Source organism: Alligator mississippiensis, chromosome 8 (genome assembly GCF_030867095.1).
Source record: "Alligator mississippiensis isolate rAllMis1 chromosome 8, rAllMis1, whole genome shotgun sequence".
Classification (NCBI taxonomy): Eukaryota; Metazoa; Chordata; order Crocodylia; family Alligatoridae; genus Alligator; species Alligator mississippiensis.
Genome location: NC_081831.1, coordinates 71,377,517 through 71,656,035, shown reverse-complemented (window position 1 = coordinate 71,656,035; position 278,519 = coordinate 71,377,517). Strand labels below are relative to the sequence as shown.

At 42.5% G+C, this 278,519-nt stretch overlaps 1 protein-coding gene across 4 annotated transcripts; it reads left to right on the top strand.

Moving 5' to 3' along the window:
- Positions 1-53,179: 53,179 nt before the first annotated feature.
- On the top strand, positions 53,180-269,978 carry GRIA3 (glutamate ionotropic receptor AMPA type subunit 3). Of its 4 annotated transcripts, none has more exons than XM_019487777.2 (16): positions 53,180-53,392; positions 54,593-54,751; positions 105,217-105,456; positions 155,292-155,479; positions 181,504-181,557; positions 184,379-184,540; positions 188,495-188,662; positions 195,236-195,340; positions 197,358-197,465; positions 198,675-198,881; positions 209,039-209,415; positions 218,793-218,991; positions 238,287-238,534; positions 239,091-239,205; positions 267,277-267,524; positions 269,584-269,978. In XM_019487777.2, the coding sequence occupies exons 1-15, from the start codon at positions 53,308-53,310 to the stop codon at positions 267,520-267,522; spliced, it is 2,661 nt and encodes an 886-aa protein (XP_019343322.1). In that variant the 5' UTR covers positions 53,180-53,307; the 3' UTR covers positions 267,523-267,524; positions 269,584-269,978. The 4 variants fall into 4 exon arrangements, with proteins under 4 accessions (XP_019343322.1, XP_019343323.1, XP_006271050.2 ...); XM_006270988.4 differs by lacking the exon at positions 239,091-239,205 and adding an exon at positions 264,660-264,774 and having other exon boundaries at positions 53,181-53,392; XM_019487778.2 differs by lacking the exons at positions 267,277-267,524; positions 269,584-269,978 and adding an exon at positions 264,660-264,773.
- Positions 269,979-278,519: the final 8,541 nt, after the last annotated feature.

Below are 278,519 nucleotides of genomic sequence, written 5' to 3'. Positions count from 1 at the left end.
CTCTGCCTTAGCCTCTGAAAACAATAAAGGCTTAACTATCCTTGAAGCATCTAAGAGCTCTTCACTTTTGCAACTAATCCAGCTCTTGAGACACCCCCTCCTCTACTCTGGGTTCATTGCACCTGAGTATGGGGTTCATCAGTGTTTCAAACTGGGCAGAGTTCTCTCTACCTTCTGCAATTCCTCCTTAAATGGGTAACGGCCAGCCCTTGTAGAGAGCAGCATCCCATTGTTCAAAAGGACCTCTTTCTGAGACACATAAGCAACACAATTTATTGCTCCTGGGAAGCTCTTGGGCACACTGTTTACACGTGCACCTGGACCACAGCACACTGAGCTGGGTCACAGCAGCCCCAGCTGGCTGGAGGCCTGGGGAGCCAGCCTGCCAGCCTGGGGCTACTCTTGTCTGGCTCAATGTGGTGCAGAGGGGCTGGCTAGGGCACAAAGGTGCTTCAGTGTGGGGGGGCTAGCCGACAGGGAGCCCCATACTGAAGCACCCTCATGCCTCAGCCAATCACATCAGCCTCTACATGTGCATTGCTACTGAGTAAAATACTCTGCATCAGGATAGTACCTGTATTTACAAGTACTACCCTGCTGTGGAGTTTATTAGTTTCATGCACTCTAAAGGGGTACACAGGTAGACACTGAAACATTTACTGCACAGTTAATTAGTCAACTGCTCAGTAAATGTCTCATGTAGACATGTCCACTACCTAGCTGTTGCTTAAAGGAATAACTCCCAAGTCTTCTATCAACCAGGAGATGCAAATTAAAATCAATAGCCCCATATTGCAGTCTAAAGACTATTGATGATGGTCCTTCAATGATGCACCAACATCTTTCCCTGATGGGATATTTGTCTGGCGTGTTTTCTATGGCTATATATGTTGTGAAGATGCAGGCATAAGAGTACTATTTCATGAGGTATTACTAAAAATATCTGGCTTTTGGAATTCTTGCACTTCAAAGAAAAATACCTGATAAGGCTCATGAAGCAACCAAACTGCATAACAAGTTGTCTTTGGGAAGGTCCAACCTAGTGCATCCACTATACCACTATTTTAGCACAGGTTGAAAACACATTTCATAATTTGATAAAATCATAATCTATTCTGCAATCAGGTTGAGAACCTACACAGTACACGAAGCAATTCATTAATGGGAAAATCAAGCAAGTTGCATGAACATTGAATAGTATGACTGCAAGACAGAATGTGTTTCTCCTGAGCGATTCCCAGCAGGGGATGGGAGAGAGGGAAAGTGCATAACAGAATGGCCCACAAAAAGGGAAAGAGAAGGTGGAATAATACTCCTTTTGTTCGAAACTTCCTTTTCCAACATGATAGGCTTGATTACAGTAGAATAAATCAGAAGAATTTTGTTTTACTATTCTAGTAGGCTCAGAGATACCGATTTTGTCTGGGAAATTAGGAGTATATATATGCTGCAGTTAACAACCATAGACACATAGAAGCATTTTGATAAGCAGGTTTGTATACTGAAGGTTCCTTAAAAGCATTTTTAAATAAAACTCTTCTTAAATTAATAAGAAGCAGCTGGCTGCAAATGTTTGTTACGCAAAATCTGCCCAACTTTGACCTTCTGTCAAATGGCGAGGACACATAAAACCAATTATAGTAAAATAAAGCGATTGGGGATTTACTGCACATCAGCTGTTCTATGGTAAGTACCCATGTTCACATTCTTCCCTCAAGTTAATCTGCAGCCGTTTACCTCTGAATAAAAAAAAGTGAAGCTATTGTGGGATAGTTTCCATTGATTAGGCATGTCTACATGTGCCGATTTAAGGAGCTTTAGCCTGATTTAAGGTGCATTAAGGGCACACATCTACATATGTGCGCCCTTAATGCACCTTAAAAGTGGCGGTTTTAGGCATAAATAACTACAGCACCTTAATGCACATGTAGATGCGCTAAGGTGCATTAACATTGTGTATGTTGACTGACTTGGAACTAACTTAAGTCCCAAGCCAATCTGCACACTGACTTAATGTGCCTTAGCACGTGCACATGTAAACATGTCTAAATCACTTTAATGCACATTAGGGAAGTGCACATTAAGTTTAGGTGTGTGTAAAAGCATGTGTAGACATGCCCCTTGTGAGGTACAAATATGTACACAGGTAGGTACCATGGAGCAGCTGAAGAGCAAGTCCCTTCATCTCCTATTGCCTCAGCTCCCCATCCATAAAATGGATGATAATATGTTTGCTAGTCTTATTTATTTATTCTTGTGTCTTACAGCTTGCGTGTGGGCACCCAGGCTCTGCCCCTTTGATTGCTATGAAGAAGGCCCAGACTTATAAATGGTGGGATGTGGGTTGTAGTTTGTAAGCTCTATGGGGGAAGGAACTGTCCCTTCTTCAGTGTATTGTAACTTATCCATTATTCCCTGATCTTATTTGGCGCCTTTAGTCGCTCCTTTTGTACAAACACTAACTAATGACGATGATAATGGCATAAAGCCAGTGTGCAAATGAGTCTTTAACATGGATGTCAAAAAAGGAAAGATAGCTTGTGTGGGGGAAGTTATATATGGAAACAGAAATACAGTAAACCCTATTGGTATTTCAGGCGTGGAATGTCCTACTGTAGCAAATATACTCTCTCTAAACTGAAATTATTTACATTCCTAGAAACTTCTTATTTTTTTGGTGTCTAGCTCTACTTGTTATCTCCCAGCATCAGAAAACTTTCTCTCTTCCAGGTGTTCTTTCCAGACTCACCTGCCTTTGACACCAGCTCCCAGCTATATTTTTACCCCCAGCAGGTGTTTAGGGTTGCCTAAAATGGATTAAAGGTGACAAAAGTCTGAGTGATCAGGGGACGTATTACTTCAAAAATATTTATAAAATAAGCAAAACTTGGACCTGGAGAAGATGGTGCAAGGCAGGCATGTTTGTACTCAAACACTGCACACAGTTTCAGGCTTCTTGATTAGTGTGGGAAGATAGTAGGAATGGAACTGGATGTACGTTCTGAGTAGTTAACTTTTTTTGCAAGAAGTTGGCCAACTTGGTAGTGTAGGAGTGCTATTGCTTGCTCATTGATTCTGATCTCTCACACAGCAGCATCTGGTTCAGCAGCCTCAAATCATGTTCACTATCTGTTGTTGGGTAGAAAGCTCTGTTCCATGCTGGCAGATGATGACCTGACCTCTGGTATTCATGAATTTGCCTTGTCTACAGCAATACACTATGCCTGGGTGTGAAGTCATGATCCTTAGGAATTTCCTACCCTCTGCTCTGATAGTTGAAGGATGTTCCTCTCTTTTACTTGTCATATTTCTAGAAGCACCTCAGACTGTTTGGTAATGTCACAAAAGACAAGTGAAAGACAGATAAAATCAATTAAAGTGGCAGTGGTGGCGGGGATGGATTTTCAAAGCTGCCTAGATGAGTTAAAACCATAACTCCTTCTCAGTGGGGATTGACTGCCTAAATCTTGTATGTGCTTTTGAAAATCCCACCCAGTAATTTTTATTTTTTTCTAGGAAGATAAACACCTTTCTATCTTCATCCCTATTTCCCCATGAGATAAAAATATCATAACAGTTAACAAAATAACCCCATAATATACATTCTTTTTTTTTACAGTTTCACAAGGGTAAAATAATACCTGTGTACAAAGTCAAAATGTTTTAGTCCTGCCGTATATTAATAAATATTTAAACTGTAAAGTATTGATCCTTTGCCAAATCTCATTTGGGGTAGCACTGTTGAAGTCCCTCTTCCATTTCAGTTTGGTTTAAAGGATCAACAAGTTCCATTACCCAATAAAGCCCAATAAATCAGGAAGATTCAAATCCCTTCACAATGAACTATAAGTAAACGCTAAAAACTATATTCATGCCAGAGTCAAACGAATACTGTAAAAAATGGATCCACAAATATCCATTTAAGTACAGCTTGCACATTCACTTTAACAGCACCCTTAATCCTTTAAATTCATTTTCCGTGAACATTCATGAGTTATTTTGACTGAAGGCAGCAGTTGAGTAAATACCAATGCCAATATACATTTGCACTAACATGCATGCAATCCACAGTAGGAAAAGTAAGTTTTGTCTACTTCTAGAGGTAAAAGCTGTATCCAGTAGTGGTCCACCTCAAGTGAGGAGCTAACTCTTCACATGACAAATCCAAAGCTCTGGAACACCAGTGAAAAGACTTCTAATGATTTTAGGGGGTTAGGATCAAGGTCTTTTTACTTTACTCAGGATTTTATCATTATGGTTTCCTCGGCTGACTCTAACTCATTTCCCTTGTGTACCTGGAAGATACTTTGCATTATAGACCGTGCACTTAGTGATGCCCATAGTTAAAGTTGTCTGACACTTTTTAATATAAGACCTTGTTTTCAGTTGCCAAATTTCAACTATTTGGGCTGAAAGTTTCCAAGCTGTGTCTCTGCCCCAGGCCAAATATTTTTGGAATAGTTAGCTAAAATAGTATGACTGTTTCTCAAAACAAGGTTAGAGAAAAATACAGTGTTTTGCTTATGTAAAAAACCCCCCAAACAAAAAAAATGCCCTCCCCCACACCATAATTGCTTCATTCAGAATTCTCTAGTACCTCCATGCTTTGGAGCAGGGGCTTAACATTTTACACAGGGATTGCACTACTGTCAGGAATATCCATTTTATCATTGTTGCCCAGGTCAAAAGCCTCTGAAAAATCTTAGTTTACAATCAGTAGAGACCTGTTAGAGTTTCACAGCTAAACCGTTCCAAAGAGTCTATTCACAAGGAGAATGCTCCTTTCCGTCATAGCTCTGACAAGTTGATTGAACATCTTGCATTCACCTTCTGCAACCAGCAACTGAGCATGCTCTGTCTTGGGACTGCAGGGTTTGGACAGGACTTCCACTGCAATTGTTCCTCCCGGCTGCCAAGTGCAATTGTAAGTCTGGGCATGGGATCTAAGAGCTGTGAGACTCTCTTATGCTCCTAGTGTTCTTCCTGCTGTTTCCCAGGCAACGTAGATGTAGAGGGAGGTTGCTACCTCAAAAGATCTCTGTTTCCCAGAAATGATGGGTAAGGGGCAGGAGCAAAGCAGATGAAAGATAGGAATAAGCAGAAGGCAGAAAGGAGCAGAGGGAGGAAAAAGGAAGACAGAAACCTCTTAACTACTGATACATATTATTTGTTCCCACTGTCCATCATGCGCAGCGACTGAGGCATGAGTTCTACCAAAATGAAGACTGTGATGGGATAGTTAAGGACTATATCATAGAGCACTGAAAGGAAGGAGAATGTGAATGAAAAGTGCCAGGCAACCGTAATTCAGGCATTTCCTAACCTTTATATGCTTGACTTTTAAAGCTGAATGCTAATAAATATATTTTTTTATTTTTCTCTCATCTAGAATGACTCTATTTAGAGTTGGTAGTGTTAAAATGATGTTGTAGCCATGGTGGTCCAGGAAATATGACTGTAGAGCTTCTTTATATAGATCATCCACAGCTGAAATGGCACCCACCATCTGCTATACAGGTTTCCCTCGACAACTGCTGGGGTTAGGTTCCTGAAAGTTCCCGTGGTTGGCAAGACAAAAGGCTTATGGGAAAAATAGCAAGTGGTGGGCTGATGCGCAGCCACGGAAAACTGTGGTTACTCAAAACCGTGTATCATGGTAGGCAAAATGGTATATAGAATATTAAGCGTGAATAGTCAAAACCGTGGTTGGCAAAACCATGATTTGCGTTGGAAACCTGTATACAAAAACTCATGGACCACCACAATTTTATATACAAGACCAGCAGTCATCCCAAATAGACCAAAAAAATGGTGATCTACAGTCAGGCCTTCACATACCACTGCATTTGCTCTGTTGAAAATACTCATGACACCCACCCATCTTGCCAAAATGAAAACTGCCTTTACCCACAAAGGACAATGCAGCAGAAGAATAGAAAAAACCTCAATACCCTATGGCAACCTGCTACAATACAACAAGAAAACCCATACTGACCACACGCCTTTGGTTGTCACCTACTGTTCCACATTTGAACCAATAAGAAGAATCGTCAAATAGATAAAGCCAATTCTCAAAAAGGACCAGGCCTTGAGAAAAGTATTCCCCACCCCCTCAGCTCCTGGCTCTCAAAGAGCCCTTCAATCTTGCCCAGTTCATCTTCAGGAGCAAAATCTCCATTCATCTACAGGCAGCTACAGCAAGACTGGATCCCATTAACAATAAATGCAAGGCCTGTTAACTCATCTCTACTGTCACAGCAATTAACGGTCTCCATAGTAAAACCATCAGAATTCCCAATTATACACATATCTATCCCAGAATGTGGTATACCTCATCCAGTGCAACATGGCAACTATGTGAAAACAGACAAAAATCATGCACAAAAATAAATGATTACTGAAAAAAGACAAAGGACTGAAACACTAGGACATGCTTAAGAGAACATGTTTTTTCAGAATAATCACCCCCTGTCTGACCTCACAGCTCTCCTGGTTAAGGGAAATTTAAAAAAACCCTTAAAAAATGAGCCTGGGAATACAAATTCTTTAGCCTACTGGGCATTAGGAATTAATATAGACAATGACTTTATGGTCCATTATGATCTACTTGATACTAGGTAATCACAGGTATTAATGACCTTCCTGAACAATCCTGCTCCCAATTCATCAGGTTTTTACCATACCTCTCTTGTCTGTTGGCTACCTGATAACGTCTCTTGTACCCTGCTGTTATTTACATATGGAGTTTTTACCTAAACCTTTGATCCCACTGCTATTTACCTCTGCTGTGCCTGCTTCTTTCTAGGAGACATGAGGAAAGGTACTGTGATACCCAAAAGCTCGTCTAAATCCACCCTAACTAGGTAGTTGGTTCAATAAAAGATATCACCCACAAAAATTCTTGCCTTTATATAGGGTTAATTTTTATTACATAAGAAATGTATTATACTGTGTGTATGTGTTAGTAAGCCTCATGCTCTCACTTTCACACATTCAGTCAAAAATGACTCTTTGGGCTGAAATGTCTTGCGCTTTTGTGTAGTCCAAAAGGAGGAGGAGGGTGATGTGGCTTTTTTAACAGTAAGGATCAGTTGAATTTATTCAAGAACGGGAAAAATGTCTTCTCTCCACTAAGTTATTTTAGATGCTGTATTTGTGCTCAGATGACAGATTTTTTCAAACTACAAATTTGCCTTTGATTTTATCCTTAATAAGGCCAAATGTCTTAGACATGTTTAAAGAAATCTAGGTCAGAAATAGCAGTTACATGTGTTTGAAAAACATATATTATACATAAATTGTTTCTTGTTTTCTCCTAATTTTCTCCTAAATTGTCATAGTGCTATATCAAAGGGCGCCTATACATGTGCAGTGAGGTCGCTCTGACACACTGTAAACATAGTGTATCGGAGCAGACTCGATTCATCGAGTGTGCTGGAGCGTGATAATTACTGCACTCCAGCAGACTCCAGCATCTCATATATTAGTGTCTCCATGCTGAAAAATGGTGGTGGGGGCATTTTAACTAAAGCTCATTCAATAAGCTTTAGTTAAAGTGCCCCCGCCACCATTTTTCAACACAGGGATGCTGATACACAAGACAATCTGGATGCTTTAATTAGAGTGGCTCTGGGAACCACTTTTATTAATGTGCCCCTTCCCCCTACATCCCTGGAACATGTGTCCAAAGAGTTTAAGAGCTGAAGGGACCATAGATAATCTAGTCTTACTTGGCCAGTAAGTTTGACCCACATTCCCCTATATTAAGCCAAAAACTAAAGCATTCCCCAAGAGGCTACCACAGGCAGAAACCAGGAGACACCAGGGTGCTACCAATGCTACGGTAGCAGGAACCTGATTAGGTGAGATATGTCCATATGGTTTCAAGAGGCAAACCATGGCCCAGACTATTAAGGAAGGTGAAAAGCCATCCAAGTTCCTTGCCAGCCTGATTTGTTTGGGAAGTCTGGCTACCAGTATGTTTCTGCGCATGTCAGCAGGACACACCAGCCAGGCATCTCAGAAAAAGCATTCTCAGAGCACTGGCACATCATGTCCCAGTTTTTCATCTCCATCTTTGGGCAGTCCTTGGTGCTATTGAGGAAGGCAGGATAAAACCCATAAAACATGTAACACAGCAAGTTAGTTGTGCATCAGAGGGAAAAATGCCTTCCTGATCCCTTTAGGCAACTGGCTGAAGCACTACAGCATGAGATTTGATTATTGTCATTGCCTTAATGTGGAGGTGTAAGTGTTAAGAGTGTTGAGGACAATACAGGCAATTCTCTTCCTCCTAATACCTATGAAGGTAAGGGATGAACAAGGAACACCTGCAGATGCCTAAGCCAAAGGGGTTCCCCACAACTGTTGGGCCAAACGCCCTGCACACAGTGATGTAGAATATCTCATGGAAACTGAATTAAAGCATACATTTCAAAGAGTTATCTAATCCTGTCTTAAAACTTCAAGAGATGGTGAGTCCATCACCTCCCAAGGTAAGTTGTTCCAATGCTTAATTACCCTCGCCCCTAGGAAATTGCATCTTACTTCAAGGTTGTATTTATCTGGTTTCAATCTATAGCCACTGGATCTGATTGTATCTGTGTCTGCAAAACTGAAAAGCCCTACACTATCATATATCCTACCTACATGTAAGTACATCTACACAGCAGTCAAGTAATCTCTCAGCTTTTCTTCAATAAAGTGAACAAGCTGGATCCTTTCAGCTGCCGGTCTTCTTTCCCCCTTGCACTGTTTGAGTTTTTTTCACATCTTGCATAAAATGTGGACACCAGAACTGAACATGGTCTTACTGGCGCTGTGCATGTTGGCAAAATCACTTCTTCCCTCCTCCTTTTTGATATTCTTCTCTTCATTCATCCAGGAATCCCATTAGCACTTTTTGTTAAAGCATTGTATCGAGTGCTCATGTTGAGGCAATTATCTGTGATGACCCCTAGGCTTCTTTCTGAGTCAGAGCAGACAGAAAACGGAGTTTTCTTTCTATAGGCATCAACAGTTTTTTGGTTCCCACATGAATTACCTTGCACTTGGCTGTATTAAAATGCCTGACTATAGACCCAGGTGAATCAGATAACTCTATACTCATCATATTTACCCTATTCCTCAAATACAAGATGAGGTTTTCCCCTGGCAATTGGCATGGGGGAAAAAGCCCTTCATTTTATAATCTCACTAAATACATTGTCTATCATTAAACTGCTTGGTAATAGAAAGCAACTATGAACTTGATTAAACATAGCCAACATGGAGCATGACTATAAAACACAGGACCCACATCAGGCAAACGTGCTGGTGGGAACCTACTACAAGAATAGGTTAGTATAGTCCATCTGAATAAGCCATATGGTAGTGCTTTTTAAGCGCAGTTCCTCTCACTGCTAACTCTTTTTCGAGTGGCGGCAAACTATGGCCTTGCATACGGTTCACCCAGAATCCCTCTGTCAGCCTGGCCCATATGATTAATGTGGCCCTGCCCTCCATGAGGTGAAGCTGGACCAAGTTGTCCAGGTTGCATCAATTCTGGATAAACTAAGTGCATGGGTACTATATGCAAATTACTACAGCCATGTTTAATTTCACGGTTATTGTTTTCAAATGTGCTTTTCACTTCCTTTTGCTCAGGGAGAGCGGGGTCTGACAGTAAGGAGAGGAGAAAGGGGCTGCCAGGGGGGAAGTTGAAGGAAAGCAGATAGCAAAGGGCTATCTGACTACCCACCCCCCCTCTCCCCCCGATTTATTTTCCCTGGTGTAGCAGTGAGAGGGGAAGAAATTAAAGACAAACCTCCAATAATTAGATTCTATACCTTAAAAAATTATAACAAATGTATACATTTTCAATATATAGAATCTAATTATTGGGGGATCATCTTATAATCAGGATGACCTTCTATTTGAGTAAATATGGTACTAGCTTATCAATCTTTACATCATCTACAATTTTACCAATAAAAGTATAATATCATCTTTAGAGGTATTACATAGCAATGGACTAAGAACCAGTCTCTGAGGAACACCACTAGAAACCTCTCTGCTCTTTGATATTTCCCCAATAAGAGCTGTATTTTGGGATCTGTCAGTGAGTCATTTTTAGGCATCTACCTAGTGCTCTGTTAATTCCATATAGTGCAAGTGTTTAAATCAAAATTTCACAAGCTACTAAATCAGGACCTTAGAGAAATCCAAGTATACTTTATCGGTAGAGTTCCTATATAAACCAGACCTTTAGCCAGTCAAAAAAGACAACAGGCTATTCAACAAGATCTGCCTTCCCTGAATGTTGACAAGCGCTAATTATATTTTTAGTGTCTAGCTCTTGGTTGATGTGTCCTGAATTAAGCAATTATTTTACTCAAAATTGATGTCAAGCTAAACAATCTGCAGTCCCTATTTAAATATTGGAACAACATGGCAATCCTCCAGTTCTTTGGTATTTCCACAGTTTTCTGAGATTTCTTAACAGTTTCTTTTAAGACTTTGAATATGAGTTACCCACACCTGTTGATTTGAAAATGTTCAGTTTTAGCAGATGCTGCCTCATGGTCTCCTGTATGATACATGTTCTGTTCCATCCACAACAACATACAGCATCCTCCAGCCTTGCTCTAAATGTTGAATAGAAATATTTTCTTTAACATTTCTACCTTTTTAGGTGCTTAAAAAAGTTGTTGGTTCAAATACTTTTGCCCCCAAAAAAATGAAGTTCCCCTCATAACCCTCCACACAATATCCAATCCCACTTTCCTCATGAAAGCAGTATCACTAAGGGCAAATGGGAGTTCTCGCATGAGACAAGTTGGCCAAGAGGATGTCCAGATGCTTCCCCTTCAAAAAAAGAAAAGACGCATATCAGGTAGAGGAATTCAAGTTATAAAGAATAAGACGGGGAGGGAGGAACTGGGTTGTGGAGTTCAAGGGTGATAAGGAGTTTTAGAAGGAGAGGTGGAAATTTTAAGCAAAGCTCCATCAGTCATATACTAAGAAAACCCAGAGCTTGTTACCGCTGATAATTGAGGGGAAACCCATTTTTTTGAAAAGGGGGAAAAAACAGCTTGTTTGCCTGTTTGTAGAGCCCATATTTTCATAGCAGTTTGTGCAACCCCTGGTCCTGTGGACTCTCGACCCAGGGTGACAACTTTGGGGCAGGAAGAATAAAGACTAGAAATAGCAGCACTTCCGTTTGGCTGTAACAGTAGCAGAAACGTGATGTTGTACGATTTACACTCATGGCATAACGGACTCGTTAAGGTAGATCGCTGCACTCCATCATGAGGAAGAACATTGGAACCTTTGGTGAGTTGTTATTTGTATTACAAAGGACTGAACATAAATATATCTGAATGGCATTTATACCCATTTCGTTATAGTTTACAATACTAGACACAAACTCTATCAATTGTGATATAATGACTTTTTACCTAAACGTAGCATTGACATTAGAAACAATTTTTGGTATATTTTATACCAGAATTGAAACTCCCTGAACGTCATATGCTCTGACGGATTGTAATGGCATGGAGTCCTTGGTATAAAATGCATTATACAAAGCATATCAGTGTGTGAGGTAGGAAGGGCTGATTCAGATTAACTTCCTCAAGAACAGCCTCATGGAGCATAATAGGCCTGCTGAAGCCATGTGGTTCTTTTCTGCGTTGAGGGGAAATTATGCCATCTGTAGCAGCCGGAGTCCATAACTATGCCAGGCCTGATTGTATTTGAGAATGTATGATGGTATTTGAGAATCCTAAAATGATTCGTTTCTCCCACAACCAGTTTCCAACCTAGAAGATACATTTTAAAGGGGAAGATGGTCCAAGTTAATAAGACATACAAAAAACTAGAACTCTTGGTTCTAAAATGATACCTTTTATTAGACTATTTATAGATAAAAGGTATCATTTTGGAACCAAGAGTTCTAGTTTTTTGTATGCCTTTTTGTCTCAGACCAACACGGCTACCAAGTACACCTAAGTAAATAAGGCATTATCTTCTGATGAGTCCAAGAGAAGGGAAATGAGCATTCAGAGGAGCAATAGATTGCTACCATGATTTGTAGAGACACTGTCCCTTTCCTAATTCTGCTTGTATGTTGTAATCTTTTGCACGCTGTACATTTGACTCATCTATTTGGACAGAGACTATCTCTTCCCATGTGTTTCCACGGGACTGGCATTCTGTGGCCTTGGTTTCAACTGGCCATACTGGGATTCCCAAACTATGCAACAATAATAAATAAAGTACTTTGGGGCAGTGGTCTGTGGGAAGAGCTCCCCATTGCAGCCCAGCAATTTGGAGGCTCCCAGGCTGATTTGCAGTGATTTGCAACTCTCAGCCTGTAATATTCCTGCTATTATTTTAGCACCGCAGTAAGTTGGAGATGTTGTGTGTGACATGCAAGGGTGACATGCCTTTCACACCATAGGCGCTGTATTTGCCGTAAGGCATACAGTGTTGTGACCCTGCCTCAGCCATTAGAAAAGGAGTTCTTATTCTGCTACTTTGTTGCATATGGCCCTCCAAATACTGACATGAATCCTGGGCCTATATTGTTCTTTCCAGAAGCCTGACATTTCTCAAGATGAGGCCAAATGTGTTTACCGACATATCTCTGCATTTATTCAAGCTGAAAGGTACTTCTCATCTTTCAAAATGTCAGGGTGCTGCTCCGAGGAAAATGAGAGCACAAGATAGGGCTACTGTTGCATGGCTCGGTTTTTAAACAAACGGGATCTGTTGGGAGATCCCGGCGCTCACGCAGGCAGGGTTATCCACAATATAGCAGTTGCAGCTCTCCAAAAGCACAGATCTCAGCTATTTGAGGCTATGAATTGTCTATTACTAATTGTACAGACCTGCTTAAAAGCTGTACTAAACTTTCATTGGTGTACTAAAATTATGGTAACTATTGCCTCTGTTATGGCTCTTTCCCAGACATTTGTTAGCAAAGCAATAATAACAAAAATGCTATAGACATCTAGGGCCAAAGTCTGTTCCACCTGCATGTGCTTCAAGGGCATTTCTGTAGCCACACAAGTGCAAGTTGGGGTACTTGGGTCTGACTTTTAGATTCTGTTTCTACCTGTGGCAGAATAGGATTGCCCAGCACATGCACCTGGGGTTTTGTCCCTGCCCCAATGCCAGGTCTCCACTTGCCTTTAATTTTTATTGGACAAATATATAAACCACAGTTGCTGCCCCACTTGGAAAAGGGGTCAGGTCCAATCCACTTCTGGGTTCGCCACTGAGCACGCAGGGGGCCCTTCCATGCTCTTGTGGGATGCTCCATCCACCCCACCATCTCAGTGTTCATGAGCCGCGCCTGCTACTTTGAGATATGTAGAAAAAACATATAATGCTGTGTCTATGGTCGAATTGCTGATTCTCTAAATCAGAATCAAATCTTCAGATTCAGATTCGGCTAAATTGGATCAGGACAGTGATCTGAATCAGCGAATTAAATCGCTACCCCCTGAATCAAGCCAAATCTGAATCAGAATCAAATGCAGCCCGCTTTGCACACCCCTAATCTCCATAATCTCTAAGCATTCATACATCCCACTCTGTGGGCTCACCTCAGACAACTCCCGGAGACAAAAACATTTTGAAATGCAGTGCTCATGCGTGATTTGAAATCTGCCTCTTTTCAAATTAAATTAACCCAATATCCTTCTCTGACTGTTACCCTGCAAACCTGTTGGAACATGGAGAACCGGAAAGTCAGAAGAAACAGCTAGGGATTACTCCCAGCTACTTTTACTGTTATTAATAATTCATACAGCTGTATGTTGATTCGATTGTCATAGAAACCCAATTTGGCTCAGTCGACTAGTGCTGGAATCACAGTAGAACACAGTGCTTGCTAGCAAGCTGTTAACATGGTTATTTTAGCCAACACAGCTTTGAACAAACCATGTTATAGACTAGATCCCCTTGGCTGACACTACATAGTCTACACTGGACAACGGAACCGTCTTGGCAAAATACGTTCCTAGTGTCAACAGGTCATTACATCCAACTCAATTTAATGTTACAGTTTAAATAATCTATTACATCTAAGATGTGTCAAACTACCTATGAGTAGGGACCTACCTAATTTGAGGTGGCTGTCTGCTGATTGGTGAAGAGGAGCGGGGCCACATGACAGCTCTCACAGCCTATCAGTGGCAAGGGTTGGGGGCAGCAGCCATCTTGCCAGCAGCCCTTTGACTGGGCAGCCATCCCTCCCCCACCCAGGTGGGCTGCTGCAGCACCCAGAGTACTGCTGGTTCTCTCTGGGGGGCCAGCATTTTATTTTCCATAAGTATTTTTCCCCCATGGTTTCACAGGCTCTGCCCAGATTTTGCGGGCAATGCTGGGTTTCATAGAATCCGTCAAATTGCAAATTTGATAGGTCCCTACCTATGAGATCTGGCTAACCAATTCCAAAGTAGTAAAAACTTAGGCAGCTTGGAAAATCGCTGCCTATACTTTTTATGCTTATCGCTATTTCCCTTCTTTTACTGTAGGTATTTTGACATCTACACACAACTTATTACACATTTCAGCATTAGACACAGGCTGTTTTATTTCCACTTCTCTCCTCAGACATTTTCATCACTATTTATCATTTGGGCCCCAAATGGCACCCTTCTGAGTGAACAAATCACAACACAAGATTTATTCCATTTTTGTGGGAGAAGCAGGTGTAATGATACTTATCTAACTTTTCAATTAAAGAGATATGATTGTTTTGAACAAGGACAGGGTCTATGAGGTTTGCCTTACGGAAGCTAGTGTACTGCAACTAAACGTGTCAGGTCAATAGATGTTACAACTGAGCATATACATTTGTATGGACAAGCACCTATCTAGGCATAAATAATAACAATATTTTAATGGCTGTTTACCATTTTAAAGCACTATAGAAAATGTTGATAGATTGGGCCCCATGAAAGCAAGAAGCACAGGAAATCACAAGATATCCCCACAGGCAGTGGCAGGTTGCTCCAGTTGACTTTATCTGTTTTCATGGTGCCGTGGCCACACAACTCCTTAAAGATCTGAGCTCCTATTGGTCCTTCATTCTTACTTGGCTTCAAATTTGCCCCTTCTATGCCTACAGAACTGTTGGCAGGTTCAGCTTTATGCAGTGTGCAGGTTTGAACAGAGATGGTGATGAAGAGAGAGTCCCAAATGTAGCAGAGTGACTGGGGAGAGTAGAGAAGAAGCCTCGCTAGCACCCCCTCCCTTACATGCAGGGTGTCTGCAATCCTCCAAACCGTTGTTTCTTCCGGGGGCCAGGAGTGCTGGGCAGGGGCCATCTCACACTTCCAGCTGCACCGGTCAGGCCGGGTGCCAAGATTCCCCAGGAGGGGAGATGCTATCTGGAAAAGTAAAGTCCTCCATTTGGGGGCAGAGCCTGAGAAAAAACTCAATCCTGATTAAGAACAGCTGGCCAGTGATTCATGGGCCAGGAACTCCTCCTGCAGGAACAACATGCTCCAGCTGTTCAGAGGAGGTGGATCCTGATTGGATGGGAGAGCAGGGTAGGAAGCATAAGAAGCTCTTGAAACTGAAGTACAGCCGGGACCCGAAGGTAGAAGAACTTGCTCATCAGACTGGTGAGAAGAAGCCAAGCTACTTGCCTTTTCTTATACTCATCCAGGACGAATTAATAGCAACCCCTGGGGCAAAGCCCAGTGCTTTTTAGCTACAAGGCCAGGCATGTAGCTTGACATTGTAGGACTGAAAACCCTTACAAGGGTCTAAGGCTATGTCACGGCACGAGGTCCCCGGGGTGGCCATGATGACCTTGGGGCTCCATGACCAGAGGGTGCCTTCTAATCTTTCCTGCCATGTCTTGTTGAAAAAAACAGTAAGTAGGGAAGCTGCCCACGGTCCTGCAGAACCCACCTTGACCCTACTGGTCCTCAGGCCCTTCGCTGGGTTCCTCTCCAAAGCAGTGCCTCATGGGATACCTTAAGCCTCATAGGCTAATTGCATGGCTCCATACCTTCCCTTTACCATTCCCCATGCTTCACAAGGCTTACATGGATGTTGTTCTGGGCACTAACGAGGCCTCCATACCTCCTCTTACAGCCTTATCCTAAACAACTGTTTCAAATGACAACACAAATATAAGCCCCTGAGCTCTAACGTAGCAATAATGATGGGGCCATACTCTGCCTCTTTAAGAAAAAAAACTCCCCCAGTATAGTGTGCCTCTCAGCCCAGGGTACCTTATGAACTCCTAGAGCCTTATGAGTCCTGCAGGCAGCAGACCAGACAACCTAACATTTCAGGGCAGCTCTTCCATGCAGGAGCTCCTTCCCCTGGCAGTTGCCAGAGATCTAACTCCTGCCAACCTCAGCCTTGGGGTATATATGTGCCCAAGGCTTTCTCCTTCTGGTCAGCTGACCATCTGCAGGTGCCAGCTAATTACTCCATTAGCTTGTTGCCCAGCCAACCTGCAGCTGTGGTGCCCTAGCCTGCAGAACTCCCTGGCTAGGCTGCTCCTGCCCTTAAAGACACAGGAACATCTTCATGCCTTGCGACAGGCTATAAAGAGAGAGTGTGTGGGTGTGTGTGTGTGTATATATACACACATGGAGGTTGGAGGTGGGAGTGTAGGGCCTGGAGGAGCTCCCATTTAGGGCCACTAAAGCCCAAGGACTGATCCAGAGTGCTTTAGTCAGACAAAGGGACTGGCGGTGTTAGCTATGTTTCATCCTGCAGGTTAGGATTGTTCCAAAGCTGAACAACCTCTCCTATTATTTTCTAACCAAGTCACGGCAGGTGAGATTAAGTGAGGACAGGAACACTACTCTTGAGGAGGAAACACTCAAGGGCCATCCCTATTTAGGTCATAGTTGGCACGTGTCACCGAGAAGTTTACCCCTTCTTGGGAGGCAACAATGGCACAGTAACACCAACCTTATACCTTGCCTCACCTTCTGGATACACAGTACTTTTGAACCCTGGAATCACATAGGCACTGATAAGTTATAGAGGAGGTTTCTACAAAGTTAGGGGAAGTTTCCTACTTCAGGCCCTCTTACACATTCATTTTGGGGCAGCTCCTGGAGCTCTCAAATCCTGGATTCTCCACATGTTAGCACCTTTAAGTGGCTTAAAGCACATATTATGTAGCTCAAAGTTATGCCACTCTGGGGCAGGATTATCTGCATAACTCAGCTCCTGTTCCATTAAGGTGTAACCACTCCCCACAGATGTGCCGCTGCCAGTGTGACTGCAAGCGATTTTTTAGTCAATCAACATTTATGCAGTTCACACTGTAATGTGTAACAGTGGCAATGCATAGGGGGTGCACGGGGGTGCATGTGTACCCCCTGACAGTGCTGGTGCACTCCCTGACAGGCCATGCTCCCCACTGAGGTGACGGGCAAGGGGGGGCAAATGGGAATGCTAGGGGCCCTCTGTGAGCACTGGCTGGGGAGTGGAAGTGCTGCGGCCACTTCCAGGAGTGCCACGGCCACTTTCCAGATGGTGTGACCGGCCACGGGGGGACCTCCCTCCCCCCACCCTGGTCAGCAAAATTGGCTGCAGGAGGATCTCTCCTCCCTGGTTGCTGACTGCTCGCTTGGGGGAGCATGTGCCCCCCGACTAAGGTGGCACCAGTTGCACATGTGTGTAAAAAGGCCCTTAGTCTCAGCCCAGAAGAATTTCACAAGCAGGACAGGTTTTCCATTCCTTCCAGTACTTTTTGTGACAAGCAGTAAAGTTGAAGTGCCCCTTGCTAATAATATCTCTGTGAGGTAAAAGTGACTTTTACCACAGGCAAGAATCTTAATTCATGTCTTTCAGCCCACTCCCCATTTAAACGTCTAGATGTTTATGTTATTAATTTACTATTCCTTAATTAATATTTTAGTATTTCACATCGATATGGTTGCTACAGAAAGGAACAGATAGTAAAAGCCTATTGATCTTTCCCTAATAGACTGAATAGATTTATTCTTTATTAGAAAAGATCATGTTCTCCCCCTGATAAAAGTAGAGATGTTTTTCTTCTCTAAACCTGACTCATAGAACATATTTAGTCTGTATATAATCTTAAAGGACTGTAGTCTCCCTTGTCTATGAAGCCATACACTTTAGCTTGAATCTATCTTTGTTTCTGTGACAAGCAAGCATTTGTACCTAATGATGACGAGTGTATCCTCCTTATGCCATAAACAATTGATTTTCAAACAAAGATAAGAGAATTACATGTTATGTATTCCATCTGTAAAACTAATTAACTCCTTTGATTTCGCTGAGAAAAGGTGATCCTTTTGAAGCACAGCTTTACTGAAAATTGACCTTTCCATCTACAAACATACCATTTAATTTACAAGAGAAACAAAACCTTCGGAATTGTATTTACTCAGTTACTTTAATAAAGGTCAAGCCTTTTCAGAAACAATTGTAAATGTGGCATTTAGCCTTTCATATTTTGGAAAGCGTTACTTGAATCTCCATGTCCCAGGAGAACATTGCTTTTGTTTAGTTCAAAAACAACTAAACAAATAAAAGTAAAGAGGTTTGGGTTTTTTTAATTCTTACCGAGTTGCTGCAATCTATCTTGCAAGAGCCCCATTCTGTATACTTACCCCAGATCTACTCCCCATTAATGTTAATAGGTGCTCCAAGGACTGGATCCTAGATAACATATACATTAAGAGATCACTATAGAGTATTTTAAAAGTGACATGTTAAAGATTCACAGGGTTCAGCAGGTAATGAACCTGTGAATCGTTACTTCAACCATTAGGAAGGAGCTGGCAAGTTCATTGTAGGAAAGGTTATTCATTTGTGCCGCAGAGGACTTCATCCAGAAAACCACTTCAATATGCGATTGACATTAGGCCAAGTCCTCCCATTGGAGCCAATGTGCTTAAAGTCAAGCAGGTGCTTATTATTAGTATTTATTGTTTGCATTGCAGTTGAGCTTCAGGACACCAGTCTTGGAGCAGAGCCCCATTGTGCTAGGCACAGAACAAACACAGAACAAAAAAAGTGCCCTGAAAAGCTAACAATGTAAGTAAGTGCTTTGCTGGAGCAGGATTTGTGTGCGCTCAGAGAATTGCATTGCGCTCGGCCCTAGCATTGAAAGAAACTACGGAAGAGAATTCCCTTCCGTCTTTTGTCTTCCATGCTCACCTGTACAGCCGCAGAAGATAATCCGCTTTATCAAACCACTTTTCTTTTTGAAACTGGAAGGCTGTTTGTTTAATAAACCCCTCATGCCATTCATACACTTCTACAAGGAAATGACTAAACAAGACAAGTAGAGATTTAAACATGCTGATTTCACTTCTATTTTATCTAACCACTGTACAGCTGTCTCAGAGCAGGCGGCTGGGGAAAAAGCATGCAGGCTGTTGTGTCCCTCAGGTCATTTTGCGGAAGCAGAAGATTATGTTGGAAGTCTGCTTTGGGTCCCAAGACGTTGTTGTTAAGGCTGGCCCTAGTGAAGGCCTACTAGGCTATCAGAAAATACTTGTGATGCTTTTCAATGTGTGGATCCCATAAGCAACCACAAACCGTTCCAACAGAATTCAGTGAAGAAAGGAGTTACATAAATCCAATAAAAAAGCTTACATTTGTCATCACATGATAACATTTCAAGCTAACACATGGAAAATTCAGCTTAATAGAATTAGCCAGAGAATTGGATTTCTCAGTATATTTCAGTCAGATTAATGCTAATCTTACAACGATTTGCAATGTGAGGGGAGTTTAGAGAATAAACATTTTGGACCCAGTTCATTGCTGGTATAACTCTATAGACTTTATATCAGGGATGAATTTTAAGCTTGTACTTCAGACAAGCCCATCCTGAAGTTTTACTTAGGGAAAGTCCCATTGTCTTCAGGAAGCCAAGTTCAGTTTGAATACATCACACACCACCAACTCTGTACCCCATCACGAATCTTCATGTCTGTCTTGTGCTTAGTGGACTGACTGTTGTATTCTCAGTTTAAATTTTGCAACTTAAATCCATCTCCAGGTATGGGTTCTGAGGGTTTAAAGTATTGAGACAACCTCTTTATCTAAGTAATTATAGATCTTTTATTTCGAATAACTAATTTCCAAATTACTTGACGCTGTCCAGTTTTCATCTGATACACTGATCCCTAAACTTCTGAATGAATCAATGGCTATAATAGTAATAATGGCAGGCAAAGAACTTGAAATATGTTTTCCTATAGAAATTATTAATAACATTTGAAGATAAAGAAAGTGTTTAACCCACTATAAAAAGTTTGAATTCCACCTTATAGAAATGCACCCACAAATATGGGTTGCTTGTACCAGGACAATTCAGGTATTCATTCACGTGATCACGGTTGCACCGGCTTCACTTTCATAAATGTATCCTTCCAAGTCTTGAAGTCCTTTACAATGTTGTCACTAAAAAGGCAATCTCACTCAAGTCATTCATATCCTGTGCAAAGGAGAAGTCTGTAATATGTCTCAAAACCAGCTGAAGGAGTATTTGTAATTTACTTTAAGCCCTGCTTCTGTCTTGTCATGTGTCATTTGGACAGAAGTAGAATGGCACCAGTTGGCATGAGACTAGAAGGATCAGTTGGTACCAGGCTAACAGGATACACATCTGGGGTTTTTTGCATAACAAATATGAATTTTCAAGCTAAGAAGAACGTTGTAAAATAATTAAGAACTTAAAATAACAATAATTAATGGTGATGATGTGTTGGACAAGTCAGCTAGCTCCAGCAATGCCCCTGAGACAAAGTCCCAACAGATCTTTCTGCTTTTATTTTCATCGTCTTAAAGCAATGTTCCCTTTCAGGTTCTCTGTCAAAACACAGGTCCAAAGATTAAATCCTGCAGCCCTGTTCTCTCTTTCCTCAGCTGTTGAAGAAGTACAGCGTATCTTGAATGCTACAAGAGCTAAATGGGAGGGAATGGAGAGGAGTGTGTGGGATACAAGGATGGGACATACAGGGGAAAAAAGACGAAGAGTAAGAGGCTGAGACAGCCTGGCTTGCCATAAAGGACATACATTAACAATTTTATTGTTACTTCCTGCTTTCGGCTTTGAATAAACCCACGTAAATGTACACATCTCAAAATGCATTACTAATAAAGATTAAGATAAGGGAAATGTGGTTTTCTTTAGATAACATATTTTGTCATAAGCACTGCCTTGAACCAATAGTAAAAGAAATCTGAGAGTGAATACTCAAAAGGTTCTTTTATTAATGAAGAAATCCTCTCAACAAAAAACTAGAAGAGACAAATACATCCACTGTCAAGCACCAGCTGTGCTCGAAGCTTCATGTTTATCTTATAGAGACCTTGGGTACTAAAAATGTGCCCTTCACCCTCTCCGACTGGGCATGAATATTTCAACAAAAGGAATTCTGAAAATACTTCCTTTCCTTTTCTGAAGGAAGAGCGAGAGAGAGACGGTGTGTGTGCGTGCACATGCATGTGTGCGTATGTGCTTAGGCTAGACATTATTTGTTGTCTGCAACGTTATTTGTGAGTGGGATTTATCTTTGAAATCCTCTGTAGATACTGTCCTTGCAAATGTAACACTTCTGTTTGCAGTATTGATATTCCAGCAACATGTAGAGGAACAATTATTGTAGGAGCTGAATAGGACAGAAAATTGATTTGCAGCATTATCAAACGTTCTTAAAACTCTCTCAGGTTCTTCCTCAGACTGATACAAATTACTTCCACAGTTTAGAAACTAGAACAAAAATAACAAGATCCCATGCAGTCTTTAAGCATGTCCTTACAGGTACAACATCCCCACGGTTAGTCACAGCAGGCCTTTTGCATGCGAAAGGACTGCTGGGATGGATCTTAACCAAAAGTACATATTTTTTAAATAGCAAACGCACATTGTCCTATGCTTTGTAGATGATTAGAGTGCCATAACCATGTGATTCTGCTTGGTTGCTATCCTAATCTCGACAGCTGGACAGTATAAAATAAACATGTGTTTATCTGAACTACATCAAAGAACCTTATTAAACTCAAAAGCCGGAAGCCATTGCTCAATTAGCTACCTTCTCAAGTGTTTTTTTTAAGTTTCTTTGTTCTTGTTCACATCTATCCAAAGGATTCAAACAAGAGGGAGAATGCAGCGTGCAAGAAAAATATGCAGGGGACAAGAAAAGCCAAGGCTTGCATTGGTCACATCATATTTCAGCTTTCCAGTATATTCCAGCTTCTGAGCTTCAGCAGATTCCAGCTTCTGAGTTGCTCCAGGCTCTCTTCTCACATTTGATTTAGGTGTCACATAATGTCCTAATGGTGATATGGCAGCTGCCCCCCAGGCAATTGGAAACAAAAAATAGAGTGCACCCACAACCACACACAGATGGCACAGAAACATATATAACCTGTCTTCAGAAACTGGTCACAGACCTAGGATGCCAGGTCTCTGGCTGAGCCTGGGAAAACATTGCTGTGATTATAAATGTTGCTGCCTTGTTTGGAGCAGTGTTTTAAGGTCTAATAAACTGTTTGCACATTTTGTTTCATTTTCTATTTTAAATACAGTTCATTCTTTTGTGGTTTTGTGATCCTCTGATGACAAAGTAGTGCTTCGGTTGTCGAAAGCTGAATGCCACTTCTGTATGAGCGTTAGAGCTTTTTGTGTCTAACTATCAGTGCAGCAAAGTGTTCAACAGCAAAATGATGAATTCATAAAATGTACTAGCTGCTCGGGATTAAAAATTCTGCACCATTCGGGATGTGATCATCATGCAGATTTTCTGTGGCATCATTTGGGCTTTGCTACTACAAAAGGTCTCTGTGATCCAGAGCTAATGCTGCAACTCTTCCTCACATAAAACATAAGACTTAGAGGGACAAAACATAGAGGGTTGTCATTCAACCCCCCATGCCGCAGAGAATTCTTTCCTGGCATACGTCCAACTTCAGTTTGGTGGTGCTAGTAACCCCTTTCACAAATATTGGTGAGAGAATAATTTTGCTCTCAAGATCATAGGTGGAAAGGGAAGATATCATAAATACTTGAGAAAATACATGTTCTTGCTGGAAAGGTTCAGAAAGCTGTCTTGAAAAGCTTTGGTCAGTTTGCCAACATAGAAAAGAGTCAGGGAATAGACTCAATATGATGCGATTAGACTGACCAGTAGCACTACACAAATAACAAGTCCCAAGAGCAAGTATTTAAGGTAACAGCTTCTTCTCTCTTCTCTTATAGACTTAATTTCTACCTTTACACATCAGTAACGTGGCCAAGCCAAAAAGCTGCTTTATCGTTGATGCTTGCCAGGTCCTCACCCTATGTGGGTGGGTGTGCTGCACACATGAGGAGTTGGTCAGCTGTCTGCAGTGCATCACCACACTCACATATTGGACTGTCCTTTAAGCCCATCTTATAGAGCCTGGCCTTAAAGTGTCCAGTTCTAGAGCAAATCCTGTTTAGTTTAGTCCATAAGTTGTAGGGGAGCTCATACTTGGGTGAATAGGGTGGTGGGTTGCTTATGTAGCACTTAAGATGAGAATCAGTCTCATCCCACTTCTTGTGGTGGTGTTCAGGTGCCCATAGGGCATTGCTCCCACCTCCACACTGTTGCAGCTGTCCCTTGCCTCCTGTCTAAATGAGTTTCTCAACTTTAGTCGGTTATGTACTGGTTGCTCCAAGACTTCACAAAGCAGGTGCTCCTGGTTTTCTTGGGTACACTGAGCAAAGCCAAGAGTTGCCTTCTGTCTTCTTCGTTGGGGAGGTAGTGTCCCTGATAGTATTGGCAGCATGTTGACGGGAGTATGTTACACACCCTGTTACTATTCTCATTGCTGAGTTCAGAGCAACATCAATTTTGCTGGTGTGACTACTGCACCCATATGCTTGACAGCAGTTTGCAACAGGTGCATGTGCAAGTGTTGATGTCCTTAGAGTGGTGAAATTGGCTCCCAAGTTGTTCCTGCCACTCTTAGCACCAATGCAAGAGTTAACCTTCGTAGATGTTTTCAGTAGGTGTTCTCAGTAGGTAAGGCTCCTATCCAGAGTTACTCCCATACACTGGGTTATCTATGAAGGGAAGTTCATTACCATTCAGGTGAATCTTGATCCTTGTATGTGTCATAGCATTACAGAGGTGAAACAGTGATGCAGTGGGTTTTGTTTGACTAAGCTTGAGTCTCCATTGGTGCAGGTAAGAGGTTAGTGTATTCATGTCCTGAGACAGGGCAGTTTCTATTTTTGGGATGGACTTGTCAAAGGCAGACAAGGCCAAATCATCTGTGTAGGTATACTTTTTAGCTGAGCTGTGGTGGGTGGAATATCACATATATAGATGCTAAAAAAGTGGGTGCTAGCACTGATCCTTGTGGTACCCCATTACGCAGATGCTTGTGTCTGCTTGTGTCTCCTCCATGGGTGGAGAGGATGAAGGATCTGTTTGATATTATACTAATGATAAAGGCCACTATTCTCCTATCTGGGATCATCTTGAGTAGTTTGTACTCTAGTCCCTTCAGCCAGATGGTATCATATGCAGCTGTTAGAATTATCAGCACAGTACTTGCTTTTTCCCTCCTCTGAAAAGCATCTTCAGTGTCTTTAGTAAGCCTTACTACCCAGTCTGTGGTACATCTATTTTTGCAGAACCCTACCTGCTCTACTGGTAAAAGTGGATCATTGAAGTCAGTTATTCTATTTAGGATCAGTCTTCCCAGCAGTCATTCTGAAATCTCTTGTAGACAACTGAGAGCAAAGATATTGGTCTGTAGCTAGCAGGGTTGTTGGCATTCTTGCCTGACTTGAGTTCATAGATTTCATAGATTTCATAGACATTAGGCCTGGAAAGGTACTCGGAAGTCAGCTGGGGTCATAGGATCCCAGCAAGATAAATGTCCAAGTGACTCTTAAAGGAATCCAGAGTAGGTGCTTGCACCACCTCTGGCGGCAGTCTGTTCCAGGCCTTTGGGGCTTGGACAGTAAAGACGTTCTTCCTTATGTCCAGCCTGAAACAGTCTTGGACAAGTTTGTGACCATTGGACCTTGTCATTCCATGGGGCGCTCTGGTGAACAGGCGTTCCTCCAGAATCTGATGCACACCCCTGATATACTTATAGGCAGCCACCAGGTTCCCCCTGAGCCTGCACTTTTCCAGGCTGAAAAGTCCCGTAGCTCTCAGTCTTTTATCATAAGGCCTGTTTTCCTGCCCTCTGATCATGCATGTGGCTCTCCTCTGGACTCTCTCGAGCTTCTCCACATCCTTTTTAAATTGTGGAGCCCAGAATTGGATACAGTACTCCAGCTGCGGCCTCACCAAGGCCGAGTACAGTGGGAAGATGACATCCTGGGATTTGCTAGAGAAGCATCTATGGGTGCAAACCAGAGTTTTGCTCACTTTGCCAGCTGCAACATTACATTGGTAGCTCATATTCATCTTGTGGTCAATCATGACCCCCAAGTCCCTTTCAGCCATGGTGCTAGCAAGCGTAGCACTGCCGAGCCTATAAGCATGCTGCGGGTTTTTCTTCCCAATGTGGAGTACCTTGTATTTTTCAGAGTTGAAGGCCGTCAGGTTTTCTTCTACCCATTTTCCGAGCCTGTCAAGGTTGGCCTGGATCACCATCCTGTCGTCAGGTGTGGACACTTTTCCCCAAGTTTGGTGTCAACTTGGCCAGTCCACTTCTGACACCAGTGTCCACATCATTAATGAAGATGTTGTAAAGGATAGGCCCAAGGACGGAGCCTTGGGGGACCCCACTGGTCACGGCATGCCACGATGATTGACTTCCATCAACTACCACTCTCTGGGTCCAAACTCAAAGCCTGTTCCCCAGCCAGGAGACTGTGATGTAGCTGAGGCTGCAGTTGGCCAGTTTTTCTATAAGATGATCATGGGATACCAGATCAAAAGCTTTTTTAAAGTTGAGATATATGATGTCAATCGCTTCTCCCTTGTCCATGTGATATGTCACCTGGTCATAGAAGGAGATGAGATTGGTCAGGCAAGACTTACCCACAACAAACCTGTGCTGGCTATCCCTCAAGAAGTTGCCTTCAGCCAGTTTGTCAAGAATGGTCTCTTTGATGATTTTCTCCAAGATCTTCCCAGGGATGGAGGTCAGGCTGATGGTCCTGCAGTTCCCCGGATCTACTTTCCTCTCTTTCTTGAAGATAGGCACCACATTGGCCTTCTTCCAATCTTCAGGCACTTCGCCTGAGCACCACAAGTTCTCGAAGATCCTTTCCAGTGGCCAAGCTATGATGCTTGCTGGCTCCTTAAGTACCCTGGGGTGTAAGCGGTCTGGGCCAGCTGACTTGAAGGTATCCAGCCTCTCAAAGTGTCCCTTCACATGGTCAACATTGATGAAGGGTAACAATTCTCCCTCACCACGGCCGTCCCATACCTTATTGAGCAGGGCCGTCCCTTGAGGCTGGTGAAAAACCAACGCAAAATACCCATTGAGCAAGTTGGCTTTTTCCTGGGCGTCAGTTGTCAGTTGACCCATATGGTTTAGGAGCAGTCCTTGCTTTTCCTCTGGCTCCCCACATATCTAGAAAAAGACTTTTTATTGTCCTTGATATGTGTAGCCAGTTGGAGTTAAGTCACAGCCTTGGCTTTCCTGGTTCCCTGTCCCCTTTTGCTGCCTTTCCTCTGAGACAGGATAGACATTGCTTGTGCTTTCAGGATCACTCTCTTGAGGAGCAATCACTCTTCCTGAACTCCCTTCCCCTTTGGGTTGTGGTCCCTTAAGGCCATGCCAACAAGCTTCCTGAGCTTGTCAAAGTCAGCTTTCTTGAAGTCGAGGACTTCTGCTTTGCTGACTGACTTGGCTGCTTTACGGCAGATGGTGAAGGTGATCAGCTCATGGTCACTGTCTCCCAGCTTCCCTTCGATCGTTAGGCCACTGATTAAGTCATCCCCTGTTGCCAGTACCAGGTTGAGCAGCGCTTTGCCTCTCATCAGTCCATAGACTTCTTGAGTCAGATACAGTTCATCCACACACATGAGGAAGCTTTGTGACTGTTCGGATTTGGCCAAGCGCTCTTCCCACAAGATGTCAGGGTAGTTGAAATCTCCCATGACAACCATGCACTGGGAGCATGCAGCCTCAGCTGGTTCCTCGGCGAATTCCTGGTCAAGCTCTTGATCCTGGTTAGGAGGTCTGTAGTAGACCCCCACCATTGTGTCCCCTGTGCCTCATTCACCACAGATTTTGACCCAGAGAGTCTCCAATCGTTCCCCCTGGGTGCCAATGTCATCTTGCAGGGACACGTAGCTTTCCTTGACATAGAGAGCTACCCCCCGCCCCACCCCGCCCCTTTTGTCCACACCATCTCGCCTGTACAAGGTATAGCCGTCTGTACCTGTGGCCCAGTCATAGGTGGAGTCCCACCAGGTCTCCGTTATCCCTATGAGATCATAATCCTTTTGGTTTAGCAGAAGGACCAGTTCCTCCTGTTTGTTCCCCAGGCTTTTGGCATTGGTGTACAGGCACATAAGATGTGCAAACATGTGAGCGCGTCTCCAGAGTTTGGATATTTTGTTTATTAGCATACATGACAACAGGAACTCCATCAGCTAGTCTCTGAGACAGGGCCCCATATTCATCAGGAATTCTGGGTAGATATTATCCAACCTGGCAGCTATATGGGGTCTGATAGAGACAGTAGAGAGAGAGAGCAGTTTTCATTTCAAGTTCTGTGAATGAATCAGTGAGATGCAGGTCTGCAACGGGCTGGCGTTTCGTTGCAGTTGTTTGGTGCCTGATCTCTTTGGAGAAGTTCTTATCGGGATTTGTGAACCTGCTGTTCTGGATAAGTTGTGTTCCTTTTGAATCTACGTTCACAAGACATTGCCGTTTGGGCTTGCCTTCTCCAGTGAGCCTTTTGATTGTGTTCCAGGCTTTCCTGCTGGAAGGTGTAAAGTCAATATTTTCTATCATTTCCGTCCAACATTCTCTTTTCAAGGTAAAATCATTGAGGTATAGATGCATTCTTGAAAAGGTGAGACAAAACCTTGAGGTGACTCTCGCTTCACATGGGTCTCTTGCCAAATTAAGCCTCAGTTGAGTGAGTGGTTCCCATCAAAGTCAGTTATTACACATGTGAATAAAAGCTATCATTATTTGCAGAAAGCAGTTTATTTTCCAAAAGGATTTTTTTCCCCTTTTACAGGGTTGGGCAGGTCTTGTGCCCTGTCACAGAAGTATGTGCTTGTAGAGAAGATGCTCTGCTGTGAGGAATGGGGTTATGCCCTGTGGAAGCATGTTCAGGTGTCCCTCAAGCAAATGGCAGCCATGGGCAATTATCTATCCTGCTCCCCCTATCTACATGCCTCTGGATAATTGTGTTCACAAATCACATTGGGATTCTGTCAAATAATGAGCAACTTAGTACAACTCAAAGTCTATTGTGAATAATTTGTAAATGAGAAATGGGGGAAAGAGCTACCTTTAGAAAGTAAACAGCTTCCTGCAAATAATGTTACTTCTTTATGCACATGAGTAATGACTTTGATGGCAGCCACTCACTCAACTGAGGCTTAATTTAACATGAATAATGTTTGGCAGGCTGCAAACTTCTGTTTGTGAATGTTGGTGTAAAAGAATGAAACATCTGGGGACTGACACTGAAAGGAGAAGGGGAAAAGACAGAAATCTCATTTCTTTGGTCTAAAAAATGTTTGTGGAAGCCTGGGTGCAGACCTTGCTCCAGTCACCTAGTATGTCAGAGTTGCTGGAGAACGCTCAATGGATAGAGGCCCATCAGAGGAGGGAGGCGACTGATGGGATATGTGGATGAACAGCAGAGGCTAACTAAAAGGGCTGGGCCAGACCTCATTTACATGTCATTTGCCTGCCTGTTGGTTGCATGGATGTTATATGGCGGTTGAAAACAGTTTTGTTAAAATATTAAGTTCTGGAGCTGGTGGTGGATAAAAAAACCTATTCGTTATGTTTAAAAATGGATGGATAAGTTCAAATGTTTTGGGGGGTTCAGAGGTGACTCTAAAAAGTAGTGCTGTTTGCAGTGGTAAGGTACAGAAAGCCATGGCAAAGCAGGGCAAGCATTTGATAAAGAAGATGATTCTATTCAAAAGTGTTTCCAATGGTCATAAGGACCCAGCTGGGCTTCTCTATATCACTGACTCTTGGCTACAGATCCGTAAAACTTCAGAGGCTCCTTATAGTGGCATGAAAAGCTGGGAGGCATGTGAGAGAATACAATAAGGACCAAGAGCAGTGATGACAAAGATTGCTTGAGCTGAAGTCACTGAGAACAAAAGAGCAGCCTAGATTGAAGACTCGAATGAGAGCTTCTTGGCCCAGCACCATCGTAGCAGTGGCTTCAACTGTGCTGAGCAGTAGTACTCTTGGTAGGGTAAGAGATCAATGCCCCTGAAACCTGGATCCATCAGAGCTGGGGCAACAAACGGTGAGATGGAGGTAGCAAGGGGGAGGACGGGGCCTCTGTCTGCCCAGCTAGTTACAGTGGAGGGAGGAAGACTCGGTTTGGGACAAAGGACCTGTTGACTTGTTATTTGGGTTTTCCCAGCTTGTTGTTCCACTGTATTTTCCTTTAATGAAGCCTGCTAGGTGAACTTCTGGGCATCACTGATTTTGAACAAGGAAATCTTGCTCATCATGAGCACTCCCATGGTATAACTTAGTCCTCCCAATCTTCTGGTTGGCAGCTGGCTGCACTGATATTTAGTTTGTTAGTAGGAATCCCTAAAAAAATTAAACCTGGTCTGTTTTACCACCACATGGGACTGGGCAGAAGATACACATATATAAAACACACTCATTAATTTTTTTGGTATGTGTTAATTGAGAACTCTAACCGTACCTAAAATTAAGCTAACAAAACCATCTCTGGATAACCAAAATACAAGTACAAAGTTACAAGACTCCTGCAGTTCCCATTAATTTATTTTATTCAAAAAAACAAGTAAAAGTCCTCACTTCCAAAGGTGCAAAGAACATTTTAAGTTGATGGGTTGCAGGTATTCTGTCACTTTGAGTATCCAGCAACTTTTATTTAAGTCTTTGGAACCTAAATTTAAGTAGCTGGGTTTGATCAAGTTCATTTTTTTAGACAGTTCCTTATCCACTTCTATTTCTGCAAGCAAAGAATTTTAAACAGTGTTGCCAACAGGTATTGTATAAGGTATTCTTTGGGAATGTGATACTGTGACCAGCAGCATCAATAACAATGTTCCCGTTGACATCAGTGCTTCAGGATCAGGCCCCAAGAGCTGAGAAGTTGGCATATTAATAAGTCCCTAATGCTGGGCATGAGGATGTATAATTGTGTATCCCATTGCCAACAAATGGATGCCAAGCTCTTAGCATTTAGTGCACCTTCAGCATATGCACTTAGAATCTATGTCAGGTTTTTAGAAAATGTAATTAAATGAAGTATAGTATCTGCCTAATGACCCTTAATGTTACATCACCTAAGTCCCTAATAATAATATTTAGTTTGATGAATTTTGAGAACGATAGAGAATTCCAGGAGAATCAACATCAGGTTGAAGAGTAACTTTTATTTCATTTTCCAATTAACACTTCAGAAATTAATACTAAAAATTGTTTCAGACTGATTAGACTAACCCCATTTCATAGAATCATTAGGTTGGAAGGTATCTCAAGGGTCATTTAGGGCAAACCCCACCACAGATGTAGGATTCACTATTCCTAAAACTATCATATCTTCCTAAAAACCACATCTTCCCTTGGCAACTTGTTCCATTGCCCTCCTGTTCTTACAGTTAGGAAATCTTTCCTGAGATTATAATCTAAGTGTTTCTTTGCTGCTGTTTAAACGCATTGGGTTTTTTTGTCATGCCCTCCGTGGCAAGGGAAAACATTTTTCTTCTTCTTTATGAAAGCCTATCACATTTTTGAAAACTGCTATTATGTCCCTCCTTGATCTCCTTTTCTCTAAACTAAACATACCTAGTCCCTTCATCCTTTCCTCTGCTGGCTTACATTCCAGCCTCTTTATCATCTCTGATGCTTACCTCTGGATACTCTTCAGTTTCTCTACATCTTTCTTTAAATGTGTTGCCCAGAATTGGACACAGTACTCCTGCTGAGGCCCAACTGGCACTGAGCAGAGTGCCACCATTGCCTCCCATGTCTTGCATAAAGTACTTTTAGTCCCAAATTGCATTCTTCTTTAGTATTAGTTGTATTGTTTTATACTGCTAACTCACATTGAGTTTGTGGTCCACTGTGACCCTACAAATCCTTCTCAGCACTGCTATGGCCAAGCCAATTATCTTTAATTCTGCATTTGTGCATTTGACTCTTCTTTCCTACATGTAGCACATTATCTTTGTCTTTTTTTATTTTAATTTTGTTGTCTATAGCCCAGTTCTGCTATTCATTAAAGCCTCTCTGAATTTTAATTCCATCCTATAAAACAGTGGTGCCCAACTTTTTGCCCTGTGGGCTGGATGAACAGTAGCAGGCCTGTCCATGGGCCAGATCTGATCTGTTGGCGCAGGGCCAGACTCAATCCAACAACAGCCTGACTGGGTCCCAGTCCAGCCATGAAGGGCTTGGCTGGTTAATTGCTGGCACCATTTCACTGCCAAATTTCCAGATGTGTAGGGAGTCCCACAGGCCAGATGCTGTGGCTCTGCAGGCTGAATCTGGCCTGCAGGCCGGGGCTTGAACACCCTGTTTTAAAGTGTTTTGCAAGCTGTCCCCGTTGATTTGATCCATAAGATCTCTCTTTCTATATTCAGGTGATTCACTGAAATGTTAAACAGCACTGGACACAGAACAGACCCCTGATGAACCCCACTTGAGACCATCTTCCAGTCTGATATTGAGCTATATATAGTCACTCTTCACTATCCCTTTAATGATCATTCTGTCTAGTCCCTATTTTTCAAGCTTACTTAAGAGACTGGCATGTAGGACTGCATCAGGAGCCTTACATAAAATTGTCTGCCACATTCCCCTCACCCACCAAACCAGTTATGCTGTCAAAGTAGGAATTCAAGCTAGTTTGGCAGATATGCACTTAACAAATAAATGTTGGCTGCTAATAATGATCTCTTCATCCTCCAGAAATTTACAAAATGAATGTTTTATAATTTGCTCTAGTAACTTCACACTCTTCTAGGATTTTTATGTATTATAGAGAACTATAGATGGGTTGTTTTATTATCTCTTCTGTAATCGATCTTGTACTGTACAGACATTTTACAGAGTAAAGTTTTGAAATGATTAACTGCCCTGTTCCCCCACGGTACTTCACACATTTGATCGATTTCCAGTCATTTCGTTCAGTCCTGACCTTGCTGGGTTGCAGTCATTCCTATACATTCAGTTCTAGTCTTCATCTCAATATATCCCTATGCAGCCTAAATAATATTTAACGCTTAACTAACTTTTCCTTGGTAATTGTCTGCATTATACTCAGGCTTGTCATAACTGTTGTTGTCATTATCTTGCATTATTGGAACTGTGTGACCAAGTTATAGAGCCAAGTACAATGGTCCTTACTCTGTTTTTATTCCTTCCTTTGCTATAAAAATCCTCCATTAATTGCATAAAAGGCTGAATGATCTGAGGGGTGGACCCAGAATTTACAAACTTACTTAGTTCAATTTGATCAGACTGCAATTATGTTTAATGAATAAAGCCATACCATTCCCTTTTATGGTGGGGACCTCAAAGTTTAGTTTTAATGGGGAAAGGAACCGTGTTAATAGGACCTTTAGACTTGGCAGACCTGCTAGCAGGGTGGATTCAGAGCCAGTTACGTTGGTTTTAATAACAAAAGTAAATGTTCACCGCATTTTACCTCTGTTGGCCATGCAGAGCCAACACAGCTAGAGAGCATGCACTGGATTCTGTCCCTGTGTGAAGCATCAATACGGTTCTTTGCTAAGTTCCACTCTGTTATGCCTGATAAGCCCCACTGTAGTCAATTGGACTGCAAAGGTGCCACTGGAGGCATAATTAGAAGCCAGTAGGACCACACAGGTGTCACTGAAGGCCTCATTTAGCTTGTAAAACCTTTTATTACTTGTGAAATGGGAAGGAAAAAAAAACAGTTTGACCATCACAGTCCAGATTGAGTTTGCAGGGCTGGCAGTTTGTAAATGTATGTTTTTAATGGAACATCTTCTGTACAGAAAATCCGGAGAAATAATAAACATGGGACCCCACAATGCTATTTATACTGAGTTGTTGGGAAGTACTTCAACACTATGTCAGGTTGAAGAAAGCCTCCTACTGAATCCCCACACAAGCCTCCAATAGCAGTGTGAGGTATTGTGTATTTGAGAACGCAGGAATCCTGTTCTAAGCACTAGGGACAATCATCATAAAATTAGAATAAGGCTGTTTCCTTTCTGCTTGCAACAGCAAGGAGGATTTGAAGATTGAAGCAGTGTCCCCAAGCCAAAATGTAGTTGTTGTTTTTTATGCTCTAGTTTTAAACCATATATTTTTTGACACTGTGTAATTGTCAGTCTCCAGAACAAGGAGTTATCTATCCTGACACTCAGCCCATGTGAAAATGCTTACCCTTTGCAATGAGTCCACAGTCCAACTATTCATATGATTCTAGTGGTAGACGCAGGCTAAACAAGCCACTGCACAAATCTCTGTATTAAGAAAATGGGGGATGCCAGACTGGTCCAGGCATGGGTTACTACTGCCAGCTTCTAAGCTGGTGACTGCAGATCTGTGTATATGTCATTGGCTGACTAGTTTGAAGTAGACTGGTCAACTGTCAGTGCTGGAGTAGTGGCAGGTGGTGCGGTGATTACTACTATGGATATTGCTAAAATGCCTGAAATAATAACCAACTTTGAGAGAATAAACTTCCTGAAAAATGACCTGTGGTCATGAATGTGCCAGTAGTTTGCCTACTTACCACGAGACCATATGACTGTGTCACTGAATGCTACTTATTCAATTCTGTGGTTGACACTACAGATTCACGAGACACCAGCAAAGTACATTGTGCGGGAGTGCTGAGAGGTCTCCTTTTTACTGGTTTGAGTAAGCAGGAACCTTTTTCCCTCCAAATATCATGCTTTTTAGTGGGGTACCTGTGCTATTTGATATTTCAGTAGACTACTCTGCCCTCTGGAGTCCCCCGTGGTTCAACAGTAGCATCCTTGCCTGCCACGCGGGAGACTTAGGTTCAGTTCTCCATGGAGACACCAAACATCCAGACTCAGTCTGGCCTTTGGAATCTGTTTCAATGGCCTAAAGTGGGAACGGAAAGTCTGGGCAGCCTCCACTCCTCCATATTCCTGTTGAGGCATATGTGCTGAAGGTTTGGGTGACCTCTCATGCATACACCACGATCTAGAAGGATGAATGGTTGCCAAACCCACCTCTGACCTCTACTACACTCCCTTATGAAACTGTGCCCTGACGTCAGAGCATCTGGCCAAAGGAGATCTAATTACAGACTCAGCAGTCGCAGAAGAGGAGTAGTGTGCATTTGGCAAGTTTGAAGCAAATTGCTGTGACCTTTAAACCCAGTTGGATGACAGCATATCTAATGCCATACATACTGTGGCATCCTGTACCTTGAATATCATCTGTATATTCAGGCTATAGGATAGTTTCATAGTTGTGAGGGCCAGAAGGAATCTTAATAGATCAAGTCTGACCCCCCTGTCCTGAGCAACAAAGAGCGCTGGGGTCAGACAACCCCAGCCAGGTGCTTGTCCAGTCTCCTCTTAAAGACCCCCAAGGTAGGGGAGAGCACCACCTCCCTTGGAAGCCCGTTCCAGATTCTGGCAACCTTTACTGTAAAGAAGTTCTTCCCGATGTCCAACCTAAAGCTGCTCTCTGTCAGTTTGTGTCCATTGTTCCTAGTTACTCCAAGGGGTGCCCTGGTAAACAGAGCATCTCCTATTTTTTTTCTCTGCCCCGCACTCACCCCCACCCCTCAGATGAATTTGTAAATGGCCACAAGATCCCCTTTCAGCCTTCTCTTGTGGAGACTGAAGAGATCCAGGTCCCTCAGTCTCTCTTTATAGGGCCTTACCTGCAGGCTCCTAATTATGCGAGCGGCCCTCCTCTGGACCCTCTCAAGGTTATCCACATCCCTCTTGATCCAGAACTGGATGCAGTACTCCAGCTATGGCCTCACCAATGCTGCATAGAGGGGAAGTATCACCTCCCTGGACCTGCTCCTGATGCACCTGCTAATGCATGATAGGATGAGAATTGGCACCAGGTGTGGGCTTAAGATACTGCTGGTTTACAGCCCGAGTACAAGCAATCAGAAAGTGTGTCCAGCCTCTCTAAGCAGATCAAATAAGTGAGGCCTTGAGACCTTGCAGGCTTGTACTTCAGGGAGACATATTTGTGGGAATATGATGCTGTGAGGGTGGAATGGGATGTAGTACAGGTTTCCCTCGATTTATGTGTTACTGTAGTATGCATGTAATTTCATTTTCTATTGTTCTTATGTGATTGAAAGGAATCTGATACTTTGATAAAAGTGTTAGGTATAGCCTCCTGCCTCTTCCCTCTTTCATGCATGCTCACTTCCCAACATACTGTGCAACCAGACTCGTTTTATTAAGAAATAAAATTTTAAAGTCACAGCATGTTGAAAACCACTGAAGGCCTCCCAGATGGATGCAAATAAATCAGTAAGGAATAAGAAGTACAAAGACAGGAGATGCATAGGAATCTGCCCCCATAAGCAAAGTACAGTCCGCTTCTGAAATGCATACCAGGAGTGCACCAACCCTCTTCACTCTTTTCCTGACAGGCAACACTGTCCCAGTTCACAGAATAGGCACTGTCCCAGTTCATGGAGTGGCTCACTGGAATTGTCCAGGGACTGCTTCTGCAGATGGCAGCATGGGAGAGAGTCCACGATAATGGTGCAGGTAGTAAAATGTGCAATCTGGGGAGTGAGCAGCCACCTGGGCAGCTTCTGCTGCTGCTTTTGGTCCCTGGACTCCTATTCCTTCAGTCCTTGGGAGGTCCTGCCAAGGCAGTAAAATACCATAGGGCAGGGAGGAGGAGGAATGACTATGGAAAGGCAAAAAAAATACCCCAAATCCTGCATCATGGAAAGGCCGCAAGTTGCTCCTTTTATCTAGTTAGATTGCCTAGGTCTCATCTGTACTTACTGGCCTATTCAGAAGCTGCTGTTAGCCAGGTGCAAACCTCTAGATGCACTGTGGAAAGGATTTCCTATTTCATTCAAGCTGATGAAGACCTATAATTTTTGATCCTGCCTAGGACAGCTAGGGCCTTTAGAAGACAACTAATCTGCTCGAGTCCCTTGACTGGAAGAAGGAGAAAGTTTTCTTACCTATCTCTAAGTATGCAAGGGAGATTTTTCATTGCTTGCTGACTGAACAGCATATCAAGTAAAGAGAGAGCTTATAAACCACAGGGGTGGTTGTTGGACGTTTGCCATGCTCGGGGTTCTCACTGACCAGCTTTCATTCCTTATGTTTGAAAAATTCTCAAGGATCACCAGCCAAGTAAGGAAGTGGGACTTCCTAACAGCTGGTTTCTATCCCTATCCCATTTCTGACTCCCAGAAAAGGAGAGCACTGGGAAAACCCACCCCCACTGCCATTCTTAATGCACCTTTTTACTTGAACCTACATTTCAGGCTGTCTGGGACTCTGCCAAGTAGAGGGTTAAATTGTGACCAAGCGTGTGTAAAATGACTGATAGCTTTTGGTGTACAGGAAGCCAGTGGGAAGTGATATATAAGAGAATTTAGGCCCAAGGCATCATGGGCTAGCACTGGGGAAGTATCAAAACCTAAGGTCTGCTATTCCATTTCTAGCTGCATTTTCACCTGGGTTGAAATTAAGTCTGCTTTCTAATCCACACCCTTTCCCCCTATAGTCAAAGCGCGTACAAGTGAGATTCAGAACACTTGTAAATCCAGGCCTAAGGGGTTTCCATGAAGGTGGGTGGGGAGTTTGGACTAAAACTCCAGGAGGAAAGGAGCCTGAGGGTCCCTCTATATTAAAGACACACCTTTTGGCACTTCTACCCTTCACTTTCGCTTTTGACAGCAAACAACTCTCCTAAGGAGCAATGGAAACAAACGCTTGCAAACCAGGGTATTTCCAGCGTGTTGCTTTTCTTATGTATTTAATAGTTTGACACTGTAGAGCAGCACTCCAGAAATGTACAGCACCAAGGAGCCTCATTTAGCGATGCCTTTGCATTCTTCTGCTTGCCTTTTTTTTTCAGCAGCATAATTATGTTAGGAATAAGGAAAGCAATGGTGTATTTTTGGTCCAATTTAATAGGCCCCAACACTTTGCTAAAAGCACTGCAGTGGATCAGTTGGAGTTAATTATTGTGTAGATTAGACTGCAAAAAAACTATAGTACATCAAAGTAATGTGTTAGGCCTGCCTTATAACACAAAAGGAAAAGATTTCAAAGCTAAGTCTGAAATTATGTGTTTGCATACCTTCCTTTATTCACCCCGTTGCCCCTAAATATCGCAGCACCAAAGAAATATATTATGAGATCAGTCACTACTTAGTAACCCTCTACAATAGCTAAACGTGGTTGATTAATAGGAGAACATTTGGCATCAATTTTGACTTGTCTTGCTTTTGTGGATTTAATTAGAAACCAACTTTATGGGTTGGATGATATCAATGAGACTAATTGCAGAGTCAGATGCTACTCACTCAGCATAATTATGGGTGCCCGAATCTGGCCAGAGGAGGCAGTCCTGTTGAGTTAAGAGAGGGTGTTTTTAACTGCTTTTCAAATTAGGACTGTACTTTAAAACTAACCTGTGAAAAAGTATCCATATCCTGTTTGGGGTCTGTTCTGACATGTATAGAAGGACAGATAGTTTCTGAGATCTTTTGTTTAGAGCAGCAAATAGTAACATCAAATCTATGTGTGGGTGCACGCGTGTCTGTGTTCCTTGAAGAATGTATGGATGGCTTGAAAACAAAAATGGACACCTAAGAAAAAGCCAGACAATAAGGTTTTGTATAAAACCTACCGAAGCTTGATGACATGACATGATGCTGATTGACTTCCATGGGCTTTGGATCAAATTCTAGCATCACGAGATTCCAGGACGTGAAAGCTGATTTATTGAGAAGGGAAGGGATTACTAGTCAGACACAGTTCAAAATTCATCATTTTCTGTTTGTTTTTGGAAGTGCCTGCTTAACACAACTATCCCCCAGAAAAATAGGAGGAAACTTTTATTTAAAAAGATTCACTGTCCTGACTTGAGAGAGCTCTCACTACAGTTATCTATAGCTAAGAGGGAGTCCCTACAGAAAAAAACCAGGTACAATTAAATTTTATATTCTTAGTGTTTAAAAAGGCAAGAAACAAGGGGAAGAGTGATTATTTGAGAGGGGAGGGGAACAGGATTTTTTCAAGTAGTGCAAAATCTTTCAGGCTTTTTTGTATATTATATAGAAAGAAAAAGTATCACAAAACACCCTATTTTTCCTTTTGTAGTTTACCGTGAGTACTTTTGGGTCTTTAAGCCATGTTCTCTGGCTGAACGAATTTTTGAAAGCAAGGATTTCAAATACAAGTGTACAAATAATTGCTGCATAAAAGAAAATTCATGCCCGAGACTTCCTTTTAGGGGATGCCCAAAACATATGTAGAAGCTGTCACCTATTTCATGGAAGAATATTTAGAACGGGGAAGGGAAGAATAAAATTAATTACACATAGACTGACTGCTGCTCCATGACCTTGCCAGAATCAATTACATGGTAAGGTCTGCTCCCTGAAACGTACGGCTCTGTTTACAATATGGTGCTTACTTATATTGTACGAAAAGGAAAAAAAACTTGAATTCAATGCTTGAGTTGACACATGCACATGTGGGTGCGCACACACACACACACACACACACACACACACACGCAAACTAACTTGTGCTTACACCTGACAACAACATTGTGCAGTGCTGCATATTATTTTGTCAGACACTAGCTTGTACATAGCACCATAAAACTCAAGCAAAAACTTGATTTTAGCAGTTTCACAGTAACTTGTAAATGTAGCCACATTGCAGTGTTTCTTTTCTTTATACCCTCTGGGCTAAATTTGGCCTCATTTTAGCCATTGGGAATCCTGCCATTTAGTTAAAGTTTTACTTTCTGAATTTTGGCACTGAGAACTCCAAATGTGGGGCCAGGAGTGAATGGGGGAGAAAAGTTGTAACAGGCCAAATTGGTAGTTTATTAAATTTTGGGCTCTGGAGTTGCATATCATGTGGGCCACAGTAATGTCCAGTGTAGGTATGCTGACACCTACAAATCAAAATCTCCCAGTGCCAGCAGAGCCAGCCTTAGGGAAAATGGCACTCTGGGTGAACTTGTATTTTGGCACCCCCCCATCCCTACCCCCCCCTCCAAGTCAGAGGCATGTGGGGAGGTAGAGAAGGGATGGGGGGCAATAAGGGAAGGGAGAGCACAGCTGCCCAGGGAGGTGGCCCCATCCTCAACTTGGTCCCCAGCACTGTGGGTGTCTCCCCGGCCCCATCACTGGGGACAGGAAATGTGCTCTGCAGCCACCTGCACTGCCTGGCCTGACTCCCCGTGAGCAGCGGCTGGAGGCCGGGGGGTGGGCAGAGCAGAGCAGGGGTAGAGTGCTGCTCTGTGTGTGTGTCTGTGTGTGTGTGGGTGTGTGATGCCCTCCCTGCCACCCCCCGATCATGGTACACTGGGCAGTCCTCCAACCCCTAAGGCCAGCTCTTACTGCAAGTATTCTCACACTAGAGCATGTTCAGAACAGCTGTTGGGAGAACTTTTTCTTCCGGAATAATTATGGCACTGTTATATGGATATAATATTCTCCAAGCTGCACATGTTTCCTGTCGGAGAACAACTAGGCACTCACTGAGTGTTCTTTAGCAAAGTGCTATTATCTTTTTTGCAGATTGTTTAAGCAGTTCTATAGAGCTAATACAACAATGTACAGCTGCCCCATCAGTACTAAGAAACATGCAAATTAAAAATTGTAACAAAACATTACCTTTAGATTTTGCTAGGGTCTGCCAGATATGTTTTAAGTGTGTCACTTTCCAGAGCTAGTCAACCTTTTATTTCCTGACTCAAAAAAAATTAGATAGATAGATAGATAGATAGATAGATAGATAGATAGATAGATAGATAGATAGATAGATAGATAGATTGAGTAAGAATCTCATAGTCTTAGGCAATACAAAGTTAATAGCATATGCATTAAAATGTCAATACTGTATCCTTCAGATATCTTCAGTATCAAGTAATCTAAATTAAATGGTACACTAACATTAATATAAGTAAAAATTCCCATTTTATTAGTAACAGCAGATTAAAAATGAAAAGAAAACCTTTAAAATCCCTTTACCATTGTAGTCTGTATTTTGCTTGGCTCATACAATAAAATAGATTTGTCAATTCTGCTTTCAAATTTGCAGGCGCTAGCTCAGTATTGCATCATGTTAAAACCAAACCAAAGTTGTTTTATTAGATTAAACGGTTTATAAAACATGAAAACATTGTTATATACTAATAATAATTAGGCTTTTTAATGTAGGTTTAAGGCTTTACATTTTCAGGTGTGTGTGTGTGTGTGTGTGTGTGTGTGTGTGTGTGCGAGCTTGTGCATGTATCATTGCATTAAAAACACACCTCAGTGGTAGGAGCAGTTTGACTTACTGTAACTTGAACTAAAGATAATGGCCTGATTCTTTTTTATTTATCTTGCTTTTATATAGGTATAACTCCATTGACTGCATTGAAGCAATTCCTAACGTAGGATCCTAATCCTCTTTTCATACAAATTAGTGTCAAACTTCCTAATGAATAAAAACTTGTTCCCATCACAATCCATGGGAATTTTGCTATTTATTTGGGCAACTATACATGTGCAGCAAGGGTGCTCTGATGCGCTGAAATTATCGAATCCGCTGGCGCATGGTAATTACTGTGCTCCGGCAGACTCCAGTGTCACATATATTAGCGTCCCCACACTGAAAAACGGCAGTGGGGTGCGTTAACTAAAGCTGCTTTGACAAGCTTTAGTTAAAGCATCCCTGCCACCATTTTTCAGCATGGGGGTGCTGATACACAAGACGCTCCGGGCACTTTAATTAGAGCATCCCCCTCTCCCTGCCCCCGACACCACTCCTGGAGCACCTGTATAAACGCCCAAAATTCAGTCACTTGAACGAAAGTAGGATGAAGCCCTACAGCAGTAATATAAGATATTTTAAATAAAATGAGTCTTGAATCGTTCTGATTTTAGGATGTTTACCTGAAAATGTGGGTGGGCTTCCTGTCAGTGGTGTAAGATGAATCTTGCTTGAACGAGTTTCTCTAAAAAGTCTTGGATGACCTTCCTTGAGTTGCATGATAAACCAATTATTTTCCTGTCATCTGTTAAGGAAGGTTTTTTAAAATCATTATCAGCCAGAGTCATAGAAGAGAAAGAAGCCTTGACTCTTCATTCCTTTTAAGATACTTAAGAGCTAAACATAATAAGACAGAATTTCAGTGGCTGTAAATTGTCCCAACTCTACTGACAACAAGATGTATACTAGTAGGTCAAATTATGCTTGCCCTTCTCACACAAAAGTAGCACTCTGTTCAATAGGAATTTTGTCTGAGTAAGAAGGTTAATAATGAGCTACGGTGAATATTGTGATATACTACAGTGGAAGTGTTTACACATGCATTTGATCCAGGGTCAGTTTCCACGTGAGTAAACTACTCGCAAGAAAATGCTCCTAGGCAGGCATCTACGTATGCAGGGAAGCAGGAGCAGATTTGCTGCTAAGAGCAGCATACTGCTCCCACTTCCTGGGGTGCCTACTGCCACCAGGGAGAGATCTAGGTTGCCACCAGGAGGCTGGCAAGGAGCACTGGACCAGGAGACAGCTGTCCCCTGGCTGGGGCTGGGACATTACAACCTGCCTCTGGGGGCTGCCTCCTGCTGGAGCAGGGACAATGTCCTCCTGTCCCAGCAGCAGGGAGCTCCTGGCCCTGCCAGAGCGGTGCAGGGGGCTTAGAGGGGCAGGTCCCAGCCCCCTGCCCCTGTGCACCAGTGGGGCAGCTAGCAGCTCCCCAGCCTGTTCCTCACCCATCTCTGGGCTCATGGAGCTGGGGGTGGGAACAGGCTCCCCAGCCCCCAGCAGCAGGGAGCTCCCAGCACCACCTCTGTGACCATGGGGCCAGCACTGGGAGACACTTATTTCCCAGCCTGAGCTCCGCAGTCACGGGGCTCAGGCTGGAAGATCCTTAGCTCCCAGCACCAGCTCTGTAACCATGACACTGGTGCTGGGAGACAAGGATCTCCCAGCCCTCCACTCCCTGATCGTGATGGCAGAGTGGGGGCTGAGAGATAAAGATCTCTCAGCCCCTGCTTCCCAATCACAATCTTGGAGCAGGGTACTTGGAGCTCCCTGCTTCCAGGGCAGGGGGACATGGTCCCCTCCCAGGGTCTGGTGGCAGAGCCTACCCTGGCAGCAGGCAGCTCCTGGGAACAGGGAGCAAGGTCCCACTCCTGGTGGACAGCTAACCAGGAGCAATTTGCTCCCAGTCAGTTGTCTATGTGAGCACAACTGTGACGTTACTAATCAAAAGTAAATTTGGTACTTGCATTTGCCTGTAGCAAATTTACTCATGATTAGTGAGGTTTACTGCATAGTACACATGTGCATGTGTAGACGCACATGCTTACTTCACAGTAAGCTATGCTACTTCACAGTTAAGTGTCTCATGTAGATGTGTACCTCCGGTGAGAGGTAAGAGCCTGCTCCTGAGATCCTTTTTGAAAATACCATTGCTCACAAGAACAATTCTGTTACCATCACTGGGACTATTCTTTTGATTAAAGTTGTTCATGTGCTTTTGGATTAAACCTTCACACTGTACTCAAGAATGTGGTAAGTAGCAGGAACAAAATACAAAGTCATTTTAAACAATTATTGAAAAGTGATTATAAAAATTGGCTCTCGATTTTTCATGATCTAGCAGAATAGAAGGGAACTGTTCAGAGTCTGATCAGTGTTTTACAGTCTCTTTGTTCTTTCAAGACTCATCAGACATGCAGTCCAATTACACCAAAGCTGTAAAGAAACGGGGCCAGCTTCCAAAGACTGTAATGAAACTTGAGTAGGGGCATTCTACTGTCTTACTATCAGTTGGATCTGGTGTTTTCACAACTTCAGTCTGACATGGCTATAAGTAACATTTTCCCCCAAAGGCTTATATATTTCTGTAGTGAGAGAAGGGTTCCTTATAGGCAAGTTCCCTGTTAAATGAACCCAGCTGACCAAAATGTTTGCATAATTAATGTTTCCAGGAGTTCCTTGGAGTTCAGGGTAGCCAGCTCCCAAAAGACCAGCAAGCAAAAGAAAGACCTCTCAGACAGCAATGGCATCATGCTTTAGCAAGTGAGGCTAGGAACCAGTTCTTCTTTTTGCATAGGCCCCTGAATACCTGAGGTTCTTTTATATGATTCCAGGGTTTGGTAAGCTACATGCCATTTGTATCAGGTAAAGTGTTCAGTATGGACTTGATGTTACTCATGAATTATCCTTAGTCTTATAATCAGTCTCATTTAAAGGCAATGGCACTACTCAGTTCAGAAGCGTAAATCATGCCAATACAAGTTCTGTATTCCAGTTAAATCTTTCAAAAAAAGATTAAGCAACTTGTGTTGGGCCCTTTGGTGGAAGGGTGAATTTTTTACCCAGTGTTTCAGACTAACTGCTGTTTTAGCGGTATAGTTTCATTGTCCCAATATCTGCCTTTACTTGCGGTTTTTGCTTTAGTGCCTTCCTCACATGGTACAGTGTTCCAGTCAGAAGACGTACACTTACAGTTCCCTATCCTGTTCTGCCATTTTACTCAAATTGTTTGTGCTATACTGTTCTCATCAGGTGGAACAGGACTGTACATTGTTTTAACAGGATGTAAGTGTAACCTTGGTACGGTAAGCAAGGCAATTGGCTACAGATGTACTAGCATCAGAGTAGCTCAATTATCCATTCTGGTCATGTCTGCAGCTATTGCCAAGGAGAGTTTACATCCAAACACAAACAGTTTTTTATAGCAATGCATTGCATATACTTAGGCAAGACCTTTATGATAATAAATAATCTGATAGTTTTCTTGTAAATGAAATCATATAAAAAGCCAACCTATAAAGCCCACCTACCTATTCACCCTAACATCTATGAATAGGTAGGTGACCAAGGCAGCGCTACAGCAGGCATACTGGTGAAAAAAAAAGCAAGCATTTCACAATCACCTGTAGTGAGCATTGCCTAGGACCACAATGTAAATCCATGCAATGACTTTTTTTTTTAAAGGAACTCCTTAAATCCTTGCACATAAAAATGAAATATTCAGAAACAAAAATACTTGGATACTGAGCAGAGACTGAAGTGCTTTAGAACAGGATATAATTATTCCCAAGATCATGGAAATCTGTGGATGTATGTTTTGAGAAAGAGAGAGACAGTGAAAAATTTTTTAACAATGTATAATGGATACTATTACCTGTTGGTTTGTTATACTGTTTGTTTAGGTAATAAATAGACATGAGCACTAAAAAGGTAAGGTTTTAAATTAGAACTGTAAGCCAACATTGTGCCACCTGTGCCTAGCATACAGTTAATCAGAAGGTAGAACTTAATATAAATTGTTTCTACATTATGGGGAAGTAATAATACTCTGCTTTTCTACCACCAGGGATCACAGAATGTGATTCCAAACTTTCTTCAACTAAGTTTCCCAAAGGCCTATTAATATCTCCATTTTCCAGATGAGGAAAATGAGAACAAGAAAGGCTAGAGATGTGGGCGCTCATTTTTAAAAGTGGTTAAATGCCTCAAACATCAGTCATTGATAATCTGAGTTTTCCAAGGGGCTGCCTGAGGCAACACAGTTCACCCATTTTGAAAATCAGTTTGTAGGTTTCTAAAGCTGGCTGCCCCAAAGTTAGACAGTGCTTTTGGAACTTAAGCCTAGACAATCTACAGCAGAACCAGGGACACATCCAAGATTCCCGATAACTGAACCTACAGTCGAATTGGTTAATATGTCCTGGGTTGTAAAACTGAAAGAACTTTGCGGTAACAGAAGCATACCTATGCCACACCCATGGCAAAAGAAGAGCATTTAGAGAAGCATTTATTTCCAAATGTGAACATCAGTATTTTCCTCGATGCAATTGTAATCAAATTAAATTCTGTTGTAAGTGACAGCCGTTCCCATTTAATCTAGCAGGAATTATTCCTACTTTTGCCAAGACTAAACCAATTCCAATAATACATTAATATAATATGTTTATCTACAAGTTGATTTCCACTTTGACAGTGCAGAACTCCCTTCATCCTGGCCATCCGCTCATGCGCGCGTTGAAAATTCCTGTTTGTTAGAAACATTGCTATCCCAGGACATGCTGGTTGAAAACCTGACCCAGTGCTGTCAGGGACAAAATTCCTATTGATTTCAATGGTCCCAGGATCTCAGGATTTCTCTGTACTTAGCAATAAATAACAACAATAGCCCAATGATTAATTCAGTCTCACATCCTGTATCTCCAACAGTGATCTATGCAAGATTCATCAAAGAAAGCGTAGCCTCTATAATGCATCACAAAGTCCAATAATATATCAAGAGAAAAAAATCTTCTTTACCTTACGGGTAATCATGAATCATGGGATTATGGTGACACAGGCTCATGATTTACCACACAATTCATTGGGTTCAACCCAGTGGAGTTGACAGCATTTCAAGCCATGGTATCCCCACAGCTCAGCACTGCCCAGTATGTGTGTGTGCTCCAGATACCCACCACAAAGGATTCATATATTAATTAGCCCCCGCTCATGACAAACCAGGTGTTCTTCTTAAGAGTCCCAGGATCCTCCAAAAATGTATATGCAGATAAGTGGCAGGGTGACCTGGTCTGGCTCCACCTTGTGGAGGGTGGGGGCCAAATTAATACTCAACAGGCTGAGAGAAAGGGCAACAGAGGGATCGGGATGAACTGTTTGGGGCCCCATTTGGTGGTGTTTGCCAGACATTTATGACTGGTGAAGAAACAGGTATCATTGGAAATGGGAAAGAAAGGCATGGCTCAGCTGTGGGAGTGAAGAGAAAGTTGAAATATATGCAGTGTAATAGCTTACCATGCCTTTAAAAGTGTTGATGCTGAGGGGGGTGCACTTGATGCACATTACTACTATATGTCTTGTTCAGCTGTGTTGTGTTGACCTGTGCCTTAGCTCAGCCTTTTGACTAAAATCAAGCAATTTTTGGCCTCTTCCTTCTCTCAGGCTGTCTTTCTGCTCAACTTGTGGTTGAACTCTGCTCCGAGGATCTTGACTCACTTGCGGAGGACCGAGACCCCCAGGGACTCCAGGTCCCCAACCTCACCCATGGCCAGGCAGGTGCTTTTGCTCACATTGAGCTTGTCCCCTGCTGCCACCTTGTAGACCTCATTGTGCCACAGGGCTCTCTCTGCAGCACATTTATCTGGCACAAGATGGTCAGGTCATCCATGTAGGCCAAGACCTTGGTCTCTTCCTTGCTTCTTCCATGGGGATTTGGACTCCGTGCATCCCAGGGTCCTGCCTGATGCACTAGACACATCAGGTACCAAGGGGAGGGTGTCAGGGATAGCCATTGACAATCCATAGGGGGTACATTTTTGTGCACGTGCACCCCCTGAGATTGGCCGTGCACCCCCTGGAAGTGCCAGTCACAAAACTGGAAGTGCCAGTGGAAGTGTACTTCCAGTTTCGCCACTGGCTCGGTGATTGGATGTTGGGGGACACCCCCCCAGTCAATGATCAGCCATGGGGGGATGGCCCCCCAGTCAGAAATCAGCGGCTGGGGGACCTCCCTCCATCAGTAATCTGGTGCCCCACCAGACTCGGGAGGCACCCATCGCCCATGGGGCTGGCTCTGGTTCTCCCCATGCTGCCCTGGCATTATAGTATCTCCAGGCCTGGTACCAGTTTCCTGTGGAGGAAATGCTTGTCCATTTTTTTTAAGGGCCAAAAAAACCCGGTTCATAACAGCATTCTTTACATCAAGGGAGGGTGTTAGAGCTTGCTCCAGCCTCTCCAAATGCCAGCCTGGTATTGTAGTACCTTCAGGCCCAGTGCTCATTTCCTCCTGAGGAAGCAACTGCCTGTTTTCTTTAAGGGACAGACAGACACGCACGCGATTTCCATATGGGCCATGTATTTTATAGTCATGCTTAGTGTTGGCTGCATTTAATCAACTTCATAGTTGATTTCCATTACTGAGCACATGCTGTTTTTGGCAGCAGTTTAATGATAGACAATGCATTTAATGAGGTTTCCATGTGTGCGAATATAAGACAAGGGGCTTTTTTCCCCATGATGATTGGGGGGTGGGGAAACCTTGTCTTGTGTTCAAGTAAATATGGTACATTACAATTAAAATAATTGAAAAATTGTATGTGGTAATGTAAGTATATTAATAATAATTAATTATGTAATTGTATACCATTTGTATATTCCTCTAATTGAATAGTATACATATGGTAAGGCCTCAACCAAACTTCCCAAAACCCCTAAGGTAGGCACAAAGGACCAAAGTGTTTATTTAATTTTTTATCCTTTAATTTAATTTTTCCCCTTATTAGTATGGAACCTGTTAAACATATTAGGGAAATTAATTTATGGGTCAGTTAGCACCATCCAATATAGGAAGCCCTAATGTAATAAGGAGCTACGCTCTTAGGGACCAAATCATCCTCTCAGGGTGCTAAGTTGTGTCTGACTGGCCATGTCTACATGAGATGCTGACTACACAGTAATCCTACACTACTGTGCAGTAACGTCACATGGCAAAAACCATGACATGATGCTACTGCGCAGTAATATTAGGCTACTGCACGGTAGCATCATAAAAAGGCATTCATCATAAAAAGACGTTCATCAGCGCTACTGCACAGTAACTCAGGTTACTGTGCAGTCATGTAGTACTTGTATAAACACTTGTTAATACTTGTAACCCAAGTTACAACTGCACAGTCTGTATCTTGTGTAGATGTGGCCACTGGTGCCTCCCACAGATCCCTGTGGAACTGATTTGAATGGGCTGTCAAGGACCTTGAGAACTATGAATCTAAAACTTTCACCCATTTTGCCTAGGCTATAAAAGTTATTTGCTCAGATATTCAGTTGCTGAATAAATTTGAAAATGAACAGATACTTCACTACTGTGCTCTGTGGCCCCTTAAGGAAATACAATAAGGATGCTTGGGTAAGACACTTGTGCCTCATACTTTTATCGTGTTTCTTTCTTTTCTGTTAATGTAATGAATTATTAGTTCTGTACAACAAAAGTCTATTTGGTCTTATTTAATAGCCTCCTTGTCTTTTAATGTATCATTTAACAAAGGAGTAATCTCAGCAGGGAATCATTTGGTTAACTGGTAGTTGACTGACGGATGCATAGCCAGCAACAGGCTGATACCCCCATAGATATTTTCTAGCTAATGTGACAAGATTTAGTATTCTATTCATTTAAAAGTTCAACCCTATTTTAAAAACATACTGAGCTATTTTCTGCAAGAATATTCTGTGTCAGGAAATTCCACAGATTTATTATACACTGTATAGCAAGATATTTCGTATAATCTTTCCATGTGTGTTGTCTTTTATTGTATGCTGCCACAGTTGTATTATAAAAGGGTAGGTATAGCTGGTTTTCCCTATTCCCACTCACAATTATATCCTATTTTTACTGTGCCCTTTTACTCTTCTTTGGTCCAAACTATATATTCTGCTCACATTCATACTTTCTCTTTTGCTACTGTACTTTCCTTTGACTCCATCTGTTTTTCCATATCCTATCTTAATCCCCTTTCACCTTTGTTTCTGTCTCCACTATCACTCTATCTGTAAACTGTATCCTCTAGAATTAATCAGGTTAGCTAATCAAAATGCTGGCATTCACATGAAGTTCAGTTAATTGCGTCTCCTCTATTTTATGAGGAAATAACCATAGAGGAGCTTTGTATTCTGATTAGCTGAAAGGTTCTTCTTGTAGTAAAAAAAATTAAGCAGCAAGGCACAATAGACAGTACATTTCTTGGCAATTATAGCTTGCTTTGGATGGTGTTAGGAGAAGCACAATAAGTGCCAGTAGTACACTGCCTGGAGTTCTCCCTTGCAATTAAGAAATGGAAATTACAAAAAGGATCAAGTCATCCTTGTACGTTTAGGGTGGAATTCATGCCAGCAGAGCCCTCACAAGCCCCTTTACACTGGTATGAATTTTGCCTTTGCTTTGTACTATTGCCATGAGTACAGACTATTAACAGTCAGAAAGAACTCCATGCACGTTGTGTCCCAAATTCCATGGCCCTTTTCAAATCCATTATTTGACATTACAATTGGAACATTTTATCTAATTATAAATCATTGCTGTCTTCTCCTAGGGTAGACAGTGATCAGAATTCCCCACTGGCCCAAATTGCTAAAAATTGCTTAAACGTGCTGCTCTGACTCTGCTGCCGAATCTTGATTATAGCTAGTTAGGTAAGGTTTGGGGAAGCATCTGGTATGACCTAGGTTACTATGGAACTCATTAAATTGAGACACTGAAACTCCCTAGTGAAGTATGTAAACTATTAGCGGTATATTAATATTCACACAAAACTAACTAAACTCCCAAAGTCCTATCCCAGAATAGACTGGGCACACTGTAAAACCTGGGTAGGATAAAAGCAGCCATCTCTGTGGTTATCCAGAATCCTGGTCAGGAGTAGCAGGGATGCCTTGGGCTGTTACACCTCGTGTCATGATTATGTACCTACCTTCCAAAAGAAAGGTGCAGCGACTTACCAAATGCTAATGTTGCTAACCTGAATCATAGGGACTATATGAAGAAGAAACTGGATGAAAAGGAAAATGCATGTATACCTTTTTGGACAAAGATATATTTTAAATTGTAACTAGGAAGGAGTAGATCTTCAAATTCATTTGGGGACCAAGCATCCATGCTTCCGGTGTCTTGTGGCGACCCGTGTCCTTATTCTCTCCAACCCTGCCTACTTTTTCTTCTGTCCTAAGATTCATGGTGCTGAACTTCATTCCTTCTTGCATGTTGTCTGCTGACAGATGGCATTCAGCCTACAGCACAGCTGCAATGGGAGAGAGAAAACATGCAGTGATGGAGGAGAGCAGTGCCACTAGGAGGGAGAGCCAAGGAGGATAAAACTGGAAAAATGTTATGCAACATTTTGGGGGAAAGACCCACGGCAAAAGTGTCACCACCATGGGGGTGTCAGAAATGTGAGTAGTCAGAAAAGTATTAGGAGTTGCTGGCTCATAAAGGGCATGGGTATTTTTGTTTCCTCTACCATTCATATCTGTCTGCAGCTCTTACCAGCCTGTTCACAACAGGGCATTTCAGAGGAAAGTGCAGTCTAGTGATTAAAGCTTTGGCATTTCCTATGGCCTTAATTTTTGCACAGGGAATGCCTTCCTGTGTGATCTTGGGTCACTTTCCCACTCAAGTATCTCTTCCATAAACTGGACATTAATGTCTCCTTCTGTGGGATGTTATAAGAATTAACTAGATAATATTCGTCACGTGTTTTGGGCTTGAAAGGAATATATAAGCAATAGGATTTGTACATTTAACCCAATGATTCTCCACCAAGATCTTGCAGCACTCTGTCTAGAGTGGCATCTTGGAGTGCCTTAAGAACCTTTAAAGGGTGCCACAGGGTGCAAGGCCATGTTAGCATTGTTACATGTGCAAAAACAATTCACATCATAAACCCAAACTTTTCAAATAGGAATCCAGACATTTCCTGAATTAATCCAGTATGAGCACACTGTGGGGGCCCATTTTGGGTTCTTTGCAATAAAATAATTGTTCTATTATTTCCTGTTGTCTAATAAACAAATGAAAACTAAGAGCTGGCATTTTCCAAGGAAGGGGTGGTTCGAGTCTCTTGAGGAGGGCCTCGAGTCTAAAAAAGTTGAGAACTACTGCTTTAGCCTTACCACACGTGGTCCAATTTTTTAAGGACTGTGATAAACCACTGGTCTGGGTGACAACTGGCATTTTGGCCAATAGCGGGGATTAAACAAAAGACCTCCAGCATGCAATTAATTCCAACTCAGTCATTCAGAGAATTGCCTCCTTAACTGGTCAAGCACAGGGAGAGGCACACAACACGGCACTCGATGGCTGTGCGCAACGTTAGTAGGACTAGTGTGCATGACCAAGGGTGTGATTGGGTGGAAACCTTTTACCAGCTTCCCTTTTGTGGAATGAGCTAGTGGAGCTGATTCATTATCTGCTATCAACAGGGCAGTGATTTGAATTTGTGAATGCTGTTTCCTTCACGCAGTGTGTGCAGTTAGCAGATTTGCAGAGTGTTTGAATGCGTATAAGGCCACAGATGCTTATAATTTGCAGGATCAAATGCACTTTATGTTAATCCCTAATTTACCTAACAGAGAACATAGTTCAAAGGTAATAACCGTCTGTGATGAAAACAGAGGAACTGAGGAAGGATGTCCTAGGAAAATCAATGAACAGAAGGCATTACATAAGGAACAATCTTGCCTTGGTTCAGGAGATTGGCTGGGTGACCCTACAGCTCTTTTCCCATCTCCATTTTTTACAATTCTATGAGCCTTAGAGCAGCGTGAAAAGAAGAGCTGCGGGGTCTGTATAGCATGGCATGGGCTATAAACATGAGATGAAGGCAATATTCACACCTAAAAGAGCTGTGCGGCGCAATAGCCCTGCAAGCAGGTGTGAGCCCAGGGGGATAAGAAGTTGTACCCACTGAGGAACAGGGCAGCCCAGACAGGCCACATGGGATGACTGTCTGACATCTCGCAGCCTGCTGTGTAGGCCATCCAACATCCTGCTTGCTCAGGACAGTTGCTCTGTGTTTCTCCTCCTGCTAACGTGCGAGAGACGAAACAACAAAATGGTACTGGGTTTGCTCCTCTAGAGCTTCAGTCTGGAGGGGTCTGATACTCCTCACAGCCAGGACGTGCTGGTCCCCGGCAAGGAGGCTTCTCCTCTAGGCATCAGGCATGAATGAAACCAGCTCTCCCAGGGAAAGGAAGCAGGCAGCCTCCCTGGAAAACGCCCATGGGACCCTCATCCCCTCTTCTCTCCTCACCGCCTTTGTCTTCCTCCTCCTCAGAAATCTCTAAGTGACACGCCACCCCAGCTGCTGGCAGCGCTCCCTCCTTATGCATGTGGCTTCCCTCTCTCTCCTAGGTCCCTGCCCGCCTCCCTTCCCCTCAGGCTCCACAAAGACCCCTCTTCTTCCCTCTTTCTAGGTCTTCCCCCCTTCAGGCTCCGCAAAGACCCCTCTTCTTCCTCCTTTCCATGTCTTCCGACCTTTCAGGCTCCATGAAGACCCTTCTTCTTCTTCCGCCTTTCCAATGTCTACCCCCCACCTTTGCCAGTCCCTTCCCTTCAGGATCCACGAAGACCCCTCTTCTTCCTTTCCATGCTGTCCACCCCTTCAGGCTCCATGAAGACCCTTCTTCTTCTTCCTCCTTTCCATGTCTCCCCCCTCCCAACTTTGCAGATCCCCTCTCTTCAGGCAACATGAAACCCCTTCCTCTTCCACCTTTCCGTGTCTTCCCCCGCTTTGCAGATCCCCTCCCTTCAGGCTCCACAAAGACCCCTCTTCTTCCTACTTTCTCCGTCTTTCCCCCACTTCAGACTCCACGGAGACCCCCCTTCTTCCTCCGTCCCGTGCCCGCCCCCCTCAGCGGGTGCCTGCCCGGTGGGGGCTCGCGTGCCGGGGCTGCCCTTGCCCCGGGCTGGGCCCCGGCATCCTCCCCGCAGCCCCGGCCCCAGCGGGGCGGCCGCGCTCCTCCCCCGGCGCTCGCACACCCGCACACACTCGCACACACACACTCGCGCACACGCACACGCACACGCCGAGGCAATGCAGCTTTAAAGGGGCCAGTGGCAGCGGGGACGGCTGGTCCACGTGAGGCCGGGCGCTTCCCCTCCATCGCGCCGCGCTGCCGGGGCCGGGGCTGCAGCGCGCGGGGCGGCGAGAGGATGGAGCCGGCGGCCGCCCAACTTTGATCCCTCGCGGGGGGCGGCAGCGCTCGGCTTTCCCGGCGGCGGCGGTGGGGGAGCGAGGCGAGGCGAGGCGAGGCGAGGGGAGGGGAGGGGAGGGGGGTGCAGTGCAGACGGGGCGGGAGAGCCGGGCGCGCAGCCCATGCGGTGAAGAGGAGGAGGCTGCGAGCCGGGGGCATCCTCGCCCATGCCCGCTCGCCCGCTCGCCTCGTAGGGACCGAAGCGCCGGCGCCGGAGACCATGGGGCAGCGGGCGCTGCTGCTGCTGCTGCTGGCGGGGCTGCTGGGGGAGGCTCTGGGCGGCTTCCCAAACACCATCAGCATCGGTAAGCGGGCAACTTGAGCCGAGTTGTCGCCTCCCTCCCTCGGGCTTTGCTCCCCAACTCTGCCCTGCGGACTTTGAAGCCCCAGACCCCCCCCCCCCCCCGGCCCCTGAAGAGGCTCCTAGGGGACAGCTCCTTGCATGCCAGGGGGGCTGGCGGGGGGAGATTTGCTGGGTGAGGATCCCATGGAAGTTCCCCTCCTTTTGTTTTTTTTTGTTTTTGGGGGGGGATTTCTGCCTGATTATTGTAACCCCTGAATCAGGCGGCGGTGGCAGGTCCCGTGGGCCATTTGCAGAGGCAGAGGGGCTTTGTTGGTTTGGGAGGACCAAGCGAAGGCATCGCTGAAATAATCAATCGCCTGACTGCTTCCCAATGTCACCAGCGGGGTAGGGGGACGGGGCCCGTCATGTAGTTTTGATTGCTGCTTAGCTGCACAAGCCGTGCCCTGCGTCTGGGCTTGGCGACTCCAAGCCATTCCCGGACGCCTGTTTTTATGTGTTGGCCTGGCTAATGACAGAGAGGATTGACCTGTGTTCCTGTGATATCATCCCCCGAAGGGAAAACATTGTACGTGGCAAAGAAAATGGTGAGGGGCACCAAAGGTTAACAGTATAGATGAAGCTATAAAGGCGAGCGCTAAAGGTGTGACGGTCTGTGCTGGAAGTCGAAGAACAAGCAAGTTAAACTTGATTTTTCTCCTACCTTTGCGGCAGTCTGTGGAAAGGCTGCTCACAGCACTGTGAAACGTCACTAGCGCTATATCTATATGTGTGAGGTTTGTCTAGGGCACCGCCGAATTTTAGCAACCCAGGCTCCTCAAGTTAGGCTGCCAATCCATATTTAAGCACCTCAATAAAAGTGGCCTGATTTTTAGAGGTGTCGCTTTGAAAGACCCAACAGCTATCATTGCCTTCAGTGTAATTTTGGGGGTGTTCTTTACCATACATGAATATCAGGACACTTTTTAAATTATTTTTTAGGTGCCTACAGCTTGCTTTGACTTTAAGGACTCAGGCTTGAAAATCTTGGAGTATATGTTTAATGCATATGCTGTGTGCAGATTTTACATGTGCATGCCCGTTGTAGCTTGTTCTCTTCACTGTTGCTTAATGTGGCCCTTATGTACATGTATCTTATTCTACGCAATATTGCTAACAAATCATTTTCAGATATCTTTTTTTCCTTGTATTTTTTTCCCTGTAGGCGGACTTTTCATGAGAAATACTGTTCAGGAGCACAGTGCTTTTCGATTTGCTGTGCAGTTATACAACACAAACCAAAATATCACAGAAAAGCCCTTCCATTTGAACTATCATGTAGACCACCTGGACTCCTCCAACAGTTTTTCAGTGACTAATGCTTGTAAGTAAATATATGTTTCTCCTAATTTAGCGCACTGGGGTTCCTGGTTGCATTTTTTTGAACTGCTCCCTGATATATTGGAGTTCGGATGAATACTTCATAGATTGCAGTGCAACAAATGTGCATATGACAACAGGTTTAAATGGTTTTAGGGCATTGTATGGTTAGATAATATTGCAGGGAAAGTTTTTTACCATATTTCTTCCCTTAAAAATGTCAATGTTTAGGGGGTTTTTTGTTTCCTTTGTAGAGATGAAATAGATTATTTATAAAAGCATGATGTGTGGTCTTGGGTTGGTAGAGCTGTGCTGATGATACATACCACTTTCTTGTTAAGGCTACAGCCTAGCTGTAGGAAAAAGCAGAATTTGACAAGTACTACAGTGTAAGAAATAAAACATGGAAAAGGCTGTTTGCAAGTGACCTTGAAGAGACAGAAGTGGATGGGCTTACTGACCTCTTTCTGTCTTAAAATAGCTTTCTTTCCTACTCTGAAAATCTTGATAAAAACCAATGAGACCACAAACTGATGAATACTATTAAAGCAAGGGATCTTAGCATTATGAAACATTGCTCAGTATAAGCAGTGCTTGCATTTCACTGGGGTTTTTTTAATAGTAATCAATTCAAAATATGGCTTTGAGGGGTATTTGTATGAATTGAAAAATAAGCCCCCTTTCTGGAAGGCTGGCATGGGTTCTGCATTTTAAAAAGCATTACATTATCTATAGAAGTTCTTAAACATTTATTTTGTGATTTTTATATCCGAATGAAGTTTGTATATGGCTTTAAACATAATCGCAGCACGTTCACAAATGGAAGGATAGTTACCATTAGGTAACTATGTACGAATTCAATGAGTAGACAGAGGTATTAGCTGTATTAGTCTGGAGTCAAGCAGAAAGCAGGGCAGAATGGAACCTTACAGGCTAATTTGCTCAGAAATTCATGAGCTTTCATAGGTGACAGCCTATTTCATCAGATGCTCTATCAGACTTACAGCATCTGACAAAGGAAACTGGTGCCTTCGAAACCTTATGAATTTCTACACAACTTAAGTCTCTAAGGTACCACCCTGCCCTGCTCTGCTTGTAGATGCATTGATATACTATGCAGTTTGTACAGAGATTAGTCTGTATGACCTAGAATTTATGAATACAATGTACCAACTGCTGTTTTAAAATCTCAGAGAACTTTGTACACTAAATAAGAAGCCTAGTTGGTACAGTAAAAGTTTTCTGGAAAAAAGCACAGCGTTATTATGTAATATTTTGTCAACTGAGAATTTGAAAGTTTAGGACAGTGCCAGTTCTTGACTTTTTTTTAATTTTGTAGGAGCAAACCCTTAACTTTACCTCGTTTATGGCACAACAGATTGTATGCAGCCTCTCTCCTTATGACTTAAACACATTATTTTTTTGTTAGAAAGGCCAGACAACCATATAATTTATCCTCCTTCACATACAAAATATTTTGTGGGAAACAGAATAATTTAAAAGTATATTGTAAGGAAATCTTTGCAAAATACATGGGTTGCCCTTCTAATGCATACCCCATGTGACTCCTTTCTGTTAGTGGAGCCCTAGCCTTTTGAAGGGTTTTGGATTAGGACTTTTACAAGTTTTTAAAAAAATATTATATAATACCCAATTATGATATTTGGCAAAGTGTTAAAAGGTACCAAATCTTATGTCTGTATTTTGCATCTTATTGTACTAATCCTATCCTTCCTCAACAGCTTTTACGACAAACATCTGACTATTAATCCTTAATCAGTGTAATCCCTTCAAGAGGCTGTATCTCAAACATAGTTTCCTAAATATCAATTATATGGATTTAAACTAAATACATTAATCTGGTAGGGTTATTAACTATTAATTGTTTTTTTTTAACTTCTATCAGTACTACTTTACAGATCCCTCTAAGATAAGTGAACCATACTCCTATTCAAAAACAGCCAATGTATTATTTAGTGTATTCCTAATCTTCCAACAGGAAATGATTTTTGACATTGTCTAGTCAAAAGTGATGGCAATTTAGGAACGTGCGAGTTGGTTTTCCATACTGATCTGAGCATGGTGCTGCATATTCTAGTGAAGATATTAGTGCAGTGAAATTTGGAAAAAGTTAAATCCCTGGAGACCCCTTAGTACAGGGGATATCCATCTGCAAGGCAATATTAAACAATATGTAAGCATGGGTAAATAAATAGATGAAAGGAAATGAAAAGGTGACCTTGTCAGTAGCTATGCCAACAGTTTAATATACTGTAAATAAAAAAAATACTCCTTACAATCCATCCCACTGAACACTTGGGTCTTTACAGCTACAGATAAATAACTAGAAGAGCTGTCATTCTTTTCAGATCTGCAGGCAATTATCTTTGAAAGTCAGAATGCTCATACATACCAATCCACTGGGATAACCTAATGGCTGATCACACTACATGGCTAACATATAAAGCTGTCTGGCCTGAGTATTCCCAATCAGATCATCACTTCTTAATGGAGTAGTAGATAATTTCAGGGTGCTGGCATATAACCGAGAGAACTCTCTTCTGACAACATTTTGAATCCTCTTGAAAATAAGAATCAATTGTCTCAAGTGCTGTCACCCAGGCTTGTGATCAATAACTTACAATTGGCAGTGATCCATAGGAAAGAAACCTGCAGCGACTCCACAGGCTGCCACTGTCCGTGAGAGTCGGTGTGCCTAACTTTGGGAGGGTGCGCTGGCAAGAAATTGAGGGGGCAGTGAGTGACAAGACCTGTGTGTTGCTCAAGCATGTGTGTTAGCATCCATAAACCATTGCATTCAATTGCTCCACTGTTTTGGAGTACTTGATTGCAGGTATAGGGTGTGTGCATGCATGCCTGGAACAGGTAGGTATCCTGCAGCGGAAAAAGATACCCCTTTTGAGGTGCATTCCACAGGCAGCCTCTGCAGATTGAAAAACCCCAAAACTTGTTCTTCTGAAGTGCCACCTCTGAGGGGGTCAGTTTGGCCAAACCTCAAATAGGGAGCACATTCCTTCACAGGCAAGAAAGTCTCTGTCCTAATCCCCTCCCTTCTCAGCTAAAACACTGCGTAATCAGATTTCCCTGTCTACTCTCTGAATACGCTGCTTAAGTATTAGGACAGATATGTCTACAGAATCTATCCATCCACTGATGTTTATTCAGATGTATGATCTCCATAGATAGAGAGGGAGTGCAAATACTCCACTGAGAATGTAATTTTTTTTTTCAGAAGAAAAGTGAGTTAAAGTTTATGGGTGGGTTTCTGTGGAGTGATTACATATTTTGACACGCACGCGCTCACCCATCTGCAGAGAAAACGAAAATTGAAGAAGCTATATTGAGCTGAATCTAAATAAAAGCAGGTAAAACACAGATGTTACATCATTTCTTCAAGACAGAGTGAGCTGTCTTTATCAAAATAATTTGCATGAAACAGCTCAAATGTATAACTTCATCACTGAAGCATGTTGCAGGTTCATATGCTAACCTCTAATAGAGTATGTTAGTGTTACTATTGAATTATGCTTCAGGTTCCGTAGATCATATTCCCTAGAAATAACCTGCCTGTGTCTTTCTGGTCTGCACTTGTAGTGTACTATACTACATTGCTCTAGCCTCTGCAGTGTCAGCTCATTAGCACACAGATCTCATATTCCCTCTCTGCACTGTCATTGCAAAAATTGCTGTTGTACACCTTTACAGCCAACAAATGTGCTCTTGGATTATGTACGGTTTGCAAGAAACGTTTAGCGAAGCAAGCCCAACCTTTCTGTAATTCCCCATGGAATTTTTCTAGGGAACGCATTAGGTTTTTATAAAAATCTGTTGATCATGTAATGGTGGTGTTGGGATGTGTCAGAGAGAAAAGGACTTTGATTACAGAATCGAATTAATCCACCAACTCCCTCTCCTAACTCAACCTAACCTATCAGCTGTAAATTCCTGTCCCATTAATTTTTCTAAGTCATTTTTCTTATATCTTTCAAACCCAGGAGTCTCTCTTTATATTTTAACAAATGATGATGTGTAGTATCTTTACCACAGACATTCATTCTTTAACAAACCAAAGAGAGAGGAAGAAGAGTATAATTACCTAATTATCCTAATTTGCTAGGATCCATTTAACTATTTGTTTGGGTACTTTCTTGGGTGTAGCACATGTGTCTTTGGTTGAATATTGTTTTTTGTTCTACTTCCCTTCTTCTGTATTTAATCTTCTGAAACTAAGTATGATAAGATTTCATAGAAGCAGCACCTGGTTTTGGCCACCTCAATATCATTATAGAAATAGACACAACGGAAATGATAACAGGTGCTATTTCCTGCGTATATTATTCCTTCTCCCCCAGCACATACCCCCCCACCACACATGCACATGTTCTCTTGTTAGGCATGTCTCAGCATTTCTTGTTGCCAGTGGGAAGACAACTTGCGTTCCTTGCATCTCTGTTCTCTTTGGCCAGCTGGCAAAGGACGCTGATGCTGAAAATGGTCAGTCAGGACTTACCCTTGTCTCTCTCAAGCTCATGCAAAGTTTAGGCCCAACCCTGGGGGTTTCTATAAGACTAATTAATTGCCTTCCTTATCTTGATAGGGAATGGGTTGTGGGTTGTCTCAGTCCTCAGTCTTGGCAAAACACTTTGAAATGTGCTTTCAAAATAATCTTGTTCCAAACAGATTAAACAAATAGCTTTATTGCTATGGAAATTCCAAAATTACGGATCATTCTATTTTACCATTCTGTTGGAAAGAAAAATAGCATGTTCAATCAATTGTTAAAGCTTTTGTAGTTTGGAGTCTATGGAATGACAGCAAAAAGTTGTTTCCAGCTAAAAGTTATAACTATTTAATAGAAGAGAAGAGAGTTTCTCATTAAGCTTATGGTGCTTTTATTATTGTTAGCAAGGAACCGTGATGTTTTAAATGAAGTTTTATTAATATTTTTTTAATTTGATTTTAAAATAGACAGAATAGCTTTCCTCTTCTCTCTCTCTCTCCTTTTTTTTTTTTTAGTTGTTATGATTTAATTCCTTTGATACTGTACAGATTGAGGGAGAAATCCAATTTGAGTAAATATTTGTATACTGTGCTCTGTAAGTGTGCATGGTGCTTTACCAAATAAACGAATGCTACACAGAATCCTGCTGACTGCCTTTCAATTTCCACTGGTTCTGGGACAAGGTCTGAAGAGCTCAACAACTGGTCTTATTTATTCCAGTGGGGCTAGACAGCTCCCTCTCCTGGGAAGGGTTGAACTTTAATCCCTGGCAGTTTTTAAAACAATCCAGTTTCAGAAGAACATGGAGACTCCCTTATGATGAGTTGAGCAATGGGCAAAAGGCTTTTTAAAAGAATGTATTGAGAGAGGTCTTGGAAACTGCTCAAAAATCTATTAGCATCAGTAGGTTTCTTTCCTACAAGTTTAGTGGACGTTGGACCAAACCTTTCGGAGCTTGGGAAGTGGGGTTGTCCTGTAAGAAGTTCTTGAAGGCACACCAGTAAGGTGGTTTCTCTCTTGCTCTCTGCACAATCCAGCAATTTCTGTTTTCCTATTTAAAAAGTTTAAAATGCCCACTTGGTCATGACTGTTTCACAGATCTAGCTAAGGCTCATTGCAGAGTCTGGTCAGGTGTTATTGGTAAGTCAGTGTTACAGTTTTGTAGTGAACTCAGTGAAAAAAACCAATATCTTCAAGTACTGTTTCTGGGACATGTCTGTTATGGAAAGGGTTAATGTTCACATTTTGGTATATGAATCATGATTTAGACGATGTCGTTGTTTGTGGAAGCTTTTACAAGATAATCAGTGCTTTCAGCCACAAGCGGGTCTTTTTCTGTCTTCTATATTTTTGTGAATTTGATACACCCGTGGTTGAGGGTGGATCCAGGCAGGGGGCAGTGGTAAAATTGCACCCTCCCCTTTGATTCCTGCTCCACCCAAACTTCAGAACCAACTTCCTGGGAGGGGCAGCAGCATTTCTATTCAGGCTGTGCTTAGGGAATCAGTTGACTTCATAGCTCATTATAATCAACCTAATTCCTGCTAATCTCTCTTCGCTCTACCCTCTCTCCCCTTTAACGGCCTTGATGTTGTACGATTCAGATTATTCTTTCTTCTGCTATTTTGCTGTTAGACATTCCATTCTATTTTACATCCCTGCAGACACTGTTTTTAACTCTAGTTAAAAACCTTAATTCAGGTGTGGAAATATTAACTAACTCAGGTGTAGAAATGACTCAGTGACGTTCTGGAAGCAGTGTCAAGATGCTCAAGAAGACTAGATTTTGTTTTACAAATTGAATAGGATATGTATATTTAACTGTGATGACTACAGGACTAATGAAACACTATTCTTTTGACTGTTTTTGCCAATTTTATTTTGTTTTTTATTTACATTGAATAATCTAGCAAACTAGTACACATTCCAATTAATTTATATTTGTTTTGGCTTTGATCTTGAAATGAATAATATAGTGTAAACCCCTAGCATATTGGTAAAGCATCTAGTTTCTGTTTAACTGGAAAGAAATGTGTTATCTGTGATTATGTGCCACGCCATCTGCACCCCTTTTTCAAAATCCTACATCTGCCTATGGCCATGAAACTGAGGTTGTCCCTAAATAACAGAGAAATAATACGTGCTGAATGTTGTTCCTGTTCTACTTCAGAATAGTAACTCTTTCCTCCGCTAGAAACTTCTGCAGCCTATTGACTGGAGCAGCAGCCACTGTTTCCTTGTGCCTCCCCCTGTGGGGTCCCCCTGCTCATGTCGCTGAAAAACAGTTAACACAGAAGATGGGGTGGATCTTTCTTCTCCTCCCTTCTTTTTGTGACCTAGTCTTAATGCTAAAATGAGGAAATGTTACAAATGTAGACATGGTAACAGTTTTTTCAAGGATTTGAGCAGGGTGGAATAGAATCGCCCTGAGAAACTTAGACATCTAAGTGCCACTTAGCTGCCTAATCAGTGGAATGGGATCTGGCCCTTTGCATCCTTGCCAAAATAACATGTACAGCCTTAGGATGGTCCCAGAACTGCACATATCCCAACTGTATAGTGGACCAGCCTATTGCTACACAAAGAAAAAATCTGCAGCTTTCCACCTGAAATTTGTGAAGCTCTTGGAAGGGAGGAGAGCTCCTTTTTATTAGTAAAGTTCCCTGCCTTCCACATTCACGGCTCCATACTTAAGGCCTGGTCTACATTCCTACAACACAGGTCTTCCATGGGCTGTGGAAGAAGACCTGCACTCCATATGCTTACCTGACTGTTGGGAGGAGAAACCAACTCTACTAGAGGCATTGCTGGATCCCGGCTTCCCCTATTCAGACGTGCTGATGGTGCTGAAATAGGAATCTCTGGTGGTTAATTAGCAAGATACATAGTGCAAGTGATTTTGTGGCTGGTTGCCTCCCCTTTTTTTTCTCCTGACTTCCATTTCGGAGATGTCAGTCAGAGGAAGGATGTCTAAATATTAGTCATGCTTTGGGAGACTCCAAGTACTGCATAGAGTTCGCAATGCCATGCCATTGGAGAACATAAATGTAGTTTGTTGGCTAATTCTAGCATTGAAATGACCCTCAGATTAGGTTACTGAGTCTCTATCAGTTAGCAACCATAGCAGCTGTTGAACTTATAGCTCAGTCTGGCTGTTGAGCAGATAGATGACAAAACACCTATTGACCACAGTGGTGAAGAATGAATCCCACAGAAGACCATGACAATAAGAATCCTGATTCTCAGACTGCTGAGAGGTTGACATGAAAACCTAACATCGAGTCCTACAATGCCCTGAGCACACTTAGCTCATTGACTTCTCATTGGCTCCTAGTTAAATTAATAGGAGCTGGGGAGTTGGGGGCCCTCAGCCCTTGGCAGGACTAGTGCTTTTCAATCAGTATTTCCATGCAGGGCCTAATTGTTTTTCAAATGAGTAACCAAATGATTGTAAAGAATTTCACAGTTGCTGTATCATGACCTGGCTCTGTTTGTAAGCATGATACAGACTCTCAAATCTATTTTTAAGGTAATTCATTTACTTTTTCAGCAGGTGAGCCTACCCTGAGCTACCTAAACTAGACTGCTGTGTCAAATTAATTCCTGAAAAACATGCAGGATATTATGTTTTGTTTTGTTTTTTTCTGAGGCTTCATAATCGATGTCACCAAGTTCAGTTTCTAATGACGCATGGTAGTCATCAAACTGAAGTTTATATGCATTTGTTGTCTCCCAATAGTTAGATGGAAGCTAATTAGCATTCTTTGGTTTGTGAACTACTGATCTGAGGTCCAGCCTTGCTCTAAATCTGAAATGAAATCGAGCCGATGGTTAGGGATTGTAAATCACCCTTTAAATTAATATACTTTGATGTGCACAGATGTATATATTTTTTATTCAAGTGTTTGATCCCTAGTTCAGTCATTGTCCCTACACCATTAATGCACTAGTGTCACAGGAGTCTTGCCTGAGTAAATACTGCATGACTGAGCCCTCAATATAGCTTTGTTTCTTTTTCTTTTTAAATCCTTATCTAAAGATGTCTCTTTGTGTTACTATTTCTTGGTAACATGACTAAGACTGCATGAGATATTTTAGCCTGTTAAGAAGAAATATGCAATCTCAGCTATCCCTGTTTACTTCAGATTCCTTCCCATCAAGCATACTACCAGCATGCTCACAATTAATAGATACAGTGGTAACTAAAATGGTAACTCTAATATATATTTTGACTGCCCTAAGTAGCTGAGATCTTACTCTTCAGCAGCAACGTTACCTCTGTGTAGTTCCTTGTATAATACGGCTCTGAGCTTCTTGTAGCCTGATTCTTCTGGCTTCGGCAGTGGTTATTAGGGGTGTGTGAAATGGGTCGTCTTCAATTTGGATTCAGATTTGGCCTGAATCAGGGAAAGTGATTCGATTCGTTGATTTGGATCTTTGTCCGGATGTGATTCGGCCAAATCCAAATCTGAAGATTTGATGCTGATTTGGAGAATCAGCGATTCAGCCATAGGCACAGCTTTAAATGTTTTTTCTACATACCTTGAGGTACCAGGCATGGCTCGTGAATGCTGCGATGGTGGGGTTGGATGGAGCGTCCCACAGGAGCGCCCCCCCCTGCCACATGCTTGGTGGTGAACCTGGAAGTGGACTGGAAGTACTTCTGGCCCGCTACTGGGTCCACCACTGAGTGCGCTGGGGGGCACCCCCAGGCTCAGCAATCAGCTGCAGAGGTACCCCGGGGGTCCCCAGATCCAGGAGCCACCAGTTGCCAAGCCAGGAGGTGGGGGGCCCTTCCAGTGCGCTCCCCAGCAGACCTGGAAGTGGACCAGAAATGCTTCTGGTCCACTTCCAGGTCTGCTGCCAAGCGCTCTGGGTTCTGATTCAATTTAGAGAGATTAAAGGGTCTCCTGATTCGATTTGGAGATTCTGCCACCAAATTGGGCCGAATCTCTGCTGAATCGAATCAGCAACTGAAAAGCTTCACAAAACCCTAATGGTTATAGCTGTATTGGTGTTTGATTTTTTTTTTTTTCTTTCTTCTTCTTCCCTCCCCCCCCCCGCTCAATTAATTTGTAGTTATGAAAATTTTAAAAGGAAAAAGTAGTAGTAGTTTTGGATCAACCCAAAATTAATTGTTTTAAAACAAACAAACAAAACAAACCCTTGGTTTTTTAACTTTGTTAAACTTTAAAGAGTTTTTCTAACACAACTGACCTGTCAATGTGAAGCTTCATTTTTATAAATTGAGTCAAAAGGTAGACATGAAACACTTTGGGTATTTGGTTGGATGGCCTTTTTTCTTTTCTTGAAAATGCTATTTTTTTCTGACTGAAACCATTTGGTGAAGTCAGCATGAGTTTCTGAAATATTTCAGTAAAATTGAATCATTATTTGGATGAGAGAAACTTTTCACTGAAAATATTCTCCCAATGGCACACAGTAAATGGGATGAAGGAAGATAACTTGCTGTGTTTTGGAAGAAGCATCCTGTACTTTTTTGCATTCCTTTTATCATACACACACACACACACACACACACACACACACACACACACACACACACACACACACACACACACACATATTTAGAGAGAGTTTGCAAACCAATCTATCCAGTCGACCACAAAGCCCTGAATAAATAGGTGAGCCTTGCATTATGTCTGTAGGGTCCATAAAATTGGACTTTGTTGGGTTGAGGAGCATAGATCACCTTATCTGTATTTCTGTGTTACTGTCTAGCCTACTTTACTCTGGCTATCTCATTTAGAGCTAACTCGGGTATCTCCAGACTAAATACAGTTTCCAAGCTCTATAGCACTTAAGATGTTCTGTTAGAAGAATATACATTCATGTGCACTGGGAACACCTCACTGACTAGCGCATTATTGTGCTTTGAAACAGTTGTAAATCACATGCAGTGATGCATACTAGCAAATTTGAGAGGACTTTTGAGACCTAAATATACTTATATCTCACTGCTGCACTATTTATAAAAAAAATGGCCCTTCCAGATGTACAGATTAAAAAACACAGGTGGTCCATGGGCATGCTGAGTCTGATTCTGATCTCATTTACCCTCATGTAAATGCAGAGTAACTCATGCAGTTAAACTAGTGTGGAACCAGTTTGAGAACAAATGGCCCACGGTGTAATGTTAAACACGCTTTCCTTTTGAAACTCTGGAGAATGTCACAAAAGGTTCACGCTGTTGTGTTGCTGTGTAAATGGCAGTGAGTTCTTCAGAAGTATCTGTAATAGACTGCAGAATCTGCCAAAGAAAGGTTTTGTTTTTTCAACTGAAACACTCGTAAATCAAGCATTTTTCAGTGCAGAATGCTGACCTAGCTTTTAGCCTGTGTCACTTAGTCTCCATTTCTCTGGTTTTTGTGGTTTTTTTCAAATATGCAACGGTTTGGGGTTGTTTTTTTTCTCAGTATCCATGCCCTCATTTCTGTTTTCTATGTCTGCTCCAGTTTCTGGATTTTGCAACCTCGACTTGATGTACAGAAGGGTTGGGTGAAATCCTGGCCTCATTGAAATCAGCGGGAGTTTTGTCAATGAATTTAATGGGAGCCAAATAACACTTGGTGGCACTTACCTGCATAGGTAAAGTGGTACTGGTGATTGAAATAGATAGCACTTTCCCTCTGAGCGAGTACAAAGCCAATAGGACAGTGGACCATGTTCCTCTAAAAGCTCTGTGTTATAGATTAAACAAACCTCGGCATGTTCTTTCATAGTATTCAATGAAGAGAGCTCTTGTTCATGAAAGTTTATGCTTGTCTGGTTCAGTCTATTAAGTACAGCTTTACCTTCTGCATAAACTTGTGACACAGTTGCTTTAACCAACTGTGGTCAAGAGACCATTTTTTTTTTCATGCAGAGTGGAGCAACCTTGATATCCCAATCTAATTTCAGTTTGGGTAATTACCAAATATGCTTCTTTATTTCCTTCAAACTTCATTTGGATACATTATTCTTCACTTGCTAAATTCCCCAAAGACAAACTTTTTTGGAAAAAAATGTTTATGCTTTGTTGGTAGTGTCTGCAGATTCCCCAAGTTAATAAGTACTGTTTTATTAATCAATTCTAGCATCTTTTACCCTGGAATGATTTGTCTTGCCGTGTACCTTCACTCAAATGTGCATGTAACATCCTTTTGGACAGATTTGCAAGCTTTGTTTATATGGAATCCTTTTTTTGTACTATGTGGTGCTTTAAAGCATGTCAGGTGGGTTGCTGGGTGGTGTTTGATCCTATCTGCAGACTATATCAGTGTTTTAATTACAGTGTTATAATTCCTTAAGGTGTCCCAAATCTTTTGGGTAGTCAAAATCGTGTCATTTATTGATCATTAACTGAGCCTTCAAGAAGACAAAGGATCATTGCATGTCAGAGTTGACCTAATCCTTTCAGTGTCTCGGAGACTGAGCTGAGCTATTCCACATATATATTAAAATATTGAGCTTTTGCAAAAAGTGCCTGAATGTCCTGAATCCTCTTTCTACATACCGGGTACAGGAAAGTCAGCAGCAGTTTAAGTATCTCCAAGGTGCCCTGCCAGTCTCAATCCCAGATGAAATGTACTGTAGAACTGTAAAGTATTATTATCAAAGCAGCTCAGTGATCAGGAGGCTGCATGGCTTTGTTCTGTATGAGAGGGGTCTGTAGTGCAGATGCTACTGTCTAACTTATCTGCTGAGCCTGCCAGGAAAGGGGTCAATTAGTGCCAGTTGTAGGGCTGTGGTTTGTGTTACCTGCTGTCCGCGAAGAAATGTTCACTTTGCGCATCATTGAATCGGTTACTACCATCCTGCATTGCTTTCTTGGTCATTACCTAGAACTGAAAGGCTTTATATGCCTTGTTAGCTGTTCTTTGAGTCATCCAGTGCCCTGGTTTGTTTGTTTGTTTGTTTGATTTTTATAACTGTTCAGCTACAGTGCAGTTTAATATTCACTTCCTTGGGAAGCAAGCAGTGTGACAGAACAGCAATCGCAGCTGCTACTGTACAGATTGATCCTCAATGTAGCAATGGCTAGAAAAAAGGTTAGTCATGTTTAAGCTAATATCATTTTTAAATAATAATGAGCAGGACAATACAAATCCGCAAGCTGGAAAAATGCACCAGTTCTCAAAGATTTAGGATCTCCCTATAAATACGTTGCAGATATTGATGCTTTCAAAAATTACACTCAAAGCTTTCTTTTGAAAGAGTTGTTGACTTTGCGATTGCAAGAGAGACTCTTCCAACTTGCAAACTCTGAGTCCTCAGAGACCCTGAGGCAATATCGCCAACAGGGTTGTGCGCCCAGTATTCATTCAGTCTGGAGAGTTTGCCTACTTCTGAGCATTTTGGAGTTAATGTTATTAATCTTTGCACTATTGATCATCATCATGCCAGAACTGTCCAGCAGATGGGCTTATTTGCTGTGATGGGATAAGCTCATGTCTTGACCTATTCCATAGATGCAAGGCTGCAAGTTTTGAATGTGCTGATGGTTAAACTTTACTTGTGATGGCCAGAATCGAAAGAGAAAGTTTGAGCGTTAGCAAAGGTAAAAGGGATTATTTCATAGTGTTGATGCTTAACTCAAGTTCCATTTGCCTTGTGACCCCTCTGAAATGTTGTGGCTTTCCAAACTCAAATGAGTGTCAAAGAAGGCTGTTTAGCTTCCTGCTGGACAGTCTGCCTAAAGGGGCCAGGCACCTTTGCTACCTAGTGCTGTAGGGGAGTGATGGAGACCTTGTCTCCCATTCTCTGGGCATCTGTATGGAAAAACAACTGCTGCACTTTTGTTGCATAGCAAACTCAGCAGTTGTGTCTTATGGCAGCATCAGTACCTCCTGCTGAATGGAAGAGGGTAATGAAAAGCTCAGTGCTGCTTGATGGGACTCGGACCTGTCCTCTCTGTTCCTAGGGGAAGCGCAGTTTGCTCAAAACCAATAGGTAAAAAAATTGAGAGAGAACCTGATAAACCCTAGTGGTCTGGGGGTTTTCTGCAGGAGACGGAAGTGTTTGCAGAACTCTAAATCCTAGCTAGATATCCCCAGTCGTATGGACCTGGGGCAACTTGTGGCCAGGTTGCGTGGGATTTGGAGTTAGGGCCTGAATACTAGAGAGCTGGGGGTGGGGGAGGGGTGTGTGTGTGTGTGTGTGTGTGTGTGCGCGCGTGCGCACATAAAATTTTACTTCTCTGTCAGACCTTGCCAACCCAGATGAGGGCTGTTCCTTTCTTGCAGTCTGCGGAGAGGAGAATATAGAGCTCAATAAGCAAAGCTTTTTCACTTCACAGGAACTGCAAACAGACTGTGAACATTGGGTTGTTTTTTTTTATCTGCCTGAGTTTGCTTTCAACTCTCCAGTCTGAATTTTACTCTGCTTCTCTTCAAGCAATAGGACTTATTTGCATCTCAGAGACTCCATTTGAAGCTGCCGTGCTTAACATTGAAGTCATTTTTAAATGAGAATTTTGGTGCAGACCCATATTTTAATCACTTGTCCTCAAACCTGGGCCAGGGCCAAGGCCACTCAGATCACTGCATGAAGCATTCAGTGAATCGGCCCTGACCTTTGGGGTTGTTGCTAAACCTTGACACCATGCTAAACCTTGACCCCACCTGCGAGGTTGTTTTCACTGTGGAAATATTCCCTTTTGTGTTTGTAATGGATCTTTTATTAATACAACAACATTATTTAGCACTTTTTCAGATTTTAGAAATCAGCCAGGCTTCTCACTAATTTTTGTACCAAAACGATATTTCTGCCATCCTTAATGATGCCCCCTAAAACAAACCAGATGAGCATTATTTATAGATAAGTGTAGACATCAGTTAGTCATCTGAACTTGTTTATTTTTGGACAGCCTGGTAAAACTGATGAAATTGCCAGTTGTCTGAAATGCTATTGCCATTTGTTTGAATGAACTGTATTGATTATAGTTACAGGACTATTCATCTCACACTGGCATGCATACAATACATGTATTATAAAAATGTTGCGTCTCTGACAGCCGGGATATGAAATGATACACTGATTTATACTTCCTTGTATGCTGTAAATTCAGAGGCTTCTTCTTAATACAGTTCTAGTGCAGGTTTCATTTTGAAAATCTCTTATAGTTTGAGAGAACTGAGGTTACTTACAAAAGGTATAATTGGGGATTGCTAAAGAGGGCTCAGAAGATTACTATAATGCCTTCAATAGTAGTGGTTAGTTAAGAAATGTATGCTGAAACAAGGTATGATATGATAAGACTGGGATGAGCTCTAACTGGTGTGAACAACTGTTGACTATAGATGCTAAAGAAATTTGGTTTTATTAAATGATCTACTGTCAGGTAAAGGTGTAAGTGCCTTTTTCAACCCATATTCTGTACATTAAATGCAAGGAAAACCCAGAGACAGAATTTTCCAGGCTCATACCTCTTATTCCTGGTCTGATTTTCAGTAGAATCGGCTCTGGGTTGTGTGAGTCTACATGAGCCTCTCTCACTCATTCATTGCTGTGCTGATGGCAATACCCCAGTTACCTGAGTACTCCAGTCACCTTCCTCTTACTGTATTGGATTCACCAGAGAGAAGCTCAGCAGATGTCTTTTTGGCGGCTGCTTCTCTGCTCTTAGAGCAATCTGTTATTCTCAATCAGGCAGTTAACCAAGAAAAAGAAAAGCCCATGTCTGACTTGGATGTTGTGCCCTTTTATTGATGCATTACTGTATTTATGATTGATTGATATTTATATTGGATTCTGGACACTAACTTCAAGAGTTCATTTATATACATTTTTCTTTGTAGTTCCCATTTATAATTTCTATTGGTAATACAAGAGAGAGCCAAAAATAGATTCATGTGCTCTAGGGGTATTTTTCTTTTGCCATTGTTTTACTAATGGGATTTCTAGAATAACTCTAGTTGACGCTAAAATTAAGATTGGAGGAACAGAGAGAAGTGTTTCACTAGACACTTTAGACAATAAGCTTTCCACTTGTCAAGAGTTGTTTGAAAGGTCTGGCATAGTTAGAATTAAATGCTCAGTTTTATGAAAGTTTACAACCATACTTTTAATTTTATGCAAAGTTATATGACTGGATTCTCAGTTGCTATGAAGTGACTTTGGACTACTGGTTTCATTGAGCCTAAACTGGTTTACATCAGCTGAAGATTTGACCCATAATTCTTAAAATATCACTTTTTTTAGAGCACTATGCTGATATAATACTGGATAATTCTCAACCGGCTTATTATTCCTTTATCAGAAGGTTCATTTGATTTGCAATTTTGCATTCTGTTTCCACTATATTTTTACATGTAATATTTTTAATATTTAATATTTGAAATCTGTTCCCAAGTACCTTTCCTTTTTTCTTTTCTTTGAATATTAATAGCTTCAAATGAGGAAGTATTTCCTTACACCACTTTAAATATTGATTAAAACTTGGGTTGGGTTTTTTGTTTGACTGGTAATTCCAATCTGAGTGAACCATTGCTTTTCACCTGACTATTAATGTTCCAGATATTTGTTCTCTTTTCGTTTGTACCAGTTTCTGGAATGAGTCTAGTGTACCTTGAACACTGCTGTATTAATTGATAGTCACTTTTCTGAGCAGATAATAGAATACCACTCTCTAAGGGTCTGCTCACCTATCAAGGTACAGGATATTTACATGTTCAACCTCCATAAAAGCTAATGGGAGTTAGCTGAATAAATCTCCTACGCCTCACTGAGAGAATAGACCCCCTATGTTTTCAGCATGAAATAAGTGTAAGATGGATTCTTTTGATGATTTGTGCAGTGCAGCTTCTGACAGGATATGGCAAAAAAGATAAAACACTAGCTACTGTATTCTGCAAAATTTCGGGGTCTCTTCAGCTGTGAATGTTGTTGCTTAATTGTTATCAAAGCCTTCTCTGCTGAAATTATATAGCAAAACAACACAAACTGAACATTTGTGTTGGGTGAACTTGCTCCTGCTGTTCACGAACCTGATACACTGTAAATGCAAACAGTAGGTGCTCATCTTACCTCTAATTAAAACATGTATGCAAAGTTTGACTGTTCAGCTACAGGATCAAGATATTTAAATAGCTAGCTTGGGAGTTGAAAAGCAGATATTTTTGCTTGGTAAACTGTTATTAACAGCTTTGCTTTTCTCAGCAAAAAGGACAGTTTGGGGGAAAACAGCAGTCAAAAGAGTCTTGAATTTTTTTGTATTATCAGAAATTGTGATTCTTTCCATAGATCACTACCGAGTAAAATACAAATCCCCTGAAGCTCTTGAGGACTGTTCTTTTTTTTTTTTTTTAATTCATTTTTACCTGTTACCACTGTAGTGGTACAAGGGTGTGCTACAATACATCTGATTCTTTGCTCTAACATAATCACAATGTAAGATACAGTCCTATAAACACACATACACGTGACTGAGTTGGCACCCATGAGTATATTACATTGACCCTCAGTGGGACTGCTTGCACATGCAAAGTACATCCATACTATGATCCTACTCCTACAAACCCTGGTGCTTTCTGAGGTAAATGATCCTATTCATCCCAATAATGGGATTACTCCGGGACAGAAATTACACATAAACCAGTATAAGCGATCAGAAACCAACTCAAATCTGTAATACAACAGAAGTTCAGTGCACATAAACTGCTCCAAAAAACTGGTTTAAGATGAACCTGGATGGATATAGTATCAGGCTTAACTGGTTTAGATTAAATTGGTCTATTGAACTACTGTCCCAGATTCCCTCCAGATTCACATTAGGTCACAGTCCCCCTGCTTCCCAGGATCCTTTGCACCTCCACAGCAAGCCTCCCCTCCTCACAAGGTGGGTGGCATAGCCTTGGCCCAAGATGTCTGCTCTAGCCAAGCAGGGAGGTGTGCTCTAGTGCCCCCCAGCATCTAGACTGAGCCATTGCAGGCATGTGGCTACATTTCCAGAAGCAAAAGTGAATGTCTGTTCACTTGCTTATCAGTTCAGTCTATGTAGCTAAAACTAACCTGCAGAGACTGAATTATTTCAGCCTTGAGCTTTTTGACTGTCTGTACTTAGCCATAATGTAAAGCATTGTAAGTGATAGTTTGCAATACTGGACCCTTCTGCCAGAGGACAACATATTTCTATTGCTAAGCATGCAACTTGAAGCTAAAAATGTCATTGTAGGCCTCTGAAGTTATTTAGAATCGTGCACGAGGGGAACACCCACCTCTGAAATACGCTACAGCTTTCTCAAAGACCTAATTGTTAAACATAAGCACCCTAATACGTTAGCCATACATGCAGCTGGAGAGAGCATTTTGCAGCTTTGTAGATCTCTGATTCAAATACATGGTGGTCCTGAATTTCCTACAGTCTCTTAATAGAAGATTACATTGTGGGTGCTGACAGATGTGCAGCTCCCTGTTCTAACTCATGGCACTTCACAAAAAGCACTATTAGTGAGCTGCCCAACCCAACAGAAGTTTGCTGCTGGGTTGGGAGGGGGGGAGGTGGGGATTGAGCTCCACTTTGGAGCCAATCCAGCAGAGGAGCTGCCTACCCACAGCCATCCTCCTAGCCCCACCCCTCGTTCCCAGCTCCAGTGCTAGCTGTAGGAAAGGAGGGAGGATGGGGGAGAGGGAGGGAGCTGCAGGGATTTGTTCAGCCTGAGCTGGAGCAGGATAGGACTGAGGAGGGGTCTGTAGGGGATGACTGTGAGGTGAAGGGCTCCAATCCATCTGCCTCCTTCCAGCATAGTCTGGGCAAACCCCAGCCTGCAGCTCCTTCTACCCTTCTCTCCCCTCCCTTTTTGCAGACGGCACTGGGGGTGGCGCTGGCTTCATCAGCCCAGCCCCATTGCACTCAGAGATTGACAGAGGTTACCTAAGGTACTCTGCTTTGGAGCACCTCCATCTGATCTCTCATTAAATGAGGGTTAATTTGTCGCATGATTGGCCACTTTTAAACACTGCAGCTGTGCACAAGTGTTGTGGCATGGTTGTAGAGCACTTCAGGGTGCCGGTCACGTAACAATGTCACTTCTGTCACTGCCCTCTGAAAGATGGTGGTGCAATTTCAGGTTCTAACAGAAGTTTCCTTCATATGAGATCTGCAACACAAGACATCACTTATCATCTTTTCATTTTGGTCTTGTCGAGGAGAGAGCCTGCTGCCTAGCCTTAATGGCTCTGATTTGTTGCTTTTTTGAGGGCCAAGCAGAACAACAAATATTATATTTAATAAAAAAGTTCAGTGTTTTCTGCATTAGCCAACTGCTCCTTGGAGTGTGATTTAAGTAGGGGGTTGGTTTTTTTTCTTATTCTAGAGAATAATGTAATTTTTCAGTCGGAAAAAGAGGTGGTATCTATGTTGTTTTGATGAAGTAAATGCATCTATTGAACTATATTTCTTCTTGTGAAGGATTCTCCTAATTTTAAAAAATGTTGTTTAATTATTTCATGGATATCAAAGTCCCTTTCTTTATTCTTCCTCCTCTTTGCAGTAGTTTCAGGAAAGAAATGTCCATCTCCTTTTTGTGCAGATGAGATCAACTCTTATCTCTGACAACTGCTTAAAAGTTTGAAATATAAACTACAGTGCCAAGTCAAATCAGTGCTGCTTCTTAACAATCCTATACTACAAACTGCTAGGTTGCTTTCTGAACATAATTTCCTAAAAAATATTAGTTTCAAAGCAGAAGAAGAATGAAGATCTCCTACTTGCTCCCCCCAAAACCTCCCATTCTTTTTCAAAAGAATTCGTCTTGCATTTCCCACATCATTAGATCTAATTAGTTAAGTAGGTTTGGGTCCTCTCCTTTATTCAGGAAGTTATAATGAGTTGTGTGTGAAAGTTCTTGTAAGTCCTTCCAGTATAGGAATTGACTCCACAATGCGGCTTACTTTTCAGACAACTGCTGGACAGAGTGATTATTTTTACTTACTTGCTTGACCTGTCACATTTGCTCTCCTTCTTTCAAGTTATGAAAGCACTAGGTGGTACACTTATTTACTTTAGTTTGGATGTCCCCTTGGTTGAAGGAAATATTTCCAACTTGTCAGTTTGGTCTCTTTTGCCTTCTAAATATCCCATGATGGGATTTTATTTTACTAATAAGGACAAATTGCAGGGTGGCAGGATCTGCTTTACTTGGGATTAGTTTGATTTATTTTTTTTCTTTAAAACTAATGTAAAAAAAAGGCATCTCTTGAAGCAGGGGGTAGAACCAAAAGGATTGCATTGCGCTCATCTCTAGAAAACCTGATTGATTGATTGTTTTTTTGTTTTGTTTTGGCTTGGTTTGGTTTTTTTGGAGGGGGGGTGGGCCTTGGTAACCACTTCACACACAACTCCAAGGAGCACTCAAGAAGCATGATGCAATGAATAGATACAACATGTCAAATGTATGAGGGCTTGCAGGGACTGAAACTCTTATTGAACCCCCACACAGGGTCCAAATCTGGGCTGTATAGAAGATGTAGGAAAGTCTAGCTCACTTCACTGACAGAAGAAACAGCCTTCATTTTCCATTATACTTTAAGTTGTCTAATATTAAACAAAAGGAACAGAAATACAGGAAGAATAGTACTATAGCTGGGTAACAATATAAATAACATTCTGGATGTGAAAAACTATTTCCTTTTGTTGTAAAAGGTTCTCATGTTGTTTATAATCTCATAAAATTGTGAATTATCCTTGGATTCCAATCAGCCCTTGTTATTTGCAATGAGCTATTTTTAGAAGGTATTTAATACGTTAGCTGAACTAGATTTCAGTCCTGCTCCCACCAGTGTGACCCCTATGTGGATTTCCGCTTGATCATACTTTCTAGGGCACCTGTGATGTACTGTTGTTGAGAGATGATTTCTTTACGTGCCAAGTGTTGTTGATTTTTATCAAGCGAGTATTTCCTAGGGATCAAAATGAAGTCACTATATTTCCTTTGTAAACTCCACCTTATTTATATCCGTGTCTACACGGGCCAGTGAATTATTCCACTTCTCTCAGGGCGTGTCTACACAAGACACTTAATGTGCAGTAGACTAATTCTACTGTGCATTAACATGTGCATTAGCATGGTTTTTGCCATGACTAATATGCAGTAGAATTAATCTACTGTTCATTAAACATCACAAAAAGACCGTGCGCCACCAGTACTGTGCAGTAGCACCAGTTACTGTGGAATTAGTACCTTGTATTAGAGGTAGTAAATTGAATGCGCTGTAACAACAGCATATTAATGCATGTATAGACATGCCCTCAGTCTCTCTTACTGTTCCTGTTGCTGCTATTAGTCCTCCAGTAATGTGAGTGCTCATCATCAGAGTAATCTGAATTCCTGTAGACTAGATCAGAAATGAAGTAATGGTTCAAAAGTTTTCCATCAGCTTATCCTATCTAGAATAGTGCTATAGCTAGGAAGAATTGAAGTACTTTAATACCCAAAACATAGATTTGAATGGAACAAAATTCTAAAGGGACTGTGATTTAAAGAGACATTCACTCTTTTGGTAGGGTTGGAATGATATTTATTATAGCTGTGATGGTCCAGGAATTACGAAAGAGTTACCTTTTTGAAATGTAAAGGCAGGACATGTGCCTGCCTCCCCCCTCACCTCCTCCCCCCGCCAGCGGCATGGCCGGAGCCAGGCCAAGCTGAGAGGAGTGGATATAAGCAACCCAGTGTGGGCTTGGGGCTCCCCACCCTGCTGCCCTTCCCCTGGGAGCCCCATGCTGCCATGGTGATGTGCCCCCTGCCTACCCAGCAGCAGTGGGGAGCACAACTCCATGCTTCTGCTACACTTGCTGATGCTGGGCAGGCAGGGGGTACGTCATCATAGCGGCATGGGGTTCCCAGGGGGAGGGCAGCAGGGTGCAGAGCCCCAAGCCTGCAGCAGGCAGCCCACATCCACTCTCACCCCACACAAATTTGGGGGAGCGTATGACCTCCATGCTGCCCCAAGGGGGTGCACACAGCAGTGGAGAGCTGCCCCTCCCATGCCCTGCACCCCCTGGATGAGCTGTCTGTGACACTGTCCTGCTCCACACCCCAGCTCCATGCACTGCCCTGGTTGGGCAGCGTCCCCAGCCCCACTCCCTCCCTGACCATGGGGGTCTCGATTTGTCCCCTCCCTCCCCCCCAAAACTCCTCCCCAACATAGACTTACCTGCAGGGAGCTGGTCTCCATGCTGCCCAGCTGTATTTCTCAGCCATGTACATATGTGCAGACATGCGTGTGGTACCCCCTGCATCCTGTTCCCAGCAGCCCCTTGCAGGCTGGAACACTACCAGCCTGCAAGGGAAACCTGCCACTTCCTGCAGATCCCTGCCCGATGCTTCCAGTCCAGAACAACTGTTGTCCCATAGTTACATAGCCCGGGACTGGGATTTGAGGTTCCCATTCCAGGACTGTTCTGCCCAATCAGGGATGGCTGGTTACCCTATGCAAGAGGCAAGGATTTTATGGGTGGTATTTTTAATTGAACCAACAGCATGCTTTGAATAAAGTTAGACAAACTTTCAAATACAAAACCTTCTCTTTGATTCATCACCCACACAAATCCTTGCCTCTCACATAAAAGAAATTTAGTTTTGTCTGACAATGGCTTTTACTATCTTTACAAGTAGCTCAAAGTCCAATGCAACTGAAAAGGATTAGAAGAGAAAACTTTTCTTCAGTCAGTGTATTTTGTGCACATCAGCAATTTCTGACTAGTTTAGAATCAGAACAAAAAAGGGGATGGAAGAATCCTCAGGAGATCAACTGGACAAATCCCCTGCTCAAGGCAGGATCAGCCCTGTGTGCACTGTCCAAGGCACATGTTTGTTTAGAAAGCTGTGCCCTTTCCTTTTCCATGTTTGTTGGTTCTACCACTGTTTTGTTCTGGCCTTTCTACAGTAGCAAGAGGCAGAGAGAAAAATGAAAACAAAGTATATCTTATAACTTCACTATAACAAAACCTGTTTATAACAATCCCAACAGGAGCTCATTTTTTTTAATATGATAATGCAGCAAATTGACAAGCACAAGTATAGCAAAGAACCTTTTTAATGAACTCTTCTCCAAGTTTCAGGGAGGTGTGTTATTATGAGTTTATTCTGTATAGATAAATATGACTATAAAACCACAAGAATTGGACTGAATTCATTACCTGCAATTCCTTTTAAATTATGCCTTTTAACACTGACTCTCTGACTGCATCTACACATGCTCTTAACTACTCAGTAGACTAATTTGTAGGGCTGTGCGAAACACCATCGTTTCATTTCACTGTTTCGAAGGGACAGTGTTTCGTTTCATTGTTTTTGTTCTGTTTTCAAAGCACTGTCCCATTTTGTTTCGTCGAAACTGTTTTGTTGTTTCGACATTTCACCCATAGGCTATAATAGGGAACCATGAAAATACCTAAAACTTCGTCATTTTTTGCCTGATTCAGATGAAAATTGCAGGGATGGTAGCCCCATCTGAGGGCATGAAGCCTGACAAGTTTCAATTATATAGGTTTAGCAGCTTCTCAGAAACTGCACCTCAAATTGTAAAAAGCAAAACTCGTTACACTTGCTGGCAGTGGCAGCCTCCTGTCATCCAATGCGCAGATCTGAAGGCATGCACCCCCAAGAGGTCTGCAGGGCTGTGCCAGACTCCTCGTGCATCCCTGGATCTGTGCCAGATGACAGGAGGTTGCTGCTGCCACCTGGGACGGGTGCAACCTGCACCCAGCACCGGGGAATACTGATCATGCAACTGGCCTCAGGCAACAGCAGCAGCCTCCTGACATTTGGCATGCAGATCTGGGGGCCCACACCCCTGGGAGGTCTGCGGGGCTGTGCTGGACTCCTCCCGGGGGTGCAGGCCCCCAAATCTGCACCACATGACAGGAGGCTGCCACTGCCACTGGGCTCTATGGAGTTTTGGTCAGTGGCAGGATGTGGAGTGCAGCCTTGGCTCTGCCCGCCTCCTGCTGCTGGGCTGTGCCCCGTGGGGCTGGCAGAGCTGATTGGAGAACAGCCCTGGCTCTGCCCACCTCCCACCACCGGACTGTACCCCATGGGGCTGGAAGAGCTGACTGGAGCATAGCCCTGGGTCTGCCTGCCTCCCACTGCCAGGCTGAACTCAATGGGGCTCCGCAGCTCCATGGAGTGCAGCCCAGTGGTGGGAGGTGGACAGAGCCAGGGCTGCACTCTGCCTCCCACCACTGGGCTGGGCTTCATGGGGTTGTGGAGCCACTTGGAGCACAGCCCTGGCTCTCCCCTGCCTCCTGCCACTGGGCTGCTTCGAAACTAGAAATGTTTTGAAATGTTTAGAGTGCCCTCGTTTTGTTTTGAAGCTGTTTCGAAGCTTTTTGTTTTGTTTTTATTTCACTGTTTTGGGCTCAAAACACATCAATACAGCTTTGAAACTAAACACTCGGTGAAATTTTGCATAGCCTTACTAATTTGCTGTGGAGTAAAGCATCACAGTCTACACTTGTAATGCTATTAGACCACGGCAAATTAATTTTTGCCATCATAAGATAGTACTGATGATGACAGTATCAGTGGCAAAAATAATTGTGCCTAAATGCATATGTAAATGCTGACCCAGGTGTAACTTGCACCCAGTTAGCTCAGGTAGCAGGGGGCCAGACCCCTGTCTGCTGTCTAGCCACATGACTCCACTCTTTGGGCACTCTTGTGCCCCAGCCAACCCCTGTGCTGCCTGATGCCATGATCCGGAGCCTGTGGCCAACCCCCAAAGCATGCTACCAAACGAGGGCTGCTCTGCCCTGGCTCAAACTGCTGTGGACCCAGGCACACTTGTAGATGCTGCATCGAGGAGCCATTAACTCCAGCGTAAAACTGCACTGGAATTTTTCTACCACACTAATTGAATGTGTAGATACTTCTTCTATCCAGATGTTGGTAGAAACTTAAGAAAATCAAGAGAAATTTGAGTATCACTAATTTCCTGCTTGTTATGGTAGCCTCTTTTCCATTGTTCAAGACAGTGAACCAGTCCTGGTGGTCATAATAGGACCTAATTTTAGGATCACTTATATAAAACTAGACTGAAATTAGACCTGGATGAAAATTTTTCAGGAAATGGTGAATTTTCCACAAAAAAAGGAAGTGGCTTGCTTGATTTAGCTTCTGCTGGGGAAAAAAAATGTGTAGCATCTCTTCCCTTCTGTTCATTATTGCAGTAGTTACAGCACTTGCTTGGGTGGGACAGTGGGATTCAGTTCTCTTGCTGTGTAAAGATGTTCCAGCCCATAGAGCTCAGCTCCTGAAGGAGCTAACCACCCCGTTCTGAAGAGTATTCCTGGGCAGAGGAACTCTAAATCCCTCTCCCACTAATGGTGTTCCACTTGATATAAATAGTAAAGCAAGGAGTGGAGGCCAGTGGTCTGAGCCTCAAGTGAGTGCCCTAGCTACCTGGCTAAGGGGTCACTTCCTCCAGCTGTGTCTCCACCTGCAGCTAAAGTAGAACCATTTAATCTAGGTAACTTGGGTAAGTACCTGGGGTCCCCTTGATACTTATGCTGTTGTCTTTTCCCTGCTGTTGTGAACTGATCACAATTACCCCACCCAATCCAGAGCTACCCACCCCACACAGAAACACATGCCTGAGTTGCAACAGGGTCTGTTATTCCCAGATCGGCCTCGTCCACTATCCTTGAACCCACAGATAAAGCAATCATGGAAAACAATCATCTTCAACTGCAAGGGATTAGCAAGGGTTATGAACTGAGACAAACATACCCAAGCTAGTTTAATCTAATTATTAGGACTGTGTGAAGCAGATAGCATTTGCTTTGGATTCAGATTCAGCCAATTTGGGGGACAGTGATTTGATTTGGTGATTCAAATCAATTCGACTGCAGCCAAATCAGCCAAATCTCTGAATTGGCCCCAACCCCCACCCACTCTCAATGGCTGCCCTGCCCACTCACCCAGCTACCGGCTCTTGAAAAAAAACCAAAAACCTGCACTCACCAGCTGCTGCCAGCTGGGGGGAGGGGGTGGCGATCCCCGCTGTCCCACACCATGTGGGAGGCTCGCCCACGAGGCTCCCAACCCCCACCTGCTCTCCCAGCCCCGCCTGTGGCTGCTCTGCCCGTCCCAGCCCTTTAAAAAAAAAAACAAAAACAACCCTGCTCACCAGCTGCTGCCAGGTGGGGGCGGGGGGGAGCAATCCCTGCTGCCTGCCCACTGCCCTGTGCTGCATGGGGGACTCTGCCGTGAGCCTCTAGAAGCACTGAGGCCACTGCAACAGCTGGTGAGAAGGGGCTTTTTAATTTTTTTTAAAGGGCCGGGAGCTGGGGTGGGCAGGGCAGCCATGGGAGGCACTGGGAGAGCAGGTGGAGGTCAGGAGGTGCTCAGAGGGGCTGAGAGAGCAGGTAGGGGAAGAGAGACCTAGCAGGGGTCCCCCATGGTTCACTCTCCCCCCCCCCCTCCAGCCCTTTCCCCCCCACCCCTACTTACCAGCACAGAGTCCGGGTCCAGCTGCAATGAGCACGGACTGCCTGAATCACCGAAGCTCTCCAAATCTTTTCTGAACCTTTTCAGAGAGCTCTGAATTGATTCAGATCTTTTTAACTGGTTTCCTGATTCAATTCAGATTTGGAGATTTGGCCACCGAATTGGGCCAAATCTCCTCCGAATCGAATCAGCACCCGAAGCTGCGCACAGCCCTACTAATTATCTAGGCTTCAATTGCACCTTGTGATTTACAGTGCAACAAAACAGCAAGCTCGGATTGCCTCTCTGCCTGATTATAAAACACAGATTTGAACCAAGGCAGTGCATCCTTGTGCAGAATTCTTCAGCATGTCTTCTTCAGTCCCTCTCAATGGAGTTGTTCTACGTTCTGTAAAACACTTAACTAGTTATTGAGGGTGGTGTCACATGTTCATCTTACCAGTCACCAAGTACAGTTAAAACATGAGCAAATGCACATTCAAGCAGTTTAGTACATGTTAACTGCCGTCGAAGTTGCTCCCTTTCAGGTGTGGATTATCTAACCCAGTGGTTTTCAAACTGTGATCTGCAGACCGCTGGCGGTCCACAGACTATGTGGAAGGAGTCCACAAAAGATGACTGTGATCCATCAAAGATATGTGAATACCCACACTTACAATTCAAAGTGGTATGTGCCTCCATTCAAAATTTTTTAGGGGTCCTCAGATGAAAAAGGTTGAAAACCACCAAGCGAACATAATAACTTGAATACATACTGACTTCAATAGGTCATAGCATTCCAATAATTTGCAGCCATTGCAGGTGAATGTGCAACTACACTGGGATGGTTAGAACTGTCACTAGGGAGGTGGGCATCTGGATTACTGTGCCAGTGGATCGGCAGGTAGAGCGTGGGTTCTTGTTCTCTACAGCCTGATAACTGGGAGCATCTTGGGGAAAATTGTGTTAGGGAGAGGGGGATATTAAAAATGCTGACTTTGTGCCTCCTGGGTGCTTGCTCTGGCTGCTGAGCTATAGAATAAGGGGGGAACACCTGCTCCCCTGTCAGTTTTGGCATGCAAACTCCTCATGTCCTTTGCTTCTCTTTCTAGGGCCTGAAAACTGAATAGCTAGTTGGGGGCTGAATGAAACATTTGGCGTAAAACAAAAGAGAATCTTTCAGTTTTTTGTTTTAGCAAGAAAAAACAAACAAACAAATTTGCAGTTATTTCAATCTGAACCTTTTAATTTTTGGTGGAGCTGCCAACCCCTGTAATCAGTTATTCTCATGGCCCTAACTGAGGTGCTTATAATCCCACTCAGCAGCATTTAACTTCCCAGGTATGCCAGGTGATTCCGTTGGGATGAAATGTGAAGCAAGAAGCTGTTGAATTCAACACAAATAAGGATTTTGCAATCAAGTACATGCCAAGCACAGCAGGATCTGGCCTGGGGTTCCATTGCAAACAGTTATCTCTTTTAGAGGTTGTTGTTTTTTTTAAGTTATCAGTTTTGTTTTTTTCCTTTCCCTATGTTGGCATCCAGGTATCTTGAAATGTTGGACTGATTGCATTCTTGATTGGATTGATTGCATTCTGATTGCATGCATCCTGATTGCCTTTCTTGCCTCCTTTTGCAAACACATGGTATGGTATATTGTACCTGGTTCACATGGTCTGAAATCTTAACATTGGTTCACTTTTTATTAGATCCACAGAAAAATCAGGCATGTCAAACTCCTGCACTCATCCCTACATGATTACTTGCAAGTTCAGAAAAAAATCTTTTAATAGTATAGGGAGTTATAAGCCTCTTATTTCTCACCAGAAAGATTTGCAAGAAATTAGAGAAAAAAAATTAAAAGTTCTTTGTGTATTTTAGTGCAAAGTCAGTGGCTTCTTCAGTAAAGACACCAAGAGACAGACAACCTATTCCCCTTTTATGTACTATATGGCCATAAGAAGGGATAAGGTGCATTGGATGGTGACTGTTTAAATACTTGAAGTGCTGCTTACTTTCCCTTTTCTGCAGCTCTACTAGAGAATTTTAATCTTTGTCCACATCTAGATTGCAAATTTACCGTGCTCTGCTGGTAATGCATCACATGGCTCCATCTATGTAACTACTCAGTCTGGAAGGAATGTAGCTGTATCTGCACTGCTGAGAGTCCATGCCAATTAATTTATCCACAGCAATATAAAAATACAGCTTGCATAGAGCAAATACAGCTACACCGTTTCTGATCTAAGTGGTGGCCTGTTAGGATGCCACCAGACATGGTATGTTTGTGGCCTTTGTGCCTTTGAGTGTATTGGATCTGTGTGAACAAAGCAAGAATCAGTATACTTTATTCAGTTAGTTTGTTCTGTTGCATATTTCCATGCTATTGGTGTATAGAAAGATGTGTTCTGTGTTAGTATTCTGGTGGGAAGAAAGGCCTGGTTCTTTTCTAGTAATTAAGCATATGCAGGAGGCTACAGTAGCACAAAGTCCTCACTCCTATATCCAACACTTCTTGGAAAGTGAAACCTCTTGTCCTTATGTTATAGTCTGAAGAGACACTTCAATTAATCTGTTAATGTCTAAAAAGCTACACTACCCTAGTTCACCAAGCAGATCTATTTAAAAGACTGCAAAAAGTACGATATCTAAAAATGAAGGACGGACTGACTACTTTGGCCAGTAAATCTGGTGGGAAATTGACCTTCATCACCCTGGAAAGCTCAGGTGAAAGGTACAAAAATCCTATAATACTCATCTACAGCATTTTACGTGGGACAAAGACATCTCTGGTCTATCACAATGTTGACTTCAGAGGGCATAACTACCATTGTGTGTGCCACAGACAGCAGTGGCTGCAGAGACTGGGCTAGCTGCAGTGGCGGGGGTGGCTAGGTCCACAGTTGCAGCAGCTGTCGTTCAGGCACCCCCTCAGAGTAGGTTCCTGCACCCCAAGCCCCATTCACCCGCCCCTCATTACACTACTGGTTATGATACTTCCCCATGCTTAGAATCTAAGGTTGTGATAGGCTGCTGTCAGTTCAGTGACACACATACTTCCTCTTGAATAAAAATCACTTAATGACTACTATATTGGTTTTAATGCAGAGGACAAACATTTGTTCTGAATTTAAACTGGAATTGACCCTGACATTTGCAAGTTAAAAGTCAGAGTCATTAACTTGTAAAAACTGGAGATATTACAAATTAACCTATGATAAATTAGAATGAACAGACTTAACACATTTATATTTGGTGGGTCATGGGCAAGTTTAATTTAAAACAAGGTTTTATTTACAATATCTAACGGGAGGCACATATTAAGTTCCACTGTGATGTGCATGGCAAGTTGATCTTTCAAAAGGTTATTAGAAAGGAAGTTAAAAAAGCTAATTATGATAGATTCTCCCTACATGTTAGGTTTATCCATGTTAAGTGACCTAGGACTGTTGCAGTAACATTGTATCTTCCTCTTTGCTAGTCCTGCTTCAACTGCTTCCCTTTAGGAGTGTTGTTACGCAGCACAGCATTGTTCTGAAGCAAGTGCTCAACTCTCTAAGCAGATATCCCATGATGCACTGCTCTGTCACAAGGCTCTATGCATTCTGGGATTTTTCTTATTGTGCATTTCAGAATATTGCCGGAAGCCCCCAGATTTCTGGGACTTGGTGTCAAACAAAATAATTCTCACGATTCCTTCCCTGCTGTCCAATGAGTCTTCTGGTTTTTGTGAGCTCAAGCAATTTTCAAAGCACAGTCGGGTGGCACAGAGGAAGTACTGAGATCCCAACTGTTATTAAATTTAAACAGGCTTATGCACAGATGTCTCAAGTCATGCAGCAAGTTGAGAAACAGGGAGATAAAAGCAACTGAGGAGGAGGCAGGAATCGAGTAATCGCTTTAGCATGAACTTCTCTTGGAGTGGATTCACTCAGTGAGGCATCACTTTCTGGACTCTGCAAACAGGCATTAGACATCAGGACGGGATTGTGCTGCAGACCTGGGATGACCCACAGTGGCAACAGAACGGCCAGATTTCAGAGGACAGCTTTCTAGAAATGCAAGCTCACACCTCAGCATGGAGAAGCACGTGGTCTTTGCTGTCTGAAAAGTCACCAACCCCAGTTGCAACAGGTGTGGGTAGATCAGCTGTTATGGATTCTCTGTGCTTTGAAGGAGGGGTGTCTTGTTGCATTGTAAGGCATGGCAGTGCACCATTTAGTCATGGATTTGGATGGTTGTATTGGGGTTGCCAGTGTGGTCCACGTGCCTTTCCTTGACTCTTTCCACCCACCCCTGGGCCTCAGATTCCGTAACGGAAAGAGTTGTTCCAGAGCTACTTGCTAAGAGCACATTTTGGGATTATTCTGTGCCTTAAAGCTAGTGCTGCCTTATCCTGAAAAATAATAGGCTAATAAAAGGAAGGGGTTGATTTGAGGCTTTGTCCAAACCTCCTTTAGATTAAGATAATTTTTAAAAATAAATGTATACTTCCACTTTAACCTGACATTTTTCTTTTTGTTTGAAAAAACGAGTGAATCTGTTAAAAATTAGGATCCCAAACACATAACAACACATGACTTCTCTGTTGCAATCAAGTGCTTTTTTGTATGATCTCCATCAATTCTGGCCTGCATGTTATTCAGCTGTATACTAGACAACTCCTTTGTTATGTGCTAATTAACCCAGCGTGATGAATAGTGATTATGCATAATTTATAAAGAAGAATATTCTCATCTTACTTGTAAATAAAACACTAGCCTAGGTGGGGGGCATTCAATTCTATAAATTATGGACAAATATGATCCTTGATGTGCTCATACTGGTATCATAGACGAACTTTTGATTTTGTAAGAGAGGAATAATCGACACCAAAAAATAATGGCATGTGATTTTTGTGTGTTTGCCTTTAGTGACGCCCCTAGCTTTCTCTGCTTTTGAATTAAGTAGTCATTTCAGGCCCAGTCAATGAGGCCAGTGAGCATATCCCCAATGACTTCAGGAGGGAATTGGATGGGATCCACAAACAGCATGTTGAAATTATTTAACTGGAAGCAGAATTGTGTATATGTTTAAACATTCCCTCAAAGTTTAGCTTAAAAGAACGTAGAGCCTGTTGAATATTCTTCACAAATAGTTCTCTGCAACAGAAGTTAGCCCAAGGTAGGTAAACATGGATTTAAAAAATGGCAGAGGCACTGAAGTCTGAAATCCTGTTTTTACAGCAATTCTTTTCCCTTTGGCAGAAGCTGATCTGAAGCCTCACAGATCGATGTGCCGACAGCTGTGGGATATAAATTAGCGGGTGAAAGTTACTTGGCTCTGCGAAGCCTTGAGTAATCAAAGGGAGGGGACTTGGAGATGTGATGTCCAGCCTACCAATTTGGGAATGCAGTAGCAGCTCTTGTTAAAATAGCTACTGTAGAGACTCCAGCAATGTACTGCACTCTGTTGATTGAACAAGGACAGCCATTGACCGCTGCCATTCTCAGTTCTGGCCTATGTCGTCCTGAAAGGACAGGTGTAAAGGCCTCTTGTGCAGCTGCTGTGCTGTCAATCGCATTTTTCTTCCTTCCCTGGACAGCCCCCAGACTGGGGTTCATGTAGGCCTTGCACCAGCCTGTTGCATCGGGGTGGCTTCCATCCTGCTCAATCAGTATGGCTAGCAAAGAGCGCTTCTTTTATCTCACCCTGTACAGCATATCTTGAAAGGCCTGCCGATGGCCACTTCCTCAACATACCTAGCGTACCTTTGCACACGCTTGCCTTGGCTTGTCATTTACCACCAGAACGTATGACAAAGTAAACCTGAGAAATCAGCTGTTTTAAAACAAAAAAAAAAAAACCCAAAAAAGAAAGGTTGAAATCTTTTCATTGGTTAAGAATCAGTTAAATGATTAATTTGCCTAATGATTTCAGAAAACACAACTCGCTTCAAACGCCTTATGCATTCTTATTAGTCAAGTAATGGTTCCCTATGGAATTGGTGGACTGTTATAGATGTTCTGGAATTGATTGTGACACACAACATTGCATTTAACTATTATTTTTAATGGAACAAAGCTTACTATTATGTGTTAGATCCATAATCTAGCAAATGTCTGTTTCCTGTAGGTGACAAAATGCTTCCTTAACTTTTTATTATTTATGGATCATATGATCAAACATGACATACATCGCAGTCATTGAAAAATAATAATTCAGTTATAAGATCTGTCAAACCTTGCCTAATTCATGTGTAATTTAATTTTTTTTAAGTGTCTGAACGTTCAGATGCAGTATATTTGGTGTTTTGTGAAACACTTAGCCTAAGGACAGTCAAAAAGCCCAAAGCTGAATTGAGTCAAACTTCACAGGTTAGTTCAAGCTGTGTAGATTGAACTGAGAAGCAGGTGAACAGACATTCATTTTGATTTCAGAAAAGCAGCCACACACCTGCAGTGGCCCAGATCAGAAGCTAAGGGACTCTAGAGCATGCTAGGGGACTGTGAGTTAATGGGAATCTGGAGGGGATCTGGGACAGAAGTTCAATAAATCAATTTAACCTAAATCAGTGAAGTCTGATGCTACATTCATCCAGATTTATCTTACACTGCTTTCATCCATTTTGAAAGCAGTTTATGAGCACTGAACTTCTGTTGTGTTACAGACCTGAGCTGGTTTCCGATCACCTATACCAGTTTATGTGCAACTTCTGTCCGTAGCTATATTGCCTTCTATAATATAGAAACATTCATTATTTTTATATCTATTAAATGTGGCTACTTATTAGTATATGCATATTGGCAAAGTATTTCAGCTGCTAGTAAATTCATTATTGCTACATTCCCTTCTGTGTTGTTACTGTGATTATTTTTCAGAGAAATAGATGTTAAATTAATGGTACCATGAATGTGTGTTGGGAGACATCTAGTCTTGGTGGGTTTCTTTCATCCAAGATAGGGCATTAGAAAATATAAGAAATAGTTATAATCAGAGGCTATTATAACATTTTATTTTAACAGTATAAATGGTTTATATGCTAAAGAAAGGAATTGTTGAGATGTTTTATGTGCCTCCCATTAAAACAGTGCACTATACATACCATGTTTTTTCTTCATAAATTGATTGTATCAAAATGCTTTGGACTCCAGAAAGAAATGCAGAACACATATAAAACTAATAAGTGTTCACCTGGGATGTCTGGCTTTGACCTGACTTGATCCTACTTTTGATCTTTAGGCTTGACTCATTTAAAATTTTGTTCTAAACTGATGGAAAAAGGATGTTATTGTACAGTTCACGATCCCTGCTGTACTTTTGAATATTATAATACACAATACCTTCCCAGAATGGGAGAGTATAGTTTTATGACAGTTCTTTCACTGCTGTCATAGTATGACTTAAGTGGTATTAGGCAAGGGCATAATAATTAGCAAAATTTTCCTTAATTTTTTTTCAGCAAAACTGCAGATTCAGTAACACCAAAACAGTTTGCTAATTCATACTGGTTTTTCATGTTGAAAAATATTTTTAAATGCCAAAATATTCACCCATTACAATCATTTTTAATCAGAACTTTTTGCTGTCCCATTTTGACATGACTTCTAGTTTAGAAGTTCTCATGAGTTTAATATTTTTATTTTTAATTTATTTAAAAATGTTCAGAATCAAAACCTTTTTCTCAGTAAAAAATCTTTCAGTCAACTGAAAGCTCAGTTATTCACAGAGCTTTTTAAATAATATTTTAGCTGTTGGACTTAGTGAAGCCTATGGCATTAAAGTAGAAATGCATGTTAAAAAGTAATGCTTTGGACTAATGTTTCTGTGCTAAATCAGGGAACTCGAGCAATGTAATTGAACATTTTGACAAATAAGGTGGTATGATGTATACTGTGGGATACTAGAGGTGAGTAGAACTAACTTGTTAACTTTTAAATAATAAAAAGTAATCCCGCTGGGCAACGTCAAGTAATATTCTGAGCAGCACATATTAAAGTACAGCCCTCATATGTTTTATTCAGTTTGAAATCCTCCAAGAAAAAAATTAATTAATAAGCTGGCAAGTTCTCATTCCTCTCACCTTTAATCCATTTTAATCTTTAAACCTCCATTTTGGTTCTCTAGAACTCCAACAGATTACTTTTCTTATTCATCCATAATAATCAGTTTAATATCCTTCTACAAGGAATATTCTCGTAAAATACTGAATCTATTTTTTTTTTTTAAATCAACAAGTAACAAGTTTCTGAGGATAAAAACATATAAATTATTTTTAATTTTTGAGATCTACCAAAAAAAGCCTTGATCCAACATCTTGAAAAAACAAAGTTTTACTAAAAAATTGTTTTGGGGACTCCTGGGTTTCCTAGGTATTGTAAGAATGTTTGAAATACAGAGAATTTCAAGAGTTTTTTGGAAAATGTAGCAGGTTGTAGGCCACAGTACTCATTTCATGCATGATTTTCTTCAAGTTTATACCTATTTTTTTAGCTTTTGGGGGTAATATGCTAGAAATAAAGACAGCTTAATAACTCCAAGTCTACTTAATTTTTAGCTTTCTAAGCAGCTAGTAAGCAACCAAGTAGATGTAAAAACATAACACAGCATGTTACAAGCCATTCCAAACCCCATAGCCCTTCACAACATTTTCTATGACTCTGCATTTCAGCAAGTTGGAAACCTTTGATGTATCTTTGTTTATCTGAAGAAAGTAAATGAAGGGGAATTTTGGTTTTTGCAAAATGCTTGAGATGCTGGTACCTTGAATATCTTTCATGTTACATAAGGCTTTTAAAGTGGGTTGGTTAAATTCCTAAATTACTAAAACTCATATAGTTTTACTACTGATATTGCTCTTACAAAAAGCTATGGGATATGTTGGGGTATATCACAGCACTGATGAAGTCCCTGCTGCTGGACACTCACCAGGTTTCTGGATTTAGGTCTGAGCTCCTCAGTGCAGGTCTGCACATGGGTTCTTCTCCAGAACATGGAGGTTGTCTCTCTGCTCTGCAGCCAGTTTCTTTCTGCACACTGTTTAAAATGGCCAGTTTTATTTTATAACGGACTGTTTCTTTTTATTACTTCAAGTTCCCTTTTTGCCTACGACACCCTTAGTAGCCTGGTGAGGTGATCAAAGTCCCTTCCCATGTGATAATTGCTTAGTTATCAGTCCCTTGAAGTTCAGATATGAAAACTGGTTTGCTTTGGGCAGCAGCTATCTCATTGTCCAGGAGTGTTACTTTTTAAATAGACTGTCATTCAAGTTTCACCATACTCCTTCTCCTGAAATTTCTAACTCCTCCAAATTTTCTTTCAAGATGGAAGCCATAGGCAGCAGGGCAATCTCACTCCACTTTCAGAATGGGCACTGTCTTCACCATCAAGTGGCTTTACAAATTATACAGGGGATCAATGGACACTTGTGAACGAAAAGTCCGTTTATCAAGAATATATAGAAATCTCAAGGTGACTGGAAGGCTTAAGAATTTGAGGATGGGAATGTTTATGGCTTGGTCAAAGTTTGGATCAACATGTAGAGTGGGCCATGTTTCACCAGTTTATTTCCATCTTATTTCTACTGGGAAGATACCAATAGTATTCATAATAGAGGTCTCCTTACTGATTTGCCATTTTGATGGCCACCTCCAGTGGAAAGCTAAAGACCGAATCGGTGGGTGGGGAGACTGAATTGTTCTCTTAATTTTACAGGCAGTTCTCCCAGGCTACAGCAGGGACATAGTACGCACAAAAGCTTTCACTGCTACTGTCAATACTGGAGCTTTTACGGATTAGCAGTATGTCTGCACACCAAAGGGCAGTGAATGAGTCAGCTGAGATGCCAGAAGCAATACAGCTTCATTAGTGCGACAGTCTGCCTAAACTAGTTAGCTCGTTGTTTCTATTGCTTTCAAGCTGGCATCTTTCACAAACATGCCTATTAAAATGTTTATAAGAGTAAGCTGTATACAGCAGTTTTGACCATCCTAGGTGACACAACTAACTACATATAAAAAGCTGTGAGTGAAGACTGGGCAAGTCATTAAGGAAAGAGATTGCAACAACATGTGTCCATGCCACGCCTATCACCTTGGAGGGCTTATTGGCATCAAAGCTTCTAGGTTCTTCTGAAATATGGATTATAATTAAGTAACATTCTTTATTCATCTGTGCAGGTGGATCAGGCTTTTGAACACAACAATGTTTTGGGATGCTCAGGGCTGGGGTTTTCATTTGGTTTGATTTCCATAAGGTGTTTGTAAAAACATTGAGGGATTTATCCGTATGCCTCTCGGTGGCAATTTTCTCTAAGGCAGGTGAATGAACTTTCAATTTTTATTTTATTGGCTCATTTACAAAGAAATGCTAACTAAGGGAAAAGACAACCACTTCTTAGAAGATAGTAGAATATAGCAAATCTAAGGAGTTTGTCTTTTCTATGAAAGGAAAAAAGATGAAACACAGCACGCCTCCATGTACCAGTACGAAAAGTGTTAGTGTCTTAAATAAAGTAACAAGCATAGGTCACATGTCTCTGTGATGTGAGCCTGTTTTGATAGTGCAAGAACACATACTTTATTAGGTAGGGTGAGAAATAATGTTACAACCAACAATCCTAGGAGGATTATGATCTAGTTCCAGTTTTTAGTCTTCAGCCTGATTGAAGGAAGGGTTAAAAAGCAGAAATAGCTTGTAGTTTTTTCCATGAAAACAAATTATTCTTTTTCACAATTTAATGCCCAAAAGACCACTCCTTTTGTGATGCATCTGACTTCCTATACTTGAATTAATAAGCTGCTTCTATAATTTGTTCAATAGTCTGTAGTTTTGCTAGCTATAAATTATTGCAGTTCACACTGATTTCCGTTTTCATAGGGCAAGTTTATCATTCAAGGAGAGTGAATAGTCTCACAGTTCAATATCCCTTTAGCACTGCAGCACAGTTTTCCCCAAGGCTCAGTCTGGGGCAAGGAGTATCTTTTTGTTACAAGAGATTTATTTCCAAGTTAAGGAGCACAAGAGCTGCATCATCCTCCTCTTTAAAGAGTCCATCTAGTCTCTGTGTGAAGTGGAATTTGGTGCACTTCTGGGATAATGCTTAAAGTTTTACAGTAAAGGAGTCAGAATTGAGGGCCTTAGATGGAGCAAAATTGCCAGGATGTTGTCTGTGCTGTAGGGGACATACTGGATAACACTCCATCATATATTAACTGTTATTGGTAGCTACTGGCAACAGCAATTGTATAGACTCAGAGGTGGGATGGAAAATATAGGGTGGGGAAATCAGAAGCACAAAACTGAAGCAACTGTTGTATGAGAAAACCATGAAAGTCATAATAATACTGTATCTTGTCCAAAGAGTTACACAAATATTAACAAATTAAAATTCACCAGTATCCTTTTTATATAAGTACATTTTGTATATTTTTTTCGTCCCCATTATCCCGAGGAAGAAATGAAGGTTCAAAGAACGGAAGTAACTTGTCTGTGGTTACACAGTGAGTCAGTGGACTGGCTAAATACTTGTTCATGACTCCATTAATACTAGACATCATTCCTGCTATTCAGAGGTACAATAGGTGCTGGACATGTCTGGAACCCTATTTAAACATCAATTATTAATAATACCATATAAAGGAACAAGCCAGCAGCAGTTCTATCGGTATCAGCTAAGGAAGTACAGGTTGGATAAGTGGACTGTAAGTTGGATAGGAAATGGTTGGATCATCGGGCTCAGAGGGTAGTAATCAATGGATCGATATCTAGTTGGCAGCTGATATCAAATGGCGTGCCCCAGGGGCCAATCCTGGGGCTGGTTTTCTTCAATATCTGCATCATGACCTGGAAGATGGGATAGTTTGCAGATGATACCAAGCTGGAGAGAGTAGTAGATATGCTGGATGGTAGGGTTAAGATTCAAAGAGACCTCAACAAATTGGAGGACTGGAGCAAAAGAAATCTCATGAATTTCAATAAGGAAAAGTGCAAAATCCTGCACTTAGGATGGAACAATCCCATGTACCAGTACAGGGTTGGGACCAACTGGATAAGCATCAGCTCTGCAGAAAAGGACCTGGGACCTACAGTGGACAATAAGCTGAATATGAGTCAACAGTGCACCCTTGTTGCAAAGAAGGAGCACTGCCAGCAGATCAAGGGAAGTGATTCTTCCTTTCTATTCAGCACTGGTGAGGCCACATCTGGAGTGCTGTGTCCAGTTTGGGGCCCCCACCACTACAGAAAGGATATGGACTAGTTGGGGAGAGTCCAGCAGTATCCAAACTGGTGCAGCCAGACCAACCTGGTGGCCTTCTATGACCAGGTCACAAAATCCTTAGATGCAGAGGTAGCAGCGGACGTAGTATTTCTAGGCTTTAGGAAGGCCTTTGACACTGTCTCTCACCCCATTCTCATTAAAAAACTAGGGGACTGTGGTGGTGACACCTACACAGTAAATTGGGTCACTAACTGGCTGGAGGGACGCACCCAGAGAGTGGTGGTGGATGGGTCCTATTCAACCTGGAGGGATGTGGGCAGTGGGGTTCAGCAGGGCTTGGTCCTCGGGCCTGCACTGTTCAACATCTTCATCAGCAACTTGGATGAGGGGGTAAAAAGCACCCTGTTCAAATTCACAGATGACACTAAGATGTGGGGGGAAGTGGGCACACTAGAAAGGAGGAATAGGCTACAATCAGACCTAGACAGGTTACAGGGGTGGGCAGATGAGAACAGGATGGATTTCAACACTGACAAGTACAAGGTACTGCACCTGCGGTGGAAGAACCAGCAGCATACCTACAGACAGGGGAACTCCCTTCTCGTCATTGCAGAGGCAGAAAAGGATCTTGGAGTCATTATTGATGCCAAAATGAACACGGACCGACAGTGTGGGGATGTGGTCAGGAAGGCCAACCGTACCCTGTCATGCATCCACAGATGCATCTCAAGCAGGTCCAAGGAGGTGATCCTCCCCCTCTATGCAACACTGGTCAGACCGCAGTTGAAGTACTGCGTCCAGTTCTGGGCGCTGCACTTCAGGAGGGATGTGAACAACATGGAGAGGGTCCAGAGGAGGGCCACTCGCATGATCAGGGGGCAGCAGGGCAGGCCCTACAAGGAGAGGCTGAGGGACCTGAACTTGTTCAGCTTCCAAAAGAGAAGGCTGAGGGGGGAACTAGTGGCCTGTTACAAACTAGTCAGAGGGGACCAGCAGGCATTGGGGGAGTCCCTATTCCCCCGAGCACTACCAGGAGTGATTAGAAATAACGGTCACAAGTTGGCAGAAGGTAGATTCAGACTAGACATCAGGAGGCGCTACTTCACTGTCAGGGCGGCTAGGATCTAGAACCAACTTCTGAGAGAAGTGGTGCTGGCTCCTACCCTGGGGGTCTTTAAGAGGAGGCTAGACGAACACCTTGCTGGGGTTGTTTGACCCCAGTACTCTTTCCTGCCATGGCAGGGGGTTGGACTTAATGATCTTCTCAGGTCCCTTCCGACCTGACCAACTATGAAACTATGAAGAGGGCAACAAATGTTTTGGGGGCTGGAACACATGGCTGATGAGGACAAGCTAAGGGAACTGGGCTTATTTAATCTGGAGAAGAGAAGACTGAGAGGGGATTTAATAGCAGCCTTCAGCTACTTGAAGGGCAGTTCCAAAGAGGATGGAGCTGGACTGTTCTCAGGGGTGGCAGATAACAGAACAAGGAGTAATGGTGTCAAGTTGCAGCAAGGGAAGTTCAGGTTAGATATTAGGAAAAACTTTCTCTTTTGGTGGGTAGTGAAACACTGGAACAGGTTGTTGGCACTGGATTTATGACCCAGATACCTTGTTCCAGGCAGACCTAAACCCTCAGACTGACTATGACCACTCCATTTGATAATAGGTACATTTTATTAATACACAGTGATAGCAGATAAGAATAATGTACATGATTCTATACCTACTGGTCCTAGAGCTGCCACAGAGTCAAAGTACGTCTGGCCATATGGCTAAGTACAGACAGTCAAAAAGCCTGAGGCTGAATCAATTCAGTCTTTGCATGTTAGTCTAAGATGCACAGATTAAATTGAAACATAAGTGAACAGACATTTACCTTTGACTCACAAAATGCAGCCACATGTCTGCAGTGGCTCAGGCCAGAAGCCAGGGGGTTCTAGAGCAGTGTCTCTGGCTGAGTTCACGTTCTCTTCCTGCTGCCCCTGAGGTTTCTGGGATTTGCAGTCCAAACTTACAGCAGTAGGACTCTGCAGGGTTGCTCATCACTTCCTTTTCCTGCTTCCAGGTACCTCTGGGATTTGTAGTCCACAGTCACAGCCAAAAGTAAGTTTGAGCAGGGAAAGGGATGTTTAACGCCCCCTCCCTGGCCCCAGACCCCAGCTGGACTTTGTCTAGAGGGGGCAGTTGCCCCCTCCCACCCCCTTGTCAGCCAGCCCTCACTGCTCCAGCAAGGGAGCAGAGGGACGGGACCAGCCCTGTTCTTTGGAACAGACAAAGAACTGCTGGAGGACTCTGACTTAACTTAAATCAGGAAGGGGTCTGGAACAGAAGTTCCATAAACTAGTTTGACCCAAATCAGTTAAGCCTGATGCTGCATTCAACCAGCGTGGGTGAGATGGACTGGTTGTGTGCCCTCTGTCCATGGTGGCTTCGAGTTTCCCTCTCAGGGACCCTTTGTTGTTCTGAAATCCCTCCTTTTGTATTCTTTCTCCCATCTGATGACCTTTCATCTCTGAGCATCGTTGATTGGTCTCCCTGTGGTTTTCATACTGTCCACATTCTGTCCTGTCAACATATTCCTTTGTTTCACAAATCCATCACATGCTAATCCTAATTTGGGCTTTTACCGGTTTCTCCCAATTTAGCCCGTCTACCAAAACTGGAAATCCCCAGGGCCCTGCAATTTGGCACTGTGACCTGGCCAATGTGGTGGAGTCCCTTAGCTCATATTACGGAACAGTGTGGTACATGTCTTCAATTTCCCAGCCTGTGTGTCTACTTGCTGCTAGTCTGTGTCAGGCACAGTAGTCATTGAAAGAAACTTCATCAGCAACAAGTTTCTAGAAATCAAATAACCCTTGCAATTCCCCTGGACCATTGTTCTAATGCATATTTACTTACCTACAAGCCAATTACTAAAAGCAAACCTCTAAATATCATTGTTTAGCCATCACAGATTACCTAGAGAGGTTGTCGAATCTCCATTCTTGGAGGTTTTTAAGACCTGGCCAGACAAAGCCTTGGCTGAGATGATTTAGTTGGTGATGGTCCTGCTTTCAACAGGGGGTTGAACTAGATGACGTATGTTTCTTTTCTATGATCCTATCATATCAGCTTTGTTGGCCTTACTCATATTTTCTTCAAAAACAAAACACAAAGCCAATAGGATGAATGAATATAAACCTCACTAGTAAGGTCCTTTAGGTGAAAACAGGTCATTTTGTGTTATTTCATAAAGGCCTCAAAAATAAGATGGACCTCTCCTGATTCTACCCGACAGACTGTAGAGTTACTAGACCTAATGCAACCTTCCAGTCATGAGTACGTACAATTTAGAAGAAGCCATGAGAACCAGATACTGTTAAAAAACAGAAATAAAAAATAATGGCAAAAGATCAACCATCTTTTAATTTCTGTAAAAGAGTTGGACATCTCTGTGTAGTTGTGTTTCCTGTAGTCTTCCTGTTTGGGAACCATGTCAGAGATACTACAACCATCTCTAGGACAACTTCAGTTGGAGACATGATTTGCTGTGAGAAACTAGGAACTGGTGGAGATCAAATTGAAGTCTGGCATTCTGCTCTGGAGTTGTACCCTGGTTTCTATTCGCTAAGGTTGAGGTTTCAGCTTGCAAGGTTTGCAAGAATCAACTGCTTGTGAATACTCACTCAGAGAGAAAAGTCTACTGAATGACCAGTGCTCTGGCAAGGATTTTTGTGGGTGATATTTTTTTATCGGACCAGCTGCATATTTGGGAGAAAGACAAGCTTTTGAATGCTTGTCTAATTCCTGAAGTCAGTCCAGTAAAATAAATCACCCAAAGAAATTCACCCAAACGTAATTCCTGGACCATCATGGCTAAAACATCAGTCTAACGCTACCAATATACTGACCTAATCATTATATTTTTGTTTCCCTCTAAGATACCATAGACAGGTGTTATAGTCAAATTCAATTGATATGCTGTAACTGATATAAGATTTTGAGATAAATGTAAATGATGGCTGAGTCCTTCTGAACTCAAAGAAAGGAAAGGAAATTTTCCAGACATCTGTGGTTTAATTCTATGAATGTTATCTTCCCTTGAGAGGAAATCTTCAAACTCCCACATCCCTAAACTTCCTCATCTTCTCTTGACCTAGTTAAGGACTCATCAGTTTCTGTACTTATTCCACATAAGTGGTAACAAATATCAGTAAATGTCTTATTCTGTTAGCAGTCACATCTTCACCATCTTTTAATGATTTTGTTTCCATGTTTCGAGTCATGCCAAAATAACATCTCTCCTCTCTCATTCTTTATTTCTGTGTGCATTTCAGTGCAAACGAAAGAAAAAGGAAGAGTGGGCTTATCAGTTGCAGAGGCAAACATAGATGTTATAGTTTATCTAGCACAGCTGTCACTGATTTATCTATAGGTCTTCAAAGTATAGCTGTTGCCACACACATTATTGTGCTTTGTCTTTTCACTGCTGTGGACAAACTTTCTATCACTTAGACTTTACCAGTTTTAGTCCTAATGCATTAAATAGAAATAGATGGGTCAGGTATTTGTTGCTAGAGGATGTATAGTCAGAAGTATTGTTGGAAGAGCATATACTTTGGAAAAGGTAAGACATTATTAGCAGGCTGACTACATTTTGCAATGGAAACTTCGCTTGAAGAATTCCTGTGGACTGGTCTACTTAACATTTCTTATGATGTTAAAATATCTATTTTTACCTTGTTAGATGTATATTGAATACATTGTTGTACATCAAAATCATCCTAGGCTTTCCATGTGACTAATAATACTGCTGGTTTGTTTGTTACTGATATAAAAAAGAACTTCCAACCCTTCCTTGACCTCTTACTGTACATGCCAAGTAATATACTGCACTTCATCTCCCATAAGATTGATCACCTATTTTGTAGCCAAATTCCCTGTAGGTAAATACTGGAATACAATGAGTAGTTTTTCTTTTCCCACTTCGAAATAAAATGTATATTGTAATGCATAAATAAGAAAACAATTCTTAGAAATAATAATTACTACTGTGATGAATCTAGTAAGGGCAAGATTCCTCATAAAGAAATTATCCTGGGGCGATGGGTTTGTTGGTTTGTTTGTATGCATTGTGACTAGATAAAATTGCATATTTAACAATCCATTTATGCATTTGACCACCAAGATCAAGTTAGTGTTTGGTTTGCCTTTGCACCTGCTTTTATAGATAGATAATGAAATTAATGGTTTTAAAGATATATTTGTTTATTAGAAACCAAGCTAGATATGCCTGAGATATGCTTAGCGAAGGAGAGATTTTTATGGTACAGAATCTTAACAGAATTATAAGCTCAAACCCCCCCGCAAAATGAATGAATGTTGAGAACTAAGATAATTGGCCTTTTATCTTCCTCTTATAAAAACAAAGGTTTATTTGCCCTTTAAATGGGCCAGTAAAATCAAATTGGCACCCTACAGTGTGTGCTGAATAGATAATCGGGAGTCTTAAGCTGTAAAGAATGAAGCAGAGAAGCTTAAGAGATGAAGATATTCTCAAGTAATGGAGCAAATGAAGATAATCACTCTGTAAAGCATTAAATAGGTAAAGAGTCATATTGAATTGTGACATAATTTAAAGGAAATATGAGTTTGTGGGGGAGGGGTGTTATTAAGGCAACCCTATAAATACTGGAGCTGTGGAAAAAGCAACTCAGAAAAGAGTTAGTTACAGGTATGAGCTGAGGCAGAATAAAAGTAGCAAGTAATGTCAGCTCTCCTGGGATGCTCCAGGCCAATAACATCCCACTTTTGCGTTGTAGGTCTGGTCTGGCATAGATGCTGATACATATCCCGTCTGCCCACAGTCACTAAGCAGTCTCCTTGCTCAAGTTATTCATGCCCATAGAAAATGCACTCTGCACAAGTAGTTTTGAACTGATTAGCATATAGGTATAAGTCAAATCTGCTTTCTAAAAGCCAAGAGAAACATAAATCGGTCCACAGGATGGAGAGCCTGTTTTTATAGGAGGTACTAAACCCCTGCTTCCACATGAATGGTAGATTATCAAACATTTCTCAATATCCTATCCTACATACATATAACATACGTAATATGTAGGGTAAAGTTGCACATTACACTTAGACCATACCGAGGGCACTTAAAACATGAGCATCTGCACATTAAAGTTTGTTAACTTGTGCCAAGTGCCCTCTGAGCATCTCAAAGTTACGCCACTTCAGGCAAGGGTTAAAATTGGGCCATACTATCCGGCTTGTATTAGGGTAACTTCAGTTAAAATGACCAAATGAGATGAAATGAGCAATTTGCAGTCCTCCAGCATCCCCGAGTGCACTGCTCAGCCCCCTCCTCTCCCTTCCCCCTTGCCCTCCCACCTGCAAAACAGGGATAGAGCTCAGGTGTCCTGACTCCTAGCTATGCCCCTACTCACTAACCAGAGCTGTGCAGGCATGAAACGGTATTAACACTTAACATGCAACGGCTATAGGATAGTTTTAGAACTTTGTTTCATCTCTGGCTTGTTCCTTTGGTTATGTGTTTAGCACTTTATAAACCCTAAGTTAAAGCCCGTTTTTTTCAGGCACTCATTTTGATCAGAAATCAATATTGATTCCATAAGTCAGGAACTACCCAAAATAGTAGTTACTTTTTGTATACCATATGCTTACATCTATTTAATAATAAATCCCTGCATTTCTGTGTGCCTCTATGGTGATTCTGCTGAACCATTTTAAGAATTAAAACTTCCATATCAACATAGCGCTGAAAGACTGTTTGTGTGATTAACCCTGCACTTATTACCATGTTATTGGGAAGCAAAGCAATGCTGAAACTACAGAGGAATAACGGGGAAAAACATCTATGGGGAAATTGCTGTCAAACATTATTCATTTATCAGTGATAATCTACAGTATAATCAAACCTGTTAGTCTTAAAACTTTCATCTTCTAAGCCTTAAAGTTGCAGTGACAAGACAACAGTGTGATGGCATGCACTTCATTGTTCTGACCTTCTAACTGGTAGAGGGAAGTATTAATGCAGTCATATGAAGATCTAAGATGCATTGCATCTCAACAAGACACTTCCTGCTTCCTTGACCAGTAGCATTTAGGAGGATACATTTGTGCAATAAATGTCCTGTGTTTTCTATGATACACAATCCATCTACGGTATTAACAAAATAAATCAATAAGGCTAGGGACAGAAGTTACACATAAACTGGTTTAAGTGATTAGTAACTAGTTTAAACCTGTAACAGAACAGAAGTTCAGTGTACATGAACTGCTTTGAAAATGACCAAAACCACTTTAAAATAAACCTAGTTGGATGTAGTATCAGATTTAATTGATTTAGATCAAACTGGTTTATGGAACTTCTGTCCCAGACCCCTTCCTGGTTCAAGTTAACTTAGTCCCCCAGCATCCCAGGATGCTTTGCACCCCTGGGCTACGCTGCCTGTTCCAGTGAAACAGGGACTGCCTTGCCTTCTTAGCCTACTTCTGCTTCTTAGCCTACTTCCTGCCTGTGTCCATCAGCCAAAAAGGGACAGGGGAACAGACCCCCAGCCCCCTCTAGCCAGGATCTACACAGCGCATGGTGGGAGGGAAAGCCCCTGGCGTATGGGCTTTTCAGACCCTGTCAGCCCTCTCCCCTCCCCCTTCCCAGCTGCTGAATGCTTCCCAGCTGCCGGGAGCTGAGGGACCCTGGGCTGGGCTGGAGGAGAAGCCCCCCATGCTGGGGATTCCCCAGTGCCCCCATGCTGGGCTGCAAGGGCAAGCACCTGGCCAAGAGCACTTCTTCTTCCCCACTCCTGCAGCAGCAGCCGGGGGGGGGGAGGGGGGAGGCTCACCCGGACTGGGGGAAACCTCCTGAGAGAGAGGCTCCCCCAAGGTGGGCCAGGACTCGGACAGAAGGCTCCTTAACCCCTGTTGGGGGACAGCAGGGCACTGGGGACAGTTGGCTGGGTTGGCAATGGCCAGCAGGCTGGGAGATGTGATCCCCTGCCTACTGGCTTGGGTCGGTGCAGGCCTCCCCCACCTTCCCCAATTGAAAACTGAATGTCAGTTCAGTTGGTTATCGGTTCAACCTATGCAGCTTAGAGGAATTTGCCCAGTTTGAAGTGATTCAGCCTCAGACTTTTTGACTGTCTGTACTTAGCCTAAGGGTCCAATTCTTATGGGTGTTCAGCCAGTGGAAATTGAGGCAGCTAGTTGTTCTCAGCTATGGTACTGGGATGTGCATGGTCAGACCCTATAGTAAGAAGAGAGGTTTGGAGCCAAGGGAGGGAAGATGGGATGAAGAAGCAAGGAGCAGGATGTCCAAGAGCAAGGTAGCTAGCTTGCCAAACAGCCTACAGACAATTTTGCCTGTTGCTCCTCTTAGGCAATCAGGAGGTGTTCATATATGGCCAGCCTGATGTACCCCAGCTGGCCAATAAGTCTGGGTGAAGTTGTCTGTTATAACAATTCTTGACAGTCTCAGCATCAGGCATTGGCCTCATACAGGGATGCTCAGCCCACATGCCAGATCCAGCCCCCAGCACTGGGTCATCCTGTTTGGGGATGGATACATGAGAAGCCCCATGATCCTGCTCACTAGATTGGCTGCACAGGACCCTATCCCAGCATGTGGGGCTGAGCAAGGGTCGCTTGGGGACCCAGGGCACTGATCCCAGCATGTAGGGGTGGCACGGGGCCCTGGAGCCCCAATCCCAGCAGGGGGAGGGCATGGATGGTGTAGGGCTCAAGGGCCCTGTTCTTGATGGATGGCTGGCCCCACACCATTCATCTGGCCTATGAGGCCAGAACGTTGAGCTAGTAAATCTTTCTCAGGGAATGGAAAGTTTTTTTTATGCTGTTGAGATGATTTAATGCTATCAATTTTGGATGCATTTTTAACCTTCTTTTTGCTACTGTTTCATTTTCCTGTAGGTAGGGTTCAGGTTTGTTTGTTTTGTTTTCATTTTAATTTGTTTCTTCAGAGGACACATTTTATAGTAATGTTTCTATTTTTACTTCCTGCTGGTATATAATATAGCAAACATGCATTTTAAGGTAGTGCATTTAATCTGCCATGCCTTTAGGCAGTAACTGCATGTTGGATTGTGGCCGTCTTTCTGTATCTTTTCTATTTCTTTGCTCTTTTAAAAATCTTTAGAAAACTTTATTGTTTATTCTCCCTCTCTAGGCCTGCCAGATGACTCTTTTCTACCTTAAGCAGCTGGTGTTATTTGCTTTAATATCCACTTTTGCTCACGTCCATTTACAATGGTTGCGCGCTTAAAAAACTCCTTAATGGTGCTACTATTTTTATATCTGGGTCTCCTGGAAGAAAATCTAATTTTCACACCTGAGTAACTATCCAAGGTGTTATCTATGATGCCATGTCAGTGAACTGGTATTGTGGATAATCCTTTTTAAAATTACTATAACAGGCTTTAGTGATTCTGACTGTTAGCATTTATGGTAGAAATGTTTTTTTTGCAGTGGCACTCTAGAAAGTGCTTGAATGTTTTTTCACATAGAAGTCATGACTCCTTTTATGTAATTACTTCCCTTTACAGTTTGCTAGGTAAAATGTATGGCTTTAAGGCACTGGTGATTAGTAAGACAGGTTGAAAATTTTGTTGAGTGTTTTTTGACTAAATGAAACGTTTCCTGAAAAGCATCCTTTTCCATGGATATTACTGATTTCCTCCCCCTACTCCAAGTGAGTATATTTCATGGCAAGCCACAGATATTTTGATTTTGAAATCTTCAGCCAGTGCTTCTTGGGAGTTGTAGTTTGGTTGCCTTGTGGTTCCACTGAGTCAAGTTTCCTGGACAGACTTCATCCCCTATCATGGCCAGGCACTCCAGTTTCCCTTTTCCAAGACCACATTCAGTGCTCAAAAACCTACCTCTCTTAAAGCACTGAGATAGACCAAGAGGCTCAGATACTCAAGCTCCCCAGTGATAGCGTAATCACATTTTCAGACTGAAATATTTGGATTTTCAGCCAAAATGTTTCTATCTCCAAATCTCCACAAAAATATTTTCAAGGAAAACGTTGATAATTTTCCATAGAAGAAAACATTTAGACCTGCCCTTATAGTTAACCTCTGGTGGACTCCTCACTACCTACGTCATTTCCTACCATAAGAAGTCTGCACTCTGCATGTGGATTTTGTGAAGGAACGGAATAAAAGGGTGAAGGTTGCTCTGAAAGCTTTTTTCAGGCAAAGTAGTCTAGGCAGGCCAGCAGCTCCATAACAATTACTGGTAGACAAGTCCAAAATTACTAATGTAATTGAAAGTGGAGCCTTTGAGGCATATAGCGTGATTCAAGTGAAGGATCTCGTATCTCAGTACTGGGATCCAATGTTTGTTTTCAAATAGCATGGAAAGGCTGGTGGATTATTACAACACAGTGGGATAAAATTCATCATACCTTTTAATAGTATCTTTTATTTTGCTCATGGTAAACATGAGCTCATCCCAGCACAGTAGACACAAAGCTGGTAACATCTGTTGGCTGTCCTCAAGCCACTTCCTAGTAAATGAGTGCATACATCACAAAAACACCATTGCTATAACTGGAAAACAATACCTCTGAATAGTCTTAGGTGAGACCCAAATGGTACAATAAGGAAAGATCATCAGAATAGGCTTTCCAACTTTGCTTTGAGACATTGGCCCAAAGGTCTCCATGTACCCGTCTGTCTCGTCCACCTACTTTTCAGACATGACTGGCCTCTGCTGTGTGATGAGGGATGGTGCATGTGGTGAAGCAGTATTTTTGCGGCAGGTGCCATGGCTGCTCTGTTGATGGAAACAGTATATAGTCTCAAAGCCATTTTTATAGGACCTTTCATGAGTATTACTTTCATTATAATATTAAATAAGGTGAAGCTTTCTTTTGCCATGGTTTTTTTTTTTTTTTTGAGCAACCAGAACAGCTTTACATAAAAGACAGCTTTTGGAAAAAGGGAGACATTTTTAGCCACTTTCTCCCAGTCAAGTGGCCATTTTTTTCATTAAGCAACTAGCAAGAGAAATGTGCCTGTCGTTCCTTAAATGTGGCTTTCCAACATTGCATGACAAAGGTATCTCATCTCCCAGAGGCTGAGGACAAGCAATATTTACTTCTGAACCTGTGATTTGTTGAAGATCTGATGGTTCATGATTCTGAGGGGCTTGAAAGTAGAGTTATGTCGGGTTAGGGAAGCTTGCGAGCCTCCTTTATAGGATAAGTAAAGTTTTCCATATGGTTTCCCCTTTGTTGCAGGAGGAGGGGTGTCTTTTGGTGTGCCAGCTTGATGTCCTGTGATGGTAGTAAAAGCATAAGTGACTAAAAAATAGTCTCGTGCTGTCACTATCTGTTTTTACAGAAATGAATCCCAATATCTGGTTATAGCAGTCCATGGGTATCACCCCTCTCTTTTGCTGCTTTTTGGGCTCGTTTACATGAGACGCTAACTGCACAGTAGCCTAATGACACTGTGCAGTAGCACGTCACAACACGGACAGTGCTAATACGCTGCTGCACTGTATTATTAGGCTACTGTGCAGTAGCATAACTAAAAGGCATTCACCGGCACTACTGTGCAATAACTCTGGCTACTGCGCATTTATTTATTATACAAGTATGAAATGAAATGTGCCATAGCTACTGCACGTTGATGCACGTGTAGATGTGGCCTTTGAGGGTAATCACATTAAGTTATTGTACATCTGAATTCCTTCCGTTGTGGTAAATGAAAGAGGCCAGCAGCTCATAAGAACACCAGAGACTGTCAGAAATCTGGCTTGTAATGATCTTCACAGACGACAAGAAAATAAAAGGGGCATTGCATGCATGGGATTAATTGCCCAGCTCCATATGATGGCTGGCAATTAACACAGCTGCTTTGTCATTGGAGAGTTTTGCCACAAGAAAAGTCCCCCTGATCTTTAGGAGGGATGATTTCACGTTTATGATGAATTTTGGGAAGAAGAAATAAAGTTGCCAATGATGCAGTACAGCTCTAGGATAAAAGGATGGAAGGTTTCCGAGACCTCTTACCTTTTTGTGATGATACCTGCTCATTGAGATTAGCTGCAGTGTGGGAGCCAGCAGTCCCTCTAAATTTAAACAACTGAAGGCTCAGGCAAAGTCTGCTGTATTGGGGATAGAGGGGGAAAGAGCCTCTACTCTGGAACTTGCTGCATTCCTTAGTCTGAGGCCTGAGCACTTAGCCACTGCATAACTGCAATGTATCTTTTCTTTTCGTTAATTATTCACGGTTTCATGGTGGTCTGAGATTCTAACAGCTCCATCTCCTCTCTGTTAGTCTGTTCACAGTTCTCCAGAGGAGTTTATGCCATCTTTGGATTCTACGACCAGATGTCAATGAACACACTGACGTCGTTTTGTGGGGCTCTGCACACGTCCTTCATCACCCCCAGCTTCCCAACAGATGCAGATGTGCAGTTTGTCATCCAGATGCGGCCAGCCTTAAAAGGAGCCATCTTGAGTCTTTTGACATATTACAAATGGGAAAAGTTTGTGTACCTCTACGACACAGAGAGAGGTGAGCACCGCCCCTTGTAGGTGGCATATTATGCAGCATGCTAGAAATATTAATTGAACCAATGGAATCCACGACATCCACGGCAGCCTTTGAACACAAAGCATGCGTTCAGATCGACTGTCCTAGCAAGCAGACATTTATTCTGTGGGAAGGGAATGAAGGGGGGAAATGAGAAAAGGGGCCTCTTCATACTCTCAGTCATTTGCAAGCATAGTTGCTGGAGGGAATACTTAAGAGCTTAAGCATGAGGATTGGATACCTGCTTTCCATGGGACCATAGATTCAACTCCTGCAAGGTGTTTTGGTGCAGCCAGCACTTAAGAGGTTTAAAACCACTGCAGCTCACCCCATTTTTACCATCTTAGACTCGCACTGCAGTGGGTGTTGGAAGGGGGAGTAAATGGTAGAAGCATTAACCTCCTATTTGCCATGTGTTGGCAATGAAGATCCCAGGGTGCTTTTTACAAATGTGCTTTACTTTACAGGATTGGACAAAATTAATCCATGTTGTTATGCCACATTGTAGCAGGTTCATGCCACAGGAGCAGCCATGATACCCCCTCATGTCTGTGTGGCTCCTGCCTGACTCTGTCTCTGATGTGGCCCCCCTTTAATTGCTCTCCCTCCATGCCTTGTTGTTATCGAAGATAAGTAAGAGAGGATGCCTATGAGCCTTAGAGAGAGCCTGAGCCCAATCAACTCCTCAGCGGGTCCCTCCTAGACCCCACTAGTCTCAATCCAACTCTTATGCTAAATAGGCCCTCTTGGCTTGGCAGTGCCCCTGCAGGGCACCTATAGCCTTAAGGGCAAATTGTGTGTGGCTCCATGCCCCCCCTACACCACAACCCAAGCCTCGCAGGTGTTATCACTGCAGGTGTTAACTTCTCTTAGCCCCATTTGGGACTCTCAGACCTTCTGGGTCTCTCTCAGCCCTCTATTGCTGGGTCCTCAGACCCCTAGCCCCCCACGCAGTGCTTTCGGAGACTATAGACCCTCTAATCCCTCACTCCAGCTCTTCCTAGCCAGCGGGTCCTCTGTTCAGCTTCCTGACGGAGTCCCTTCTCTGGGCTGGGAAACCCTTTGTACCCCACTCAGATCCTTCTCTGAGCTGGTGGGCACTGTTCCCTTATTCAGACCCTTTTCTGGGCTGGGGAATTCTCTGTAGGCCTTGAGCCTGCCTCCAGCAGGGCTCAAGGCTTGTAACTCAAATATTAATTCTAACATATAACAAAGGTCCCTTGCCTGCATAAACCCTTTCTTCTTTGCCCCAGGCAATATTCTCTGGTTCCCAGACTTTCAGAGTCCTTCTGCTTCCCCTACCTTCATGGGTCCTTCAGGAGTCCTGCTGCTTGCTGCAGAGAATGCCTCTCCTCAGGTTCTTGGGGCCAGGCTCCCTGACAGGCGCAGGCACTGGGCTATCAAGCCCTAGGCAGGCCTTCTTCCCATCAGATGACCCTGCAATCTCCCCCCACAGCACCTGCAAGCTGCCTCTTGGGCAGCTTCTCCTCTTGAAGTGGCAGGCACCCCACAGTGCCCTACTACACACAGGCTATGCATAACGCCATCCTACACCCCATATCCACTCACACTTGGAGGTATTCTCAGCATGTAATTTTTGCTTGCTTTTGAGCTCTTTAGGCTGAGTGATATGTAACATGGATATTCAGAGGTAGTTTGGATATTTAGCTGATAGCCAGCATATCCTGACTTACAGGGTATTTAACACGTGCCCTAGGAGGCGTGGGGGGGGCACTTTAATTAGCAAGCCGTGTTAATTAAAAGCACCCAAATGTCATATATATCAGCCTCCCCTATGCTGAAAAATGACAGTGGGTGCTTTGAACTAAAGCTCACCAAACAAGCTTTAGTTCAAAGTGCCCCGCTGCCATGTTGCAACTCGGGGATGCTGATGCACACAATGCAGAAGGCTGCTGGAGGATGTTAATTTGCGTGCTGCAGCAGACTCAATTCTGCTCTGATGCGCTGGATTTCCAGCATGCTGGAGCTGCATTTCTGCACGTCTATAGAAGCCCATAGTAGTTAGCCCCACAAGAAAACCTGGGAGATTTTTTTTAACCACTTTCTTTAGGGCTTAGGCCAGTTTTTAACTATATTAAGAAATGGGATGAAACCATAAGGAGGGGCAGGGTACCCCACAACTACTAGATATAGGAATTTAATACCTTCCTCTCAAGCAGCTGGTGTTGCGATTGGCCACATACTGCATAAAGTGGTATGATACAGGTATGATACAGTATGACATTTTCTGATAATGTTTGTTACAATAAAATATTACTAGTAATCCCCCATGTTGAATAAATACAGCAGACAACTGGATGCCATAGAATCCATGTGGCTAAGAGCAAACAGAGCTCCACTAGTTCAGTTGGGAAGAATATGTCATATTTGGAGCAAAAAGGATCTTAGCTCTGTCCAAGTTAGGGCCCTGTAGTCCTGAGGGACTTGGTTCTACAGTGTATTAACAAAGGTCAAGTCCTTAGTGGCTGCTTTTGCACATTCTTACTAAGAAGGTGTGTGCAAAGTTTTTATAGCATTTGGTAGGGCTAGAGTCTATGTCAACTAACATTTTAAAAACATGAGATTCAATGTAGAGAGAGGTATAAGTGCCAATATATTTTGGACGTGTAGATAGTAGTGAAGCTGAAATGTGCTTGCTTAGGTGTGAGATCAAAGACAAAGAGAAATAGCTGGAGAAATCACGCTGCAGCTGAAAATGCTGCTGAAACTTTTTTCAAACCACTACAAAAAAGTGCGTTTTTATTTTAATTCAGCTCGTACAACTATTTTGGGCATTTGTGGATGCAGTCTTAGGCAGCTGTGCCATTTACTGAAGTAGGAAGGGAATGACTAAGATACAATGCAATATTTCATATGTTTAAATATGGAGGAAATTTTACAGATAAATATCTTTTGGGTTTGGCGAGACGTGCAATAATGCAAGGTCATGATAAGCAATGTTCAGAATGTTTGAAGGGAAGCTGTCCACGTCACCTGAGGCACCCATATCGCACATCAGCTACCCCCTGGTATATACTATGAGTAACAGCATACTACTTTTTCCTATAGAAAACAAGACCTGGGAATCTCTCTGTCACTTTCTTTCCTTGCCATTTTCCACATCTCCCTGCTTCCTGCCTTCCCATTTGCATCCTAATAGGTCCTTACAGTTTTTTATGAAGCTTCTATCATAAGCCTAGACTCGCTATCACATCTTGACTATCACATACCTTAATTTCAGTTGAAGGACAGCAAGGATCACGTAAAAAGTCTAACAGAGTTACTGAACGATAGGGTGTGATATTGCAAGATAATGGAAAACTGCATCTTTGGGAAGCGTGTAGGGATGGAAGAAGTATAAGTGCTTTTGGAGCATTGCAGGAGTAGTAGTGAACTGTGAGAAAACCTTACCTAAGTGTATCTGTATCCTGGTAGTTCTGATGGATGTGTAGCTAGGGAAGGTTAGGATCAGTTATAGTAACCTTTATATTTGCCTTTCATGACAAATATCCTCACCCACCTTGGTTGGATAGCAGACTTACTGTTTGGTAAACAGGAACAAATATTAGCAATTAATTATGTTCTGATCCAGTGTGCTTAGTCTGGTGAAAATAGACTCAATGTATGTTATTTCTATTGAAATTCAAATCCCTATTTTTTTAAGCATCCTAAAAAATTAGGAAGACAAATAACAGGAAGAGGTAGGGCATTATCCACCACAAAGCAAACATTAACTTCTTTGTCTCACAACCAGTAATTGTATATGGCAGCATCTGAAACTTTCGGCAATTTCAGTAGCCTGCCTAATTTATTGTGATGAGTCTTCAAATGAGAGAGCATCTCAAGAGCCTGAACAATAATAATGGTGAATGACTTTGTGGTGGATAGTGAATAAAAGACAATATGCATGCCTGTCCTGATACTCCATTGAAAATGAAAATACTAGAGCTGTCATAGTTCAATTCAGAGGACAAGCCAGTAAGATAATAACTTTTATAGAGAAGAGGCATTTAAATTATAATTTATTTAAGCATTTAAGTGACAGCAAACTGCTCAACACTTCCTCTCTATAATGTTTATGCCCCAGAGCAGTTGAGTATCTACGGTACAAATTATTAAAAGCTATCTGTGAGAAATCACAAAACATTACGCTATTCCTTCACATGTTGAATATTAGTTACTAGCATATTTTTCTTGCAGGTAGTTTTACAACAGTCTGATAAAGCAAGGCTCTGCCAGGTATTAAACACTGCATTTACTATTAATAAATACTGTAGCATATTGCAAATGTCATACAAAACTTAGTAAGCCTTCTTGGGGTTTTATATTGTTTACTGAACTATTTCAAGCTAAGCCTATGGGAGTCGGATTCTCTTTAAATCCATTTCCCTTAAGCAATGATTTTTCCCCTCCTCCTTCACTAAACAGTCTAATCATATGATGGTTACTCAGTGGTTCTCAAGCTGTTGTCCACCAGGCCATGATAAATAGTCTGCAGATGGCACCAAGCACTACATACCTTGATAGTGTTTTCAACTAAAAGTCCGTTGTTAAAAGGTATAAAGGGTGAAAGAAGGTTTGACAGTTGACAGTAGCCTATGGTTTAACCCAGTATCAACTTTTTTTAACCCACTATCAGTACTGATACTTTGGTATGAATAGATTTAATATCATGGTGTTCAACTCTGTTTATGTTGACAGTACAGATAAATTATATGTGTTGTTCATCCTTCGTGGGCAAAGACGACTGCATCTAGCCAGGGGAGCAGGGGAGACAGAAAAGAAATGGGAAGGGAACTGGGAGGGAGAAAACAGAAGAGGAGGAAAAGGAGAAAAGAAAGGAAAGAGAAAGGAGTGGGGTGGAGGCTAGGTTGCGTGGAGGCTAGGTCGGTAGGTGACTTAGCCCAATCTTTTCCTTGAACAATCTGCTGCAGCAGGATCAGAAAAGCTATGAGGACTGGGTATGAGAGGTTTTTGTCTTCCTGGCCATGCATTTCTTCATTGCTTCTGCCGTGCATTGCTGTTTGAAGGCCAGAGCTCCGTTCTGGATTGATGACCTGCAGGATGAACGGTCACGAGTGATTTGCTTCCACGCCTTTGGGTCAAGGCCAAAACTCTTTAGGGACACCTTTAGGGTGTCCTTGTACCACTTCTTTGGAGTGCTGCAAGAGTGTACTCCATTTGACAGTTCACCGTAGAAGATTTTCTTCAGCTAGCTAGTGTCGGGCATTCTGGAAAGGTGGCCGGCCCATCCTAGCTGTGCCAGTTTCAGTAGAGTACGAATACTGGGGAGAGCTGATCTTCCGAGCACCTCAGTGCCCACAATCTTGTCCTGCCACTTGATCTTTAGTATCTTTCTCAGGCAGCACAGGTGGAAGTGGTTTTGTTTCTTGACATGACGCTGGTAGACAGTCCAGGTTTTGCAGGCGTAAAGGAGGGTTGGGAGAATGATGACTTGGTATACCTTCAGTTTCATCGACGTTCCGATGCCTCTGCAGTCCCAGACCGACTTACAGAGTCTGCCAAAGGCCATGCTAGCTTTCACTAGTCTTATGTTGACTTTGTCATTGATGTGGACAGCACGGGAGAGTGTGCTGCCTAGATAGACAAACTTGTCGACCATCGATAGTTGACTTTTAACTGAGACATGTGGGTCCTGGGGTGTTGTGCCAGGTGCAGGTTGAACCATCACTTCAGTCTTCTTCGTGTTAATAGTGAGTCTGAAGTTGTCGCAGGCTGACGAGGCTAGGTCCATGGACTGTTGCCTGTGAGCCTGTGCATAACGCACAGTCATCAGCAAAGTGGAAGTCATGAAGCGTGGCTGTCTGGACTGATAAATTACAAACAAATGAGTAAAGTGAAGATGTACAATTAAACAGTGCAGTGGTGCTCTGCCTTTGGCCTGCAGGCCATGTTTGGCCCATGGAGCCATGTCACTGGCCCACAATGCTTCTCATGAGTTGCATATTTGGTAGCCACCACTCCTCTGCCATCAAGTTTCCAAGCCCTGTGGACCAGGACATGGTATTACACATGGGACTGAGACCATGATCTGGGGTAGGGCCCAATACAACATGCAGGGCCACCCTGGCTGGGCCTGATTGTGTGCTAGAGCTGGGGTCAGGGCCCCATCTGACATGTGGGGCTGGAACCACACCCCACGCCAATCCCTTGTGCTGGGTTTGGCCCTGACCAAGCCATCCCCATACACCAGATTGGGGCCCCTGCTGGGCTGCAGTGATGGATTAGGTCTGTAGATGCCACATCTTTCATCTAAAACAACCTTAACCAAAAGGTTCAGCACCATTGAAATAGAGAGCTGATAAGGCCTCTAACTCTGTAAGTTATGTGTGCATTTTAAAATATTCAGGCCCCTGGCAGGTATTACACATAAGACACAATTAACCAATTAATCACATCTTATACTGTAACCTAGCCAATTCATGATGCAATAAAGCAGGAAACCAGCCACCAAAATAATTACTAGGGCTGTGCAAAATTTCACCTGGCATTTTGTTTCGAAGCTGTTTCGATGCTTTTTGAGCTTGAAACAGCAAAATTGCAATGCAACAAAAGCCTTTGAAACAGCTTCAAAATGAAACAGGGGAACTGAAAACGTTCTGAAAGGCTTACTGGCTTCAGCAGCAATCCCAGCCGGCAGCACCCGCCTCCTGTCATCCGGCAGGCAGATCAGAGGCTCACCCGCACTCCAGAAGGGCTGCAGCGGCTGTGCCAGAGTCCTCCCGGGGGTGCAGACCCCCGATCGCATGCCAGATGAAAGAAACCAGGTGCTGCCCCCTGGGACCAGTGCCAAGAAGATCTCTGCTGCTGCCAGTCCCAGGTGGCAACACTCGCTTCTCTCATCCAGCACGCAGATCGGAGGCTCGCCTGCGCCCCTGGAAGGACTCCAGCACAGCCCCTGCAGCCCTCCTGGGGTTGTGGGCAAGCAGGAGGGCTGCAGGGTGACAGGAGGCAGGTGCCCCAGAGCCAGCTCAAGGAGGGTGCGGGGCCCAGGGCAGATCAGCTCGTATGGGGACCCTCCCTCGCCCCAGGATTGGAAAACAAAATGCAGCAGGTGCAATTGTTGGAACTGGGAATTGGATCCCATCACACCCTTAAATGAACATGTGTTAGTGATCAAAGATAATCTTATAATAAGATTGTGTGTCAGTGGCCAATAATCTTATTTGCAAGGTGCTATTAGGTGACTGAGTGCTGTTGGGTTGTAGCCTCAACAATAGGAGTGAAATATATAGACTTGCTTATTCTCTTCCCAATACCAGTCCAAAAGCAAATACATTATGCTCTGTGGGAAGGAATGGCACATTAGGAAAAATCTATTAAAGGAAAAAATGTTAATCAGTGAGGCATTGAAGACTTATTCCCATATTCTACCTCTGCATCGTCTAGCTCATGTGAAAGGGAAAAAGGCAGGGTTGATTTTTGTTTGGATTAACACAAATCAGTAAGTTGACACTGTTGGTTCCTGCCTTGCTTTTGTGATCTCCACAATATATCCGGTTGATTATATGGTGCTAAATGCTTTGGTAGGCTTCTCTGCAGTAGAACTAAGACTAATTACGATCAAGTCGGGGTCAGATGATGACAGGGTTACATGCAAGAAGCTATTCTGAATTTGGATAGCTCTTGAATTGGAATTTTTAATACTTTTCTTAACTAACATTTCAGTGTATGTTTTGCATTTTTATACATTTTTAGCCTTCTAGTCAAACGCACTCATATCTCACCAGATGTGACGTTTCACTATGCAAAAGTATATTTATTTGTTTCTGCAGATATGGTGTACTGAAAATTATCATATCCATCATAACAGATCTATTTATATAAAGTAAATAATTTGAATTGCCCCAGATATTGTGCATATGTGTGGTCCTAGCCCTCTCACCCTTTCTTTGGCTGACGCTACTCATCATTTAATCACAGCTTCTTTGATGTTTGTAGTGCAGAGTTGGCCAATCAGCAGCACACACATGACAGGTGGCCACTGGCCTGGGCAGCCTCTGGGTGCAGTATGCACCAGATTGGGGTTGAAACAGGGAGAAAAGCAACAGACAGGGCAGCAGGCAGAAAGCAGAGCAGCAGATTAAGCAGGGGAAGAAGCATGGCACTCAGAGTAGGTGCAGGGCTTAGTTTATGGCACAGTTGCCAAAAAGGTTGGCCCCCACTGATATAGTGTCCAGTAGCACAGTGAGGTTGCAACCCCAAATGAGGTGTCTGGATTCTACTATAACACAAATATCAGTGATAATAAAATACAATAGCTAATCGTACTTGGCTTCATTGCACCTTTTTACACTAACTCTGATTTTCATGCATTTGCTGTTTATTAGGGGTGTGCGAAGCAGACCCTATTCAATTTGGATTCGGATTTGGCCCAAATCAGGGACAGTGATTCCATTCATTGATTTGGATCACTGTCCCTGATTCAATTGGGCCAAATCTGAATCTGAAGATTCAGTATTGATTCAGAGAATCAGCGATTCAGACACAGACACATCTTTTAAAAGTTTTTTCTGCATACCTTGAGGTATTGGGCATGGCTCATGATCACCATGATGGTGGGGCACATGGAGCATCCCACAGGAGTGCAGGGAGCCTCCATGTGTTCAGCAGTGAACCTGGAAGTGGACCGGAAGTACATCCAGTCCACTTCCAGGTCTGTCGGGGAACACATCCTATATCCAGGCTTCCTAACATGAACCTAGAAACCTGACAGTTGTAGACAGAGACCTATCTCCAGCAGGGCTTTCGTATCATATTCTGGGCTCCCAGGGTCATACCAGGAAGACTGGAAGACCTGAGAATTGTAGCAGGGCTCAGGGCTCTCAGGCTTTTAAGATGCCTGGCCTGGAGCAAGAAGCCCACAAACCCTGGGAGAGTCCAGGACTTCCAAAGTCACTGCCATAGGGCTGTTAGCCTAGAAGACTTGGGAGCCTGCCTTTAACTAGAGATCAGCTTCTGTATCCACAGCAGGAAGCCTGGAAGACCTAAGAGGTCTAACAAGAGCCAGCACTCTCAAGGCTTCCAGCTATAAATCCAAGGGTCTGGAAGTTCTGAGATACAAGCACTGCCAGATTCCCAGGCCAACTGGTTTCCAGGGCTGCCTAACTCCTAAATGGTCAGTTTGGGAGCCAGCTTGCCCTGGACTGTGGAGGCTAAGGTGTCCCTAGCCTCAGGCAGTCTGCATGCGAGGGCTGCCAGACCCTGGGAGAGGTGGCAGCTGCTGAGCACGATTGACACTCTTGCCAGTTGCACAATCTCCACTCTGGGAAAGCGTGTAATTTTGGAAAAGCAGGACATGTTTACAAAATGGTTTTTTTTCAGTATTTCCTGCAAACTGGACATTTCCCACAGCCTGGAAATATCAACTTTCAAGGCTTTCCAGTTCTACATATCCCAGATAGGTCATACGCACAGAAGACACGTACTATGCTACCATAAAGAACTGTAGTGAGTTGACTGTGCAGATGCCACAGCATAGCAAACTCATGCTGCCCTAGCCAAGGTGGAATCTCATAAGAGCTAATTCTCACTACCATGGTGCCCCAGTGCTAATATTTTATCTGTTGGGACCATTGCACTGAGATTAAATCATTGGCTTGATCCCTGCAGCAAGTTTTAGAAGCATGTTTCAGCAGGGACACCTCTGCAGCATATTGCATAGAGAAGGAAACATGCATGCCACATAACAGAGCAAAGAGTTTTGCACTTCCATTGTCAGAGTATGAGAACAAAATGACACTATAAAAAGTAATATGTTAAAAGAATTGTTTGGGAAGGAGAATCTGGACAGTTGTCATTCTCTGCAAGACTGACAGCAAAAAGGCCTCCATTAGCAGAACATAGGCACGCTTGCGATAGGGCATACCCTGCTGCTGCCACCCTTAACAGACATACATACGACAATACAGTTCAGTGACTAGCTAGCACAGCAAGTCATCAGTTTCTCCATTGTGGACAAGTGGAATAATCATAGTCACTCACCCAGGTAAAGACTGGTGGATATGAACAGTTAAGAATGTGAATGTGACACTAGGTTAATCATGGCCTAGAGATGGATGGCATAGCCTGCTGCTCTTAATACTGGAGTGTTATAGACGGAATAAATATATTGATGACAGCTTCTAGATATGGGTATTTTCCTCCATAAGCAGAGAGAGGTAGTTAGCCGTGTTCTTCTGAAGTCATAAGGCAGGATACATATGCATCTTTATAAACATTTTATATATATATAATTTGGAGGGGGGAGCACAAGCTTTTGTGAACCCAAGTTCACTTCATCAGATGACGTGAAAGGATGTGCAGAAAGCAGAGCATAAGATAGAGAGAGAGAAACTAGAATGCAGAAGACAAGGGAGCAGGAGAGAAAAAGAGAGAGGTAAGGGGGAAGGGGACAGTGCTCCATTATCTGCCATCCTTCTGTTAAGTCATTACAAGCTCTGACCTCACTTTAACAAAACGTCTCAAGACTTCATATATACCCACATCTCCCAGGCAGTTAATAACTGAAGACCTAGTTGAAATGTTGTGTATATCAGGAAATCTCTGCCCAAAACCAGAATGGGAATATAATACAATGCTGATTTACTAAATCCTAAATCCAAAAGTGCTCTATTTGGAAAGGTGTGGGTGAGATTTTGTCTACTAGTAAATAGTTAATTTCTTAAACCTTGTAGTCTGATTGATACTTTTATATAACCTTTTCACACATCATATTGACAACATATATATTGTCAGTCTTATATCAGAGAAGGACATCAGTGGTAGAATTGGCAAGGAAATTCATGAAGATTGTAGCAACCAGTGATTTTTTTTTTTGATTTTTTTTTTGTTTTTATTTTGGAGGCAACAAAGCAGCAAAGTTATTCATTAGAAGGGTCATCCTGCAAAGCATGGAAGTTATTCCTCTAACTAAAATATTAGGCTGATGTCTTACATGAGGAAATAAAGGTCTAACAACACCAGCTAGGGACAAGTGTAATTTTCTCTCTATTAACTGTGGGACTCTTTCCACTTAAAAATGTTACAACTTGGCTGCAGCTACCTTCAGGTCTTCTATCATTCTTGTCATTTTGCTCGTATATGTAAGGCTGATGCAATGCGTTTTTGCTTACACTTTCAAGATTCCTAGAAGATGAAGAAGCTTTACATTTTCTTCTGGTAAATATCAGTTTGTGCAGAAGAATAATGGGGCGCACACTGTCTGTTTGCAAAGCCATAAACCATTCAGGGCTCTATTACAGGAAAGAACTACTGCTCACTTTGCCTGGTTCTTTGGAGGTTTATGGCTCTACTGCTGGAGTGTTTTGGACACCAGCCCAGAATAGTGTGCATGACATATATTATGTCTCTCTAGCCTTTAGATGGTCATTCAGAGGACCATCTTATTTTCTTCTCCCACTTCTTTTAACAGACTCCACAAAAATGAGACAAAGTCTTTTAGTGGGGCCCATGTAGTCATGAGCAGTGGTTGCACTAGGTAGCTTGGTCAGATCAAAGATCCATCTAGCTCAGTATCCTGTTTCCATCCTGGGACAGTCACCCAGGGTGCTGACCTCCTTGCCAAGCCACTGCTAAAAAGCCCGCAGCTGGTGGTGCCAATGACGGAGGTGCCCTGGGTGCGCCGGAGCATGATCCTGGCCCACATCACTCATGTCGGAGCCCTTCTAGACTATGTCAGGCAGGGGTGGGTAGATCCCTCTGCGGTGGCCCAGCGCCTGGAGCTGCCCACGCACCTGCTGCATACTGTGGGAGGTAAAGGCTGCCCTGGCACCCACTGCCCTCACCTACATCAACCAGGTCCTGCTCCAGGGCAGTCCCCACTGCCCGGTGCCACCAGCCCTCCGGAGCTCGTCATGGGGCCGCTGCCTCAGCTGGCCCCACAGCGCTCCCTGCCCCCCCACTTCAGCAGGCTGGGGGACACCAAGCCAGTCTGCTTCTGAACAGCCCACCGCTGCCAGGTCTACATACTTGTGGTCCACACTGTCCATCATCTTATCATCACATCCCACCCCAACAGCAAGTGGCAGGACACACTAGGTGAGGGCAAGAGCAAGGGTCCCCAGTGGACTACCCTGATCCCACCTTGATCCCACGAGCCCCCAGGGCCCTCAGCTGGCAGCTCCTCCACGGAGCCATCTCCACTGTCGTGTATCTGGTGTGCTTTACAGACACCCCCAACACCCACTTCTTCTGCCCACAGAGGGAGACCCTGGCATATGCCTACGTCGTGTGCGCCAGGCTGCAGCCCCTCTTCCACCTCCTCCAGAACCTCGTGCTCAGGCTCTGGCTGCACTTCTCACACCTTTTCTTTTACAGACTTCACATCCACCGCCCCACCAAGTCCTGGGACCTCCTGGTCAGCTACCTCCTGGCTCTGGCCAAGCTGGCCATCTATACAACCAGGAAGGAGACTTTGGCTGGAAGGAGCCCAGGCGAGTGTGGGGCTGCTTTCCGAGCACTACTCCAATCACATCCAGACAGTTTTACTGGTTGGCATCCCCAGGCTCCCTCGACTCCTTCAGGTGGCAATGGACGCTGGCCGGTGTGCTCTGTTCGGTGTCCCCTTCCAATGACCTAGTTATTAAGCTATGACCTCACTCAGTTCCTGTTTTCTTTTTTGTTGTCCCACATAATCAGTTGATGTGTCCCCAATGGCATCCCTTATTCAGGGTGGCTTATAGTTTTCCATGATAGGCTTAGTGCCGTGACCTTCCCACAGCACATCAAATTTTCAATAAGGGCACACGATGGTTGTTTTAGGAAGAGTGCAAGAAACAAGGCAGGCAGGTGAAGAGTGATCCCTAGAAGCAGGTGTCAGATGTCTAGGAATCCAGACTTATATCAGCTGTCTTACTGACTTATTGATGATGAGTTAGGAAGTCAGCAAAGTGCAACTAGCAATTTTCCCACATAATTTTGCCGCCTCCTTTTTTTTTTTTCCCCCATGAATGGGTGCCATCTGGCCACAAGTTCCTGGGCTTTGCTACAGTGCTGAGCGCATAGTGTATACCCTGTGGTATGAAATGTATTAACTGGAGTTAAAAGACGAAGGTTAAGAGAAATAAGAAAATGTAAATGTGTCTCTCAAATTCAGAGCGAACTTTGACCATCATCATGGCGAGATTTTTATCATGTCTGCAATTTATATTGATATTTAATCAATGATTAATGATGGTGCATAGCAAGCGGTATTTGGTATGTGAACACTGCTTATAACCAAATACAAGTAATTTATCCTAAGGGGCATATTCTGACATTCTTAATCATGGTGCATAGATAGCATCAGTACCTTCAAAAGGGTGATGTATGAAGTAAGGGTGTTATACTGCTATTCAGAATCCACCTCTAAACTGACACGTTCCAGTGTTTCACAGACCACAGGATAGTTTTTCAGTTTGACTTTCTTGCTCGTGTGCAGAAGGCAATAATCTCAGCACGACCAGTTAAATCTAGCTTTTCATAATCTCTCTTCATTTATTCCCTCTGTACGTGAAAGTTCTCTGTAAAGTCTCATACAGGCTCCTTAATCGAAGTCGCTGTGCTATTCAGATTTCTGGGAAAGCTCTTTTTCTGATCCTGGCCTAAACAAATGTTAAGACCACAAGCCAGAGAATGGCTATTGGCTGCATTTAAGATGGACTGGGTGCCTGAGGCAGTTTCCTCCTGGTTTTTCACAATAACTGCTATTTGATTAGCTAACCCTGGTAATCACTGAAGCCTTTCCTCTCATGTCAGCCAACAAATGTACCAAACCCATCCATAGGAGGACAGAACAACTTTTGAAAGTCATCCAGCTAGCAATGTGTCATGCTGGCCCAATTGAGATACAAGTACAGAGCAGAGTTCGTTCTGGTATCCTGTAGATCAGAACCCATGTGCGTTATCAAGCGCACCAGAAAGAAAAGAAGCAAAGCAGAGAAACCAGAACAGGAATCCGGTATAACAGACACCAGGATTGCTACTGCATATCTCACTCTGTGATAATATGGTAACCTTCGTTCTTCCCTGCACAATTGAGGGAAAAATGATGATACCTTTAATTATGCTAACTGGTACCCTACTCCATGTTGGGAGTCCCAAGGAAGACAAAATCCAGACAATTGCAAACTGAATCTGTGTGATAGTTCATATTAATTTGGGGAGGAAAATCAATAAGGCGGTGAGAACGCATCAGCTAAGAAATCTAGGGTTTGGATTAGAAATAGGGAAAAGACCCAGGGAGGTGGTATATACAGTCCTAAAGAATTATGTGGACTAAACTGTAGCCATAAAGAAAGCAACTGGAATTCTAGGAGCATGGAGAAGCAAATAACTCTGGTACTGTACTGTGTTCAGAAAATGAATCTAGTTTAAATGTGTTATAGTTAAATATTTATTGGTTCATGAATATGCATATTTTATCTACTCGTAGTGAATAAGGTATAACGCACATCATTTTTATATTGTACATATAAATTATTTAAATAAAGGAATCTTTTGTTTTCTGTAGAGTTTATATGTGTATCTGCAGGGTTTAAATAACACACTCTCCTGCTTTGAGGAGAAATTGAAATATGGATTTTCCCAATTTAAGCTGCCCTGAAATGTCTCTAAATGAAACACCTGCTTTTTCCCTCATCCTGGAGTAATTACAGCCCTTTTCCTTTAAGCAATCCTTTTGAAAATACAAAACGTTCTGTTTGAAACATCAAATATTCCCTACAGCTAAAAAATAAAACATTACTCAAAATGTAGTGTCCTGATAATAAGCTGAAACCCTGATAGCCAGATTGGAGGAGGGGAAATGGGAAATCATGCTTTCTGTACTGCTGTGTTTGAGCCTCTCTGAAGCCATAATGGACTTCTAGGTGGAATAGAAGTCAGACAGTGCTTTTCTAATCACCCCGCCACCTCTTCAGTGCTTCCCAGACAAATCTTGGAAAAGCAATAATTTGAACTTTAATACAACTGAGTATGCTCCACAGTCTCATCTTAAAATAAAGCACATGTTTTACTGCTAGTCTCGAAAGCCATGGGAACCGTGCATTTCAAAACCTATACATGACTGCCAATTGTAACAACTGCAGAAATAATTTGAGGTCCCTATGAAGCATCTCTGAGTTTCTTTTGTTCTTCCGCCATTAAAAATAATAGTATAGGGATGAATTCTAATGCTGTTATACACAAATATGTGAAACAAGGTGCTATAGACCTAATAGGAAGAAAGAGATTTGCTGCAAACTAAGACATTAAGATATTACTGCAGCTGCTTCATTTCCTACATTGATATTGGAGGCTGGGGAAGATGGAACAAGTAGAGTTTGTTGAATGCTGAATCTCTTCACTTTCTGAATGGGCCCGCTTCAGTGCCAGTGTTGTCAGTGGATGCCTTATCATTGACAACAGCTGGAGTTGGATCGGCCCCAGTATACCTTAGGGCTGAATCCAGCCATTTGGGCATGTGCAGTTTGTGGTGCCACAAACCTCTTTGTGGCACCACAGACTACATGCTGGGCATGTTAAAATGTGCCCCATGCTGCAAACTTCCAGTGCAGGGGCAAAATTTGCTACCAGAAAATCCTGGTAGCAAAACAAAAAAAAATGCTATGGGGAAAAAAAGCAGTGTGGCACATGCCACAGGAGCATGTGCTGGCAGACATGGAGGCTGGGTCCTCCTAGGAGACACTAGCTGCTGGCCAGAGCCTCCCCCACCCGCTTTATTTCTGCCCTGGTTCCTCCAATACACTGGGAGCCAGTGGAAAATGGGAAAGGACAGTTTGCCAAAGCCTACATGCAGGCGTGTGCCACCACTATTTTTGCCACTGCAAGCGCACACCCCTGCATGTGGGGATATGCCCCAGGGCTCTGTCCTGCAAATTGCCAGCCCAGTTTAGCAAATCACTTAGGCATATGCTTAATTTTAAATTGCACAAAGAGCCTGACTGACTTCAGTAATGAAGTGACATGCTTAAGTGCCTTGTTTCATAGGCCTTGAGTAGCCAATCCAACCACATACCTAATATGTATCAACAAAGACATATATATTCAGCTTTTTTCCAATGTGTTAAAAATCAGTGTATGTTTCAGAGACATTATATATTCTCATTAAGAATTGAACTGACAAAGGATTTTAATTGTGTATGTGACCATGAAGGAAGAAAAAATGTTAAGAGTAGGATTTTTTAAGCTTGTTTGCCCTATCTGTGTGATGTGATTGTTGATTCAGCTTTTGTTCTTTTGGTGCATTCATTTTTATCCAGAAATGGATAATCTTCATTCACCCAGACCAAGGGTTGTCATTAGTGAACTACAGCATTATGTGTTTGGGCAGTTATTTCCTATATAGGGAAACTACATTATTTCAAATGCTGCAGCTGACTTAAGAGTCGTGTGTGCCCATAATGCCACAGAGAAGGGATAGAGGGGTTTATATAAGTTGGCCATGTATTCCTGCTGTGGCTCTGCCCCAGAGTGCTCACGTGATGGTATGGCTTTTATGAGTTGGGAATGACTTCTGTCACTGCAGGTGCTGATACAAATGAATACCAATAAAACTTTTATGCCACCCAAGGAGTACAGATTACAATGGAGCATCTGAACTGCTCAAAAATCAAAGCTCCTTCTTCTTTGATACAGTGATTCCAAGCTCTTAGTTTCTAGTTCAAATGAGTAATGACACCTCTTTTGTCACTCCAGGTTCAACTACCTCTTAAATCTCCTTCGGTCCCAAAATGCAGGCAGTACTAGAGGGACAGAGTTTAAGAACTGAGACTGTAAAGACAATTTGCACATCTGATGGTGTCAAAATACCTTACAATAGGAATAAATTGTACATCACCATACCTGCATGAGAGAGGCAGATAATTATAGCCTTGATCCAAAGCCTGTTTTAATCTGTGGAAAGACTCTCATTGCGTTCAACACCCAAACACACTTTTTTCCCTTCAATTTTAGTTTCAATTTCCCTTCTCTTCTGCAAAACAAATGAATGTGAACCGAACAAACTTTGCATCTAGGGTAGTTAATGAGGTTGCATTTGTCCTATAGTTTATACAGGACAATCCATCAGCTATGCGATCCCTTGCTTTACTCAAGACAGTTCAGGCTCTATGTGCCACGGCCTTTTTAGATGCAGTTTTTTCTTTCAAACTTTCAGACAATTGAACAAACTAGTTCTTCTCACCTGGTTAATTATCCATGTCCTTTTTTCCAGAAAGCATTAATTGTCTCAGTGAGCACAAAGTTGAGACTAATGTTTTATAGAAAAAAAATAAATATGGATGCAGTAATGACAAACCTCACTCATCTGGCAGGTGAAACTACCTCATGTAGTATTAATTTTAAGGTAGTTTTAAAGCGTTTTCCTTTTATGAAGATGGATTTTGTTCTGTCTCCTCATGAGACATTTAAAATCGTACTTATCCATTTTTTTTAAACTCTCCCTCCACCGTTTCACAGCTTGACAGCACTGTGAATATGCATTTGAGGAACTGTATAACACTGTATGCCACTATTATGCAAAAGAATAAAAATGCCACCATAAAGTGATTAAGTATTAATCCCTGAAGAAACAATATCAAAAGTTCTCTGGCAAGAATGTTTAACACTTAATTACTAATTTAGTTTATCCCAGATGCATACATGTTGCTGGTTAGATTTTTGGCTAGGATTAATGACAGGAGAACTAGTCATTGGGAGAAAAAGATCACCTAGGGTGCGTCCCCACGAATGCGCAACTACGATTCCCCGGGGACAAAAAGCACCAGCACAGATTGCCCAGGTGGGGAAGGGGAGGCTGGGCTGGTCCCAGCAGCCTTACCTGGGGTCCAGGGTGCCTCCCGGGGCTGCAGCAATGGCAGTTCGGGCATGCAGAGCCTAGCTAGCAGACAGCCAGGCTCCAGTTGCAGGCAGCGCATGCTGTTGCCATGTGCACCACACCACTTTTTTCTGGCATGGGTTTATTTAGATACTGGGATTTCCTGGTATCTAATTTTGGCTCCGTGATGCAACCTTTTCAAGTGCATTTTGCGTGCCTCAAAAGCACCACAAAGCGCACGTTCCCACTCATCTGGACATGCCCCTAAAGCTCACTTCTCCATTCCAGGTCCTACCTGCTCTGATTGTTGCTCTGCACCGAGTCAAAGCAGTTCTGACTTGCCCTGATTGCTAATAGGTACAGGGAACCAAACCTGCAGTCAGGTAGCAGTACAGCATAGAGCTATCCAGCCCTGTCCTCCACACGGGTTGTTAGAGTGACATAAGCACTGATTTGCAAACACCACAACAGCAAAAGATCTCCCTCCAGTTGGTGTGGCCCGCCCGAGCCAGGATACATGGGTTTTGTGCTTAGATCCACAAGCAGCGCAGCACAAAGGAGTCATGATACAGACTGGTGAGGCACAGATAATTCAGCTGGGTGGGATGCTGCCCAGGGAACGAGAGGTGCACCTGCTTGGCTTTTCATAGCTGGCCACGTATAGTAGCACCCACTCATTAACAGATCGTTTCTGATTCAGAAAATAGGAATAATCCAGTTCAGAAGCTATAATTGTAACTAATGAAACCACGAACCCTAGTTTTATTTTCATTAGCCTCAGCGGGGTCATTTTATGCTAGAATAATATGCTTTAGTTTAGGTATGATGATAGCTGGTAAGAAGTCTAGGAGGCTTGTTGCTGGATGCCGCAGGATGTTAAAGTGTCCTTTCCCTTGGTGAGATTTTTATTGATGGTGCACCGAGCCCCTGATAACAGTGATATGCAGTAGCTTGCTAGTGTAGTACACATACTGACTGAGAGAATGTCTTGGATATTTGTGCTGCGCATTGTTCGGGTGTTGTATGGAGCTTGTTCTGCTGGCTAGCAAGGCATTTTTCCTCGCTCTTCATAATCAAGAAGTTGCTGAGGGGAGCAATGATTGACGCTTTTAATACCATTCTAATATCTGCCCTGTTGTACTTGAGATTCTCTTTGGGCACCCCAGGTAATCCTCGCTTCTGTGCTGCATAAAAAGGAGGGCAGTTGCAAATTGTTTGCCTTGCTTTTGCTCCAGTATTGAAGGCTTCCCAGTTTGTCATCGGGGGAGTCAGATGTTACTTCTACAGAATTTGTGTTGAAACCAGTTCTGTATCTTCCTGCCTGTAGTTGTTTGATTGTGTGGCATGTATCTGACCCCTTTTAGGTTGCCCATTTCTACCTATTTTGGCTTGGTCTGATGAATTAATGCTTCACCATTAGTTGCTGGGGAAAAAAAGTATGAATACCCTCCATATAAGCTCTATAATATATAATGTAAAATGGTCCTAGAGACACTAGCCACTGATCTGCTCTTGCTTTTCTCCCAGATCCACTGCTGGCTGAACACCTAAGACCTAAAAATGATCAAAATTATTTGAATGCTTTCTTGATGAAGCAGAGTAGCTTTATTTTCATAACAGTAATTGTGTAAAGTGAGTGTGACCCAAAGAAAAGTTTATATAACTATAACAATGAAAGAGTTTTTTCCAAAAAGTCCGTTAGCTGTTCAAAACATTTCCCAATGTTGCCAGGTAAGTACAGTAATTACTACACAGACTTTCCTAATATCTTTCTCAACTGACTAAAATCAGAGTACTGGAAGCTGATCAGCTCAATACCCATCCTTTCAGCAAAGCGGTACTATGCCAGTGGCTTAGTGGATTTCTCTTGTGGGTCCGTGGGTACCACTGAAAGTCACGATGCAGTTGCAGAGGTTACAGTGGAATATGTTCAAGTTTAATGCAGTTGGTGTGATTAACACTCAGCAAGGTAGAGCTCTAACAGGTAACCATGCCATAAACTATGATGATGGATCTAGCTGACATAAACATGACTTTCCTCCTTCAGATTAAATTTCCAACTGTTGGTTTATATACTGCTGTGCTTTCTAAAGCTAAAGCACATGAGAGAAACGTTAGCTGTCACACGTGTATGAAATGTCAGTGGATTGTACTGTGCTGATCTTGATCCATGTAATTCCTGGAGAAATCTAATTTGAGTATAAGCAACAATTTCTGACTAAAATCCTCTTAATTACATTTAATTATGTTGCCAACAGTTTATGACACCTGATTTCATAGCAGCCCAGACTGGCTTATATCATGATCTACTATTGAAGATAAAGTGCTGGGAGTATGTCTCTGTATCAAAAATGTATTTTGCTACAGGCATGTAGCATTGGCTTCCTTACCCAAGTAAGAAACATGCATAATTGCAAGATAGTTTTCTCTTTGTGGATTATCAAAACCCTATTTTCAAAATAGGTATGTATGCATAAAACTAATGCCAGTCTTACTGCAGTCTGTCCAGCTCAGCAAGATCAGACCTCTGACCTGACTACATCAGTGCCAGTAATTGCTTTGTTGAAGGATTGCTTTATTGCTTAGCACTAGTAGCAGCAGTATCGATCAGTTGTGCTTTGTCCATGAACTGACAACGATAACCTCAAATTAGATCAAGTTTTATTAAAGAAATAAAATCTAATTATGGGTCATGCCTGGTAGTAGACAAGTAGTAATGGCCTATGTGAAAGGATCATTATTGCAATAACATTTTTGCAGGGCTTCCTCAAAATTGTCCCCCTCCTCAAAAATCTTCTGTTTCATTTCATGTGCTATTTCCTTCACGTTGTTAAACTGTTCTCTGTCTCCTCCACCTACACACTTAACTGCAAACCTACATATTTTTAATGACATTGGAGTGGTTGCCCTAGGGGGAGATAGAGATGGAGAGGGGGTTGAATCTATGTCAAAGAAAGAGAGAAATTTCAGGGGAGGTATATTGGGGGTGAAAACAAGGATGCATAAGTTATTGGAGCCTCAAGGCAGCAGTAATTTATGCACTGACAGTCTGAGCGTCATGCTCTGCTATTTTAAAAAAAAGAAAGCTTTACAAACCAACTGCTTCTGATACATTAGTGTATGTGTTTGTTTTAGAGATGCTCTGCATCACAGAGACAGTCTGAACATAAACACTTGAAGCACATACATCACTCCACAGCAGTGCCCTATTTCAGTGGAAAGAAAACTAGCTCTGTAGAAAGAACATTTATTTTCCCTGGGTTTTATAAGAATTCAGGTGTCTGGATGGATTTTCCAGCATTGTTTCGTTGGAACTTTGCTGTGTATGTAAATGTGCTGGCAAAGGTGAAAACCGTGCTTTGGCAGTAGGCCTGTGCGAAGCAGCTAGTAGTCACTTCGGATTCGGCAAATTCAGAGGAGAGCGATTCGATTTGGTGATTCGAATCACTGTCTCGAATCAATTCGGCCACCATCAAATCTGCTGAATCTCCGAATCAGCCAGGTCCATCCCCCCCATCCCGGCAATGGCTGCCCCCCCGTCCCAGCTCCTGGCTCTTTGGAAGAAAAAGCCCTGACTCACCGGGTGCTGCCAGGTGGGGGGGGGCGATCCCCGCTGCCCCCCATTGCCCCATGCTGCGTGGGGGACAGTGCATGAGCCTCCCAACCCCCCCACAATCCCCCAGTGTCTCCCATGGCTACCCTGCCTGCCCCTTTAAGAAAAAACCCCCCCAAAAACGTATACTCACTGGTTCCTGCCCAGGAGTGGGGGTGATCTCCACTGCCCCGCACTGCATGGGGGACTCTGCACAAGCTCCCAGAAGCCCCGAGGCCACTGCAGGAGCTGGTTAGTTCGGGGAGGGGGGTTGGGTTTTTTCTTCTTAAAGGGCTGGAGCTGGGGCGGGCAGGGCAGCCTTGGGGGTGGGACTAGGGAAGTTGGGGGGTGGGGGGCTGGTGGCAGAGCCCCCCATGCAGTGTACAGCAGTGGGGGGCAGCGGGGATCTCCCCCCTGCACAGCAGCACCCGGTGAGTGGGGGCTTTTGTTTAAAGCACCGAGAGCTAGGGCCAGGTGGGGCAGCCATGGGGGTGCTGGGAGAGCAGGCAGGGGATGGGGCCTGGCAGGGGTCCCCCCCCTGCCCCACCTTCCTGCCCCCTACTTACCAGCTCTGAGTCCAGCTCCAGCTCCCTTCTGCAGCAACCAGGGACTGCCCAAATCGTCAAAGCTCTCTGAATCTTTTCCAAATCAATTCAGAGAGCTTTGAATCGATTCCAACCTTTTAATTGGTCCCCTGATTCGATTCAAATTTGGAGATTCAGCCACCAAATCAGGCTGAATCTCCTCCGAATTGAGTCAGCACCCGAAGCTTTGCACAGCCCTACTAGGCAGGGGAGTTGTATTGTTGCAGTTGTCCATTATGGCACTTTTCAAATGAACAAAATGGATGCTAGTGTCATTAATTTGAGTAATGTCCATTTTGGAATAGAGGTTTTCACTGTGTTACTAGTCCTAGAAAATGCTATCTGCACATAATCCTCAATGATCTGTAGAACCAGAGGAGGCTTCCTTGTTAATATGAACTGTCAAGTCATATACACCAGTATTTATAGTTGGGTTTTTCCACCATTTTCTTTCTGTAAAGAAGAAAACCAGACCATGCAGTTTTGATTTTCCCTTTAGCTGCCATGAAATTTGGTTGCAAGCTTTGCTTTCAGTTCCAGTCTGGACACGTGAGAAAGACCTGTGGCTCAGAAAGTTCTGAGTCTTCAGAAGAGCTATGCTGAGTCTTCATTAAAATTATATTTTCAGCCAAACATATTAAATGAGAGCAGCTGTAAGCAGTTCTCATTTAGATTTAATTTAAGTAACCTGAGGACTGACCTTCTGTGAAAACGGGCAACGTTGGGGAGTACCAGCATTATCATTGACCAAGTTGCATTGAAATCAAGATGCTAAGCACATCTTCGTAGAGCTTTAACAGGTCTCTTATGATGGTTGTGTGTAAAATGATAATGGCAACAATAATAATACTGCTCTTAAGTATCAGTTTTAAGAGCTATTTATTTTGCATAGATGCAGTCTGGGCTTATGGAATGTACATTTTGTTTTTGCAGATAATGGTTTTCTCTATGTTAATGGCCTTTTCTGAATACAGCACTGGATTCCTTTCAGAGTGTTTTTATTTTATTAAAAGTGTGACAGCAGGATACAGTATGCAGTCAGATGACTTTAGTTATATAAAAAGCAGAACATATCTCAGATCCATAGTGGCACAGCTCCCCTGAAGTCACTGGAGCTGTGCTGAATTGCAACAGGTGAGGATTTGGCTTTGTGTGCTTTAGAGAAAGAAAGAGCACGATGTGGATAATGATCTGAATGATACTTATTTTGCCAATAAACAGTACGGTTTTTCACCCACTTAGGTCAAATATTAAACCTGGCTTTATTTTTTTCCCTGAATCCTTGCAATTTTTTTTTTTTTAATTTGACATCACTCAGGAAAACAGTATGTTCCTAAAAACATTTATTTCCCAGTAACCCATATACGAATAATGTCTGATTTTATTTTCTGACCCATTACAGATTACTTGGTGAGTACTGTTTCCTAAGCATTGAAGATCAGGTGATAGAAATAAGTGTTAACTGTTGGACTTAATCCTGCAGTCCTTGCTCAGGAACAGAGGGTGCGTCTACACAAGACATTCACTCCAGAGCTGCCTAATTAGCTCCCCAGTAAATGTCTCAGCATCTACACGTGCGAACCTATTAAGCTGCAGTAAACTAATAAAATCAACAGCAGGGTAGTACTTGTAAACACAGGTACTATCCTGCTGCAGAGTTTTTTACTCTGCAGCAATGCATGTGTAGACGCTGACACAACTGGCTGGGGCATAAGGGTGCTTCAGTGTAGGGGCTTCCTGCTTGCTAGCCCCACACAGACATACCCTCATGCCCAAATTGGCCTCTCCGCTAGTCAGGCGGAGCTGCCTCAGCCTAGCAGGCTGAGCCCTGGGACCTCCTGCCAGCTGGGGCTGCTCTGATCTGGCTCAATGTGCTGTGGTCCCCGGCGCTCCTATCACGCCAGAGTTTATTGCTTCAAATTAATTGCACGTGTAAACGTGCCCTTCGACAATTCTGTTTTTTGGGGATGTACCGTCTTTTTGTTCTGTGTTTGTACAATATCCAGCACAGTGAGCCCACGGTCCATGAACCCCAAAGGCTGATAAGTGTTACTGCCATACAGATAATAAATGCTTATTATTGCAGTAGGACCAAGGCTTCAGGATCAGGCATTCCAGGGGAATTTAGCTTGAGGCTTCAGAGCTAGCTCCAGTTTTCTCACTCTACGGATTCAGATGCATTCCTCTAGCAAGTCTGGATGCTCCACTGAGCACCTAAGGACCACAGGATCTAGCAGTACAAACGCAGGAGCTACTGTACCTTGAGGGGATTCATTTGTGTGTGTCCACATATAGAACACCCATAGAGTTATTTAAAAGGTGCATCTTAAAGGCATTGCTTGGGACACTTTGCAAAAGAATATGGTTTTATTTCAATTTTCTAGCATACAGCAGAAAAGCCTCAGTGCTTTTTTTTTTAAATCCCTTCATGTAGAAAACGATTGCCCTTAGTATGCCTTTGCAGAATGGCTTTTAGTGCTCTACCTTATTTTCTAGTTGCAAGTCAGTCTTGCCTCACTTTCACAGTTACATTATATTTAGTTTGCTGACAATATAGTGATACATTATACCACAGAAATAACAAATATGTGTTTTCTCTCCTGCATTCTGTGACACATTCAAGTGATATGTTAGAGGTATGTTTCCATTTGATATTGGATTTGCGTCCCCCCTCCCCCCAAGCTCAAGGGTTTGAGATGGCTGGTGTTGAAGTAATGAATGTTATAGGGAGACAAGCTATGCAGGAAAAGTAGAACTTCGACAAAAATGAAGATTTAGAATAGTACTCCTACTGAACTGCAGTGCTGTTGTTTCATTACATTATCATACATTACCTTACACTACATCAGGGGTGTCAAACATACAGTGCAGCCATGGCCTGCAGAGCCACTGTATCCAACCCACCAAGCTCCCAGAGGGTCACTGAAAGTGGAGGTGTGCGGCCCGGGGCCATGGCCTGCTGCAGAATCTGGGGGCTCAGTCCCTGGTGATTGGAGGCAGGAGGGTGAGCAAGGCCTGATGCAGCCCCAGTCTCCCTCCAGCCCCTTCACCTGTTACCAACACCACAGCCCCAGGTGCATGCTGTTGCCCCAACATGAAACAAGTGATAGTGGCAGTAGCTCCACTGCTAGCATGGGGCATGGGGCATGTGGTAGGAGCTGCAGCCATTGCTGCTGCTGCTGCCAGAGCTACCCTGTGCCCTAGCCTGGATCCAGACTACAAGAATCCCCATGGTACAGGCACCGACTTTGATTTTTGCTGGTGGGTGCTTGGAGATGTAACCCTTCCACCCCACAAAAAATGGCACTTTATTTTAAACTAGGTACATTCCCGTGCCAAGCCCTTCACATGCCCACAAACTCAGCTCGTCACTTGAACCCAAGTCTGCAATGTCTGTAAAAATCAGGTGCTTTAATGGGGCTTTTTCGGTGCTTTTATCTTACAGCTGCTTGAATCAGCTTTAGCTAAAAGGGCCAAAAAGCCCCACTGAAGCACCTGATCTTTACAAAGCTGGGTTGAAGTAACCCATGCTGCAAAGCTGGGTTGAAGTAACATGCTGCTTCTTTCAGTAAAGCACAGTTTTTTGGATTTTTTTAATGTCTGCAAGCATGAAGTGGCCATGGCTTGTGGGTGCCGAGCACCCGCTAATTTTTTTTAGTGGGTGCTTGAGCCCCAAAGCAACCACAGAGTTGGCACCTATGCCCCATGGTCCATCCCAGGGCAGGAGGTGAGTTTAACATCCCTGCCTTATATCACTCTTACACATAATCTCCTCCTTCCAGTAATTCTGAGGCAGATACATTTTTCAAACTACAGGCTGTGAAGTGCAGTATTTCTGGTTTCCAATAGCAGACATCTTCTACTTTTATTACACAACCTTCCATTGTTGAGTTAGTTCTTCAATATATTTCTTCTCTCTGGTGTACTGAGTGTCATGTTATTTTTGTTCCATTTTATGGGACTTTTCAATGTGGTTTCATTCCAAACCATTCAAAACCAAGTGTTACAACAGGGCTGCCCAACTTCAGAGCAGCCAGGTCAGCACATCACACAGGGCTTGGGCCCAGGCTGCATGCCACGAGGGCTGCGTGCCATGGGGACTACGCAGGCTCCTCACCACCACTGCTGCATGCAGCCCCCCAACCACTTGAGCAACATAACCCCCTCTGCTCCCACTACCAGGCAGGCAGTCCTCCCTGCTCCACCAACGCTGTGTGAGAAGCACAAGCTCCCCGCAACTCTGCATGAGCCTCCCTGCTGGCACTGGCCCCAGCATACAGACAACACATTCACCATGCCTCTCCCCAAGCTGGCTCCAGAGACCGCATTCACTGCTGCTGGTGTTGCAGTCAGAGCAATGGAGCAGCAGCAGCTGGGTGGGAGTCCAGGGGCTGCATGTTAACCCCTTGCAGGCTGGATTTGATCCAAGGGCCAGCAGTTGGTTACAACATTTCTGAAATGTCTTCCCTGTCTGTTTCCTCTTAAACTATTCACTGAATTTGGTCTAAATTTTACAAAAATGTTTGGTTCCTCTCCCCTTCAAAATTCAACTTTTTCCGGCGAGTATACACTATTAATTAAAAAAAAAAAATTACTGGGCTGTAGTACTGAATTCATGGGCAGGACACACTGGTAGGACACTTCATAAACAGTCGGCCTGACCATATGCTATATATATGCCTAAAAGTGCAGGGCATCAGAGATTCTTTAATTTGTTTCAGAGTAGCCTGTAGCCACAAGCTCTCTAAATGACGTCACACACAGCATAAGCATTACTGGCTACCAAAAAGAAGTGAAGCAGGACCTTACTTTGATAATCTCAATGCTTCTCTTTGCTATTTCAATAGCTTAGTGTTGTACATTAGGGTCTCCTTTTACTGATGCGGTGCTGCTGTTTATGTCTAAATTAATATAGTATTGGCCACTTGCTATAAAAGCCTATTTAGAAGTAGTTTACAAATAATTTATTAATGGATCTTTTAAGTGTATTACATGTAGAGTTAAAGATGGGCATGAGCAAATAAGTAGATGCTGTTTGTCAGTAGTTATAAAACAGAGATGTTAGAGACCTATTGATTTGTTGAGTTGTATAAAAAAGGGCTATTTTTTCTGCATCCCTCAATCATTTTTATTCCTTAACACATAATTTATAAATGTATCCTTAATACAAAATGTGGTCCTCAAATCAAGTATTCTAAAAATACTTAAACCTGGTCATTGTGACAACTGTAGTATTGCAAGCTGTTCAGTTTCTCGGAGTACCACCATTCCTGGAGCATGTGCGGCATTTGCACCACAGACCTCTAACCTTGGTGCTTTGACTTGCTAGTACAATAGAAATGTTAATTCATTATCTTTCTGGGCTTTTTAAAAATGTTTGTTCACTTATTCAGTACTCAGCCCTTTAGAGTGGGACTCGTGGTATTGATGTGACTGACAGACTTTCTGTTTCATCCTCTCTGTGTCATTTTTTTAAAATTTTCAGTAGGACAAGGATATATCCTTTCTCTATATCAGCACGCACTTGACATTCAGCTGGTTAAACTTGCACTCACAGTCACATTTATACTTCAGACGCTTTATACCAATTATTTTCAATGTGGGCTCCAAGCTCCAAGTCCAACCCAAGTAACGGGGCTGAGTACATTTGAGTCCTCCCAGACTCTAGCAGATCATAAATAGGTGAGGTAAAATTGGGATACTCACTGCTTAATGTCAGACTTCTTCCATGAGGCCTTTCTGGACATGGTCAGCCTGACCTAGCTATTTTTCCATAACATCACAGAAAACAAGACTGTGTAGAATCATGGCAGTACCCCCTCCTTTTAAAGCTGCAAAGATGTGTGGGGAATGCTTTGATTAAGCTAGTCAGGTCCTTCATGAGGAAAGCACCTCACTCAAACCCCAGCAAAATGAATCAGTCCATGCCGGGATTGCCAAAGTCCTTGCAAATACCCTCTTCTAAAGACCCACTCCTCTAAATGCCCATTGATATCAAGTGGTGCTTTTCCAAGATGACTTTTCCAACTGGAGCAGGATCCAAGATTCGAGGAGTATAAAACCTCGAGGAATAAGCAAACCAGCTTGGTACAGAAGGAAAGGGGAGAGTCCATGTCTTCTACCAGTAATGGGGGCAGAACACAAAGGACTAGCCAGATATTCTGTGCAACCTAGTTGGGGAAGTGGAGCGCCATGCCTCAGTGTCCTCAAGAGAAGCTGCCCTGATTCCTGGCTGCTGTTCTCTGCGGCAGAAAGTCAGATTGCAAGCCCGAATGTCCCTTTTCAAATTAACAGTGATGCACTTTTACCAAGGAAGTCTTTTATGTTAGACATCAGGGTTTGGGGGCTTTTTTTTCTCTTTAATTGTGCCTGGGAGTTACAGTATACATGCAGTTCTTTTGCTGTCTTAATTGGGTTGGGGCATTCAGCTACTGTGTATTGCTTTGAAAATGTACTTCAGCTCATATACCTGCTATGGGTAGGGGTGCAATTACAGTGCATAAACCTCACTGTAATAGTCCTGCAGTACTCCTATTAAATCCAGTCAGAACTGCTGACCAACCAATAAAAGTCATTCTGTTTGCAACAGAACAAGCCTGGCAGTATTATGTAGCCTCTGGCCAAAAAAAAAAAAAGAAAGAGTAAGGGCTCTGTAATGATTTTTTTGTCTTTTACGATCTCTCCAAATCCCTCTCCCCCACCCCCTTGGGATTCTTTCAAAGGAAACAAAATGCATTCGGTACGTAGCCATTGGGAGCATATTTAAGATATTGGTAACACGGTTTGTCTTAATACACAATGTAAAGTGGGGATGGGCAATTATTTCAGCTGGAGCGCCACTTAATGAGTTTTGGTGAGCTGTCATGGGCTGCAAGGGTAGCCCCATGCCTTGACAAGTGCCCTGTCCCATGGTCACCCCTTTGGGACTGGAAGTCCTACCTCTAACCTCTGCTCTTTGTCACTGGAAGTCCCTCCCCTTGCTCCCAGAGATACTCCAGGATCTTGGAACTGAAAAAAAAACACAAATCATATACTAAAAGTCAAACATCTACTATAACATATTTTAATTTTATTTCAAAAAAATATTTTGTCCTGATTTATGTGCATTTGCCTAGGTTATGAAGAAGTGCTTGTATAATAACTCAAAAATAAGGTCTTACTTTTGTATATAGTGTGTGGGGTGAGGTTAGGGGGTAAGTTTGCATGTATGGTGGGGGTGTGTGCGGGTGTGTGTGTGTAGGGTTTGTGAGGGGGTGTAGGTTATGTTGGGGATGTATATGTGCGGGGGGTTGGGGTTGGTAGTGTGAGGGAGGGTGGGGGGATGTGGGGACCTCCCCCCTAAATGCCCCCCATGGCGCACATGCCCTGCTGGTAGCAGCAACAGCAGACAGTGGGCCCTCGAGGGTTCATGGCCCTCACAGGTGCTGTCATCCGGCAGCACGTGGCTCAAGCCCATTCCAGGAGCTGCATGTGGCAGCAACAAGAGGAACCAGGCCAGCCCATCTCTATCACGTGGGGTTCCCCATGGCTCAAGTGCAGCTCCCAGGACACACACCACCGGTGGGAAGCCTTGCATGATGTAGCCGGTGGCCTGGTCCCATTCCCTGTTGCCATGTGCAGCTCCTGGGACTCTGCCGTGAGCCCCACATGATGGACATGGGCTGACCTGGGCTCTGTGCTCCTGCCTCCCCACTGGGCATGGGCCCTGGGCGCCATATTCCCACCAGCCTCAGCCCTAAGCTTCTTTTTCCTACCTAGCTGCAGCTTCCCCCCGACTGCTGCTGCTTCCCTTCCTGCTGCCTTGAGTGAGTGCTGCAGCAGGGACATGAGGAGGAGCCACTGGACGCTGGGAAAAACAAGCAGGTCCCCCGGCAGCTGCAGCAGTGGCAGCAGGGCCTCACCTGGAAGCTGTGCATGCTCGCCTCCCGCACACGAGGGTGGGAGCAAAATGTGTGGGCTGGGTACAGTTAATTGGTGGCCACCTGCAGGCCAAATTAAATCACCTGGTGGGCTGCATCTGGCCTGTGGGCTGTATTTTGCCCACCTCTGGTGTAAAGGGATGCAGCCTGTGGAACCAAGAAGGAAAATATTATTTCTCCCAGCACTGTGTTAATGCCTGGTATGGAAGAACTGCAACACAGTCTGCATGCTGCCACTTCTGATGCTTTATAATCTGCTGCCTTTGTTTCTTTGGATGCTGATGTCATGGAATACCAGTGTTTCATGAGTGAGAGAGCATACTGTGGGTCTTCACATGCCAAGTTAAAGGAAATCAATTTTACTGCCTAAAAGAAGGAACTACTGGTGCAGAAGATCATTGAGTACTACACATCACTTCTATGACACTGGAATGCTAAAGGAGGACCCATTCCACATGTGCAGATCCAGCTCTGCATCATGCCCTGGGGTATTAAGCAAAGGACATGCAGGGAAATCAAGCTGAAATAGGGCACAGTGCTGTTCTTGTACTGTCAATAGTACAGGTTTGTTCAAGAAAAACAGAAGGCAAGGTAATATGAACATCTGATAGTAAGTGAGAAAAGCACAGTTTGCTACACTGGAGAATCAGTTTAGAAACAGTTCAACACTATACACCCAGCCTGATGCCTCTGAAGTTTTTATATACACCACTCTTCTAGAAGTCAGTGCATTCCTGTACCCAAGCCTCTCCGGCATGTCATTTTTGTGACACAGTTCCATCAAGATCACTTGAATCTCATGTCTGTTGTCTAAATATGAGTTACAAGCGTTTTCATGTCTGTGTCGGTTCATGCTGCATTGTCATTTGGACCTTTCTCTCTATTTTAGACTTTGACCCAGTTCCCTCTCTAAAAGCTCACTTGCTTTTCGTGCATTATAGCAACTGTATACCAATATTTTTCTGAATGAAAATGAAGTACCAGTTTGTTAACTGTCCCTGGTGATATCTGAAAATTTAGGTGTGGTTTTGGAGGCAAATCTAACCTGAATAAAGCTATTAGAGCTGATTCCATGTTTGACAAATAAAATTTAAGGGTCTTGGTTTTCAGCTTGTCTGCAGTTTCATCTTAAATTACAAGATGCATTTTGCAAGACTGCATCTTGCGTTTGCAGTCATCTTCTGCAACAGCCTAAGATAACATGTCAATACAAGTTCATTTTTAATGTTGATGGGGTGCCCTGTCCCCTGATCAGCATCTTGGGACCAGGAGTCTAACCTCTGACCTGTGCCACTGGAAGGCCCTTTGCTTGCTCCCAGAAGTATCTGGGGGGGGGGGGGGGGGGTGCCATCTTGGAACCAGAAAAAAACCAAATCATACACTAAAAGTCAAACATCTACTATAACATATTTTCATTTTATTTAAAAAAAATATTCCATCCTGATTTATGTGTGTTTGTGTAGTGTATATAGAGGTGATTGCATAATAGCTCAAAAATAAGGTCTTACTTTTGTATAGAGTGTGGGGGGTGTGGGGTGAGGTTAGGGGAGTGGGTTTGTGTGTATAGTGGGGTGTGGGGGGGTTGTGAGAGGGTGTGGCTGTTTTGGGGAATGTAGGGGATGTGGGTGAGGTGTGGGGGGTTTAGAAGTGTGTGTGGGGGTGTGCGGGAGAGTGGGGGGTGTGGGGACTCCCCCAAATACCCCCCTATGGCAGCAGCAGGTGGCAGGCCCTCAGGGGTGCTCATATAATGCTTTTCTGGGAAGCATTATAGAGGTTAAGTGCTACTTGTGCTTACTTGAACACATCCTTGTTTCACCCAGCTCTTGACATGCAGCGTTCCATGGGTGACTGGTGCCTCCTGGCTTGGGGGGGTAGGGGGGCGCACCAGTGGCTGATCACTGGCAAGGGTGAGGGGTCCCCCAGTGGCCGATTGCCAACTCTGGAAGCACCAGTGGCAAACCAGAAGTGCCACTGGTGCTTTGTGGGGAGGCACCATCCAGCGCTCCCCACTCCCCAGCCAGTAAGAGCTAATTTCAGGGGGGACACATGCCCCCCCTGTGAGTCACCTATGGAGGGTTCTGTGTTATCATGGCTTGCCTGATCAATATGACAAACATAAAATAACCTTTTTTTTTTAATGGCTGTATCCCTATGTAGCGTTCCTCACTTTTCAACTCTGAATAGTTAAGAGTTCTTCCTGGTAGTCATCAGGATTTGGACATACTAAACTCAATACTTACACAAAATTTCTTTTGGAACAAATCCTTGGGAAAATATAGGTGGGATTTTCAAAAGTGTTGTGTGCAGTGACCTCCCATTATACTTAATGCTAAAACTCCATTAACTTCTATGGGCGTCATTAGGCCTATACTGACTGCTACTGTCAGTACAGTCTAGAAATCAGAGGTGGAAAGGAGCTCGTAGATTGTTCCATTCCCTTCGCCCCAGACAGCAAGATTCCCTACTGTATAAAATATCTATTCCCAGGTCTTTCTTTGGTTTACTTTTAAATGTCTCAGGCAATGAGTTTTTCACCATTTCCTGTGAAACATTATTAAACAGTGTAATAGAATTGTATTCCAATAGCTGATCTCATTTGTGTGGATGTATATGCAGAGTAATAACATACCACAAATCAGAATCTGGACAACCATTAAGAAACATCCTTTGATAACCATGGCAAATTTTCTTTTGCTTAATTTCATTGCTGTACTCCAAGATAACCTCATGGAACCCACTTAATAATTTCCCATCCTCTTGAACAGGATCAAGCCCCCACAATAGACTAGTCAAGTACAAGAAGAGACACTGCAGTATTCAAAGAAGGGAGAGTGAGGAGAAATTATGGATGAGGAAGGAATCTTTGGAGGAAAGTACGTATTAAAGAAGGGTATGGAGGTGAAGGCAACTCTTGGGTGACTCTTTTAGGCTGTTCTATTCTTTCTACTACTTCTAAAAAGTTAGCTGGGGATTTCCTTCAGAGGAGGATCTACTGGTAGTATAAAGGCAGCTGGTAGTATAAAGGCAGCATAGCTCACTCTATGCCTCCAAATTTTCCCATCACCAGGTAGAGGGCATTAGGAACTGACCTAACTATGGCCTGGAGGCTTGAGAAGGAGCTGCCAGAGTATACTGCACTTATGAGATACTGGGCACATCTACATATTCATTAATGCACTTTTGATAATGTATATTAAATTTAGTACCTCCATTGTGAGGTGCTAGAGAAAGGCTCATTAGCCTATTTTAATGTACATGTGAAAGCTCATGGGTCTTTTGTGATGCTTTAATGCACATTAAAGCGCACCTGTAGACACACCCACTGAACCTCTGGATGGGTACATAGTTCTCTACAATGGGGATCTTCAGGTTACCTGATGTTCTGTTGTTGGTTAAGCACCAGGGGTGCGCAAAACAGGCCTTATTCGATTTGGATTTGGATTCGGCCCAAATCAGGGACAGTGATTTGATCCGTTGATTTGGATCACTGTCCGTGATTTGATTTGGCTGAATCAGAATCTGACTCTTCAATGCTGATTCAGCAAATCAATGATTTAGACACAGGTCCAAAAATTTTTAAAGTTTTAAAAGTTTTTTCTACATACCTTGAGGTACCGGACGCAGCTCATGAATCCTGCAGGGCTGGGGCAAATGGAGCATCCCACAGGAGCATGGGGGGCTCTCCAGTGTGCTCAGCAGCGAACCTGGAAGTGGACTGGAAGTACTTCTGACCCACTTCCGGGTCTGCCGGGGAGCTCACAGGGGGGACCATGCCCTGACTTGGCGATTGGCCACAGGGGGACCCCGGGTGCCCCCAAAGACCCAGGAGGCACCAGTCTCCAAGCCAGGGGACCATCGGGCCCCCCGCCCCAGCATGGGTCTACTGCCAAGTGCGCTGCGGAGCCCCCCATGCTTCTGTGGGATGCTGTATCTGCCCCAGCACCACAGCATTCAGAGCCACCAGCTACCTAGAGGTATGTAGAAAAAACATTTAAAGCTGTATCTATGTCTGAATCACCAAATCTGTCCGAATCTCTCTGAATCGATTCAGAGAGATGAAAGGGTCCTCTGATTTGATTCAGATTTGGAGATTTGGCCACCGAATCGGGCCAAATTTCTGCCGAATTGGATCAGGGACTGAAGCTTCTCACAGCCCTATTAAGCACCTGGCTAGATCATGGCCTAAAACCCTCTTTCATAATTCTGTCAGCATTTATTTTCTTTTCAATCTCTCCTCACTTCTTATAGATAGGATGACAGAGGTCAGTCTGTCTGAGGCAGCTGAATGAGCTGAAGGAGGTCGCCTGGTGAATGAGTTCTCAAAGTACACTGAAAACATAAGAAGCGGCAGGATAGATGCAGAGATGCTTATGAGAGAAGGGAGTGATGGGAGTGTGAATGTTAGCTTCACTGGTAGAGCAGAAAGGGCGAGTGAAAGTAAGAAACCAGGTCATAGCTGAAGGCAGGGATTGCATAATGTAGACCCCAGAAGGCAAGGACAAGGAGTTTGATGAGACGAGCAATGGGAAGACAGTTAAATGTCTCAAGGGTGACAGGCAGGGGCTGGAACATGCTCAAAGTGATGAACAAGACAGATTCGTTTGGCACAAAAAGGCAAAATTAGTATCAAGAAGACGTGAGAGAAGGAGACTTCAGTAGAAGACTTGGAAGGTGACAAATGAGTTAATGAACAAGTAATACAGCGTAAGCTATAAGTAATATAGCATTTAGTAAATATGCATTTTCAAATGTTTGAATATGTTTAAAAGAAACAGCCCCTTCTCTTGTAAAAGGAAGGTGATTGATTCAGTGCTTGACTGCAGTAGGAAGGTTAATATACAAGGCAAAGGGGGTAGATCAACTCCCTAGAGTAAACACTGGCATTATATTTTGAGCCTGGAACATTTCTATGTTAATAATTAGTCAGTTTAGATGGAATTTTTCTTGTAGGCAACTCCACTAGCTCACAGGCAATAACGACCCCGTTTTCTCTTGCCTTCCATTTTTGTACAGCTATAAATATCATAGGGAGAAAATGTTAAAATAAAGAAATCTGTTGTTTGCTTTAGAGAAAAAATAATACCAAATCTGAAACAAAAAAGAGGATGGCAGTAGTAGAATTATCAAATTAAATCTTCTGCTTGAAAGAGTTCATTTGAGCAGAACGGTTGTACTCTTTCCATTGTATTTGTCCCAAATCTCATTTGTTAAATGTGTAACAGTTTTCATAGGCTGAATTATTAAGATAATGATAAATATGGGGATAAGATCAGTGACTGTTTGTTTCTCTACATACACAGCACTATATATTTTCTCTATCAGACTAGTTAATACCAAGCTTGCTGCATATTTTATCATTGTGTGCTGCTAACCATAGAGTTGGATTTATTGTACTTTGGAGCCATGGAAGAGTAGTCATGCATCAGCTGTAATATCATAACAAATGGAATAGTCGGGTTCTTTTGTTTCACTGGATATGGGATTGAATATTCAAATAGCATATAAATGTTTTGAATAACTGTAAACACTTGGCAGAGTAATTGTTTGCAAAGCCCAAAGTAATGGGAGTGCCGTGGCTCACTGGTCCCAGGAATGTGTTTGTTACAGCTTCCTAATTCTACAAAATAAGTCTAAGAAAACTGAGAGTAATTTAATTTAAAAGCAGGGAAACTAAAGAGCAGCCTGCACTGCAACCTGGAGGAAACACTGTCATTCCTTTCATGAATAAATATACTTCCAGATTCCTACTCTGCAGGGATAAAGAATACTACCCCAAAAGACTTCTCCAAACAAATATTTGATATTCACTCACTCACAGATGTGCCTACATCAAATCCACGCGTGCAGCCCTTGTATAATGCTATGCATTTTACATGGCTGCACCTTAATGAACTCATTGCAAAAAGATAGCTAATTAAGAATAGGTTGCTGTAGTAATTTTGTGACAACATGCTATGTCATTAACAGGACATAAGGTAAAATTTCAAGTCTTGGAATAACTTAGGGGGTCAAGTCCTATTTTCAAAAATGGCTAAAGCATGGAGAATCCAGACATAGAAAAATATTTAGGTGCCTAAAGAGAATCATGGAGGGATTTTCAAGAACACCTAATTGAATTATATACTTATTTCCCTTGAAATCAATGGAAGTTAGGTGCCAAGCCTGTTCGAGTACTTTTGAAAACCTATTCTGCCTCTTTAGTTACCTAAGAACGTTTGAAAATCTGGTCCTAAAAGCTTTGGATCCATTGAGAGACTTAGGCTTTTGAATGCCTAAGTCACTTTTAAAAACAGAACTTAGGCTGGAACTTAGGCTTGGGCACTTTTGAATATTTTACCCACAGTGCACTGTGAAGTGACTCCATATCCTGGCACCTGTGGGCAAGAGAAGTCATTCGAAGTAGTTCAGTCATATTTCAGTGCATGGATTAACACTACTTGATCAGCTAACATGGAGCTGTCCAACTGCTGGCCCACAAGGACCTAAATTGTCACCCACAGGGCGCATCTACACAAGACATTTACTGCAGAGCCAACTAATTAGCTCCACAGCAAAGCATCAGCGTCTACACATGTGGTGCTGTTAGGCTGGAGTAAATTAATTAACTCTGCCATAGGACAGTATTTACTACCCAACACAAGTACTATCCTGTGATGAGTTATTTGCTCCACCCTGGCTCAATGTGCTGCAGTCCCAGGCACACATGTAAGTGCTGCACTGGGGAGCAATAAACTCCAGCATGAACTGTGCCAGAGTTTATTGCATCAAATTCATTTCATGTGTAGATGCAGCCACAAGGATTGTCAGCACAGCTTCTGGAGCCTGCTGCATTGACACAGCTCTGGATTCCAGGGGGTGAATACTGCCATCAGTCATGCCCGCATCCCCTTGCCCACTGCCAATTTGGGGTCTTTGCTTGTCACTGGCAACTCATCATCATCAAGAGAAAGGGGGGAGTGGGCAGTGTCAGTGTTCACCCCCTGGGTTCCCAATCCACACCAACGAGCCACTGCCACCAGGAGTGGTTATCAGGCCCATGAGAAGCCCTGCAGTTGGGATCTGGGCCAAGGGACCAAATAACTTGGACTTTTTTTCCTGTGTAAAAGATGTAAAAGATGTAAGGTTCTCTCTCTCTCTCCCTCCCTCTCTCTCTCTCTCCCTCCCCCCAACATCTTTGTAGAATAGCCCAAATATGTTTTATTATTCTTGCTAGAACTGTATCAAGTCCATCAATGTACTTTGCAAAGTGCTGTAATTGCATCTACTACAACAGTCCGATTATCTTTACACTTTGTTTTGAAGGTAGAATTTTCTTACAGACACTTATTCCCACACACCAGGAGTCCTTTGGTTTGGTTTGTTTTATGGCAAGCTGTGTTAGCTTCCTCATTCAAATGTTGTATAACGTGATCTTTTTCAAAAGTAACTCTTATTGGTGTAGCCCAAACAGGAAGTCATTCTAAAGTCATCTTCACAGAGTGTGCCAGAATAAAGTGCCACAGTAAAGGCATCCAGTATCTCCAATCAGTGTAAATAGTCCTATGGTTTGTTTCTAGAGGAACATGTTATTATATACAGTATACATTGAAAATTAGGAAATGCACTGCCTCCTCGTAACATATAAGAAAGAAATTCCCTACCACTTTTTTTATATTTGATAATCACATACACCTTTGGCCAAGTTCCAGCCAGTATGATTTGCTATGGATTTGTCAATCTTTCATTCTTCAAATGAATGCTTGGCTAAGAAATGTATTTTCTTATGCTTTCAGTGACTAAGATGTATAGTCATTTGTATTCATCCTGCAGCTCTTAACTACAATCTAATGGCCAATAGTTTTTGCAGAATCCTTAACCTTTTACTAATACTGCTTCACAGTCAGAGTGATACAACGGTGTGCATTTCTTCTGCACTAATATTGGGAAGAATGTTAATGCCTACAGGCTGCCTAATCTATCATCATGGAAAACACAGTTTATGTCTGAGGTGCACATCTGAAGCAAGGTTGAGCCTTTGATTGAAGGTCACCTTTGCTGATGCATCTCATGCCACCGCAAGTCTGTTTCGTTACCTTTGCAAAGTTCGTCACAGTGGTATTTCTTAAACATGGTTTATCAGGACTGTGAATTAGACAAATTCTGGCCAAGTGCCAGCAGCATTATTATTTTATCTTTGATGCATCTGAATCCTTTAATTCCTTCCCACTCAAAATTGGACCAAAGAACATAAAATGAATTGTGTGATAAAGCTCTAATGAACTGTATGCCTCTGAAGGGATGACAAAAACAGGAGGTTCAAGGAGTCATGAACACTGGGGAAGTCTGGGTTTGAATCCAAACTTTTCTATATTGATAACGGACTGAACCAACCCCCAGCTATTGCAAAAGCCGAACCTGGGACAGGACTCCAACATTTTAATTAGACCCATATCTCCCTTTAACAAACATTGATAATGCAACTTTTTCATGACCCACTTGCAATATAGCACAGTACTTCATCAAAAGGAATGTAATTCTGCTGCCTTTAGATTTATTATACTCCATACAGCAACTGACAGCAAATGAAATTTTGCTTACTTGCTTAAGTGTGCTCTGACCTCTCAACTACTGCGTTCTTGGTGATCAGAATTAATACAAATAAATTAATTTATGATTTGGGACAGGAGATGTATTCCCACTGTACTGGAAAGTAAAATACCTGTTTCCAAAGGGTGAGATGATGATGAAGAAAGACTTTGGAAGCCTGATAATATTTATTAATGAAAATCTTCAAAAGCAATAGATTTATTTGCTCAGGTATTTTGAGCAACAGAAAGTGTAGATAAAGGTTAGGGAAAGGAATACATATTTTCTAAAATGATTGACTGATAGCAAGAATAATTTTACAATACTTGAGAAAAATCCCATCCATGTCATATTTTACTCTCTTCAGGACATTTATCTAAGGCACACTGAGTTAACATGGTTTCGTTTGTGATGAATATGTATTTCTGTTCATAGTCTGATTACCATAATCTCCTGTGATTGTTTCTTCAAAGGAATAATATTTATCATTATTTAAACTTGCAGTTTCTAGACTTTTTTTAACAAAAAGCATTAAGCATTATTACTGCATACTGTTGCTAAAAGGACCAGTGCATAGCGCAAAAGGAATTAATCTGTATTATCAATAATTGTAAGAATGCAGCACTCGTTGAAATTACATTTTTAGTTCCTCAGATGAGAGCAGCAGTATGTATGGCCAAGTTTCAGCTGTTTTGAAACTACACAGCTGCTGATGAGTGGATACAGGTTTTCCCATTCCTGATACATATGGAATAGAAAATGAATACTTTAAGCTGCTGCTTTGCCTGTCTAAAAAATCTGTAATAAAATATACAGGGAAAATAGTTCTTTTTCAGCCTAGCTGATCATTTCACAGTGATTTTTAATACTGCTCAGGACTATATTATTTTTACTTGGTATAACTGATAAATCTTTAAACTATATTTGGTTTGGGTGCTAGTTTCTTAATGTATTTACTGCATTGAATAGGATTCCCTGGGGAGATGTTTACTGTAAAACAAGATGGTTGTGGTTTTAGTGTAAAGTTTCTTTGGTTTCTGGATGTTTTAACAGTCAGGATGGATTTTAAAAAAATGAAAAGAAAAAAAGAAGAAGAAAAACTTAAGCTTGACCCTATGGTTCAATCTAATGAAATGGACCTAAGCTTGGGAATCAGGATTTCCTGACTGCAAATCCCAGCCCCAGAATTGATTTATTATATGGCCTTGAACAACTTATTTGTTACTCTATCTCTGGGAGATAATACTTGCCTGCCCTGTGTGGGAGTTGTGATGATAAATTAGTTACTTGCAAACTTTGAATACTAGATAAGTACTACGTGTTACTAGCATAAGTGTGAAAGACTTCTAAACATTGGAAAATAGGAAAACTTCCCTTATGAAGTGCACTCCTTTCTACTGTGAGCAGTCACCTCTCTGTGTAACTGAGTGCCAAACAGCTCCTCACGTAACGTACGTTGGAAATGATGATCCAGTGCTAAATTGTGCCATTAAGCCACTGCTGTTGCTGGTCTCATAAGGGAGACCAGCAACAGCAACAGGCCTTGTGCTTCATGGTATTGGTATGGGACACAGCATGTTGCTTGCCTTTGCTTCTCTAGTCTAAGGAACCAGCCATAGTCATGATAAATAATGCTGTTTAACCACCAAATGCTCTTGAGCACCAATTCGACTACTCACACCTCTTTATGCTTTATTAACATGGTAACTTTTCATGTCAGAAGGGTATAGTCAGCCAGATTCATCCCTAGTGCAATCCCATTGCTCCTGACAGAGTTTCTTCAGGGACAAACTTAGCTCCTGTGTCTGGCATTTAGTAAGCCAATGGCATCCCATCCTCATTAGTGAGCTGCCTGACAATGAATATTACAAGCCTTGCCTTTGAGCTTTCATTCCTCCTGGAATGCATATCAGCTGTCTAGGTTATCCACTAACCTGCTAATTACTAACTGTGATTCCTAATTAAGCCCCTTTTCATGTGTTAAATATATAAACATGGATATATATATATATATATTTAACACACAGTAATTAGTCTCTTCAGTTGCGCAGTAGTCAGCATGCAGATTTCTTTGCCGCATTTGGCTTTGTACATTGCAGGTATATGGTGGAAGTAATACCCATAACGTACAGCTGTAAGCAAATTTCCTTTCTGAATTTTCCTCCCTTATCTTAAGCACGTTTCTTCGTCGTATTGTGTTTTTTCTGCTTACCTTCTCTCTTACGTCTGCCTAAATGATAGTCTTTAGGAGTTTCCCCAGGCTTGGCACCAAAACAGTGCAAATGGAAAGAGATGATTAATAAGTCTTATCTACAGAGCTGTTCTTGTTCCAGAAATGTTTCTGCAAATTATTGTGATGTGTCCAGCTTCTTCCAACATACCTGTTGTCCCAGCTCTTATCTTTGTGCCACAACATAGTAATTGTCTAGGCTTTGTCTTTTAAAGATCATTCCTAGGCTATGTTAAAATGGTACAGACATGTAAAGCCCTATTTGTTTCTCTTTGTTTCACTCCCTACCCCACAAACCAGCTATTGTGGTCACATCATTTTGAGGTAAATCACCCAAATGGATTTACGTGGATGAAGTTTTTCTGCCACAGGCAGGTACATTTCAAAAGGAGCTACATTATGGTGCTCTTTGACGTATTTTAAAGGAATTATAAATGATCATACTGAGAAAATGGTTTATTCTGATTTTCCTGATGTCAGTGGGAGTCTGGTCTGACAGGGTAATTCAGGACACTTAAACAAGTCTGTGTTGGGAAGGAATATCATTGGACTTGAGCTCCATGGCTCTGTATCCCACTGTGCTATTGACAGGGCAAGCATTGTAGGCAGTGGTGTTTATTGCACTGCTCTAGGCTTTAATGTTATCATTCTTTGCTGAAGAGCAACAGAGCCCTGGACTCATCGTGGTGCTTGTCAGATAAAGGTTCCTCTGTATTTAAACAAGTTTGTTTGTTTGGAACTTCCAAGACTAACTAAATTTATGGATTCAAAAGATTTGGCATTTAACAAGTCACATTAAAATGGCTTTCCCCTTTGGAAGTCTCTTTCCCTCGGCCTATGCGTTCTACACACCTGCATCCCCTGGTGACATGTGCCCTTTATACTCCCTCGGTTACCTTTCTGATAGACTCAATATCCAGAGTTCTCCGAATTCTTAGCAGTAGGGATGCAGGGAATCCCTTATAGCCCATGCCCACAATGCCCTTCACCTTCTTTTACTTCTCAAAATAGATTCTTCGTGTCTCTGGTTTCCTGTGCGTGTTCTTTTGCCTTCTCTGAGCAATCATTATTGCTTGGTTTTCCTGAAACACAAAAGGTCTTGGTTTCAAATAGACTTCAAACCAGTCATAAACCTATGAATTTATCCAATCTTTATAACTTCCTTGGAAGTATTTGAATGAAGAATCCCAAGGAAGAGATAAAAATGTTGGCTTCAGCCTTCTACAAACTCTGAATCATGCAGCAGGTTCCAGATTTAAGAATACTTCCACTGCCATGAGAACAGTTTCCCCATTTCCCCACCCCTGTGAAAGACTTCTCCTAAAGTTACCTTGTAGTATTAAGAAAGGTACACCTCATTGCTGCCCTTCATTGGGGCTTGATTCCCTGCTGAATTACTCTGTTCTAGCTCTACAATGGTACAGCTTCATTGAACCCACCATGGTTGTGCTGACACAAACTGGAGTGATGCAGCCACTAACTATGCCCAGTATTGCCACAGATATGCCAACACTGCATCACAGAAGTGAACAACCATCAACCAGAAGTACTCTTTTAAGAATCTGCATTAGCTTATTTTAATGTGCATTAAAGTGTCACTTAAAAAACCATGCTCTTTAGTTAAAGCTCATTAAGACAGACTAATGTGCATTTTCTCAGTAGCTCACAATGGAGGGCGCCTATACATGTACAGCAAGGCTGCTCCGATGCAATGTAATCACAGTGCGTCACAGCGGACTCCAGCGTCATGTGCATCAGTGTCCCTGCACTGAAAAATGTCAGCGAGGGCACTTTAACTAAAGCTCGTTTGATGAGCTTTAGTTAAAGCCTCCCCGCCACCATTTTTCAATGCAGGGATGCAGTACACATGTTACTCCCACTCCTGGAACATGTATATAAATGCCCATAAATTTAATGTGCATTAACTAAAGTTCATTAATGCATGTGTAGATGCACCCTCTGGGTTCCATGTATTAGAACTGAAATCATGCAAGTTCCGTTGTATCCCACCCCGAACAAATGCAGACCAAATGTTTCCTGTAAATTTTCCTCTAGCTGACAATGCAAGGCAAGTTCCTTTTCACTCACCCAAATGGACGCATCTATTTATGTCGATTTCTGTATTTATGGATGACAGGTTGCAACAATGTAATTTTTGAACATGGAGACTACAGGATTTACTGGATATAGATGGCAAAAGAAAAAGGTAACTTAGTGGCCTGTATGTTCCCCCTGCTAGACAATTGTGTGAGCACAGAATAGCAGAGCATAGCATATCATATGCAAGTTATTGGGGCTTCTTAAATAACCAGGAAATGGATTAAATGAGATAATTTTGTTTAATATCACAAGCTTTTGAGCTTAACTGAATGTAATTGGAATTAGAGATCACTTCAGGGTACTAGTCATTTGCTCAGGCTCTTATTAGTTTTGGCCTAGGTTCCTTACTTCTCCCCTACTTAACACATCTGCTTAACGATTTTGTAGTGCAAACCATAACTCTACTCTGATCAGCATTAATTTACTAGTGTTTAAATCAGTTCTGGGATCAGGAACAAACACTGGGAAAATCCAACTATATCTAAACTCCTGGGGCTCCATGTAGATTTTCGGTGTAAGTAAATAAAAAAAAAAGTTCACATCTGACATTCAGGAGAAATTGCACAAGGTGGCCTTTTTGCAGACTCAGTTTGCATCTGCCCAATGTGGGTTCACAGCTGGATGCTGAAGTTCAGTTGTGAACCCACATTCCAGTATTTGATCCCTAACCGCCTGATGGTGTCTGTAGCCCAGGTAAACAGATCAGCAGTGCCCACTGTTGATGTTTTAGACACAATCAGGTTGCATTCCTGTTTGCCAGTCTGAATCTATGCCCCTTAGAAGGACACAGCAAAATAAATTAATCCACTTCCATTTGTGGTATGAGATAGTGATTTAGGATTCACCTTATATGGCCCATTAAGAGTATGAGTTATTTAAAATTAATTATGCTGTTTTCTATTAACTTCTTTGGTGTCAATCATGAAGGGATGCTAGGAATGTTCCAATATGGTCAACTGGACAGATTTAAACAATGATGTCATCACAGGTGATTCTTGCTACCTCATCAATACTAAGTTTAATCTTGTGTAGGGTAGACTTCCTTCTGGTTGAACAAGCTGTTCAAATGGAAGGTTTTTGCATAGCTGGATTTGGGAAGAGTCTTCTGAGGTTTCACGGATGGATGAAGTGGGTGAAATGCTCTCTTCAACAGTGCTAGTAGGGCTAGTCAAGAGGAGCCCATGACAGAAGGAATGGCATGAAAGAGGAGCCAAGATATAGGCTCTGCAGTGAAGATACGGATTGTATCTACGTTTTAGTCTGCCCAGAGAAAGCAGTGAAACTATGTCATTGGGGCATAAGGCGAGTGCAGCTCTCTGCTGAATAACTCTGGAATATTTCAAATGCATAGGCAGCTGGAGTGGTGCACAACCCTTTCCCAAACTTTGCTTTTCCCTCTGAAGCCTCTGAATTTAGTGAAGTATATAGCCACTTACTTAAAGGTTTCGCTACGAAGGAGCCTGTGAGCCTGTTTCAGTTACAGAAAGGTGTGCTTTGACAGGGATTAGATTTTGGATATCACCAGCATCTCTAGAACCAGTAGAAGCAGCCTGACAATGAATGTTAGGCCTCCAACTGAGTTAGACTGGGTTATTTAGGTGATTCTGGTGAAGGCTTGGCAGTGGTATTCATAAACACATTTTAAAATCATCTCCTAACCATCATTATATAGAAGGATATTAGTTTCTCTTGGGTCGGCTGTTATTTACAGACTTTAATTAAGTTTTATATGGAATAGTTGAACTGATACTGGCAACACAACCAAATCAAGCTTTTCCTGAATGGCTTGCTAACAGAGATGAACTAGAAACACTGTTTGTCCCTTTTCCCCTTAAAAGAAAAAAGCCAATGTTTGCTATAAAATATCAACAAAAATCTCTGGCAAACCCGATATAATGGGTTCTGTGTGCAGAAAACTAAAAGCATCTATGGGACCTGAGCACCTGGCCTCTGCCCATGTCATGGTAACTTTTGTGAAACACTCATATCAAAATAGATTTATTGGCAGAAGCAGGGAGGAAGGGCAGAGTCAATATGCTGGCTTGCTCATGAAACCATTCAGTCCCTAGCATAGATTCTACAGACAACCCCAATTTGTATTGCTGTGATGTTAAACAAAGGGAACCTCACTCTTTGAATTAAAAATATCCCTCCTTAAACCATCCTGCTGCTAAATATATCAGGACTCTCAAGGAAGGAATACAATTGAAGCCTGGAACATGTTGTTCATACAAATAACTCGTAATGGCTCATGATGTGCATTGCAGAAAGAAGTTGCTGACAACAGTAAGCATGGAGAGGCTTGAAGGGCTGCGGAAAGTGAAGGTGGGTGTGGGAAACAAGCTAAAATTGTGGCAGGGGTGGGTTAATACTAGGGCTGTGCAAAGCTTCGGTCTCTGATTCGATTCGGTGGAGATTCAGCCCGATTCAGTGGCCAAATCTCCAAATCAAATCAGAGGACCCTTTAATCTCTCTGAATTGAATCAAATCAGAACCCTCCGAAACAATTCAGAGAGATTTGGAAAGAGTTGGAAATTTGGACATAGACGCAGCTTTAAATATGTTTTCTACATACCACTACGTAGAAGGGGCTTGTGAGTGCTGCGATGCTGGGATGCATGGAGTGTCCCACAGAAGCACAGGGGGCTCCCCAGCATGCTCAGCAGCAGACCCGAAAGTGGACCAGAAGCCCTTCCAGTCCACTTCCAGGTCCTCCAGGGAGCACACTGGGGGGCCCCTCACACCCTCCCAGCTCAGTAACTGGTGCCTTCTGGGTCGGGGGGTCCCCCCATGGCCGATTGCTGAGCTGGGGAGGTACAGGGGGGCCCCCCCAGTGCGCTCCACGGCAGACCCAGAAGTGGACCAGAAGTATTTCCGGTCCACTTCTGGGTTTGCCTCCAAGCACATAAAGGGCTTCCCTGCACTCCTGTGGGATGCTCCATGTGTCCCAGCATTGCAGCAATCACGAGCCATGCTGCTACCTCATGGTATGTAGAAAAAACTTTTCAAGCTGTGTCTATGGCCGAATCACTGATTCTCTGAATCAGCATCAAATCTTCAGATTCGGATTCAGCCAAATCGAATCAGGGACAGTGTGGCAGGGCACTGTTGGTGCCTGCCACTTTAAGGGCCAAGTCAAGCATCCAGCAGGTGCTTGATTGCGGCAGCCGTTTTTAGAACCATGGCTGCCTATATAAACAGAGCAGTCTGCCGCTAGCAGCCAGGCAGGAAACATTGCCTGGCTGAGCTGCTGTATGAGAACATCTACAGGTAGGAGCAGGAGGCTCCTGGTCCTGGCATGACCTAAAACTGCACCCTGCCAAGAGTGGGTGGCCTGGTGGGGCTCCCAGTGGCATGGGAGCCTCTAGGAAAATACCGGACCAGTTACCACCCTGGTGGAAGGCAGGTCGGGGCACCTCAGTAACCCCTAGTTCCCACATCACTGTGGCTAGCAGTTGGGGCCAGGCACGGCTATGGCCACCTGAGCCCCCACTGGGGAGGGAAGCCCTGTAGCCCCAGTGAGGGGACAGATGCGGAGCCCCAGTGAGGGGAAACCAGAGGGCTGGGAGCCTGGTTTGTGTGTGTGAGTTTGTATAGAGTTGCCCTGGAAGGGGCCAAGGCAAGCTTGGCCAGGCCCGGTCAGGTAACTGGCTGGCCACTACCCTGGTGAGGGCCATGGGAGAGGCCCAAAAGACGGTATGTCTGCCACCCAAGGTATGCACTAGATAAAGCCTATGGCTGAAGGGGCCTACTCTGAGAGGGAGCAAGGCAGTATAAGTTGTCGATGTGTGAAAGAGACCCTGTGAGAGGGGGTGAAGCATGAGAGGCCCTAGTGAGAGGAAGGCAGTATGAATGTGTGTGCGTCTGAGGCCTGACAATGAGAGCTAAGCTTGGTCCAGCTGTAGGCCAGGAGCATTGTGTCACCTTGATGCTGTCTGCAAGGCTTGGGCTGTGGTGTAGGGGAGGAACAGAGCCGCAGATAGCGCCCCCTGGCATCAGGGCAAGAATGGGCTGCCTCCTGCCTAATAAGAACCAATTGTGAAACAAGGCGTGGCAGGAGAGTGAGGTGGGCAGTTAGCCCAGGAATAGGTGGGCGGGCCAACATCGAACCGACCCCAAGATCGCCCCCTGTTACAAACAGTGATCCGAATCAACAAATCAAATCACTGTCCCTGATTCAGGCCAAATCCAAATCAAATAGGGCCTGCTTCACACACCCCTAGTTAATGCACTTTACTTATATAGAACCGTGGGGAATTAGTTAGGTGGAGGAAGGCACATCATTTTCCAGTTAGCTGGGGCAGGAGAAGTAAATGACAGACCTCTCGGTAAGACAAGAGAGAACACACGCAGCTGACGCAGCAAGGAGAACTGTTGTGGGAAGAGTAGAGAGAAGAGATCAGACGGGGAGAAAGTGGTGGAAGGTAAAGGGGTTTGCAAAGGCCAGGAGGAGCGATATGCAGAGGATAGACCGCTGGTGGAATCCGTGGAATTCTTTCAGACTGAGAGTAAAGGTAGCTATATCTTCAGGTGAGAAAAAAGTTCATGAATAACCTCCCACTCCTTTTTCTGCTTTGAAGTGGCAACTACTGAACAATCACACCTAAACCCACAGATCCATACAATTAGGTGAGAATTAAAGATGTTTCATGTAAGATGTCCTGGTTTTGATGGAGCCAAATATGACTCAAGAACTTCAGCTGAGACCAGGAAACACAGAACCCAGAGTATGGTGTTAAAGGAAGACTGTAATAAAATTTGTAATTCTCATTGTATTCATTTTTAATGCATTGCATCTGGCATATACATGGGGAGGGAGTATATGAGTTTGCAAAAAGACAGACCAATGCAAGATGTGCAGGTTCCCAAATGGAGTCAGAGTGCTTATGAACTACAGAAACCTATTTGAACATTTTTTGAGTGAAAACCTTCTAAAATCATGGACTGTTTTTCTTTGTTCAAAGCAAACACAAGATTCATCTGTTAATGAAGTGAAACAGAGAGGTGTAGATATTCATTATTCAGTAGAATCAAATGTTTAAAAAAATCCAAATCTTTACATGCAAAACTTTGATATATTGCCATTAATTGTATTTATGAGCTTTCAAATGAAAATTCTTCATTGGTAACTGATTGAGTATCTTTGCCATAGATCTTCCTCCTGCATGCACTGGAATCATAACACTGTCTGAGACATCACAGCCATCTTTGTAAAATATGTTGTTAAGGAAGACTGAGTTCATTGTGCTATACTTATGTAAATGTCTTTCTTTTAATGGTCTCAGGGGAGAGGGGATGCCAACAAAGATTCTCAACCAGAGCATGTATTAATTGTCACCACCTTTCACAAGCTAGTGAAGTGCATCCATACAAAGGAAGAACATTAATAATCAATGAGCTTTAAGTAGCTAGAGTGCAGACATTTTGATTGGGGGAGGGGAACAGGGGGAGGAGACTCCTGCAAAGTTGTAATAGTCTTAATGCAGGATCTAGCAAAAGAGCAGAGATCAGATCCTGCCCATCACTAACTCCCTGGACTGAACTGGAATCATAGCAGATTTTCTCCACTGTAAGTGAGGTTAGACTGTAGCCCATGTTGTTTAGAATCAGATCTATCCTGACAGTGAAATCTAAGATTTGAGCTCAGAATAGCAACTGCCATCACTCAAAGCTCTTGCATGTGTTAAAAGGATTGCCAGTCTCAAAAGCAGGGGGGGAGGGAGGGGGCAGTTTGCCACAGAGCACTATTTATATATATATATATATATATATATATATATATATATATATATATTTAAAGATAAATCAAACAATGAAGCTGTTCCAGCTTGGGTGTGTGTGTCCGTGTGTGTATGTAAAGAACCTCTGAGCTTCCAGGGTCCGGATAAGAAACCCCAAACTGTAAATAAATGATTGGATTAAGAGCTTTTATACATGAATTATTTAGACAGAATCCTAGCCCGCTAGGAAGTGTCTGTGCCGGAAATGATACATTCCTTTGGCACCCATGGTGTGAGAACTCGAGTAGGTGACCTACACTTCCTGAATTGATGCCCTTCTAAATAGGAAGTAATTGGAAATGTCCTATGGTCTAAACATTGTGAAAATAAAAAGGGGGGTCAATAAACACAGGCTAAATTCTACGAGACAAGGAATACAAATCAGTATCTCGGAGCTCCTGCATAAGCTGCCTTAGGGAAAGAGATTACCCTCCCCAGCTTCACTACAGCTAGCTCACGGCAGTGTGCTCAAGTTTTATCTGCAGCCCAGTCACAGTTGTTCGCAAGGAATGAATTGCAGTTTGCTAGCATAAATTTCCCACTGTGCAGCTCTTTGTTCGTTTCATGCTGCTTCTCTGCTCTGTTGAGGCTGCTAAATGAGTCAATATTACCTTAATATAAGCATGGGAAGTGTAGTTAATGTTATTAAACTCCATATTTAAAAACATTTATTGAAATAAAAGTGAATATCAGCAAAATATTCTCCTAAAGTACATGCCTCCAATAATCAGCACAATAACTTAATTGGCGTTCTGGTATGCAGTGGTTGGGTCTATGCCAATTAACGACCCATTCCTGCAGTGTCTATGCAGGCAAGACTCCCATTGGATTCTGTCCATCTCTTGAAGCTGATGTGAGTTTTGCTCAAGAAAGGACTGCAGAATCAGCCCTTTGCTGGTATATGCTCCAATAGACCCATAAACATGCCCAGCAGGGCCATCAGAAGATCTTCTGGACTAGTTTCCAATCTGGCTTACTTATTAGTGGAATAATTCTGTTGAAGTCCATGGAGCTGCTCAGATTTTACAGCAGTATAAAATAAATCAAAATCTGGCTCCTACTGTATTGATATATTTTTTTGGTCTTGAACTGATTGCAGTCTGTTTGCTGCTATATTTCCATTCCAGCCATTTAATTTTATTTAAACCTATTCTAAAATCTTCAAGATAATTTTGCTTTGCTTTACTGTTAAATGACGGTGGGGTTTGTGTGTTTGTTTTCCTTTCTAGGGTTTTCCATTCTTCAGGCAATTATGGAGGCAGCAGTGCAGAACAACTGGCAAGTGACAGCCAGATCCATGGGAAACATAAAGGATGTTCAAGAGTTTAGGCGAATCATAGAGGAAATGGACAGACGACAAGAAAAAAGATACTTAATCGACTGTGAAGTAGAGAGAATAAACACCATTTTGGAACAGGTAACTTTCTGGATCTGCACTCTTGTGTCACAGACTTCATTTCCATTTTTGGAAGGTTTTGGTTTTGGAATGGTCTGGTGATAGAAATGAATTAAATGGCTATTAAACCAGGAGCCCAAGAACCTGCCAATTATCCTTATAAAAATAACAGTCCTGGAGGCATTCATGTTTTGTGGCAACTCTGCTCAATGTAACCCAGCAGAAAACATCTCTGTAAATTTATTTTTTTTCTACATACGAATAGAGATTTTTTTTAAAAATAGGGTCAAATACTAAAAGCCTTCACTCATAGAAATAGCCCTAGTCCCATATGGACTACTCATGTAGGTAGGGGGTTGCCAGGGGTGGGGTGGCTGAGTAGACATTGCACATCATTCGCAGTGATGTGTGCAAGAACCATGGGGCCTGGGAAAAAATGGCCTCCTGGTAGTTTTGGTAACCCTCCTAAAGCAGGTATGAATGAAGTGAGGCCATGGTCCTATCCTCTTCACTACTAACCAGTCTAGCGCTCTGTACAGAGGAGGGCATTCAGCAGGAGCCCTCCCCCTTCACACCAATACAAACTAGTTCTTCGCTGCCTGTACTCTAGGTAACAGCTAAAAGCTACAGCAGAGCCATGTGATTTGATGGAGCCCAACCCATGAAGCTTGTGTCTTCATAGGCATGTAAAATTTGCTTATTATTAAGACTGCAAAACCCTCTAATTAATGCCACTTCATAAATCTAACTGCATCTTTGGAAGAAATCAAAAGTAACATGCAAATTTCATGAAGCATTAGCATAGTCTTTTAGAAATCCTATGTCATCAGCTGTTAGCAAACTAACCTCAATACCCTAAACAAAACCAATGAATTGCAAGAGACGTGAATCAATTCCGACAGCGTTCAATTTCAATGAAGCCCTGAGCTTGAATCGGCGTCCGTCCCTGGAATTATAGGGCCGGGTACTGCTGACTTTGAATGATGTAGGAGTTTTGCCATTGACTTAATTGTGAGAAGGATCAGGTCCCTGCTGAAAATTCAAAGCTAGTGCTGTTATGTGCAGGCTAAATATCAGGCAATTTATCATAAGTGTCCCTTCTGTCCTAGCAATCCAATTCAGCCTGAAAGCCTGAGTGCTTCAGAGCAGTGTCCAGAAAAGAGAACTGCTGGAGACATGCATAACAGGCTCAAAATGGATGGGAGTTTGCCCTGATAATGCCAACCAGCAGAATGAGATGGCTTGGCTGCTTAAGCTTTTTTCACACTTAATGACTCTGGTCTGAGTCTTCTTCCAAGCCAAGTCCAAGGCATTGAGTGCTTGGGGGTTCTTGGTTGCTCTCCGTGTCCTGATTCTGGGAGATGCCAGCCTCTCGGGAGCTTGTGTAATGTGTGCACAGCCCCCACGACTCCCCTCCTTAGCAATGGCATCTCGGACTCCATCACCTTGACTGCCACTGGCACAGTCAGGAGACAGGACTTCCTCCGAAGCAGACAGCCTCCCAAATGACTGATGGACATGACTGTACCTCTGCAGAGAAATAGCCTAGTGAAAAAAAAACTGCACAAAACACAGCTGCGAGCCAGACACACAGCTAGGCACTGGGATCCAAAATACCTCCTCCCTCCCTTAACAGTTGATTGGGAGGGAGAGGGATTTCTCCTTCTCACAACCACCCCATAGGAGTTGTAATAAAAGTGCACCTTTGTGAGAGCTGTGCAGTGAGGAGCGAACTTAAATGTCCATAAAAGGCATATAGAAGGTGGGAAGCAATTTGAGTTTTTTACTGACCAGGCAAATTCTTGGCTTCTACCTGTGTGAGGAATGCGATTTTCCCTGTCCCAGGTCCCTCTTTAGCCCTGGGCCTAACTGCTTCCAACATCGGTCAGCCAAATGTGGAGCCTGCTTATCCAGGGAATGCTTTAGTTGTACCACATTAGGACAATGGGGTCCTGGGTGGTGTGTGCCTCTTCTGCACTATGGTAATACAAAAAATATAGTAATATGAACATGGATCTGCTTTTGGTCCTCTGGTCTCCTATCACTGGGAGATGCACAGAGCAGAACATGGGATGCTTGGGGATTTCTTTCTTTCACGTACTTGAGTTCTTACTTGAAGCACCATAACGCAGCCTGAAAGTGCCGCAGGCACCAAGTGGAGCCAAGTGTGAATCATGAATGAACTTTGGGCCCAGCCTCTGATGAGGGCAGGCCCTTTTTTTTCAAACTTCTTAACCCCACATCCATTCGCCTCTTTCATTCTCTATTGATTTGTAATGAGAAAAAATACAGAGGACCACTCCAGTGGTCAAAATGATAGCTGCGTGTTATCCCAAACCTCGAGCAAAATGGATTGATAATCTGTTTTCTCCTGCAAAGGCACTGACTTCAAATCTGCTGGTGTTATGTTTTTCATTAAACATTTGATTCAGATTTCCATCTATTGATCTATTAATCATGAATCTATAGTTTTAAGTAATGCAGTAGCTCAGAATATGACTAACTAGTTAACCATTTTACAATATGTATTATGGCCTAGATTCTGCAGATATCTAATGGGACATAGGTACCATTGCATATGTGAGTAACTCCACTTGATTCTACAGAACTACTTGAGTGTAAAATTACTTGCGAGTGTGTGTGTGCACGCACATGCAGAATTGTGGCTAAAACTAGATCTTGAGTAATCTGATCATGAAAGGAAACAATCCAGTTAGCAAAGCAAACCAAACACCTTTTTGATAAATATTCCGGCATTTACTATATCTTTAAAATAACAGCAACATTGAAGATAAATATATATCTATGTATAGCACGAATCCACAAGTATTCCCCCCACTACCTGACTTCACTGGGACCATTTACTTGAGTAAGAATTGCAGGTTTGTGTCCTGTATCATGATACCTTGTGAAAAAAATATGTATAGACAGCCACTACTAGAGAGTTTTCTGGTCCAAGACTCAAGAACAATGGCATTGTTTTCTACAGGTAAAAGGCAATATTGGTATACCCGTGGGCTGACTATAGAACAATTCATTTTAAGGCTTTTATTTTGTCTTTTCAAATTAGCTCCTTATCTTGTCATAAAGTTAATAAAAATCTTACAAAAATTCCAAGAACCCTTAGATCTCTCCAGCTGAGATACTCAAGGGGATCGTAAGATGTCCTCCTTGGAGACAACTGCAGTTTGCTGATAGTACGCCGCTGTGGGAAAAGATAACTTTGGATCTGCATATTGCAGTTCAGAGTTTTTTTCTGTTTAATAGTGTTAAAAGTGTTTTCTGCCAAAAAGTGAACTGAACAGACACTGGAATATGAGTAAATTGAGCACTTGCTGTTGAATTTATATATCTGTGCATGCGTGTGTGTGTGTGTACACACACACACACATGCATGCATGCACACACCCCCACATACAACTATACATATACAATTCTCTCTCTCTCCCTCTGTATATGTGTGTGTGTGTGTATGTGTGTGTGTGTGTATATATACACATTAAGAAGTTGAGTGTGTGTGTATACACACACACACACACACTCAACTTCTTAATGTGTATTGGCCTGCATATATTCTAAGAGTACCACAATTATCACTCATCAATATTAACAGTTGTAATACCCTATATACGTATGTGTTTGTGTGTGTGTGTACACATACATATACAACTATACAGAGGTATATATATATATGTGTGTGTGTGTGTATATATATATATGCGTGTGTGTGTGTGTGTGTATATATCTGTGTGTGTGTATATAGACACATGTATAGTTGTATATGTATGTGTATACACACACACATATAGGGCATTAAGACTGTTAATGCTGATGAGTGATAATCGCGGTACTCTTAGAATAGACGCAGGCCAATACACATTAAGAATCGGAGTGCCCAGCATAAATGTTAATCTTAAAGGAACCAAATTTTCAGGATTTGCCTGGCACACTTCCTCCAAAACTTAACCCCCGTTCAGTTGAGTCCCCCCAGAATCTCTTGTTGCTTTTTAATATCTTGGTCTCAGAATATACTTTAAGCAACACCTGCTGCAGATTAACTGATATAATATCAGCAGCATGTACTGCAGTCACATCAACAGGATGTGCACTTTCAGTTAAACTGGCAGCTGATTTTTGAAAACTAGCCCTTTTGAATCTCACTGAGATGTGACACGTGTGACATATTCATATTTTAAACGTAAATGGCACTTTAAGTCATAGGGGCTGGAGTAATTTTGTAAAGCACCCAACTTCTCTGTCAGATTATGTTGGCTGTAGTTTGCAGCTGGAAAAACTGTGTAAGAGAGGTTAAGCGACAATATTTATAAAGAGATTTATTCCAATATATTAGTTGATCAAAAGTATGTGACCTGTGCTATTTTGTTAACTGACCTACTTACAAATGACCCCATAGTGAACATCCCAAGTCCCAGGGATTTTGTACAATTTTATCTTTTAAAAATGAAATTTACTAGTCACATTCAGTATCCAAAATTCTCCCTGCCATGCATGAGTTTATTAAATGAAAATAATTGTTTTTCAAATTATCGTTAAGATTTAGCCTGGGGGATCACTCCTTTATCTATGAAACCCAGAGAGGAGAGAGGCCCATTTCCCTCCTTATTTGATAACGTTATATCTAATTTAATCATCTAGTTGCTTCTTACACTTACTGATATCAAAAATTGCTCCTCTGCAACATTAATAACCTCCCATCTCTCCATGTCCCTTGATGCTAACATGCTCCAATGTTCTTTCGCAGATAGATATGCAATTTTGTTTTTCATGAACAGAAAGGCATCTTGTTCTGGGAACAGCATTCGCTTTTAGAATTAGACTCTATATTTAGAGACAAATCTTTGGGTTCAGAAATATGTTTGTTTGTTTTTTTATTCCCAAGATAGCAAGTTGCATTTCAGACTAAAGTGGCTTTGTGTCCATTTAGAAACAAATCCCCTAAGGAAAAATAAGGAGGTAGAAACTCCGCTCAGGGTCAGAATGGTGAAACAGTACAAAAGGCTTGTTTATTCCAGAGAATATATGTTGTTCATCAAAAGGAGACTATCTCCAGACAAAATCATAAGGCTTAGGCTCCAGGGCAATCTCAGTATTGAATGGAGGCATCTGTGAACAAAACGTAAGTAATACTGCAGCATAGAACATAATGCACAACATTTTAAAATGATGGTCAAATTGCTGAAAAGCCTTCAAGCGAAGTGTCCACAGGAGCAACAAGGGGGATCTGATTGACTGAACTCTGTTCAGTGGAAGTATATAACATGATTTGACTTGTGAGTCTGAAATTTGGAGATTAAGAAGATGGCCTACAATATTTTGATACAGCCATCCCTGTAATAGTTTAAAAAGCCTTCAGTGAAATGCATGGACGTTTGGATTTATGGCATTTGCAAAATAAAGAACAACAAATTAGTATTCGTGTTGCACAGTTAATGCTCATTAAAAAAAAAAAGAGAGAAGAAAAGTCCACGTGCAAAGATTGTTCTGTTTTCACATTGCACATCATATGTGCTTTAAGTCGGATGTGTTACACTGTAAAGCTAAATTACTGTACTGGCATGTCTGCATTCTCCCAGAAGCACTGACAGCTTGCAAACAAGCAAACTGGTATATTAAGTGTAAGGTGCTGAGAGACTGGGTATTCTCAGACTGCTTTTTTCTTTTCCCCCATTGAGGATCAGATTTCTCATAGGAATCACAGAGCCCTGGGGCACTGGTACAGGCTCTGCCACAGAGTGGTCACCTTCCAGGATGTTGTCCTCTGTAGGCCTTGGTTTGCCAGGGAAAGGGTTTCAGTGAGTTTCAGCATGAGGCACTGAGGGAATATCTAATCTATATATATATTTAGTCATGTAGTGACTGAAAAAAAACCAATTTACATGTTCCCAGTGAGCTACAAATTTGAAATGTCAGACGTTTGCTCATCAGGTGTTCTGAGTATTGAGAAAATCTAGTATTTAAATTGGAATCTGAGATTACCAAGAAACAACCTGTTGTTTCCCCAACACAGATTATACCAGTCCAAACACCCTTAAGTCCATTTGGGAAATAGGAAGGGAGAACAGGAATCCGCAAACATTGTGTTGGTTTCTGCCTTGAAAAAAACAAACTGGACTTGAGATCTCCCATGACGGGAAATGGGAATCACCTGGGGATCGTCTGTATGAGATGTTCACTGCACAGTAGGCTAATTAGTTGTGCATTATACATCATGTGTCTACACATGCACCCTCTATTAGGCTGAAGTAAACTATTTTACACCACAGCAAGATACCACTTGCAAATACAAGTACTATCCTGCAGCAGTGTAAAAAATGCAGCAGAGCAGTTGTAGACACTGCCCGGGCTAGCTGGGGCACAAGGATGTTTCAGTGCATGGACTGCCTGCTGGCTAGCCCCACACTGAAGTACCCTCATGTCCCAGCCAGCCTCTCTGCAGCACGTTGAGCTGGGGGGAGCAGCCCTGGACTGGCAGGCTGCCCCCCTGGGCACTGCTTCAACCCTGCTCAGCATGCTGTGATCCCAGGCACACATGCAAACGTATGCCTGGGATCAATAAACGTATGCCATAAGCACCGGAGTTTATTGCATCACTTTAATGTTCACATGTAAATGCGCCCCTGAGGTCACCACTCTTCATGACATTAGCTAGCAATATTGGCAAAATTGAGTGAAGCATGCATGAGCACCAGTGGCTATAGCCATATATGCCTGAAGGGCCTGAAGCGACCAGGAACTAAACTAAAAATGAAACTGCAGACGTGGTACTGAGCTATGGAGAAGGAAACGCTCTTTTCAGACCAGAATAATTCTACGAACATATTAAACCATTCAGACATTCCCGTGGGATGGATTGCCTAGCTTGTAAATGTTAATTTTTTTTTAAGGGACACCATGTAGTTCTCATAAGATTTCCCAGATTCAAAATGACAAGGACTTAACAATCAGAATTATTTGTACAGCAGAGTGATTAAGCTCACTTGGATTTTAACAGATTCTGAAATAAAATGACTCAAAGGCCAGTAAAATCACAGTTCAGAGCATTAATTACATGATTAATAATGATACTATTAAAATAATTTCAGCATCATAAGCATACATTCTGCTGTACAGTAGACAAGGGGGCTGACTTTTATTTTTGCTGGGGGTCCAAGATGAGGGATGTGTGAAAAGTTTTATGCATTTCAGGTGACAGCCCTCTGCCTGAGGAGGGCCAGGGCCCTCGGGCCCCCACATATTCAGTACCTCTAATAGTAGATCAGCTCCAACAAAAAATCTTTTGCCCTGCTCCAAAATCTGGTCTCTGGTAAGACCTTGAATTATTCTGCCCTGGATTCACACTTATCATTTATGGTTAATCAGCCACAAATACACACACGTGTATCCACCCGCTTTTGATCTTTTGCATATTTTTACCATGGTACATATTATATGTGTGTATGTGCAATGAGATAGGTATATTCATATAGATAATGGTGTAAATTAATTGTATGCATTTTGGGCCAAAATCTTTTGTTGTGGCAGCGGGGTAAGTAGGGAAATCATATAGTGTTCTTGAATTAGCTGGAATGAATAGAATTAGCTTGAATTTGGATGGTTGACAATGCATTTTTTGAAAGAAAGCTAGAACTATTTGCTTTGAACTTCAATTAATAGGTATCTAGAAAAACGATCTTTTTCATTTGTTGTACGACTAGTCATGTTTTGCTTCCTTTCTAAAGCTCAGAAATCAAATGTTCATTTGTGGCTGTTCTTGCCAAGTACTGTCAGCAAGTCTTTTTGCATGTGTTATTATTTAAACAGTATCTACATTGTACAAACTAGTTCAGTAGTTGGCACTAATTGTTCCCCTTGCTGGCAGCCGCGGTAGAAAGACCAAGGGCTAAGAGGGCCATTAAGATACGCTCAGATTGCTGGAGGTGCTCAGGTCGGATAGTAGAAGAGAAGCTGTACTGATACTTTAGGATAGTGTATGGTCTAAAGAAAGAAGGTTTGGATCTTTGTGGCTGTCTTGGTGGTTTCTTTTATTAACAAAATTCGCAAGACTTGTTTTAAGGTAATATTAAATAAAAAAGAGAAGGAGAGAGCAGGATGGATGCCTGGAACTTGCTCAAAAAATGATCTGTTCAGTTTTATTTGAATCAATGTGTGTGGTTATCTCACCATCCCTATTTGCACTGAGAACCTTTTTCACGTCACTTTTACCACTTTGAACCAGGCTAGATTTAAATCCCTTGCTCACTTCTCTTTAAAAACCAGTGTTGCATAAGATGCTGCATTGTTACCGTCCTAACAGTTAATGTAGTTCTTTCTTTGCAAAATAAAGGATAAACCCTTTCATCTTTTCAGGCATTGCTTTAATTTCTGCATCTCTCTCTCAAATAGAGTTTAATGCTTGAAACTCTGCTTCCACCCAAAGTCTCTCCTTAATTAGTTTCCAAGGCAACCATCAGGGAGACAACTTCAGTTGAACCAGCGGAGAGAAGAAAGAAACACAGAATAAAAAATGAACAGTAATAGTGTAATACCCCTGTGCAGACAGATGATATACATAACTAGGGGCAGCATGAGAGTGCTGGTACCTCCATAAGCTCCTTTATAAGGGGGGCACCCTAACTCAGTAGAAGCAAAGCTGTAGAGGCCTTATGTCTTTCCTTGCCAATGCCCAAGTCAGGACACATTGCTTCGCTGCTGTACAACAGCATTAGATATGCAGGAGAGGAAGAGACACCACCAGTCCTATTCAAACCCCAAAGGCCCATGAAGTTCCCATGTGAGTTTTCTGGAGCATTAGCACAGTAAATTTTAAATAGTACGCTCTTCAGGGCCAGGACTTGTCTCAGCTTTCATAGTTCGGAGAACAATGGAGGTATTTAACAACCAGTGTGTATAGTGTCTGGAGTAGAGGTGCAGCTCTGCTGATGCAAAGCAGTAGAAAGTGTTCAACTAAATGCTGCATTTTTGCAAGTCTATCATCCTCAGTCTATCTACATTCATGCCCATGATACTTTCCTAATGTACCCCAGTTTAACATTGACTTCATCGGGTGGCTGCATGTGTACAATGACGTATTCTGAGTGAGAAGAGAATCAGGCCCTTTATGTCCTCACCTAAGCAACTCCCTTTTTCATGCAGGTGTAGCAAACAATGTGGGCTGTGTGACTTGCAGTTTATTCAGCAGCCAACTTGCTTGGTGAACTTTAAGAATGAAAATAGCATAAGAATTTAAGAGGAAATCATGTGCTACCAGAGGGAAGGAAAAATCCCAAATTGCTACATTCATAACTTGTTATATCAGCAAGCTTGTTTGAGTATTTGCTATTGGAAGTCAGTTCCTTCAAAATATACTCATGGACAGAATGATCAGTGATAGGCATGATCCCTTAAAAATAGCCAATATTCCTTTACCTCCCAAGAAACTGTAAAGAAAAGAACAGTTAAGGGAAAACAAGGCTGTAATTTTACTATCCCCATGAGTAAAAAGTCTACATTGCAGTATAAAAATCTAATAAAAATGAATTAACTCTTCATAATTTCTCCTGGTTCAGGTTTTATACACCCAGTTATACAGGGAACTCAGATACTACAGAGCTCTGTTTATGATAAAGTAGAATAAACCTTTAAAACGCCTTTAATGTATTGAGAAGAAAAGATTGTGTATAATTCCAGTTATAGTGAACCTCCATTTACAGTGAAGTGCTATAAAATTGTCTTCCCTATAGGAGGTTGCACTGTATTTTTAATTTCATAAGGCCTTAAAAAATGAAAGTAAATGTTTAAAAGGAAGAAAGGGTGGCTGCAGTTCAGTGTTTTTCAGCCTGCTTGAAGGCAATTCTCTGCATTACAAACCCCCTTTCAAAAGATTCTTGTGTGAGCACTGGGACTGAATTACTGCGACACTTCTGGGTTATATCCAAATAATAGTTTGAAGTGATCCTGACATGGTTGCTGAATACAGGAAAGCTTTATATAAGAAGAATTCTCTTTCCAAGGACCCGCATTCAAATCGAAGAACCCATGCTGTGAATACAGAATTTGCCTTGTAATTCTAATGGAACGTGCAGGGAAAGCAGGACATTTCTGAATAGCTTTTCTGAAAAATGTATGACTTGATTTACCTGCTCACCTTTGTATTGGGAGCTCCTAGGACTGAAGGAATTAATTTCTTCACTGGATCACAAGAAGAGCCAGGTGTTGGTTGTGCAGTGTGGCCTGCATTATTCAGAACCAACAGAGTCTTTCAACATAGTTCCATGAAGTTTAAGGCTACAAGGAACTATTAGGTGATCTAATCTGAAGTAATGCATATTGCAAGCCAAAAAGTTTGACCTGGACTATATTAAGCCCTAAAAATATTTTAGTTATACTAAAGCATTTAGTCTTCTGGAGACTAAATTGTACAGCTCTGGCAGTGAGCAGAAGCCTATTGTGATACCAGTGCATGAGAACCCTGCAGGAGCTGGGAATCAATTAGGTAAGAAAAACCCAAGTCCTTGGACAGCCCAGCCACAGCTCAGGAGAAGGGTATGGCTTGCTATGACAACTGCTCATACATGTAGGCTATGGTGCTTACTTATTCCACTGTGGAAAAATAAGCTGCCTGAAGTGGGCCCTTTAAGGTCATCAAGCTAACATTGTCTTATTGTTGCAGGGAGTAATATGTAAATATTATGAGACTGTGCTCTGACAGTCTTAACAGTGTGAACAGTGAGAAGAAAAGGAGGAAGATCCCTTGGTAGACCTGGTAGCAGAAACAGAAATTGCTCTGTGCTGGGATCACTGCCTTTCTTTACTTGACTGCTGCACAGCAAGATTGGGGAAGGGCAGCAGGTCTTCTCCAGGAAACCTGGGCTCACTCACCTTTCTGCCCACATCTCACATCCCATTGCATGTTTCCCTCACATGCTGGGGCAAATTATGTGGGTTCTGAAAAAAAGAAATCACAGACATCGTGAAACAGTGGGGGATTTCATCAGTCAAACCACCTGTAGGTCTAATCAGTGGCGCAGCTACTTCAGACAGATGGCTTGATCAAAACCTGTGCAGAATGCAAAGTGCTTCATGTTAGCACTGTTCACGTTTGTCCCATACTTAGGACTAAAAAGAGTCTAGGCAAGCTCCAAAGTGGGGCATTGTTGCCTTACCACCACAGCCCTCACTGACAGTTACTGGCAAGCACCTTTGGACTCGGGTGATAGGTTAAATCTGTACTCGGCCTCGACTGCATAGGGCTTTTTTGAATTAGTTTTACCTTTTGGTCTAAGGAGGCTTTGGCTGCTGTTCAGCATGTGGTTGATCAGCTGTTAAAGGGAATGGAGAGGTTTACCTTGTATGTACTGATAACATTTGTATTTTAGCTGACCAAAAAGAACATGTTTTTTGATCAGAAGGGTCCTTGCTTGCCTGCAGAAGTAAGGACCTTGAATATACAGGTGGAAAAGTGTAAAGTAGGGGTGGCAGGAGGCAGCCGCAGAAAATCAGAACCTGCGAAGGAAAGAGTTAAGGACTAGTGAACTCCCCAAATCAAAAAATAGGCCCAATCCCTTGTTGGAATGGCAGGGTTAGTTTGGGGGATTTATATATGAAATCTTCCATTAGTCATTTATTAAGGCCTCTATCCTGTGAAATAATATCCCACTAGACCTCCCTAGCAGCTCCCATCGCTGCTCTGTATCAAAGGGACAGTCCAGAAAAGATCATCTGCCCTGAACAGAATGAAATGCCTTTCTGCACACTGAAAGATGCCTTAAACAAAGATCTAGTCCCGGTGACTCCTAGTTTTGACAAACCTTTTGTTTTTCTTCAACCCTTCGAAGACAGGGCTGCATACTGTGCTAATGCAGTTGATGCTAATAGAGAGCTCCAACTGTATAGGCATTTGATCAATAGGCTGCTTCCTGGGGAAGAGAGCTATGCAGCGATGGATGAGAGCTGTCTTGCAATTGCATGGCCTCTCAGAAAGCTGCAGCCATCTTTTGGGGACATTTTGCAGCATAGACTGACTGCTCACCCCCTAACTTGGCTCCGTCATACAAAAGGTTCTGCCTCCAGGCTGCGAGGCCAAGTCTGGCCTTCTATGATTAGAACAAGGAAGCAATTAATGTGGAGGAGGAACGCACATGTGAAAGCAGACACTTTGTGCTGAAGGGAGGCGCACGATCTTCCCTGGGCTCTGGGGTGAGGGAGGGAAGGCGAGATCCTGCTTTGTGGATTCTTAAAGGGAGGAGAACTTCTGTATTATTTTTATGAAAAATATGCATGGCTTTTATCCCTCCCCATTGTACTGTGAGATACTTAGACTGAAGGAGTAAATTTCTCTCCTTGCCCACATAGACAAATCTGGGTTAGTATAAAAAAATCATCAAGAACCATCAGCAAGTGAATGGAGTTACCTTGGAGATGTAGTGGAATATCTCAACTGGACATTAGCTTTTAATGACAGGCAGCAAAGGAAAACAGAGCATGTGAAAGCATCATGACTGGACCTTTCAGCAAAGGACCGAGGTGCCCGGTCACTGGGACAAGAACTGGCTGCCCAGTGCAACGAGGGAGATGAGCTCCTAGTTATTGCTGGAGAGACAGGGAGGTAATACTGCCAAAATGGACATGCGCGTGAGCTCTGCTTTTCCAGTCTAACCGGCAGACAGTTGACCGATAAGTACTGGCTTATTTTGTCCTGTCTCACTGCAAAGCATCTGCTGTTTACCCACAAGTTCACTCTTTTGGCAGCTATCAAGAATTCAGCTTATTTTGGATTCCCAGGAAAAATGGAGAAAAGCGGAGTTGTCAGTAGAGACCCAGCGTCAGAGTAGTGAAGCAATAAGTCTTTCTCTTGCAAATGGACTTAATGCTAAAAGGTACATTCCCAGAGGGAGTGATAAATGTCAGCAGTAAGCTCTCCTTGTGAGATCATAATGGGGTAGAAGTGCTTACGAGTTCCCTAAAATCCTATGTGAATACAAGGTGGAAAAAATAAATCACATGGATATCTTTTTGGTATTCTCAGATGTCTGAGAAGCTGTTTTACATGTGTGCTGAGGGCATATCCCATGCATGCAATTTCCTTTAAACAGATGACTCAAATTTCTCAGGCACATTCTCATCAATTTTACAGCAGGGGTCTGTGCTGTTGCCCATAGTCAGCGGAGCACCTTTCCTCTCTAGGCAAGAAGGAGAGAGGAAAACAGAACAGGTAAGCTATGGAGCCAAGGGGCAAATTTCCTCTGGAGAGACGTAATGTTCTGCTGGCCACCAAAATGGAGAATAAACCAGTTAGGATGACCAAGCCCAGTAACTTATTGCGATTTGAAATGCCCAGAAATTGGCATATTCTATGTTTTTCTGTAGACTTGAACCCTGTGAGAAAGTTTAAGTTGGTGAATTTGAGAATATGATGTTATGCAGCTCACAGAAAACATTTGAATTTTCAAAACTGAGTGATCTTTCAATCTTTTGGGATTCTACAAAGGATGATCTAGTCTCTGTGGAAAGCACCTGGGGCATTAAAGTGTGTGTTTGTTTCTGAGATAACTGCTGGGGATGGACATGTTTAATTAAAGGACTTACCTTCCTCTTGAAGTGAAAAATTCATTGTAAGCTTAGTTATGGTGCTGGTAGGACACCTTCATAATACAGTTGGCATTTTATTTAATTTATTATTTACCCTTGTAAAGTTAAAGGGCTTACTAATAAAAAATGCAGTGACAAAAACATATAGACAGTACACATGCTCTTGGTCCCATTGGACTTGCCTGTAGGAGTGACGGTTTACTCTTGAGAATCCCTTTGCAGCAAAAGGAACAAAGATGTGTCTCCAACACAATCTGTGTGGCTGTCCTTTTGATTAGCTTTTTCATGTCCTGGTAAAGAATTGTGTCATGCATTGTAATAAATGCCTGACTCTGATCTTGGTTTGTGTGGAATGGCTTTGAGTGGTGAAGGGTAGCTTTTGTTTCGGATTGATTTTTTGGCTTCAAGGTCTTTGTTCTGAAGGACATGGTTTGTGGAGGTGCACGCAATGCTGAGAGATACAACTCCTTTCTTTTTTTTTTGTTCTCATCCATCCAGACAAGAAAAGATCTTCATTTAAAAGAGAGTTAGTTAAAGAATTCTGCTTGGCTTGAAGAGTAAACAGTTGTGATCATAAATGTCAGCTGCAAAGGGCTGTAAATCTTTTCATTTCTGTCTCTGCAAGGGCCTGATGTTTTGGGAGTAGAGTGTATTCTTTAAGAAAAAGAGTGCAGCTGGTTTAGTTAACCTGGTTATATTGTTACGTTCCAACAAGAAGGCAGTGGAACATAAACAAGAAGAACATTTTAAAGCACAGTACATTTCCAGAAAACATCACACCAAATTGAAAGAAAATGAGAAAACATAATGTGCCCTCAAAACCTGTGATTCAGACTGTAATTTTTTTCTAAACAGTTTCAGGTAAAAACTTTTATGAAGACATCATCAGATGCACCTTGCATTGCATCCCCTTCAGTCAGCAAATGTCAGCAAAGTTACAGGAAAAGATGCTATTAGTAAGAAGGAATGACAAGAAAAAGCAACATGGCTTTCAGATGTTGCTCTCTTCTTAACTTAGAAGGACCAAAATACACAGCCATCACTTATCTTAGAGGTATAAGGTTTTTATTAGTGCAGATAAATAAATACCTGCACTCTATTGTCAAATGCTAAATTTTCCCAGTGGGCATGTCTACCCGTGCATTTGATTTGAGATCACTTGCAAGTAAACTACTTGTGAGTAAATGCTCCCAGGCAGACATCTACACATGCTCTTAGCACCAAACTACTGCCACTTCCTGCATCCCTGTGATAGGCCCCTGTCATTACTGGGAGGAGCTCCAGGCTCTGGCTGCAGCTGCCAGCAGCCCACATCTGCCCCTGGGGGTGCCTGTCAGGGGGTGCACCACTGCTCTCAGGGGGTGCATGGGCACCCCCATGCACCCCCTACACATTGCTACTGCCTGGGCTGCTCCACAGCCTCCAGTGCCACCTGGAGGGCTACCTGTGGCTATGCTACATGTCTCTGCCTCCCACAGCCAAGGAGAATATCACCATTATGTTTGATGCATTCCCCAGCATGTGAGAGGCCCATGCCCACCCAGCTGCCAGGGCACAGGCTGCTCAATAAAGTTTTGCAGTGTCTCCCACCTCCCTGCACACTGTTGGGGGGAAACCTGGAGCGGTTGGGCTGGGGCGGGGAGAGGAGGGGGAACGGGCAGGGGCTGGAGGGCCTTCCCCCTCAGTGCGGGGCTTACTATGTGGCTTGGGCTGGTGTGGCTGGTGGCTCTGCTTGGTGGTGATGGCATGTGGCTCCAGGCAGTGTCCTTGGAAGGTAGGGTGTGATGTACAGGAACCCAGCCAGGGGCCCCTCCCCAGGGAGGAGCTGACTTTGCTGGCAGCCAGCAATGACATAGCTGGCTATGCCTTGGGGCTGAGGCTGAGGCTGCGGAGCTATTGGGGCAAGCTCTGGCCCAGGCTTCCCAAGCTGCTGGTGGAGGCTGCAGCCAGGATGCTCAGTGGGATGGGCTGCTAGAGGGCCAAGGGGCCCTCACCTGGTGACACGTCACCATGGGTGCCAGGCCAGAGCAGGGACTCAGGCAGGCCACCCGTGCTGCCGCACACAACATAGCTGCAGCCTGGGTCCTGGGGCACCCTGCAGGCCTGCTCGGCACAGGCCTAGAAGCTGTGTGGCACTGCAATGCTAGGCAGCAGTTCCAGGTGCAGGCAGGTTGGTGCAGCTAGCCTGCATCCTGTCCAAAGAAACACAGGCCTGGAGTGGCCTCAGGCTGCCTGCATGTGCCTCAGAGCTAAAAATGCCTGCAGACTTTTAAGGGCCTGAGGCTGGGGCTGCCAAAGAGCCAGCCCAGTCCTGGGGCAGGAGAGGAACCCAGCCGGAGCCCTGGAGCTAGCCTCAAGCTGCCCCCCCAATGGCAGGGCTGACTGGGAGCAAATTTGCTCCCAGTTGGTGTCTACACGTGTGTTACTGCACAGTAACTACTCTCAAGTAAATTTGCTACTTGCATTTACAGTTAGCAGATTTACACATGCGTAGCATCATTTACTGCACAGTAAGCATGTGCACATGTGAATGTACTGCTACTGTGCAGTAAAGCAGCTCGTGTAGATGCATCCAGTAAGAGTTAAATTCTGCCCTGTGATTTTCATACACCTAGTAAGAATATAAAGTAATATGTTATAGTAACTATCAATATTACAGTAGTGGAAGAAGTGCTGTCTTTTAAAGGGCTCTATACTTAATACATGTCATTGAGAAATTATGAATCCTCAGATCCATATAATTTAAATATCTGTGATGTTGGGTTGCTTTAAAGGAGACTTAAGGTACATGTTTTGCATCCAAAACTTTTTACAGTGTAAAAAGGTAGGATTTCAGTTCTGAGGCAGAATGACAAGTATATGTGAGGCAGCAGAGGCATACAGGCAAAATCCATAGATCCTTAACTACATGGAAAAAAGAGTCTGCGGATTTTTATGTTAACTTTCAGATACCTCGTATAGTAGATGAAAATACAAAATCTGATTATTGGGAAAGCCTGCATATTTGTGACACTTCCTCATGGACACTGTATCTCCAAAACAGTTCATGAATTAATCTCATCAATGTATGTAGTTATTTATGTCTGTGACAAAGCATATGTGTTTAGGATCTAAATTTTAGTATTTAATAGAATCCTCCTTTAATATTAAATTCAAGTATCTAATATACTCAAGTTACTAGTATACGTAAAATATTGGTTACCTTATTGGACTCTCAAAATCCCTGGAGGCTAGATTCTAATTCCATTAACCCATTTAATTGGGGGAAATAAATGGCTTTTGGTAGCTATACCCCAGTGATTTTAGGGTTAGTATTTGTTCCAGTGTATGAGGCATGGCAATACATGGACTATGGAAATAGTTTCTTCTCACTGAAAGCAAAGACATGTCACGTGTCGTCTTTTCATTTGGGACATATTGCTGCCACTGTGCTTCAGCCTGTGCTGCTTCCTTTAGAAATCTAACCTAAGGGGGAGGGGTTGCGCTCTATGTCAGTGAGCAATATACATCAACCCTCATCAAGACAGAATCCAAGGATGAGGAAGTAGAAGGATTGTGGGTTAGGCTACATGGGGGGCAAGGAGAAAGGGATTTGGTGGTAGGGGTCTGCTACAGACCCCCACACCAAGGGGAAGAAAGAGATGCGGGGCTCCTGAGGCAAATCTCGGAAACCATAAAAGCTAAAGAGGCGGTAGTCATGGGGGACCTAAACTACCCGGACATCTGCTGGGAGTCACAGACAGCAAAGTCCCACCACTCACGCAGGTTTCTAACCTTTGTACAGGACCTCCACCTGACTCAGGAGGTACACGGTCCCACTAGGGGGAATGCCATACTGGATCTGGTATTGGCAACAGGGGATGACATAGTAGTGGACCTCCAGATCGGTAGCCATCTGGGGGACAGTGATCACCTAATAATAGAATTCACCATAAGACGGCGAGTGGGTAAGGTAACTAGTAGGGTGAAAGTGCTAGACTTTAGGAAAGCTGATCTCAATGAACTCAGGTGATTAGTCAAGGACGCACTGCAGAGTAGGAGATTTGAAGAGATGGGAGCCCAAGAAGGGTGGCTGTGCCTTAAGGAAATGATCCTTCGAGCACAAAACAAGACGATCCCTGAGCGAGGCAAAAGAGGGAAAGGGGCCAGGAGGCTTCCCTGGCTGACCAGAGAAATCCAGAGCAGCCTAAGGGACAAAAGGGGAGCACATAAAATGTGGAAACAGGGAGAGATCACCAAAGATGAATATACCTCCTCTGCTCGTGCTTGTAGGGAGGCAGTTAGACGGGCCAAAGCTACCATGGAGCGCAGGATGGCAACCCAAGTAAAAGACAACAAGAAATTGTTTTTTAGCTATATAGGGAGTAAAAGGAAGGCCCAGGGAGGAATAGGACCCCTGCTAAATGGGCAGAAACAATTGGCAACAGATAGGGGGGACAAGGCTGAACTCCTCAATGAGTTCTTTGCCTCAGTGTTCCTAAGCGAGGGGCACGACAAGTCTCTCACTGGGGTTGTAGAGAGGCAGCAGCAAGGCACCAGACTGCCATGCGTAGATCCTGCGGTGGTGCAGAGTCATTTGGAAGAACTGGATGCCTTTAAGTCGGCAGGCCCGGATGGGCTCCATCCGAGGGTGCTGAAGGCACTGGCCGACATCATTGCAGAGCCACTGGCGGGAATATTCGAACGCTCGTGGCGCACGGGCCAAGTTCCAGAGGACTGGAAAAGGGCCAACGTGGTCCCCATTTTCAAAAAGGGGAGGAAGGAGGACCTGGGCAACTATAGACCTGTCAGTCTCACCTCCATCCTTGGCAAAGTCTTTGAAAAAATTATCCAGGCTCACATTTGTGAGAGCCCGGCAGGGCAAATTATGCTGAGGGGAAATCAGCACGGGTTCGTGGCAGGCAGATCGCGCCTGACCAATCTAGTCTCTTTCTATGACCAGGTTACGAAACGCCTGGACACAGGAGGAGGGGTGGATGTCGTATACTTAGACTTCAGGAAGGCCTTCGATACGGTATCCCACCCCATACTGGTGAACAAGTTAAGAGGCTGTGACTTGGATGACTGCACAGTCCAGTGGGTGGCGAATTGGCTGGAGGGTCGCACCCAGAGAGTCATGGTGGATGGGTCGGTTTCGACCTGGAAGGGTGTGGGCAGTGGGGTCCCGCAGGGCTCGGTCCTTGGACCGATACTCTTTAATGTCTTCATCAGCAACTTGGACGAGGGAGTCAAATGTACTCTGTCCAAGTTTGCAGATGACACAAAGCTATGGGGGGATGTAGACACGCCGGAGGGCAGGGAACAGCTGCAAGCAGATCTGGACAGGTTGGACAAGTGGACAGAAAACAACAGAATGCAGTTCAACAAGGAGAAATGCAAAGTGCTGCACCTAGGGAGGAAAAATGTCCAGCACACCTACAGCCTAGGGAATGACCTGCTGGGTGGCACAGAGGTGGAAAGGGATCTTGGAGTCCTAGTGGACTCCAAGATGAACATGAGCCGGCAGTGTGACGAAGCCATCAGATAAGCCAATGGCACTTTATCGTGCATCAGCAGATGCATGACGAATAGGTCCAAGGAGGTGATACTTCCCCTCTATCGGGCGCTGGTCAGACCGCAGTTGGAGTACTGCGTGCAATTCTGGGCGCCACAATTCAAGAAGGATGCGGATAACCTGGAGAGAGTCCAGAGAAGGGCCACTCGTATGGTTAAGGGCCTGCAGACCAAGCCCTATGAGGAGAGACTAGAGAAACTGGATCTTTTCAGCCTCCGCAAGAGAAGGTTGAGAGGCGACCTTGTGGCTGCTATAAGTTCATCACGGGGGCACAGAAGGGAATTGGTGAGTATTTATTCACCAAGGCGCCCCCGGGGGTTACAAGAAATAATGGCCACAAGCTAGCAGAGAGCAGATTTAGACTGGACATTAGGAAGAACTTCTTCACAGTTGGAGTGGCCAAGGTCTGGAACGGGCTCCCAAGGGAGGTGGTGCTCTCCCCTACCCTGGGGGTCTTCAAGAGGAGGTTAGATAAGCATCTAGCTGGGGTCATCTAGACCCAGCACTCTTTCCTGCTTATGCAGGGGGTCGGACTCGATGATCTATTGAGGTCCCTTCCGACCCTAACATCTATGAATCTATGAATCTATAAACCTCTCGTTGGTGGTGAACATAGGGGGAGGAAACATAGAGGGAGAAATGCCTGATATCTGTTGGGCTGTATAGTCAAAGATGGTCCAGCATAAAATACATATTCAGAATCCTTGAGGGAGGCTTCATCTTGAGACAAAAGCATATTTCCAGTTCAGAAGCTGTTGGAGAAATGCATAGCCTCTGGCTACTTGGAAGTTGAACAGCCCTGCTATAGACCACATGAGATGCTGCTTGAGACGCTATAACTCCTCAACCATTTCATCCAGTGTCAGGTAGAATTAAGTCCACGTATGAAGGAGGCTTTAACTTAAGCCATTCACTCAAGCATCCCCAGCTTGCACCCAAAGCAAAATTCAAGCTTTGAGTAAGGGGACTGAGACAAGGAAATTAAAGCAAGATACTTACATTTTACAACCTAAGAGCCACCACCCAAGTGCAATCTCACTAATACCCAGATCAGGGCCCTATATCTTGCCAGACTCAGTAGCCATAGTATATTGGAAGAAAAATATGCCTGCTCCTCTGTTTAGATTGCCCTAACATTTTCATTTCCCACCAGATGATCCCTATGGACAGTTCCAGAGGAAGTGAAAAACCCCTCCTCAGTCAGCAAATGGAAAAACCTCTCTTGGATCACAAATACATCGTTCACATTCCACCTATGTGGACAAGGCTCGGTCTATTTGGAGCCCCTAAATAGCACGCTTTTGTACTAAACCTTCCCTTGGCCAACCCGAGGAGAACAGAGCAGGGTGGGGTGTCCCACAACTCACTTGGCTTGATAAACAGTTATTGCCAACCTAGAAATAGCAGGGACCCTCTGTTGTGTCAAAAGTCACCGTAACGGGCAATCAATATTGACATCAAAGTCAGGTAGTCACGTCTGAGTGGCCCAGTCAACTCCACACCTGAATCAACAAACCTGTCTTGCGCTTTTTGGAAAATTTGGCCCTCATTATGTATGCTTGGTACTAAAAGGCATTGTGACAATATTACTTAAATTTACATAGGACTTTCAGAAGGAAAAATGCCATTCAAGTGCTTCTTATTACCTGTCTCGGGTATTGGTAAAGTCGTACCATGTACTATTTCTAACACAAGGTCTTATGGACTTAGGTACCCATACCAAAATCCTCAGAGATATAGCTTGAAACAAAGTGTGAATACTCCCGTATTTAAACATGTGCAAATCATTTCAGGATTGGGATAGCTTCATCTCTATTATTATTTATTACGCACAATTTCACAATGAAAATTCCTTGATACCAAACTCATTAATTTTTATTATGTCTTAAAATTGGAAGCTCTAGGAAGGTCAATCGCCTTTTAATTCTTCTTTTTTAGCATCTGGGTAACACTAGTACAAAAGTTAAATGCCCTCATTGTTCCCTAGCTGAATAGAAATGGAAAGATGTGTTACAAGAGAGCACATCTCTGGCTGTCACTCTTTTTAAGTGGTGTATTCCTATGAGTTGTCACTTATGAAGACCACAGGAAAAATCTTTAGGCCTTCTTTTGTAGCAACACTGCTTGTCATCTTCAGTATTTTATCTGATACAAAGATATAATAGTCTTATAAATATCTGAATTATGACCTTTAAAGCAGGCAGTCTGACAGAATACAACAGTTTTCTATCCTTTCGTGGCCTGCTTTTAGTTTTCACTTTTTATTTTTAAGGAAAGGGGGATAAATAATATTGTCGAACACGCTGAAATGACTAGACTGCAATGAATCCAATTTTAGACAAAATCTAAATAGACATTAGCTGGGCTTGCTAGTTTGCTGTTCATCACTGTTCTTGGCCAGTGTACATTTATGTCAAGGAAATAATATAGTAGTGTCCTCTCGATTGTCACACCCCAATGGGTGTTTTAAAGATTATGCAAATTTTTAAGCAAGCCATTGTACTGGTAATTCTAGGAGATTTTCCAGGTTCACTGTGCTTTATTCAGTGAATAAAATGTGAGTGGAGCTTGCTGTGATCCTAACAAAGATAGACTCCTAGAAGAGAGTTTATGGTGTGAAGGCATGACTTTAAAATGAGCCAGCATACTTGTGCAATCTGAGTCTAGCTAGCACTGGTAATGATAACCATGAAGAGTGAGATAACACTGGCATCAGGTTGTATTAGCAACCAGAGTTTGTGAGGAATTGTATAGTAGTTGCTAACATGTGCTAAAACCCATGCCACTGCATTGTCACTGCTACTATAACCCTTGCTAGCTAGTGTGATACATGTAATACCACGTGGTATAGGCATCCTACCATATAGTACATTTATTTTGGTGTATAAACATACTCCATGAGAGGAGGTACGTGGTGTGAAGAGAGCCACTACCCTGCAAAGAGAGAGTCTTTTCATTGAGAATTTTCTTTATAACGATAATACTCCCTTAACCCAAGCTAATTTGTGCAGCCGCATATCAAAAGTAAATGCTTTTTCATCATTAATGCTCGAAAAATGTCAAGTGGCTTTGTAACAATTTAACCTGGGACGAATGGAACAAATTTACCTAATCAGTGCAGTCCAGTCTTGCAAAATGGCCATAAAAATTTAAAAGCCTGGGCACAAAATCGACTTGCTTGCTGATTACCATGGTAACTGATAATAATAATAAGCAAATGGCATTTTCCCCAAGCAAGGAAGTAAACTACAATTTTTCCAGGTTGATCTAATCTCTGACAACAAATGTAATCCCATAATCCACCCAGTATTAAGAACATCTAGTACAGGCCAATAAACTTGAGACTCTTATTCTAAAGCCAAGGATTTTTTTTTAATGGTGACCCTATTAGACGTTCTACTCATTAACTAGTGACATTTTAAGGGTTAATTTAAAAATTGTAACGTTATGGCTAGTCTACATTAAACCAGACAATATAAGCTTTTTATCTAGAAGATAAAAATGACGTCGAATCAGAAGTCTGAATTATTCATGATCGTTTCTAACCATTTCTTTTCCTCCTTTGTTCAGTATAAAATCTTATAAGCTTTTCTTTCAGTCAAGGTGAAAGCAATATTAAGTCTCGGAAGTGAAACTTGCCCAAGACATGTAGTTCGGCGAAATCCTTGTCCTGTAATCCTAGCATTCTATTCAGTGCTACTATTCAATATCCCACTTGTTATATAAGCTGCACAATATAAGTGGTTGATGAGATTTATTTGTTAGACTGCTGCTTTCCTTCATCTGAAAAGGGTTATCCATTCTTTCACTCCCACAGGAGTAACACTGATGTGGCTGATTGGTTCTGCTATGCTCACTAATCCAGCAACTCCTCTTTCTATTCATATTGCTGAACTGTTTGCTGGGGGGCGGGTTATGGTTGCTCAGCTTTTAGGGTGCCATATGAATTGAATTTTAAGAAGCATTAGTAAGATCTACCGTATTTCCTAAGATGAGGGTTTTTTTGCCCCATTCATCATGGAGGACTGCCTGCCACAGGCTGGGGCCAGAGCTCCCACTGCCCCTGCTGCCTGGCTGGGGCTGGGTGTGGGGCCAGAACCAGAGTCACAGACATAGCTGCTACTTGCCCTGGGCTGAGGCCAGAGCTGCCACTGCCACCTGGCCACAATGTGCTCTGTATCCCATAGGGTATGCAGTGATAGGGTGAGATAAGTGGCTGGGGGTGGGGGGGCAGACACCGGGGGGGAGATATGTTAGCGGGGACTGGGGCGCTGGGAGCATAGGCCGGGGAAGTGGCAGAGGGGGTATGACAGGCCAGACCGTTAGGGCCAGGCTGCCTGCCCTCCTGCCATTTACCACCCACCACTCTCCCCTCTGCTGCTGCTTTCCCTGATGCACCAGTGGTGGGTACGAATTTAAGACACCCCTCCGATAATTAGATTTTATACATGGACAGTTATGACAAATGAATAATTTTCCATGTATTAGGGCGTCATGTTAAATTTGAAGTGATCTTGGATTCAGTGAAATCCAGTAATTCAGTAATTAAACTTGAACAGGTTTGGGGATCTTGGAGCATATGTGCTAGAAGCTTTCTTCTGGGAAATGCTTTAAAACTAAGACTTGAATCTAGCAGCTGAACCTTTCTTTAGACACTGATTCAGTATAACTCTTTCCAATCACTGTTAAGAGACTTGCTCAATTGCCATGAGTGAGTCTAACGGTTCCTACACACCTATTTGCTGTATTTTTATTGATAGCAACAGGAGCCCCATGTTCACTTGCAAGGGCAGAATCTGGCCCTTAATCCCCTGTGGTATTCTCTCTCAGGAAATATGCACATTTTTAGGAGAAAAAAAGATTCATTCATTACTAAGGTTTGAATGGTGAAGAATAGTGAAGATTTACAGGGCTAAAATCCTTTACCTCTAACCTTTTAAAAGTAAATCACCCCTTTTAATGTAAGACTCAAACATACAGAGTATTCAGTATGCAAATAGCATGCATGCCAGATGGATCTAAGGGAAGCACACACATTTCCATAGAAAACAAATGTGAGTGTAAAAAAGCAGATGCTTTCTACCAACAGAGTGTACATACAGTTCTCAAGAGGACCTGAGCGGCAATTTATTTTTGAACTGCTGGAAGTATGCAAATTCCTCAGAATTAAATGTGAATTTAAAAGAAATGGCATCTATTAAGGACAAGGCAACCCAAAGAGGCAATCGGGAACTTAATAATTTAATCAAGTATTGTAACAGACTCAGCAGTATATCTAAAGCCATCAACTCAAATGTCAGTTGAGCTTATCAAGGAGATAAGTGGTGTTGTTGGAAAGATGTCTTCAAGAGAGTGGCATCTGGATTCTTTATCTGTCATCCAGGGAGAAGTCGGAGGGTTTGGATAATGTGGTAGGCTAGATATTTCCACATGGAGCACAATTCTACTCTGACAAGTGTCCCAGAAAACGGCACCTTTTTACCCAACGGAGCTCATTCCTGTCTCTGTTCATTTCTCTATCTGCTGAATACAATATCAAATAGAAACGTTTCCTACTTTTCATGCTTGTTAGTATAATCCAGCCAAGAGCGAGGTAGCTGAACTCTATCCTGTCTCAGTCAGCAGAATTGTTTGCTGATTTGCAATTGTTGCAGGACCCAATTCTACGTGAAGCCTACATGGGTGGGGGGCCCGCACTTTTACAACTGGGGTTATAATCTGAAGACTACATAATTGTACAAGTGTCATTGCAAAGGCACCTCTGGGCCCCCACAGTTTTAGTTTTGCTGGTGAAGATGTGAGGCTAGCTCCATACAAAAGAGGAAGCGACATTGTGTCTAGCATTGCCAAAGCACAACTTCTACGGAGACCTTGTTACACACACAACCCAGTTGTGTAACAGCTGCCCTATGGGCTGAATTACAAGGGAGTGAGCTAGGGAGCTCTATGGCAAAAAGTATGAGCTGCCAAGGCTTATATGAATTGCTACACCTGGGGATTCAAATACAGTATAACCTCATAAATCCAGTGTGCTCAGGACCGAGCACCTGCTGGAAATTTGAAAATTCTGGACTTTTGAAACCGGAGTGGCGGCTGGTCCCGGAGTGGGGGGGTAGGGGCGGCTGGTCCCGGAGCAGCGACCGCACACGGAGTGGCAGCACAGGGTGGCAGGTGACTCTGGCAGCCAGCCACCACTACTCCCTGATGTCATGTATTTTTTAGAAGTGCCGGATTTTCAAGAATTCCGGATTTTTGATATCCGCATTTATGAGGTTATACTATATAACTCATATCTTCCATGGACCAGACAGAGAAACTTGTTATGCACACTTGCTAATGGGCTACATATCCACTTCCCCTACGTTAAAGAGAGACACTTACAGTTTAATGCAAAGCCCAGTTGCTGCAGCCGCATCCCTCATCTCCGCTCTGCGGTCTCCTTCGGCAGCTGAGCTTTTCTTTTAGATTTCCCTGCCTTTGCTTTGTGACAGGTGCTAATATTCAGCACCGTACCTAGATTCTTGGTGGCCCCGAGCGAACTTTTAGCATTGGGCTCCCCTTCACCGGAGATAATGATGACAATAATTGGACAACGGAAAAAACCAAACCATTTTCAGGCCCCCTTTCTATCCGGGCCCCAGGCAGCCCCCCGGTTTGCCCATGCCTGTGTCTGGCCCTGCCAATATTGGCAGAGCTACCCTGATGTACTGTCCTCTGCTACCCCACAGATCAGTGTCAGAGGTGTATGAAGCTAAATCATGGTGTTTTGTTATAATGCCTGATAACTTGACTGGGGCTGGGTCCTGTGTTTCCAAAATATTCATGGCTGAATTTGTTTTTTTTTTCCCCTTATGAAAATCATTCCCTTGCACTGAGTGATACGTGTTATCTCTTCCTCACACAGGTTGTAATCCTTGGTAAACATTCTCGAGGCTATCACTACATGCTAGCTAACCTGGTAAGAATTTTTTTTGTCACCAGAAGTATAGCTAAGTTAGAGGGTAATGTATTCTGTTCAGGTTGTGTCAACTTTAATCAGCCAAGGAAGTAATGCATGAAGGAGTCCGTGGATTTTGAGAAATGACTTCAGTAAATACCAGAACTGGTATGTAATAGTAATTTGTACTCAATTATCCAGTCTTTGTTTTATCTAAGAAGCTCATATCCTCTATTAATTTAAAAATAATAATTCAATTATATGTTTTCCACTAATTTATATCCTCTTAAATAACACACTTGATAATCCTAATCCTCTGCATAACAGATTTTTAAATTTAAACACTAGGAAAATAATTACATTTTATTTGTATATAATACAAGTGGCATAAAGAGCCAAATTGAAACTATAATTCCATCTAGTAAAATGGCCAGGCTGCATAGCTAGTCATTTGTGCTTTATAGATAGACTCTTACTGGAGAGTTACCACTTTGTACATATTCATTAATCAGGCACAGAACAGTATATTTTTATCCATATTAAAAATGCATTCCCCCCCACTCTAGTTTGCCTATACTTCTGTATGATGTTTTTGAAAAGTCATCTGCTAGACTTCCTGTAGTTGATGCTGCAGGAAGAATAATTTTTGGATTCTGTGTCTCCTGTGTGCAAAAAAACATTCTCCCAGTAAAATCATGCTCTCTGCTTAACAGAAGAGTTTCTGTAATACTTTTTTTCTTTGTGTGACTAAAGTAGGAAAGAGTCATTTTAAAATAGCATTGCTTCTAGTGTGGCGATGCAGCTTTCAATTGTCTCACTGTATTAGAGAGTCAATCCCATTCCTATTCATTGGAGTTCATATACATAAGAAATGCAGAGAGCCTAATTCTGCATTGCCTTGCTCCATGCATGGCCAATCACATTGAATTTACTGTGGAATCAAAACAGGACCAATTTGCAGTCCCCTGGCACAGACATGAAATGACAACATGGGGTGCAGGGCCCGGGGTGGATCAATCCCACCCTATTTGAAGGTGTGATATCATGGCAGTGTTGTGACACGCAGTACTGCCTGGCAGTGAGGATGCTTTTGGTCACAACACAGCCGTAAGAGTAGCAAGTAGCATTGTGCTTCCAGGACACAGTGGGTGCATCTATGCGAGATACTTTCCTGTAAAGTAGGGGAGTTTACTGCACAGTAAGCATTTACATCTACATGTGCACATGCTTACTGCGCAGTAAACCTTGCTAATTGTGAGTAAATTTGCTACCTGCAAATGCAAGTGAATGCATTCACAGCAAATTTACTTGTGAATACTAACTGCGTGGTAGCACTCGTATAGACACCTGACTGGGAGCAAATCTGCTTCTGGTCAGCCAGCATTGCTTCCTGTCCCTGAGAACTTACTGCTGCTGGGGCAGGCTCCACCTCTGGAGCCTGGGTAGGGACTATGTCCCCCTGTCCCAGCAGCATGGAGCTCCAAGCCCCCTGCTTCAAGATCACTTTGCCATCGCAGACAGGGAGCAGGGGTCTGGGAGACTGGGAAGCTGGCACTGGGAGATCCAGTACCTGCCCTGCCAGTGCTGAGAGTTTTGTGCTGGCAGAGCCTGGGGAGCCTGTTCCCCACCCAGCTCCTTGATCATGGAGCTGAGCAGGGAACAAGCTCTCCAGCCAGTTCCCCACCCAGCCCTGCAATCACGTTGCTGAGCGAGGAACAGGCTTTCCAGCTCCCCACTCTCCCCACCCCACCCCTGTGGTCACAGAGCTGGTGCTGGGAACTGTCCCAGTCAGGGGCAGGTCCCAACCCCGTGCCCCAACTGGGCAATCGAGGTGCGGGGCTTGGGAAGAGCTGCAGGGGAGGGGCAGGTCCCAGCTCCGTGCCCTGATCCACCAATGGATAAGCTAGTAGCAAGCCCCCAGCTAGGTGGGGAATCCCCACCAGGCCGGGGCTCACTGCTAGCTGCCCCAGTAGTGGACCTGCCCCTCCCCTGAAGCTCTTTTCAAGTCCCCTGCCCTGATCAGGGAGCTGGGGCTGGGAGCTCCCATTGCAGGGCCCCAGGAAGCGAGAGCAGTTTGCTGTCATTAGCAGCACATCTGCTCCTGCTTCCCTACATATGTAGATGCCTGCCTGGGAGCATTTACTCAGAGTAATTTACTTGCAAGTAAACTGCTCCCAGATCTAATTCACATTTAGACACACCCAGTGGCTCCCAGCAGACCCTGCTGGACAAGAAGGAGCATTAGCATGTGCTGCTTTACTGGTCAGTGCAGAGAAAGAAATGGGTTCAGACTATACTTCTTGGGCTGGTTTACACTTCAAGTCTTCTAGCAGTTGGTGATCCCTGAGTAGGGATAGCTCCTTGCAACCTATCTCCCTCATCACCACCTGCCTTTCAGACATGCCCAAGAAACTAGCCCCCACACTAATTCAACGCTACATATTTGAACAAGGAAGGTAAGTATTTTGCTAACCTTATGGCCAACCAGCCATCTTCTAATAGGCTTCATGTGTAATATTGAAAACCATTTTGGTACACTGTGGCTGATCTAGAAACATTGCCACACTATCATAAGGCAATTTTCCATCACAGAGGTCTGAATTATAAGCTGATACCAAAATTAAACTCCATTTTATTCCAGGACTACAATTTATTAGTGCTAAAGGTGGTCCCCTAGGTAGGATATTTTCTATACGCCACAAAGAACTTTCACCAGTTTCTTCTGTATAAACTAGTAACTGATAAAAAATAGTTTTGCCACCAGTTTTTGTCTTTAAAACTAGGCCAAGTAGCAGAACCTTCATATGACACTAATTCTCGTTTTCTATATATATGCTTCAAGGGTTTCACGGACATTACGTTGGAGAGAGTAATGCATGGAGGTGCCAACGTTACTGGATTTCAGATTGTGAACAATGAAAACCCAATGGTTCAACAGTTCTTACAACGTTGGGTTAGGCTGGATGAAAGGGAATTCCCTGAAGCTAAGAACTCACCGTTAAAGGTAAACTTTTGTTGACAGTAATGGAAGTCCTTGTGTTACATTTAGCAAGAATCTGATTAAAGGATAGATATGGTTTTCCCAGACTGGAATAGTTCAAAACATTCACTTTGAGTCCAAAAGAGAGAGAGAGAGAGAGACTGTTAGCTGAAAACAAGAAATAAACACAAGGTGGTAAACTCTGAAAAAGGAAAGCGTTCCAACATTACGGTCCTGCCACACAGGAAATTCCCACCGACTTCTGCTAAAGATGGATGTAAATCCAAACTCCAGAGCTGAATGTAGCTTTGTTGTGCAGAAATTCAGTTTTGGGTCCAAATGATCCAGCAATTAGTCCCCTCCAGTATTCTCTCACAAGTATGAGGCCCCAATAATCTCACGCAGGCGACTGAATTATAAGGAAGCATATTCAGAATTTTGAGGCTTTGCTTTTAGACACAAGAATTCATCAGATAATGTTTGCAGACATGAATTGCTAGAGAATTACTGTGTATTATCATTAGGCTTTTCCCCTTTCCCTTCTTCCTCTGCTACTAAGGCCACTTTTGCACCTATTTACCTAGCTGAATTGAGCCCTCCAGAGAGAGCAAAGTCCAATTTGGACAGGCGGTAATGTTTCCACCAGTTCTGTCACATTTTGCACAGTCAGACCCAAAAAATAATGCCTCAAAGTCCGTCACTCCAAAGCAGATCGTCTGAGGGAAATTAATCCCTTTCACTCTATATCAGGGAAACTTAAACCATCTAATAACCACCTCTGACTGAGTGTTCATCACTCTTCAATCTAATTTGAGAGGGGTTACAGGCACATTGGTGGACAGGATCAAAATTCAGAATGATCTTAACGCTGAGAAATGGCCTGAAATCAGTGAGGTAAAGCTCAATAAAGGCCAGTGCAGAAATATAACATGTAAGAAGAGTAAGCCAGATGGACAGACACAAAATGAGGAATATCTAGCTAAGCAGCAATACTATACAGTAGTAGATCACAAAAGAGAACACAAGTTAGTAATGAGCTGCTATTTCAAAAAAAAGGCAAATTTGTTGGGTTGTATTCTTCGGAGTCTTGTCTGGAAGACATTCCCCTCTGCTCACACTAGTGTCCAGTTCGAGGCTGCACATATTAAGAAACAGGTAGGCAAATTGGAGGAAGAAACTGAAATCACAGGAGATTTAGGAAACATACTTATAAAGACAGATTGGAATAATTGGGTCTGTTTATTTGGAGGGGGGAGACTAAGGGCAAATATAAAAACAGGCTTCACAGTTGGTTATAAAAAGGATGGTGACTAATTCCTATCCCCGTCTGCCAAGGGTAGGATAAGAAGTAATTGGCTTAATTTGTAGCAAAGGAGATTTAGGTTAAATAGCAGGAAAAAGCTTTCTAGCTACAAGGAGAGTTAAGTATTGGAAGAGAGATTGTGGGGTCCCTGTTGTTGGATGTTTCTGAGGGGGGGTACACACGACCTGTCAGGGATGGCCTAAGTATCCTGTCTCTGAACAAAGGGAAAACCTTGGGTCCCTTCCATCCCTACATTTCTATGATTCTGTGATTTTGTACACGGAAAGAAAAATTTCCTTTTGCTGCAGTTTATGTCAGTGTTTTTTCCCTTTACCAGCTCCATCTACCCATTTTGCAGCAAAATCCCATCCAACTTTTAAGAGAGAAGCCCCCCAGTGACTGGTTTTGGCCTATCCTAATGGGTATCTGGATACATATACCTGCCACTTAAGAATCTGGTCATACGTGGAGAGAGAGATAGCTAAACCCCATGAAAGTTAGGGCTAGCTCTGATATCCCCATTTCTTAGCAAGCCAGGAGTATGTGCCACCTTACAGGAGTGAAGGTGAGTATCATACTACTCTCAAAACTCAGTAATACATGAAGGAACCCTAGGCAGATTTTAATCCACTTAAAGGCAATTCACATTGAGCGAAAAGTTGTTCTCTAGCCTTTAAAAATAATCTTAAGTATATAGTTCAGCACAGAGATTAAATTACCTTTGTACAAACGTCTTGCTCATTATAGAAACTAGCACACTATTTATCAATCAAACAAAAGGCATGCTTAAAAATTGATGTACAATACTTTTGATTAGTAAATAAAATTGCTTAGAGATTCAAGCCCTGATGTTTAATTTATTCCATATTTTATCAGCCTTTCCCGTTTCTCTCTCTCTCTCTCTTTCTCTCTTTTTCTTTGCATGCTCATGCATTTGTAAGTAGAGTTCGAATAAAGTAGAAAATTACATAGCTCTCTTGGCATGACTCGGAAGGGACTACATTAAAGTTACTGACAATTGATGCATTCTACTGAAAAAATTATCATCGCATAAGATTTCGGTAGTGCTAGTTTGGACAGGCATTATGAGACTGTGTTATGAAAAAAATCTTTTAAAAATATTATCTGATTCTGCATTGTTGGGTGGAATGTGCCATGTAATATTTGCTAATTTATTAAAAAGAGAGAGAAGGAGACTGTTGCAATACTGAAACCACAGGAGAAAATCAAAAATGAGGTGGACAGGGACTGAAAGAAGAGCTGCATCCAGATTCAGGCAGTATCATAAAGATCTCACTATTAAAAGGACAAGGCAGTCAAGTGTTTATAAACTGCTGTAATTAAAAACTTGGGAGGAACGTCTGGCACAAATCTTCTCCCTGACACTTTTGCTGCTTTGTTTATCAGGTGTGTTTCTCTGGCTCTGCGTGCATAGAAAACCTTGTTTTCGTACGGGTCACCAGAGGTTTTCCATGGTTCTCATTCAAACAATGATTTCCCTCAAAAAGATCAAACACGTTGTACTAAGCAGTGGGCATAGACTCCTGCAGAATGGAAATAACTGCCATTGAAGTCAGTAGGAGTTACTGAAATCCTGCAGAAATGCTGCTGAAAATGTATTTGAAGCCTAGATTTCCATCTTTCCAACCAGTGCCTGGGCAACACGTGGTTGTTTTCACAGTCATTCCAGAGGAAGCTTTGGGGGGAATCACAAGCACTAGATTCCTTCTGGAAATCCAATATTTCTCTCTCCTATAAACATACAATATTTCACTTACATACAAACACCACAGATATACGAGGGAGCTGATTGCAGGAGTTTTTTAAGATCAGACCCTGTAGATTGTTGAGCAGTTGAATTTTTATGATAATATTTGGGATCTATATATTTCAGTGGCATTTCAATCCTGAGTACACAAGATAGCTCCAAATCTTAGGCCTATTGACAGTGCACAGCTAAAATATAATATTCCAGGGAGTGGGGCAGTATCTAGCAGAGGAGAGTTTAATCATGATCTACAAAATATGAAATAAATGTAAAAGCACCATCTAGTGATGCTTGTGGCCTGCGATGTGAAAATGTTACCGGCACTATACAGCGGTAATCTTTTTGGTAGACTACATCCGTTGTCTATAAACTTAATGCAGTCCCTTCCCAAGTAATGACTGCCGTTTTGTACAATAGCAGAAAGCAGAAATGTGAGGGATTTTTTTGATCAGAAAAATCAACCAGTTTATTGCTGGCCACAGAAGCTAGCTAATCAGAAATATCAGGAATGATTAATGTTACCTATGACTCACAGCTGCTTGTCTTGACCATCTTGTTTTTAAAAAATTCAGAGTAAAACCAAATAGTATTTAACATTACTGTTGGTACAACATGGCCCAGCTTTGCATTAAGGGTCTCCATTTAAAGAAGCAGCTCTACAACTAAATCAATTCAATACCTTACATAAAGATAAGCTTTATGTTATTGTTATATGCTGTAGGAAATGAAAACATTTTTTATTTGGTACTTGAAATAGCTGCAATCATTAAATAACACAGGATCTGTGGCAGGGGAAAGGGGGCAGTTGCTCTGGAAACCTTTTAGCAGAGAGAAAGAATGGACCTGATAAACCTGCGGCAATGTCAGAGTACAGTTTGTCACAATATTTTATTTGTGTCAATTTTAGTATACATCTGCACTGACCCATGATGCAATCCTAGTAATAGCAGAGGCTTTTCGCTACCTCCGAAGGCAGCGTGTCGACGTCTCCAGGAGAGGCAGTGCTGGAGACTGCCTAGCAAACCCTGCTGTACCCTGGAGCCAAGGAATCGATATAGAACGAGCACTGAAAATGGTAAGGGCAAACATGCCTAAGCTATTGAATGCGTGTATTGCATTTTTAAAATGTACAGCTTTGAAAACTGCAACAACACTCTGTTTATCTCCTGAGCAGCATCTCCAAGGATATGATTAAGGATGTAACTGTCATGAGCAACGATCCCAGTTTTCTGTTTCCCACAGAAAAATAGGGAAAAAAAACGGATTTCCCCTTTCATCCAAGAAAAACACAGATTTCTCATTTTAACAGAGAAGCACGTGGATGTTGCAGTTTTGCAAAGAGCTCTCTGCAGACTGGCAGAGTTGCAGCCTGCAAGCAGCTGGGGGGGAACGGGAGGAGGGCGATCAGGCAGGGGGTGCCATGTGCATGTACATGCTCACGGCCGCCAGGCAGCCTGGACAGATGGTCCTGCAGGTAAGTCAGGGGTGGGGAGGGGCTGGGGAATTGAGGCCTCCATAGGGAGGGAGGGAGAGAGTTGGGCAGGGCTGGGGCAGGGGCTGCTGCCCAGCACAGGTGGTGTGTGGGGCTTGCGGCCCGGGGCCAGAATGCACAGCACAGGGCCCTGGCGCAGAACAGACGGGGCCGCAGGTGGCTCATCTGGTGGTGGGGGAGTCTGGCTCCCCACCACTGCACACTCTCAATGGGTGGGGGGGGTATGTGCCCCCCAGACCTGTGCATGGGGTGGGGGTGGGCTGCCCGCTGCAGGCTTGTTTGCCCCGTCACCCTGCTGCCCTCCCCCCAGGGCCTCCATGGCCCAGCAAGCAGGACCTGGCATGGCAGGGCAGAGCAGGACTGGGCAGGAAAGCACCTTGCTGCTGCTGTGAGCCCTATGTCACCCTGGCAAGGTGCCCCCTGCCCTCCTGACAGCAGCAGGGGTTGTGGCATGGAGTGGTGCACTTCACTGTTTCCAGGCAAGCAGGGGGCGCGTGACTGTGGCAGCGCAGGGTTCCAGCACCGAGGGCCTTCCCCACCCAAGCATGCTCTGCTCAGCCATGCCAGGTCACACCCACTGGGCTGTGGAGGTGCTAGGGGGAGGGCAGCGGGGTGGGGAGCCTGAGGCTGCAATGGGCAGCCTGCATCCACCTCTGCCTTGTACACAGATCTGAGGGGCACGTGTCCTTCCTGGCTCCTCTGGGAGTGCACACAGTGATGGGGAGCCAGCCTTCCCACCCCACCCCACCCCCAACCTCATACCAGGCAGCCCACACCCACCCCTGCATGGGCTCTGCTCCGGTCATGACACCCATGGGGGAAGGGGGAGCCAGGCTCCACTCTTCAGTCTGCCACAGCAGCTGCCACCTCCCATGGGTGGCAGCAAGGGCTCAGGCATTGTTGCAGGGGGCAGGAGGTTGCAGACCCTGGTCCTTGGCCCCGAAGCCCTAGCAGCTAGGGCCCCCTCTGGCAGGGCTTGGGGGGCAGGGGGCTGTGGGTGGGGGGTAAGGGGCACCAGCAGGGCTGTGGGGGCTGTGGGTGGGGAGTGAGGGGCACTAGCAGGGCTGGGGATAGTGGCTTGGGAGTGAGGACCTACATTCTGGTGAGCTAAGGGGGCAGAGAGAGCTCTGATTTTCCATGATAAAAAACCCAAAATCAAATACCAAAATGTATAGGTACTTAGAATTTATTTTATTATAGTGATTGAGGCACTGGTAGGCTTCCACATTGCTTTAAAATTGTAAATATATCAATAAAACATTGTGTTCAATTGGTATCTATATATATAGTGGCGTTTCATTTTAATTGCAGATGTGTGTGGGGGGGGGGGGGAGGGTTCAGAGAATTTGTGGGTTTTTATCAGAGAAAACCAGGGTCCCTGGTCATGAACTATCCCTTGGCCTATCTATATAGGCCAATGTAACTTTACAACAGATACAGTTGCAAAGACCTTTTGGTTGCCAAATTGGGTAGAACTCACCTACTTATTCTTCATAAGCACAAAGTCTTGCTACTGAAGCGGACAACTGCAGCATGCCTTTAAAAAGGCTAACGACAAACACAAGAGATCTGAAATGCCATCTTTTAGAGGGTAGCAATGATGTGTTCAAACTATGCAGTGCTACATGCCTGCCATTGTCCTTTAGGCCAGAAATTTGTCCTCTAGCATCTGGGGCTCACAGAAATACAAAACAAGCAACTGGGTACTAATTGTAATGTTTACCCAATGCTTCATGGTGCCCAATACAATGTTCGCTAGCAGCTCTGCAAATGCCTCTGTATTAAAAGCATTGTTACAGGTATTTTGAGGCCAGATGAAAGCTGATAATGCAACCCAAAACAAAACAGAACCAGGTAAAAATTTTGATCTCAGCACATCTACACATTCATTGATGCACTTTAGGTAATACGCATTACATCTAGTACCTCCAGGTACTTTTACATGTGCTCTGAGGGTAGGGAGTGGGAGATGGCGCTTTATTTAAAGTGGCTCCAAGAGTCTCTCTAATTAAAGGGCTGCCACGTCTTGTGTATCAGCATCCCTGCACTTAAAAATGGCAGCAGGGGTGCTTGAACTAAAGCTCATTCAATGTACAATATGTTTTAGTTCAAGCACCCCGCTGCCATGTTTAAGCGCGGGGATGCTGATACATGAGACGTAGGAGGCTGCTGGAGCACAGTAATTGCCAGCAGACTCTAATCGAGTCTGCTCCAACACACTGGAATTAATTCCAGCAGAGCAGCCTCCATGCTTGTGTATAGGCACCCTCCATTGTGAAGTACTAGAAAAAGGCGCACTAACCTATTTTAATGTGATTTGATCCAGTGCAGCACAGCTCTGTGCCCAGGGTAGCATTGGCTCCTGCCTTACCAGTTGTGGTAGTGTGATCAGCTTCCACTATGGCAATGGCTCCTTTTGCTTCCCCCCTCCACCGCCCAGTTACACTACTGGATTAAATATCAGTTAAATCTCTTTGCTTTTGGTTGACTTCGTTCCCTTTTGTATTGGGCTGATTTTTAAAGCCATAAAAGTGAATGAAAACAGGAAGTGTCAGCTAACATCTTCGTGAGTGCAGGTGAAAAACCTGGGGCCCAGCTGCATGTGTGCTGACTTGGACCACTATGTATTGGAGGAGCTCTATGGGAGTAAGAACTGTGAGCATGGGGAAGTAAGACTGGGGAAGTGAAATCAGAATCCAGCTGACCTTTGTTTAAAAAATGTCCCTAAATAAGACTTTGGGCACTCAGCTTTTAAATATTGCTTTTTTCAAATTTGCCAAATTGGTGGGATTAGATCAAAAGAGTTATTCCCTCTCCTGATCTGCGAGAGCACACAAGCTGTGGTTCACTCCCTCCTTGTCAGAAGTCTCCCTTTGTCATTTATTTCATTTTTCTAATGAATGTCCTGACTGAGGTTTCACTTATGGAGTGTTATTATACTCTTGAAGAGAAGTTAATTACATTCAACCTTCGCAACTGTTAAAGGCTGTGTAGTGCCGGTTAGAATTTAATTACAAATCAAACCTAAAACTCTTTCAAACAAGACAAAAACTATCCACATCAGCAAGACTCAAACTGGAACAGGCAATGCCATGAGACACCCTATGGGGGAGGTTTAAAAAACCCCAAAAGTTGGCTGGAAAAAGCCAGAAATCCCAAACCAGAGAGTGCTGAATTTAAGCCTGCTGCAAACATGGATTATTGAGCTAATTTCAGCCCATTATATTTAAATGTGCAAAGCTTTGCACATGACTGTCAGTTGTTTCCCACAACCAATCCAGTGCAAGATCATTACATGCCCGTGATGCCTACCAGAGCACAGACAATTTGGTGTGTTCTTTCTCTTGTTTAGGCAAAAGTTGCATACCTTTGGTTCAAGAAGCTTATGACTCTTACCTAATAATGTGTCTGACCCACTCAGGCCAGGAAGCAGCTAAGAACATCCTCAAAATAACTCATCCAAGAGTATGATCCAATTCCAGATGACAATCAGATCAGTATTGCCTGATTCTGCATCTCTGCATCATTGTAAAACTAAGCAAGTCTATATTTCCTTATCTGTATCTGATCCCAAAGTGTCTGATAAGTGGACAATTGACCTGGACAAGTATAAATAATCACTTCATTTGTGATTGCCTCCTCACTTTCTAATCATAAAAGCATTCTATTTCTCTGTTTATCTCCCTCTTATCTATTATAAAGCTTGATCCTGTAATATGCTGGACATCCTTCATTCCCACTGAAGTATAAAAACAAATAAAAAAAACAAATTTGAATTCATGAGCTGTTACATGCATCTATTTCTCAAGACCATGTCTCAGTAGCTACCAGAATGTTATTCTGCCTCCAAATGTGTTGTTATAAAACACAGACCACAGTTCCTTGCTTCCAAGGACATGATATCAGGCACTGTTTAATCCTTATAAATTAAACAGCTGCTCTGCAGCTACAGCATTATTATTTGGAGCAGATATTAAGTATAATGTATTCTTAAACTTAAAATGCATTCACATTGTTCCTGACTCAGGAAAACTAAGGGCCAGTTTAAATCAATAGGATTAGCACAGAGGTACTCAACCTCTGGCCCATGGGCCAGAAGCAGCCCGTGGAGCCATCGTATCTGCTCCGCAGACACCACACAGGTCAGGAAATTTGGCAGTGTGGGAGCAGTGGTAATTAGTACCACTACCCTCTCCCATTGCCAAAGTGCCAAACCCCAAGTGACTGGATCAGAGCTAGGCTGTGCCCCCACCCCCACAGCTGGATCGGGGCTGAACCAAGCCCCCTCCTCTCCACAGGGCCAGGTTGGGACTGAGTCAAGCCCCTGTTCCCCCCATGGAGCTCAGTTGGGGCTGGGCTACCCCCCACCCCTGTGACCCCACAGTGACTACACTGGGCACTGGATTGGGACCACTGGCCAGATCCAGCCCATAGACAAACCAGGCACTGCCCATCCAACACGCCAGGCAGAAAGGTTGAACACCACCTGATTAGCACATGTTTAAAGTAAAGCACATGTTAATTAGGGATAGCCAGATGAATCAGGGTACATGTTTCCCTCACTTTATGCTGTATATGTATTCCTGGAAAACAGCGCATAACTCGAATTCACATAAAGAGAACCCACTTTACAATGTAACAAATGGGAATATATTCCAAGACCCTCAACTTTACTGATCCCCAGACCCATTTCTACCACGTTTACAAGACAATTTTGGTACTCAGCAACAGCAGGCAGTGCACACAACCACAGGGCACTATCATCATGGGGATAGCAGCTGCAGAAACACATGTCGTGGACAACGAGCGAGGCGCACAGAGCCACACAAGAGACTATATTTTGGTGCACGTCACCCCCACAATGCACTGCACAAAGCAGCTGACTGCGGGCTTCCGCCACACTGATCGAATAAGAGTGAATTTACCTCGCATTTAACGAACTTTTGGTATAAAAAGGGTCATCGCATAAGAGCGAATTCACACATACAGAACCTGCAAAAAGCAAGGGAAACCTGTATCTATAGCTTCTGTATTTGCGGTCAAAGTTCAGTAAGTTCAGAATAAGAGCTCAGTCAAGAGGAACCTAAGCAAGGCAGAGATGGTACAATTTATATCTTCCTCCAGCCCCTCAACTCATAAATCACCCTAGCATAGACTTGCACCCCCTTGCAGCTGTATGAGTTACATGCCTGATACATCCCCTTTGAATTTGGCCCAGGTTGGGACCAAGGGATCTTTTACTAGATTATGTAGCCCCTCCCCATTCAGCATGATGAGATTGATTGCATCATCGCTAAACCATCCTTGACAGATCAGTGGCCAACCTTGAACATCTCCAGAGGCTATGATTCCTGAGCCTGCCCTAGCAGATTCTTCCATCGCCCAACTCTTATAATAAAATTTCTCTAATATTTAACCTAAATTATCTCTACTGAAGTTTCAGCCTGTTACCTCTCCTCCCAGCGTTGACAGCTTGTCAGTATTGATAAGTGATGAATTGAAGTAGCTCATCGTTTCATACTAGGGAAACGAGACAGATTTTTTTTTCCTTTTGAAACAAAGTACCTCATACTTTCCCACAACATGATTAATGTGACTTGGTAATGATAATGACGTGCACTTATATAGCACCATCCATCCAGATAGAGCCCAAAACTCCCCATGAGCTGTAGACATAGTTCTCCCACCGTTATTCGCACAGGGCACTCCATTCACTAGGGATAATCCTGGAATAAAGCACTACTCCATGGGAATGAGAATATCAGATCTGGCTAATAGTGCAGGGCTTATGCGGTACAGGGCTTGTGTCTTATTGTCAGGATTTACGTGGCATTTATCCGCATACCTTGTGTTGGCCTTTTGCACAGGGTTGAATTCCACCCATTGTGAATAAGCAGGGTAGAATTGGGTCTTACATTTAATAAGCATATGATATTATCACTGATTCACAGTGAAAGGTATTGGCTGTTCAGTAGCACACTGGCACTGAAGAATGACAGATACCATTAAAACTGGGAAAACTAGGGAAGCGTATATAATTAGCTACAATTAGGAACCTAGACATGGTGCTGGTACAACTGGAAATAATCAGTTACTAAATTCCTTCAGGACATTACAAAGTTAATAATACAAATAATGCTCTATTTTCCCCATCAGGTACAAGTACAAGGAATGACTGGAAACATCCAGTTTGACACCTATGGGCGTAGAACAAATTATACAATTGATGTATATGAAATGAAAGCTGCTGGATCTCGGAAAGTAAGTTCTCCATATACATATTGTGGCCTGATTTCTTAAAACTATTTATTCCAACATTTTTTAAGCTCAAAAAGTATTATACAGCTGTATATCCTGATAGAGTCTCTTGAATTCTATTTATTTCTCTCCTTCCCTACTGGAGGAATCTTCTTCCATTAACACTGTACTTATTCTGACCACATCACCTTCTCAAATCAGTGCCTTCTATATCAACTTCACACTTCTTATCTTCAAGTTCAAGGCCATACTGCCACATCCCAGTTCTAATTTCTTCCATCCCCTTACCTAATATTTTCTTCATCTCCTCCTTTCCCTCCATAAAAGACCTCAAAGCAGTAGAGAAGTTGGAGTTAATATATTATAGAAACTGCTTATAAATAAAGTAAAACACTGGATGGTTTTTAATCAGGACATGACTTTTCAGAAGACCATTATTTCATGTCCTAAGGAAAATATGCAGAAGTTCCTAAGTGACATAGAGGCCTAAATTCCATTTTCAGAAGTGACTTAGACACGATTTCCGAAGGTGATTGGCACCTAGAGTAAGTGCTTCATGGGACTCACAGAGGGTGCATCTACACATGCGCCAGACTGTGCAGTTGTTACTGCCCAGTCGCTTAGTACTTGCTTAAGTACTTGCTTTAGTACTTAAGCAAGTAGTAAATGACTGCGCAGTAATTGCCGTTATTGTGTAGTCCTGGTACCGCACAGGTCATTTCCAATGTTGCTACACAGTAGCAATGAGCTACTGCGCAGTAGCATCAGCATCATGGTTCATGCCTGCTGACACTACGTCACAGTTAGATAAAAGTGTCAAAAAGCCCTGTGGAAGTGCCCACTCTATACAGATGCCGCAGAGCCAGGTTAAATTAATGTGCTGCTTCTTCTGGTAAAGTGCAGTTTTGTTCTGTTTTTTGAACAGCTGTAAGCAGCCTGCATGTCCTCACTGTCTGGAGCGAGCATTAAAATAAGTAGCTCAGTAGCTATGGTAGCACAGACCTAAGCAAGAGTTAGTGCACAAATATTTGCCTGTTGTCAGTACCCAAACTGTCTTCTTCTTGGCTTTAATTGCACCATGGCTAAATACAGACAGTCAAAACGCCCCGGTCTGAATCGATTCAATCTTTGCAGGTTAGTCGAAGCTGCGTAGATTGAACCACTAAGCAAGTGAACAGACATTCACTTTTGATTCTGAAAATGCATCCACATGCTTGCAGTGGCCCAGGCCAGAAGCTGTGGAGCACTAGAGCACATCCCTGCTAGGCTGGAGCAGACAGCTTGGGGCCAAGACTAGTCCACCCACCCTGAGAGGGTGGGTTTGTGAGGGAGGTGTAAAGCATCCTGGAATGCTAAGGGACTGTGAGTTGACTTGAACCACATTTATGGTGGCTTATCTTTTTGTTTCCAGTTTTATTTGAGGGATGCTGTTTTGTTTTTACTAATAATTGTTCACAGATGCTTGGATTTGATATATTAGTAGTAGTTGAGGCTGAAATGTAGGGGTAAGAGAAGAGCTGTCACTCCACCTTAGTGTAAGGGTAGAGTGAGACAGTCCAGGCTACACAATAAGGTATTTTATTTAATTGTCCCACAGTTTATTCTCTTGTCTATGGTATATTCCATGGTTGCAGAAATTTGGGCATCTATTCCACGGCTATCATGACAAGATACGTTGTATAATTATATATATGAAACATTTATTTTCCCATATATTTTGCATGTAAATAGTTCTGCAACTTGATGGGAACACCACATTTTTAAGGCAATTCAGCATAAAGGCACCTCATTCCAGTGCCGTCCAGGAAATGTTCCGTGACCAAAGCCTCACAAATAGGAGATTAAATATGTACAAGGTCCAAGAAAAGCTCTTAATCAATATTCTTTTTTTTTTTCCATCTTGAAGAAATCCTGAGTCAAATCACATTTTAATATTAAAAGGGCAGCTCTGAGTAGGCATCAGATTCATGGGTCAATGTCATTACAACAACTAACACGGTAATACTCTCTGCTTTTACAGGCTGGTTATTGGAATGAATATGAACGATTTGTGCCAGCTGTGGACCAGCTAATGTCTAACGACACTTCTTCTGTGGAGAACAGAACTATAGTTGTCACTACCATCTTGGTAAGTTGTATGTTCTTGGCCTGTTTGTTTTGGGGTAATAGGGCATACGGCTCTGAGATCTATTGAACGCCTCACCAGAAAGCACAATGTTGAATGCTATATGACTTCAAGTGACTGGGAAGTTCAGTAACCTCCAGAGATGCACTGAGGGCCTGATCCTGCAAGCATTTTATGCATGAGTAAATTTGCTCACGGGAGGAGTCCCATTGAACTCAACATTGTGCTTTCTTGCCGCCTGGTCACTTGAGCTCAATGGAACTCCTCACGTGAGTAAAGGAACTTGTGTGTGTCAGTGATTGCAGGATCCGGCCTTCCTGCTACTGGACCAAATCTTGCAGCCCTCACTCAGGCAAAACTCCATTGACTGAGTAAGGATAGCACAATCTGGCCCATAGTGCATTGGAAATGCTATAAAAAGAGCTATCCAATGCTTGTGCAATTACTGGAGAGGGATGTTCGTATTATATATTACAGCCAATGTTGCATGTACCAGTTCTAAAGCCTGTTGCTCATGTGTTCTGTAGTATGGGTTATGTGTGTCCTTTATCACATTACACTTGTATGAAGCATGAGCCAGTGTCAGGAGCTTTCTGAAAGTATTGTTCTTTTGTATGATTTGTGAGACATACTCAGCATTTCAGGCAGGTTTTTCAAAGACATCTGAAGCAGTTTGGTGCCCGGCAATGGAGGTGAGCAGAGCACCTGACTGCCTTAGGTCTCTTTGAAAACCCCTGCCTTATGGCTCCAACTTGCACCATTAAAATCAAATGGGAGGTTTGCAGATAACTTTAATGGGACCAGAAGTGGGTATGTCTATGCTACAATAATTAAGTTTCACATAATTTTACCATGTTGCTGTCTTTGATCTACTAAAGAGTTAGTCTTAATCCTGCAAATGGGTTTAAATTTACTCATATGAGTAGTCCCATTGCCTTTGGCGGGAGTACCCCACGATTAAAGGCAGTTGCTTATATTTTGCTGGGTGGAGCCATGCATAAATTTAATCTCTTTACTAAAGATTTTAAAACTGCACATTAAAGTTTAAAGTATCTGTGAGTCTGATTTCAGAAACGTTCTAGTTACCACACAAAAGCAGAAAATACTGTAGATATTTGCCAGTAAAGAAATGCTTATAACAGCTCTCATTTTGTATGTTTGAAAAGCATATTTTATATCCATAGATTTTTGATCTTTGCTTTTGTTTCAAAGGAATCACCATATGTAATGTATAAGAAAAACCATGAACAACTAGAAGGGAATGACAGATATGAAGGATATTGTGTAGACTTAGCTTTTGAAATAGCAAAACATGTTGGAATAAAATACAAACTGTCAATTGTTGGAGATGGGAAATATGGAGCTAGGGACCCTGAAACTAAGATTTGGAATGGCATGGTGGGTGAGCTGGTCTATGGGGTAAGTTTTCTTTCACATTCATTTTAATGTTCTTTTTAAAGAAAAATGATGCACAAAGTTAATAACCTGCAAAATAAAGAATTCCTGTTTAAATCCAATGTTAAAAATTCTAGCGATTTCTTTGCAGTCCCCTTGATGTGGTCTACACCCCAAAGGTTTGGCTTTCATTGCAGGGAAAATGTCTTTTTTTCCCTGCCAACCTCCAATGAGGATTACATGGAAATGGTGAGAAATGGCATTTGGCAGATTTAACTTTCTTAAATATAGCAAGACTTTTTCTGTTCTCCTGGCTTCGTTATGAGCTAACAGCCTGCATATGCTGATCCAGGCTAGACCTCACTTTCTGCTTGCAGGGTGACAGCCACTTCAGTCTCCTCCCTATAATCTTTAATAAAAAACAGGTGCTAGAGGATTTATTGTGCCTGGCCCAATGAAGTACATAAGTGTGAGCAGGGGATACCAAAGGCTTCTTCCACTAATCTGTGCACATGTAAGGCAGGAGTGGGTCCTCATACTCCTTGGATCCCTACAACTGCACAAGGTAACATCAGCAGTAGGGGAGGCTTTGACAAAGCAGGAGAAGGGGAAGTTCACACCGTGCCCACATAAAAAGGTGGTACAGAGCTGGAGCTTCAGGAGGTAGTGATCATGCTTGTCTCTGATGGTGCTCTGGGGCTCAGTTCTGCCTCATTTAGGTCCGTGGAAAACTATAAACTTCACTGGAGTGTGATTGGGCCCGAATGGGCTGATCTTGCAACACTGAGGTTGATGGAAGTTGTACTTTTGGTTTCACTGGGCACATCTACATGTGCAGTTAGCATGGCTGAATAAACTCTGGCACAGTTTGCACCAGAGTTTATTGCTCCCGGGCACAGCGGTTACACATGTGCCTGGGACCACAGCACATTGAGCCAAGGCGGAGCAGCCTCAGCTGGCAAGGGACCTGGGGGGTCAGCCTGCCAGCCCGGAGCCGCTCTGCCCCAGCTCAACATGCTCCAGAGGAGCTGGCTGGGGCATGAGGGTGCTTCATTGTGGGGCTAGGCGGCAGGCAGCTCCCACACTGTGTGTAACACCCTTGTACCCCAGCTAGCTCCGGTCACCGTCTACATGTGTGTTGCAGCAGGATAAATAACTCTGCCATAAGTCTGTGCTTGTGTTGGGCAGTACTATCCTATGGTGGAGTTAATTAATTTACTGCAGTTTAATACAAGCTCACGTGTAGACAGTGATGCTTCACTGCAGAGCTAATTGGTTAACTCTGCAGTAAAGCGCATGTGTAGGTGGCCCCAATGTGTATAAAATCAGGTCCAAATTGCCCTAAAGGCATGTTGTGCCTTTTCTACCAAGGCATGCTACAGAAAGAATGCCTATTACCATCCATGCTGTGAAAGTGTCAATTTGTCCTTCACAAAAAGCTTTTTCTTTCTATAACTTTGGCATTCGTTTTTAGATATCTCCTGTTCACCAGTCAGTCTGGCTAATTAGTTGTGCTTCTATTTTTATGTTTCACTTTGTGTAACAGATTAAAAAAGCACCAAGTTACTACTGTTTTATTACCCTTGTATTTTAAAAAAAAGACTTTTGGAATGCTGAAACAGTACACAGATAATTCAGGCCTGGAAATACTTAGCTTGGTAGAAAGGAGATTTTGTAAGTTGATATTTCATCTTTGATTACTTCTTCCATTGCACATTACATGATTTTATTTTTTGTTTCTTGTAAGATCTTTTTAAAGTTTCTTTTTAATAAAGTTATTTTTTACTGGGATATCAGAACAGGAGTGAATATTTCTGGCTTCTACCTCTATTCCTCCTTTTGGAATATATTGTTTTTAAAAGTCAGAGAAAAATGTCACTGAGCGCGTCTACGCATGTGCTTTACTGAGCATTAGACCGTAATGTCAGGATTCGTATACTCTGGCTCAGGATTAGTATACTCTGGCTCAGTTAATGCGACTGAATATTCAGTCGCATTAATTGCACGTGTAAACGCGCCCATTGTGATAGATCACACTATATGATAGTTTTTCTGTTGCAAAACATAAGTTAGAAAGTGGTTTCTAAAGGATTCTCAGGCTAAACTTGTGATTTCCTGTGCCTGGCTGTGCATTTCCCATTCAACTTTTATCTGTTTATGCATTATCAACAATGATTTTCTGATATGGCACATTTTGGGAAGAGAATTAGATATCAAGAATCCTTAGTTCTGTCTCCACACTCCCCTAACTGGAGCGCTAAGTCATCCAATCTCTGTGCCTCCATTTCTACCACTTATAAAATTGGAATTACCTGTCCCATAGAGTAAAGCACTCTGAGACCATCTACGGAAGGAAAAGGCTCTGTGAAAAGTATTATTATGTAGCAACAACATCCTAAACTCTGTCCTGTTCAGGAAACCTCAAGAGTGCTACTTGTAATGGGGTCATTTACAACTGCCTGAGACATCTAAGTCCATAGCAACCCTTAAAACAGGCACGCTCATTTTTTAAAAAATCCATCCTGTGCCCAAGGGAAAGACAAATGACAAAAAGAAAACTAAATTCCTAATTCTTTAGTCACAGACCACAACTGATCTCACAGGGGCAAGGAGAGTGTGGCATGAACTATGTCATTTCCTTAGGAGCTTGGTCCAAATAAATTAGCTTCTGCAGCTTCTGGACAGTGGAAGATGCCTCTGCATCCTGGGCGTGCGTCCGGGAGCTCTGCAATCTGGCCCCAAAGTGCAGCTCTTGAGGGAGAAAAAGTCTAGTTTAAGCCAACCTTTCCTTGGATAAGCTGGTTTGATGTAGAGCGCTCAGCTGCATCCTTCTGGGACTGGAGCAGCCCCGAGGGCCGTGCCTGTTTCATGTTGCTTCAAGCCCCAGGTGCTTCACCGCAGCACAGCAGTATTCACAAACCTTTCCCCACAGAGAGAAGAGCAGTTTTGTGAGCACCACAGACACTGATACTGCTCTGCGAGAAAATCAAAAACCTGCCTGTGCAGCTGCCTTTTGTTTCTTACTGAGGGGTTTGTTTCTTTGTATTTAGAAACCGGCTTTGCAAGGGAGTACCTTTCTAGTCAACAACTGACTGAAAACCACTTTTTTCTCCCAGTGCCTTTTGGAAGAGGACAGCAATTTCCTTATTCTTATGCAGCCATGGTTTGATTCTCTGAATCCGACTTAGCTGCTACGCTCAGTTATCCAGAGGCCATATGCGTCTCCTAGGGTGGCCATCATAGAGGACAGTCCGGTTTTCTGCTCTTCTGTCCTCTATTGATATGAAACCGGATGCCTTTATGTCCTCTATTTTTCTCTTGAAGATGTTTCTCGTGAAGGCTCTTGAAGAGAAAAATAGAGGATATAAAGGCATCCGGTTTCGTATCAATAGAGGACAGAGGACAACCGGACTGTCCTCTATGACGGCCTCTATAGTGTCTCCTGAGGTTGGCCTGCAAAGCCAGCCTAGCACTTGCTCAGCTCTGCCAGGGTAATGCTTTATCGGCTGGCCTTGGAGAGCCCACCTGGCGCTCTCTTCTCCGGGGAGCCGGAGCCCCAGCGCTCCTCCACCTCCCACGCCGGCAGTCCTCTGCTGTCTTCCTGGAGAAGGCTTCCCTTTTTCCATCTGTGGGAAGGGGCTGCACCCTGCCAGCTGCACGCAGAGGGGCCTGGCTCAGGAGCGTGCTTGAAGATGAGAAGTGCTAATTATGAGGAACGGCAGTGTCAGTTTTATGAAGGCTCTCCTATTTCCTGTGGGTTTAAAACCCTGTTATGCAACTAAAAGCATAGGTCTCCCCAGATGCCCCCATGAGCCTCCTCTGGGAAATGACAGTGGCATTTGGCTCCCCCAGCTTCTATTTTGGGCAGACGAAAGGAGGATTGCTTCTAAAATGCCTGTATCGGTGTGGAGGTTTGATCTGCCGTGCAACTAAGCTGCTGTAGGATGCACTACTCCATGGTGCCCCTGCCCTGTGCCGGCCCTATCCAGCTACCTGACAAGTTTGTCAGCACCTGTCTTCACAGCTGAGGAGACATTATGCAAATCCTATTCCATGCCAACTTCCTACAGTCCTTTTTTCAGTGCTGCTTTAAGGATGGTAGTAGAAAAGGCAGGGTCTGACATCTCTCTGCTAAAAATCTAATTAAAATTAATTGATGCTTAGTTTTTGCTCTTTCTTTCTTGCTGGCTTTCTCTCTCTCTCTCTCTCTCTCTCACCTCTCTCTGCCTCTTTTGGGACACCATGGGCTGCCTGGAGAGAAGAGACAGAAAACTCCTTGTTCTTTTACAGACCCTTAGGGGAACAAAGGATTCTGGGTAGGGGCCAGGAGATTCTGGAACTATGTTCTTGTAACTAAAAATCTAGATTTCCAGGTTACCCTCAGTTTTACACGTTCTCTCTTAAATTAAGGAGAAGATTCTTAGCTGTGCTGCATTTCCACTCCCAGGGTCCTGCTACATGTTCAGACTAGAGCTGAATAAAAACCAGCTATAAAGTAGTTACACATTGTCAAGCACTAATGTTATAGCTGCTTGGCTCTTCTTATAGCTGGATAGTCTTTTTTATTGTGTGATAATTACTTTGCACGCGCAGCTGGTCTACGTTTAGTGCGTGATTCACTGCTTAATTGCATACTATAAGTAACGTCTGTTGGGGCCAGAGAAACAGAAAGAGGACTCAGAAGTGCTCTGCAGGGTCCATGTGTCAGCCGTGACCTCAGCATAAACCACAGTAGCCAATGGTATGTTCTTATCTAACTTACTTACCAGCAGTCCCCATGGAAGGCAGCCAATAACCTCTAGCAGATTTTCTCCCTGCCTCACGACACATCCCCTGTGTCAGGGCGGGATAGATGGTGCCGTATTGGAAGTCCCTCCTCCTCATTGGCTGGATCTGGCCACTTCCTGGTCCCTTTGCATTGGCAGGATGGTGTCAGGCCAGACTGGAGAATCTGGCTGTGCACCTGCATGGTGAGGGTCGTGTAGGAAGACTGTGCGTTAACATCTATTCCAGAGTCCTTGTGAGGAAGGCACCAAAATAGGTTGCAAAAGATCCTGACACCTGTTCCCATTCACACGCTACATAAACATAGGCATTTCTGGCCTCTGAGTATCCTGCCCCACTCTTACTGAAGCCCACAGGTACCGCCTGGGTGGAAACAGTGCCGAGCCCTCTCCTAACCCCACTGTCTTTCTGACAAGCAGAGCAAGCCACCAAGGCAAGTCCTCTCCTCCAGTGACCCAGAGGCATAGCCGGGCTACTCTAAGATGACTGAGGCAGCTATTTTTACCCCAGTCATGCCCCCCCCACCTCAGTTACACCACTGCAGTGATCCATCCACTAATGACATCCCCTTGACTTCTGCTAATTAGCAACTGTACGTCTCACTGAGTGCTCACAGGAGATACTGTCACTCGGGGCTTTATACCTACCAGCCTTTGAAGGCTAAACAATGGCTCTTCTTCTTTATCTGGAATAAGTCTCTTTCTACCAGCTTGTATTTCTTCTCTTCCTTTCTTAAAAGTATGCTGCTGTTCTTTCTTTACTGCTCAGCCAGGGAAATCTTCCCCTCCCTGGGCCTGAGCTGGTTTTCACATCATTAACAGCAGGTTGTCCGCATTTCTTAATTATGAATACCAAAAAAAAAAGGAATCCAAGCCCTAAAACTCCCATACATCCTCCCTTAATAAAAGGGGCTTTATAAACTCTTTCAAAAGGTAAAAATGCAGTAAAAAGGAGGAACAAGGAAAAGCAGGAGCTGCACCTTCTCCCTAGCAGTATGTAGGACTCAGCAAGCCTGTATACTTCACTGGACTAAACAGAGTTACCACTAGCAATTAAATACGTTCTGCTTCACGTGGTTCTGGCCTCTTGTGCTTAATTATCTCCGTGCTCTCAGGAGCAGGATCTGCAGCTGTTATGTTCTGGGTGGAAAAGAAGCAAGGGAAGGAGGAGCTTTTGGTTCAGTTCCCTAATTCTGCTCCCTAACTTATGTTTCCCTCTGTCTTGGTCTCTCTTGTTGTGAAACAGGGATGATAGTACTTCCCTATCTGACAGGGGTAGGGTGGGGATTGAATTAATGAACACTTCATGCCTCCCCTAGAGGAAGAGGCATGTTTTTAGTGTTAACTAATGCCTCTTAACGAAAATGTCGTCTAACAGGAGTGTAGACAAGTCAAGTGATAGTCCAAACAGTTCTAACACATGTTAATAATTGGGCTTTCCTCATCCAGCTAATATGCACTAAGCCTTCAACTTGCCTTGTATACATTAAGATTGTATCATGTTTGTAAACAAAAGTCAGTTCATGTGTTAAAAACCACTAATTTCGCCCTTGTGTTGATATTATCTTCTCCCTGGATAGGGGACGTGCCATTCAAATGTCAACCTTTGCTGGCACACATCTTACATAGACACCTGCTGTGGTTGCTTATTCTCTTGTATGGAGAAATCATGGCATCTCAAATAGCACTATACATTGGCAAAGGTCGAGTTTTAATCACGAGCACTGCATGATTCCCCAGTATTATCTTCTATTGTTTCCATTGTATCCTTAGTCAACACTTCAAGAGGCAGCTGAGGTTTTGTTTCCCAGTGGAAATCACTTGGTAAACACCTGGTGTAGTGTCCCTCTACTCTTTACGTAGGAGTAGAGAGACGTTCAGATTACATCTTGAATGCAGTCTGAGTTTTGGACCATTTCCCAGCTCCAACAAAGGTCTTGCAAAGTGGTGCTAGTTCACTCCTGCACCTTGAAAAGCAAAGCACTGGCAAAGAGATTACCAGGCCTGCAGACGGCAACAAACAAAAATATGAGGTTCCTAATCCCCTGTCCATATATTCATGATAGGTCTGTCTCTGCTGCCCAAACCTGGAATGGGGAATTATCTCCAGGCTTTTGATTATCTCCAGTCTCCCAACCCCATCTTGAGTTATGGCAAAAGGAGTGTCTTATATACCCTTCTGTGCTTCTTTACTTCTCCCATATGGAAGGACATCTGTATGTGGTATTTTCCCCTGTCAATCAAGAGACAGCTGCTCCTCCACCACCAAGTTAGTTCTGATCTGTCTAACTGAGTAGGAAGCCTTCCTGTGGTCGGCAGTCTGTACATTTATTTCCTCGGCTTCCCCCGCCCTCCGGCATGAGCGGGTAGAGACACAGCAAGCCTTGCAGGAATTCATAAGGTTTTCTTTTGCTCGGCTCAGAAGCAGCGAGCAATAAAGAAGATGCCTGAAGCCCCATTAATCATGAACATTTCCCGTAGATTAGCAAGGCTAGTTGTTTTAGAAACCCTTCAGCTTCTTCACTGGGGAGGGTTTGTTTGTGGTTTATTTAAATCTGGCTCAATTGTTATGGGCTGAGCCTATCCACATCTGTAATCACGAGAGAAATTCACTATAGTTCTGTAATTATTAATGATGTGCTAGGGCACCCTAGAGATTTGGATAAGCATCTTTTTAATTATTTTTAAACCTAAGTAAGTAAACAAACATTGGCCTCACTTCATCATTCACCAATGTGATTATGATCGGGATCAGATCTCTTACCCTTTACTTGTACCAGTTTTAGAGTTGTGATCATCAGCAAGGATTTTATTTTTTTATATTATATCTTCACAATTGTTTCCTCTTTTAACATTTGCTCCTCCATTTGTCGGGGGGTGGGTGGAAGAGAGGTGTCTTCTGGTATGTTTTTTTATGTGTTTATTTAATTGGAGGGGTTGCTTTGGTTTTAGCATCCAGTTTGACCTCCAGAATCAATATTAGCAGAGAAAAGTACTTAAAATTCATTGCAAAACATAGACGCTGCCCACAAAATATGTGACAGATATAAATAGTGGTAACTCATGTCTGAAATTATTCTGTAATACTTTACTTTGATTTACATCATTTAAAAGTAAAACCAAGCCTTCCTCTCAGCGACAGAAGATTAGGGTCAAAATAATGTCATTTAAAATAAATTGCTGGCACATGGATTCCAACAGGTTCCTCAATATAAATAAGGTAGTGATATAGTCCACATAAGATTTTAGCCTTCAAAAACTCTGCTGTCAGCACAAAACAGAACAGCTGCCTTATCGTCTCGAAAAATCCTGAAATATCACTCTAGGTAATCAATCCTTACCTTTATAGATGTAGCAAAGAGTAATATTCCTCAAGCATACCAAAATGTTTCTGCACTTGACCCCTTTCCTGCAGCTCATCTCCCAATCAAGCCGTGGGTTCTTATTGCTTCATCATAGTGAAACACATGTACTGTCACCTACATATGTATTGACTTTGCTAAATTAGTCCCAGAACCTTACAGTTTCTTTACTGGATTCTTAGGTAAATTGCCCCCCATAGAAGTTGCACCACCATGTACATGAACTGTGTTTTGTATGTCCGTGTACCTGAACCATATTCGCAATACATGCCTGGCCTCCAAGAAGAAAATTTAGTTCTCCATTTTTTAATTTAAGCTACTTCAAATTAGATGTTGGACTAACAAGTGACCAAAGGTCAGTTGTGGATGCTCTTCCTGAATGAAGAGTAATCTTTCAGGTGTGCAAGTTGCCATGTATAGTACACATAAAAGTCTTCTAAGAATATATGTAAAGGACCAGTTTTTCAAAGATCTTCCTTACTTGCATCTACAAAATTGGTAAGGGCGCTTGTTTGCTTATTCAGCCCGGTGCACTTGTGCATATACCCAGTAATTCAGCACATTGAGCCAATGTGGGGTGTTTTGCTCTATGAGCAATATGCTTGCTTATATTGAACGCTGAGATAATCAGGCCTATATTGGGCCTAGTACAGCAGTCTTCACATAGACATAATCAGGAAAATCAATTTTAATGTTAATGAAAGATATCTAGAGAACATCCTATACACTTGATTTTGCAGTTGTACTGGCAGGTAAACAGGTTGTGTCATTGTGACTAGCTATACAGTCTGCTTCTTCTTCTACACTTATTAAACTTCCAAAAGACCCTCTCTAACGTGAGCAATAAATCAAGTGCTGAAATGAACATCACTATCGGATTTAAATAAAGGCAATATTCACTTTTTTTATGGCACTGATTTTAATCAGCTCTTATTAACCTTTCCTATCAACTGCTACTCTCAACTTCAACTGAAGCCGCTTTCATTGGGCAAAGATAGCTACTTCACAGCTGGAAACAGAAATCTCACTGCCATGGTGCACAGTGTTTTAGAGACTGATCATCTAAATTGTTCTTGTACACTGCTTGTTGGACATTTCAGAAATTCTTCATTATCAGTGAGATGTCATCAGCTGATTAAATAATGTCAATATTTATCAATTGCTAGAGAGTCTTTAAATGATACCAAAGGTTTAAAATAAGTATATATTGCCGAGTAGCCTTTTTATGAAAAATACAACATACATTCTCAAAACCTGTGGGGTTTAACTACTTTTTTAAAATGCCCAGTCCTTTTTCTTGCAGCTCTTTTACTAACCCCACCTGCATTTAGGGGCATACAGGTTACTGCAGCTATAAATCATGCCAGCTAGATACCATAAGTGATGGATTTGTGTGTAAAGACAGGTACTAGTGACCAGCAATATACTTAAGCCTGTGACAAAGTGAACGTCAGTGGATCACCCATACGCTGTTATTGTTCATATCATCCTCACCTGAGACACAAGAAAATATCATCACACAACTTGTGGAAGAGAAAGGGGATCAAAAAGGCCCTCATCAAAATAATCTCTGTGAGATTTCAATCCACCAAATCATTCCCTTGAATCACAGGTTTTGATTTTAGTTTAAAGACAGTTTAGCGCTGTTCTGGACCTTAATGTACATTCTCTGTGAAGATTATATTAAGACCGTATTACATAGACCGCCTTATTTGCAGGAAGTGTAGAATTAGCTATAATGTCATTGTCCAAATTACTGTGTTTATCCTTCACCCATCTTAATTGCATAGAAAAACAAATGTACATAAGATAGAAGTGTCCCTCCTTACTGAACCCCTCAGAGAGAGGTATACATAATATTTTGTTGGTGATGGAAAATTAAGTCATTTTAACAACAGCAAAGTATAGGCAGTTTGCAAAGACTTTTAGCCTATTGATTCTTCTTCTCCTTTATTATGTGATCTGGTTTGAGACTGCAGATTGCAAATATGTGTGGCTGCTATGTAACTCATCTCAATATGTTCTGTCTTTTCAGAGAGCAGATATAGCCGTTGCCCCACTCACCATAACACTTGTACGAGAAGAAGTCATAGACTTTTCAAAGCCTTTTATGAGCCTGGGCATCTCCATCATGATCAAGAAGCCTCAGAAATCTAAGCCTGGAGTATTCTCTTTTCTGGATCCTTTGGCTTATGAAATTTGGATGTGTATAGTCTTTGCTTATATTGGAGTCAGCGTAGTTCTTTTCCTAGTCAGCAGATTCAGCCCTTATGAATGGCATTTGGAAGACAACAACGAAGAACCACGTGACCCTCAGAACCCTCCTGACCCTCCAAATGAGTTTGGAATATTTAACAGCCTTTGGTTTTCCCTGGGTGCCTTTATGCAGCAAGGATGCGATATTTCTCCAAGGTTTGTTCCATATCACTCCATCACCTTTTTGCATTTTATGGTCATTTGCTGATGCCATGGTGCATATATGTTATTTTTTCAACTTTTCTAATTCCAAATTTTTTGTTTAACATTTCATCCAATGCTAAGCTCTTCATCATCAAGCCGCTATGCTTGCCGACATTCACCTGGTGTGTGACTGGCATTGCTTTTAATGCCATTCATGCATTTCTGCAAGAACTTATATACACCATGTTGAGACTGTAAAATGCATAGGGTTTTACATTTTCTGCAATGCTTGGAGGGCTACCGTGTTTTTGCTGCATATCTCATTTTACGGTCATCTGCTTGGTGCATATAACATATTTATTCTGCTTTGCAAAATAAGAATTGATTCCTTCAAAAACCACATGCAACAGCACTTTAAAACACCTCCATGCCAGCCATAGCTTATGCTAACCTTTTCATTTTCCTTTGTACCTTATTTTTTTTATTTTTTGTTTCTGTTGCACCATCCTTTCCTTCGTTACTAATTTGTTTACCGTCATGTTTCATATGTTCATTTCTCCATATGTGGCCCTCTAAGAATTGTTTCTGTATTGTACTGTTTATGTATCATTATGGAAATCTAGTCTAGCCTAGTGTCCTTGTTTTCATAGTCAACGTGGCCTTCTAGTAAGTGTTGCCAGTTTTTATAAAATTGCTTTTTTTATTCATGGAAACAGTCTTTCTGAATAAGGCATTAGTAAACCCTGTTCAATGTTAGTTCTAATTTATTTCACAACATTGATCTTAAGACCGTAGAATTTTATTGCTTTTTTTAAAGGAAAAACATGAGAGCCATTGCAGAGTGGTGAAATTCTGATTGAACAATGTATACTTCAAATGTTTTCTTCAAATATCCCGATAAAATATTTCTACAGATACATTGTTAGAAAACATCTGTGATGAACAGTAAATCCATGCAATTTTACTCTAAGGAGTCTTAACTGGTATTGTATAGAATATAGTATATATTTTTTAATTCAGTGTATAGTTTCTGTGATTATAGAAAATACATCTTGATTTAACATAAGCCATATGGACTTTATTAACAACTTTGTTAAAGGAGCTGTGAATTTGCTTGAAAGAGCCAAATATTTTCTTAATAAGTACTCATGTTCAAACCAGATATAGCCAGATGTTTTTTGTGCCCTTCTCAATAAGAAGACAGTATCAAAGACTTTGAAAAAATACCAGACTTTCATAATCTATAGAATAATAGAAATTGTGGGTGAGAGTATAGCCATATTTAAGTCAGAGGTAAGACTCCCATGGACTGCAAAGATCCTGAATTTTGCCTGTTATAGTCTAGTACAGGTGCTGAGCTTTCATTCCTGCGCACCCAAATGTCCTATTCACTTCAGTGAGAATCCAAGGCATGCAGAGATGGTGGAGAGGTCCTGTTATCTTTCAGTGCTTGTAATGTGTGTATTTTAACAGTTAAAAAAACCGTTGATTTTAATGGGTGCATTTACACATGTGTTTTAATGCACAGTAGCCTATTCTACTGTGTATTAAAGTAGCGTGTAAAAAAACCATGCCAATACAGGCTACTGTAGAATAGGCTACTGTGCATTAAACATTACCTAAAAAAGGCACGCTTGCACTACTATGCATTAGCGCAGCCTAGTGCACATTCATTTAGTACCCCATGTTGGAGGTACTAAATTTAGCGCACATTAGGAAAACACGTTAACACACGTGTACAGGTGCCCAATATTACCTTTTTCAAAAAAAAAATAGCAGAAATAGACACACAAAGCACATTTTCCTAAGTATGTGCACACATTCATTTTATCAAGGAATCTGTTAAATGGGTAAATGTTCCGGTATGCTTTCTCACTCTATATCCATAGCTTTTAGCCTATTCCTCATGTCTATATACTATGTTTGTGCCTTGATCTCCAAATTTGTAATGAAACTATGCCTTTTTGCTTGCTGCCAAAAATGACTAATAGTGATAGCATTTAAATTGCTGTTGACCATGGGTTTGCCCAATTCAAAAGACCGGGAAATAAGCATTGAGACATCACATGGAAAGCTGCAGGCATTACACTGTTTCCACACGACCTGTTTATTGACAGTAAATAGAAGTGCATAGGATTTTTGTTAAGCTCTCATGTGATTCTTTGACATATTCAGCCTTCTGTATTTTGCATAATGATGGAACGTATTTTATTTTTTGTCAACATGGCAATTATAGGTGCCTTAGAAAGACCTAGGAAGTAAATCTATTTATTATATATGTCCAGCAAAAACTGTCAATTCAATACATGACACCTCATTTGAAGACATTTTTCAGTTAATTTGTTATCCACAAAGGTAACACATGGCTAGACAGCTGCATGATTTTTTTAATCAAAAAGAAAAATTTAATAATTTTCATTTTAAATTCCAGAAACACTGTTACTTTGAGGGCTCAGTTGATTTTAGTTGATTTAATGTCTAGTGTATTTTCCCTATAAAAAGACGATTCCCAAGCATTCCGTTTTGAATCCATACTTTTTTAAGAGGGTTACATCATTCATAGTGTTTTGATTATATTGAATGTTTCATATTGTTTTATTGCCATTAAAAGGGGTTTATTCCTCCGTTGTGAGTTTTGTCTGGATACATTTCTTGTGTGAGAGTGTACAACACTTTTAGAGAGATGCCAACAAGCAGTCTGGAGAGATCACTTTTGTACTTCCTGATAAAGGCTCTTTCAGCTGCCTTTGTGTGGAACAACTGTGACATCTAATGGCTAGTTAGATCTGTACTGGGTGAGTATTTTGAATGGATATTCCAGAGGATATATCCCTATACTCTCCTCTCCGTATTTAATAGGAGTCATCTAACTGGAATCATATAGCATAAAGTCCACCCGACTATGAAACCCACAATTTTGTTCTGCTGTCAAAAGAATATTATGTTTTCAACATAGTACGCTAAGGTAGTCAGAGTCATGGTGTGTCTTGGTGGATCAAACATAGATTTCCTTGGCTTCTTGGAAGAGAGGCTATGTACAAGAAATAAAAAGGAGCTCCAAACACAATCAAATGTATAACTTAGTTTGAGCAAAATAATTTCCCTCCAGGCTGAGACAATGCCTTTTCCTTCACTCTTTATTCATGCAGATGAATGAATCAAAGAACTGTAGGGTTGCCAGGTCACCTAGCCCAGGATGCACCATTCCTGGACTGATAGAGTAATCAATTGTTGACATAAAAGAAAGGTATTTATTAAAAAGTGTCACATGAATCTGGGAGTTTAAGGCTGTAGCGTTCTAAGGCCTTATTCTCTTAGTTTAAGATCCAAGTGACTCCTATTAAAGGCAACAGGAATGACATTTAGTGGGATTTTCAGAAGCACTGATGAGAGTTTGGTACCCACGTGCACTGGAAAGCCCCACTGTTCGTTCCTACGGTGAGAGAATGGGATATTTCAAGCTAGACCTTTAAATACAATTATTGTGTTCAAACTTGTCAATTGAGGTAAGGGTCACGTGGCCAAGTCCTGCACAAATGTACACCCCAGGCAGCTCTGTCCAGACAGAGGGCTTGCTGGTGATACAAGGGCAGAAGTTGGCTTGAAGCTTTGTGTGTGGCAAATTATGTGTGTGTTTGGAAGAAAAGGGGATGGTAGAGATTCAGATTCTGCCGGAAAGAAGTTCAGAAGTTCAGCCAAATTTTTTATTATGTTTTATAAATAACAACAAATACTTTGTAGTATAGAGGGAAAATTCAGACTATGTTGACTAAAGTTAAGAATTTATGTGCCAGTCTTAATGTTCTGCTAGACGAATGCGAATTGTACAAAATAATGCTTTGTTTTTCTCTTGTTCCTAATTTGCTCTCATTTCACTTCATGCTTCCTCTCAAGGTATGCACACTTCCATTTGAAAGCACCACCTGAGTACTCTATTGCAACCACTGCCATTCACTTGCTTAATCTTTGCATCAATCTCCATGTGTTAGCTAATACCATGGTTTGTTTAAAATGAATGCTGTACAGCATGCTGTCTCATTGAGGGAGCATCCACTTCAGAAAAGCATGGGCTTTGATAAAACATCAAAGCTGTTTGTGTTTTGGAGATGGACCCTTTTTAAAAAGCAGTGCTGCATACCATATCCAGGCATGACCTGCCCAGAACAATCGATGCTTGTGTTTGAAGTTGTGCTTCGTTTTTCTATCATTATTTTCTGAGTAATGGACAAAGAGTTAAGTGGCTCCCTCATACAAAAAGTGCAACTATTCTTGTATGATCAGCCTGATTTAAATTCAGAGGTTTTCTACTAAGCCCCAGCAGGCTGAGAGGGGAGGTAAAGGTTGATTTCTAAATGATGAGGCTGCCAGACCCTGCTCTGCTCTGTTCTAGGTTTTGTCTGATGGGGCTGCACTTCCACTCTTCATCTTTATTTTCTTCAGTGGAATTTTTTTGTCTCTATCCTGTCCTTATCACTGGTTATAACACAGGGTACTGCAAAAAAGGAATGGGTGTTTTTTTCTCTCTCTCTCCTCATCACAGTCATGCGTGTTTTACTTATTCTCCGTGGAGCAGTCTGGCAGAAGCAGCTCTCTGGTTGCACCTAGCTTTCTTGAAAAATGATCTAATCTTTTAGAGCAAATAGAAACTTACTCCAGGTTCAGCAGAAATGGCTTCTTGGATTGCCGAACTGCTCCTCATCCATGGAGAACCCTCTCCTACACTTCAGGTCCTTCAGGAAAGCCCACCTCTTCAAGTGACCCACCTTCTTTCATCTCATGATTACCGTAGTAAAGCCCAGGCTCTCCTTGAATGTTGTTCTTTGTATAGACAGCACGCACTACCTTTTCTGTGTGTGTCAAGCACTGCACAAATACGCAGTACTGGGCGAATGTTGTGCTATCGCACGGGCCGGTGGTCTCACTGTTGTTGCCTCTCTTCCTTTAGGTAGCCTAGGGGGTTTCAGTACAGTAGCCCATCTGTCCCACAGCAGGGTTGGGTAGCTACAGAGCACATTGAACCCTTTCTAAGGGAATAGATTTGAGGAATGAATCCATGGTACATCCTCTCCTTAAATGTGCGCCATCAGATTTGCCTCCATGTCTAAACAAAGCTCCTTTCCTTGTTCTTCTTACCCAAAGATTGACTAAAAAGGTTTAGGGATGCAGAACCATCACATACAGATCAGCCTCGTGCCACTCAGCAGGCTCACCTTACCTGCGTTGCAGTTTCTAGTCGCTGGGGTCTGGCAGGTTTTGAAATCATCAGCTTCCTTCACAATAGATCTCAGCTCTACAACTTCCCACAGATACATTTTCTGTGTTGCATGTAGGGCAGCACTGCTGCTGACTTGAACCCAAGTCTTTAACCTCCTTTAGCCACATAGGACTTCATGCTTTTGCTGCCATCCCCAACAGATGTTTGCTTGCTCTGTGTCCCTGAGGAATATCTTGAGAGACTTTCTTTGAGCTATTATAAACACTGGCTTTACATTGGTATAACTTACTTTTAAACCTGGCTTTTCAGTAGCCAACCGACCATGTTTTTTCATCTCTTGCATCTCCAGGATGAGCTAGTGATTTTGAGGTAGTCTGATCTTCATTCCACAATGTATCTTTCTGTCCGGACCCCTGAAAGAAGGAACAGCTTTGCAGGTCTACTCCACAGAAAGAGACCTGACATTTGAAAAGCCAGGCGATACGATTCTCCTTAGAGAAGGCTTGATCATTTCTATTGGTTGTGTGTCTTGTATGAGAGTTTGCATTAAAGAAGCAAGCGCAGTTCACAAAAGTGAGGACTTGTGTCTGCCTTTGCTCATACCATGATAGTCACCACTTCCTCATGGGCAAAGAGGCAGTACTTCATCTCTGGAGCTGAACAGTGTGGCTCCCAAACCCCTTACCTCCTCTTTCACATCGGTACAGGCTTGACGTAGTAACTTCTGCAGATACTAAACTCCAGGCAGTCAGGAGGTGAGTGCGATCACCCATCAAAGTTTTAGTACTAGTGTCTGTGTCTCTTCTTGCAGTGGGGTTTGCCATTGTGGATTCCTGGGCTAGACGGACGGAGGAGAATCATTTCTTAGCCAGGGCAAACCCCCCCACTCCTGAGTACTGCTAGCCATATTTTGTGTGTGCCTTTTTAAAGTTGGCCACTGATTATTTTTTTCCCCAACTGATAGCTTTTTTAATTATTCATTGCTCAGGCAAACTCTCACTGAGTACCGACAGGTAGATTATCAGCCATCCATGTTTCTGAGGTGGGGAGTCAGGACCCTGCCACGAGGAATGTAATTTCTCCTTGTTGGAAGGACACCCAGCATGCACTGCTTAGGCAAGGCATGGCATTCAGGACAGGAAGAAACCAACAATCAGCTAAATCTTCCCCGTTTTCTCTATTTCCAGGACAAGCCTAATGTGTCTGCTACAAACCTGATCTGCTCTAATTGGTTTCTCACACTGTTGAAGTTGGCACGTTTTCTTGCATAGGTGATATAGGAACATGCAAAATTAACAATATGTGACAGAGTCCAAATGTATACAAATACGTATTTTTAGGGCGTTTTATTTCATTGTCTTAAAAAAATATGAAGCAACTTTAAGGTGTTTTGAGTTTCACTTTTTTCCTTGCTCTTTGCTCAAAAAAAACGACACTTTCTACTTCATGGAGCCAGGAAGAAAGACTCCTTACACGTTATAGAGTCTTTCTGCAGTCATTTATAAAAATGACATACAAAAAAGTAATGTTAAGAAGACATAGTGGTTGCAAAGGAAAGTATTCAAAGCTTTGGAAATGCCAAAATTAAAGTTGTTGGGGCAGGTAAAATGCCCTGTTCCACATATAACCCAGTTTAATTTTCAAACTAGAAGATAACACAATTTTGACAAACTGTATGAAACCCCAAAGACTACACAAGCTAATTAAAAATTAGACATACTCGTTCCTCCATGTATGGCGAATGCACTCTTCCTAAGGTAAAATCTGCTCCAATTACATCAGATGGGGCTCAGTTTCTCAGTATTATTCATGAACATTCCCATTGTTCATCCAGGATTGTGGACTTAACATTTTTGAGATTTGATCTTTCTTCTACTGAAGCAAGTGAAAGTTGGGGGAAAATGATTAGTTAACATTTTGGTGCAATGTTCCTGGCCTGAATATCCCTGATTAGTTTGTGCGTAACTTGAAGTAGATGCCTAGTCACTCCCCACCGGCCTCCATGGATGGCAGGAGCAGCTCCCCAGTACTCAACATCTTGCCCTAAAATTGGAGTTTGGCATGAGCAAGGAATAGGGCAATGAGCTTCCAATAAGCTTTTGGGGCCTATTGTGCAGGCAGTTTTACTTTGAGCAAGGCAGCTTAAAGGAGGATCCCTCCCATTGGCTGGTTACAATGATTTTATCTTATTTCTTCAGCCTTTGTCTATCGTATTTCAAAAAAAATGAAGTAAAATAATAGTTTCTGCTCTCCTCTGTGCTCCACTAGTGGTGTAGGCAGCAATGGCCGTGCTGAAGCTGCAGATTATTAAATAAGACTATGCCTGATTTGGAACAGTGGGTTTTAGATATGCAAATTTAATTAACATAAAATACACTAGAATGTCTCCATGTCAACGTGTACGATTCAGTCTCATTCTAATTCCTACTGGGCCCTGACAAGAGCAACCTGTTGATAATTCTTGTTTGGCAAATGTAAATTTTAATGAATATATTACATCCCTATTTGCTTGTTGCCTAATTTCACAGTTTAGGGACAGATCCAGCAAGAAATATCTTTGTTTCTTTCAAGCTAGGCCATCCTCAAGAGGCACTGATGCTAGTGTACTGGAGTGATCTGAACTAATCAAGGGGAAAGGCTAGTCTGCCACTGAAGCCAAAAGTCTGCTGGCAAAAGACCTCTCTAGCAAGGGGTTCTGGAGCTGCCCCGCTGATTAGGCCTCCTGCTGCTCCCTGGAGTCTCTCCCGTTGGGCAGGCCTCAGTGGGAAGTTGAATTGACTCATGCATTGCTCTAATCAGCCAGCATAGCATTTTTCTTAATAGCCTGGGGATATTTTTGTCCCCTGCTTACTGCTCATCTTCCAAGGAATATGTCAGGGATGGATGAGTGGAGAAAGTTTTCGGTGTTTGCTAGTCTTCTGTTTCTATGGGCGAAGTGGTAGAGGAGACATATTTCTGGCCACACTCATTCACAGTGTTTGCTTTCCTCTGCCAAGCCCGGCTGCCTTTTGAAATGGAAGCGCTTGTTTGAGGCTCCTTGAAATCCATACACAGGATATTCCTGGCCGTGATCTCTACATTGATGTCCTCTACTCTTCCTCAGAAATAAATTCCTGTGCATCTTACACAAGAGCTATGTGCTTCACTTCCTGTTATCTAGCTAAGCACTGTCTCCCTTCTTGGTCATGCCTTCCTTGGGATAAGATGGCCAAGTGTGTTTTGGAAGGACCAAGTAAGCAGTGCGCTAAAGCATTAGTGATACCCATCATTCTTTCCTTGAAGGCTGAGACTTCTCTGTCAACTTCAGGCCTCATTAAAAAAAAAAAAAATCATTTAAAGCCAAAATGACAACAGTGGAGGTTTTAAAGCCATGGCTATAAAATTTGTATGCATGCCTATAACCACGAGCACATAGGCCCTTGTGTATTTAATCCCAGAATCGGGCAAGCCTTGTGAACGTATGTCATGTATGAAGTTGGTAATTTTATGGCCACCATAGACTGAGTCTTTTCAGGATGTGCCCTTACAGCCTCTGTGCTCTACTCATTTTCCTGGGGGTGTGCTCAAGTAATATCTTAAGTACCATATTTTCTCACGTACCTCACATCTCCCGCAAATCTTGTTTTTTGAAGTCAGAATGTAGGGAAAAAGACTTTTCTGGAGTCGTGGCCTAAAACTGGCTTTTTTCATAGAGAAGTTGTGTTGCAAAATGGCTGCCAGCTTCCCATTTAGCCAGCAAGCTGAGAGTGGCTATGAAAGGGTTACCGCTGGACTATGCCCTTCCTGCTTGCTTGTTGAGAGAGAAGCTGGAGCCATTTTGCAACAGTGTCTTCATGCTTCTACTTCTATTCTAGTGAAGGAATCGGCTTCACCACTTAAGCCACACACCGCAGTTTTGGAGGGTTGACTTTCTGGGAAAGGGCTGCATGTGGTATGCAAATAAATACAGTAATATCTGAACAAGTATGTCACTGATTGGCTTATACTTGTCCTTTTTGCATTTACCTGAAAAAGTGCAAATATGGGGGGTTTTGTGCACAAAAAGGGTTGTGTTTTGTGCAAATTTTACAGGCAAGGTTTAGGAAGCTTTCGTAAAAAAAAAAAAAAAATCGCAATTCTTTTTTATACGAAAAACAAAAAATGGGTAATTTTGACCATGTTTGTTTCTTTGTAGATCTCTCTCAGGGCGAATTGTTGGAGGAGTCTGGTGGTTCTTCACCCTCATCATTATCTCTTCCTACACTGCTAATCTTGCTGCCTTCCTAACTGTGGAAAGGATGGTCTCTCCCATAGAAAGCGCAGAAGATCTGGCTAAGCAAACTGAAATAGCCTATGGGACTTTGGATTCAGGCTCAACCAAAGAATTTTTTAGAGTAAGTTGTGTGGTTTAAAGGTTTATTACTGCTTTCCTAAATACTAAATGTCTCAAAAATAAGGTCCTGATACAGGCACTCACATGTATGCTTAACTTTTCTCATGGTCATAACTCCAGTGAAAGCATCATGGTCATCAGAGTTAGTGCTGGTTGTACCTTTTCTTCTGCTGGTTGTACCTTTTCTTCAATTTTCTTTTTCAGGGGGGGATCCTAAAATATTAGATTCACCAAACTCATGTTTCAAAACCCTGTTGCTTTTAGTGAAAGGTCCCATGGCAAAAAAAAAGTTTTCTGAAACAAAAATTGTTTTGAAATTGTCATTTGGGAATATTCCTAATTTTCACTTAGGATTTGGTTTTAGTGGGTAGGTTTAAATTTTCATATATATATATATATATATATATATATATATATATATTATTCCTTCATAACATGATCTCACATGAAAGGATGTGAAAAAGCCATAAAAATCAAGAAGAAAATACATCAGGATAATATTCACAACCAAATTTTTGAGCTACAAAATTATCCCCTGAGCTTACAAAACAAGCATTTCTGACATTTCAGAATTTTCATTTGAAGAGGACATTTGAAAATGATTTATGTTCCTCCCCAACTGGAATGAAAATGGTTTCAAAATGTTAAAAAAATATTGTGTGACTTGGAAATTCAGAGTTTCAGCAAGTCAAGTCAGAACTCTGATTGCCTCAAAATGTCTAGTGATCAGGACCGTTTCAGTACTGAGGCAGATATCTGCATCTCCAAATATCCGATCTTACAAAAAGAGCTTACTAATCAACTGCAGAAGGTCAGTATGCTGGGCAGTGGTATAATTCCCAACAGAACAATTAAAATGTAAGGCCCTTGGAGCAGTGACTATGCCTTTCTGTACAAGAGACAAGAATATTGCCAGCATCCATTAAATACCTAGAGCTGCCAGTTTTGGTATCTATTTACCAAAATTAAAAAGGAAGATGGGAAGAATGAATTAATTGCTAGTTTTATGTGATGAACTGCAAATATAACTGCAGCACTGTTCAGGACTTTTAGTGGTTTGCATTTAATAAGAGTACGTCTTTTGGGAGACAGGAGCGAGGATTGGCTATGGTACAGAATAATGTCAGGATTTTTCACTGGGAAAAATCTATTCAAACTGGAAATCAAGAATAAATCTGCTGTAAATCCATTGAACTCATTGGAGCAACTGTAGTTTTTTTCAGCTCTGGTTTCATCTCCAAAAGTATTAAATCTATGGTAGCTCCATGTACTAGAAGCCTAGCTTGTGGACTGTTTAAGCACTGTATTCACTGTTGTCTATGATCAGAAGAATTTTGGAGACTGGATCATTTTTCCAGTTCTAATTCCCATAATCCTGCAAGAGTAATTGTTGACATATTCTGTGGGAAATAGTGACACTATTGGTGATAACGTACCTGAAGAAGTCTGTTCTCATATAGGTATTACTTGTCCCGTTTATTGGGTAGTTGTAGGGTATCCTGGGTAGTCAAGTGTCAACACATTAGGTATCCTATTTTGAATTAGAGCTGTAGGAACAGCCTATTAAACACAGAAGAAGACAGGGAGATGAATGAATCTGTCCATTACAGATGATGGTGTGGTCTGGTAATGATGAAGCCATGAATTACACGTCATTTTAAATGGGTAAGCATGAAACCTTTCCACAACAACACAGCAGTGTGTATTCTGCGTGTGCCACCCCCTGTACAGAAATACAGTGTTAAGAATATTTTAGACCATTTATAAACTATTCATTGGGGCTCTTTTTTCTCCTTCTACTTGCAAAGTCAAGTTCCTTCTTCATCATGAGCTGAGCAGCAGAGAGCTCAATAGGAGCCAAAAAACTGTCTAAATATGACCTAAAACATATTTTCTGTACCTAAAAATGTGAAGATTTTAAAATCCCTTACTCACCTTCCAGGAAGGAATGCATATGCTAGGGCCCTTTGGAAAACTCCCAACTCTAGCTCTGCATTACTGAGAGGTAGTAGACATTAAACCTGTGATATTACTGTATAGCAAAGCTGTCATTCTGCTGGATGCATCCTGGGAAAGTGTAAAACTAAGGAAAATGGGAGAAGGAAAACTTACTTTTTCTGACAGATAAAAAACTGATGGCTCTTTAAAGCTGCTCAGGGGGTTTCAGTATTACAGTGTCGGCTAAGCAGAAGCATTGCGAGCAGAGCTCAATTATGATGCATGGTAAATATTTATCACCTGGCTCTATAATCTATGTGAGCATCAATGCTGTTGTATATGCACGTACATGCATGCATGCACACACACATAACAGACATAAGGAAACTTATATATATCGTATAATTTGTAGTGACAAAAGTACATAAACAGATAGCATCCAGTACAGTTGCAGCAGAAAAGCTAGCAGAGTGTTATTAGAAGTCACTGGCCCTACTTGTAGACATCTTATTTTCTTAGGGGAAAAAATCTGCTTCTGTATATCTGGCATCCATGAGTACAGAAAACAGGAATCATTTGGAGGTGTTTCCTCATTTCCTTGATAGTCTGATATAGCATAGGAATCTGTCCTTAGAGCGAGATCAAAAGGGCTAGTATTTCTTTTGAGAGGCTATGAAGTCTACTAAGCATTCAAAATCTTTGCTTTCAATAGTTTTCAACCATTCTGTGACTCTCTCCTGGTGCTGAAGGGAACTGAGGTACTAAAGAAGAATGGTCTTAAAATTAATATGGAAATAAGAAGAGAGCAGAGCTCTGCTGACTGTGGGAATGAACAGGAAATCCTGCTTTATCTTAACAAGGCAGATAGAGACTGGTCTCTTCCAGTTGCAACCATATGTAATGTTATTGGCATTAATCAGTGCCTGTCTACGTTTGTCATTCTAGGGGAGCTCTACATCATTTCAGTTGTATTAACTTCTGGAGAGTAGTTAATTTGAATGTAATGACATAGCAAGGAATTGTTGTAATTAGAGTCTTCTTCAGTTGATTTGAGATGGGCAAAAACTGATACCTTAGATTAAAAGCATGTAATCCCATAAATATTTCATTGTATAATCTTTATTATCTATCTAACACAATGATAATGATGGCTATAACTCGAAACCATTCCTAAAGAACTCTGCAATTAATGACGGCCAGCTTCTAGAAAAATATATTCACTTTGTCTTTGCTTTCACTTTATATTCAATTGTCTCCACTACTACATCATAGCATGTTCCTCAGCATCTCTCCAACCCCACTAAGAGTGAGTATGGATATTGGCCAGAGGCATTATCCTCCCTCTGTAGCATAATATAATAGTATCTGTGCTGTATTTCACCTTACCTACATCACCCATTACTGCTTTGTGAGCCACACCAGCAGTAGGCAAAGTAGGTAAGATTCACATTAAAAACACAACCACAGAGAGAGGAACTTATTTGAGTTGACAGCACTGTTCCAGGGAGGAAACAGTCTGTTGAGACCCATTACGGAAGCTTTATGCAATGGATAAGACCCAAAGTCAACTGGTCTCTAAACACCTCTCTCAGATACCTATTTTAGTGAATGTTACTGGCAGGCGAATGGTGGGATATTAACAGAACTGGGAAAAAAAGGCTTCTGGTTCTCCATGTAATGGATACAAGCACAAGCAAGCTTCATGTGTCCCATGTCTTAGATACTTTTTAAGAGCCAGAGGTGTTTATAGCTCACTCAAGGGCCTCTTCTGCCAACTGGATTTTCAGTCCGTGATCCTTTTGCAGGTATCTTTTTATAATGTGGACATGAAGGACTGGACTGAAACCAATGCCTCATTTCACATGAACAGATGGTAATGACTTTCAGCCACTTCAGACCTGGGTTGATTCCAGCCACTGACCTATTTTATGGTGCTGGCTTTTTTCCCCAACCATTGCAATGTCTCCTGATAGACAGTATCCAAGCTTTGTACATTAAAGCTAAATGCAAAATTTCTCTTCCAGACTCACATGCCGAATACTGTCAGTTTGACATTTATGTAATGGCTATAGCAATCTGGCATATTTTCAAATATTTTCACAGCAGACCATATTTACCATTTTAACTCATTAGTGAGTTGCTGTATAGGAGCTATTGCTCTAAACTATTAGCAACCCATGAAATAATAATAGTTTGAGCAGCTTGGTTCCGGTCAGAAACCTTTGTCATGTTTTGCTCGCTCCGTTTATAAAGGCATTGTAAATGGCAATCAATACATTGCATCAGTTCCCATTAGGCACTCAAATGGCATTCATGCGTACTGAAAGGGAAGAGAAATTTATTAGTAAAAAGATGTTTAAAAGCCTCAAAAGTGCATCTTCCTTTCCCTAGAAATTCAAAAGAAGGCTATACTGGAAAGCAATGACAAATATTTAACTTACTTCTTTTAAGGAAGTCATATGCTAGAATCAACATCTAATACATTCATTTATAATTTCAACAAATATAACCAGCATATCAAATCAGTCTATTGTGATTTAATCCCTACCCAGTGCTATGAAAGTGTCATACCACAATCTAATGGTTTCAGGATTCTCATCTACATATATTCAAAAGCAGTGAACTTTACAGCCCATTAGTAATTCTTATGTAAATGACGTTTATTTAAACAGCAGTAAAAGAAGTAGTACGTGTTTCTAGACATTTGCAAATATGAACTGCTCCTGATTTTCCAATAGCTTCTTTTAATTGGTGCAGGTGACAGCACTAAAAGGCTCATGAAAGGATTTGGCAAAATAGCATGTAATGACCATTTTAGATTAATACGTTCTTGACAGACAGATTTACCATTGAGAAAGTTTTACTGAAAACATTTGAAATTCCACAAGGGCGCCACTGGTATTGATTTGGTGGAGTACAACTGTTTTGTAGAATGAAAAATTGCAGTGTGCAACACTTAGATCGTGTTTTCTTGTATAGAGAAATTAAAGGATCTCATAATCGCAGTACAAAAACTAGGTTAAAGTAACATTTGGCAGGAATAGAGGGGCTTGAAGGATTAGTATTAGTTGCAGAATCTGTTATTTCAAGCCATGTGTCCTAATCCAATCAAGGAGACTAGCAAAACAAGCCAAGGATCAAATAGACGTGAAGACTGAGCTATACTCTTACTCCTTCAGTTGGTCCTTCTGAAACAGAGCAGATATTTATTAGTGGTTTCATGAGGAAGCTGATGTGGATGTTGCTATTGCCCGAGCTTTGTTGGAGTTGTGGGTAAGAAAAGGTTGCTGCCATCTCAAAGCCTTTCAAAGTCAAGATGACTGACAGCTCTTCACCTAGAATTTAAATTATTACAACTTTGCAAAGTGCTCAGGTTTTTCATCTTATCCCTGCAGGTGCATTCATTGGGCCCCTTCTTACCAAGCTGGTGGGTGTGTGCATGTTTGAACTAAATTTGTTCTTTGCCATGTCTCTATGCAGAATATTCCTTTCTATCTAACACTGTTTAAAAAGTCTCCTGGGGAGTTTTACAGACACGTTCGGCACCTAAACCTCCTTTGCAACAGATTCCACAGGAAGCCCTGGCTCCTAGGATGCTCAGACATGACGCCTTCTAATCTAGACCACAGATCAGTATGACCCTGCAGAAGGCACAGGGAGCTGTCTAAAGGATGCCAGAAAAACGTCTTTTTGTCTTTTTTTTGTTTCTTTCATGAAGCCAAAATTTCTCAGCAAGTGTAAGAACGAACCAGGACTAACTCAGCATAGCTGAAGAGCACAGAGATTCTTAGGATTACACTTAGGATGTGTTTTATTTAGATCATAATAAGCACTGCTACGCATGAATGACATGTGCCCCAGCGGCTGGGGGGCACGGCAGCGCTGGTGGCGGCGGGAGTGCAGGAGTGGTAAGCAAGGAGCTGCCCCGCAGACGCCACCGGTGCTGTTGGCAGCGGGAGGGGAGTGCCGACCAGGGGTCAGCGACCACCCGCAGGCACCACCAACAGTGTTGTAAGGGGTTTCGTAGGGGATATACCGCTATGCTCTGGGGGGACACATGCACCCGCATGGACCCCCTACGTGTCGCCAATGCTACTACAAGCTAGAAAGTTTTCTGAGCATCACATAGTAATGCTTACTGTAATCTAAATATAATATGTCCTAAGTGTCGAGCCCCTTGAAGACCCAGTGCACTGAGGTGTGTTGCAGGAACCCTGGAACAGGCTCCAGCGTGTTGCGGCCCCAGCACCTGCATGAGCTGCCTCTGTGGAGCAGTCGGGCATTAGCTCAACACAAGTTAGGTAATATGAACTGGAGATATTCCTTTCCAGAAATGTCCTATCTTTGCTACTTTATGGCCGTTTGTAGATGAAACAATGGGCATGTGTGCATGACACTTTAAAGCAGGCTAAATGCCTTCGCACCACTTTAATGGTGTCAGTGTTTGCACGTGTCAGCAGCGTGTTGCACATTAATTCCACCCGCTGTGGGAAATTCGGCGGCTAATGCACCTTAAATGACTTGGGGCGCAGCAAACTTAAACTCGGAGGAGGAGTTTTAGTTTGCTTCCCCTATAGCCTTGGAGCAGAGCTCAGGGGCTCTGCAGCAGCCCAGGAAGGCAGGCTTCACCCAAGAAAAGCAGCAAGCCTGAGCGGCACGGGGGCCCGGTGCTTCCCTCTGCAGCTGCAGTGCCCCCTGGGACCACCCGAGCCGGGTACCTGCAGGTGGGTGCTGCCTGGAGGGGGCTGCCAGCCCCTTCCCACAGCCCAGGGACCACTGCACCCACCGGCAGCTCACCCTCCCCTTCCTGCCACTGGAGAGGAAGGTAAGTCAGTGTGTGCATGACCTGGGGGTTTAAAGGGCCCTAAATTGAAGTGGCATTTTTAAAAACCCACCACTTCAATTTAGAGCTCCCATTTCATCTACACACGATTATGATTGCACTTAGCACATGTTTTGCTGCTTGAACGCTCGTGGTTTTAACTACAGTTAACATACTCAACACTGCCTGGAGCTCTCCTGATACAAGGCAAATTCCTTGGCAAGCTGAGCTAAAGCTTTGGGGCATCTTTGGGCCAAAGCATCTTCTGCTTGCTGAACTGCACCCAAATTTCAGCCTCCTGTTTTCCTATGCCAACTAAGAGAAAAAGAGCTTGCCTTTTTCAGAAGAAACATCCAGACTACATCTGGTGACATGTGCAACCAATCATGGTACATGTAGTCATAATTGAGAATGCACTGCCTTCCAGCTGTATTGCTGTGTAAAGACAAAGAAAGTGCTGATTATTGAAATAAATTCTATCAGCAAAGAGGTCAACAAGAAACTGTAGAGTTAAAACCAATGTTTGCAATGAAAGATGATGCACTTAATGCAGTCAAACAGTAGTAGAGATCAGTGTTAGAGCCTTCTAGCCTAAATATAGCATGGCGAACTGTGTGCTTGGACCCCAGGGACTTCCCCTGTACCTAACCTCACTTTGATTTCTAATTTCAAAATATATGTTGCTTGTAAAGATGAAGGGCTTGTTCAGAGAACAGCATACATGCAAATGCTTTGTTCTTGCTTTCGGATTAAACTCCAATAAGTAAAAGCTTTTGTGCTTTGGCATCAAGCATAACAACACAGAAATCATCACAAATGCCTGACTTCAATATTAAAATGTGATTACGTTCACAGAGGCTAGACATGGAATATCACAGAAAATTGATCGCTTCAGAAATATGAAATAAATAGAGCTTTGAGATAAAACTGTTGTAGAGAGCTGAGTTAGACCTCCCTTATACAGCTTGTAGTGAACCAAGGTTGTTGTGTTATTCATTTCTTCCACAAGGTTTGGAAGAGATGTGGATAGGTCAGCAATAATAAATGTAACTGTGTAAATGTATCAGTGTTACAAATAACTGCAAAAGAAATAATTCTTTCATTAAGCCTTATGATATAGATATGATTTTCAAAACTGGTAAGTCCAGTAAAATGTCTAATAAATTCAGTATGCTAGAAAAGGAATACATTTAGACACCTAGTACATAATAAATATAAATCTAAGGTACATATATGTGTGTGTACATGTAAACATCTATACATCTGTGTATGTACAGTATGTATCCAGTGAGTGGATAACAAGTGGCCTGTTATATTTTTCTCTTCTAGTAACTAGTGGCTTGATGGCAGGGTTTAGATTTTTATTTTTTTTGGTCTGATATTTTCCTGTTATACAAAAACTAACAAGCAGTTTTAAAGAGAAGAGCAAAGCTAGTGCTGCCAGCATACAAAAGCAACAGTTTTCTATGAAGCACTCTAATTAAATGTGCTGGTTCCTCTGCATGTGGGATTCAAAAAAGAAATGTGTCCTTATGGAAATTATAATTAGTAAGCCATTCATTATCCACTTTCTGGAAAAGATGTCATTTGGATTAAACCTGGGGTTAATAGGAATGGGCCATTTAATGGAGACATCACACCAGCAAGGTTTTGAGCCAAAGTTTTATCTGATTAGCTCTTAGTAATAAATGTGAGCATTAGACATTCCTTTTATTGCCAACCACATAGCATGTGTGCTTTTCTCCACTTTTCTTGTGTGTGTAATTGGGCCCTTTAATGCACGTGTATCTAACTATAACTTCCCAATGCTAAGATGCCTATTTAAACAGGAATAGAGTTGCCAATTGTATTGCACAGGTGACTATCAAATCAGGCAGGGTGTATGGACAGCAAGCCTGTGGTGAAATAATCCAGTACCAAATAATGGGTTAACTTCATAGCTCTGTGGAAGCAACCCAGGGAGTGCCTCAGGGAAAAATCACTTGCTCTTTGAATGTTCTACATTTTAGAGAACAGCTCTATGATGATGATAATGACATCGCTCAAGACAGTGAGGACCCTGTTTTTTCAAGTCTCTGTACTGCTTTATGTAACGCTGCTGTGTCACATTAATATGTGCTTGTTAGGGATTCATTTAAAATACATGGGTGCTGATGAACTACCCACAGTGCTGCTAGTGTTACTTCTGCATAATTAGAAAACACATGAAGGTTTAGAAACTCTAATGATGTGAATATGAAACATCCTCTTTTGCAATCCCCTGGGATTTCTCCATCATTGCCTGTATAGTGGTCTGTTCTAACTAGAGCTGAAAGCTCGTTAGGCCTAGCGGTGTTCAAATATTGTGCAGAAAATGCCAGGCTGCGTAAAGGGCCAGTTCCTGAACACAGCCTGAGTAGCTGAGCTGGATAGTGAGGAGGTGACCAGAGGAGTCCACCCTGCTGTGCAACAGAGCCAGTTCAAAGAAACTTTTCAGCTCAAAGGCTGGCATAGTCTTCACAAGCCCTTCCAAAGGGCAGATACGGTCACTCCATTCTCGTTCCTCCTGCAGGTCCCCACTCCTGTACACCCAGGCACGTGTGGCTTCCCTCGCTCATCCTTTCTCTACCTGCACAACAGAACTATTTTGTTCCACCTCGGCAGGGACCTCTAAAAGTTGTGGCTCTGCCCCTAAACTATAGATAGCTGTAACTCTAAGCATAGACAACATTTATGAAGGTAACATGACTTCGGCTCTTACCCACATTATGGAGCTTACCAAGAGTCTGGCTTCAAAGCTTCCAGCACAGCCTAATACTTTTCCATTGTTTGGGACTCCACCTAGACTTAGCTATGCTCACGCACCATGAAGCAAAACCAGCTTGTCTCTTGGTGAAAGGTGTCATTTTCATTTTGAGTTCAATATTCCAATGCAGATGAGTGGATGTCAGCAAGAGAGCGCAGGGAGATGAATATAGGCTTTGTCTGAAGTTCAATATTGTGGCAGGAAAGGAAATTCTTTAAAACTTGATTTGCAATCAATTACTCAGACTGTTATTGGCATGTCAATGAAGTGAAGTCTAGTTACAGCTTGAATGGGGATTTGTTTCTCTCTCTGTATGAAATGAACCCACTTAAGTAAATAAGATGTGTCTGCTGAAAAAAGAAGCAAGAGCAAATTATCTAGTCCCTGCTCAAATGTGTTTTTCAGAATGATGAAGCTGCCTTTAGATAACATTTCAAAGGAAAATAATAAAAAAATAAGCTAGCGATGAAAAGCTGTTTTTATGGCTGGGGCAGTTGTCCAAGGAAAATTGGCTGCAGGAAGATTGGGATCAGTGCACAGAGATGATTTTTTTGTTGTGAGCCTTTTCAGCCATTTCCTGAGTGTCTAAAATTGCTCATCAATCATCTGCAGCCCTATGCTGCAGCCAGATAGCAACCTACTTGTTTCCCAGACCTGCCCTAAGTAGTTGCAGGGGCACTTGGGTTCAGGCATAGTGCAGCGATGTCTTTGCCGGCTTGGTTAGAAGTGGGGTTGAAGCTTCATTTTTCACAGACTCTATACAGGCAAAGCCTGAATCATGGGTTACACAAGAAGCAAGACAATTTGAAGACAGGGATTTCAAGGGCCTGATTCTGTAGTCAGTGATATTAATTTTACATCACCCATTGTAACTCCACCAATATCAATATAGTATGACAAGAATGAGTATGGTGATGCCCATCTCCATCTCACTTCCTGGCCTACCAGGCTCACTTTTCATGAATATAAGATGAAAAATCAATATATCACAGCAAATAAAGCCAATACACCACACAACAAAGCCTTTGCTTTCCTGAAGTATCCTGCAGAACCCGGGAAGCAGGTGGATTCAGGAGTTGGCCTTAGCGAGGGGACACTCCACGCTGCATACTCCATTTGTGGAAGGTGACCTTCTTGGAGTTCTCACCCAAAATATAGTACAAACAAGGTGACTATGTACAATGGGCTATAGAAACCCAAAGTGTTGACGGTGACAGTCACGTGCAGGTAAAAGCTGTGGCATTGATCTTCTACAGTTGCATAATGTGTGTGGCTGGCTGGTTCTGCCACACACTACGCAAGTGTCTTAACATCCCTACGCTTTAATTTACTCACTTGGAAAAAGAAGGTAATGATACTTCATGGGGTGCTGTGAGACCTAATTCATTCTTGTTAGTAAAGGGCTTGGATCTCTCAGACAAAGGCACTAGAGAATTACAATAATTATCATATTCGTATTATAATGCAGTGTTGTTATAACAGCCATTATGTGCTCATCAATAGCTCACATGCAGCCTGTGGATCTGTCATGAGTGTCATCCTCTCCTCTTCTGTGAGCACTGCCGTGCAATCATTTACTCTCCTCTGCCCAGCGAGAGGCAGAAGACAACATGTTAATGTTTCATTTGCAGGATGGTGCTGCCAAGAGCGCAGCCACCACTCAGTGCTTTACAGCTGTATGTATAAGGTGCCAGAATTAGTAGTACCCAGTGACTCAAGTAGCTTCATATAAGCCTGATGCTATTCTTCTTCACTTCTGCTTGGTAATTGCCTCCTGCTCTTGCAAAAGTTGTTGGCTCCATCAACTGCTAGGGAAAAACTGATTGCATTATGAACAGAAAACAATGGCTTGTGGAAAACAATGCTAAACTGGACATTTGCCTAAGAAGATTTAGTGTCATGTATGTATCAGGATGTGCATTACAGAAACTACACCATATTTGTAATGGCAATTACTTCATTGTATAAGCAAACTAAGACTGTGACAGCTCGCTATAATTGAAGCTAAACTTCTGTAACTTTAAACCAAACAGGTTTAGCTCTTACACTGGTATAGGAGTGGACAGATTAGACAGCTGCATATTTCTGAGCACGAAGTCTCACCTCCCTTTTAAAATGATATATTGTTACCTCTGTCTACAACCAGTCTGTCATACTTTCTTTGATAACAGCAGTATTGGTTGCTCCCATAAAGGAGAAAAAGAGATAGTTTAAAGGGCCAGTTAAGTAGGAGACTATGTTAAACCCTGTAATTGCTATCTCTTCTATCTCTAACTACCCTTTCCTGTTGTTGTATGCTTATTCTGGCTTTTACAGCTTGCCTTTATTGAACCAGAAGCATCATTACAAACCGGTTCCCTTTTGCCTTCCTCATCTGGTCCCAGAAGATACAGTTAAGACAAAAGCAGAGAACTTAGTGTTTTCACTCCTTGCATTTATATTACATGTCTTGCAGGCTTTTGTATTGTCTTCAAAGCCTCAACTTTGAACACATAAGAAGTTGCATCTTCTATTCTTTTTAAAAAAAACAACATTTTCTGGCCTTTTGTTGTGTTAGAAAAGTTTGAAACCTGTTGTAAATTGTCAATTTTTTTTTTTTTAAATCTTGTGGTTTGGGAATGTTTGAGGTTGGCAACATAGGCAACATTTATGCAGGTAGCATGGGAATATCATTCAGTATATTGGCAAGGTTGTATTCACACTATATAATATGGAGAAAAGAAACCCTCTGGTGCCTCTTCTGGAAAAAGGAGAAAAGGAAGAGGGGATCATTTTAGTCATTTTTATTAAATTTTCTAATAGAGTAGGAGAGGCAGAGACTATAAATAGAAGAGGCTGTAACATTCTGAAAAGGAAAGGACAAGCTATTCTAAAATAGTTTAAGAAGGGGAGTAAGATTATGGTTTCTTTCAAATAGAATAGCTTCACTCCAATTCAATTTTGGAAGCGACTGACACACTGTCACCTCCACCTGAACTCTAAAGGAGAGAGATACCAACAGAGAGGGAAAGGTAATCCAGCCCATGAAAGCAAGCTTTGGTTGTCTCAAGCTTTTTTTTTCTTGGAGTTGGAGGTGGATTTAGCCAAAAGTGTCATTTGGTTCTGTAGTATATCATGAAATAGGTTTTAGCATTACAAAAAAAACTAGACTCGATTTGATTTTATTGAAGCCAAGATTGCTAATTCCAAACTTAGCTCATTTCTGCCCTTGAGTATAACGGCGAAATCGAGTGTCATTGAGGGAGTCTATTTGCTGATATTCATCATTTTTAAATCTAGTCTGGATCAAGCTTTTTTTTTTTTTAACATTCTGCTGTTAGCAAGTATTGCGTTTTTTCATTGAAATACCTGAGTCTTGCACACACAAATAGGAGAATTGGAAAGTAAAGTACTGTTGTCCACGGGGGGAAAAAAACGGGGATTGATTGAAGTGGGTTTTTAATTTAATAATAATAGCACTGCTACCTGTGGGAAAAGTTTATTTGGATAGGGGTTAGGAAGAGACAGAAAATGAAGTAAATGCTGAGTGTGGCAGGCAGGGAATCGGAGACAGTGCTTGTGTTACAAAGAGGGTGTTGGATCCACTACAGTGAAAGTGGACCATTCTTTCGCAGGTGAAGGAAATGCATGTGGTTCGTGTTTATGCATAACCATCCCCGATTAAAGAGGGAAAACAGAGTTGTTGACTAAGCTAAGGCCACGTCTATTTATATCTACAGTAAGCTTATGATAATGACAAAGGCTTTAATGTGTCCCAAGGCCGAGATGAAACACTCTAAAAATTTTGCTTTTAAGGGGAAAAAAAAATGGTAATGATATTCCTCTTCAAGGAACATGAAGATGTTTGTCAATGGACTTCTGAAGAGCAGTATCAAAGAAATGAAAAGGAAATTGCCCAGCACAAAGAAAGCCGCTCCATGTAGAGGCTTCGAATTTGTCTGACATCTGTTCCTTTAAACTTTTTTTTTTTTAACATTTTTTTTTTCTTTCTTACATTTCTTCCCCCACGGGGGCCTACCAGAGTTTTGGGAGGCAGCAAAACAAGCAGGAACAAAAGCTGCTCACAAAATAGAAAGTATTTTCAGAAAAGACAATGTGGGGAGAACATTTCAGAACAAAATTTTGCAGAAATGTCTTGCTTTATAGAAGAAAATAAAGGGTTTGCCCTTCAAAAGACTGAACATGTTTGGGATGATGAGTTTTTTGGTGGAAAATTGGGAAGTTAAAAGAAATAAGTATATTTTTTTCCTTCAGTTTCCATGTAAGCAAAATGCCACTTTTCACCTTAAAAACCAAATTCTAGTGAAAGATATTGACTGCTCTGCTCAGTAATTCCTGTAGTTTGGGTGTCTATATGGCGTTTGCCTTCACTGCTGCCTACAAACAGCCAATTCCCTAGCACCAACCGTAAATACAAGAACATTTTCATTTTGTTCAGTACCTTCCTAACTTAGTGAACTGTTCTTCTATTAGCTTTTAATTTTATTTTTTATTACCTTTTTAGTTGGAAATGTTTATATCGTTAACAAAACTTTTTTCTTCTTTATTATAATAAAAGATTGAGTCAATTCAGTTAAAACACTTCTAGCTTCAGCCACCCAAACAACCCTACTACCCATTCCCAAATTATCAAATCTCTAGTCTATTTGGTCAATATATGCTACTCTCAGTCCCAGGTGGTGGCTTATTTATTTTTATGGCTGCATACCAGGGTCTTATCTAAGGTTAACAAATGTGGCTTCCTATGAAAATCCTGTTTGAAGAAGAAATCGGCAAAATGCCTTTGACTTTTGGGATGATTCATAAAAATTATTGATTTTTTTTTTGTTTTTATTATATCATGCACAAGAGTTAAATGGATGTAATCATATGTAAGACAGTGTGACAGTCTGACTGCCGTTAATGTTTCATTGGAAATTATGGTTTTGTGTTTGAATCAGATGGAATTTAATATTTTAAAAGACCACAGTGCTAATACCTTGCCTTCTTGGAATGGCTTCTATAGGACTTAAAGCATTTTGTGAGCATTAGCAAACCCTCCTGTGGAGCAACCATTGGGTTCCCCCTGGCAGAAAAATAATGCAACTAGAGCACAAAGGGTACAAAAGGACAGATTTACTTCAGTATTGGGGGATTAACAGTGCAGATAGGCACCTAGTGGGATTTTCAAAACTTGGTACCTAATTCATCCAAATCCCACCAGTTCCCTATCTGCATTTTTAGGCCTCTTCAAAAATCTAGCCCTAAGTGACACGTACATAATTTATCAGAAGTCTGTGGCAGAGCATAATGATTCCCCAGCACTCATTCCTTCGCTGGAAGGACATCCTCTCCTCTAAGGAAATCTTCCTCTGTTGTTTACATTAATTATGACATCCTTGGAATAAGGAGTGTGTCTTTATTTGCACCTTGTACCACACTGTTGGCTCTTATCAAATAAATATTAGTATTAACAATACACAGATGTATCGAAAATTGCTATTAGGTAGTCATGGGAGCTGGAAACAATCTGAGATAACTTATTAAAGACAGAAATGCCCGTGTGGACTAGGAGATGAAAAAGAAAACCAGTTCATGGTTTCTCTACGTAATTAAAGGTGTGATCTTGAGATGAATACTTAAGCCACATAAAATCTTGACAAGGAGGGCTATTTTATCTTTCTGAGTTAGACAACAAAGTTATAACTTTCCTCTTCTTTTGTTGGCTGCCTGCACACATGCACACCTATACATGTTTTTATTGCTATTATGAAGAAATGTCAAAAGAATAGAGTTGAAAAATCAAGTACCCAGAAATTAGGACATGTTGGAATTAAGGTTGATTACTGCATTGGCCAACTTGTCTGTTGCTACCCAGCATACCTATACAGCATTTGAATGTACATATAAGAATGAAAAAATATACAGTGTGATTTTTTTTTTAAAGTTTTTACTCAGTGCTAGCTACTCTGAGTTTAGGATTTGGTAACGTAGTAATCATCTCTGATAGCCTTTGGCCTTACTTGCACACGTTGCGGCATCAGAACTATGCACACAGAATACATTTTGCATTTATTCAATCTGGTTCTGGTCTTTTGTTTGTGTAGTCCAGTCCCAGGTGCTACGCAAGGAAATACAGTTGTTGAATTAAGTCTCTGTAAGATTCAGATTCCATAAAGCTCATTTGATTTTTACTACTATTATCTAGTAACAACTCCAGCTTATGCCACTGCTTAATAAACCAGCCTCTCCACCTTAGCTACTCCTGATCTCTGCATCTTGGGGTAGATGTGGAGTATATAATGGGTCTGAAACCACTTAGGGTCTATATTGCAGTCCCTCCTGTGATTGCAGCTCATGAAAACACACTGAAGCTAATATCAAACTAGCTCAGGTATTGTTACAACTGTAACCACAACAGCTTGGAAATCAGTACAGCCTGCAAATCCCACTTGAGAAGCTGAGCCAGCGCTTGGGCGTTTTCAGTCCACGGTGAGCGCTCTGCTACTTTGGCTACACTGCCAATAGCACCCAAGCTAGGGGCACTAAAGCTTGCCCAGGTATGTCTATACAAGCATCAATCACTGCATTAGAGAAATGCCCTTTGCCAACAAGGCCACAGAGAGGATGTTGCCTACGTTTCTGATGCTATCTGCTCACAGGAAGCAAAAGAAAAAGTCTGGTGTGTGACCCACAGGCCAGGTACAGACATTACACATATGCTGGTAAAAGTGACCAAAAACTGGTAACTGAACAGAAGTTCAGCGTAGGTAGATTGGTTTAAAAATGGCAGAACCCAGTCTAAGGCCTGGATCGATCTGCACTCAGACTTAATCAATTTAGATTAGACTGGTACATCAAACTTCAGTACCAGATGCCCTATCGGTTTATGTTGTCACCGTTCACAGCATCCCAGGTACCTTTGCACCACCCCACTAGCCCTCTCTTGCAGGGAGGCATGCTAACACTCACCCCATGCTCCACGGCTCTGGCCGAGTGCCCGACGGGCACCACTCCTGAGCTGTCACAGTGGTGAGCCAGCACAGACTCTCTCTCCAGCTCTGCCTCTGGCCAGCTGTCAGCCTGTGCAGGCAGGGGGAAGGGGTCTGTGTCCCTGCTTGAGCCTCAGCACCAGCAGCAGCCCAGCAGGATGCTCCAGGCAGCCCAGGAGGCTCATGCTGGGCAGCAAGGGGAGGGGGTCTCTGTTGGGGGAAGGATTGGGCCCCTCAGAGCTTGACACCAGCAACCCAGGAGGCAGTGGGGAAAGGAGGACTCCCCAGTCTCCTGCTGCTGGCTGCCACTGGTGCTGAGCTCCAAGGGGCCCAATCCTCCGCTTTTCAGATCCCCCCTGTCTTCGCTGTCCAGCATGGTCTGCCAGGCTGCTGCTGGGGCCGGGGCTCATGCAGGGACACAGACGCCCCCCACCCACCTGCAGCTGACAGGTGGACAGAGGCAGGAGGCCAGACTGAGGAGAGAGTCTGTGCTAGCTTGGCGTTGTGACAGCCCGGGGACGGGGCCCGTACAGAAGTGCCCCCAACCTGTCTATGGTTAACCTGCCGGCCCTGGCCAATGCAGGCAGCCTGCGCCTCCCCCCCAAAGGCAAACGTGTGTTCTGCTTGTTCCCAATCTAACTTATCCTGCTTACAGAAACCTGCATCGGTGTGATCTAGCCCACCTCGGGCTTTTTGAATGTCTGCACCCAGCCACAGTCTATGTGCATAGCATTCATATTTAAAAAAAAATGTTCGTAAGCCCAACACAAAATTCATGTATCAACATTTGTATTTCATAATGCACCGAGGCTGCCTAATCCCTCTGTGAGCTTGCAGCTTGCCAGCTCATGTGTACAGGATCAAAGAAACGGTTTGGTAATAGATGAAAGGTCTAAAACTGATCTAGCAACTCTACCTTTCTGCATTCCTTCGCACAAGGATTCCTCAGCTTGTGGGAGACTTCTTTCTGAGCTGCAGAAAGCTGGTGATTTAGCAGGTGACAGTGATTTAGCAGGTGACAATAGCCTTTGGGTTAATACTTAACTAATGCACTGGCCTGGCATTACAGCTACGGGGGTGTGTCCCTCTTATACCAGACATAAAACTGAGGACTCGAGCACTTCCCATCTCAAGGCCAAATTTCAACGTCTCTCATTACAATCTGCTTGCCTCAAATACCCGTGCAGTTTTAATTAGATAAGTTGTTTCCTTCCTTCACAGTCTGTCTCACCATGCAGCACTACTGTGTTTTGTTAACTACCTGCCATGTTGCGTCTGAGAGGTGGCTATGGTTCAGTAGTGCATAAAGTGATTTCTGCATGTCGCTTGAATTGGCTGCCATTCCATTGGTACGTTTGACCGAAAGATGCGCTATAGAAATGGAGGCTTGACCAAGGTGATACATCATAAAAGCAGGTGCTCGGGCTTTTTTTCGCTGCTTGTCTGAGTGGTATGACTTCCATCCAATTAATGACCCCCTATCTGAGCACCAGTTTATAGGGCATTGTGGAGTAGAGTGTCTCAGTGGTTTCTATTAAAGCTGTTCCACTCAGCAAGCATGGAATAATTAAATACTTAGTGGACAAGATGGAGGGGGTAGAAGGAGAGAGTGCATGACTCTGCCATAACTTAGTAGTTACAGTATTTACCTAGGAGGAAAATCCAGGTTCCAGCTCTGATGGGCATTTAAGCATGTTTCTATTAAACATTCATAGGGGCAGGGACCACATCCCTGATTTCTTCTCTCTAAGTGGAGTGTTTTAACCCCTAGGTGACAGAGATAATCTTGTTCTCACTCTGCAGTATAATGGCCATTACTATTCCATGTAAAACAGCGTAATCCAACAGGAGGGAATGAGAACACCCTCTCACTGCAGAATACTATACTCTCTTCTCGATCAATCACAGCTCGGTCAGCTAAGCGTTTTTATACAAGAAAGGCAGGATTTGTGCTCTGTGAAGCGTTTGCTGAGTAGTTGTTAGTCAGTATATTATCCAAGGTATGCTGAACTGCTGTGAAAGAAGAGAAAACATATCTTGAACTCAAGCTGATCATAATGAAGAGTCTCCTGCCACAAGTTCACTACAATTTGAACTGGATTTAACTATTATATATGTCATTCCAGTTTTGAAAAGAAGTGTTATTGACAAGAAATTGACAGTAAGTTGGAGGCATAAATTTCAGATAACCACAGCTTAGATTGAGAGTCTCATATAAATCCCCAGGATTTCTATAATGTACTATGGGACAGATGGGGAATGCTAAAAAATGATACAGCACAATGACTAGTGCTTGTCATTGTCAGTATTTGATGGTGGTTTATTATAATGTCCCTGAAGGAGAATGGGGAATAATGCACTGTTCTGTTTTTAAAAGCTTTTCAGCATCTCGTGGGTATGAAGCACATGTTTTAGAGACATGGACTCGATGATCTGTTGAGGTCCCTTCCTACCCTAGCATCTATGAATAGCAAGATAAATGCCTTGGCTATGTTCCCCTTGCCTACAATTTTTTTCTAACCTTCTTCCCGTATTTGGTAATTTTTCAGTGGTCAGCACCATTTGATATTACCTAACTTCACCTGCTGCATATATATGCTGTGCTAGCACCTATGGCCCAGCTAGGTCTCACGCTGCCGACAACGTCAAAGTCACTGACCATAATCTTTGGTCACTTACAATCCATTCTCTATCAGGTGGACTTGGACATATTCACATACGGTAAAAAAAAAAAGCAAAGTAAACATTTTTCTTTGTCTACTTCCCATTGTCTTTCCCAGAGATCCAAAATAGCCGTCTATGAGAAAATGTGGTCTTACATGAAGTCGGCAGAGCCATCCGTGTTTACCAAAACAACAGCTGACGGCGTGGCCAGAGTGCGCAAGTCCAAGGGGAAGTTTGCCTTCCTGCTGGAATCGACCATGAACGAGTACATTGAGCAGCGGAAGCCCTGTGACACAATGAAAGTTGGTGGAAACCTGGATTCCAAGGGCTATGGTGTAGCAACTCCAAAAGGCTCAGCATTAAGGTGGGTGGAATAATATAACAATATCCATGTTGTTATAGTATTCCACCTACCCTGATGTATTGTGTTGTCATTTTCTTTCTTGTGGATTTTTGAGGTAACTTTAACGTTTAAAACCTTCAATACTCCATGGAGTTAAATAAGACGGTAAATTATGGTTTCATTTACTTAATGCATCCATTTTTTAATGTTCTCTTCGTGTTGTCCTTTCTGATTGTTTGTTGCTGTTTTAATTTTACAGTTCAATGGCTTTTTCAATTTAAATGGTAAAAGCCAAGTTAACCTGCCTTATGTGACGAATGTTAACTGCATGATGTGGTGTTCTTGTTACTTTTTTTCTCAAAGACAATTTCCCCATCCCGCACACTTCAGTTTTGAGCAAATGTTATCCTCCATGCCACCTTCCAATATTTAACCCTGTATTTGCTGTACAGACATTTTTATAGCTCCACGTTCTGTGAAATTTAGCCAATTTGTCCTCTTGTGCTCCTTTTTTTATACGTTACGATTTCCTAAGCATTTGTGCATTTTCTTACAAGTTATGTTTTATCGTTTCAAGAAATGCTGTTAACCTGGCAGTATTAAAACTGAATGAGCAAGGCCTCTTGGACAAATTGAAAAACAAATGGTGGTACGACAAAGGAGAGTGCGGCAGCGGGGGAGGTGACTCCAAGGTCAGCCTCAATGTCACCACAATCGGGTACCTTAGTCAAGAGTAATCGGCAAGGCTGTTATTGTACTTGTCAAGGAAAAAGACAAAAGCACACAGATTAGAACCATTGGAATAACCACAGGGGAAGTTGCTCACTTGCCCAGTAGCTTTTTTAATGAGATGGTCTTATTGCACCGTTTTTGATCAAATGCGGAACCCTTATTTTACTAACAGACAGAGGTCGTTTGCCCTGCAAGAGTTGCACTAATCGAGTAAGTGCTCATAATTATTTAGGAAAATAGTTATCTCGTATCAATGCAGTGAGAAGAAGGTGCTTCATAAGCTTTGGTCCCAAATTGACATATTAGAAATTCAATGAATTGTTTCTTTGTAAGAGAATCGTTTCTTTTTATAGGGGAAGCCACTGGCCAGCGCAAATCTTGAAGTCTATAGGATCAGTTCTCTTTAGCTCCTTTGCTGGTCTAGAATGAGCATTGCCTGCCTCTCTAAGGGCCCAGTATTGTTCCCACTGATATTAGAGTCCAGAGGGGAGACGTTTCTTACTAGAGGTTACCTATAGCTCAGAAAAGAAAGAGTTGTAAAACCATTTGTGAGACAGGCTCAATGCATTGAAGTGAAGTAACTATTCTAGAAACAAAATAGTGTTAGGCCAGCACTTTGCAACCTTATTAGACTCATGGCACTCCTCCTTAGGCTCAAGGCATCCCTCAGAAAGTGTCAGCTCTTAGTTTCACTTGTTTTTTGACTACAGCGAAGTACTATAACAATTCTTCTGTTGCAGAAAACTCAGATAGATCACAACAGGTCAGCACGTTTTTAATGCTTTGGATCCCTAGTTGAAATCTCTGGCTTTATCTTGTGAATCATGGTTGCGCACCTAACAGTGCTAACATTGGCATCCCCCAACACCCTTGAAAGGATCCCAAGGCATCCTAGGGTGGCGCAGCCCCTTGGTTAAGAATCACTATTTTAGACAAATGTTACTGTCTCCCGTGACCCCCCCAAATGCTAAGAAATATATTATAAGTACTTGGAAATTGCAGTACTTGTGGCTTGAAGTAGGAGATACACTGCTTGTACAACTGAAGTGTGTGGTGGGCTTGGGAGTTTACATTTACATCTGGAAATTAAGCTCAAAGAAAGCGGTTTCAGTAGCACATAGCCTAGAAGAAAAGTATGTACCGATAGTTATAGTAACTGGCATTCTGTACAGAGCTGAGATAAAATTAGATTTGCTGCTCTTTTTAAAGATGAGATCCTAACTGAATCCAACGGCACCAGTAGAATCAGGATTATTACTTTAAACGGTATGAATCCTAGAGGGACACTTTAAGGTAGAGCCAGGACAGATGCTACGTTTATACTAGTGTAACCAGGCTTTACACCAATGTAAAAAGAGTGGACAGATCCACTCCGCATCCCAGTGTAATTTACACTGGTGTACAAAGGCAATGAAAAGTTACACCAGTACCTTCTGTCCAGGCCCTTCCTTTAAACAACTTATTTGTTGCAAAAGTTAATCAGTTTATATCCATATACTGCCCACTTCCTTGCACAGCTAATGGAGTTATGATTGCTTTTTCATTTGCTTATGTGATTGCCCAGGAACACTTGCTGGACTAGGTACTGTCATTGCTATGACATTGATGGTCATAACTAGAACAGGCATTGCCAAGAAAATTAATTAAATATGCCTTTTTGTATTGAAATGCATTGAAATTAATTTCCAGACTTTTTAAAAGCATAGTTAGTCAAATCCGTTCCCTATGGGACAATAACCTGTAATCTCTCTTATAAAATACTTCAGTATTGGTCCAAAATCCTGTAGTAACACTATTTTTAGTAAGCTGCAGAGCTTTGGACAGTTATTGCAGATTACTGTCGTATTTTATTAATAAGGGTTGATTACAGCTGGCTACTTAGTGAATTAATCAGTTCCTTTAATCATCTTGAACATTAGCAAAAGTAGTTGGACAATAAAAAGAGAAAAGAGAGAGAGGTGAATTTCAAATTGATTTAATCACTCCAGTTCCTCAGGACTCATCACCAGACTAGAAAAATGGGTGGGTTTTTATGAGGGGTTTAGCTCCCATATTCATCCCATTCTATAACGCTCCACGTGCAAGTATATTAAATGTTTTAATTTCCTCTCAGGAGCCAACCCTGTACTCTCTGACCCTGCTCCATGAAAGACAGCTCTTTGTACAAGGCTGCTGCTTCAATGGACCACATCACTGTGAGTTCATTAAATTACAAACAGCCGACCAACATTTAAAGCTCTGAGGAGTCTAAATAGGACACTTTTATAATGGTAATAGTAAGGGCAAGGTCATCTTTCTATTTTGGTATGTGTTCAGGCATCACTTGAAAAGAATAATACTCAATGCTAATAAGTACTTAGGTCTGTTTTAGTAGATGCTAAGGAAGCAGAGTCAGTTATTCCATAATAAACTAAACGGTTCAGGGAAAGAAAATGGAAATGAGAACCTTGATCTTGCTATTTTTAATCTTGTTAGCTATTTATTTGTAATTTATTGTAGCATGCTGCAGTTAAGGACTAGTTGAAGTTTAGAGCTGAAACAACCCATTATCAGGGGCTTATAGCTCAGCTAGCACAAGTCACCTGGGAAGTGAATGTGGGTCAAATGTAGAGATTTTCTTGGTGGGAGCGCTGTGGGGGAAAGTGCGTGTTGGAGGAAAGCGCCTTACAACTGATTAAGCTGGGCAGGTGCTCTGCTTTATTTTGTTTCTGGTTTTAGCCATTATTTGTAGAGCTGTCATAAATAGGCTTTCAATTAAAGACAGCTTCATCTTAAAAAGTAACATTTTTGCCAGTACTTAATACTACAGGCTGGTATCCTGGCATTCAGATATGAAGAATGCTGCCTCAGGTTGCATAATTCTTTTGAAGGATTGTATTGACATCATATACCATTAAAGCAAAGTTCAAGCTGTCATGTGAACCCCAAGGGAAGACTGTAGCCCTCTACATGTACATATGGCAGGTACCAGTACTTCACTTCAGATTATATGTGGTTAAGGACAGATCTGAATTCTCTTTCTTTTTCTCTTGCTTTTTCTTTCCCCCTCCTCCCATCCAAAACCCTACTTTCTAAGGGAGGCAAGAGTATTTGTTGCTGCCTTCTCTCATTGTCCTCCTGGCTCCCCAATAAGAATTACATTAATCATTGGTGTTGATTGGTGAAGCTGCAAGTATGAAACAAAATGAAAACCTTGAATAAGACACACAACAAGTCCTTTAAAGCTTTTGTTCCCAAAGATTTGGGATTAGCAGCTGGCACCATTAGTATATCTCACTTTTCTTGGTTTAATGCATGTGAATACATGTGGGTGGCATCTTGCACATCAATAATAGTCACAATTTGGCTTTCAGTCAAAATTAAACTGACACTGAGCTAATGCAAATATGTCTTCATAAGCTTGAGTTTTGAAATACTGCGTTCTCTGTTTGCAACAGATACAGGCAATAGAAGAGAATCTTGAGTGCGATTAATGCCTTTCTAAAGAAAGACAAAAGCTTATTTTTGCACAGGAAACCCCAGTGCAAGATTTGGCTGTATTCCAGCTTTCAGCCACTTGCCAAGAGTTAGAAGTTCATTGCAAAGATCGAGGCCATGGAAGCCTCTCCATCTAATGTTTTTCTTTTAAAAACGCAGTACTGTTGTAATTCTTGGCAAGTCATCTTAGATGTCAGAGATATTCAAAAAAATTGAGCAACAGTTGTAAAAATGTCTTCAAGTGATTTGAAAGCAGTATCCAAAACATTATAGAAAAAATTCACATTATAACTCTTTTCTGACTTAAATAATGGTTCATCTCTGGCCTTGTAATCAAACACTCTCATTTTGGTTCAAGAGTGGCTGAGCTAGGCTGCTAGAGTTATAGTACACTGTAAGCTGAATATGCCTCAACATTATGCTCTTGTTGCCAAAACCAACAGCATACCGAGTTGTTTTACCAGAAGTGTCATTTGCAAGTCAAGGGAAGTGTGTCTTCCATTCTCTTCAGCACTGATGAGGCCTCACCTGGAGTACCATGTCCAGTGTTGGGTAATGCACTTCAAGACCTAGACAAATTGGAAAGAGTCCTGTGGAGAGCAACAAAAATAATTAGAGATCTAGGAGACATTACTTATAAGAATAACCGTAGAAGAACTGGGATGACATAGTCTGGAGAAAAGAAGACTGCGGAAAATTTGATAATGGTCTTCAGATGCTCGGAGGGTGCTTATAAAGCAGAAGACAAAAGACTATGCAAATCACGCCCTGTGGCTGCAATGGACAGGACAAGAAGTAACAGCCTTAAGTGACAACAACGAAAAAATTAGGTTGGATATTAGGAACTTTCTAACTATGAGGGCAGTTAAATATTGGAACAAATTACCTAGAGAGATTGTGGCGTCTCCATCCTTGGAAGTTGGGTGAGACAACCACTTGTCTGGAGTGGTTTAGACAGAGATGATCCCACCTTGAGCAGAGGGTTTGACTGAATCACTTCCTGATCCCTTCTAGCCCTGTTTTTCTATTATTCCAACTTGTTTTTCTTGTGAGAAATAAGCTCTGATTTTCAGATCGTCAGCCAGCGTCTGCCATCACTCCGAATACCATTTTCAGAATGATCATTTACCACCGAATCCTTTAAGTCTTTTTGCAGACACACAGTGTCTTCAATGTCAGCCTAAGCTTCTTGAATCATTTCACATGAGGTTGACTCCATAAAGTACATCACCTTAATGTACCACACAGCACAAGACTTTCCTGCTGCAGCTTGTGCGAGTCAGCAGTTTGGCATTGCTTTGAGTTTGGGTTCCTGCCGATCTTTTTTTAGGTTTGAATTTTCAACAATTGAAACGTAAGCATCACACAGTTCCATAATTTAGTACCAAAACATAAGGATCATGTCAAATCAGTTTTCCCATTTTGTTTCACTTAAGAAGAGAGACAGACTGGTCATATCTCAGCACTGACAAGGCTGCAAAAAGTCTGTAGACACTTTAAACCATGTTGAAAAATACCATGGCTTCAGTGCAACATTTGGCATCAGTATTGAGTGTGAGATTCAAAGATCAGTCATTTCATGGGACAATACCTGCTCTCTTGTTGAGATCCTAAATTCTGATGTGCTGTGTGCTTGCCTTTTGTATTTCCCCCATTGTCACAGCCCTGACCCCTCAAAGCACCCGGTGAGAGTCGCATTTCTTTTAACAGTTTACTCACGTGCCAGTTGAATCGGCCACGTTCAATAAACCAAGAAATTGTTCCATGATCATTAACTTGCCATCTTTTACCTTAGTTACGGTGTTTGCAGTTACAAATCTAACAATCGGTGTTCTTCTTTATTACTTTCTTTTGGTACAGACAGGCATAATAGAGCAATACTTGACAGGCTTCAAGCTAGAAATAATTTCCTTCTTGATCGCATTCCCAAGAATGTGAATAATTTTGTTCTAAATATTTTTGTCCGGGTATTGATCACAAATTCCTGGTGGTTCACTGGAGTCGTTCTATGACAAAAGTCACGTTTCCCTGGAAACTCCACAAATTTCATAGATGTTAGATGTTAGTGTTAGGGTCGGAAGGGACCTCAATAGATCATTGAGTCTGACCCCCTTCTGTTTGGGGATAAACCTCACAGCAAAATAGTCTATATATATGCACCTGCTTCAATCAAAAATCTTTTACAATTAATTCTGTCAGGGAATTAATCTGGCATTGGTTTTCACTGTTAATTATATGATTCTGTTTGAATCCACCTTCTAAGTCTTACACATGATAGCTGTTCATCTGATCTCTTCATTTCTCACGTTTTGCTCGGATACATGTTATGTTTTTCCAGTCTCAAACGCCATTCGTGGCTAAGGCAAAATCTCAGTTCAGCATCCTGTAGCAGAAGAAACACCACACGGAAGCAGTTGATGTGAAAGAGAGAAGTCAATCTTGTTTAATGCACTCTCCATTTTGAAAGCGGGCATGAAAACAGAAAGCTGAAAATTTTCTCCTGTTGCTTCACAAAGAAGAGTCCTTACAATTTGTTTGCCCAGGCCCAGCGTTCGCAAGCAAAAGGCAAACATTTATACTGAGTTTCTTCAGAAGAAGAAACAAAGTTGTTTTTTTAATGTTAAATTTATTGTCAGAAATAGTAACACTGACACTGAGGTTGGATAAAAATTCATGACTTGAAGAAGATTTTGCTGCATCAGTTGGAAGGGAAAGCTAAGGACTTCCAAAAAGCCAAGTACAAAATGACTCACCCAGACAGAAAACGCTGCCTGTTGTCTGTGTTGTCTGACAGCAAGTTCCACAACATTGCCAATCTGCCAATTTTAACGAGGAACAATTATAGCTGGCAAGTGAGAAATGTTTCATAGTTGCGAAGCCGCTTTCTTGCTGTCCCTGCCTTCTCACTAGGTTAGGAAGCCGCCTACCTCTCCTGCCCTTACAGCGGACCCGACTCCCATCCCATTCTCCATCCTCATCTTGGCATTTTACAATTATCTACATTATTTTTATGCCAGATTCTTAGCATTTCATCAAAGTAGTACATAAAAACGATCTTTTCCTTCTCAAATTCAACACTGTTTCTGTAAATAGTAAACTCACAAGATGGGGGATGCTTTACAAGCTTCTCTAAGGAGCCTGTCTAGTAAGCCCAGAATGGAAGTGTCCCACAGATTCTAACTAGCGCAGGAACTAACGGGCATTAACGCAGTCACAACCACCAAGGAGCCAACGGCATGACAGGGGAGGACTCCAGTGCGATGAATATTGATCCCCACTAATCCATTTGCTTTGGCATAGTGTCTGTTCTGATGAGAGCAGCCATTATGCTGCTAACGCAAGTGTTTAAAAAATAACAATAAACTCCATTTTTGTAGGTTTTCTTTTGATGTTTTTCTTGATTAGAACAAAATGCAAACACAGTAGGCCAGAATTCATTCCTGGTGCAACTCTACTCAAAAAAGTAGAGTTACACTAGGGATGAATTAGGCCAAATATGTTGTGAAGTGATCGTTGCAATTGATTCATGCTTTGTATTAGTGTGACTATAACAGCAACACAGCAAGGCCTGTGTGGAAGACTTGTGATGTGTTGTAAGATATATTAAAATCTTCTTTTCCCTTGACATTACACTGCTCGGACTGAACTTTGAGATCCTCAGATAACACTATTGGCGATACTGGATACAGTATTGTCTTGGCTCTTTGTCCATTCCAGTGGAGCAACTGAGGACAAAGATGGAGTCAAGGATGCAGATTTTACTTATAGGTGAGCTCAACACACAAAATAAAGATTAGATATGGATCTAAACTCTTCCAAAAGTAAGGAGTCTGCTGCTGGTTTTGCCTCTGCCCAGGAGACAAAAGAGAGTAGGGGTCCAGCAGCACTTGGTTTTGGATCTGAATTTTTCTAAAGTTTGAAGGAGTTGAGATCTCAAGTTTTGGTTCAGGCTCATCTCTACTTTTGATGAAAATATATGTTTATTTGCTTACAGCGCATGTCAAGAGGAGAAGATAAACAGTCTTTTCAAAACTGTTCTTTTTGTTTTCTTTAAAGGGAATGATATTTAGGGCAAAGTAAAAGCTGTGGCCTCAAGGAACAGATGGAAGCTACATCATGGAAGGAGATGTGTGCGCCGTTGTCTTATGATGTTATTTTACGGACTGTACTTACTCAGGATACTCTATCAGCTAAGCTAATGGAATTGATCTGTCAGCTTACGGGGTGGAGTCCCAGGCTTTGGGATATCAATGTCCTGAGTTTGTATTCAGCTTCTTCCTCCCCAGATGTTAGCGTGTGCATGTGTGTGGGTGTAGTGTATATAGGTTTAAATCATTACAGATCCATGGCATCGGCATCTTAGATTGAACTTCTGTGACGCCTCGATGCTGGTTTATGCTCAAGATTTGGGGTGAGTATGTGACCCCTTTGCTTGCATATCTATATACTGCTTCCAATTGCTGGACTATAAATAATCTATTCACACAGGAAAATCCCTTTCATAGCTTGCCTCTCTTCCTCCCTTTAGTTCACCAAGTAATTTATGGTTGTTTTAGATCATGATGCCTCCTCCTGATATTGTTCTTTTATTTCTATTGTGAGGCTAGCAGATACCCAGTGACTGTAAATTCTGTGATTTCCAAGGATCTTGAGTCATGCAACTGAGAAAAAATGAATGCAAAATTGACGTGCTATGGAGTTTTTCTTTCTATTACGGTCCATCAAACAAACTGTGCAACATTTATCATTGTTGCATCCAAAACCAGATGTTCCAGTTGTAATTTAAGACCACAGAGATTATAGTTCTAGTCTGAAATAATTATAGAAAACCAGATCTTCAGCTGGTGTAAATTTCCTGCCTCTATCGAAGTCAATTAGCAACAGCTATGGCAATTAGCGGAAGCCTAAAGATCTGACCCACGAAGTCATGGAAGCTACAAATATTCTACTGAGTAAGAGTCTTACCAATTCCAGCAATGCTCATTTACTCAGTGAGACTAAATGGAGGGCTTGCCACATCCATATGTGATTTATATGTGATAGTATGCATAAGCTGATGTAACTGTTGCTGACATGCTGGCTGCATGTCATCATTCATTCACTTAGCTTTCTTAAATGAACATGAATTTAATCTCACCCATAGCGAATCATGGCAAAATTGTACAGCATATTGTATTCAGAAACTATTGCTTGATTGAGCCGAGTTCTTATTTGTGTGACAACGTAGGGTAGTAGTATTTAGGAAATCTTCCTAAAATGTGTTATTAAATGGTTCCAGTTTGGGGTTCCATGATTTTATTATACAACCATTTCCCTCAGAGATAAACTAAGTCTAAAGAAGGAACAAATTTGCAAGATATAATATAGATGAAGGTAGCAGGATGAGAGGCTAAGTTAAATTTACCATTCAGTTGAATAAGAACAATTTTCGGCAAAGACATAATTCTGTAGTTCAAGTGCTGGCAGATTTTGGTTGTTTCCTTGCCTTGATAGTAACATTCTGTGACACTTAATACTTCAGTAAATTGTTTGTGTGAATTCAGTCCCCAAGCAGATTTCATATGCGCAGAATCTCTGCTAATTATTTGACTGAATTTCTTTGTTGGTAATGAATTACTTTTTTAAGCTAATATATTTTTAGAAACACATTCCAAGTCATGAACGATACCATGCTATTTAATTTTCAAGGCTATTTTTATTTTAGAATTAACTCTGTAACCATTTTGCATATATTGTCTTCTGTGATGTATCCTATACATTTGAGAGCAGAATTTTGCTATGAGCAGAATGATTCTGTTCCCCTTCTCTCATCTGCTTCTCTCGGGGTACAATGTACTATTATATTCATTGCATTTTTAATACCAGTATATTTTTAAGAAAAAATTTGTTATGAGTTATTTGAAATTGTCCTTTATAGCTAAGAAACCCCACTGGCAAATGTCTGAAGCCTGGCAGAGAGACAATTTTTTTCAAATACGGCCTTGTAAAAAACAGCCATGAAACAATTCATTTGTGCGATTTGCATGAAAATAGTGTTTATCAACGTGTATTTACATGTTCATCTAGTGCATGCTATAAGCAGGGGCTATGCATAAAGATGGAAATGGGCTAAAATGGTAGATCAGAACTAATCATAGTAGCACTGAGCTAATCTGCAGGTATGTCTTAGCAAGTGAAAATTGCTGGTTTTTTGCAAATTACTGAGCAGTGTTTTTAAAAGGAAGATACCAAAAATGATTTCGTGCATTCATTTGACAAATACTGTTTCATAGCATATTATTAAATGATGTTGTAGCCTATTTTGTAACAATAATGAAACCTTCGTAATAGGACTGTGTGAAGCTTTGGTCCCTGATTCAATTCAGCAGAGATTTGGCCCAACTCTGCATACCTTGAGGTACCAGGCGGCTCGCGAATGTTGAGATGTTGGGGTGGATGAAGCGTCCCATAAAAGCATGGGGGGGCTTCCCAGTGTGCTCGGCAGCAGACCCGGAAGTGGACCAGAAGCACTTTTGGTCCACTTCTGGGTCTGCCGAGGAGTGCATGGGGCATCCCCCCACGCCCCTCCCCGGTTCGTCAACTGGTGCCTCCTGGTTCTGGGGGGTCCAAGCCAGGGGGGCCAATCACTGAGCCAGGAGGGCATGCCCTCCCTCCCCCCCCCCGGCCCCACACGCTCAGCGGTGGGCCTGGAAGTACTTCTGGTCCACTTCCGGGTTCACCGCCGAGCACACGGGAGGGCCCCTGCACTCCTGTGGGACGCTCCATCCACCCCACCATCACAGCATTCACAAGCTGCGCCTGGCACCTTGAGGTATGTAGAAAACACATTTAAAGCCGTGTCTATGACCGAATCACTAATTCGCCAAATCAGCATCGAATCTTCAGATTCGGATTCAACCGAATCGAATCAGGGACAGTGATCCAAATCAACTAATCAAATCACTGTCCCTGGTTTGGGCTGAATCTGAATCCAAATCAAATACGGCCCGTTTTCCACACCCCTGTTTCATAACAGGAGGCTTCATTACAGCACTCCAGTCTGCCCAATAAGTTTGTAGGAGATTCATAGGTATGCAAATTAGCAAGGACCCTAACTCAGGAATTCGAAGGGAGGGTTTCTGAAAAATGTATTATACAGTTGGTGGAACAGCTTTTAGACGTGGGGCTTGCACTTAAGAAACAGGTGGAAAAGACGAACTATTTGGAAATACTCAACATGGGATCAAGTTTGCCACTGTTCCTCACTGGTCTCTTTCTTGGTAAGTGGTCCTCTCAAAGAAGCCACCTCGGGGAAACACGATTTTTTCTTTTTTTAAAGGAACTTTTTTTTTTGCTTTGAAACAACCCTATTTGTTCATACCCAAGGCAGATGCCCACATTCATCCGGGTGCATTCTCTGTGATCTGCCTCAGCTACCAAAGTTGGGGGCAACCGTGGCTTTACAGAGCCAACCCGGCTATCCCAGAACGTTCTCTGCAGCCCTCAGACCAGGCAGCACCAAACTGAAGGCTAATGATGATCCAGAAGGTAGGAGCCTCTGAAAAAGCTATTACAAGGAGGAAAAAGAAACCCCTGGACATGGAAAAGGAGATGTATGTATAGACAAGCAAGAGAGAGAGACAATGAGGAGGCTAGCTGGAATATGAGGTAAGGCAAGGTTTTTGCATACGTCCATTCATAGCCATGGTCACACAGATTAGAAAAGGTCAAAGAAAGGAAGGGAGCAGGGGAAAATCCTCATACAAGAAAATCTGTCAGGTGGTTTTCGTTACAGTATAAACATACCACCTTCCACGTACAGCTTCCCCAGCAGCAGTCAGATGTAAAGATTTGAGCACTATCATTAGCATTCACAGCTCCTGCTCCTGCCACATCAGTGCATTTCAATCCTGGGCGTTGTTATAAATGAATTAAAATGACTCATAACTGCTCTCATTTCCTAATCCAATATGCATGTATTATTGCATTAGTACTTGACACTACTATTAAATATTGAATTATGATCCTGTTAGTGTAAAGTTTAATGTTTGAGCTACATTTATGAAACAAATGAATAAACTTTCAGAGAGCAAGTTGCTGCTGTCAGACGCAGACTACAGGCTTTCAGAAAAGAGTCTGGAGATGGGCGGTATCAGATGGTAACACATCTGGTTCTGCAAAGGTGTGGGCAGGAGTCTAATATACCAACATGCACACCTCCATAGAGCCAGATGTGTTATCATCTGAAGCTGCAGGTATCTGCACACATCTTCCACGTTACGCAAAAACATAGCTCTATTTACTACGTGGTTTAAAAAATTAAGCCGATTTGCAGCCAGGGAGAAAACCTACAGACACTGCAACAGAGACGCAAATGTGACTCTCACATAAAAACAAAATGAGAAATCTTTTGAACCACCCAGGAGAGCACTAATTACAGGGAAAGAATTAATGAAAAATGTGGCAGAATTCCTTTTGTTGCAAAGCCTAAGCCTGCAGCTACCAACTACATAAAAATAATCAAAGAAACCTTCCCCCAGTAGACAATTTGGATGTGTTACAAAAAGGTCATATCAAAAACACCACTGGTTGCCTTCTGCAAAGCTGCTTATTTACACAAACTCATTGTCAGAGCTAAACTAAAGTCGACTATGCTAATCTAGGAGTTTTTATTGTCATTGGAAGAGCTGTCATTGAAAGAGATGCAACCCTTATAAATATCCGCTTCTCATTTCCATATATTCACTACAGCAGGTATGACAACATTTTCTAGTCGCTAATGCTGTTGCAGGCAGGAACGGCAGCAGAAAATAGCATTGAATGTGCTAACTCACAAACTTGGTTTCTGTCGTCACATGTTACTGTACAGAAGCAGTATGTAGGCAAAAGATACAGAGACTTCAATTAAGGAGTTACAAATGAAGAGTCAGCTGCCATTAATGGAAAAGTTGTTCAGCTACTGATCAAGCATTTAGCATCAGGAGCTTCAGACCATCCACTATGAAAATGTTCTTTTTTGAATAGATATCAAGGCCGGAACAACTTGAGAAAGGAGAACATTTCTGGATTTGCTGTTTGAAGACAGTGTCTACTGAAGGATTTAAAGTTGAGGTTAATGCCTCTATCTACTCACCACACATTTCTGCCGCAGTAGGAATTCTGGGCATGTGCCAACAAACCCACAGTGCATTTGTTGCCTAAATTAGTGTTTTCTTTTAGAAACTCAGTTCCACGGCTCTCTCGGAAGAGGAAACCTTGAAGGAACAAGGTGGCATAGAGAAACCCGCAACTAAGAAGCCTAGCTTTTGGTTTCTATATTTAAAGGTCCTTTGTATTTTTTAAAGTGTATAATTATTGGTTCTAACCTCTACATCTCTACAGTATTGCAAAACTGAAATGGAAATGCTGTATGTTGTTTATTAAATTAGGTTAGAAATAAGATTGGACCTAAGATCTGAAGCAGTAACACAACTATGGCAGAGCATTGATTCCAGAACTTAATTTCCTGTGATTTTGACATGAAAATTAAATGCTTGATTATAAAATATAAAAGATAATTTACTGAAGACTAACTGGTAATAAATATGAATCCATCTCCTCATTATTTGTGGCATGCTGGCATTGGACTCCCCAGTCATGAGCTAGGGCCTATACAAATGCGGGATGAAAAATAGACAATACTTTTTACATGTTAAGAGCTTGGCAATTTCCATCATATGTTTTACCTGCTTGTCATGCATGCACGAATCAGCATGAGCCTTATGAAGAGGAAGGCTTGGATATGAACTGCATGTATTACCCATGTGATTCTTATCCTTTACAGGGATCTTGAGAAACAAAACATGCACCGTTCCAGGTGCCCACAGCATCTTCCTATCCAGAAGGAACGTGTGATACTGTTTTCACTACAGTGGCATATGTTGAGTTTTTAATATCTCCCACTATGTAATTACACAAATAGGTCTCACGTGTTACCCATGTATTATTTCTGGATGCTTTATAAGATGGAACTTATACAGCAAATGTTGCTAAACCGATAGTGTCATGATGGGCAATTTCTTGCAATAGACTATGAAAGTTTCTGATTTAGGGAAGGCCTCAGCCGTCGGACAGTACATTTACCCTAAGGGTTTGTAGCCAGTCATGATTATTTCAAGAAAAAGATTTGACAAAAATCCATGTAATAGTTACAGAACAGCCTGCGATTTATAGAGCTTGAGGGGCTAAAGTGCCTTGTTTGATTTAGACTTGTCTTTAGCCTCCAGTAATGCCATCCTAAAAATACTGTAGAATATGGCATTTCTTCTAAGATTATTTCTATCTTTCTATTTTAAAGACATGAAGATGGTAAGTAGGTATATTTGTATGGCATCCTACCCAGCTTAACAGAGCATTCAATATTGATTACAACAAACTTTCTTAAATTTCCTTTGCTGTAGTGCGTCAAGCATTAAATTTGAGGTTGGGTTTGTGGTGTTGGTGTTTGTTTAATTGTTTGGTTCTTGATGCCTCAGATGATAGTGTGCAGACTGAAAGGCCGCATAAATTATCATATGCTCTTTTTAACCTTGTATCACAATAGGACATATGATAGATTTGATATAAATTGCATGTTTCGTTTGCTTTTTTTTTCTTGGGAGGGGGGGTTAACATTTGTCGGTGGAGCGGCATACTGGTTTGGAGTATTTCTTTCTCCCCAGAAATATTTCAGATCCATTGACTACATATTAAAGGTAACATTTTCAAAAGCATACTGAACTGTCTTAATCGAGTGGGAGTTTTACCAGTGACACTAGCGATTTTGAAAAATTCACTTTGAAAAATGTTGAGACTTCTTGAGTTAGAGAAGAGCATGTGATTCTTTATTTCCTCTTCCTTTATTTTGGCAAGAAAAGGTGGATGGTGGAACTCCCTAACCTGAGCAGTCATTTAAATCTTAAACACTTTGATACTGCAATTTTGTTACTTGGTCTGTGTTGCCATTAGCAACCATGATGGTATGTCAGCAACCAAATTTGGCATTGGGTCGTAAGGAATAAATGAGTCAGAAACTGACAAGGTTAAAGTGCTCTAAGACTCATCAGTTCCTTGGCGTTGAGAGATATTACAAATAAGAGAGATTTAAAATAAAACGAAAATACAGTCCCTTTCCAAGGTAGTGGTAGCACATAAGTGAATCAGATGCTGTAAGTAAACTCTATTATATAGCTGTTGATGACAGTTTACCTGTGTTTGTGTCTCTGGGAGTAACAGAGGAGGAGCAAGACCCTTGCCCCTTCAGTCTGTTGCTTGATAATGCATTGCATTTAGACCTGTTTTTGGCAAGAAAGTTATTCATGAATCTTATTGGCTATATTTTGATGTCCACTTCATTTAAACTTCAGTGCTTGAGATTATCCAGTAAACCACCCCCCCCCCACATACCCAGCTGTTTTGTGTTGCTCTTAGTCACAAACCCCGCTTAATCCCTCAGTTAAACCAGACGTACAGCTGCTGAAGATTGTAATCTGGTGTGAGGCAGACAGATCTCACTGGTTAATCTGGCTCAGTGCATTTGCCTACCCTGTGGAGTCCTCCGATAGCCATGTAGGTGCACTGGTAACAAGCCCTGGTGCTGTGACTGTGCATGCCCCTAGGACTCTGATTATGCACCTGATTGCTCTGTAATATTGGTCACACTGTTCAAAATGCTGGGACTATTCCAGTAACTAGCTCAGCACTAGCACTAGCTCAGGTTTCACATTACGGGAGCTACTGAAATATGTATGTGATGGAGTTTTGTCCTGTGCATCACAGTCAGAGTTGTTGCAAAGGAAAACGCTAGTGCTGGGCACGTGCCTCACACACATTTGGGGCAGGCTTCGATGTGTTTTATGACTCCAAGACTGTTCCCTTCCTCAGCATTTGAGAGGAAGTGAATTTTTCAATGTCCAGCCCTGCCAGCTGGAGCCCAGATGGGCAAGGTTTGTAGATCTTTGGCAAGCCATTTAAAAGAACAACAACAACCAGAGCTCTGTATGCCCAGGAACCAGCCAAGGGGCTGCATGTGTATTATAAGCACTGCTCTGTGTAAGGTGCCAGGTCAAGGAGAATTGAGACCTATTTAAGCTCTTGACACGATGTTCTCTTTTCTCCAACCTCTTCTGATGGTTTGATTATACTTCAGTTTTGGCATCTTACTATACAGCAGCCCTGGAGAATCCTATTCATCCAGGATATATATTATATACTGCATGTATGGCAAGTAGATTTGTGTGTAATAGCTGATGAGTTTTTCAGTGTTAAAGTCAAAATTGTGGGTCTGCTAGTACTGGATATAAGACTTCTGACAGACAGAGTTTAAGGCACTACGGGATCTAAGCCATGATCCCAACAATCATGGCTCCTGTCATGCCACACATGCATGGCAGGACATATGAATTTGTGTTCAGAGATTAGATCCCTAGCATGCATCTGGCCATGCATGTGTGGCAGGATGAGAGGCATGATTGTTGGGATGACAGCTTAGATCCCATGGTGCCTTAACCTCAATGTCTGTCAGAGGCCATAATCAAACCAGGAGAGGTTGGAGAAAAGAGAACATCATATCAAGAACTGAAATGGGTCTCAAATCTCAAGTCATTTTAAGGCTTGTCAGATCCTGATGCTCATCTAAGTGTCAGAATCCAGCATGGGGCAGCCCAGGGCCTGGAGCAAAGTTGTCTTGGCAGCCTGATCCCAGGTGCCCTGTGCACTGCGGACGTTAAAATCCCATGTGCTGCTCTGAGCTCTCCCTACACTGACTTGGTTTGATTATAATGCTATTTTGGCATCTTAGTATGCAGTCACCCTGGAAAGTTCTATTAATCCAGAATATGTATATGTATATGCATATGTACATGTAATTAGGGCTGTGCGAAATGGCACCGTTCCATTTTGACCTGAGTTTCTAGGTTTTGACGGAACAGCATTAAATTTTCAAATTTCATTTCAATTCGAAACCGCTGTTCTGTTTTGTTTCATCAAAACAGTGACACTGTTTTGACGTTTCCCCATATGCTATAATGGGGAAGCTCGAAACAGCCTCTCTCATCCAGCAGGCAGATGGGGGCCCGCAACCCAGGGAGGACTGCAGGGGCTGTCCAGTCATCCTGGGGCTGCAGGCCCCCATCTGCCTGCCAGATGAGGGAGGGAAGCCGGGTGCTGCTGCTTGGGACCAGGGAGCTAGGGAAGGGGCTGCGGAGCTGCTGGGAGCGCAGCTCTGGTTCTCCCCTGTCTTCCACCACCTGGAATATATACACACACACACTGCATGTGAGACAAGTAGTTTTGTGTGTAGTAGCTGATGACTTTTTCAGGGTTAAAGCCAGAATTGTGGGTATGCTGGATCCTGACACTCGGCTGAGCATCAGGATCTGCCATCGGCTAGCCCCAAACTGTCACACATTCAACTTAAGGCCTGATAAAAAAAAAAAAAAGGAACCAGATAGTTGTTACACATTATATGTAGGATAACTTTGTGGCTCGTTAACTTATTATCACAACTTAAATTGACTTTAGCTTTTGGCCAGGTTACAATTTAAGGCACAATTAACCTGTTAATTGCATCTTAAATATAACACGTATCTGGGGCCTAAGTCTCTCACACACAAAAAATCCTTCTACTCTAGATGCTCTTGCTACAAATGCATTTCAGGCATGATTTATGCTAACTCCCCTTTACTCCAGGGCACGGATAAGCAACCACTGGCACAGGTGCCAGAGTGTGGCGCACACAGGCATTTTGCTTGGCACCCATGCCTCCAGGAGGGAAGTGGGGAAGAGGCCAGGTCTGTGCTGCCACAACAAGGATTGGACCCCCCGTGGCTCCCGTGCAATCTTCTGTGGCATACCAACATCTTATGAGTCGAGGTTGCAGGTGTTTTGGGCAGCCTGCTGAAAACCATTGCCTACCCCTGCTCCAGAGCCTTTTACTCTGCAGGGGCTACAATGCAAATGAAAACATTGTAACATCCCTACTCTGCTGCACCTCCAGTGACCTACCATGTCCTCGTTTTTCCCCACGTGGGCAAACTGGCCTGTTTGTGAGGAACTAGAGAGCATACATCTTGGGCTTTGAGAGAGAAACATCTCTCCCCTGAGCTACATGGGGGAAAAAATCCTTTCTATGCTATTTGGTAGGTGAGGAAACTGGATATGTTGGGTGCTGTCCTCAATATCTGACGGACGTTTCCGTTTTAAAAATAGCAAGACAGTTTTATATTGCTGTATCTATGACTGCATATTCCCCCCACTCCCATCCAAAACCCCTCTTTCTACAAAGCCCCGTGCCACTGCCTTGCAGCCCCTCTCCAGGACATTTTTACCGTTCCCACACCCATGCTCAGATTCCCTCCACCGCCCAGCCCCCTGCACCCATCCACCAGTCTGAGTTGAGAAGGGAGCTCTGCTTCCCAGCGGGTCTCAGCTCCGCCACAGAGTCTGAAGAAGGGATGCAGACACCCCTGTAAACTTGTTTCTATTATCCCCTGCCTCTAGCTGTGTGCATGATGGTAGAGAGGAAGTCTCCAAGGCCATTGAAGATTCGTGGCAGGCATCACTGTTGTTCTGTTGGTGCTACCTACAAGTTTTTTGGAGTGTTTTTTTTTTTTTAAGATGCATGGGTGCAGTAGTGATGCCGACTGTCTTGCAGAGAACAGTAGCACCATGCTGAGAAAGTGCCATGTAGCATCTTTATTCAAACTTGCACTCAGATAATAAACCCAGTAACACTGAATGAAAGACAAATTTCAGTTCACAGTTTGCAACTGGGGAAAGCCGCCAACTTGGCATTTGCGTAGCTCAGTTTTTTAAGAGGTACCACCGTTTGTCCATATACTGCTCTGCCATCCCTGCACTGTTTAGATTGCAAGGAAGGGAAATGATTAGTGTCGTAATGAGTCTTAATTGTTAGGCCTTTCCTTTTCAATTGCCTTTTCGGAACGATTGCTCAGAATTAATTTACAATATTTACATACAATGTTTCATTGAGTTTGAGGGGAACAATATGCTATCTGCATATTTGTTTAGTTGTGACTGCAAATAATAAACATTGCTGTGGTATTGCCTATAATTAGCATATTATCAGCCTGTCTGACACCAGTTAGCAGCTGAGAAAGCCATGAAGATTAGAGGTGGAATTTCCAAGAGGTCCTACATGATTTATGCTCCTAAATCACCCATGTGTGTTTAAAAAAACTACCCATTGTGCCCAGCTGTATGTTGCACTTGAATTTTTTTGGCACAAGCATGTTGTAATGCCCCAGATTTTTAATCTCACCACTAGAAAAGCTTTCTGCCCGCCCCACCCCCTCCCACCCCAGCAGCGCTTCTAAAGCAGAGCACTAGAAAGTATGAACTCACGTGCATCTTGATGATCTGACCCCACCTCAAGTTGACTGACTTTCCTCCTGGAAAAAGTGCTATTGGTCTCGTTGGCAGGACCACCTGACAGAAATAAAGGAGGAATGGGATATTACAAACTTCTTCTGCAACTGGTTCAAATACACTGACCCTTCAGAGCCTTTAACTCCATTTCTAAGTGGACCTTTCAGATCTAGATTTAGAGATTGAATACCTCATTAGGAGAAGACCAAAGAGTGCTAACAACTGAAAGTCTTGAAGAGCACAGGTGAAGAAGGTGTTGTCTGAGGATTCAGAAGGCTACGCTAGGGAGCATATGATTATTACAGACTAACGTGAGCACAGACTCCGTGATAAATGTGCAAGGAACACCTGAGCATCAGAAGAAGATGCAAAATCTTTGGCAAGATCTGGGAACTGGACTAAGATGCAGTCATGACTGAGTCAGCTAAGATGACTGCTTGAATCATTAGCGCATAAACACACCAAAAAATACCAGCCTTCATGATTTTATGTGGAGTTTAGCCACAGTGAATGGACTTCTTTCACCTCCTTCTATTGTATCAGAATCTCAGACTTCTCTTAAGTATCTCTTCCTTATGGTTGTATATAAAAGCTTGAAAATGAATCCTGAATGCTTCAGAAGGCAAGCAAAAGGAACCCACAGGATAGGAAAAAACAAGGCACTCTCATAATTTGATGGGCGTCTGACTCACAATTTTTAAGTGTTTGGCATTGACAGTACTGGAGTCGTCTGGTTTTCAAGGAAATTAAACTGACACAACCAGATCCATGTTAAAGAACCCACAGCAAGTGGGTTAATTGAAAAATACAGATGATATTGTGTGAATTAGACTGCATATATCATTCCCCTAGCTACAACGCTTACTCAGAGCTAAGCACCAGATGTGGAGACTCTTAGTCTGTTTTAAACTGTGCAGTAAAATAAAAAGTCTTGCATGATCATAGCCTTGTTAAGTACTAACTTCAGACAACAATAAAATGCATTGATGGCCAGTAAAAACGCTCTGCACTGTAAGTTTCTGAAGTCGTTACTGAGCGCACCAAGGCCATGTGGGACAATGTTAAACAATGACACCCAAAGCATCAAGCTTAAGGTCCCCTGGGATGCACAGCGAAACTTCTGGAGCCTCCTAGCTTTAGCTGGGCTTGAAACTTCGTAAGCAAGAAATAACAAGATCCGATCACAAGTTAGCACCATCTAAGGGAAAACAGCCAGAATCAAGTAAGAAAGTAGCAAGGAATTTAGAGAATATGCCATGTAACACCAACAAGAGAGTAACAGTGACTTCATTAAAAAGCAGCTAGAAAGCATAATGTTCCCAAAAACCCTCTTCTCGAGCACCACTTTCAATGATCTGTCCATCTCGGAGCATCTGCAGCTGTGAGAAACAGCAGCTCTCTACTGTTCCCATGGCTACTGAACACGCTCTCAGAACCGGGAACTTATAACGATGGATAAATTAAAGGAGGAGGAAACTTGGTCCTTCTTCCCACCCCCTGACTTCTGTAGACAAAGGAGCAAAAATAGTTAAAGCAAAATAACTCCATGGAAGTTTTTTCAGTGGTTTACAATGAAAAGGAATATGACAGCCTATATTAAAAACCATAGTTTAGGCAAACGCCCATCTGTTTAGGAAAGATAATTTTCATTTACGTTTTTGGAACTTGTATGTGCATAATTAAACGCAATCTTGGCTTTAAAAAAAAAAGAAGCCCTAATTAGCATGTTAAGCCATCCTCATTTCCCAATACTGTATGATGTTATGAAAGCTAATCTATAATATATTGGATGTTATGGAAATTTGTACTCTGCATGGGCTTTATAAGTTCATGCACATTTAAAAATAGCATTTGGAATGGGGGGATAATTTCACTTTAAATATCTGCAGGATGGCCTGGAAAGTGTTTTTAACTGTTTCTCTATTGTTCTTTTATTCTCAACTGCACAGTACTTCTGAGAATGGAAAGATATGTTGCTAAAATTCCCTCCAGATTGGATTTTTTTATGGAAAGCTTAAAATTATAGAGCTGCATTCTGAGCAATAAGCCACAATAGGTTTCTGCTGGGGCTTGCCATAGGTGAGAGAGATACCCAGCTTTCAGTATTGTGCCTCACACTAGCCTGAATAACCACTTGTCACAGTTTAGTTTATATTGCTTCTCCTGGGTCCATGTTATAATGTAGCATGCTAGGAAGATGCAAGTGCATCACCATCACGTGAGTGCTTGCTAGGATGAGCTTTAGGGAGTTTAAATAGACTTCTACCATTTGTGCAATGCAGGTATTTCTAGCATTTGTCCTTGTTTGAATATTCCAGATATGAAGCTGTCATTTCTCGTGCACGGTTCATTTGCAACATTTGTCAGTGGCTTCTATTTCCTTGTTCACTCTTGATTCACGAGCACAAACCTTACATGTCTTGTAATGCTGTACATACAGTGATGCAAAACGGTAGCCACGATAAGTCTGACTTTCTAATTCCATCAGCTGCTGGTTGAGGGGCTTCATAATTGCTCTGCCCAGGCTCCAATAGCAAACGTGTCATCTCTCTTGGGACTCATCACTGCAATGCAGCACTTGTCTCCAGCTGGGAAAATATAAGCTTCCTGGATTGATAGTTAATTAGATTACAGCGGCTGCTAAAGAATAGCAATTTTAAAAATTAAATATTGGAAAGCATCGAAGCTGGATGTGCAAAGTGCCTGCAAAACACAGGGGGCTGTGCTGCCTCTGTCTGGCTAGAAGGGGAAGCATAGAGAGATCTCTACTGCCTGATGGCCACTGGCATTAATCTTGAGGAACATATGGTTTAGCTGGCACGTGTTGATATGCGAAGGGAAGATTGTTTTGTTCCAGTGTCATTGGCACAGGGTGGCAAGAGAGATTGTTTCTTCAAAGCTCCTTTGTACAAGTTTCTTAACAGCTATCCTAACCGCAGCAAGTGCAAGTCCAGTGGTGCTGATGACAGTGTGTTTTGGTTAGTTTTCTCTGGAAGTTTAAAAGCATGTTTGGGTTATTTGCTTTGGAAAAAAAACACTTCCCTCCATTTCCAGGTTTGTTGGCACTTGCTGGCTTGCAGGGTTACAGACCAGGAGTAAGTGAATGGATAATGTATTTCTTTATCTGAACTATGGGGGTGGTTGCTGTGAAGGACCATATACTTGTATGTGCAAACCAGAGCAAGGGCTACTGTTGTGCTGCGAGGTGTTCTGTGCCAGTGTAAGGGCAGCTTCATCAACGTGGTTTTCGGGAGTCCTTGTCCACCTGTCTGTGTGGGAGTGGAGGCCAGCTTCTGGCCCACCTCTTGCTCCTTTTACAGCAGACTACAACCCTGGGGAAACAGCAATGCTCTTTGTGAGCCCTTCTCATTCCCACTGCACCCTGACTGAAGACTAGACAGATTTCAAGCCCCGGGCACAGAGACAAGCTCAGTCTTGAAGACAGAGTGCACAGGGCCAGAGCCACAGCTGAGGGTATGACTGCTTAATACAGTGCTTCACAGCTGAGAGCAGTACTGCTGTGTGCCCACCCACTTGGACTCATTAAAACTGAGAAACAAGAGCTAATTAACCTGGGTGTGTTGCTTTGCTCGTGCAGCCATCCTGATTCTGGAACCTAAGATAATATCTGTATCCAGTACTAAATGGGGCTGGATATACACTATACATCTAGAATCAGCACAGGTATCTCTACATTGCAGTGAAATGAAGTATGCATTTGTAGTTGCCACGCTGCCACAAAATCCCAAACGACATCCTCAGTCTGATGCTGCCTGACCCTGGAGGCCTCACTTCTCAGCAGCAGAGTTTTCCTGGGCAGACGTGGGCTCCCATCGCTCCTTAGTGGGACTCAGGTCTGTCCTCTGCCCGGCTTAAAGCCATACCAGCTATGCTATAGAGTCAAGATCATTTTTCCTCTCTGCCTCTGGCCCAATGAATAGATGAATAGTTCATGCCAAGTGTAAAGAGCTAGGACAAGAAGGCATGAAACTGTTCCTTCTTCCTACCACAGAATACCTTGCAGCCTGCTGGGTACAGCATACTCAGGGGAGCTCTGGGTTCAGATCCACCTCTGGCCAAGAAGGCAGGAGAACCCAGATCTCTGATATGGTCTGCAAGTACCCTCATATTTTTTTTATACCCGTTTATATCTCCTCCTCACTTTCATGCTAAAGCTGCTTTTTCTTGCTGTTGGTCAGCCCAACTTTCTCAGCAATGTGCAGCTTCAGCCTTGTTGAAAATAAAAACATTGGAGTGATTTAGCTCAAGGCCTATTTGAAAATGGATTGAGCTGAGTAACCTGATTAAGCTGAAATCAATGTATGCTAGATCTAAATCAATTTTACCTTGTCCATGTAAGGGCCTGCACTAGTTTAACTAAATTGATTTCCAAAGTTGATTTTAATTAAACTCAGCTATAGACAAAGTCTTTCTACGGACTAACCATCAGGTGAGTTTCTTCCATCTACTGGTAGGAGATTCTGTAGCAATAAGGGAGCTCTCATACAGTCTTCTACTGAGAAGTCCCGCTATCTTCTCCCTACCATGTCAGTGGGAATAGTCCTCCATATTTTGCTCGGGCAGATCTGAGTGGCTGCAGTGAGCAAGATCATGCTGCAGCGAGCGCACCTGGGTGTCGATCTCACCCTGCGGACACAGGCACAATGCTGACTTTACTCCACAACAGCAATACACGGCTGCTGGGGTGGAAATGGCCTGTCAGAACAAGTCCATGTGTGGACCGAGTGAGTTAACTAGGATTCCTTTTCTAAGGATGGGACCTTATGGGAAGGCAGACAGGAGAACATGGGCACCAGGTAGCTACACAAATTGCCTTGCGATTTTGGCATGGGTATAAGAAAATCTGTGGGCTCTTTGGTTTGAATTGCCCGTCAGCACTCCTCCTAATACCATGCAGCAGCTGAGACCCATACTAAGCCAGGAGGGGGGAAACCCCCTCTTTCTTAGCAGCAGCAGACCTGTCCCCAGCATCCTGTGGGGTGTTCCTAGGCCTTGCACCAAGCAGCAGAGATTCTCAAAGTGCCCATTTTCTACCCCTCGCTCATAAGACCAAAGGTAATTGCAGAGTCTCTCATTCCACAAACAGCCAAAAGACACCCATGCATGGCCCATTTGCTTCTGCCATGTAAATCTGACTCACCTCCTTGCACAATGCCAGAGGTGGGCAGGCAGGGAGAGGGGCACGGCGCTTTGCAATGAGTCCAGGCTAAGCTCTGGGGGCAAACGGTTTTGCCCCAGAGGAGGCAGAGCTGTGCTTCTAAATCTCCTTCCACCTCAACCTATGGTGCTGCAATTGGATATGACCAGTTCCTTCCTTCCTAAAGCATATCCTAAAAGATACAGGGCATAGGTTTAGCCCAGCCATTTTCCTCTCTGTGGAGGAAAGGCAAAGAAAAAGTTTCTCCCTGCTGTTCAGCAGAAACATATAAAAGAAAACAGAAAAAAGAGAAAATTTCCGTTCTCCAGCCATCAACATTAAAAGCTGGTGGTTTGACCCAGTGTTTCCATGTGGACCAAGTCATGATGGCGTTGTATTATCGTCTCCTATTTCGTGAAAATATCGAGATGTTGCACTTCAGCAGCATCTACGTTAGAAAGAAGGGCTAGTGCTCGCCCTCCCGCATGCCTTGCCTTTTCGATATACCGACTAGGCTGTGCTGCGCAGTATGCAGAACTTAGTGGCTCTGAGTCAAGAATGTTTCATTATTGGAGCTTTTGCAGAGGAAGGGAAAGGTGCTGGGTTGTTTGGTTTGGTTCAATGCACTCAAAATGTCATGGTTCAACGTAAAATGTTCCAGAGATTGGGGAAACCTTCTGAAATTTGTCATGGACAAGATGCCATGAAATCTGGGAAAATTCCCCCACCTCCACTGCTGTGATGTTTCTGTTTCACCTGCTTCAGACTGCGCATACGTACGCTGGAGTCCTCAGTGCTGCAAACAGCTCTTTGCTGGTGAAAAAGCCACCTGAGAAAAGAGCAAAAATAGAATTTCCTCTGTAGTACCCCGAACAAGGATCACAGGCAAATGGAGAGGATTTTGCACTGCTGTGCATTCGAATTTTTGCTGTAGCTGAATTTGAGCGTATACAATTTCTTTGTGGATAGATTTGATTCTCAAATGCCATCAAAATATTCAGATGCTGGAAAACCATGCTTACCCCTACTGGTTGAAAATTGTGCTTAGCCTCTGTTAGTACAATACAGCGTCCTGTTGGATCAAACCTTTCAAACTGCTTGTAAAGCTACTGTGAGCTGCCTAACAAGTCTAACAAGAAGGGAAATTGGAATTACGTTGTTGATGTTATCTTCATTTAACAGTGTGTGCCGATTACTCAAAGCGATATGGGCAGGACCTGGTAATATAGTGTTGCTCTAGCATTAACTTAAGGGGATGATCCAGTTGCCTGCAGTATAATTACTTTGTGGCCAGGAACCCTGCTTTATCGCTTTGTATAGTTTTAAAGTAGTTTAAAGCTTGAATAACATAAAATAACATAATATAATGTTATTTATGTTATTTCCCACGTGAAGAACTCCTGTAAACCTTGCAGTATTGAAACTCAGTGAACAAGGCATCTTAGACAAGCTGAAAAACAAATGGTGGTACGATAAGGGTGAATGTGGAGCCAAGGACTCCGGAAGTAAGGTCAGTCGCTGAAGGTCTTTTTGTACTGATTAGACATCACATTTTGACCCACTGTTTGTTTATACAAAATGACTTTCCAAAGTTAACATTTACATTGTGAAGGTTCAAGGAAAAGAATAGAAAAAAAAATAATGAAAGATCAGAACATGACAGCATTTTTCTCTTACAGTATCAAAGTCTTTAGTTGTAAGTACTTGGATATTTTGCTGGAAAGAAAATATAGAGAACAGACACACACACTTCAAACCTGGTATCTCCATTTAAATGCCAAGTTTTATTACAGTCAATGTATTATTTAGTCCAACATTTTTTTTAATTATTATTATTATTATTGAGTTTTATAGAGTATGTAAAGTTTGATTTCAAATTGTAGCTTAAATTGGTTTCAGAAATAGCCTCAGGCTTGGTAAGGGTGGATGTTTTTAGGAAAGACATCTCACTGATAAGCATGAACCCCCTTTTTTCCCAGCCATCCCCAAACAAGTTTAAAAATTTCTGCTTGAGTTTTTAACAATGATCTAATATCATGGTCCTCTTGGTAGCTCGTTCCATAAATCTTGGACATTCGTTTTTATTGTACGTTGAACCATTTTGCTACTGTATTGCTACGAATGTAGCCCAAATGTTGTTGCTCTTGGGGAATTCGAACACAGTGCATACTCGGAGTATGCGATTGGCACAGCTCATTGGTTAGCGTAACCAAACTGTACAGAAAAGCTCTACTGAAGAGGGCCAGACACTTTGGGTGAACCTGCAGCTGTTTCTTGTGCAGATTCCCATAGACTTCAGTGGAAGCTCTGGGTGGGGATCTGACCCATCATTTATCCATTTCCTATTTATTAGGGAGGAAATATTTTACTTGCTCCATTCAGTAAGAAGACAAAAGGATTAGTTCATGCTTACAGTGCCATGGAGGAAGCGAGGTGCCAAAGGAGCCCTAATGATTAAAGAGTGGATTTTCAAAAACCACCAAGGGGAGATCATCAGCCCACTCCTATTAAATACCCATGGGGGTTAAGTGCTTAATGCTGGTGCCTTTGCAAATCTCCCCCCTTTTTATTGCATGGTTCAAAGTCTGGAGGTCATCTCTTGACACCACTGAAGTCAACAGTAACAGTGACTGGTTTCAGTGGAACTGGAATTTGCTCTCTTCGGATGCGACTTTGCAGCTACGTGCATGTCGGGATCAGTGAGGACACGAACGCACACCAGTTGCCAAATTAGGCTCCGTCTATTTGAAACAAACAAATTACAGATAGTTCAAATGAATTATCGTTAGTTAAAAGAACAGGTAGTTTTCACAACTGCATTTATCCAAAGTGCCTGTACTTTCCTCAGGCTGTGCCAATCCTAGTTTTACAGACATAGGGGATGTCCTTAGAGAATTTTGGTAAAACTAAGTACATCTAACCAAGTACATCTAACTGTACTTCTTGACAACTAAGTGTCTTCAGCAAGTGCAAAGACTTGTTGCAGATTGGTCTGGCACCTGACTTAAGAGCAGCCAGTTAGTGTTAGTGATCTTTGTGCTACAACTTCGGCAAGTGTGTCCGAATAGTTAGGAACCAATGTGGCAAGCAATCCAATTCAGCTGCAAAATGGTTACGGTTCTGTTGACTGATTCCAGAACCCTACTTTTTTTTTTAGATGAAAACCTTTTTTCCATGTTTGTCATGCCCTGACAGGATGACCTAGACAGCGATTTTAATTAGGATTAGTATTATTATTTCTTTGATTCGGTAGCCCTATCTCTGTCTGTAACAGAAAGTGCTAGTTTAGACAGGGATCCACAGCCTGACCTGAAAGTAACTGACCATCTTCCTCAATTACTTTTGTTGTTAAATACAAAATAGATAAGGTTAGCAACACCTACAGTTATTTTCTCTACATTCACCAAGAACAAATGCCTGCTGGCGGGCTTGAAGGGGTTTTTTGGGGGGTGGGATTGTTTGGTTTTCAGGGGGGCAGGGGAGGGGTCAGGGAATTTCCAGAAGGCCGTAAAAAAATTAATGTATTATTGGAATTCCCCATATGGGAAAGCAATGGCTGTATAAAATAAGAGATGCCCTGGCAGGGAGCCTTTTGCTTGCTACCAGCGATGCTTAGCAGTAGAGAGGTTTGGTGAGTGAAATCCAAACCCTATTGAAGCCAATGGCAAAACTCAGCTTCACTAACTGAACAGAATGAGACAGAACAGTAACTTTGCTGAGAAACCCTAGTTTTAGTATTTCTGTCTCTCTTGGACAGAGCTGAAACTAACACAGATACATGAGCTCCAGTATGTAAAAGTAACTAGGGAAGAGTATATTCTTGATATTCTGACCTGGGATCTCTGGACTGGTTTGATGTGTGGGCACAGGGAGTCTGGAGTCACAAATAAGAGAGTTATTTCTATGTTGACTTACTCTAAGAAGACAAACTGTAGGACTGATTGCAAAATAACTTGTAATCGTTTGTCTCTTTTGCCACAGCAAAACTAATCAAGTGGTTCATTTCTCTTAGGACAAGACAAGCGCTCTGAGCCTGAGCAATGTTGCTGGGGTTTTCTATATTCTTGTTGGAGGTCTTGGTCTCGCCATGATGGTTGCTTTGATAGAGTTTTGTTACAAGTCTCGGGCAGAATCCAAACGAATGAAACTCACAAAGAACACACAAAACTTTAAACCTGCTCCGGCAACCAATACCCAGAATTACGCTACGTACAGAGAAGGCTACAACGTGTATGGAACAGAAAGTGTTAAAATCTAGGGGTACGATTAAGGTCTACTCATCTAATTCATTCATTTCCCTTGTATGAATACCCTTTTTCCATTTCAGTAATATGTTGGAACTGTTATATGTATCGGTGGGAAATAATTACAGGGTTTTTTGTACTACGTGCTAGCAACCCACTCTTTTTCCCCCCCCATAATTCACAAGCTGTAGCTGGGATTTAATTTTGTTTCTTAATCAAGTAGCCTGTCTCTATAATGATGATGCCAGCATCGATGCTAAAGTGAATGACTCCTGTATTTGAACTGTCAGTGCTTCCAAAACTTTTTTTCATCCCTTTAAGTGATAACTGTCATCCAGAATTCTTTTCTCCTTTCTTGTTACATTGACCCCCTTATTTTTTAAGAGGCTGTGCTCAGCTCAGGTAAGTACTAGTAGGAAATCTTGGTAATATTTTATGTCCTTTTGATCAAAGAGTCACCAAGTATCAAAAATGCTACAATAGCAGCGTGTCTATGCAAGATGTTTACTGCACAGTAGACTAATGAACTGTGCAGTAAATGTCTCGGCGTCTACATGTAGGCCCCTATTATGGTGGAGTAAACTAATATAAAAAATTCTTCAGCAGCACACATGTAGACAGTATCCCAGCTAGCTGGGGCATGAGGGTGCTTCAGTACAGGGGCTAACCCCACACCTTGTGTCCCAGCCAGCCTCTCCGCAGCACGTTGATCGGGGGGGAGCATCCCCGGGCTGGCAGGCTAAGCCCCAGGCCTCTGCCAGCTGGGGCTGCTGCGACCCAGCTCCACGTGCTGAGGTCGTGGGTGCATGTGCAAATGTGCACCTGAGAGCAATAAACCCCAGTGTGATAAGCACCAGAGTTTATTGTGGTACATTAATAGGCACGTGTAGACATACCCTAGATGAAGCTAATTTCTTAGGCATGAAGCAGTAGAAATGAATGACTAAAGGCCTCTCTAGAAGTTATTCCAACCAAGTATTTCACAGATTCCACCTTTATGCTGACAGAAATCAAAGGATTTCCAGCCTTCAGATAAACTTTGTTGTTACGAGTAATAAGAGGCGATTAGCAGTCATGATAATTACCACAAGTCTAGCCAGGGGTTGGCAACCTACAGCCAATGGGCTAGATCTAGCCTGTGAAGAGCATGGATCTTGCCTCTGAAGGGCTGATTTGGTGTGCCGGGACCTCGCTGAAGTGATAACTTAAGGGAGCCAGGTTACAGTGGTGATTTAAAGGGGCAGCTAGTTAAAGCCTCATGCTTTGAGCTGGGGCTGGTGAATTTGTTGTCCCCTTCTGGTATTTGCCCTGGCTTTCAACAGCACTCAGTAAGTGGAGGGGCCACACAGCAGAGAAGGGATCAGGGCAGCAGGGGTGGATATCGGCTTCCCACGGCAGTGGCCGGATTGCAAGCACCCAACCTGCCACTCTAAAAGGTTGCCCATGCCTGGTCTATAGGAGTAGCTAAATCTCTTGAGTCTACACAACGGGAGCTCCCTTCCTGCTTCCACTAAGGTGAGTGGGACCTTTTCTACTGACATCAGCAGAGAAATGGTCTCCTCTGCCCTGGACTGGTGGTCTTTCCAGAACTTCCTGCCTCTGGCCAGATAAGAAATAGCACAAGAACTGTCCAGCTTGTGGCACTTCAGTGCTTCCACTTATGGCCAGAAGCAGAAAAAAAGGTGAGTAGAAAAAAGGGCAAAGGATTTCCAGAGAAGCTATCTAGATGGCTGCAATATTTCAGAGGTTCAATCTAGCTTTTAATGAGCAGGAAATATTCATACTGTAAAAGCACCCACAGGGCACATTTAATATTGGGGTGACATTGTGTTGGGCACTTTGCAAATGTAAAGAAGAGAAAATCCACATACTATGAAGGACTTAATATGTAAAGCTTTGGATGACTCATTCCAGTTAGCCCTTTCTTTGTCCAAACAAATCCACCCGTATAATCAAATAAACAGGGCTGGAAAGGACTCCTAAAGGCAATCGAAATCAGGCCCCCCACCCCCCCAACATACAGTGATCTCCTCTCATAGGAAGGGAACTGAAACATTTGTTTTCTTATTATATAGATCCTCACTTATGACAGCACGCAAGAGGAGAAGCAGTTGAGATTGTGGCTACTTCATGGATCCTGACCACCTGAGCCAGTTTTACTCTCTCCTAGGTGTCAGGCATGACACATATTGATGATGGTGCAATGAACTTTTTTTTTTCCTTCAGTGCCTTATGGAAGACTCTGAGACTCACAACAATGCAAACCATCACTGAAATATTCTTGCTTTGCTTGAAAACAAAAAACAAAACAAAAGAACTGGTAACTAGACAAAATACTAGTATGTGAACAAATATACTTGTAAAAAAATCAGTTCAACAAAAGCCATTCTTTGATACCACTGCACAGTATATGAACTTACGTCCTCAAACCAGAATAAAGGTCAGTTTTCATCGTCTGCCCTGTTCCTGATCTAAAGCCTCAGACGTCCACTGCTTGTGAACACAGACCAGCCTGTCGCTACTTCTGTGATCGACTGTCGAGATGCTTTGGGTACTTCTTAAAAGGGTGGTGTGATTTTTTTTTCTAGCCACTTTAAATTCTCTAGCTCATTTGGTAAAACACGTATATCAGTAAAAGGTGAATGTAACACACATCCAAAAAGAAAATGTGCTGGAAAAAAAAAAAGATGAAGTCAGTGATTATGCATCTGTAAGTCCAAAAGAAAATGATTTGTGGAACTGCAGATCTTGCTTCCAGATCAGTAAATGAATTCTCTTGACAAGCTAACTATAGTGCCAGTAAAAAAAATACTGTACTCCTTTTTCTCTATAATCGGGCATAACTACAGGTGCTTTATTAAAATGGCATTAGCTGGCTTTAAAACAGAAAAAAATAATAGCCACTCGTGAATTTAAGTTCTGGCCACATATATCTCTCTTTTCTTGCTGTGCATTTGCATTTTAAGTCGATATCTAATATTCAGCAACGAGGCGAGAGAAGTGCAAAACAGTTTTTCCCACACCTGGTTAAAACCACTTTTCTCAATACTAGCAGTGTGCTCAGATGATGCTTCTTGGATTATTGTCATTTGGAAAACAGAGATGAGGAAACAGGAGAGTGTCTCAAATGAGACCTACAGTTTGAGACTATTATTATGCGATCTAACATTACTATTGCTAGTACTGTTATATTATATCAGCTCCTGCCAATAATTGTTTCATGGCTATTCATCAAAGGATGCTTGTGTCCTTTCCAGTTTGTAAAGAATACAATGCATTCCAAGATATACTGCTAAAGATAGAGGCTCAGTATTACTCACATCCAACTTCTCAATAGAGGCAGTTTTTCAACCTTGACTCTGTGCCAGAAAACTACTTTACTGCATTTTTTAAGGAAGACAAAAAAGAAACTTTTACTGTCACAGTTACAGAGAAATGTTCAAGGAAGTATCTGCATACTAATTACCTCTAATATGACAATAAGTACTTTCTGTAGTTCAATAGAGTTTTCTTTCATCAGTAACATACATGGAAAAATCTTCCAGATGATAATGAATAATCCTTTAAAAAAAAAAAAAAAGTTTGACCCTTTAGGCATTTAGTTCTTTGACAATAGATTTGATCTTCTATTAGAATAAAAAAAAAATGAAAGAAAGAGAATATGGAGAAAGTCTTGCTAAAGAAATAAATATTTCCAACAAAATGTACTATAAAACATTTTTAAACCTCATGGAAGAACAACGCACTGTTAAAGTTTTTAACACACTATTGAACAAAAAGAAACTATTTGTTCCTTTTTTTCATGAAACTGATTTTCAGGTTCCAAACGCTATCACATCCCAGCGAGGGGGAAAGGAAAGCTCAGCAGTTATAAGTTGTATTAAAAACAAACATTTTCTTAGAAGCTGTATAAAGAGAAATGTATGTTTATCACATCGATTTTTAAGAGTGGAAGCTTCACACCGGTGAAGGGGTTTGGTAAAATGGATTGTTATTTTTAAAAACTTGCATGTAAAAAAAAAAAAAAAAAAAGTGTTGATGCTTACAAATTCCTGCTACCAACTTCAAGCTGCAGAAGTCCAGCAGTAGTCACTCGAGGAGTTCTTGGTTTACTTTTTTATTTGGGGTTTATTCTTCCTTTTTTTTTCCTTTTTTAATTTTTTCCTCTCTCTTTTTTTAAGTTCCAATTTTTGGTGGTTACAACTGCACTTCGGTGAACAGAAAAATTGCCAAGCAAACTAATGGCTGTAAAAGCGTAAACTGCATGTGTGGGCATAAATTACTGAGCCTCATTTTAATGAGGTGTTGTACAAAGAGTTTTAATACATTTTGTAAATAAAATTGTAAAGAAAAAAAAAAAAAAAAGAAAAGACCAGTCTGACCTTTTCGCTCAAGGATCCGGCGTGGCTGGCTGAAGTGACCAGGCTGTTGTCCCTAAACTACTGTGTAGTATTAAGAACCTAGCCCTGTTCATTCATCATTTGTCAGTGAAGAGTGTCTTACCCACTAACGCAGCTTACTGACCCTGTAAAAGGTACGTCTGTAAAGTTCCTCTGGGGTGATTATAAGTATCGGTGAGCCTGCCACGGGAGGTCAAAGAGCCACATATTAGATTAGGGCCACAAATCTGTGAGGTGCTGCACACCATCAAGACCATTGGTTGAGGTATGGGTTAGCCAGCTCTACAGGCAGAGTGCAGAGGGGCAGGAATCGGGAAGCTTGGATCAGCCACCTGCACTTCACAGCTCCCAAACTTCAGCCTACCCCTCTCCTTGGGCCAGGACCAAGTCTAGGAGACAACCTGGTGACCGAGTTAAAAATAGAGGGTAGCCTGAGTGACAGTGACCATAAAACCATCACTTTCACTGTCTGTCACAAGGCAGGCAAATCTGATAGCAGGGTTGAAGCCTTGGACTTCAAAAATGCACATTTCAACAAGCTCAGGTCACTAGAAAGGCAAGTGCTGCAGGACCAGGGACTGAAGGCAAAAGATGTGCATGAAGAGTGGTCTCTCCTTAAGGACATGATCCTTGAAGCACAAAGGAAGTCCATTCCCACATGGAGAAAGGTCAGCAGAAGGGCTGGGAAGCCCTCCTGGCTAAACAGGAAAATCACAGTCCTCCTTAGAAAGAAGAAAGAGGCGTACAAGCAATGGAAGCTGGGGACAGGCCCCAAGGAGGACTATACAACAACAACCCACATTTGTAGGAAACAAATTAGAAAGGCTAAGGTGGCGACCGAATTTAGATTAGCAATGAGCATCAAAGACAACAAAAAGTCCTTCTTTAGGTATGTAGGGAACAAGAGGAAAGCAAATGGGAGCATGGGGCCGCTGCTCAGCAACTCAGGACAGCTGGTTACCAACACTCAGGAGAAAACTGAACTCCTGAATGACTATTTTGCCTTGGTGTTTCACCGGGCCATGGGGAAAAGCATGCCAGATAGGGTACGGAATGAGCAGGACAGAAATGACCACCTCCCTGCTGTTTCCATAGAACTGGTGTGTGATCAATTAAAGAAATTAGACACCTATAAGTCAGCAGGACCAGATGAACTCCATCTGCGAGTGCTGAAGGAGCTGGCCGACGTCATCGCGGAGCCCCTGGTGAAACTGTTCCAAAACTCGTGATGCTCTGGGGAGGTCCCTGAGGATGGAAAGAAGGCCAATGTTGTGCTCATCTTCAAGAAGGGTAGAAGGGAGGACCTGGGTAACTATGGGTCAATTAGCCTAACTTCTATCCCAGGGAAAATTCTGGAAAAATTCATTAAGGAGTCTACGTGTGATAGGCTTGCAGAAGGTAGGATTCTGAATAACAGCCAGCATGGCTTTGTCACAGGCAGGTCTTGTCTAACCACCTCATTTCCTTTTACAATCAGGTGATTCGCCACCTGGATATGGGAGAAATGGTAGATGTTGTATACCTTGACTTCCAAAAAGCCTTTGAGCTGGTATCCCATGGTGTTTTCACAAAAGGATTGGAATATAGTGGGCTTAACTGTGAGATGGTTAGGTAGGTATGAAGCTGGCTGCAGAGTAGGACCCAGAGAGTCATAGTGAAAGGATCTGTGTCGTCTTGGCAAGAAGTGGGCAGTGGTGTCCCACAGGGGACAGTGCTTGGTCCTGTACTTTTCAACATCTTCATCAATGATTTGGATGTGGGGGTGAAGAGCTCACTGGCAAAGTCTGCAGATGACACCAAGCTATGGGGAAGCATGATCATGCTTGAAGATAGCTTACAGATACAGGTGGATCTAGACAGGCTAGCAAGCTGAGTGAGTCAGAACCAGATGAAGCTCAGTGTTGAGAAATGGGAAGTGCTCCATGTGGGGATGAGCAATCCCCTGCACACCTACAGGCTTGGCAATGCCAATCTGGCCAGCACCATGAATGAAAATGACCTGGGGGTAATAATAGACCACAGCATGAATGAGTCGGCAGTGCGACTCTGTTGCCGGTAGGGCAAATAATACTCTGGCATGCATCAATCGATGCATCTCCAGCAAGACCAAGGAGGTGATTTTTCCACTCTACTCAGCACTGGTGAGTCTGCGGCTGGAGTACTGCATCCAGTTCTGGGTGCCACACTTTAACAAGGATGTGGTACAACTTGACAGAGGCCAGAGAAAGGCCACCCGTATGATTAGAGGCTAGCATGGCAAGCCATACAAGGAAAGGCTGAGGGACCTGGGACTCTTCCAATGGAAAAAAGAGAAGGTTGAAAGGGGGCTTGGTAGCAGTTTACCACTACACCAGGGGCTTGGGGAGCAACTGCTCACTGGGGCACCCTTGGGGAGAGCTAGGAGTGATCGCCACAAACTCCTGGAAGACCATCTCAGACTCAATGTTAGGAAAAACTTCTTCACAGTCAGGGTGTCCAGACTGTAGAATAAGCTCCCTCCAGAGGTGCTGCAATCGCCTACCCTGGAAATCTTCGAGAGGAGACTGGATGGTCACCTTGCTGGGGCCACCTGACCCTGTTGTCTTTCCTGCTTGGTGCAGGGGGCTAGACCCAATGATCTTCTGAGGTCCCTTCCAGCCTTACAATCTATGAATCAATCCCTGCCCTCCAACCAGCAGCAGCAGAAGGCACTGTGACCCTGGGACAAGGCAGAGGCAGGCAGCATGGCACAAACAACCGAGCATTGCATTGTCCACTGTGGCAGTGGGGGAGTTGAGCTGGGTGGGGAAGAATTCTGTTCCAAGGGGAAATGCCATCATTTCTGAACCCCTTTCCACCCCAAGCGGGAACTAGAAAAACAAGCAGTGTTGAAATTTGCCTTAAAACAAAATCTCCAAACCTGCACCATTTTAGAAACAGCCACATGACCGGATGGGGTTTTTCCCAGGACCATCAAACCAATTCATGTTAATAAAGCCTAAATTTTTCATTTTGGCTTTCTTTCAACTTGCGTTATAAATAGTTAAATAACGAGGCCAAGCGATAATGTCAAAATGAAATGTTGCAATAATTTCCCTAGGAGACAAATTCCATGAAATCTGTCCTTTTCTGTGAAACAGTTTGAGTTTGTTTCCTTGGTATTTTCATGTGAAAACCCGCTCCCTGCTGTTGTATTCCAAATGCTGCTTAACTGAATAAAGACTATAGGGCCCAACCAGGCAACTCCCCCAACTCTTCATCGGTAGCTCACGAGCCATGCACATCTCGTTGTCAGGACAGACTAGAGTTAGCTGCCTTCAAAACTGATGGACTTGTCCACGTTCTGAAATTCAGTGTCATTTCATCACCCTGGGAGCTGGTGAGAGCTCCCGGTCTCCACTACCACTGGATGGGGGGGCGTCTTTGTCGGTGTTTTACTTGTTTAAGCAGACTGTAAGCACTCAGTCGCTCTGAAAGTAGCGTGCTCCAGCTGTTGCGGCTTATTGTTGTGGGGAGAGACTGAGCAAAGTGATACACAGACCACCAGGTAGGGAAGGCAAGCTAACCAGAATTATTTCCACTGAACTGGAGATAAGATAGATAAAGTTTTAAATGATTTTGATTACCATGGAGACAGGATTGTGCTAAAGTTTAAAGGAAACCCTGAAGTGTGTGTGTGTGTGTCTATAACTCCCACCACATTTTCAGCGGTGCTGCTAGAAATACATTCATCTGAACTCTGCAACCAAAACCCTTCTCAAACATATCCACCCCCGTGCACTGACTGGGACAATTATCTCATTCCAGCTAAATTTGTCCGACTGCAAGCCAAACTCTGGAGAGGACTTTACTTCCTGAACAGTTGCTGTAGCTCTCTTAGCAAGCTACAAACTAGATCAAGTAATCATGATAATAAATTGTCAGCCCACTGCCGAGATTCAGGCTCTAGGCAGGAACAGGATAACGCTTCAAAGCCGCCTGCCCAGCCCCTGGAACATAATTAGAAGTATAATTTGATCCTCACCGTAAGAGTTCAGAACTGAATGTCCCTTTTGTCTGGTACCAACAGGTATTGGTTTAATCAGTCCCTATGTACATCACCACATGCTAGACAGCGCACGAAAAAGGCCACAGAGCAGGAATGAATTTGTGAGAGAGGCATAGACAAAAGCACTGAAGTTTAAAATTTACCAATAAGGAACTCTGGACACTAGCAGTCGAAGCACAGTGCATAATAGCAGGGAAGCGGTGCTGCCACTTCAGAAATGCACGGTCAAATGCTCCCTGTCGTGCTTTAGACAAGAGAAACCATCTGAAGGATGGCAAACAAAGGCCTCCGAGTTGAAAAGACAGTGCTGGAGTGATTAGCGTGGCACATTTCCTTGTTCGTTACAGTAAGTGAGAGCAGACTTCCTCAACATTACTACAGATGCCACAATGCAGATGATGAGGTTTTTAAATGCCGCTATAATCCTCCTAGGGCTCTCCCCTCCAGCACTGCTGAGCTCTTGCTGTAGTGGTAATCGGACTATGCATAGTCTACAGAGCTCTAGCAGTCCCTGGAGAGACAGCTGTTCATTGTTTTCTGCAGCTTAACCACATTAAACCATTTTTCTAATAGCACTTTTACATGTAAGCAATAGCTGTGGTTGCCAGGGGGATGTTACCTGATGGCAAAAATAAGAGGCAGCTTTTCACACTAGGACTATACAGTAACACTGGAGCCCTGCTCTACTGCAAAGACCTCTGTGGCCACCTGCCATTGATTGCCAGAACAGTTCTTACCTGGCTTGGAGCAAAAAAAGACAACATCTTGCCAAGCAAAGCAGAGCGTGTCACTACTTGGTGATGAATAATCTGATCTCATGCCTGCGAGAACAATCCCTAGCAGTTTGAGCCTGTTTCAACCTACGAAAAGACTGCGCTAGCAATGAAGAACCCTTGCAGTCAGGAAAAATGCAGTTTGAGTAAGCTTTTTCCCCTAGACCTTATATTTTCTTGCCGGTCGTTATTCATCACTACAGTCTGATGCACGTCAGCTGGCACGCTTGCTGATGGCCCCCAATGTGCATCCAGTTGGCATGTTTTACTTTCAATATGTAAAAATAAAATGGGTATTGTAAGGAGAAGTTTGTGATCAGCCTGATCACCACCTCAGTGCCCTGTGGCCCTAAACCAACTGTCTGCCTTGTCAGGAGAGGTACCAGGACTTCCATCAGATGAGAGACCTGTACGCGTGGCAGCACGTGTTGACTGAGTGCTGTCCCCTGCCAGGTAAAACATTGGCCATGAGTTTGCAAGACAGATAAAGTTACTCATGTGAAGTGCATGTGGCTTCTGGACTGCAGCTCCTAACAGGGAGCCAAGCAAACTTAAAAGCAAACTTAAATGCCCATCTCTTCCTACACAGGTGGGTAGAGCGTGGCTGCAGGGACTGGGGCATGTGGGGGCCTTTCAGCCTGCTCAGTCTCTGCTATGAGTATAGCCTACTCTCTCCTAGAGCAAGCAAGTGGACAAGAAAGGATTTGGGCAGAAAAGAGCTCAGGCTTCAGAAAAACAAAGTAAACGGGAGAGGGAAACCTAGCAAAATACCAACTAATAAGCTACAGACATGAGCAAAAATGTCTTATTACACAAGTGTTTCATTCAGAGGGGAAAAGGTGTAAGCAGATCAGCTATACAGACCACCCTGGGATTGTTCCCAGCCTGGCTGGTAGGAATATGGGCTTCCTTCTCATACTTAGCATAGCCCCTCCACCAAAAGGGGCAGAAACAACACCTTGTTATGGCTTGACTTTTAAATATGCTGCCCTCAAATTAAGCCTGGTAGAAGAAGACTAGAAAACAACTCCATTTATATGTAAAGCATCCCACACAATATAGGCAGGGAAGCATGAAAAAAAAAATAACTTTCCTTACCACCTTCTTCATTACATGCCCAAAATTCAGTCACACGCAGACAGTCTAATGAGTGTATTCCTCTTTCACGACTACACTATTGTGACCCAATACACAACACGTAAGAAGCCAGAAAGCAGAACCAAAGCCAGCAGCATGTTAGTGATTGATATTCTACCACCTGATGTACGTGTCAAAATTTCCAGCACGCCACTGAGAGCCGGGGTGTTAATTTGTCTGCGTATTCACAATGTGGGAGCTATAAAAGTGTGAAAGAAACTGTAATGACAGACTAATAAATAATCTTCTCCCTGTGAAAGCAGCCTCTGCAAAGCTACCCCTGCAGTTGTCTCACTGAGCCTCAAGAATGTAGCAAAATGGTTCATTTAAATTTTTCTAATAAATATTCATTAAGCCAAACAAGTCAATTAAAGCACCAGTTGCTGTTCACCAGGAAGTGAAATACTGGCAACGATGTCCAGATCTATTTGTCAGCGGCCACAGGCAGCCCCAATTCTCACCCTGCTGAGTTTGGTTCCTAGTTTTCTCTCTTCTGTTCCCCATGATCTCCCAAGCACGCTCATGATGCCGTCAGCTTCTGTTGTGTGATTCATCTGCTCTATGAGTTGCAAGTTTCCTCACTGTTTGGCCCAGGATGCAGGTTTCCATCACCTGCTTTTTCTGAATATTTAATTAACTTTCATGCTTTCTTCTATTCTGCCTCTTTGCATGGG

Excerpts from the sequence above, each read along its gene's own strand:
- GRIA3 (XM_019487777.2), top strand. The coding sequence starts at position 53,308 with ATGGGGCAGCGGGCGCTGCTGCTGCTGCTGCTGGCGGGGCTGCTGGGG. Across the intron at positions 218,992-238,286 it reads CAACCAAAGAATTTTTTAGA|AGATCCAAAATAGCCGTCTA; the intron begins GTAAGTTGTGTG and ends TGTCTTTCCCAG. Across the intron at positions 238,535-239,090 it reads CCAAAAGGCTCAGCATTAAG|AAATGCTGTTAACCTGGCAG; the intron begins GTGGGTGGAATA and ends TATCGTTTCAAG.